General features: G+C 41.2%; 13 protein-coding genes and 1 long non-coding RNA gene across 23 annotated transcripts; 10 read left to right on the forward strand and 4 right to left on the reverse strand.

Annotated features, from left to right (window-relative positions):
* Nucleotides 1–230: 230 nt before the first annotated feature.
* On the reverse strand, nt 231–59,925 carry LOC102226100 (netrin-1-like). Of its 2 annotated transcripts, none has more exons than XM_023348439.1 (7): nt 59,662–59,925; nt 58,484–59,537; nt 26,419–26,607; nt 18,386–18,535; nt 15,439–15,492; nt 9,394–9,468; nt 231–1,929 (listed from the first exon to the last, which is right to left on the reverse strand). In XM_023348439.1, the coding sequence occupies exons 2-7, from the start codon at nt 59,496–59,498 to the stop codon at nt 1,610–1,612; spliced, it is 1,803 nt and encodes a 600-aa protein (XP_023204207.1). In that variant the 5' UTR covers nt 59,499–59,537; nt 59,662–59,925; the 3' UTR covers nt 231–1,609. The 2 variants fall into 2 exon arrangements, with proteins under 2 accessions (XP_023204207.1, XP_023204206.1); XM_023348438.1 differs by having other exon boundaries at nt 58,484–59,592.
* Nucleotides 59,926–65,430: 5,505 nt separating this feature from the next.
* LOC102225840 (phosphoinositide 3-kinase regulatory subunit 5-like) lies at nt 65,431–76,860 on the forward strand. 3 transcript variants are annotated; one of them, XM_023349470.1, is made up of 18 exons: nt 65,431–65,565; nt 68,433–68,616; nt 69,053–69,153; nt 69,241–69,309; nt 69,429–69,567; nt 71,140–71,209; nt 71,294–71,471; nt 71,564–71,726; nt 72,991–73,059; nt 73,146–73,960; nt 74,049–74,174; nt 74,601–74,735; nt 74,824–74,917; nt 75,010–75,086; nt 75,179–75,272; nt 75,490–75,569; nt 76,468–76,583; nt 76,713–76,860. In XM_023349470.1, exons 2-18 carry the CDS (start codon nt 68,502–68,504, stop codon nt 76,858–76,860), a joined length of 2,589 nt encoding a protein of 862 aa, XP_023205238.1. In that variant the 5' UTR covers nt 65,431–65,565; nt 68,433–68,501. The 3 variants fall into 3 exon arrangements, with proteins under 3 accessions (XP_023205238.1, XP_023205239.1, XP_014330218.2); XM_023349471.1 differs by having other exon boundaries at nt 68,514–68,616; XM_014474732.2 differs by lacking the exon at nt 65,431–65,565 and having other exon boundaries at nt 65,580–68,616.
* A 1,843-nt stretch (nt 76,861–78,703) lies between these two features.
* mfsd6l (major facilitator superfamily domain containing 6 like) lies at nt 78,704–83,983 on the forward strand. The gene is made up of 2 exons (XM_014474733.2): nt 78,704–78,838; nt 80,530–83,983. The coding sequence occupies exon 2, from the start codon at nt 80,580–80,582 to the stop codon at nt 82,347–82,349; it is 1,770 nt and encodes a 589-aa protein (XP_014330219.1). The 5' UTR covers nt 78,704–78,838; nt 80,530–80,579; the 3' UTR covers nt 82,350–83,983.
* Nucleotides 83,984–85,018: 1,035 nt separating this feature from the next.
* LOC102225317 (uncharacterized protein C16orf45-like) lies at nt 85,019–96,192 on the forward strand. 2 transcript variants are annotated; one of them, XM_023348605.1, is made up of 6 exons: nt 85,019–85,183; nt 87,180–87,300; nt 91,693–91,766; nt 92,385–92,499; nt 94,284–94,354; nt 94,613–96,192. In XM_023348605.1, the coding sequence occupies exons 1-6, from the start codon at nt 85,132–85,134 to the stop codon at nt 94,729–94,731; spliced, it is 552 nt and encodes a 183-aa protein (XP_023204373.1). In that variant the 5' UTR covers nt 85,019–85,131; the 3' UTR covers nt 94,732–96,192. The 2 variants fall into 2 exon arrangements, with proteins under 2 accessions (XP_023204373.1, XP_023204374.1); XM_023348606.1 differs by having other exon boundaries at nt 87,183–87,300.
* Nucleotides 96,193–106,095: 9,903 nt separating this feature from the next.
* tom1 (target of myb1 membrane trafficking protein) lies at nt 106,096–118,552 on the forward strand. 4 transcript variants are annotated; one of them, XM_005813515.2, is made up of 16 exons: nt 106,096–106,320; nt 108,869–108,953; nt 109,054–109,132; nt 109,239–109,388; nt 110,976–111,110; nt 111,204–111,338; nt 112,837–112,953; nt 113,149–113,279; nt 113,370–113,412; nt 113,488–113,617; nt 114,186–114,249; nt 115,590–115,659; nt 116,046–116,111; nt 116,489–116,551; nt 117,067–117,106; nt 117,882–118,552. In XM_005813515.2, the coding sequence occupies exons 1-16, from the start codon at nt 106,155–106,157 to the stop codon at nt 117,974–117,976; spliced, it is 1,569 nt and encodes a 522-aa protein (XP_005813572.2). In that variant the 5' UTR covers nt 106,096–106,154; the 3' UTR covers nt 117,977–118,552. The 4 variants fall into 4 exon arrangements, with proteins under 4 accessions (XP_005813572.2, XP_005813571.2, XP_023205484.1 ...); XM_005813514.2 differs by having other exon boundaries at nt 106,099–106,320; nt 113,146–113,279; XM_023349716.1 differs by lacking the exon at nt 111,204–111,338 and having other exon boundaries at nt 106,101–106,320; nt 113,146–113,279.
* Nucleotides 118,553–119,389: 837 nt separating this feature from the next.
* On the forward strand, nt 119,390–126,001 carry gcat (glycine C-acetyltransferase). The gene is made up of 9 exons (XM_005813520.3): nt 119,390–119,682; nt 120,968–121,098; nt 121,885–121,986; nt 122,096–122,242; nt 123,247–123,401; nt 123,588–123,670; nt 123,994–124,165; nt 124,916–125,037; nt 125,124–126,001. Exons 1-9 carry the CDS (start codon nt 119,463–119,465, stop codon nt 125,273–125,275), a joined length of 1,284 nt encoding a protein of 427 aa, XP_005813577.1. The 5' UTR covers nt 119,390–119,462; the 3' UTR covers nt 125,276–126,001.
* A 647-nt stretch (nt 126,002–126,648) lies between these two features.
* On the forward strand, nt 126,649–135,069 carry mcm5 (minichromosome maintenance complex component 5). The gene is made up of 16 exons (XM_005813513.3): nt 126,649–126,983; nt 128,259–128,385; nt 128,489–128,617; nt 129,385–129,557; nt 129,663–129,818; nt 129,926–130,095; nt 131,198–131,369; nt 131,456–131,567; nt 131,656–131,799; nt 132,509–132,574; nt 132,667–132,843; nt 133,709–133,821; nt 133,913–134,041; nt 134,133–134,275; nt 134,367–134,494; nt 134,790–135,069. The coding sequence occupies exons 1-16, from the start codon at nt 126,808–126,810 to the stop codon at nt 134,889–134,891; spliced, it is 2,217 nt and encodes a 738-aa protein (XP_005813570.1). The 5' UTR covers nt 126,649–126,807; the 3' UTR covers nt 134,892–135,069.
* Nucleotides 135,070–135,448: 379 nt separating this feature from the next.
* On the reverse strand, nt 135,449–138,092 carry hmox1 (heme oxygenase 1). Its single transcript, XM_005813512.3, has 6 exons — nt 137,995–138,092; nt 137,860–137,909; nt 137,648–137,759; nt 137,337–137,552; nt 136,384–136,656; nt 135,449–136,208 (listed from the first exon to the last, which is right to left on the reverse strand). The coding sequence occupies exons 2-6, from the start codon at nt 137,907–137,909 to the stop codon at nt 136,047–136,049; spliced, it is 813 nt and encodes a 270-aa protein (XP_005813569.2). The 5' UTR covers nt 137,995–138,092; the 3' UTR covers nt 135,449–136,046.
* A 1,095-nt stretch (nt 138,093–139,187) lies between these two features.
* foxred2 (FAD dependent oxidoreductase domain containing 2) lies at nt 139,188–148,185 on the forward strand. The gene is made up of 10 exons (XM_005813519.3): nt 139,188–139,375; nt 141,069–141,286; nt 141,394–141,699; nt 141,850–142,101; nt 142,280–142,594; nt 142,694–142,860; nt 143,144–143,309; nt 144,073–144,299; nt 144,381–144,551; nt 146,013–148,185. Exons 2-10 carry the CDS (start codon nt 141,072–141,074, stop codon nt 146,084–146,086), a joined length of 1,893 nt encoding a protein of 630 aa, XP_005813576.2. The 5' UTR covers nt 139,188–139,375; nt 141,069–141,071; the 3' UTR covers nt 146,087–148,185.
* Nucleotides 148,006–153,839, forward strand: ankrd54 (ankyrin repeat domain 54). The gene is made up of 8 exons (XM_014474313.2): nt 148,006–148,598; nt 149,522–149,569; nt 149,662–149,760; nt 150,377–150,448; nt 150,657–150,704; nt 151,901–152,025; nt 152,107–152,214; nt 152,304–153,839. Exons 1-8 carry the CDS (start codon nt 148,202–148,204, stop codon nt 152,376–152,378), a joined length of 972 nt encoding a protein of 323 aa, XP_014329799.1. The 5' UTR covers nt 148,006–148,201; the 3' UTR covers nt 152,379–153,839.
* A 193-nt stretch (nt 153,840–154,032) lies between these two features.
* Nucleotides 154,033–162,736, forward strand: hmgxb4 (HMG-box containing 4). 3 transcript variants are annotated; one of them, XM_023349459.1, is made up of 13 exons: nt 154,033–154,562; nt 154,669–154,738; nt 154,882–155,012; nt 155,097–155,172; nt 156,404–156,976; nt 157,970–158,173; nt 158,632–158,807; nt 158,886–158,967; nt 159,040–159,104; nt 159,327–159,423; nt 160,575–160,738; nt 160,837–160,959; nt 162,129–162,736. In XM_023349459.1, the coding sequence occupies exons 2-13, from the start codon at nt 154,717–154,719 to the stop codon at nt 162,171–162,173; spliced, it is 1,758 nt and encodes a 585-aa protein (XP_023205227.1). In that variant the 5' UTR covers nt 154,033–154,562; nt 154,669–154,716; the 3' UTR covers nt 162,174–162,736. The 3 variants fall into 3 exon arrangements, with proteins under 3 accessions (XP_023205227.1, XP_023205226.1, XP_023205228.1); XM_023349458.1 differs by having other exon boundaries at nt 154,034–154,562; nt 154,650–154,738; XM_023349460.1 differs by having other exon boundaries at nt 154,042–154,109; nt 154,650–154,738.
* A 1,224-nt stretch (nt 162,737–163,960) lies between these two features.
* On the forward strand, nt 163,961–168,535 carry LOC106700128 (GTPase IMAP family member 7-like). The gene is made up of 3 exons (XM_014474312.2): nt 163,961–164,067; nt 164,526–164,665; nt 165,374–168,535. The coding sequence occupies exons 1-3, from the start codon at nt 164,043–164,045 to the stop codon at nt 166,223–166,225; spliced, it is 1,017 nt and encodes a 338-aa protein (XP_014329798.1). The 5' UTR covers nt 163,961–164,042; the 3' UTR covers nt 166,226–168,535.
* On the reverse strand, nt 166,106–182,759 carry LOC111611645. The gene is made up of 3 exons (XR_002754144.1): nt 182,521–182,759; nt 181,502–181,640; nt 166,106–166,184 (listed from the first exon to the last, which is right to left on the reverse strand). It is a non-coding gene; the product is annotated as an uncharacterized LOC111611645 (long non-coding RNA).
* Nucleotides 182,760–198,472: 15,713 nt separating this feature from the next.
* LOC102232666 (forkhead box protein D2-like) lies at nt 198,473–200,223 on the reverse strand. The gene has a single exon (XM_005813510.2). It carries the CDS (start codon nt 199,700–199,702, stop codon nt 198,740–198,742), a length of 963 nt encoding a protein of 320 aa, XP_005813567.1. The 5' UTR covers nt 199,703–200,223; the 3' UTR covers nt 198,473–198,739.
* Between the last annotated feature and the right edge of the window lie 35,773 nt (nt 200,224–235,996).

Raw genomic sequence — 235,996 nt, forward strand, 5'->3', positions numbered from 1 at the left:
TCTGACGAGCCATCATTGGATCCAGGTGCGTTAAACCAGGGAGAGAACTAAAACATGCAGGATGCCGGCCCTCAAGGACCCACATTATTTTATTTTAACAATAAAGTAACTGTTAACTTCAATTGTTACAAAAATGCTAAATGAAACATGACTTAAAACAAATTTGGCTTTGTAATTTAACGCCTTGAAATGGGGCCTCTGTCTCTTTAAGAAGCTCCTGCTCTTTCTGAAACTCTGCCTTCAGGAAATCATCACAACACGGCTCCTCTATTAACCCTTTACTGACGTTTTTACCAGTGTTGCGCTGAGCAGCAGCTCATGTAATGAGATCAGCAGATCGATCAGCTCCATCAGGTGTTTGCTGATTGCTGCCGGCTAGTCTGAAGGAGCTGAGTGAGGGGCGTCTTGAGGGAGGCCTGCTGTGAGAGGCGGAAGCTTGGAAACAACATGTCTGAGGAGGAGCTTCGCCATCCAGGCGATTTCGACAGCTGAATGGTTGCCATGGGAGATTAAAGGATTTCTCAAACATGCATGAAAAAAAAATTGGGTGTGAGGGAGCAACATTTTAACATGATGTTAAAATAAAAATAAAAAGTTTATTTTGCACAATAGTACTCCTTAAACACCTTAGCATAGCCGTAAAATCATTATAGCTCAAGTACTGAGTGAATGTATCTCACATTCCATGGACATAACTTTCAGTAGGTCAACATTTATGTATTAAAAACCTTGTTTTATTACTCTTATCTTATGTGATATTAACATTTTTCTGAAGCACTTAAGCTTAGCTTTTGATTAGCTGTAATTTATGATAATCAAAATGAACACTTGAAATATTAGCCATTAAACTTAGCTAACAAGGGTTCCACTTTGGAACCGACGACCAAAACAATTTCACTTTCCAACGACGCTTTAATATATTCAGATGCACCTGAGCTGCAGGTAAGAGCTGAGCAGGGAGTTGCACTGGAAGAAGAAAGTATCTCTTAGTTCCCAGAGCCCAGTGAGGTAACGCGCCTACGTGGTCAGGAAGCTCCCGGGAAACATGGCACTCAGAGACTGGCAGCTTAGAACGGGTTTAAACGTTTCGCAAAAGTAGACGACAGCTTGGCAGATGTGCAGGATCGACCTTTCATACGTGGGCGTGCGTGCGGTCCCGTGATGCTCCGGAGCAGGTTTTTTTTTTCTTTCCCCCCCCCCAAGGAGCCTTGCAGCTTGGCGAGGAAGTGCGTTGTTGTGCAGCGACATCATGGCCTAAGAAAGGGGTTTCGTATGAGTCGTGTCTGTGGAATTAGGTGCAAACTCTGCAATTACACGATATAACACACCTCAAAGACGAAGAAACGGAACCACCGTAGAGCGAGCTCCTTCACACACACACACACACAAAAAAAGTTCCTAAAACATTTTTCTCTTTTCCTCCAGCTCAGAGCAGCAGCACTCAGTCTCCACCAATTCTCCTACTCTTCACCTCTTTTTTTTGTCCCTTTTATTTATGACTATTTCAGTTAATCCATCATCCATCTCTTCTCCTTTTGATCCCGGCGGGAGGCGTCACACCGATCTCTCTCCTCCTCTCTCACCCACGAGCCGTCTTCTTATTTTGATTTTAACACTTCCCCCGCTTGCCGCGCTGTTGGAACTTCCTCAGCCGACGGCCCCACAGGTCCTTCCACGGGATGAGCAGGCTGCCTTTGTCGGCGACCACGCCGCTCTGTCCGGGGGCGTCGTCGTCCGAGCCCAGGAGCAGGTACTTCCTCCCGGGCTTGATCTTGGGACACTTGCAGGCCACGTCCTTGGCGCGCACCCACAGCAGCTGGTCCCCGCGGCGGATGCGGTGGCCGCCTTGCTTGTAGACGGAAATGATGTTGACGGTGAACTTCCACCACTCGCCTGCCTTGTCGCCTTTGAGGACGTGGACCTGGACGGCTGGGGGGGAAAGAAGAAGAAGAAGAAGAAAAGAGGAGGGTCAGCTACCTTTGTGAACGATCAGTTAATGCTAGCAAGAAGGAGACATTTGTTACTACACTGTGAAAAAACAAAGTCGTTCCAAGTACTCTTGGTCTAATTTAGAAGTAACTTTTCAGCAAGATGTAGGCTAACCTTGAAATCTGATTGGTCACCCTGCCTGGCCACGCCCACCAGATATGTCAGTTTGTTCATATGAGCAGACATTGATTACCATTGGCTTTAGCTGTAAAGGTGTCAATTTAACACACTAAATCTTAAATTCAGCCTGATATACAAAAGGGGGGAAAAAAAAAGGGACGCAGTGCTTTGCATTTAATTGTCAACACAATGACAGCTAAAAAGAAAAACAAGGTCCGACGGCTTCACGTTTTAACAGGTTAGGAAAAAGTTTTCATGAAAAAGAAAAAAAAAATAGTGAGGGAAAGGGAAGTAGGTCAGTGATGCTAGCTTCACTTTGACAATCTTAACATGTAGATGTGGCGTGTTTTGGTTCGGTTCAAAAAACATTTTCGGACGTAAACAATAACACTGCAGAGTCGGAACAGAAATGTTACTTGTGTTTTACAAACTGCCAATATTTTTGTTGTTGTTGATTGTTTCAAGTTTATTTGTTTTTATTTTCAAAGTAGGACATTACACATTAAGTAACATTTACATGAGATTGTAGCCAAGTAGTGATTTCCATCCCTAGTCCCACTGGCAGTTTCACGAATATGACGTTTAATAAAAATGAGAAAAAATAGCCTCAGACTACAGCACACAAAAGAAATCAAAAGGAGAAAAAGAGGCTATTGAACAGTTATTTGCAATTTGTAATCTCTTAACGGTTCCATAATTTTCACTTTGATTACATGAATAGAATATACATAACTGCACTTAAAATAGAGTTAAGCTATGCTAAGCTAAACAGGCCAATTGTGTGACATCTGCACAGATTTTATATGCTCTGTGTGTTGTGTTTGATTAAATGAATCAAACGTTTTGTTCATTGTATTCTGAAACTGCAGTGCATTTTTTGAATTGCAATTTTAACGTCACTTCTAGTTTGTGCCCCTGATTGGCACCGCTAGGAAAAAAAAAAAGTCCAGTCGATAATTCCAAAGGCAGACTACTTCATTTATTGCAAAAGTGTCTGGTTATAAGCAAAATTCACATTTTGAGTTATAGATTTACAACAAGCTTCTATATTTTGCTGAAAAGTTTTTTTTGTAAGCTGGCTAAGACATATTTGCGATATGAAGCACATGAAAAATACTTGGTAAGATTTTGTGCTTTTGCAGTGTAGATTAGAGACACGTCTCGCTGGAACAATGAAAACATAAGCGAGTTAGGACTTGCAGCTTTCTGCGCAACTTAAATCAATTCCCTGATTTATCTTCCCACTTAGGAATCTTTGAATCAATCTTAAATACGTCAGACACGCTTGGCACCCCGATTTGAGAATGAATGAAAAGCCTTATGAAAAGAGTCACATTTTATTGCAGGACAAAAAAATCTGGCACTGAATATTTCAGAAAACTCCAAGCTTTTATTAGAGTATGCTTACTGAGAGGGACGAAACGGCAGAGCAACCGTAAGTGGCTCTGTTATGCGTCAGCTGGTTGTTTTGGAGTGACGGCAGAAAAAGTCTTTTCTGTCCTACTGTCCACACACGCAGACATTCAGAGTTTGCTAAGAATTGTTTTAGCTTCCGATTAATCAGTCACTGACGATTAATCGATAAAGATATTGGTACGTCGTGCAGATTATTCATTTAGGCGTTTATTATACAATATTTGAAATACATTAAAAAGATGCACACAAAAAAAAAACCCAACCAAACCCTCTAAACAATTAGAGTCCTTTATTAAACAAGAAAAATAACCATTCGATTGGCTATCTAATCTGGTAATTATTATTTTTTATTTGTTTTTTTAACAGAACTTGGACCAGGTGAAGCTAGAACTACACCCCTTGAGTTAACGTATTTACAGACAAAGAAGTTTTTTTTATCTTAAATGCAAAATTTATGTATTTTTTGTACATATTTGGCTTAAGTACTCCTCTGAGAATGTTGTTCTTCCAGCAAATGGCTGTTTTCGAGTCTACAGAAGGCCAGTTGACTGTTAATCGATTGCTAAATTAGTTGACGATTGCTTCAGTAATCAATTCCTCACGATTAATTCAATTAATCGTTCCAGCCCTACAAAACAGGTACACCAATACTGTCCGTCTGATTAAATATGAACCTTTGTAACAATGGGGCTCTTTTCCACACCAAATAAATGTATTAAATGTGAATTAAAAATAATTTTTCAAAAGTTTGATTTTTTCAAACACGTTCAGGGTGAAAATATGCAGGTGCAAACAAATATATATACATTATAAAAGCTTTTTTTTCCAAGTTGCCACTCCACCTTTTTGTCCACAAGCATTTAGAGAACATTGTGTAAAAATGACTCGGAGACACGCAGCGTGTCACCGGCTCCTCCCTTGAACTCTGACCTTCCCCACAATGCGAGCACACTCGCCAATACGCACCAGTTTCCACAGGAAACCCCAACAACAACTTTCCAACGAAGAGCGCTCGGGTCAATGGTGGAGGAGCTGGATTTTTAAGTTCTTTTGAACGCAGTTGATGTGTACAACTCCACATCTGCAAGTAATGGAACTTCTGAGTCAGTTTATTTCCCCCATTTGATCCGTCAGGTGTGAAGTTGGACAAAATTCCAGACCGCCCCCCCAAAACCTGGTGCCTATCTGGGACTCTGCTTGTGGTAGATATTTTCATACCAGGGAAAGAGTCGAGCCCAAAGCAGAGTTAGCGATTACCATGTCACAGTGAATGCAACAAGGGGGATAAACAGCTCAGCAGCGTTGCAGCTAATGTGTGCTTGAAGTGAAGGGCTTTGTTCTAAGAGTTTAGCCAGGAATGTCCAATTATGCCGTGAGTGGATGGTGGGGTTTTTTTTTTTTTTTTTTTTACCTAAAACTGTGGGAATGATTTCATCTGAGCCAAATTGAACGGAGCTCACGAAGCAGCAAACTGATTTTATTCAACACCAAATGATCAAATGAGTCCAGGGTATTTCTGATTTTGTTTTTTGTTGTTTTTTTTACAGTACACTTCAATGCTGAGATGCTGGCATGTTAACACCCTAAGAGACCGTCACAAACCACCCCAAAACAAATTCATCGGGTTTGCGACTGTAATGTAACCAAATGGGAAAAAAAAGGTCCAAGGGTGACGAAGGCAATGCAAAACTAAAGTTACACTTTTTTTTTTTCAAAAGAAAGTTCTCCTTTTCATTGTCAGTCTTCATCAGTCAACCCCTGTCAATACCAGAAAATGAATTGAGGTGTTCAAGTGTGCGTTCCTCAATGCGCGGTGGGAGCAAATTGCACACAAATTCAGGAGAAAGAAGGCTTGTTGGGCCGAGGAGAGCGAACTCTCACAGCCCTGCCATTCACTGCAGCCCTCTCCTTCATCCTGACACATAAAGGGTGTGAGTGAGGGTGGAGGGTGGAGGGGGTGGTTGATGGGGTAGCAGCCTGGGGGCCACTATTTGTCTTCGCAGCCTCAGGGGAAAAAAAAAAGGTCCGGGGGAGAATCGGGATGTGTTTCCGACCTCATGAGCTGTCCGGGGTTTTGCTCCCAGAACTCCATCCAACTCCGCAGCGTGAGAATCCGGCGGGGGGACGGGGATCGCCGATGGACTCGGTTGGAGGAGACCCGGCTGCGGCGCAGGGGGCCCAGGCTCCCTGTCAGTGTCTTGCCTCTCTGGCTTTCACTCTCAAGTGTGTTTTCAGACCTCAGGTTTTATTGAATCGCACACAAACCCCCCTCCTCAAGTACACGCACGCACGCACACACACCTTGTGCCACTTGGTTTAACTTAAATAGACACCAGTTAGAAAATGGAAGTGGCGTTGTCGAGGAGAGGAAGTCCTGATGATCTCGAGTTCCAACAATGGCCGCTGACCGAGTCTCCCTTCCAGCCAGACTTCCCACAGAGTTGATCTTCTTTGGGTGTGCTGCTGCTGTTGCTGCTTTTGACACGGGTGATGAGGAGGAGAGGCTAATGAAATTAGAGCTCGCCTAATTAGCGCGCAGAAGCCCTTGTCCCCTGCTGGTTATCAGCTGAGTGAATGATCAGGGACCCTCCACCCTTGGGTGACTGCGGAGAGATGCCCGGGTGGATCTTTTGATTTATTGTCCTCCATCCGGCAGTAGGGAGATAAAGGGAAGGGTATACGTATGTGTGTGTAGAGGAAGGGTCGTCGGGCGAGAATATAATCCCTTTGTGTCTGCCGTCTCCGTAGCTACGGCGCTGATGAAAAACAAAAATTAAACAAACAAAACATATTTCTCTTTCTCCAAGGGTGGCAATCCGTCACCATCTGCTTAATTTACCACCTGTTTGCGCCCCGAGGAATGCTCTGCGCCGGCAAAGCGCACAACTGTGTTTAAACAGAGGGCCCCTTCCCGTGACCCCTGGGGGGCCTGCATCAGCACTCACACGCGGGGGGTTGCACCCCCCTTACTTCTCTCCCTGAGCAAGAATAGAGAGGAGACTCTGAAGCCCCTCAAAAGCGAGGCGACAAGCCTGAGAAATGAATTAGACCGTGGCAAAGGGAACGCACGCTGAGCTCCGACGTCGGCCTCGCCGCCTCGACCCGACTCGGGATAGAATCATCTGCTTCCAGAACCTTGAGAGGAGTCCAACGGCAACACACACGCCTTGCTTGAAACGGGCTTGACTGATTTATAGGCGCGCCTCTGCTCCCAGCGCTGACGACTGAGATTCAAGTCGATGGAAATATGAAGAATGACTGCATATGGCTTCGTCTCCAAACGCTGCAAATGGACTGAATTAGCGCGGACTCAGCTGCGAGGGGGGGACTGAAATACATTTGGCCGGCGTTCATCTGGATGATATAAAAAGAAACCAAATCTGCCTCCCTGCTGAACCGACGCAGTTTTGCTGATAATGATTTCGAAGTTCAGAAAGATCTACACAAGCGGGAATTGGGCGATTGCTAAACTGTACGTCTTCCCCTAACGCTGCTGCTGAACAATGCAACTGACAGACATCAGTTTAAAATTGTCTCACTACAATTTGGACTTGGATTGGGCCATTCTTACAAAGCTATTTTGATCTAGAGGGGTGGCCAGCTCCTGCAGATGGGCACCAGTAACCTGCATGTTTTAGATTTTCTCTGGACTCAACACACCTGAATCACATGAATGGCTCGTTATGACGCGTCGGTACAACCAGATGACTTAATGAGGCGGCAATTCAGCAATTGGCTCAGCAATGTGGGAGCAGAAAAACATCAAAAGCATGCAGGACGCGACCTGTTGAGGATTAGACTTTACCAACCCTGATTGGTCTGCCTAGCGATAGCCATCAACGCTATTTGAGGGATTTCAGTTTACTCTTATGTTGCCTTCATTCACAGACAGCGTTACGTCACCGCTGTGTTCTCTGTGAACCACAAATCTGGAACTGAATCAGAAAACTGCAAAGCAGCTGAAACACCGAGTTCCTTTGAACCACGACTAAAACACCACCAGTTTACAGTTGCTTTCGACCTATGATCACCGGAACATCAACCAACATATTTGATGTGCCTTGATGGTTTTGATGACGGCACTCGACAAAATGTAATGTTTGTTACTGGTGACTGTATGATGCTTCAGTTACGTTATACTATACATACATGCTGAAATCTGCTACATAAATACATTTGATTGACTGAGATTTGATGTACTGTAAAACTCCTGAAAGTTTTCCCAAATTGCCCAAGCAGACCAAGTTCTCTAACGCATCCTGGCAAACGTATCACTTGTTTCTTCAGTCTTTTGGAGGATCTGCCACAAGATTAACCCAATTTAAACATTGGCTCTCTGCAGTCATAAGAAGCAATAAATTATAATCTCTTTGCAGGCCTAAAATGCATATTCAGTCACTATCAACCAAGAAATCATTGGGCCTGAGCATTAAACTGCCCTTTTATTTGCACATAAGCGTTAGTTGATAAGCATTAAAGCTAACTTGACTAATATTAATTGGCTTGTATAAAGTTAAGGGGGAATCAACCATATAAATATTTTTTTTTCCTTTCTCCTTTTGCTTCTTGTGATGTCAGATGTACTGAAAAAATGTTAAAGGCCACAAAAAAAGAAAAGATGGCAGAGAAAAAAAAAGTTTGAAACAAGCCAGTGAGCCTGAGAAGTTTCACTTAAAGTACGGAAACAGAAATTTTTGTGTTTTATTTGACAATAAGTCTGTTATGATGTATGGACCAGTAGGGCCAAAATGCAGATAGATGACAGGTCGCTTTGACAAAAACTTTCCAGCAAACACAGGAGAACAAAAGGTGAGAAATGGTGAAATCCAGCAGTGACTGACTGGCAGCTGAGGACTTAAATACTGGTGAGTTTAATTAGTGGATAGAGAACTGGTGGTTGATTAGTCCTGTTGTTGATCATGTGAGATGTGTGATGCGTAAAAAGTGTTTCTGTTGCAGTTTTGCAAAAATAAACCAATTTTGATACAGCCAAAAAACACAATCCTGTTGCCAAAACATTTATCTAAAAAGGAGTTTATTTTTCAAATTGATGTGTTTCCATTCAGTGAATTAACTTTTGAAATTGATACATTTTAACTTAGATACTGATAACTAAACTGATTGGAATTGCACATTTCGAGTTGTTCAAATAAATGTCGACATTAAAAGGGTTCCCTGTGGAAACCATGAAGTATTTTTGTTCTTTCTTCGTCCTGCAAGATAGAAAAAACAATTTTTGTTGAAAACCACATTAATTAGAAACAGTGCGAGACATCACTGACGTTTAAAATTCTGGAAGTGCATTGCTGAACGTACTAAATGTTTTTATATTGATTGGACACAACTGGACAGACTTCAGTGTGCTGTGGGTCTTTCAAAAAATTCAAGTCAGTCCTTGAATATTTCCATTCAAACCTTCCCAGATGCCCCCAGAGTATTATCGCAAGAGATAAGGCCTGGAAATGCGTCAAGGAAAACATCTCTGAGATGCAATCAGATTGAGCGAATCGGCACAGAAAAATGAGCAATTACCAGCGTCGGAGCCTTGGCTAGCGTTTGTGTATCTTGAAGAGCTCGGTTTTCGCTGTCCATGTCTTCCACTTAAGATAGGATTTCTGAAAACACAACCATGCTCAAGGGCAGACCTCTCAACAGCCCACATCAGAGACTTCAAAAATATGTCGGACTAATCAGCAAAAGCCGACATGGCCCAGTTATGTCTTCAGTAAATCATCAATGGAGACACGAAGACGAAGGTTCGGGGCGTGGATTGAACGTTGTTTTGGTGGGAATAATTGAGGCGTTCGACCTCATGAGTGCGGCCTTTCGTATGCGAAGCCCGCATTCCTGTCTGCGGGACTCACTCACCAAAGTCTTTCTTGCAGTACTTCTTCATAGTGATCTTCATTTTTCCCTTGGAGGCTTTACAGTAGGACTCGCAATCTGCCAATTAGAAAAAGAGAAAAAAAAGAGGAAGTACATGTTAGCGATGTTTATCCAGCTGTTTATTAAATGCTTTGAATGATATTTAAAACTTTGTCCCAATGAAATCCATCCAGACACAATACTGGGTTAGCAAGAATAAGAAAAGATTTAAGCAATATCTTTGCAAAATAAACCAGTCACGTCACTGCATGATTCCAATTGGCTGATCATTATCTGACCACGTGGCGACACCAATGGAGTGGCGGCATTTCACTCCCAGATGTTAATTTTGTCCTTCAATTTGAAAGTAAAATATAAACTAAAATGACATGACCTAGTGGAAAAGTAAAGTGTCCGGCTGTGTTGCGGTGGAACACTGTGAATTCCACCCTATTAATCCCAGCATGCACAAACTATTCGGAATGGGAACGGAACAGAAAAACAGCATGCATACTTAAATGGTTCGGCGGGACGTGAAGTTCCAGAAAATAATTATTTCCTAACATTTAATCCTTCCAGTTTTCAATTAGTCTTAAAACTGAAACTATGTTTTTCAAAATCTATGCTCAGTGTCGAGCAACAGCGGATCAATAGGAACCTTTGGTTTAGCAACAGTGACAATGGATGCAAAAATCGTTTGCATCCATTGTCTTTGTAATTTTCTCTTTTCTTCTGCTGCACACTCAAATTACTGCCAATATATATATATATATATATATATATATTTCTAAGGGGCTGAGGCTTCTATGGTGCTTTAGTAAAGGAACATTGTTGGCAAGCCAGACGAAAAGTTATAATTGGACAAATTTTCTGGTCAGAAGTTACCTTTCGGAGCTTGTCAATGAGGTAAGATGAGGCTTGTCTTAAGTGAAATATAAAAAAAAAGCAGTTTGCTTTTCTTCAAGGGTCTGCAATCAGTAGCTCTGATTTAAAATTTAAAATTAATGGACAACACATTGAGCAGATTTCAGGTGTTGTTCTGGATTCTCACCTATAATTTGACAAACATGTAAAAAAAAAGGGGGGGAAAAAAACACATTCTCCAAAAACTGAATACAATGAACTTTGAGAACTTTGTTCAATATTGCAACGGGTCATAAATTTTTAACCCTGGCGTGCACCGAATGCCACAATCAGACAGCTGGGAAGCGATGGGATTGTCCTATCGGACCATCAGTTCCCAAAACCACATACAAACACACACACAAAAACTTGGGAAAGCGCACAACGCCATCCCGCTGGACTGCTCACAGAGTTAACATCTCATGGAGTCCAAATGACCCCATGAGAGGTTCAGGGTCTTGAGGTGCTTAGTGACCTTGTGGTTCCTCTTCGATCCAGAGGGTGTGTCCAGCAATAACTGCAAGGAACCTTTTCACAAAACCTCTTCAGGTAAACAGGATTTTTCCTCTGAGAGCCGATAATATGTGGAAATCCCTGCCTAGAGTCTTGATACCGATTCCAGGCTGGAAGATTTTTAGACTGAAGACTGGACTTAAGGAAGACCAGGTTGTAGTTGTGGTCAACAGCCCATCCCATCACGGCACCAGATGGTTTCATTACGGTCTGCATTAAGTTAATTTTAGGAATTATGTTATGTACAGCATTTGTCCCGCTGTGTTGTTTTATTGTCTTTTAAACTGTTTTATGTTGTTAAAGGGCCATCTGGGGATGTTCATTGCAAATTAGCCAGGGCTATAAATGTTAAAGCGTTCTGTTTTGTTTGTACCTAATACTTGTCCCTATAAAATTAAACACTAATGCTTCAAGATACTTTTACTGGGGAAAAAAATTAATAGGGTTTTGGACAATTTCATCTTCAGTCTTCTACCACCATATATGGTGGAAACATATAGGATCAGTTTATTATAGTAGTGAGACGATGCTTGGCATTCCTGCCAAAAAGAAAAAAACTGAAATCACAACAGTGTATTTCCATTTATCCACCGCCCCTGAACGCAGCATGGACAGCATGTCGCCAGGACGTTACGCTTGCTCTCTGGCTAGCGGATGTAGTTGTCAGTTGGGGGAACAAGCTCTTCTGATTGATTTGATTGGCCGGATTATCAGCTGAAATCCGGAGACAGCCAGCACGGGACTTGGCCCAAAACGAGAAGAACATGATGTGGGTTCAGAGCATAGAAGAAGAGGAGGAGGCGGTGGAGGAGGACGAAGAAGAATAAGACGGTAAGGTAAGGAAAAGGAACATCTATTTTGTTGTTTTTAGTGCGTTTATAATTATTTTTTCTTTCCTTTTCCTTACCTTCCTCTTATTCTGGCTGGTCAGACTGGACTGACAAATATGTCAATTAAACTCAGAGGGAGTGCAATTTTGTGGTGAGAGCGTACCAGAAAATTGCCTTTATCTATCTAAATGTGTCTTTTATTTCTGCTTACCAGCAAAACATGGTAAGCAGAATGTTTTAATGTTCACCATGCTGCATTCATGAGCCTGGGAATAAATGGAAGGGGGCAGAGCTATGCGCTTCCTTGTTTAATGTAGTCAGTGGGATTGCTTAATATTTTCCCAAGGTTTTAGGCAGGAATGTGACGCCAATCAGCGCCATACGTTTTTCACAAATCACAAAATGTGTTTTAAAATGTGTTATAGGTGTGATTTGACTTATTCCTAAATTATGTTTTGATTAATGTAAAGCAGGGGTGTCAAACTCCAGTCCTCGAGGGCCACTGTCCTGCAACTTTTAGATGTGCCTCTGCTGCACCACACCTGAATAGAATAATTAGGTCGTTAGCAAGGCTGGGAGAACTGATCTACACAAGGAGGAGGTAATTAAGCCATTTCATTTCAGTGTTTTGTAGCTGTGGCACATCTAAAAACTGCAGGACTGCAGCCCTCGAGGACTGGAGTTTGACACCTGTGATGTAAAGGTACTTCTAAAACTGTTGAAATAAAAACATTTTTTACATGCTAATGTCAATTTTTGGGGTGATTTTCAGTTGCTAATTCAGCATTGTTAGCTGCTAACAACAGTCAGCCAGTTGTGGTACGCTCAAAATGCTTACAGGTCATTCCCATCTCTGTTAAAAGTTTCTATTTTTGACCAAGTAAATAAAATGCTGGCAGATAAATGCTTTTAAAACAATAGAGGCTTCTTTAACGTTTTCTTTAAAGTCTTTGCTAGCTGACTGTTAGCACAAAAGCTCAACTCAAAAACTACTTCTTCTTTTACCTCAAAATAAGAGTTGCACGTGACGCAGCATGGCAGCACTGCAGAGGAGCTTCACTCACTCGCCACTGAAAGTTTATCTGGTATCTAAACCGTGTTGAAGTTGAGCTTCATACTGTCTTGTCAACAAAACAATTGTGGGAGAAGTGGGGGGTTTTTCTCCTTGCACAATCATGGCAACAAATATTATCAAAATATACACATGATAATTGCATGCTCACTTAGCTAACCGCTAACACAAGAGCTGCTAATTTGAAAGTTTATCTGACATTAATAAACCATTTTCGATTAGGACTTTATCTTGTTTCATCTACACTGCAGTCGTGACTTGGGTGAAGTGTTTTTTTTTTTTCCTCTTATGGCAGCAAAGTTGAAATATTTTAAAGATGCTAATTGCATGGCCACTAATAATACGTAATTGCTATTCCTAAGTCTTACAAGGAGACAAATGGTCTGAAAGGAAGATACGCTGGTTCGAGCAGGTCTTTGGGGAATTTACTAAAATGATTGGGGATTTGGGCATGCCTTGGTGGCGTAGCGGTTAGCGCGACTCATATTTGGAGGCCTTGAGTCCTCGACGTGGCCGTCGCGGGTTCGACTCCCGGACCCGACGATATTTGCCGCATGTCTTCCCTCCTCTCCCTCCCCGTTTCCTGTCAGCCCACTGTCATATAAGGGACACTAGAGCCCACAAAAATACCCCCTGGAGGGGTAAAAAAAAAAAAAATGATTGGGGATTTGATGGGTGTGGCAGCGGACACTGTGGCTACTAAAGAAGCTAAAAGATACAGAGATAAAAGATACGGTGAACGGGCTTCAGGGAGGACAAGCTCCACTGTGGATGGGGAAAAGTTATGGAGCCGCGCTGAAATGCTTGAAACAGTCAAAGAAACAAAATAAGAGCTTCAAACGTTGGTACAACAAGGTGTCAAACTTAAAACCCATAAAGCTCAAAACATCACCTCATCGCCAACTTGACTAGATGAAGTAAAGCTGGCAGCAAATGCGTAGAGCTCAGCAAGGAAAACTTTTCTCAAGACAACAAATCGCAGAGTTTTTACATCATCTCGTGCAACGATCTGGTTACACCCTTAGCGCTGAGTGTCACACTACTTTTGTTCCCAGACACTCAAGGATGCCTTTGAAGAAAGAGTGTGAAACAGATTAAAGCTTACACACATCCTCCCGTGTCTGTCAGCACGCTCCTGCTCTACGCCTCCATGTTTCCCATTCTGGCCCCGCGCTCTCGTCAGTGTCCTGCTGTTTATTGTGCGGGTTACCCCAAGGTCAGCCCCTCGTAAAAGAAGGTCACTCAGGGCGGGGTGGGGCGGAGGGAAGTAGGGGGGTGGGGGGGTAGTGAACCCCGTCAGAAATTAGAACCCTTTAAAGCCAAAAGCTAGAAGAGAAGTAAAGCCCAGTAGGGCGGGTAGCAATAAGCCTTGGGCATTTTTTGGGGGTGCGGGTGGGAAAGCTGGGCAGGGCAGTTTGAAGAGAGAAAGAAAGAGTTGGGGGGGGGGGGCAGTTAACAGAGAGAGAGAGATGGGGGGGGACCTTTCAGCTCGCCTGAATATGGACAAACTTCATTATTTCTTCCAGCCCTCTGTCCAGTCTTTCCCTTTCTTCCCCATTATGCTCTGTGTGAATGAGGTTGCCTAGGTAATGATAGAGCAAGAAAAAAACGCCCTCTCCTCCCTCTCACAAAAAAAAAAAACGAGGGGAGAGAAAAAAGTGGCGAGATGAGGATCGAATTCATGTATGAGGAGTGAAGTCGGAGAATGCCCGGCTCCTTTCTGGGGAGAAAATGAGAAAAGAGGAAATCCCAAAGTAAATGAAAATTGACGAGTCCATATCGAGCACGCTTGATTTCCATGCAAATGAAGCAACGAGGGCAAAAGGAGGGATGCTCTTTGTCTAAGGGGGGGCCTTCATCCTGCTTCCCCTTTTGATAGCTGACGCTACCCATTAGCCCCACGGCGTGCTAGCCGGCCCGTCCCATTGCGCCTGCGGCTCTCATTAAGGTCTGATCTCCCGCCGCGAGGACAAATGCCCCCTTTGTGCGCCCACGTTCATTCCAGCGGGGGTCCCCCCGGAGACCGGCGCTCCTCCTAATTTGGAGGGTGGTGTCCGTCTTTGGAGACGCCTGACAAGAAATCCAAACTCTCTCGGCGGGTCGCTAAAGCCGGGGGAAGCGAAGGATCACAACAAAGCTCGGTGAAGTCAGGAGGGTTGGGGGGGGGGAGCTGATCGATGACCAGAGGTGACTCGGGTTGTTCAAAAAAAAAAAACCAGATCACGCTCTCCTGCTCTTTAAAAAAAAGGAAAGAAATAAACTTTTAAAAGGTGGAAACGAATCATATTATGCTGGCGGTCCGACACGGAGACTCTTGTTGGAGGGTGGGGTGGGGAAACATGAACAATGAGGTCCAGCAGGGCTTCTCTTCTGGCACGGCAAGCCTTGATAGAAATACAAACTGGTGCAAATGAAGCATGTAATCAGATTAGAGCTGAAGCTCTGGGGAGGCTGCTGGGCAGGCTGGGAATACAGGCGACAAGGCCGCAGGGAGAGCTGGCAAAATATCTGGAGTTTACATCAGCAGCGGTCTGATCTCACCGAGTTCGGCTCATGTCAGCGCCTGCGCTTGAAATACTCTAACGTATCATTACACGCCCCAAAGAAACGGCTCAGCTGAGTTGTTATTTCATCAAATCGCTCCCAAAGAAAGTACATTTGGTGTGGCAAGTATAAAAATGAAAGATCAGTTGGAGTGCTGCAGAAGTCAAAAATGTTCTGGTCGCTCACCTGATGGCTCCTCGTAGCTGCTGTAGGTCGATGTTGGAGATGCAACAGGGATTTCTGGAAGACAGAGATGAAAATTACACATTTTCGTAACACTAATTATAAAAAAATGATTAGGTTTTTTAAAAAGATTTTAAGAGCAGAATTTCACCAAAGAGCACTTAAAAAAAGAACTGAAAATTCCTTTTCGTTTTTTTTTTTTGCAAAAGTATTCACACCCCTCAGACATTATAACACATTATCTCATAATTACTACAGATTTTAATGAATTCCTTTGGGGGTCGTAAAGTCTAAAGATTCAGAAATCCAAATTGTGGTCTATGTTCCAAAAAACAAAACAAACATTCAACCTAGCATTATGCTGCCACCACCATGCTGCCCCTCAGGAATTCAGTTGAACATATCAAAATTAAATCACACACTTTTTCATTTTTAGATGGCTTCTGAAGGCAGCATGTTCTGTCTGTCCAGTAAAAACGTAAGGAGGGTTGACCGCAAATGCACGCCACACTTTTCAGATTTTTATTTTTATTTTTAAAAAGAACAACTTATATAATTTTCTTAAATACGGATCGTGCCAAATGTTTCCTTACACCGCGTGAAATTACTCGTATGACTTTGCTCGCTGTCTGAGATTAAATCTGACGAAACGTTTTCTGCTAAAGAACAGTCGGTATTATTTGAATCAGCTGTGCAAATTTTTCTGCATAATTTCATTTTATTTCCTTTAAATCAAACTCAGAAATACACACATGTTAAAATCACTATATCTATAAATACGCTGGGGAAGCTCTGAGCTTTTTAAGCGTCTGCCGCAATGTTAGATATTTGAATAAGTGCATGTACTCAACTATGTGTTGCTCTGTCAAACAAAATTCCGATAAAATATGTCTTAAAGGTTTATGGTTATAAGATAAAATGTTAAAAAGTGAAGAAAAGAAGCATGAACCCATTTGCGAGTTTCTCTCTCTCTCTCTCTTTTTTATATTGCATCGCTGCTGTAGGGTTTTCCATAAATGTTCCCCTCTCTCTGCACTGATTGTGCTGGTCTTGTTAAATTCGTAGCTGGCAGAAAGTTTGATATCGCTAAAAACTTTTACAACATACCATTAAAAAGGAAAAGACATTATCTGTAAAAGAAAAATACATATACACGAGAAACCAAATACATTCACAGTCTTTGGGAACCCTTTGACCCCCCTCTGGTTTTCTACCATGTTAGAACCTTGGTTACCACGCTACGTCCAGTCATGTTCACCTTGGCGACACGGGGGGACAATAGCCGGCGCGTCCTCCTTGACATCCCTGTTATCTTATCCGTTGGTGGCAGCCGGCTACAGCAGGTACTAGCGGCCTATCTCTGCTCTGGGTGGCGTTTATTGCAGAAGGTCTGGAATCTGCAGGCTGCAGATACGGCCAAAAGAACACATGGGCCGCCGCTCCTTCCCTCGGAGCGGCTGAGGAGATTTATTGCGAGGGGGGACCGTTAGCGGGCGCTGAAGACAAACACGGCCGGGTCGCTCGAGCCCTAACGATCTGTTTGTCCAGGCTGGTGGTTTAAAAGGCTGAATATCTCTTGGGAAGAAAAGGATAATAATAATAATAATAATAATGGCGCTAGGATACGACAACAATGCATAGTCGTGGTTTGGTAGACGATAAGCGGGTGAGAATTTTCTAATCTTAAGGCTTCAGAATTTATAGCTTTTATGGACCGTTTTTTCCCCCCCTCCATTTTGCCACGGTGGGTTTTATTGGGATTTCATGTGACAGACCAACACAAAACAATGCAGAAATGTGAAGCGGAAGGAAAAGGAAGCAATAAATAAATAAAAAATCTAATTTCGTTGTATTTTTGCATTAGAAATCACAGCTCACTACCCTCCCCTTAAATGGAACACTTTGTAGTTTTCACCTTTAACAAATTTTAAATTGTCTCTACAAATGCTTCACATTAAAAAACTGGAAATTTTGTCCATTCTTCTTTGCAAAATAACTCAACCATGACCAGACTGGATGGGGAGAAGCTGTGAAAACGAATTTTCTTTTCTGTTTTTTCCATTTTATTTCTTCTTTTTTATTTATTTATTTACTTTAATCTATTTATTTTAAAAGTGTCCTCTCTGGCTGCACAGCGATCAGAAGCCAAACAGATTTACTTTCACAAGCGGCGTGTTACAGCGTAGTTCTTTTTTTCTTCTAAGAAAAAGAAAAAAAGCAAGGAAAGCCATTTTCACATTTCACAGATTCTCAATTGCAACCTAGGCCTGGTCTTTGATTAGGCCATTCTGACAAATGAATGTTTTTCAATGTTTAATTTACAATTTTACGCCGTTACTCTATTTGAAAATTTCGGGATTTCTGAAGTAATTTGATTCCACAGCAAGTAAAGGAGGCACAATACAAACGTGTGCCTTGTTTGGGACTATTTTATTCTTATTTATCTTTTATACTTCACAGTCATGCTGCTTTTTGTTGGCCTGTTACATACATTTTTAAGAAACACATTAAAGTTTGTGGTTTAGATTAGTGTTAAGATGATTTAAGTGGGATCAAAGTTTAGGATGTCGATGTTGAAAGCAATTATGTATTTTTTTTTTTCCTGTGTAAAATATTAGGGCTGCATCGACTGGAGTTTTCTGACTGCTCAATGATCTTTAAGAAGCCTGGCCTGCAGACTAACATTTTTTTTTCCTGAAATGTTGCTACATATAGCAAGAAAGTTGCTGAGTTGGCAACAGTTCGGTGACTATTTTGAACTGCAAACATGCAGGCATGACCTGGTGGGCCAGTCTGTCAGTCGAATCTCTGATTTTTAGACCTTTAGGTCGATGAGATCGGTGGATAAGATCGGATTCACATGCAAGCATCGGTCGATCACAGATTTCCCGGAAATGAAGAGAATCTGCCGATTTATCGGCACATTCCTGGTCAACATGTGACTGCTTACTTATGCACGGTGCGATGGGGGAGCGGCTCTGCTGGTAACCCTTGGCGCAGCGGTTGCAGGTGATCCCCGTCACGCCGTCCTTGCAGGGACACTGGCCTGTTGTCTGGTTGCACGTTTTCCCCGCCGCTCCGACCGGATGACAGTCGCACGCTACGGTGGAGAGGAGAAAACAAGAACAGAAATACAAACATTGATCTGTGAATAAACAGAAACAATCAGAGCAATTAATGGCTTGTAAGAAACCGCGTTGACTCTAGCCGGGCTTTCCTTTCAGACATTCCCAGATGTGGAAATGGGCCTTCCACCAGCGTAAAACCTCAGTCCAATTAGCCGGCTCTCCTCCACCCGTCACGACGGTAGGATTCTTCATTAGCCCCGCCTCCTGAAGCCGCGCAGAGGAGTAAATGACTCGATAAATTATAGGGCTTCCTCTTTCACCGCTAACTGCGTCTGGGTGCGTGTCCGATCGCCAGCGTGAGCAGTCCGCCGTGATCAGACAGGCTGTCTGCCTTCTCGGATTGACTTTCCGATGTAAAGCGTTGTTTTTTTTTTTTTGTTTTTGTTGGCGGCAAACACGCCGGCTGAATAATGTTTCCCATTAATAGACGAGTGAAACGTACTTCAAAGTCTGTTTGGGCTGCACATTAAATGTGAGAAATTTGTTGTCTGTGTGTGTGTGTGTGTGTGTGTGTGTGTGTGTGTGTGTGTGTGTGTGTGTGTGTGTGTGTGTGTGTGTGTGTGTGTGTGTGTGTGTGTGTGCAGGATTGCATGCCAAAGTTTTACCATAAAGCCCGTGTTTGAAGTCAAAGCCCAGCCTCGCTATTAGTCCTGCGTGTATTATAAGTACCAGCCGAGTCATCCTGAAGAACGGGCCTTGAAGTGGTCCGGCTGATGCTGGAGGTGCTTGGAGCTGGAACGTCTCCATCAGCGTCGTAAGGTTCTGTTGAAATCTGTCTGTGGGAACGTCACACCGCTCGGCTGCTCTGTCGGGACTTGAATTCTAGGAGTTTCTGGCAAAATACGTCTGACAGAATCCGGCCCAGAGGTTGACGTGTTTTAGATGCCGGGTTTAGGGTGGGGTTATTTATTAGGGACGAAGACATTTCTTTTTCATTTCATTCACAATATTCATCCATCCATCCATCCATTTTCTAACACCCTTCTCCCTAGTGGGGTCAGGAGGTGCTTGTGCCTCTCCAGCTAACGTTCCGGGCGAGAGGCGGGGTCACCCTGGACAGGTCGCCAGTCTGTCGCAATTCACAACATTATGAGAATAAATTCATAAGATTATGAGACTAAAATGATAATATTGTGAGAATAAAGTCACAGTCTTATGAGGAGAAAATCATAATATTGGTGGAATAAAGACACTATACTGCCAAAAAAAAGTTGTACAATTACATATAAAAGGGGTTTCAGTTTTTGTTTTTTTTAAAAACCAGTCATTTTTTATTATTTGTTGTTTGGGAGTTATAAAATTGCTTCTGCAGTCTACTAATATTACAACTTTATTCAGATAGTATTATGACTTTGTCCTTTTGTCATTACAAGTCACATAATGTTATGACTTCTCGTACGACTTTCCTTCTCGTAATATTATGACTTTAATCTTGTAACTTCATTTTTTCCCTTGGCCTTGCCCTAATATTTCGTCATGTTTGTTGACCTATGAGGAAAAATTCATAAGTGGCATTGGCATTTGTATTGAACACTAATGGCGATACAAAGTAAAAAGAAAAAAAGTATTGACTTAATTATAAAACGAATCAATTAAAATGGATAAAATGATGCAACAGATTAAACTGTTGCATCATTTGAATCTTTAAATCAAATCTTTGAGTCAAATCTTTGAATATTTCATTCAAAGATTTGAATGAAAAGATGTTATTCTGATCTTTTTTTAACTAGTACATTATTTTAATATCTTATTGCTATTTCTAAAGTTGTCACTCACCTCTGCTTTTTTTCTCTTTTTTTATGTTTTTCTGCTGGTTCAGCCATTTTCAGTCGTTGTACGTTCACGTCTTAAAGGCGACTCTTAGAGAGATGTTAGCAGTAGTTGATGCGTCTCTGTCCCGTGTTTACTGGGCTTTTGTTCTAATCCTTACACACACCACCATTACATGCTGTGTGTTTCCCACCCTGCGTCTCCCGTTTGCAGCAGTTCGGCAGCAAGCGAGTGAAAAAGGAGCCAACGTCAACACGGAGATTCAGAAACAGCCTCGCAGGACTATAGATGAGAATCGTTTTTAGCAGAATGCAAGAGTTTCTGGCTGCTTGGAAGTAAAATATAAAGCAATTAGGTGTGGCATAGGCTTTTACAAGCAGGCAATCATTTTAATGATCTGTTTTTACTGAAAGTCTCGCCTTTCTTTTTTTTTTTTTTTTACGATGGACTAAATACACACTGAGTATGATTTACTTTTTTCAAGAGCTAAAATATATGTATGTATACACATATATATAGACGCTATGAAGTGAAAACAAAAAAATTTTGATTTTCACATTTCCTCCCTCTTTTCTGTTTGCTAAACACTGAACATTTACGCGATTGGACGGAGAGTATCGATGAAAATTGGTTTCAAGTCTTGCCACAGACACTCAAGTGGATTTGATCCTGGACTTTGACTAGACCATTATAACGTACGAACATTTTGAATGCGCTCCACCTCAGTCTCACTCTCAAGTCTTCTGCTGTTTATTCGTCTTCCCATCAACCCTGACCAGCATTCCTGTCTCTGCCGAAGCATGATGCTGTCATCGCCATGTTTCATTTCATACTTCGTTTCAACTTAGCATCCAGCCCAAAAAGTTCATTTATGGACCTATGTGACTATTTACACTGACATCAACCTGCATACTGGGATTTGTTCAAATTAAAATTCAAAAATAACTTACTGATCCCAAAGGAAAATTACATAAATTGTTCAGGGGTAAACAGAGTAAAGGGGGCCGGACACAAATGGACGCCGTACTTTTCAGATTTTCCTTTGAAAAAAAAACGATAACCATTTATCATGTTCTTTCATAATCATCAACTATGTTTTGTTATGTTAGTTTATTATTTAAAAAAATCTAAAAAAACAAAATGCATTAAATGGGTGTGAAAAGTGTATGTTTATTAAATGTTGGAGTTTCTCCATTGTTGGCGTTTTTAAACATTTTCTTGCTTATTTCACCTCAAACTTAGTCCTTCTTTGTTTTCTGTGTCTGTCACTGGTGTTTATATTTAGATCAGTCTAAACTCAGCTACTTATTTACTTGTGTTTAGATTTTACTGTGTTAGCTTATTGTCTGTATCCAGTTCTTTAAGATTTATGTTCCCCAGTGTGTTTACTCCTCCCTTGCTCTTCTCGTGCCATATCTCTCCCTCTTTCTCTCTCTCCTTCTCCCTCAGCCCGCCTGCCTGGTCTCCCCTTCAGCTGCGCCCTGTTTCCAAACAGTCACTTGTCTTTTTTATCTACTAATCAAGACGCCTGGTACATAAGATCCTCATTCTTCGTTATTCACAGCTTCTAATTAAATACTCATATAATAACAATAATTCATATATATATCCTGAATTATGACAGGATATATGCATAATGGACATTTTTAGAGTGCAGCCATCTTTTACCATACTATACCAAATTTATGTAAGAAGCACTTTAAACACCCACATGACCAAATTGCTGTAATATTTTTAGCACGTTTTTGCCAAACGTCTTTTTTTTTTTTTCCCTTTTTGCCTAAAACATCGTTTGGAAAAGAAAAGTTTGTGATCCCCCCCCACACACACACACACACAAATTACTTTTGGCATTATTTTAGGAAGATGACGATATAAAATAGTACAAATAATAAAATATTTCCCTTCAAACAAAACGCTTTCAAATGATAGTAGCAGCAATGGAGATCTGTTCTCTGGAAGAAAAAGAAGGATAAATTGTTGGCTGAATTAGTACAATTAGTGCCCAGAAACAAAGAGTGCTAAAACTTCTGCAACATTTGGATCCCACTTGGAAGCAGCTGCTTAGTTTAGTTTTGTTAGACTCCCTTACTGTATCATGGCATGTAAAAGTACACCAGGAAAAATCACAACACTAACAAAGCTTATATATGTCAAAAACATTGGTTTTTTTAAGTGTTGACCCCTTTTCCAAACACTTTTTACTAGAAGTCGCCCAGGTATTTCAAAAATTCTTGATGCAAAACAATTTCTTTTAAATATTTTGAGCAATTCTTTCCTTTTTTTGGTTATTAAAACCCTTTTAAAAAAATGTCAAACGTCTTGATTTTGAAGCTCCGGCGGACGGCTTGGAGAACCGAATGGTTGCCGAGGGCTTTGGGGGCTGCAGTGCAATGAACCGTGCACCACCCTCGTCTCTGTGGACTCACTCGAGGCTTAACTGCCAAATTTATGGACGGAAAACGCTGAGAAAAAAAAGGGAGGAACTAAAGTGGTGGGAGGTAAGCAATGTGATTCTCCAAGAGCCATGTTTACACTGCTCTTGATGAGGAGCGAAGCTGTTAATCTGCATGGAGCCGTTCAACGCGATCCACTTTTCTTTTTTGACTCAAAGGTTAAGACTGCTGAGATGTGAGGTGTTGAGAGGGGAAGTCGGTAGTTGGGCGAGGAAGGAAAGCAGGTTTCCTCCTGGCTTCGTTGGCACCGCGCTCTATCTCCTGTCCAACAACAGCAGAGCGAGACGAGCAGCTGATTTGAACAATAAATATGGCGGTTTTTAAACTGATGTCGCGACGGCTCGTTTTTGTCACCTGAGAAGAAAGGCAGCAATCAGACTGTTTGGATTTGATCCCAGAGCAATGAGTCCGGGCGGGCGGGCGGGAGGGGGCAAGACGTGTTCGGGTTACTGTTTGGGAAAAGGTTTCGCAGAGATGTATGGGTATCACTGTATCATCAAGCAAAAGGGGGAACCTTGTGTTAAGCTAACCTGCTTTTAGCTCCAACCCCTCCAAATGGAACCACTCCCAAGGATAACTTAGGGAAATGTTTAGGCTGGAAGTCAGGCTGTCATGTGTTACGCTAAGTGCAGACTATCTGTCAGGCTTGTGTTCACTATAACTGCACCTCAACTGAAGACCAAGTTCTTCTATGAACTCTTAAGTGACATAAAAAGCTATGAACACTGCTTAGTGGGCCGAAAAAAAGGCCAACTGTGGAGGCGTGCAGCTGGAAATCAATGCTGCTGTTCCACCCAACAGAAGATAGGGGCGCCAGAGAACAGACATCAACAGTCTAATTTAGCTTGACAGCGCAGTTAGACGGTTAGCACGGTTTGACAGTTAGCACAGCTTGACAGCACAACTTAATGTGGCAAACATGGATGTGAATAAAGCAGCTACTGCACACTCCGACTATTCATGGTTCAATGTTCGCAAATTTTTCTGTGATTTCTGTAATTCAAAATGTGTACTGAATTATTTCGTGGAAAATCTGGCAAGTTGCACATTTTTTCGTCGCGCATATCTAAAATATTTGAAAGAAAATGCAACATGGGAAGCTAACATAGCTATAGCATGCCAATTAGCATTGCCGTTTGCAAAACGTCCAATCAAGAAGTTCCATTTATTTTCCTTGATGCTGATTGGCTGTACTCCCTAGTGCGATAATAATAAAGAGTGTAGCTATTAGCTTATGTGGTAGGGCCAAGATGGCTTTCACTGTGCATCATACTGCATATTAAGGTATATTTTTTGTTTGAAATAAACTATAAGTGTTTTTAGAGGGTGTCTGAAGCATTAGCAGATTTTAGCTATGGTCGTTAATCCATGACAAAACTGTATTTTATCTTTGTTTTCAGCTATACAGACACATGCACAAGCAGCTAGCGCACTGCTAAGATATTTTACCGGTAAGATTCCAGCCAGAGTGGCAGCAGTGTGTTTGTACGGGGTCCGTCTTTACTCCCAGAGGTCCTTCCACACAGAAGGAGCTCAGCTTTTGTCTCCCCCATTTTAATTCCTGCCAGCCTGGCCTCAAACCGAGCGAGTGCGCTCACATCTGTGCGTCTGTGTGTGTGTGTGTGTGTGTGCGTGTGTGGGTGTGTGTGCGTGTGTGTGTGTGTGTGTGTGTGTGTGTCTTTTTTCTTTTCTTTCCCTGTACACGCGTATGTGTACTCGCCGAGTGAACAGAGGAGAATGCCGATTACCTGTTTGCTATGCTTGTCTTGTGAGGCGTTCATGGAGAACCTCAAGCAGTAAATTTTGGAATTGCCCGGGTCAGTTCACTGTAGATCGCCTTAGTCCGCTTTTTCCAAAGGAATTTGATTATTACCTGAACCATGTCAGCAGTTTCTTCTTCTCTCTATTTTTCTCTTTTTTTTAATAAAGTATCAGCTTGCCCGTCAAACTTAATATTTTCCACAAATATGTATTAGCCCATATAAAAAGTATTCACTAAATTGGATATTTTACCTTTTCGCTGCTTTTACAAATCAATCATGATCAACATAATTTGACAAAAAAAAAGGGAAAAGATTAAAGAAGTCATGTAATGTCAATGTGAAAACTGAATTAAACAAAATAATGACAAATTAAAAAAAAAAAATTAACACAGATGATTGCATAAATATTCAGCAGTCGTGGTCCCACATCTAGATGCCAGAAATTTCCGCTAAATTTAGCAAGACTCTTTCCAAGTCTTGCCACAGACTCTCTGTTGGGTTGAGGTCTGTGCTGCTACTGGTCCACACCAGAACATCCACCTTGTCCACTTCCAACTGGTACAACTCAGGGTTTTTCTTTTCCCTTGCAGGGCATCTAAAACGCTGGCCTGCGTGTTTCAGATGTGTTTTGGTTGCATGCAGCTGATTCAAATAGCTGTATGACCTCTTCTGCATGCCATCACATGCTGCAGAAGCCTGTTAATCATCCACTTATTCAAGTCAGGTGTGTGGACGAAGGGGAAACACCTAAAACATGCAGGGCAGTGGTCCCTGAGGACCCTGAGGAATTGAGAACCAGCTGTGGCTGGATGTCTGGCTGTCTCTTCAGCGTAGTCGTGGCAACCTGGTGACCTCTCCATCTTGTACACTCTCTCGGGTTGTGATCCAGGTAGATTTAAACACGAGGCCATATTCCTTCTATTTCTTGATGACGGATTGAACTGAACTGCACGGGATGTTCAGTACCTTAGAGATCGTTTTGTATCCATTTGATGAATTTGGTTTGTTACTTTGAATGAGCACCATTATGTGTTTTCCAGTCACAGAGTGTCATTTTATAGCACAATCAAATTACTATGGTACCTTCAGTTGTTATAAAAATGCTGCATATATCAAATATGGCTTAAAAGAAACTTTTACTTTATAACTTACGCCTTGAAATATGGACTTTATCTTTTTAAGAAACTCCTGCTCTTTCTGAATCTCCACCTTCAGGACGTCATCACAACATGGCTCCTCTATTTACCTATAGTGAGGAGTTCCATGGGGTGCTTGCTAATTGGTGCTAGCTAGTCTGAAGGAGCAGAGTGGAGAAGACGTGGCGTTCTCTGTGGAAACTCCTTCCAGCTCAGAGGAGGAGCACTTTTCACAGCTGAATGGTTGCCATGGAAATTAAATGATTTCTCAAACATTCATGAAAGAATCAAGGAAACACTCCAGGTATGTTTTGCTGAGGGAATAACATTATAACATGATGTGGAGCTCAAGAAAGTCCACTTTACATAACACTTGCCCTTTAAAGGTGGTGAATATTTATGCAATTCCTTATTTTATTTGACATATTTTAATCTAATTGTCATTGTTTTGTAGAAATTGGTTTTCATTTTAACATCAAAGGGGTTTTTTTAAGCTTTTCGTGTCAAATTTTGTTGATCATAAATGATTTGTGAAAAAAATAACAAGGGTAAAACATCATCTTGCACTCAGCCTCAACATGCATCTTTTCTGGGCCGTATGGTCTGGAAACAGGCTTCCACTGCTGCGCTGACGACCATCTGTTTTACTATTTGTGTCCGCGTCTTTTTCTGATCCTATCATTCAACTCCGTGTCTTCCTTTCAGCAGTGTCATGCAAAGCATCTGTTACCTTTGCAGGCTCTGCGGTGAGAGATGGACTTGGTCATGTCCCTGTAGTAGCCCTCCTTGCAGTAGTGACAGTGGCGCCCCGCTGTGTTGTGACGACAGTTGAGGCAGACGCCACCGCTCCTGCGGCCGGACAGCTTGTACAGCTCCATGTTGAAGCGGCAGCGGCGGGCGTGCAGGTTGCAGTGGCACGCTGGGCAAAAACAAAGGAGATGGCAAAAAACTCAAATCCCTGGCATTTGTGGAACAAAGACTCTCCATCCTCTGCCATGAGCAAAAAAAAAAGCAAAACATGACATCCCTCTGACACAATGTGACGTAAAAACTGTTGATTTTTCAAAGTGTGTATGACCTACAGATGACATATTCTAGATGAATGTTTTATTTTGAGCTTTGAAACTCTAAATAAAAGTTTTCACAGCTGAATGGTTGCCATGGGAATTTAATGACCTCTCAAACATTCATGAAAGAATCAAGGCAACACTCCAGGTATGTTTTGATGAGGGAATAACATTATAACATGATGTGAAGCTCAAAAAAGTCAATTTTGCGTAACACTAGTGGGATGCAAAAAATACTTTTTTCGCCTCCCACTAGTCACTGTCAGCAGTGACTTGACCACCCAAGTTAAAACCTACCAAAACCATTGAAAATTCAAATTTAATCCTTAAATTCCCAAAAATATTCTCACATCACCATGTCTGTATGTGGAATAACACACAATTGCTTCATGAAATCTCTACACTCAATTGATTTTGTACAAAAAAAAATTACCTTCATGGTAGCAATATTACTGATGCTGACAAATTTGTTAAAAATTGATAATGCGTCCACAAAAAAATCTCAGAATATTCACACCTGACTGGTTTTCTTGGTACAAAAACTATCAAAATTTCTCAATCCACCTTAATCTAAAATTTTTTCGAAGTACAATTCAAAACTAGCCAAATAGCAAATGTTAGCAGAACAGACGCAGGTATCAATGTTAGCCATATTGCTCTTCATAAACTCTGTGATGCTGTGAGAGTTCAGGTGAAACCAGCTGCACACTGTTCTAAAAAACAAAACAAAACAAAACATCATCCCCCTTCTGTCGTGTTCTTTGTAGTTTCCGCCAGTAGTAACATCCGCCTGTTGATCATGTGACTCATGTGAAGCAGAAAAAAGTTGCATTTTTGTGAAATGCATCTAATTCGATGCACCACGTCATCCTAGCGCCTAAAACTCTTAATCGGAAAGCGAGTTTTTTTCAAAATTGATGTGTTCTAATTAAGCAAATTTAGTTTTTGAATTTCAATTCGTTTTGGGAAACGCGGCAATTGCTGTGCTCACCTTCGCATTAGACTTTTGCTATACTTGATGCCATCACACTGTGTCGATTTACAAAGTAAAGAAGAGCTGCATTTTGATGTTTTCAAGCTACATCCCCTTCTGAAATCCTTATACGTCTCGGTTTAGTTTTACGTGTAAGTTGACAATTTTTTTCATTTGACTTCATCACAAAAACATTCTTAAGAGAAGCTCTCCTCCCTCCCTCATAATACCTCACATTTTGGTAATCTCTCCATCGGTGCGTCGACCTTACTGGCATTACAAAGAGATGCGGGCGATAGGGACGTCACATATGCTGCGGATTTATCAGCGCTCTGAATCACGTAAAAATGGGCTAACATCTGCCATTGGAGACCAGGGCTGGCAGGTGGTTGGGATTCAGAAACCCTTTCTCTATATTGGGGGCCCGGACACACACACACACACACACACACACACACACACACACACACACGTGAACACGCACACCGTCCACAGAGGTGTTTGGCAGCTGCCATGGGCTTATCTCTCTCACTTCCCTCCCCAAAGCTGATCCAACATGCTCTTTACCAGCTTTGAAGAGCTCCCTCCTGCCCCCTCTCAGAGTTTTGCTGGCTTCTTATCCCAGATGTTATCTCCACTTAAGGGAAGTGTGAGGAAAAACGCAACAGGGATCTTTTAGTGCTTTTTGTGAGTGGAATGCTGAATGAATCCACGGCAGGGACGTCTCAACAAAAAGATATCTACTGGAACGATGCTTCAAAATTCAGAGGAGTAATTTGCGTGCAGCAGATGCCAGTATCTCTTAGCACTGATAATGGATGTGGATTTTTGAACAAGCAGAAAAATTTAAGAGATTAATCTTGTGTTTCAAATCCGCACTTTCTCACCACCTACTAAGTAATCAAAAGTAGCATACTTTGCAATTTTAAAATACTTTTTTTGCATCCCACTAGTCACACGATTAAGGATGTTACTACTGGCAGAAACGACAAAGAAGACAACAGGAAGTGGAAGGAGGATCATGGCGCGACAACAAACTTATTCACAGATGATTTTAATTGTGTTTCTTATTTAATGGGAACGCCATAATTGCAAAACTGCGGGGTGGTTTTCAACATTAGCAGAATACTGCGCATATTTTTTAATGGAAAAGCAGCTACTGTTGATCATTTTGTCTCAATTTAATCCCTGGTTGAGGTCGACTCTCGTTGCTAATGAGGTGCTTTTTCTGAAGCCAGTTGTTTACACTGGATTTTATTAAGGAGTTTATGAGTAAAAGGAGCCCAATACACGTCCATGCAACACTTTTCAGATTTTTATTTGTAAAGGATTTGGAAAATTGTGTACGATTTGCCATCTGCTCTACGTTGTAGTGGCCTGTCACAAAGAATTACAATAAACTGTTTGAGTACATTGGTAGCACGGAGCATACACTTCATTTGGATGATGATATATGATATAAGGTTTCGTTGAGTTTTTTGAGCCTGTAGTGAAATGTCGCCGTGGAACAGCTGTGTGCTGGGATTGGACATCCACACACACAACGTGCCTTTTCTGGATGTGAGTCTATTTGCTTTCGAGAGCCTACTTAGAGCTACGCCGCTCCAATCTATTTATGTTCAAGTGCCATTTTATCAGGCATCGTACGGGGAGACACAGTCACCCCACCGCCTGCTGGATCCGAGTGTTCACTGGGTCTGTACGAGAGAACGCGGTTTGGGAACGTTTGGAGATGATAAACTCTGATGAAGATTGTTTTTTTTGGGCGCCTTCGAAGGAGACTTGAATTAGTAGTGATCTGGAAGGAAAACAACACTTCTTCCAGAGAATGAGAAAGACTCAATAGCAGCCTGGTTGGTTTTTATCCATTTACTCCCTAACAGCATCTGATCGCATTCAGTCACTCATATCGGGATCAAATGACGTTTGCCAAATCAAACAGGGTTCGTGTCTCGTCTCGGTGAGATAGGAGTGACATATTTTAGTTGGTTTTAGTGATCAGGACAAACAGAGGAACACATGCAGAAACTGCATTCACTGGGAGAGCGCTCTGAACAAACTATAACACTGTTAAAGTGCTTGCATAACACTGTATGTGGGTGTTACTGTGTTATGAGAGTTGATCAAAAACCATTAAGTGCCTTTTGCACTTGCTATTCAGAGGTTTCTTTAGCACCTTGTTGAAGCACAAATGTTGTCTATATTGCAATGATTTTACAGCTTATACAAGGTTCAAATATATTCACAGCATTTGAGTCACAACTAATAACTGTTATTTTTTTCATTATAACTTTATTGAGATAAACGAACGTAGTCTAGCCTGGCTGTTGCTGTCCAACGCAATTCCGCTCAATTCTCATCTCCCTTCAGTGTGCAATCTGGGATTCCTTCCATTGACTTGGATTCTCTCCCACAACGTTTCAACCGGGCCAATCAGCGAAGAGAAGGAGAAGTTGTGAACGATGATGTGGATTTTCTGCACTTTTGGAAGTATAGTTCTTCTTCTGTAGTTTTAGCGATGATAACGGAGGGAGTAAAGGAAGCCACTCAGTCTGTGTTGACCATGCCTCCAAATATTGAGTTAATGCTAACAGCCGCGTCGTTGTACTTGGCGCTTCTTTCTTTGCAGTAGAGGATGGTTGTTTACACCGTAGTCAACTTCCGGTAAGCTAATTACGCATGTCATGGGTAAACGTTAGCAACTGGGTAAAATGTAAAACTTCAACGGAGTCCACGCCTCCAGGAAATAATTGTTTATCAATAGCAGAGAGTCCAGAACCTCTGTACGAAGTGAAGTGTAGAACAAGGGACGGCGTTCATGATGCCAGGTCAGAGTTAAAGTGATGATGGATGGAGATAAAAACAGCGAGGAATAAAACCATCTGAAGGCAGTAAAAGACTTCAGACTGGCTCTGGCTCTGGCTGACACAGGTTAGATAAAATATTCGTGTTATGTGACCCAGACAAAGTCAAAATGTACATCTAATTGCAAGTTATTTGCAAGAATTAGCAAGGTTCTTCATCCATCTTGAACAAGCTTGAACTAATTTTAAAAGCTTCAGTCTCTAGATGTTCAAAGCAAAGACTCCCTCCGTAGGCGCAATTACAGCTGCAAAAACTAATGCATACATAAAATACATTTTGTTTGTGTTTGTAGCTTAAAATGTCTCAGAGGAATAAAAAAACTTTTGCGAGGCTCAACAACCCAGACTTCCACGATAGGGTAACTTTTCCCTCGATCTGTCGTTCCACAGCCGGCCACTTCACTGCATAACTATAAATCCTGTTGTCAAATGTAAAATCTACCGAAAGTCGGTGATCTAAAATCACTTTCCATAATCAGACATATCCCAGGATTCCCAAAATGCTCTAACGTCCAAGAATTTATCATGAAAACATAAGCTTAGCTTGTGTAGCTATAAAGTTACACCCTTCTTTACAAGCTTGGCTTAACATTTTGTTCTTGAACAACCATAAAAATCTAAAAGAAAATATAAAACTGTATTCCTCATTAAAAAATATATTAATTTTGAGAACTTACGGTTTCTGTACGAATTTTATATCAGTGGCTCTTAACCTTTTTCCTGAACGGCCTTCTCTTCCACCCCCGAGCCGTCTGCAAGGCCACGGCTCACACACTTATGAACAAAGGTTAGGACAATAATCCTCTAATTGATTTTTTTCATTTTAGTCGTACCAAAACATTTCTCTTTGCTTTGGCAATATTTAGTCGCTATGATTCAGCTTCAAACAAGGTGAGTTTGTAAGTGGGGATTTTCTTCGGCGCCTGTGATGAAAAATACAAAAACTGAGTTAAAGACTTGTCATTTCACAAACATGCTTGATGCAGTTCTGTGTGTAACAGCAGCAAGTAGTGCAATTAAATCCAACACCTTGAGAAAAATATGAAGAAGTTCTTATTTTATCGCATTTTTCACAAACTCCAGTTTAGGAGTTTTGCTTTTGTACAGGGAGATCAAAATAAAAGCTGTATAAATAAAAGAGCACATCCTCCGCTGCCATTGCTGAAAGTACATTATTGTGTTGCAATGTCCTATTCAAAGTCCAGATTTAAATCCAGTCGCACTTTTGTCAAAATCCATCTCTGTCCAATCTGACTGAGATTCTGCTACTTTAGAAAAGGATTGGGTAACAATTTCAGTCGCTACGGAAACCTGTCACCGTTAAACTCCAAAAGACTTACAGCTCTAATTGCAATGAAAGCTGCTTCTACAATGTTTTACCTTACTGAAAGTAGAGGCACCTCTAATGTTATCTTTTTTTTGTAGTAGAAAAAAAAAAAAAAAAAAGCCTTTTCTCCAATTATTCCCTGCTATGTTTTTCGGTAACCGGCCAAAATGTGAAAAAGTTCAAAGGGTGTGAATAGTTTTGCACATATGCTAACCAGACTCTTTGCCATAACGGCCCACCCAGGAGATTGCTGTTTGGCGCAGAAACCCCCTGCTTGGGAATCAATCATCAGCTGATAAACTCGCAGCATTATTAACAGTTGTCTTCATTTTCCGTGCTGTATTTCACTATAAACCCGTATCTTAAACTCTGCATGCAAATTACGTAAGAATGCTAAATTACTCTAAATGTACTTTCTTGTTTTGTCGTGTCTCTCAAATTAGAGTCACTAATTGTTATGGCTTTCACAAAAACAGGCGGTACTGTCGCAAAGCAGTGCGTTTCTTTTAATTTTTATCATTTTATGCCTTAACGTTAAGAACAAGTTCTCTGATTCTTCGGCCAGAGGATCGGCTGCCGCCTGACGCGCGAATCCCCCCACAGTAAACATTTCAACCGCACAGCACAGCGGCAGCTGTGATTTTCATGAGGACAAAGGCAACGAAAGGGGTCCGGGTAACAAGTGCTCCAGATGATGATGACTCACTTTACAGGTTTGCGGACTGCTTTTGATGATTCCAGAAGAAAATGTAAACAGTGGAGGGAAAGCAACTGTAGCTGAACACAGAGATTTCTATCTCTCACATAACTGATAGCGTTTGTGCGAGGGCCTCCTGCCCTCCAACTGCGGCGTCACATAAATATGTAAACTATGAAAACATCGAGCCAATGCACGCTCCGTGTTTCTCTTTAGTCTGGCCATAAAATGTGGTGGCAACAATAACTGTGCTGGAGATTTTCGTAAGCTGGAATTCCTGGCGACGTCAATGAAGGAAAAGAGGAAGTCAGTGAGATGTTGCTGAACATAAAGTTCTCTCCTGTCTTTAAACTGCGGCACTAATGAGCCGATCTCACTATCAAAAGCTAATTTATTTTGAGATCAACAGGACGGAGTTTATAGCATCCTGCTGCGTCGTGAGAGGGTATGTCACTTTCTCGTCCTGTTTCATATTAGTCTTCGTATTAGACGTAGTGGACAGCTATTCAAAGGGCAGTTTGTTCTTAATATCTGGTCATTGTAACCTCAGGTGCATTTCCTCTGAATCCAAAATAGCTGACAAACAGCCACACTTGTTGAACACTCGAGGAAGATCCTGTCAGTCCTTTTACTTTTCAAGAACCCTAGAGCTAAGTATGATGGCATGCGCCAACTTGTAATTAATACTTTCATTTGTCTAGTTTCAAACAAAGTCTATTGTGAATAAGTAGTCATTTTACGATACATAAAGTGGACGTCTTTCATCGTCAAGTATATTTATGACTTCGGTCATACAATTGGTTAATCTCTTCTTGAGACTGTTTTTGGTAGTAGAGCCAGTGCATGTTTGCTATATTATATGTGAAAATTATTTACAAACAGTATTGTGTAGTATGGCTGTATTTAACATTTATCATTTACCGTGATAAATGTCTTATCATAATAAAGAATTTTGATTTATCGCTGTCACAATACATTCCCATTAACGATGTTTACAACTCCCTGAAACTGTTTGTATTGTCAGGATTGATAGTCTTATTATTTCCTCCACTGTTTGTTCAACAGAAGCATCAATGAATATGAATAAATGTGAAAACACAGTTACCGTGCGAAGTTTAGCTTTAGCAAATCAAGCTTCTTCTGTTTTGATGTTTTATTTTCTGTTTTATTTACTTCTTTTCATTATTATTACCATAATTTATTTATTTTTTCTCTTTGCATCAGTTTATTCTATTGTGTTATCGTGTTGTACAGCACTTTGGTGCAGTCTTAGCCTGTTTTTGAAAGTGCTTTATAAATAAATTTGACATTGACATTCAGACATTGGTGTCGTAAAGAAGCCGATTACAAATGAGAATGTTTTTCCAAAGCACTGTTTGCGTTTGTGGGGCCATGACTGCTTTGACCCACAGTCGCCGTCATGCAGTGACCTAAAAAAAGATGTAATAAATAGAACTTATCCTCATTTTTAATCATTATCTCAACAGTAGATAAAACTTTAAGTCCATATGACCCACCCCTTCCTACATGTGGAGCAGCTTGTCAACACAACACCTCAGCCTCATGCAAACCCAAACCACACATATACTGAAGGCCTTCTAAAGTCTGACTAACAGGTTTACATGGTGACTTCAGTGTTTGAGGACTCTTTCTCATTGTTTTGTCTGATTGCAGGACGCTTGGGCAATAGCCGACAACAATTTTTGTGACGCCACCACTTCTGCCCTGCGGTGACTCTCTACATGCTTATAATGGCTGTGCATGTGTTCCAAATTATGTCCACTCCAACCATTTCTTCTGGTTTTTTTAGTGTACAGCGCACGGCAATCTACATTTACACACACTTTCTGGGAGACCTCTGAATTAAGAACCTGGCGTAATTGAAACTATGTCAAACGAAATCATTTCTAAAGGTTAAAATCAATAACCCTGTAGTTCAAAGTGCTGCTGTTGTCACCAAAGTTGCACAATAAGACTCTCTTAGCTGGAAATAAAGATTGCAGCATTCTGCTGAACACTTTTTTGAGAGAGGATATGCTTTCCTCCTGTGATGTGGTATTATGAGGAAGTACCTCCTTAATATTTCTGCAGGAGCCTAAGGCAACATCAATAATCACAGTAATCTACAGCTTCAGTCTGTGTGGGCCTTGGGATTAAAGGAGCATTCTTAATAATTTAGTGTTCTGTTGTAAATGCATGTCAGGAGAACAAATTTATAGCAAAACTAGAAGCAGGAATGTCTATTTTAATTCCCCCAGGAAGCGTGTTTGACTGGCTGTTATCTTAAGTTATCACGTACATTTTTCCACATGTTTGGTGTCAGAGAGATTGTTTTCATATTGGCTCCTTCAGAGTCAATATGAAAACAATCAAGTGTCAGCAACATGTTTAAGAAGTCAGTGGTTTAAGAAGCTATTTCATAGGACTATTGAGATATGTCAGTGTTTCATTCAGATTGAGATGTGGGGTGCTGTTTGAAAAGTTAGAGAAGCGTTGAAATAAGAGAAAATAATGAGGATTCATTTTTCAAAGTAAAATTTTCAGCAGGTTGTTCATTTATAAATTACACAGTTTCAAAGTAAATATTTAGTTAGCTAGCTAACTAGCTAAATATTTGAATAACACTGAAATTATGACTTTGAAAAATGAAACCCCCATTTTTTCCTCTTATGACAGACTAAGTGACACCAAAAAAATGACAGTTAATTTTGGACTGTGTGACTTTGCAAATCGCACTATGAGGGAGCAGGACTTTTAGTAGATACCAGAAAGGTTAAATGGAGCACAGCGAAATTGCTGTTTTAATGAATTAGAAATGTTGACAACTTTTTGGGAAGCTCTGATTTAAAGCAGGTATCTACATTTTCATAGGGGACATTGTTAAAATATTTTCTTATTGTAGTTCTTAAAGAGACATCTCAGATTTATTTGTTTATTTGTTACCATCCTTGTTTTCTCTGGATGCAAAACACACCAATTCAAATCCGAGCATTAACGCTACTTACTAATTACGTGTTTCTGTTACCGCTGTCACATATTGCCTCCCCCTTTCACGCGGCGCTCCAAGACATGCGCAGTGGTTTCCTCTGGGCGGCAGAAGATGTCTGTCTAATCGTCACGTCAGTAATAGAAATCCGCTGCATAAATCATAGGATATGGCGACATGTAAATTCAGCAGCGCTTCGCTTTCACAGACGTTAGGGACTACGTCCAACTTTTATCGTCACTTAGAGAAGAAGCTCAAACAAAGGTAAGCTCTGTGGACGCCATGTTAGCAAAGCTAGCTGTACAGAGGACAATTGTGTTTAATATGAAAAGAAGTTGACACTTACTGCGTTGAATTATTGTGCGGAGGTGTTGACTGACGTGTTGCACACACAGACCAAGCTGTGACCAAAAGTCTCCTATATAGTGGTGAGGCATTCACAAATGATCCGATTCTTCTTAACGGCTCTTTACTAAGAACGATAGGAGTGGAGCCTCACTGAGAGCCGTTCTTTGTTTTTCTGATGCTCTGCGTACACTGTAGTAGCTATTATTATTTTATTTAATTAAAATACATACATATATATATATATATATATATACATATATATAGCTGATATATAATTGAAAATATTACTAAAATCATATGAGTGCGATACTGTATATTGCCACTTTTTATGAGCTGGATGCATTATTATACCTCTGGTATAAACTGATCCAGTAAGATTTAGCCATTTGTGGTGGTAAAAGCCAGAAGGTAACCCTGAACCTGGTTTGTATCATGCTGAACATTTGGATTATCAGCAGCTTACCTAAAAGAAAAGGCTTTTGTTTTGTTTTTTTTACCCTTAGATCCATTAAGAAGAGACATTTCACAGGTAAACAATCCGGGTGTAAAGTGTCGTGGTGATGTCATCACTATTTCCTGTTGACAAAGGCTCCAAAAACAACCTCTGACTTCAGACTTTCCAGGACCTTCTTGTGGTGGAATAGTCAAACCTTTGCTACAATTGCCATTTACGAGTTGATGTTAGTACAATTGTCCTGCTGTGAGGTCTAATAAAGACGTCTGCAAGCCGGCAACCCTCCTAGTCTAATTGCACGCTGCTCACATGTTGATTATTAGATATAAAATGTGTGCCATGCCTCTCAGTCATGACAGTTTGCCTTTGGTCTGTCTGCAAACAGCCTCCCCACTGTGTGCGAATTAGTCTCGTCACAGACTTGCAGGCTGAGTCCCGCCGTGCAGAGGGGGCTAATGTCATGGTGGTGGTGGTGGAGAGGCTTGGGGGGGGTTGGAGTTCCCTTTCTTTATGAGCGCTGCTCTGTGATCTCTGATGGGGATCAATTAGTTGAGCAATCAGCCCGCCCTGAGCTTTTGTGTGAGCAACTGCTTGTAAACAGTTTGGTTGCCTGGAGAACAGGGAATGCACTGGCTGAACATAAACAGCCACCCAAGTCAGGATTGGCTGAGGTAGCTCTCTGGGCTCCTTCTCAGCCCCATGGATGTCATTAGGTAATGTGAAGTGACATCAGCCCATGCGCGGGGCAATTAGCAAAAGATTAGCTTTGCAATCATCGGTGTGGGTTAAGTTGTTAGAGGGATTTCTGACAGGAACAGGAGTTTTCATTACCAGGCTTTAAAGTAGATCTCCGATCACTCCACCGGTTAACCAGGCTAATAAATCTTGTTGGCTCTGATGATTATACTTTATACGTGATAGGTTCCGTCAAAAAAAATAATAATAATCTCATTATCTACACTGTCTGTGACTCCAATCTGCTCTGAATTATGACTTGTTCTACTTGCAGAAACGAAAGGCCTGACAATTTCTAGGGGCTAGAGCTTGTAATTGTGCAATCTGTAATGGCTGGAGTTATTCACTTTCCTCTCTATGCAGCCACTGATAGACGCTGCCAAAGATAACACGCCTTCTTTTATGAATAATAATGCATAGTGGCCAGCATATCAGCCCATTTATCCTCTTGTTTAAGGGCTGGGAGACGTCCAGGGGAGTGAGCGTATACTCCTCGTCCAGTTTGCTGGAAAGGACGCAACAAGCTCCCCTGAGATCTTTGCTGCATGTCAGCCCTGTTCTACCACACTTTGGTCTTATTTTGATACAATACAGTAATTCATTAAAGCTGCAGTGCTATAGCAGAAAGAGACTCAACGTTCAGGATTTACAGTATCTTGAAGAAGTGTACACAATCCTCGAAATGTTACTTTTTTTTAAGTCAAACTACAAACTTGGATGTATTTGTATTGTGATTTTAATGTATGTGCAAAAAACTGTCTCTACCAGCTCTACATATCTAGAAATTGAAACCTAAAACAACCCAACAGAATAACTGAAGAGCATCTTTTTCAAATTCTGACAAAAATTCTCAGATGGATTAAGGTCTTAATTCTGACTGGGCCATTCTCTGACACCACTAAATAAAGTCCAAGCAACTGGAATCTGTAAGAAATGACCTAATTCACAAACAGAGTGAGTATGAGAGTATGTTTAACTCAGTCGTGTTTTTAATAAAGCTGCTCTGTTTGTCGTTAGTAAGCTGTCTGGGAAAGCAGACTATTAATCAGAGCAGCAGCCAATGGTCACTCTAGAAGTCAAGCTTGATAAGTTAGAAACAAAGCACTCCGAGGACTTTTTAAGAGTCTGTAAAACACATAACACTCAGTAGGGATCATCTCTGGCATGACATGAAAACTGGGTTTATCAAACGCTCACTGTCCAATCTTGATGCTTGATAGAAGAAGGATGAAAAGGTTGCTCTCTGGGCGAAAATGTTAGAGACATACCCCCAAAAAACTTCTAGCTGCAACTCCCGCGAGACATCATCTCTATAAAGTGTTGACTCAGGAGGCTGAAAACCAATCATGAACTCCCATCACAGACCATCAACTGTGACATCTCTCTGCTAACTTCTTCTTTCTTGCCATCTTTCCCAGATGACGAGGTCTTGTCCCTGTCTCCAGCTAGCTTTTCAAAGGTCTATCCCTCACAAGACTGCAGGACCTGACAACATCATTGGTTGTGTGCCTAAGGACTGTGCAGAAGAACTCGGGGATGTCCTCACAGACGTCTTTAACATCTCTCTTAGTCAGGCTTTCGTGCCCAACTGCTTCAAGAGTACCAATAAAGAAGGCCTCTCCATCTTGCTTTGACGACTACCACCTTGTGGCATTGATCCCCATTATCATGAAGTGCTTTGTACGGTCGTCCAGTACATCAAATCTGCCCTTCCTTGTTCGACAGACCCACACCAGTTTGCATACCAGGCAAATAGGTCTAGTCAAGATGGGATTCCCACTGGCCTCCATTCAGCCCTCACTCACCTCGACTCTAAACACTCCTATTTGAAGATGTATTTCTTGGACTTTAGTTCAACTTTTAACACTAAACTGAACAGTTGAGGAATGAAAACTTCTCTGTGCAACTTGCTGCTCGACTTCTTGGCCAGAAGACCACGGTCAAGAAGTCCGAGGCATTCTGAACACGGAGGTACCTCAAAGATGCCTACTGAGACCCCTACTTTTACTTGCACACCAACATACAACAGCAACCTCTGACAACATCAGATGCAATAACGAGTCTAAGTACAGGTTTGTGGTGAGCCAACTGGCCATGCGGTGCAGAGACCACAGTCACTCTCTCAATGTGACGAAGACAAAAAAGATTGTTGCTGACTTATGGAGAAATGCCACCCAGCATTTCCTGGCCAGAAAAGCTCATCAATATCACTCAGAGCTCAGAGCACCAGTTCTTATCGTGACCCAAAATCCTGACTAAAATACATAGAAGATCCTTCTTCTAAAAGTCTAAAAAGTGCCCAAAAAGTTTAAGGTGCGCAAAAAAGGCTGTTGATACTATTTTAGTAGTAAAAACTAGTACTTTTTTCTATGTTTCCACTTTTTGTTTGATGACTTGTGCGTTTTCTCTCGACTTCTAGCATTTAGAACTGAAATGCTTAAGGTGAAGAAATATTAAGAAATATTAAAGGTGTGGAACCAGGTTTCCTTCCTCCCCTAAAGTTTAATCAAGTGTGTAAGCGAGAGTCTATGAAAAGGGATTGTTAGCAGGCACATTCTGGTGTTCCCTAAGTGTGCTGAAAGGAAGCGTTTTTCCAATACAAGCAATTTGTCCAAACTTTGTGTGTCCACATCATTTACCCATTCATTGATAAAACGGTAATTGCCCAGTGTTTCTTCTAAAACTGATCAGAAAAGGGTATTTCTATCTTCTCTTTGTTTAATAAATGAGAGTAGGAATATGTTAGTGATTTAATCATCAATATCTTCAAAATAAAAAGCTTACATTCATTTTCTCTGTAGATGGTACAATTGCCTTTGGTCTTTATGACTAGGGTCAATCATTTTTGGGTTTCCTTTAATAAGTTTCCCTCCATAGTTTGCTGGAGTTCTGGTACATCCCTCGTGACTGAACCAGTGGAACTGTGTTGGGTTTGTACGTCGCCTCACTTGTACATATCTTTTCAGAGCTGCCCACAAATTCTCTATAGGACTGAGATCAGGACATTGTGATGGTGACGCCAAAATATTAACTTTGTTGACCTTAAGTCACTCACTGTCCATTTGGAAGAGCCATTCTTGTTGGGTCTGTTTTTTGGAAGACTCAATAAGAAAAAGCCAAGAATTTTAAACATGTCCAAAAATGGCCCAAACATTCCAGGGATATGAATCTTAACAAAGTTGCTATATTTTTGCTAACTTTTTAGGTCTGAAAAAACAGCGGTTTTTACTTATTCACGAGCTGTATCTTCTTGGTTGACTTCTATAGATGTTACTTCAGTATTTCCACATGACGCTCTTTCCTCGCAGTATGAAGTGCACCAGTCCCTCCTGCAGCAAAACAGCCCCACAACCTGATGCTACTAAACCCATAGTTCACAGATGGAATGGTGTTCCCAGGCTTACAAGTGTCCCTCTTTCTCCTTCAAACGTAACTTGCCCAAACATTTCCACCTTAGTTTCATCAGACCACAGAACATGTATCCAAAATGAAGGTCTTTGTCCCTGTCATGTCATTGTTTGTACTTTTACTTTTTGGAGTAATAAATTCCTCTTCACTGAATGGCCTTTCAGCCCATGTTGAGAGGCATTGTGGATAATGACACTGTTTTACTTCCTTCAGCTAGCATCAAGGTATTTTAGCTTTAAGTCTGGGATTGAAACCTGTCTCAAAACTTCCAAACACATCCAGGTCGAGGCAGCGGGTAGAAGTCCAAATCCCCCTCCAGCAGAAAGGAGATTGTTTTAACACTTTGGCACGCGGCAGCTCCCCGGTGTTCTCCCCAGCAAAGGGAGTAAGGGAGGGTGAGGTAGGAAGCCACCAGGCTGTAAATCCCGAAGCAAAGGTGACGCTCCGTCTTAGCTACGGCATGTTTATTGTGGTTTTCTCCCTTTTTCTCCAAAGGCCTATTTGGAACTGTCCACATTCCCAGCTCAAAAATCATCTCTCCCCTGTGCTTTGAACTGCAACAACACTTTTAACCTTTTACCCCAGGTCTTCACAGAAGGCATTGGAGTTGCGCCGTTTTTGATTTAATAACTGGTGTTTTCATCAGGTCAGATCGTCATATGAAGGAAGTCTGTGCAGGGCCTCACTTCAGCACTTGTAATCGCAGCATTTTTTGCAGAAAGGCAGCACAGGTGGATAATTTTTGCTTTCTTTAAGCAAAGGAAACTACTTTTTACAGCTTATTACTAAAGCAATCATCATGTCTTCCACACCAAGCTTCCTCTGGTTGCTAGATGGCTTCCAGGACGCAGCGCTGAGTTGAAGAGGAAAAGGCTGGGTTCTTCCTGGAGCACTCAGAGTTGCAGACAGGAACTATAAGAATGTTAAGGCCAAGTACTTATGAGTGAAATAAATAATGCAAGAGCCAAAGATTAACTAATCTTATGGCAGCCTCCATAAGAGCTCTCAACTTGCTTAACTATTAAAATCTGTCAAAAAAGAAAAGTCTAAGAGTTTTTCACCCTTCATAAAGATACTAAAAGTGAAAGAGAGACTTTATTGGATGCTGCAGCAAACAATCTGTCGTGTAACTTGCACAAGCCTAGGATATCTTCAAACAGCTTTCGGCTTAGGGGTGAACTGTGTAGAGAGCAGCTGAAACGCTCGTCATTAATTTTGTTTTAAAAATGGAACTTGAATTTTCATTCCTTATTTATCCGTTTTAAATGCAATATGAAAATAATTAACACTTTAATAGCTAAATGTGTCATTTTTGATACAATTGTTTCTCTAACAAAGTACTTTCCTTAAAAGAAAAAATCTGCTGCATCCAGTAAAAATGTTGCATAAATATGTAATACACTTCTTAAATTAGTAAAAGCAGCAAATGCTTTCTGAATGTCATAAAAAGTTATTTTTATAGTGCTTAAAAAACATATGTTTTTAGTTATAACTGTTAAGTGAATGCAAAAGCCTGATGTATTAATTATGCTAAAAACAAATGTAGAAAACAAGTCAATGAGTCAAAAATGGTTTCTTTTGAATGAAACAAATCCAGTACTTAATTTTTAAAAAATATTGGAATTTTCCGCTAACTGTTTATATTATCATGCTTTAAAGGGCTAAAAACCTTTTTTTTCCTCAATAAAAATGACATAAAACATGTCTATGCTAATGCTAATCCTAACAGCCTAACCAAAATAAATAAATAAAAACTTTTCACTTTTGTGCCACACAGATTTGAATATCCTCTCACGCTTGTTTTCACCGTTGATACAAGAACAAAGACTTCCTATTCGTCCCGCAATGAATCTTGGGATACGGTGGGCTGCGGAAGAAACACCAGACAAATCCTTCAAGACTGGAAAAAGGAGGAAATATTGTGGGTCGTATTTTTAGGAGCCTTCGAAATCGGACAGCCTTCGTCACTTCGCACTTCGCATGCGGTCTTCGAAGAATGCAACCCCTGAATTTGGACACGCCCCCAAATTTAACCTCTAACTTTGGAGAAAAATCTGACAAAACGTTAACGTTTAGGTTATATCACCATGGTTTTAATCGGTATTCACACACTTAGACAACACTGCGCTGCATGTTGGAGGTGTTTCCCTTCTGCCACACACATGACTTGAATAAGTGGGAGATTCAGTGGCTTGTGCAGCACTTGATGACTTGCAGAGGAGGTCATGCAGTCATTTGAAATTCGATGTTCTGGAACAGAAAAACGACTAAAATGTGTAAGGCAGTGTGAAACACTGATTTTAGATTAGGCAATAAGCAATAAAGCAGTTAAGTCATGTTTCTCTCTCTTTCAACCAAAAACTGGATGACAAACGTCTTCAGTCTGATGCTTTGGTCTCAGCTAGCCGTTTTTTGAAAGACAGTTTCGCTTGATTCAGAATTCGTTTTATTATTTTATTCTGTTGTTTTGTTTATTTATTTTGGACATTTAAAATGTCTTCCAGATCCAGTGTTAAATGTTCATTAGAATTCAAAGTTCATTCATATCTCACAATGTGTTCTTGCATCATTATGGCATTACCATTATATTACTTGAAAATGGTCTCAAAACAACAATATTATAGTTTGTCGCAATAACTTCAGGGGCAAATGATCATCCAGCAAGATCTGTTATGGTGATAGACTTAGCTTAGATGCATTATTTTAATGGAAGAACTAAAATTGTTTAAAGAAATTTCCCCGAGTAGTGTCGCGGAGGCCTGATCTGTGCACCAGTGCTAACAGATTGGAGAAGAGCCAGAAGGGTTTGAGATACTGACTTTAGATTTGTTCTATCATCAAATTTAACAGATTCTAATTTATTTGCGTGGATTCACTAAAGCCTACATACGCTAATGTGCCTCCTGCGTTTTCATTATGCTGCCTGTAGAGGCCTGCAGTTCAGGGGTTGCTGCTCTCAGGGTAAGCTAACATGGTCTCCGTGCTGAAAGGTCATTCATTTCCCTGGCTGGCAGCCTAAACGGGAAGCAGATACTACATGTTATCACAGGCTCATTTTCCGGTGAAATTGACCTTCCCTCTCTGTGTAAACACACTCCACAAAACACCCCCACACGCGCGTGCAGATGCCTGGACGCCGAGGACAGCTTGACGTTGCCCGACTTTTACGACACATTTATGCGTCGCCCTGGACTTTTTCCTGGGAGGAAGCCGTCTCAAACCTGTCCCGATCAGCAAGAGGAAGAAGGAAACTGCGTCCCGCTGATTCGGAAAGGGTTCGCGTGAAGGAACCGCGAGCCGTCCACCCCACCGTAGCCGCGGCGACCCGGGCAAGCGACGAGAGGAGGATGGAAACTGTCTACGCGGAGAGCAGGAATGAGAAGAGTTACAGCAGACCGGATAATGTCTCGATACCTCGTCTGAGGATGAGTCTGTCCTCCCGGTCAGACGTAGACGTCCACACACACACACAGAGAGAGAGAGTCAGGAAGGTGATGAATTCCCAACTCTTCCCGATTTTGAGCAGATGTGGAACCCCTAGGATATTTATTGTCGGTTTGGGAGCAATATGTGGTAGCCGGTGAGTTTTCCCCACTGCTGTATCTATCCTGCTGGATATCCCCTCAAATCCAATAAGTGGTTTGTTGCTCGCTCGCTCTCTCTCCGAGAAAAATTGCACACTGGGGTGTGTGAGCGATGGAGACAGAGAACAGGAGGATGTAGAAATCCATTACGGGGAAACAGATCCACTTGGAGACACCCACGCAGACGTTATGTGGAGAAATAAATATGAAACTGGATCCAACAACTCCATTTCCTACTTAAGACTGTTGTCTTTGGTTTAAGTAAAAGTGCTGTGGAAAAGTTGCTTCTAATAAAAGGGCAAAGTTTGGCAACTGGACTTTGACAATATTGATATTTGCTGGAAAGTGAAGCGGCAGTCACATTTAATTAACATATGTGTTTTGGGGTTTTTTGTGAGATAATGTTGGAATGCTTCTGGAAAAGAAAAGTAAATCTCCCTGCAAACTTATTAGGTTATTTGCAATAATACTCATAACCAGTGAGATTTTTTTATGTTTTGTTACTTTGCAAGCACCATATTTCATGGGCTTGAGTGGGATGTTATGTGCTGTGAAGAAAAAGGAAAAGCATTGATAAAATAAAAAATAAAATGATTTTTAACATTTTCACAAGACAAAATTTAAGGGTGCGGTCTCAAAAGCCGTGATTAGTCCACTTTAATCAAACTCTGGTCCACCTAAAAGCCAAGGGCTCTGTTCGGTTGAGCTGAACTCTGGCACGATTCGAATTCATATGTGAACGGGAAGCAAAGCGGAGATCGGAGATAGGAAGCGGATGATGGCACAAGGCATTCTGCGTAAATACAACTGAAACAAACACAAGAATCTGGCGCTAGCAGGAAAAATAGATTGCTTTTTTTTTTACCAGAATAATTCTACAACCGCTAAAAGCTGACGGCACTCCATTTTTGTCTAAATTTCCGTGAAGAAGGAAGTTGCACTCACGTCTTCTTTATGTGTTGTTTCCTTCAGTGTTTCTTGGTATGGCGCCACCACAGGCGAGGAGTGGAACAGGAGCGGGTGGGGGGCCAATTTTTTTGTGTGAAAATGTAACAAATGTTGCAATTTTGGTCCCCAATTAAACCTAGTCTACCAGACCATCAGGTGTGAAAACACCCTAAAAGTGTGAAGTCTTGCCAGTGATACTGAATTTCTGGACTTTCACCTGTAGTTAAGCTACTTGAGGAGAAATTAACTCCTTCTAGTCTCTCGACTAATTTTTTCTTCTACTACTTTCCAATTATTTGCTGTTCTTTCAACTGTCAACTTGATGTTTCCTCTTCATATTGTTTCTCTCCATTGAAGCTGATCTGCCGTTCTGTTGGACAAAACAGACAATCCTGCCAACAACTAAACAATATCCCTCTTATGAACTTTTTATTTTTACCTACATCAGCAGGACCACCGTGCATCTCCTCTGTCTTTTCAAACACCCAATAGGTTTTGGTTCTGCTGGAGGTTTATTCCTGTTGAAAGGGAGTTTTTCCTCTCCACTGTCGCTACATGCATGCTCCGTATGAGGGATTGCTGTAAAGTCAACAATTTTCTCCTATCGCCACATGCTTGTTCAGGAGGAGTGTATCTGCAAGTCAAAGCCTCAGTACAATCTGCTGGGTTTCTTTAAAGCTTTTTAAGCTAATTTAATTAATAAACTGAACTCAATGCACAGTTTAGAAACTAGGATATAATAGAATGTATGTGCGATTGAATTTAAGTTACTTTTTTTATCCGAGTGTTAGAAAAATAAACAAAAATGTTTTTGACCTTCATATGTCTGATGCCTGTCAGTTTAAGCAGTTGGCTAGTTTATATATATATATAGTAGGTGACGTGAAAAAGCGGTTTATTAAAAGTTTTCAGAGTAAGCAGGGTCGAACACTACTGCATGCCACAATTTTCTGAATGTATTCATCTGAACTTCTGGAAACACCAGATAATTTGTCTCCCAGTTATGTGACGGTTTGTGTTGTTCCATAGATTTCCAACCAAAACACATCACAGTTTCTGTTTGTAATGCGAGGCTGTGCGAAATAACGGAAAGGGACGTGAATAGCTCTGCGAGTCACTGTAATTGAATTGATTTCAGCACCTTTCAAAGCAGTTGTTGCCTTTGTTTTCTTGGTAAAAGTAACAAAACAAAACAAAAAAAAACCCCAAGGTGATTGTGTCGACAACTCAGCAGGAAAAGATGGCCCCTGCCAAAAGCAGCTTAGCTTTGCTTCCACTGAAACACTTTTTACAGAGGGCTGCGGAGGGGAAGGGGGACGTGGCGCTGCGCTGCGGGTGAGTCGGGTAAGTGACACTGATGAAGCGTGTTGTGTGTGTGGGCGTGAAAGCGGTGTTGTCACTGAGCCGGCTGTGTCGGGTGGCAGCGCAGCAGGGGAGCTAGCCGGGGGTCTGAAGCTGAGCTGCGGAGCGTGTCACTCCCCTGATCCATTAATCATTCCCAGCCTGCCCTGCCTCAGTGGCTCAAAGAGGCCCCGAAAAGTGCACGCACTAGGTGGTCCCCGTGCCACCCCTAGAGGCCCCAGTCGAGTCAGTCCCATGTAGACAGACGGTGGACACAAAGAGTCGAACACTCACCCGTTCACGCCGACATGCATTTGTTACAAGAGTGAGCAATTCTTCCCATTAGTGGAGCAGATAATTGAATTTTTTCTGGAAAATCTTTCGCATGCAGACACAAAATCCTAACTGGGCACAGATGTTCCTTGGAGCTTGGAAAAGAAAAAGGTAGCCACTGAAAAATTCTGAATCGCCACCATGGTCATCAAGGAATATTTATTTTTGCACTGAAAGTGTCAATATTTATCACAGGTGAATACCGAGCTAGCGCTAAACCGCTAAACACATAAAACAAAACTGTGGAAGTAAACGCTAAAACGGCTAAAGACGTTTTAAAAATTTGGCGTAACTGAACGCAAAACCACCAAACATAAAAAATATTTTAAAATTGTGAAAACTAATGCTAAATCTCTAAACAGAAAAAATATGTGCAGGAGCTAACGCTACACCACTAAACATATAAAAAATAATCCAGACGCTAACATTATACCACTTAACACGTTTAAAAAAAATGCAGAAGCTAATGCTAAGCCGAGAAACATTTAAAAAAGTAGTTGAAGCTAAAGCTAAACTGCTAAACACATAATTAACGGAAGCTAATGCTCATCATTAAGACAACTGAGTCTCAGTCTGTCGCACATCACCTTCTTCCAGGTGACGACTGGTTTGAGACTCACAAACTACAAAGTATGTAGCGCCTGACTTCGCTACATATCATTACAGTTGTATGAATAGAATAACCAAAGTCAAAAACATACAATGTGACATTCAAGCCATAGAAATGGGTAACATATTATGGCAATAATTGGTTTAAAGGGGGAGGGGTGCTATGTGGCGCAGGGGTTAAGCACAACCCACATAAGGTCCTCGCCGCGGCTGTCGCAGGTTCGATTCCCGGCCTGGCGACCTTTGCCGCACGTCTTCTCCCTTCTCTCATTACCTACCTTCCTGTCAATTCACAATAAAATAAAGGCCACTAGAGCCAATAAAATCTTTAAAAACTAATAATTGGTTTAAAAGGCTTGCAGATGGCAGCCATCTTGAAAAAAGGCCATCATCCTACAAGTGCATACTTTATGCAGGCATAAATAACAAAATAATCAATGAAATAGTTGCAAAAAGGATCTTCTCATAACACTCCAACAGCCCTCAAAATTGCCATCCTCCACTCAGTTGAACAAAAATGTTCAGTTTGCTCCATAAAGCCTGAACAAAACCTTCTTTTTTTCTTTTTTTTTTGGCTCCAAACATCACGTCTGTCTTGAATTATGAGCTCAAGAAAACAAAATCCTCCAAACATGCAGCATTTACCCAGAGGACACTGAACTATAGCAGAACATGGACTCCCCCCCCCCCCCCCACCCCTGCTTTCTTTCTCCTCACTTTTAGATGCCCCAAATGCATTTCTTTGTTTTATGGTCTGGGCCGTACACAGGAAAACCTCTTACCAAAGTCACCCGGCCTTATGTTGCAAGAAGCGTTGGAAGGGAACGCACCGAGAGCCAGATTCGGGAGCATTGTTCTCTGCTTGTAGTCACGGGGGAGAACGTCGGTATCAAAAGTGCAACAGGTCCTGGTTTCACATGCGAACGGCATGCGTCACTGGCATGCTATCAAAATTATGGAGGCTTTGTTGCTTGAACTGATAACACAAGAGACGGAATGCGGAGAGAGACGAGCTGAAATGTGAGGCGGTGAAACTAACGTCTGCTTTGCGCTGCGTTTCGACTGCAAAAGCCCATCATAGAACAAAAAAAACAACTCCCGAAAACTTTTACTTTCCACGTTGGTATTCGGCGCCTTGCGGAGTCATTTGTAACCTTTGAACCTGTCCCGCGTTCTGTCTCACCGCGCTCCTAAACTTCAGTGGTTTCGTTGGGATTTAGTTGCACTAAAGTGTCAAGTGGAAGGAGAAGTAATCCAGGATTTTTGGAGGGGTTTTTTTGTTGTTGTTTTTTTGCGGCAATAAAAATCTAGAAACTGTGGTGCATTTTTATTCAGCGTGGTATCCTCAATAAAATTTAGTACAGCTAAGTCTGTTGCAATAAGCGACAAGTCAGTTAATCACATGATAAATTAAAATAAGCTCCATAATTTCCGTTTGTACGCCTGTTTGTCTTTCTTGTGTCTCTCTCGTTTTCTACGAAAGGTAAGACAAAAGTCTTGAGTCCGATGCTTTGGTCTAAAATAGACAAATTTTTTGAAGGGTAATTTTGTTTAGGGAGACTAGAATTGTGTTTGTCACATAAAAATCTAATAAAATAAGTTTGTGACAGTGAGGTGGTAAAATGTGAAAATGTTCATGCAAACTTTTTATTGACAAGTTTTGTTTGTTTGTTTTAAATTGGTGCATATCTATTAAGCAAATTCATTTTCAAAATGTCAAATTGCGCAATTCTTCAGTCAATGGAAACACTGGTGACTGATTTACTGCGCAGATCACTGTAAGTCAGACAAATCGCTTGCAATTCTATTTCCATTTCATATATATTTTTTAATAAATTAACAACATTAAAAAAATCAAAACCTACCTGGAAAAAGCTAGATTCTGCCTACCCTTACCCAAAATCCACAACCATTTGCTGTTTTCTAAACTGAGCTACAGCAAAGTATGGCTCTGATGGCAAAGAAGAAGACACAAGGAGAGGAACCGAACCGAAACACAGCTTCTATTTCACGAACATCCATGAAATGACACTATACAACGATCCCTCTCTTCCATCACACGGGCCGGTTCCACTGAACCCTGAAACGAAACCCAGACGTGGAGCGGGTCTCGCACGGCCCAACGTGGCGGGACGAAAATGGCTGACGTGTGGTAGGGTTGTCGCATGGCTGTCAGAGGCAAGAACAAGTTCGTAAACTACCGTGGCTTCCTCCTGCCCAACGTAATCAAGCTTTGACTGTATATGTGGACGCACTATTGTGAATCAAATGAAAGCTGAGTTTGTGTAGTAACAGGATTTACGGATATGACATTGTTTTTAAAATACTTTCATAACAGAGTTTTGCGTTACTGGTGCTGTCGGCAGTGACGGTTCTTCTACACCCTACGCACTACACCAAACACGCCCCCCCCCCAAAAAAACAATAGAAAACTGTACATCTGTGTTATATAACATATCGGAAACATTAAATGGGTACTATTATGCGTCTTCCAGGCATGTAGTGCCCTTTTATAACACCAGCATGTCACTATGTTAACTTAGTTTGTTATAGAAATGCTATCTAGATAAAATAGGGCTTTAAAGAAATTTAACTTTGTAATTTTACGCCTTGAAATTGGGCTTCTGTCTCTTTAAGAAACTCCTGCTCTTTCTGAAACGCCACCTTCAGGAAGTCATCACAACATGGCTCCTCTATTAACCCTTTAGCAAATGTTTTTACCAGCGTTTCACTGAGAAGTAGCTCCTATAACAAGCTGAGTAGGTGTGCTGTTCCACAAGGTGTTTGCTAATTGCCAATGGCTAGTCTGAAGGAGCTGAGTGAGGGAGTCGCGGAGGAGTGGTCGGAAGCTTGGAAAATGCAGTTCTAAGGAGAAGCTGCATCTCGAAGGCGATGCTGTTCAGCGTTTTGCGCATCTGAACGGCTGCTTATGCTACCTGACCTTTTGAGAAAACACACCTTATGATTTTATCAGAAATATCTCCTGCAGGAAATGTGTTTGTATTGTTAAAGAATCAGCATTTTATGTCTATTTTGGGGTTTTAAACTAAGAATAAAATGTTTTTTGCTTCTGTTAGGATTATGATAATTGTGGGAAATTGTGTATTTTATTTTTTAAAAGCACAGTTTCCAACCTAATGACAAGAGAAATAGACTTAAAGAAATACTACTGGTACATTTGATGTCATTTTGCTGTGTAAATTCAAATCAATACAGCAGGAAAAACCACCTCATCACAACCCAGCAACTTTTAATGGAAAAACATGTTTTCTTTTCTAAACTGCCATGCTTCCATTAAGCAAATTTATTTTCTTAACTTCACTTGCACAATTCTACAGTTAATGGAAACACAGCAGACCTGCATTTCCTCCAACATTTGACAGTCGGAAAAGTCGGTAACGACTGGTTTAGAATTAAGTTAATGTCAAAGTCTTTTGTTTTGAAAAAGCATTCCAGATCATTTACTATTTAAATGTCATGGTCTGTATTTATATTATGCAAGCAACAGTATTATAACAAGAACCCAGACCTGTAGCCGAGCCCCAAACTGCATCTGATATAATCTCATCCCACTGCAGCGGCCTCGCAGGCGGGATGGAAACGGAGATATCTTAATAGATGCCAAAACATTTCTGTGCGTTTTTTGCCCGAGCAACAGATCTTTATGCTTCATCTGCCAACGTCTTAATGAAACTACAGGTCTCCGAAGAATCAAAACTCACCTAATGCCGCACCCAACAGCAAAGAGGAGACACTTGTCAAGGTGGAAGGAAAGCGTCCTCGGAAACCAAACCAGCTGGAAACCGAACAAGTGCAAAATTACACGTGTGAGTGACTAAGACGACCATTTTCATCTCGACTCAAAACCCACTTGGCAGACTAAGGTTTCCCACAGTTTGCCTCACAGCCCATCAGCAGTCATGCAGGGTGTGTGCGTGGGTGTGGGCGTGTGTGCTTGTGTGTGTGAAGGCGTGTGTGGGTGTGGGTGTGGGTGCGTGTGCGTGTGCAGGCATGTGGGCGTATGCGTGTGTGTGTTGGGGGTTTACTCTCAGGGGTCAGCGCTACACCAAGCATGAAGAGAATATGAAGCAGCTGCCAGGGACACGAGGGCCTGGTCTGTCACCATGTGGATGTTCTAACCGCGCTCATGACTACAAATTATTATGAATCTCTGGCTGGATTTGATATGAGCTCATTCATTTACATATGTGCAGATATGAACTTGTTAATTTGTTGGCAAAGTGCAATGGGGCGCGCGAGTTTGCAAAACGCGTACAGTTTTGAAAAGGGAGAACCTTAAAATTCTCCCTTTGGAGGATTTTATGTCAAGATCTACGGAGGGCCAGACGTGCCCAGATAAATAAATATTCGTATATGTTTTAATTTTAATTAAAATTGGAAATAGATGTAATAAATCAATAAATGAGCAAATTAAATATATTTTTATATAATTGATGTAAAATGCTCAAATTAAAACTTTCTGTATTATTTACTTCATTGTTACTTAATTTCAGTGACGTCTTTCAATGAAATATTTTATTTACTCTTTGTGCCACCAAACATGAATCTTATTGATTATACTCCACCAATCACTTCTAACAGTAAGGTTAGCCACACCTGCTAACTTTGGCTCACAGATACTGCAGAACTGAACTACTAAGAAATAGTCAAATTTTAATTATATGTTTTTTTGTCATATAAAGAAATAAATCTGTATTAGATAGAAGTTAATGTACATTGTTAGAGATTTATTTATTTATCTATTGAAATATAGCACTTTAGGGCATAAAGATACAGAGCGTCAGGGAGTGGTTGGGACTAACTCTGTTATAGAGGTTCTCTTGAGTTGCTGCTTGAAGCAGCCAATTAGACATCAGGATCTCTATAGAAGCAGTTCTAGTCCCGCCCACTCACTGGATGAAGGTGACATTTTGAATTGATTCATCACATGCTTCAGTACAGGAACATAAATTAATTTATTAAATCATGAAATAAATATGTCTAATTTTTTAATTGAAATCAAGACATTTAGTTTAGGAACAAATAATTAAATCTATACTTAGCTAATTATTTCTATATTTATTTCTTGTTTTGATCAATTACACTTACATAATTATTTCAAAAGTTATTTATTGTAAAGTGGCACTAGTCACTCTCCATACATATGTGTGTTTAATTCGGCACTCTTCACGCTCCATAATTTTTTTTTTTTACTGACCTATTTATTGGATTGTGACACAGAATTGTGGCCGTGTTGGTGTTTTATGTCTCTTTTTGTCTCCCTTTCCTGTCTCTCTGCACTTCTTTATAGATGTCATAACTCTCTCCAGATGCTTTGCAGCCTGCTGCCCCTTCAGGCACTTCAAAAATCTGTCCAAAACCAAATAGTTTCCCCATTTTACTTTCTGATTATAGCAATGTTATTCAGACACATCGACGGTGGGGAGTCCTGTGCTGCCATTTGTCTTTATAGTCATGTGCCTCCACCTGATAGGAATTCAAATATTCCTGCTGCCAACATAAATTTCTTTCTTTCTTTCTTTTTTTTTTTTTTTTTTTGGACGAAATAATGCCAGCCATGCACAGAGTCATGGGAACCTGACTTTGACTAACTTCCTTGATGCCTGCCACCAAGAAGTGAAACCAACTCTCCCATAACCAAAATCTTTTTCTTTCTCTTGTTCCAATATGACAACGGTCCAAAGCAAAAGGAGACCAATTATTACTGCTGAGGAAGTCTGTAGAAACGGCCCAAGGCATAAGTAAGCTAAGCTAGCAGGGGGAACCAAAGGATTCTGTATTTGTTACGCAGAAAATTGACCTAGATGTTGCATTTGTACTTAACCAAGAATGAGCCTATTTTTAAATTTGTTAATTTGTTTCTGAATACTGATTTTACTTTGTGATACTATTTAAGATTTAAAATAATTAATAAAAGTACAAACTACATAGCTCAAAATCCTTAGATTTTCCAAGAACAGTCATAAGTTATACAGCTACAGTATGTAACTTCTATTTTAGAAAAAGAAACGTTTTTTACATATTTGTTAAACTATCACCATGTCTTGACAGTATGAGACAGATAATCTGCGAAACAAACGGATCCCCTCTACTTCCTTCCTGTGCTGGTATTACCCGACCAAAAACAACCAATCAGAGGCAAGAGGAGGGTCTTGGCGCAGTCAATCAGTCTCCTGTACTTGCTGCTAAATGTGCTAATGGAGGAGAAACAACTTAACATTACAGGACTACGGTTTATCCGCCTTCATGGGTGCTATGTTAACTAGCGTTAGCATTTGCAGCAGGCTATGCAAAAAGGAGAGGAGGAGTAGGCGGGGAGCGGTGCACACATGGGCATGATTGACAGCGCTAAGACCCGCCTCCTGACTCTGACTGGTTGTTTCCAGTTAGCATTGGGAGAAAAGCTGGATTTTTTTTTCACAAATTATTTGTCTCATTCCATACTGTCAAAACATACTGACAGTTTGAACAAAAGGTAAATAAAAAAATTATTTAAAAAAGCTACGTACTACAGCTTTAATGATATTCATTAAAGCTGGTTTTTGCTGCTTGTGTCTAATGTAGGCCCACATTTCATGCACAATGTAACTGTTTGCAAATAAATCTACACTATAAAATTTTAGTTTTGGACGGTGTTAAGTATTGGTCATTAAAATTGTTTGGCATTAGTAGGCATAATGTTCAGTGATGGTTGCATTCCAGCAGAATTAGCTACATTACTCTGGGAGAAAATCCAAGCTAAACAATTTGATCAGACGTTGGTTCATTTAAGAGTTGCTCTCATTGGTTGTGTGCAGCTGATATGTTTATGTGCGACGTATTATGAATGAACCTATCATCTCAATAAAAGGCTAGGACTGTTGTGAGACTTGCGGTTGAGAAAGTTTATGCTTTTGGGCAAAAATGTACGTTTTTATAGCTGTAACATGCTTAGCTGTTAATGCTAAGGTTAAACTTGCTAGCTTCGTTGGCAATGTAGCTGTGGCTGCCAGAAGGGGAAAAAAAGCTTACTAATGTTTCATGCTTTCATGAGGTAAAATATCTGGGTAATTAGTTTGAATTTATTTTATTTTCCTCAGAAAGTAGCCTGCAGACAAAATGTAATAAAACTCAAATGTTTATGCAGAAACACTGACTGAAATTTATTCAGATGAAATGCTTACAAGTGTTAGTTTCTAACAGTTTGTTTTAAACTATTTACAATTAACTGACAACCAAGTAAAGTTTGACTCTTCTTCTCAAATCTGTAAGGTTTTATTGAAGTGCTGCACGTATCCAAAATGAATGACCAATCAAAATATGAACCTATTTGTCCTTTATTTTATTAATAATGTGAAGTGACTGATCACATTCTGTCAAAACAGTTAATTTAGTAGTTGATGGCTCAGTTGTTACGTATTGTACGGAGCCACCAAAGGAACAAAAAAATGTGCACCTGATAGCAACTCATGTACATATAATGTGAAATTAGACCAGGGTTATAATCTATCCAGTATTTCTTGAGTTTTGGATGACATTATCAGATATGTTCTGTATTTTCAGGAAGTTGGCTGTATTTCTTCAGCAGTCATTTTCTATCATTGTCACTTTGTGGACATTGCCAAGCTGGCTTCTAAGCGTATGACTTGCACAAAACTCACATTTTTCTATAAAAGGTTTCTGCGCGAGGATGACATGTTTTTGTTTTTCTCCCGAAATAGATGTTTTTCGCAAAACTGCAATGGAAGCACTTGCTCACAACCAGTCACGTGATCAACAGCCGGATGTTACTACTGGAGGAAACGACAAAGAAGTCGACAGGAAGTAGTAGGAAGATGATGGTTTTTTTGTTTGGTTTCTTCAGACAATGTGCAGCTGGCTCCACCACAGCTCTCACAGCATCGCACAGCTCATAAAAAGTTCTGCTTGTTATTCAAATGTGTTGAATCCACAGCTCTTCTGTAAAATGGCCGACTACAATTTCCCCAAAACGCCACATATGTCGCCCCTCATATGGATATAATCTCATGTAACTGTTTACTTACATCGCTGCCATGATTTTTAATGACTTATCACGTGAAGAAACGCATTCTCTTGTAATTTTGATTCCATTTCCTCTTTAATGAAAACACCGCAAATGCAAAATTGCGTTTTTTTTCTACATTATCAGAATATAGACAAAGATTTGTGCACATTTGTCATGGAAGCGCAGTTTCTGCGAGTATAAGCAGGTATAAACGACGTATGGATGGATGGAAGATATACGGAAAAAGTTGGTGAATGTCATTGTCGGCTTTAAATGTTCGTTAAATTTTTTTTATTTATTTTTGTTGCTCAGGGCCCCACACAACCTTGCACCGCCTCTAGTATCGGAACACCCTTCCTATTATTTTTCCCTGTCTGCCTCCTTTGCAGTTTTTATCTGATGACACCACTTGCACACACAGCGAGACGGCGAAGGGGAGGGGACGCAGACGCCTCCCGCCGACAGTGAGATGGATGCCGCAAGTGACAAGCTTTTGTTTTCCTGAAATACGCTCGCATGCGGGCGAAAATCGGAGGCCAAAAAGGGAACAAGTTGTTCACTTGTTCCGTTTGGTTGAGCAAACCATGGCAGTGGCAGGGGCTGGTTGCTTCTCCCCCGGTTCGCCCAACAGTGGCCCACAGAGGTCCGGGCTGCCGATGTAAGCCCCTGCTGCTCCGCTGGAAACAGGCATCACAGCAAAATAACACTCGGATTCAGATTACCTCACGCTTTGTTTCCCCTCTATGAATAGTTTGCCGCCTCTAAAGTGGCAGTTTGTGCTCTACGTGCCAGAAATGTCAATAAAACCGCCCTAATCGGCCCTGCGATCTATAACAGCACCTGCTTATGGAAACACATCCCGCCCCAGCAGTTCATTTCTGCAGCTGTGACGTTTCCTTCCCATTAAAGTAGGAAATGTCGGCTGGTGCGCGTTTGGACAAGCCCGCTTTGCTGAAAAGGCTTCCAGGCCTTTCTTCCGGTTGAATCGTTCAGCTCGATTGTTGGCGATTTAGTTTTCACTGATGGAAATATGCACTCTTTAAGGAGGAAGTGGCTTTACACAGCTCTTTTCAACAAGCGGGAGTTTATCTTTAAAACATTGATTCACTGGATATAAGGTTCTTTAGCTTTTGATGAGCAGAACTCGCCTATTTTCATTGCTTGTCTCAGTAAAGAGGATTTTATTTTTTATTTGTATCACTACCACTGAAAGACCACAGCAAATTAACATAATGGCAACACTTAAATATTTCAGTGTACACAATGAAAACTGGCTTTTAGTGGGGAAATGTTTGCCTTTAAGCTAACCGATAACATTAGCATTAGTGCTAAAGTTAAACTTGCTAGCAAGCAAAGCTTCCAAACACTGGAGCCGTCTTCGCCGATAGCGTCTGATCTTAATATTTTTGTTGAAATTTAATTGATATCTACGCCTGTCACAATAGGTAATAAATCAATTTACTGCATGGTAAATTAAAACGAGCTAAATAATTTCCATTTGTACAATTTATCTTTTTTCATCCTGTTTTTTTATCACCAAACACCGGATGATAAAATTCTTCAGTCTGGTGCTTTGGTCTCAACTAGTCCCTTTTTCTGAAAAGCAATTTTGATTTCTGGACACTTCATAATTTATTTTGTTTCTTGTTTCTGTTGTTTAGTCTATTTATTTTTGATATTTAAAATGTCTTCCAGTTTCAGGGTCAGATGTTCATTAGAATTTAAAGCTTATGGTTGACAATGTGTCCTGGCACTATTGCACTATTATGCCATTAAACTTATATTACTTGAAAATGGTCTCAAAAACAACAATATTATCATTTATTGAAATAACATGTGGGGCGTTTTCTCTGGAAACTCCTCCACTTTTTCTGTCTTAAATGTTTGGAATTATTCAGCATGAATAAATATTAGTTGGTGCTATTTTAAAGTTGCGTTTGTGCTAATGAAAAAAGGTTTCAAACAATCACAGTCATGGTAAAAAAAAAAAAAAAAGAAGAAGCGTACACCATATTTTAAGTGCAGGGTGTTAGATTTGGATGACCCCTACGGAAATTTGTTTCCATGCACAGCCTTTCCTGTTTTATGCACTGTGCTGGAAATAAAGCGCCATTAAAAGGTACAATAAAACTTCAGATAATATGAGAAATGCTGAATATACACTTTCAAGTTAAGAAGATATAGGTTAGCAACACATTCCTTTTTATATATATACAAAAAACAACATATATGTGACTGGAAAAGAATTGAAGTCACTAATTCAGCAGGAAAGCAGGTTTTTTGCTCGCTTTTGTTCATCTTAGCTCAGGTAAGATGGCGAAAAACATGCACATATAAATACTGGAAAAAAATAAAAGAAAACTTGGCCTTTCAATTTCATTGGTATTCAGATTTTCTGCCCCTGAATGGCTTCAGGTCTAGCAGCACACCTGGCTCAGACATCGCTCAGATTTATCAGCAAGAAAGTATCAGTAACAATAAAAAAAAGCTTTTCTTTTTTTAACAATGGTCGCCGAAACCAGATGACTTAATGAAAGGAACAGGAAAGATGGTTAATCGTGATTTTCCAGCAGAGATTTGATGTCGTTGACAGAGGGGATTCTCTGCATCCATTAAACTTGTGCGTAACCATGACAGCAGCAGTGGAAAAATATACATATAAACTGATATCAGCATGTAATAGATTATCTAAGGTGATTTTAAATTCGGAGATTTCCCGTTAAATACTCTCATACGAGGGTAAATGAACTGTTTGTTGTACTTAAATTAAATATAAGTCCGCATATATTCCCCAACATTTGCGTCCATATATATTCAGGATTGAATTACTTAATTTGAGGAAAACTGTCGTAAAAACCCCCCAAAAAACTCGAATTTAAACACATTTGTTCACGGAAACAATTTTTAAAGAAACCTTTTCTCTGGATACGGACACAGTTTCTACTCAGAAACAGTGATTCTTATCAACCAAATTTATTTGTGTCCAATTGTTTAATTGCTTAAATTCAAATAGTTGTTTTTTTTTTTTTTTTTTGTGGTTTTTTTATCGGTGTAAATTCCAGTCAGAATTAAGAAAAAGAGAGGCTTTGACTTACCGACGCACTCGTTGGCCTCCCGGGCCGTGGCGCGCTGCCACGGCCGGTCGTAGTGGAACGGCTTGCACCTGTCGCACTCCGGCCCCGCCGTGTTGTGCTTGCACTCGCACACCAGGTTCCCCTCGCGGTCTTTGACGCACTTCGACGCGTGCCCGTTGCACTTGCACCGTCCGCCGACCTGCAGGTCCGACACGGCGTAGAAGTAGGAGTCGCGCGCCAGCTCCGAGTCGTCCTCGTTCTCGTCGCCGAACGTGTGCAGCCGGCTGAAGATCACCTTGATGTCGGTGGCCGTCACCCAGTCCTGCAGCACCGGCGAGTTGTCGAAGTCGTGCGCCGACGGCCGTCCGTCCAGGGTGCTGAAGGCGATCAGGCCGCCGGTCAGCGGGTGCATGTCGGTGTGGGAGTCCGTGCAGATCGCCTCTTGCTCGTTCTGCTTGGTGATCGTCGCCTTGTTCTGCCGGTTGTACATCTTCTTGCACTGCGTGGAGTAGTACTGGAACGGAACCCACGACTTGCCGTAGTCCATGGACTTGTAGATCGCCATGGACTCGGGTCTGGGCGAGCAGAACTGCAGGCTCACGTAGGTGACCTCGAACTTCTTCCCAAGCGACAGCGTGAGGGTGACGTTCTGCGGGTACTGCGCGTAGTTCTCCGACTGCCAGCAGGTCAGGTTGTGCGGGTTGTTGAGGTCCGTCAGGTAGGCTGGCGGGTGGGACTTCTTGGGGTCCGCGGCGTCGCACGTGTGGCAGTCCCGCGTGCGCTCCTCGCCCTTCTCGGTCACCACGCAGTAGCGGGCCGCTGGCGCGCCGCAGGTGCTGGACACGCGCACGTCCTTCCCGAAAGCGGAGTTGACGAAGTCGGGGATGCACCTCCGCGGGTTCCCGTTCTCGTCGTAGCACGGGTCCGGCGGGGAGGACTGCGCGGCGAACATGCTCAGCCCGTATCCCGCGGAGGCGCGTCCGGCCAGCGCACAAGCTGTCAGCACGGCGACCCACGTCTCCAAAAGCCGTCTCATGGTAGGACTTAATCCGAGCGCCGCGGGGGGGCCGATGCGCTGAAAACACACGGGAAGGCACGGTTATCACCCCAACAGCACCTGCGGCAAAACACTGAGAGAAAACGAATCAGGACGATTGGATGGAATGGTTACTGGATGTTTTTTTGAGAAATAACCTTACAAGAGGAAAGGGAAAAACTCCACCCAGATCACCACCTCTCACATGGACAGCTCAGGCTGAAAGAGTTTGAGGTGCCCCGCAGAATTTGGAGGGGGGAGATAAAAAAAAAAAACACCCTTTATCCAGTTTACGCACGAAACAAAAAGGTGCAGTAGACTCTCCCTCCTTTCTGGAAATAAGAGAGAGAAAAAATAGAAGAAGAGAGAAAATAAATGGCAAATGCCCAACTGGCTGTCTGCCTCTGCCTCAGTCGGTCCCCTCTGTCACACCTCTGCCCACCTCTACCACTGTCTGTCCCATTCCCTCTCTATTCTAATGGGAGGGGGAGAAAAGAGGAGTCCACCAGCGTCTGAACGCTAGAAACGGATATCTCCGTGTAAAGGGAAATGGCGACATCTTCCGGTTAAATATCGGAACTACCTGGATATTATGTCTTTCATATATCATCACTTCCTAAAATAATGGCTTAAGTCTTTTTTTCCCCCCAGAATGTTTTTTTTTTGTGCAAAAAATAAAAAAGAGATTTATGTCATTATTTTTAGGACAGCGACAGTATTCACAACAATATTATATACTGTATATAAAGTATAGATATATATATGTATATTTATATATATATAGTCATTTTATAGAGCTTTGTGACATGTGGAATAAAATATTTCAAACTTTTATTTAGTTCAAATTTAATTTTTATGGCGTGTGCGTGAAGAAACCCCAAAATTCAACGTCTCAGAAAATTAGAATATCACATCAGACCAAATTAAAAATAATGTTTTAAGCAAAAATGTCAGGATTGTGAAAAGTACATGCATTTCTATGCACTCAGTGCTTGGTTGGGGCTCCTTTTGCATGAATTTTGCTGTGGCCTTGAGGCGATGAACCTGTGGCATTGTGTAGGTGCAATGGAAGACCAAGTTGCTTTAACAGCTGCCTTAAGGTCATCTGCCTTGTTGGGTCTGGTGTCTTTCATCATTCATAGTTACGTCTTGACGATACTCCATAGATTCTCTATGGGGTTAAAGGTCAGGGGAGCTTTCTGGCCAATCTAGAACAGGAACAGTATGGTCATTGAAGCATTGAAGACGATTTAAAGCTCAAAAAAGACAATTTCACATAATAAAATTGTCTCTTTAATGTGCTCGGATACAAAACTCTGTGTATCCAAGCTTCTTTAGCAATGATCTTTTTGTGTCTTACTGTTCTGGTTGTGTGGTAGACTGACCCAGAGTGAGAGGTAGGTAGCTTAAAGGCTCAGAAAACCTTCGCAGGTGTTTTGAGTTAATCAGCTGATTAGGTTGAGACATTATATTCATGATCTTTTGAACAACAGTCTAATTCGCTGAGACATTGAAATTTTTGCTTTTCACTATCTGTAAGCCATAACCATCAAAATCACAAGAAACAAAGGCTCAAAATATGTCACTCTGTGTGTGATGAGTTTTACTTAACAAGATGACTGGTAAGAAATATTGCCCTTTCACTCAATTTTCTAATTTTTATTTTATTTTATTTTTTTTAGATGTACGAGTAGAATAGAAAGCGAACGCTTAAAATATTGTGTCAGGTAGTTTCCATGCTTGCGTAAAATGTTTAAATGTAACGCTTCTTTGGCCACACTGATGTTAGATGAATTTCCTGCTCCTCCGTAATCTACACATGTCTTCTGTTTTCTCAATTCTGTGTGGTTAAGTCTAACTTACTTTCGCTGCACTGCTGCTAACACAAACTGCTAGATCTCAATCAGCACAATGGCTGTGACACATTTTATTCAAGTCGATTTTAATCAATGTTTCTGTGCTGAATTTATGTTGTCCGCTTACTTAGTGGAATTCTTACTAATCGTGAAGATAACTTTGCTCATCGGTTCATCAGAAAACATTAATGAAATAATAAACTATATGTCATATATATAATGAAGTGGCATGCAACGCTTTACTCTGAAACCACAGCTAAAAAAAGAAAGAAAAAAAAAGACAACCACATGTGAGGACTTTTCCAACCACAGCCTCATCATCAACATGCCCAGTTTTTCTAGCAGAGGGTGTTAGCATTAACATTGTTTTAAGCTAGCTCAAGCTGTTAAACTGCTAAAATATATATATATATATTTGTCCAATGTAAAAAGTTTCATAACTGGAAGTCTTATGATATGACCTTGTGCAGTTAATACAAGCTTTTGCCTTTAAAATGGCAATATATGACTTTTATGGAGAAAAAAATGATGAGACGGTTAGTCTGCGAAAGTATCGATCTCCTCCAAAAATAACTCACTGCGGACCAAAGTCAACCAATCAGAGCCAGGAGGAGGAGGGTCTTACATCTGTCAGCCAATCTCCTGTACGAAACAACTTACCGTTACAGAAAACCGTTTATCCGCCGCCGTCGGATAAACGGAGGCGTTTAGCTAAAGCTGGTTAGCTTTAGCTAACTAGACGAGACGAAGGAATTTGATTTTTTTTTCCACAGATCATTTGTCTCATAACATACTAACAAACAATTGGAATCTATGTAAGTAACTTTCAGTATGTCTCTATTATGATTGAATTAAATTAAAAAAAATTCTCATTTGTTTTTGTAAACAAAAGAGAAGACTATATTTGTTCTTAGTTGGTGCTATAGATGTACTGAATTTAACCAAAGCTTATTATTCTCACTGAAACTCGTTGTTTTTGTGGCGAGATTTAGAAAACGAACGCGTTGAACGTTACTTAAACACTTCAAAATGTAACAAATTACATTTTTGTAAGACTCTAAAAACATTTTAGCTCTCACAGTACTTTAGCAACATGTGAGGAGTTTTGTAAATAATCAAAAAGCCTGGAGCAATTTTTAGCATGTTGCAGTTGTCATAGCAGGAGAAAAATAGCAACTGACAGCAGCTAAGATTAAAATAAACGTACTGCTCATTTTAGATGCGCTCAACTACATCACTATTTCATCTAACAACCAACCCAACAACATATTCAGTAAAAAAAAAAAAAAAAGCTGTAATTGACTTAATTATTTTTTGTATTGATCCAGCGCTCAGACATATAATCAGGAACTTGTGTTTCCCTTTTTATGTCCTCCAGAATGGTAGTTAACAATATTATTATAAAATATATTTAACTTTAATTTTATGCTTCTGGGACGACATTATTTTCAAATCAAATTTTGGGTTGATGGTGACTTCAGGGGTGTCAAACTCCAGTCCTCGAGGGCCGCTGTCCTGCAGTTTTTAGATGTGCCACAGGTACAAAACGCTGGAATGAAATGGCTTAATGACCTCCTCCTTGTGTAGATCAGTTTTCCAGAGCCTTGATGACCTAATTATTCTATTCAGGTGTGGTGCAGCAGAGGCATATCTAAAAGTTGCAGGACTGCAGCCCTCGAGGACTGGAGTTTGAGACCCCTGGATATTTAAGAAACTAGTCCTTTAGGACACTAACTATAGATCACAGGTAGGTGGCGTCCTTGCGACTATCTCCCTATAGTCTAAGTATGAAATCTAGTTTTTATGTTGGTACAAAAAGCACTTCAAGACGTTATCCGGGGCCCAGTCACAAGGACTCATTGAGCTGAAACTACTCGTGAGAAGGATATTAATATTTTGTCATCAGAAAACAACAACCAGCAGCATAATGCTTTCTTGAAATAATGATGACATTTCTAAACGTCTTTTAATTCAAACATGATATTTAAGCAAGCAGGGAAACAAAGCAGGAGTGCATAAATGAGCACTGAAAAAAAAATAAATAAATAAATAAAAACTATACCTGAAGTTTCACTGAAAACCTTAAAAACTGAAATATGTCATTTAAAAAACAAAAGGAACTGAGTGATGGTGAAAGAAAGTACTTTCAGCTCAAGGCTCTTTTTAACAAAATGATTTGGTATTTCCCGGTTGCTGTGTGTGGAAACCAAAGCGCAGCCAGTGGAACAACCTTCATCAGCAATAATTATAGCAGGCTTGGTCTGTTGATAAAAGGTGCTCTGACTGATATCCTGTTTTTGTTCCCGTTTTCTGGTTCACTCAGTCGCAACTTCTGCAAACGTAAGTCCTGATCTCACTAAAGGGAATAGTTCTTCCTTCTTGATTACACAGTCTTTTTCTAATTTTGATGTCATGAACTTAAACAAGACCTCTTAGCAACGCACCGTCTTTCCTGTTACGGCCACTCCGGGGAAGATGGGTAACTTCCACTTATGCACAATTATTTCCTGTTGTAGAATGATTGAATTCAAGATTTTAAAAATGTGTTATAACCAGGGGGCCGTATAGGGAGAAAACGTTATGACAATTTAAAGGGCCCTTGAAATTGTCATAACGTGACCCTTGACCCTTGAAATTGGGGCAATTTAATTTTTTGTCATGGGGCCCAAGATTCCTGGCGGCGCCCCTGATTATAACTACTTATTCTAGAAAACAAAAAGGAACTATTGTTTCAAAGGTTATTTGTAATGTCTTTCCATAGAAAGTGCTCTATTATGGTCTAGATGAGAAAAAAATAATAGGTTCCTGTTTTGATAAAACGTCTTTTTAGCTTGGAAAACTATGAGGGCATCTTCCTATAGGACACTGGTTATTCAAAAATAAAAACTGAATTTCAGGTGTTTGGCTGAACGCTCAAGTTCACATGTCCAGTCTGTTGCCTGTCCTTATCTCAATCTTCTCAAAGGTCAGTTGGAGGAACAATTGTTAACCAGTTTGTAGCATTGGTAACACTTTATTTGAAGGGGAGACTGACATGACATAACACCTGTCATGAACATGAAGGAGACTTTATGAGTGTTTATGACTGTTGTCATGAAGTGTCATTCGGTAAATAATGACACTCTTAATACAAAGTTGACACTTTTGATTGACTTTTAATGGAACTTTGCATTAAAAGTTTCATTATTGACTGAATAATGCAAAGTTGGCACTTTTAAGGAGCTTTTAATGCAGCTTTCAGTGCACCTCTGCGTTAAAAGCGTCATTATTTACCGAATGACACTTCATGGCAACAGCCGTAAACATTTCTGAAGAGTCATTCAGACGGTAGCAGTTTTGTTGTTGTTGCTTAAGCAATTCAGATATTTTGAAGAGGTCCCAATTATAGAAGGATTTAAAAAAAAGCTGAGTGTCATCTGCATAGAAGTGATGACATTTTGAAATCTATTAAAAATCTGTCCGGGGCGTGCCGTGGTGGCGTAGCGGTTAGCGCGACCCATATTTGGAGGCCTTCAGTCCTCGACGCGGCCGTCGCAGGTTCGACTCCCGGACCCGACGACATTTGCCGCATGTCTTCCCCCCTCTCCTTCCCCGTTTCCTGTCAGCCTACTGTCATATAGGGGACACTAGAGCCCACAAAAGACCCCCTGGAGGGGTAAAAAAAAATCTGTCCTTGTGGAGCCTTGTGGTGCCAAGACAATGATGGCACCACATTGTCTCGGTGCCAACAAGACAATGTTGGCACCGTCTTGTTGCCTTGATGACAACAAGACAACAGTGTTTGTCACACACCGCTTTTCCATTGTCACCTGATTTTTCTATTGGTGAACTTCGACGCTGTGCAATTTGTTGTGAGGTCTACCTTAAAACCTTAGACCAGAAATGAGGTGAACCTTCTTTCCCCTTTGTCTGAACATGAGCAGGAGCCAGCAGGGGGCCAGGGCTACACCTGATCCCGATTGGCTTAGATGACCGCTGTCAGACAGAAGGCCCCGCCTCCAGCAGCAGCTGTGCATAATATAAAACCACTTCAGCAAAAAGACTCAGACAGTTCCTGTTTTGCTGCACTTGCCATCTTGAGTGTGCAGTTAAAGGGTCCGTTTAAAAAAAAAAAAAAAGCACAACAGGAGGATGTGGCGCTGGTATTTCCCTCTACCGGCGCCTCTCAACTGTAGTTGATAAAGGATGATCCAGGACGGCCAGAGTTAGTGGTAAGAGTTTTGTTTTTCTCAAATAATTTAATTTCCTCTGGGGGGAGGGGAGAAAGTGATGTTATTTATGTTATACTCTGTCTGATTTAGGTGTTTTAAGTTACATTTCTGATATATATATATATATTTTAGTTTTATTACGCAGCCTCTACAGGAGAAGCGAATCTCTTTCATAAAGCTCTCACAACAACTGCATACTGTTTTTTCAAGCTCTACATGTTTCCTGTTCCCCTTCCTATTAAAGTATGTGTCAGTTTGATCACATTTGTGCTCGCATGAATTTTGATCTTTTTAGGCTCAATTAAGCAGACCTAAAGACTTAGTGAGCCTTCAAACCGGACGACGTGAGGCCTCGGTCGGCATTTTCGCTTCGTGACAGGTCAGGTTTTACCCAGTAGTGCCGGACAATGCTCCCTAACTTACTTACAAACAGATCACCACCTGCTTCTTCCGTGGACAATTCACCGTGTGGCTTTTGTCGAAGTGGGACACTTCAGGCACTTTTGAGGAAGGAGAAGTTGAGAGTGGAAAATATATTTAAAAGTCACTCTTAACGTTGATGTCAAACTGCTGAAGGCTTGCGGCCATCTGCCACAACTAACTGGTGGTTTGAGAAGACAGAGGAGAGAGGCACAAGAAACTGATGTAAGAGTACTTTCTCTATTGTAGAGAAGTAAAAAGTTTAAAGCAGTGGAAGGACAACGCTTAGTGGCTGGCAGCATAATGTCAGCCCTCTTCCAGGAAGGCAGAACCGTCAAACAGATCGCCAGGCCAGATGCAGCTTCTGTGGAGAGAAAACGCACGAGAGACGACATTAAGTCGACTGTTGAAACGGGAGCGAGTAATGCAAAATTGGAGAGTAGTAGGAGAAGAAAGCAGGTGAGTGAGAAGGGTAAAATAGAATATGAAAACCCTTTATTGTGTCTCGGCGGGGAAATTCAGGTGTGAAAGTAACAACAAGCAAGTCGGAGCGCGTAGATTCACACGAGGTAAAAATATGACAACAGAAAATAAGCACGGCGAAATACACAGCCTAAGGAAAAAAATACAAACTTTTATTCAAGAAATGACTGAGTAGGATAATTTGCGGTCCAGGGGAAGGTAGAGTGTACCCCAAGGTACAAAAAAGATTTTATTAGAGCTACAGAATGCAGCTTTTACAAAAAAAATATCTCATTTGTGAAGACTGTCTTTGTTGAGACAGATAATCTGTGAAAAGATCAATCTCCACCTTCTCCCTGATCCAATATTGCCTTCTGAAGAAATGCACCAAAAACTGCCAGTCAGCGCCTGGGATAGTGTCTCAGCGCTGTCAATCAACTTGTGAATGTGCTGCTAAATGTGCTAATGGCGGAGAAACGACTTACAGTTCCAGGACAACTGTCTATCCACCGTTATCGGTGGCTATGCTAACTAGCCTTAGCGTGGTTGACAGCACTAAGACCCTCCTCCTGACTCTGATCGGTTGTTTCTGGTTAGTACTGGAAGCACTAGTAAAAAGAAGAGGAACTAGATTTTTTTTTCACATATTATCTCATACCATCACAACATTGTCACTGTTTTAACAAATATGCAAAAAAACATATTTTTTAAAATAAAAGGCTTTAAGACAGCACTCTTTAAAACTATACTCAGTAAGCTGTTTTTTTTTTGTTTGTTTGTTCATTACAACTGGATCATATTTTATTTAGATCGTTGTGTAAATTCCCTTCCAGTTCCAGTCATAAAGCACTTTAAGCTCCATGACAAGGCTGATTAAAGTCCTGCAGAAGAACACTCACTGTAACGTACAAACAGGTCAGGGAGTGAACGATAAAAATTAAGAAAAAAAGTCTATAAATAGGAATAAATCATTATCATAAGACAAGTCCATCCATAGTGAAGGGGAAGCAACAATAAAATCTCCATCATGTTCCAAATTTGTCAGTAGAACCATTGAAAGTGTCTGGTCTGACGATCCGAGGGAAGAAATTGGACTGGAATCATTTTACACTGAATTCATAGACACAACCTGAAATGTTGGAGAGATGTTTATCTTTTTTAACTGGACCAGTCATAAAAATCAAGTGGTGGCACCAGTAGAGTTAGGGAAGCTAATCCCTAAAAGCAGAACGTCATAGTTATCTTTTAGACAGAAAACGTTTAAGTTTTAAGAAACACCATAACCAGAAAAGGCTGGATTTCACCCCAAACTTTACTTGACTATGCATTTTTATCCCCAATCATGTAAAATTTCTTCTCTAAGTCATCCACAGAGTTATAGTCCTGCAGGGCGAATATTCTTTCTTGTTGACATCTGGTCAGCTCTTCTTGAGTACAGTGGGCCCAGCCCTGGCTATTTAAAGCAGTCATAACTTTGTCAGTGCCGAACTGGTACACATGAACCACGACCTTCGAGTCTCTGAGTCCAACATGTCCCTGAAGATTTACAGCTTGGTTACTTCTTTTTGTTGTTGTTGTTGTTGTTGATTTTTGAGCTTTTAAGTGTAGCTCGACGGAAAACTTTTCGAGGAGGATCTGATAGGAAGTAGACCTGCAACATTTCCATCCCAGGCCTGAGTCATAAAAAAAAAAAAAAAAATCAGATGTGGACGACTAATCTGAAGCCGAAAAAGTAGAAGCTGTGGCATCTGTTTTCCACCAGCTCATCTCCGGTCCACTCCGATGGCTTGTGACTCACTAGTGGGAAGTGTCGGGCTGGTTTCAGTGCTGACATCCGAGCACTTGCTTTCTGCGCGAGCGAGCCTTTCATGTCGAGCTCGGTCCGTTTTTGTCGCTGGGAGAGAGAGCAAACAATGATCATTATTTACTGACGCCGTCAGCAGCAGGAAGTTGGGTCGACTGACGGGACCTTTTCGGTTCACCAGGAACAGAGGCAAACGGAAAGGACTTCCTCTTTTGTTTGTCTTTTTCTTCTTACATCTGTGGATGCTGGGATGGTCTTGCAGACGATGGAGCAGAGCTCGTGCACGGAGGATCGCATCCAGCACAGTCTCGAGCGCTGCCTCTGCCACCTGGGAGTTGACTCTCCCGACAAGAAGCTCTGGAATGGTAAGACAGGAACATGTCTGCTTTCAGTGTTACCGACGTCTGTAGGATGAAAAATATACACATGTAAATTATGAGACAACTAGCTAGACAAAAGCTAACTGCATGGCAACTTTTCTAGCTCGGTTAGAGAGAGTGGGAAATGAAAGTGGTGACTCGCGCGCGCGCGCGCGTCGTCATCCCACACCGGTTTTGAAATATCTAGTTTCATTCATAAAGTCATAGAGAAGAGAAACTGGAGTGTGGATCATATGGGGGGGGCATTCGCCACTTCTTTGTGGGTATGAATCGTCGGAACAACCTGTTAGCGGATTTACATCAGAATGAACCCCCACGAACAAAAAAATGTAAAAAAAAAAAAAAAAAAAAAAAAAAGAGAGAGAGAGAGATAACCGCGCCTCGGCTCACAGGTTGTGTCTGTGTTCGTCTTTCGAATAAGCTGGACTGTGCATAAGCCGCTGGTGTTTGGAGGAACTTGTGAAGCGGCATCCCCACAACTTCCTCATCCTTCTGCAGAAAATACTGCAAAAAACAAAGGAGGTGAGTTTGAAAAAAAAAAAAAAACACGCACGCAACCCGCATCCACGTCTGAAATCAGTTCAGATCAGATTTTGAATTGTTCCGCAGGTTCTGGAGGAGTGCCAGTATGAACTGGTGGTTCCCCTGACTCTCCTGTTCTCTGCTGCTCTTCTCAAAGTGAGTTTTGATTGTTTGCGTTGAGGAAAAGGAACAAGTGCGCACTGTTCCCTTTTTTCAATTTTGGTTATGCATTCAGTCAGCTTTTTTTGTTTTTTTTCTCCATTTCTCTTTTATAGAGCCCACATTTAGGCGCAGGATGCTGTGTTCTCCAGGAGGCCTACCTGTTGTTCCACCAGTTCCTGGCCTGGCCCGAGCCTTGCAGCTCCGCCAGCAGACGTTTACTCGTGGTCATCGAGCAGGAGATTCGAGCGCCAGGTGGTACAAACGTTTTCATAAAAATGCTTAGAAAACGTATTTGAACATTCAAAAAATGTAGTTTCGTTTTACGTTTTCGCATTTTTTTTATTTGCAAAGGCCAGGACAGTTCATATTAAAACTGCAGAATGTAACTTTTACAAGAATATGTATGTTGTTTTTTTTTTACATAATTGTTAAAACTATCACCATGTCATGACAGTATAACGTGAGACAGAAAATCTGTGAAAAGATCGACTTACTCCACCTTCTCCCTGACCTGCTTTTGCCTTCTGAAGAAATATACAGCTTCTGCCTAAAAACAACCAATCAGAGCCAGGAGGAGGGTCTTGGTGCTGTCAAATACACTTGTGAACACGCTGCTAAATGTGCTCATCATTACAGGAAAACTGTTTATCCACCGTCATCATTGGCTACACTAACTAGCAATAGCATTCACGATACGCTTTGTTGCCTGAGAGAAGCTGTATAGTAGCAGAGAGTCTTTACTTTAGTCTTGACAATGCCGAGAGCCTCTGGGCTCTGATTGGTTGCTTCCAGTTAGCACTCGGAGAATGCAGAGGAGCTTGACGTTTTCACGGATTGTCTCTCTCATACTGTACTGTCACGACATACTGCCAGTTTCAACTCATATGTACAAACATATATTTAGTAAAAGTTACATACTGCAGCTTTTAATCAACAGTAATGTAAGTGTGTCCCAGGTAGCCAAAATAAGCTAATTTTTTTTTTGTGTGTAACAAAATTCAGTTTTCAAATGATGGTTTCAGTAATTTATGAAAGGACAAAAGCTGTCCTGGCCAATGTTAAACGTGTTAGCCACATTTGTTTTGGTTCACATTCACAATGTGAATCAGCAGCAAAGTGACAGGCAAATGAAAAATACGGCCAGAAAACTGGTAAAATCTGTTCAATGTCCGATTCAGAAACTGAGAAAAACGATAAAAATTATTCTCTTAAGCAATAGTGATGACGATCTCATTCATTCAGAATGCTTTCTCTTTTCAGTCATGTTGGTCGCAAGAAAAAAAGTTGAAATGTAATGTTCGTAAACATGCGCTTCAAAAAGAGTTTTCCTTAAAGTTTGGCTTTGTATTATGTACTCAACAAATTAATGATTCTATCCGCCAAAACCTCTACAGAAAAAATTTACGATGTGGCCTCACAGTTGACCATTTCCACCATTTTTCAGAATAATATAAACAAAACAAAATAAATTGTTCCTGAGTTCCTAATACGGTAGTATCCAAATCTTTTGACCATGTGGACAAAACTCATTCATTTTAAAGTACAGTTGATCCCCCGGCGTCTATATGCAAATGTTTATATATATTTTTTCGGTGGCATTTATCTCCAAATAATTTGTGAAAATTTTGACAAAAACAACCAAAATATTGGTGCGAAATATTACTTGCACCATGAAACAAAGAGAATCATTGATGAACCCCACTTCTGTCTTGTGTATGTTTCCATCAATTTGCTTTGAGAGGTTTTTAGTTGTGGAGTCTGAACTATTAAAACACTTACAGAGCTATTGGATCCTGTTCACACATTATTGCCTTTTTATTGCAGGTATTTCATTTCAGCGACTGGTAAGGACAGAGCAGGCTATTTCCCCTGACCTTAACTGCTCTAAAACCTTGTAAGTACACAGTTCAGCTTCACAGTAACAAATACGAAATTACAGATCGGATACATCTTAAATATCTGTAAATGTCTGTATCAGAGTGGTCCTGTTGGTGAGTCCAGATGCTGACACCCCCCAGGAGGTCCAGCTGACCTCTGAGCAGCTCAGTACCATGCATTATTCCAGCAGGAACATCATAACAACTCTTATCCTGCACAGCTTTCAGGCTGCTTTCGGTACCAAACTGGACCTGCGGGTTCTCCACGCAGCCCTGCAGGTAAACACCCGAAAACACGGATGACATTTTGGTTGTCGTGCCACTTTGTTCTTGTCTTTTGTCAAAGAGCGTCCTTGTTGATTTAACCTCAGGAGAAAGAGCTGTATGAGCTGGAGCAGCTTTATGAGACGATAACTGGCAGCATGGAGACGGCAACCTCTGGGGCGGATCACACGGCTGCCAGGGAGGGACTACTCCGCAGCTTGGAGAAGCTCAGAGAAAGTCTCTCTGTCCCTTCTGGTTGCTCAGAGACCGGTGAGGCACAAAGACAAGCCCCGTATACAGTGCCTTCCAAAACTATTCTCCTTTTCCAAATTTAGTTGCGATGCATCCTCAAGTTTCAAAGTATTTTATTGGGGTTGTGTATAGTGGCCCAACACAAAGTAGTGCATAGGTTTGTGAAATGTTTTCTCCATATGTTTATTCATTCAAGCTCCTCGAGACAGGACAAGTAAGTCTTCTGTGGTTTGTCTGTACCACCTTTACACATTTAGAGACTAATACTTCTGGGATTTCAATTGTTTGTTGAGAAATAGCTCAAACTCCAGATTGCTTGGAAAGTACCTGTGGTTGTGATGTCTTGCCACAGTTGCTCAATAGGACTGACTGGGTTTTTCTAAACATGACCAAGTTTTGGATCTAAAGCATTCCATCATTTCTCTGGCTGTAAGTTTAGAGTTGTCATCCAACTGGAAGATGAACCTCCAACCCCTCTGAGGTCTTCTGTAGTCTGTTGAAAGTTGTTTTCCTGTATTGCCTTGAATTTAGCTCTTTCCATTTCCCCATCAACTCTGACCAGCTTTCCTGCTCTTGCTGAAGAAAATGGTGTCTATGGAACAATGTGCATTAGCAGTTTTCTGCCACATGTAGTGTTTAGTATTGATCCCAAAAAGTTAAATTTATGACACACCTGACCAGAGCACCTTCTTCTACACGATTGGCTGCTTTGAATCCAAAGCCACCTAAACGGTGGACGGCCGCGTTATAGTAAGCTTGCAGTTGAACCATTCGTCAAAGCTCAGGATATTGTTTTATAACCCAACCCTGCTTTAGACTTCTCCACCTTTCTGATGTGTTCCTTGGTCTTCATGGTGCTCTTTGTTATCTAATGTTCTCAAATAAAACCTCTGAGACCTTCACAGAACAGTTTGATTTATACCAAGGTTAAATTATTTACTAATTAGGTGACTTTGTAGGCACGTGAGTTTATTTAGGGGTATCAGAGTAAAGGGGGGAAATTCCCATGTGCAAATTGAATTTCAAATTTTTACAAATTATTTTCTAGATTCTTCTAGAAAGTTATGTTTTACCCTTTATTGGTAGGGGGGTAGATAAAAAATCCCTGCCACAAATCTGAAATACATTCAGACAAATCTGAATGTATTTCAGGTTTGTGGTGCTTTAAGAGAGTATGAATATCTTTGCAAGGCCTGTGAATTATACAAAGTTCTCTGAAACTAAGTTGTGACATATATATTCTCACTTTTTGTTTGAGCCAAGGATCTCTTTCTCATTTTAGGGTCTTTAGAGAGCCTAACGCTGCCCTACCCCAAATGCCACACATGCTTATGGGATGAGGACAACTTCGGTAATTCAACATATTCCATCTTCCCTTAGCTTCTGTGCATCAGTATTGTTTCCCCAACTCTCGTTCCTGTCTTCTCGTTCATCCAGATGTTCTAAAAGACCTGCTTTTAGTCGATTCTGACCTGGACTCCCCTCCAGAATGTTTCCCCAAAATCGACGAGGATGACACTTTTGACACTAGTATCGACGAGGAAGACGAGCAGGACTCCTCGAGCAAACGGGACGATCTGTTTCAAAGCCATCGGATCTCCACCGCCTCGTCTTCCTCGAGGGACTCTACCTTCTCGGGATACTCTCTCTCCTCCAGCTGGTCCGTGCCATCTGCTTCATCAGGAGTGGAAAGCGACTTCAGCGAGGACACAGCGCACGAGGACACCGAGGAAGGGCAAGGCAGCCAACTGAAAGTCAGAAAGAAACCCAAGAAAAAGTCCAAATCCCTCTTGGGATTGGAGCGATTCTCCTTGCTCTTCAAGACTCCGCACAGTCCGAGCACATCTCGCCGCGTCCGGAGCATGGGCTACAACGGAGACATCACCAAAGACTACCTGATGACGGGGGCACAGCTCAAACACTCCGGGACCCCCATGAGACATATTCGTCATCTCAATGTGTCCACGGCCCCCGTAGATCCTTCCGCTCCCCAGAGGCACATCTGCGTCCGCAGGAGGCCGATTCTGAGCTGCAGCGAGGCGAATGAGGCGGAAGTGCTGACCGTCGTCAAGGTGGTCGCATTCGGGGGTGACAGAGAGGCTGGGAGGCTCGCTCGGGCGTACAGCGACCTGCAGCAGAAAGAGAGAAAGTGTCCCCAGCTCACAAGGACGTGCAAACTGCAGTTTTACTTTGTTCCCACCAAGAGGAAAAGTGTAAGCCCAGGAGCAGGACACATGCCTGCAGAAGGGCAGGTACTGCTTACTCTCCGCAAGAAATTTGATGCTTTTTCTTCAGAGAAATCTTTAAGGCGTCTTACTTAATTTTTCTTTATTGTGACAGGAGTCAAATTGCCCAGAAGTGGAGGACAGTACAACAGATATAGCCCAGATGTTGGGTATGATGGACCCCTGGTATGAGCGCAATGTCTTCAGTCTGCTGAGCTTGTCCTCCGAAGTTCTCTGTGAGGTAAATAACTCCAGAATTATCATTCTTTTGCAGAAGGCAATATAGGCTAGGAGTTTTTTACTTGGAATAAATAACATTTATTTTTGTAGAACCACCAGAAGCAAATAGTGGTACTTTTTTTTTTAGTTTGAACGCAGACTGAAGATGTAAGCTTGAAGTTTAGTGTGAAGAGCTAATTGGGGTGCCTCATTTATCTCACCAGTGAGGACGATGGTGAAGGATGTAAGGATGTAAACTGTTAGGGAACTGTCTTTATTGGACGCAATATTTGGCACATTAATTACTTTAAAAAGTCATCTATTTATTGCCAATTCTGGTAGGAGCAGTCCAAAACTGGTGCTCCTTAGTTATGGTATTTGTTTTAAAAAGCAAACCTTAGATAACCCCTGCTGTTGTTTCTTTTTCCCCTAATTTCCCACGACTCAGGGCGCTCCCAAGGAGGACGACGTCTCCGGTGGCACCGGCGCCACGGAGCACCGCCTCCCCCTGCTGGCCGACTTGGTGCTCTATTACTGCAGACACGCCGATCAACCCGTTCTGGTGCAGCTCTACCAGGCTGAGGTCAGAGGTCAACCTCACACAGCAGCACATATCGAACACATCGGCCTCGCTCCCTGTCTTAAATGTTCTGGGTCCTTCCTTTGCACAGCTGACCCTGGAAGGGGGAGAGAAGAGAAAGGAAGTGTTCATTCATTCCTTGGAGCTCGGACACACAGCTGGAGCCAGAGCTGTTAAAGCCATGGGTTGGTCACACTCTGCAACACACACACATAAACAAAAGCAGCAAAAACACACGTGTTTGTGTTGATTCATATGTGTTGCATTGTTTCTGAAGGCGCTGTGAGCAAAAGGTTGGGAATAGATGAAGAGCGGGAGGCTGTTCCTCTCACCCTCAATGTGGCCTACAACAAGGTATTGTTCCTTTACGCACCCTTCCTGCTTTGCAAACAAAAGTTTCTATTTCCGCCGGCCCCAAACTAATCCCAACTGCATCCTGTTTACAGGTGGCCGTCAGCGGGAGGAGCCACTGGATGCACAAAGAGGCGGTCTGCACCTCCATCAACCTTCAGAAGACATGCAGAGAGTCCAAACAGCTGGGTCAGTCTACACACCTACGGAGCTAAATTGGGGCCATAAAAGAAAAATAATTTAAAATTGGGGGGGGAAAAGCTTTCCTATAAACAACCTTTATGGCCCCATTTTAGCTCCAGCCACACCCCAACTCTGCTGCTTCACCTTCTACATGAAGTGCTTTAAGTTCATTTTCCAATTATTTTTCTTTGTTTGTTTGTGTTTTTTTTTCTCCTGTATCCAGATTCTAAAGAGGGCCTGCAGCTGACAATGACAGAGGTTGTGAAGAAGCAGAGCTCCAAATCTAAAAAGGGTTACAACCAGGTGAAGGGTGGCTTTATAGTTACAAAGTCTACTTTGCAATCCTGTTTTAAAGCCACAACCCAGTAAAACCAATCAATCTCACATCAGGAACAGTGAACCACCTACACAACATCGTGTCATGGTCAGCTTTTCTCTATTTTAGTGTAGCTCATTATTTAATCAGGGTAAAATCCACCCCCCTGAAAACAAACCTGCATGCACACTTTCCTCTGGTGAAGGCACAGAAGGCACAAGACAACAAGTCAGTTGGTTTGAGTAATTTCATGTGCATATCTTTTGCTTTTTCCTCCGCATTTGTATGTTTTTAAACCAATTCCGCATTAAAAAGCGTTTACTTGCGGTCTGTGCAGCTGCAGCAGAACCATAACTCAAGTGACGGTGACCGAGAGGCGCAAACAGCGAAACGGGCTGCCAACTCCAAAACAGGCAAATACAAAAAGCAAAATGCAACAGAAAAATGTTGCAAATAATTTTTAAAAAGTGCTGCAATCTCAGAAAATAGAAGCAAAACTGCATTCATTCAACAAAACGAAAAATGCTGGAACTACAGACAAAAATAGAAGCAAAAGGGGAAATGCAGCAAACCAGAAGCTGCAAAGGCCACAAATTAGTAAGAACAGCAGCGAGTACGAAAGTCACTACTCTGCCAAAAAAACTGGTTTCAGCTGTGCAGATCAATTCTTGTACCTCTTGTGATGTCAACAACAAAAATACAAACTGAGTTTTCAGTGGGTTTTCTTATTTGCTTCTGTTTAATATCCCTTTATTTTGTTTAATCCTGCGGAGAAAATCCATACTTCTTTACCCAGCTCCATTTTTATTCTCGTTCATTCATCAGTAAAACTTGTGGACAGTTTCTTTAAAAGTAAAAATGGACTGACTCTTGTGTTCGGGGCAGATCCTGATATCAGAAGTGAAGGTGGACAAGATGCAAGTGACTGCCCAAGGGGATGGGAGCACGTTTGCTGTTTGCCTGGATCAAGACAAAAAGACCTTCATCCAAAGTGTGAAGAGGTAACGAAGTCCACCGTTGGGTTGAGAGAAGCGGAACGTGTTTTTTTTTTTTGTTTTTTTTTCCCCCCATCCAAAGCAAACTTTCTTAAAAATAAATGCGTTTTTAAATGTTGTTTGTCCGGTCTCTAGGTGCGAGGTTTCGCTGTGCAGCAAACCAGGCAGCAGTTCGGACTGGAGGTCCTACAAAACACTACCGGGCCAAATCCAGCCCCTCCACCCGACGTTCTGCTCCCTGCTCTGCCTTCCCGTCACTGCCTTCTCCGCTGCTGACCCCTGACCCCAGCTCCGTCTGACCATCCAGGACCCAAAGAACACACCGAGCGGGGAAAATCAAAGAATAGGGACAAAGAACAGGGTTTAACATTTCATTTCAAGAAGCCGATGTCTATTTATTAACAATTTAACATTAAAAATACATTTTGTGCTGTTCATATGTCCATATCGTTATTTAGAAAAGACTGTTTTTTCTTAACACTTTGGTGTTAAAAGCTGTATTTTTCACTGTCTTACATCAGTAGTTTTAAAAAAAATAATAAATTCGGTGCTCAAATGGTTGATACCAAAAACTGGTAAAGGTACACGTAATATTTCCAAAGTTTTTTTTTATGTGTGGTAGTTTAAGTCTACTCAACAAGTCAGATGAAAACGTCACTAATGTTTCCTCAGTTCCAGCCAGAAGTAGACGCTCCTCATGGCTATAATCGCCCTAGTAATGTTTTGGTTTTTTCTAAAATGACAACGTACGTCTTTAATTACGTTTAATAACACAAATCAGGTTACACAAGTTTATATTTATTGTGATTTTTGTGGTAGTTTTGCTCAAGTTGAAGAGTTTGGAAGTAGTTCTTCTTTATTTATCAATCTATCCACTTTGTGCAGTTCAGTTCAGTTCAAAGCTACGTTGACGGAAATGAAATGTGGTGCCACCACCATACTTGCTCGTTGACACTGTTCTCATAGGTGAGAAGATAAGATAAGATTTATTTGTCATTGTCATCAACAGATTACAACGAGATTGAGATATATTCTCCTGGGAAATTCTAATCCCGGGAGAATATATTTTCTCTTTTTGGTAAAGTAAATGTCTGAGATTAAATTCTCTCACACATTATTCTGGCATTTAGAAAATAATCATTCTGAAGTGACCTAAAACAGAAAAGTTACATTTGATTTGACGTCAGACCAATGGGAATAAAAGTAATTTGCAAATATTTGTCCATCCGGTTCTTGCTTTTACGAATCACTGAAGCTGATTGTTATAAAAGAAACGCTTCATTAAAAGCCCAGCTTTAATGTAGTATTTATGCATATAAAGAATAAATTAAAACTTGCTACTATGTGTCACTAATCTGCCAACATCCATAGAAAACTGACTTGGTGATATTTTTGAATTTTGTTTTAAAGTTAATGACCAATATATGTGTATGATCATGTAAGCTATTTATTTCCATGTGGTCGTAATCATATAATTTATATTTGTTTCATTCCTAATTGATTCTCAACTCAAATAAAATCATATTTTTTTCCATCGCAAAAAAATATTTTTTTAGCCTTATGAGGACAAAAAAAAAAATAGACATTTGAATTATTTACAAATGTCTTTTAATCAACATAAATTCGGTGAAACACATGAACATAAGTCCACAGCCAGAACTTCAACGAAATCATTTACATCAAAACAGAATTATGTGTTTGAAAAATATGTGTCACTTTACCTCAACTTTACAATCTCGCACTACTTTTGTTTTGATTTATCACACAAAATTCTTAAGTATTGGGAGAAAAAGAACTTTTTTTAGTAGTTTTACTCTTTATGCTGGTATTATCACATAAAGTTTCTTACCCTGGCCTAATATATTTACATTACCTGATGTATATTGCTTTCATACGTTTTAATGATTTGATAACATCATTTTTAAATATTAAATTTTATGTCATGAGAAGTTACTAAGCCTTTCTAACCAGTGCTGTTTTTACTCTCGCATTCGTTGTGGACTTTAATCGTCACACTAAAACGCTGGCGGCTTCTCTGGCGCACTGCAGCATCCGGACCACTAGGAGGCGCTGTAGCCATGAAAATGTCTCGTCAGGCGTCTACTTGCAGTTACTGGCCGCATGAACCGGCCCCCCTGGCTGCAGCAGGTGTGTTTTGAACTAAACACGGAGGAGAAGAAAACCCTCTGGATGTCGTGTCGGCACCAAAAGCGGGAAATGAAAAGTAAAAGAGTTTGAGGAAGGAAAAGGAAAAACACCGGGTAAGGCATACATTTCTAACTTTGTGTCACTCTTTCTCTTCTGATCTTGCGGGCTTGGCGTGACGTGGACAAATGTACAGTACGTCTTGACGTCCTGCGGGGACAGGTGTATCCAGCCTGACAGGTGTTCCTCTCCGTTCTCTCCCTTGTTTCTGAACTAACATATTTGCGCTTCGAGGTGCGATGCTCATGTATGTAAATGTAAATAAAAACTTTGGGGATGTTTTTGTTATAATGTTAAGCATGAACAGACATTTTATACGCTGCGCCTTTAAGTCGGCTTGTTCTTTTATCTATACTATGGTAAACCTGATCAACAAGATGCGTTGTTTCCTGTTGCATACAAACTAACAGCAACAAATAAGACATTATAAAATCTTTTAACATTTGAATGGTCTATTTGAGGGGTTTTTTTTATGTTTTTTTGATCGTTTATATTTCAAATAATAGATTATTGCAGGTGATATTAACATTATGACATTAAACAAGTGAGTGTTTTGGACTTCCTCGTTGAATATGAGGATGGTAATGTGGTGATGAATCTACACAGGAAAACCACTGACACGTTGCCACTTCAAAAGTCTACATACCCCATGAGGTTTTTCATTTCCTACAAGTTTTTCACTTTCTTTTCACAAATTCTCACTTTGATTCAGGTCTTCACTTTAACTAGGCCATTCCAGCATGTCAAAATGGTTTGGCGTTTTTTACTTTCCGGTCAGCAAAATAAAACTCAGTTCGAGCTGCAATTGCCACGACTTAAAAATAAAAACAACAAACATAGACAAAAAAACGACATAATTCTAAATATCTATGATAGGAAATTTGTTGTGATTTTTTAAAGAACCACCATTTTATCTATATTTTGAGAATTTAAAATGAAGATAAAAAAGGACAGATGTTTTTTTGATAATAGATTATTGCAGGTGAGGATTTTAATGTGCAGATTCATCTTATCTAATAATTAGATCTTATTTTAGATCTAATAAGAAAATCAGATCTAAAAGCATATTGATACTACTTTTAGTGTCATTCTTTGTGGGAATTCAGTCAAAATATTGTAGAGATAAACAAAAAAACAACCTGTGTTTGTTACTATGTCTAAATTTCAAAAACATTGTCTGGTTCTCTTCAATTTTAGCCAAAATTATTAAGAGCCATTTTGCCATCTTTGGACTATGAAGGTAACATAGTCACTTGATTGTGCTGTTAGATGGCACTGGAAAATACATAATATTGCCCAAATGCCCATTGTTATTAACGCCTTGAAATTGGGCCTCTGTCTCTTTAAAAACTCCTGATCTTTCTGAAGCTCTGCTTTGAGGAAGTCGTCACATCGCTTCTTTATTAACCCTTTAACAAGGTTTTTACCAGCGTTGCACTGAGAAGCAGCTCCTATAATGAGCTCAGCAGATTCACAGTTCTACCAGGTGTTTGCTAATTGCTGCTGGCTAGTCTGAAGGAGCTGAGTGGAGGAGTCGCGGGGAGGGCTGCTCTGCGAGGCAGAAGCTTGGAAACTGCAGCTCTGAGGAGGAGCTTTGTACTCAAAGGCGAATTTAGGTCCACCCAGGCGTTTTGCACAGCTCAATGGTTGCCACGGGAGATTAAAGGATTTCTCAAAGACTCTGTATAAAAAGAAACATCTCACTAAGTTATTTCCTGTTTGTGTCTGCTTTTCTGAACCCCACCAGTTGCTCCATGTGACATCATATAAGAGACACTGCGCTGCTGGAGGACAACCATGAGACGGAACACACAGATCGACATCAAGCGCGCCCTCGTTCTGACGGCCACCTTCAGGTTCCTCTGCTGCTGCTCTAAAGCCTGTCTGCTCCCCTTCCTCACCCTGTACTTCCGCCAACTGGGCCTGTCTCCATCCATGACTGGCATCGTCATGGCCACCAAGCACTCCATAACCCTGGTATGGAGTCCAGCAGCCGGACTCCTCTCCAAACGCTACAACAAGAGACGGGTGGTGATAAACTGCTCACTCGTGTTTTCTGCTGCGGCCGTTGTGATGCTGCTGCTCCTCCCGTCTGTAGGGACGCCTGGCGCACAGAGCAGCACCTGTAACACCTCTGACCTGAGTTCTGGTTCAGGCCAAAGTCAGTTGAATGTTACCCCTAGTATTAGGAGTCAGACGTTGTCAACACATACAAATTTACTCATTGCGACGTCGCCTAATAGCTCTATCAGTGAGTGGAAACTTGGTCCTGTAACAACTCCGCCTAATCACAATCATACAGAACACTCTGAAGTTTCTGTATCACAAGGAAACTCATCTGAGGTGCCAATCATCAGTCAGACAGTAGCGAGCGTTGAGCATTCCACCACCTTAGTGAATGCAGCAAGGAATAAGAGGTCTGTGATCACATCGGACCCCTTTGAGGACCAACAGAAGGGCAGTTCGGGATTTCTCGCGAGCCTTAAGGAGATGGACATTCAGAACCAGCTCTTCTACTTGATGCTCATCATCGTGTTGGTGTGGGAGTTTGCGTCAGCTCCTCTCGAGTGGACAGCCGACGACGGGCTTTACGAGTATCTGGACTACGCGGACGCCTCAGACCGCCATAGCAGCGCCGATGTATGGGGTCTGTTCGGGGCGGTATGCGGGGTCGGGGGAGCCGGGCTTGTGGTCGCCCAGCTCAGTTGTCATGTAGCAGCCACTCACGCTTCCAGAAGTGCGGTGCATTTTTATTCCTACGCGGGCCTGGCGGTTCTAGCCCTGCCCGTAGGCGTCTACCTCCCTCTGTACCTGAACAGAAAGCGAGACAGGGCCAATGGGCTCCTTAAGGGTGTGCAGCTGGTTCACGGCTCCCCCCACGCTCTACTCTGCGCCTTCACCATCGTCCTGGTCGGGGTGGTGAATTCGGCTGTGGAGAACTTCCTGCTTTGGCAGATGGAGGATCACGGGAGCACTGAGCTGCACATGGGACTATGCCTCGCTCTTTCTTTGCTCTCACAGGCAGTCTTCCCCCTCCTGGCTGGCAGAGTATCCAAACTCCTAAGCCCAGGGAGGGTTCTCGTCGTTGGGGCCGCCAGTCTCGGGTTGCAGTGCTTCTACTACTCCTTCCTCTGGGGACCCTGGGCGGCCTTTCCTGCACAGGTGCTGGGTACCTTGAGCAGCGGCGGCGTCTGGTGGGCTGTGAGGATCCAATGCGAGGACGTCGCAACACCAGGGGCCGAAAGAAGTGTCAGGAGGGTCTACGGTTCCCTGTGTCTGCACCTTGGGAGTGGACTCGGGAGTTTTGCCGGCGGGTTTGTGGCACAGAGACTTGGGGTGACATGGTTGTTCAGAGGGGTTTCCATAGGAATTATGGCGTGGTGTGCGTGTCTTCCTCTTCTGCAGTGGAAAGCCCCACGCCAGCGTAGGATTAACTACTCGCGCCTTTTGGCAGCCGACGCAAGCGAGGCCAGTGACTCCGAATCTGAGCCAGAGAGAGACTGGCTGGATAAGGCCATGGAGGACGACCGAGGCAATAACAACTACGAAAGGCGAATCAGACACTAAAACTGACAGAGGTCAGGTGGTAAGAGATCAGAATTGGCTCTGATCAGTAATGAGCTGGTAAAACACACCTGAGCTAAAAATGTCCATCATTTTCGATGTTGCACCAACAACAACACTTCCTTTAATTGCCTTTTTGAGTTTCTTCAAGTCGTTCGGGATATGTCTGTACCATCTTTCTACATCTGCAGACTGAGACTTTTGCTCATTCTTCTTTGAATAAAGCCTCAAAGTCAGTCAGATTGGAAGGAGAGAATCTGTGAAAATCATATTTTAAGTTGAATTTACAGATTCTCAATTGGATTAAGGTCTTCACATTGACTGGGCCAATCCGACACATGAACATGCATTAGTTGTAGGGTTGTTACTGCTGAAAGTTGAGGGTCTTTTGCAAAAAAAAAAATTCTTGGTACTGCTCCATCCCTGCGGTAGAAAATCCTCCCCATACACGGCTAGCACTAAGTTTTGTGGTGGTAATGATGTGTTCAGGTTCATTGTGTCCAGTAAGGCATATTTTAACTTTAATAATTAGGGGCATGTGCTTATAAGGCAGCAACTACTTCCTTTTTGAAATATGTGCGACACATATTTTCTTGACTGTTTTTATTATCGTTACAAAAAATAAAATGGTTCAAATTTAGAATCAGAGATCAAATGTTAGTGAGCAACAGCCTAGAAAAGCCCAGTTGGTGCGACTATAATCAAACTTGTCCAAAATATATTATTAGAAGACAGTTTACGTCGGCATTGGAATTGATATATTTCCCCATCAGATTTGCAACATTGCCTGACTTGTCAGCCCTTGTTACCACACGCCAGGTGACGATACGTGATTTTCTCCCCTGACAGGTTCCATCACCATCCAGAATTGCATTGCAATTTAATTTTAGCAAAACATTCCAGCATCCTGCAGCACTTCAAGCTCTACCGAACGATTCTGCTATTCTTCTCCGAGCCTCGTAAGAGTTTACATGTACATATTTGCAACGGTAAGGGTTGCGTAGGCTTAGTTGTGTTTTGAAAACAAAGCAGCAGGATTACAAGGACCAAAAGTCCAACCTCAGTATGCAAGCTCAACAGCTTAGACCTCATGAGAGCAGAAACACGGCAGCCTCCTAGTGCAGAGTAAACTCAAAGCGTGTGCAGAGGGCCAGGCCAAACTGGACTGGCATCCTGTTACAACCCCACCCTGAGCTCTTCTTCCTCCTCCACCTCTGACTGCTGCAGCCATCTTTTCTGTCCCTCACACTTGACACTAAACTGAAAATGTAGGATTAAACGGACGGAGATGGGCTCGTTCTTTGACTGTATGTATTTAACTTTAACTTAAGCACTATTTAAATGATTGCTTCTGGGTCTCTGTGGAGGACAATGCTGTCAAAGCTGTTTTTCAACATGAGTTTGTGCGAGAGATGGAGGCTTTATTTTGATCTGTTAATGTTAACAGGCGCGAACTTGAAGCTCGTCAGCAAGTGTTGGGATCTCTGTGAAGTCTAACGTTCCACCTCTTTCAATGCTGATCAATGTGCAAAGGCAGCTGTTGCGCAGTGGAAATTGACATTTCTGTTTATGCATTGATGTCAAATGAATATGTCTTATACTGTATTTACAGTCTAATAAATATATTTGAACATAAACGCATTGTGACGAGAGATTCTTGAGGCCAAAAGCCCTTAAAATTCTTCATAGACCTTGAATGTTTTCGCATCGTGTTCATTTCAATAACGGGCTCCATAGAGATTAAGATTGTGGTGTATTTTTAATTGAGTCAACACAACATAGTGCAAATTATTAAGAGAAAGGAAAGTAATCCATGATGCTAATTCATCAAAAATTAAGTACCAGGAGTGTTGCTTTGATTCTTTAATCCATGTTTGAGAAATCCTTGAATCTCCCATGGCAACCATTCAGCTGTGCAAGACGTCTGGTTGGACCTAGCTCCGCCTCCTTGGAGCTGCAGTTTCCACCTTTTGGAAACCTCTGCCTCACAGAGCACCCCTGACCCGTGACTCCCCCACGCAGCTCCTTAAGACTAGCCAGCAGCAATTAGCAACCACCTGGTGGTCCGCTTAGCTCATTATAGAAGCTGCTTTTCAGAGCAACGCTGGGAAAGTCATTAAAGGGTTAACAGAGGAGCCATGTTATAACTTCCTGAAGGTGGAGTTTCAGAAAGAGCAAGAGTTTCTTAAAGCGACATAGGCCTGATTTTGAGGCTTTAAATTACTAAGTCATATTTGATATATACACCATTTTTATAACAACTGAAGTCAACATACTTACTTAATTATGCAATAAAATGGCACTATGTAGCTGGAAAAGTCCTGATAAGCAGTTGGGCCTCTGCCTGTACAGTGTATATAACCTGTTGGTTCCACTGCATGCAGATTAATTTTTTGCTTTGCTCCCCCTGGAGGACAGGTGCTGCCATTTCCAGCATGCTGTTGAAAGCTATATTCAGTCAGGTGATAATGTAAAACACAGAGTGGTACAAGAAGCAGATGGCTGGTGGTTTATAGTCCCTGGAAAGCCTGGAAAGGTGAGTTGTGAAGCATTTTGGATTGTGGGAAAGCTTCCGACATTGTACCAGTAGGTGGCGCCTCTGAGAGCAGATAATTACCCCCGAGAGGCTGAGCGCTGACTGGATTCATCATCTGCTGTCCGCTCCGCTCTCATTTTCCTCCAACACTGCATGGAGTCTGTTGATTTGTATTTTATAAGACTACACAGACGTCACATCTGAATCTGCCCTGCAGCCTCAGGAAAAGACGCCATTTATTTTACAAACATGGAAAAAGAAAGAAGATCCTCTCAACAGTTCGGAGCGACGGAGAAACCACGTGAGTTTATCTGACTGGAATTTTTATTTTTATTTATATATATTTTTATTTGTTTATTATTTACATACTTAAATTAAGGGACCAAGAATTTTGAGTGTACTACACTGTCTGAAAAACTTTATTGGCTTGTTGATTATTATTATTATTATTATTATTATTATTATTATTATTATTATTATTATTATTATTATTATTAATAAAGTAAATACTAGAAAATAATTTGACCCTTATTGCAGAGAAAATCTAAGGGCCGGTTTTTATTATTTTTGAAAATTGCTAAAAATTTACCGTGGCCAATATTATCCATCATATAATAATTATATTTAACTGGCCGCTTTAATTCTAAACACATTTGAGTTTTTATTTTTGTTTTCTCCAATTCAGTTCTGTGCTGATTACAGGATTGGATCAATACTTTACTCTTTTACGGCTTAGAATAATTGCTTCTTTTAACCTGCAGTACATCATATAAAAACATGTTTGCTGGTTTTATATCATTTGAATTTCTTGAAGAAAATGGGGGGAAGTGGGAGAAAAGAAACAAATGGGGAGACTTGAGATGTTTTGGCTCTGGAGTGTTGTCTTTACTTTCTATGAATACTAACTAAAATGTTTAGGTAAGTCTTTCTTACCAAAATGAAGTAGCAAATATGAGAAATTAACTATTATATTACACGTTACATGTGCCACTAATATCTTTTGTTTGGTTGCTTGTTTCTGTTTTGTTTTGTCATGCCAAAAATTAGGATTTCTAAAGAAAATATAAAGAAGTTCCCCATTGTAAAATGAACATTGGTGACAATGTTGAAGGTAAAGTTTTTGAGTAAAAGGAGGGAAAAGCACACAAGTTAAATTAAGCAATATGGTATCTGATGATTTGCTCGGCGTGTGCGTGTTATTCCCAGCGTGTCAGTGTAATGGTTATGCCTTTTCACACAAGGTCATGTAATTAGAGGCCAATCGGAGTCAAAGATGGATGACTCATCGCTGCCGGTGAGGAGTAGGAGGCTGCAGGAAGGGGCGGTGCTGTTCTTCAGTGATATTTTGAAAAATGATGGAGGAAAATTTACTTTATCTTTGTTTTTGTTGTTTTTTTACTGAAAAATACTATTTTTTTTTTTTATACAAGAAAAGTACACAAAAACAAAAGCCCACCCAAAAAAGTTGAGAGAAACGGATTAGAGCGCAGGGCATTCTGGGTAAAAATTCTGGGTGGTGTTTTTGCCCAAAACAAAAATTTTAATCTTGCAGCCGCTAAAATTTGACGCCACTCGGTCATTGTTTAGATTTTTTTGAAGAAGGACGTTGCGCTCATCGTCTTCTTCTTCGGAGGTTTTTGTGTCGTTTCCTTCAGTGGTTCTTGGTGCAGCGCCCCCCACAGGCGAGGAGGTGAACAGGTTTCTCGAAGGGTTTAGTTCGTTTGACAGTGCGAAAGTGAAACGCACCAGCTGAAAATGTAGCATTTTCCGATTTTGAACCGGTGAACGTACCCTTAGCATCAATAGACGTTTGGACTCAGCACGGCATCAATAATAGGAACCGTTCAGTACTTGTGAGAAATATTTCCTGAACATTTATACTCATTAGTGGAACAAGATGACATTTAGAGATTGTTTTTCAACCTTCAAAGGTTGGTTTAAAGTTTTTCTCCTCATTTTTTTTTGTAAGCCACACCCACTTACGTTAATTCTTACACTACTGATGAGATCATATCCAGGCACTGTCATGGTTATATTTATAGTTTTGTATCTGAAAAGGCATGTTTTTTTAATGGAAAAAGAAACTGTACATTTTATTCATTCTCTTGTTCCAGTTGAGGGGTTTGAGCAACCAACACGCATAAAATGATGTAATCTGAGAGAAATGCAGTCCGGCCCGATCATTTCTTGCCCTCGAGACACTAACACATTTCTCACAGTTTAAAACTCCTCACCTTTTTGATTTTCCTTCTTGTCGATTCATTTCGTGTTGTGTTTTTCCTCCCCCTGCCTTTCAGCAGAAAATGTCATCTCGATGGCCGACTCCACGGCCACGGTGGAGGACATCGAAGGGGAGTTGTTCAAGATTGAGCGGATACGTGAGGTCCTCGTACGAAGAGAATCGGAGCTAAGATACATGTAAAATGTTTTCGTTTATGCTAAGTAGATTAGCAAGCATATTTACAATTGTTTCACTTTTCCTCCGAGATTGCATTTTGAATCTTTATTGGTGTTATCTTTGGATCAGCAGTCATAAATGGCTAAACCTTTTAATATGTTTTACACACTATTAAATTCAGACACCCTGAATTGTCTTTATGTAAATCCCCTCCCAAAAAAGCAGTGAAATTTGTTCCAACATGACAAAATATGAAAATGTTTTTGCATTCATGTCCCTCATCAATAAACACAAAATGACTTTATTTTTCATTCGGCATGTTTTTTTTTTTAATGACACTGCGTGAACAAACGTATTTGCGTGCGACTAAGTTTGTTCACAGTTTGCCACCAATTGTGAAATTTTAGGTTTTTCAACATTAACAAAATATCGACAAGGTTTTGTGCACATTCGTAGTGGAAACTCGGCTACAGACAAATAATTTAAGTAAAAATCGTCCTCGCTCTCAATATTAATCTGAAACAATACATTGAGCTGTTCAAGCTCAGATTGAGAAAAATGGAGCCAAAATCTGCTTTAACTTGACCCCTGTTAAAGTTATCGGCTTGACTTACAAAATATGTCTTTGGTATCATTTCATCATCTACTTATTATTCCTTTGCTGCCTCAAGCACAGCAAAACATTGTGCTAAAATCCTCTGATTACCCCAAGACGGCCTTCGTTGTCCTTCTGGAAGAAGTCGTGAAGCGCCACAAGCAGCCATGTGCACAACAGCGAAATAGACCGTGGGCATTATTAAAACTGTAGCAAGCTGCCAGAACCCTCTCGTTGGTTTTAATTATTTTTGCTTGTTTTCTGCAGAGACCTCATTATTTTTGACACTTTGCAACAGGGAGAGGGGGTTGGAGGCGGTTAGTGATTAGGAAGCATGTTGGAGTCGGTGTAATGGAGACACAACATGATTGAGACAGTCTGACAATGCACCGCGTTTTTCTTTCTTGTTTTTTTTTTTTTTGCTTTCTCTATGGTTTTGGTTTTTGCAGGAACATTTCTGTGCCATGTAACTCACGTGGTGACACGTGTTTGTGTAAAACAGTTGGTAGTCAGACAAAAGTCGTTTTACTTCGCTTGCCGATGTCAAGTAGCTGTCTCAAAATTGTTAAAAACTTCCTTCATTTTGTTTCCTACGGTGAAATTGATACCGATGCTGATAGGAGGGTTACTACAGTTTATTCATGCTTAAAAATCTTACCGCAATATTTAGTTGTATTTGTTGCAACTAGGGGAGGGTATCGTTTATCCTCAAAAATTTCTTGTCACAATAAGAATTTTGATTTATCATTGTCACAATAAATTTCAGCTAACGTTAAAAAAAATTACTAAAATTTTATTTTTACTATGTTCTCCTCTGTATTCCACAAGCGCATCCATAAATATCAGTAAATTTGAAAATAGGATTACATTTGTATGTGTAGCTTAGGGATATAAATCACACTTCTTTAAGTATGTGACGTCCTGAAGGAGCTTATATCAACATACCAGTGTTTTTCAAGAGCAGAATTTATGTGTGAATGCGGTGCCATGCAATCACATAAAAAAAGAAGTAATACAAGTTTTTTGTCATTATTTTTATTGTTATCTCAATTGCACTACAAAATATCATGATAAAAGTCCATATCGTCCACTCCAAAGCACAACGCTGCTAGCTTGACAAAAGTGAACAAAAAGTATTTAAAAATACGGCAGCTGTTTTGACACTAAAACAATCTCAGAATAAAGTCAGACGTGGCGTTATTTGATGTAAACACCATTAATCAAACTCAGCTCATGTGTCTTGAAGCAGAGGTTAGCCTGCGACGTCTTCTGAGCTGTTAGCAATCTTGCTTTGACGCTACGTAACGTTTAGCTTTACGTAGACGATGTTCGGCCAGGGCAGCATTCATTTTAGAACGCTAACTAAGTCGGTGTCTTACAAAAACAAAAGGTGGTCTAAAAATAAAAGGAACAGATTAATAAAAGAAGCACTTCACTAAAGCAGTTAGCTTCTGTAGCTTAGCTGTAATGCTAAGCTATGTAGGTGATTCTCTGAATTCAGTGCATTTTGGGGTCCCAGGTTACTAATAAATATACCACAAAAAATGTTGGTTTTGAACACTGCATCTATTGGAGGACTCTATGAACCTCCAAGAAAATATGTTTCCCCACCTTATGCATGAAATCCCAAACATTAATATGAATTTCTTTGTTACTTAGGTTGCTTTAAATTCAACCTCATAATAGGACAATTTCATTCCTCTATCAGCAGCGGCGCCGTAAAGGGGGGGAAAGTTAGGACAATTCCAAGGGCCCTTGACCGACAGGGGGCCCTCCACATAATGGTTTTGTTTTTGTTTTTATTCTTCATGAAAATAGAAAAACAATTGGGGCCTTGTCAATTTCTATCAGTAAAAAATAAATGACCACTCCCAGACCAAAAGGCACACATTCAAATTTACACTGCTTAGCGGTAACGGTGTTTAGCAGCAGTCAGTAGAAGAGAAGAACGACTGCGTTTTTCTATGCCGCCAAGAAAAATAATAGTCAGGTTTTCAAAAGGAGAGAGAGCAAAAAAAGACAAGAGTGTCAATTTGTAGCCCAGATTTTCTCAAAGAAAGCAGGGTTGGCTGTGTGAGATTATCAACCATTTAGCATTGTTATTGCTACAGAGCGTTTGCCTCCATTTCACTAGCATTTAAAGAACGAAGAAAAAAAATCTACCAACATATTCATATATTTAAGTTGCCCCTGTACCTTTTACCACGCTTATTAGATGATTCAGTCAGCAGCAGCTCTAACCCTGATCCCAGAATTTAAATAATCCCTGCTCCCTGTCCCAGTGAAAACGGTGAGCTACACTGTGTTCAGTGACAAGCTAGTTAGCATCATTCCACGGAGTCTATGTAGATGTTTCCTGTCTCACTGCTCTTTTTACAATTACACAACAAAACAATATATTTATTAGTGACAGCATTTGAAACAATATTTATAAAATTATAATAAAAACAGCCTCTTGTCAGTCCAGATAGTCCTGCCTTAGCTTGCATTTAAATTACAGATATCTGTTGCCACGTCCCTCCTGACCCGTCCCCTCCTCAGTGAAATTGAAGCTGCAGTATGTAACCTTTATTAACAAAAAGTACATATTTGTTTAAGGCTGTCAATATGTTGAGAGATTATCTGATAATAATTTAATTCGTCTGCCTTCTCCAAGTGCTCTCTAGAAACAACCAGTCAGAGGCATGAGGTGGGGTTTAGCGCAGTCAATCACAATCTTTAGCCGTCAGTTGAAGGTCAGGGAGGAGCTGGAGGAGATTCAGCTTTTCGCAGATTACCTGTCTCGTAACAAACTGTCATGACAAGAAAGCAAGGCTGTTGCATGCCTTTAAAATTGTTTTTGCTTTTTATGGGTCAAATAGACTCAAGAAATTGTAACAGCAGGGGGGCCCAATTTAATTTTTTGCCATGGGGCCCAAGTTTCCTGGCGGCGCCCCTGTCTATCAGTATAGCTCAATAACATAATTAAACTAATTCTTCCAGTTCCTCTGAGATCACCTGTCCCTTGATTTAAAAGACTTGTAAGTATATTTTTACTTGATCGTGACTCATAATAATTAAACTGAGAGGTAGAATATGGCAACATGATGTAAAAGTGCTTTTCAATAAATCATGAAAATTCACTTTAATATAAATATAAAATCAGGTTTCTTCACATTTTTGTCTCATTCTTTAAACTTTGCATACAGTCCAACAAATATTAGTTTAATATTTGCTGTTATTATAAATAAAATCATAACAATGTATCACCTACCGGGGTTTGAACCCAGTGTAAACCTTGACCAGACTGTAACGCGGTTACAGATTTAAGTGATGTCACTTCCAGGTTGCTGAGGAAATTGGACTGAACCATTATTTATAAAAAAAGGAGGGATTGGTATCCTGTTACGGGGTTGAACAAAACTGGAGGGACATGATTAGAAAGTGTTATTTTATAAATAATTCATGCATTTTTCTCATATTTCTTTTATTTAGGTTAAAGTATACCTATAAAAATGTTTATATCAGCGGGAATAACTTGCAGTTACTGGCTATTTTCATTGGTCTTATATTCAGTGAAAACTTAACATTGGTCAGCGGGGACATGCTCATTTGGCTGACCTCTACGCTTCAACAGCCCATAAAATTATTCAAAACATAATTTTTAAAATATATTTGCATGTTACATTACCAAGACACATGGATATTTCCATTTCTTGATTTTTCTCAAACAATGTTGTTTGCATTAGATGAAAATCTTTGAGAATATAACAGTCGTAAACATTTTTCTGCTCATGTCTAACGTGGTTATCTTTTAATTTTTTTGTTTTTGGCTCAGGATGGACGACATTCAGCTCTGTAAAGAAATCACAAGGCTGAGACAGGAGCTGCAGAAACTTGTCACAGCTCCAGGTAAATTGAAAAAGTTGTTGTCCTTTTTTAAATCTCTTTCTTTGTGCAGTAATTTCACACATTCTTGCCGACCCACCCGCGTCTTTTTCACGAAAGGCTTCCAGCTAATAGAGTTTTTGACTTTCTAATCTCGTACGAATTTCTGTGTCGCTGTAAGCAGAGAGTGCATTTGGAAAGTGTGCGAGTCCTTAAGCGCTTTCCACAGACGTGATTGTTTTTGAATTCGAGCCAGATTTCTGGGGGGTTTTTTCATTTCACTTGATTTCTGATTTTCTTACGTTTTGTGCCTCAAACGTTTCAGACCAGTAAAGAAATTCCTTAAGTTTTGAGTTATGCCTTTTGATAGCTCAGTAAAAGTTTTTAGGTTTTTTTTAATGAAGAAATCTCTGCTATTTCAACATTTCAGATCTACTGTATATCACTAATCAATTGAGCCTTTTGTGATCCGTTTTCAGTCTAACCAAATGATATTAGTTAGATTTTGAAACAGGAACAATAAACTATTTCAAACGGTAGTGGAAAATTTATTTACAAGCTAATCCCAAATCATCTGTAGTTTTCGTTTGAATGCCTGGAGCTGTTTGGGACGATGAAGTCCGTCTTGTGACCGTTGAACAGACAATGACAAGTCCACAGAAGACGGAGAGAAGGAAGAGGAACTGCTGAAGCGGATAAACAAGCTGGTGGAGACCAGAGACTTCCTGGTGGACGATGTGGAGTTTGAACGGCTCAGGTGAGGCTCACGAACCAACAGCACTTTGAGTTTGCAGAACAGGAAAAGCTTCATTATGAAAGCAGAAGATCACAGTTGACAGAGGAAGATGTTTAGTTTAGACAGGCGATTTCACTAATTTCAAGTGTTTAGTATCTTGGCTCATTTTGGATCACTCTCGTGGTGACAGAATCTAGCAGAAAATGCAGTGAAATGTTTGATATAAATGACTTTTTCCCTGTGTAAAATACCTATTTTAGAGTCAGCTATTTACTTGGACTCTTTTTTTTGTCTCCTCTCTTCAAAGCTATTCTTTGTATTATGTTCATGCACTTCATTGCTCATTAGTCGGATCCGCTAACTGCTCTTGCTAAAGTATTTTATGACCTACAGTACAGACCAAAAGTTTGGACACACCTTTCTAATTCAATGGGTTTTCTTTATTTTTATGACTATTTATAAGGCCAGAAATCCCACTTATTAACCTGACAGGGCAGGTTGACCTATGAAGTGAAAACCATTTCAGGTGACGACCTCTTGAAGCTCATCAAGAAAATGCAGAGTGTGTGCAAAGCAGTAATCACAGCAAAAGGTTGCTACTTTGAAGAAACTAGAATATAAGGGGTATTTTCAGTCGTTTTACACTTTGTTGTTTAGTGCATATTTCCACATGTGTTATTCATAGTTTTGATGCCTTCAGTGTGAATCTACAATGTCAATAGTCATGAAAATAAAGGAAACTCGTTGAATTAAAAGGTGTGTCCAAACTTTTGGTCTGTACTGTACATCGTAAAAATGATGGGTCGAAATCTTCAATTTTGCAAAAGAACGTGAGATTTATTACTATTGTTATTGTTACTTAAATTGATCTATTTTGTACCACGTTGCATTAAATAAATTTGGTATCTGAGCAAACAAAATTCAACAAACAAAACGGCTCAAAGAGAAGACTAATCTGAGCTGGGGAAAACATGTTGACGTCAAATAAAAGTGGCCCGAGAGTGGGACCTTGAGGAACTCCACATGTGAGATTCAAATTCAAATATACTTGAAAACAAACAAACAAACAAACAAGCAAAAGTATATCTGAAAATGACTTTGAAATTGAATTTGAAATGGGGTTTGGGGTTCCTCAGGGTTTCATTCTCGTCCCTTTTTTATTCAACGTCAACATGTTTTCCCCAGCTCAAATTTCTTGTACTATGGTGATGACACACAATCTTATATGTCTAACAAGACAATAATGGTGGGACTTAAGGGTCTTTGACGAGGAAGAGCTGTTCAAATGATCCATTTTTTTAAGAACGGGCCATTTTATCTCTAACTTAGTTTTATATTAATTGTTCTTGAGGGCGAATTTCACGTAAAAAGGCTAAATCGTCTGTATAAAGTTGAATACTGCAAAATGTTCCTGCAGAAAAAGTAGAAATTTTTTGATAAAATCTAACATTTCAAAATACAAATGTCAAATACGCGCAATTTTGTGTCGTGTAAGTTTTGATCTTTTGTTTGACATTTGTTTATTTTGTGGGGTGAAATCAGCCGTCAGCCCCGAGAAGACGACACTTGGTGCAAATAAATGACTTTGAGTGACATTTAAATTTTCGCTGGGACGCTTCATAGGCTGCGTGTGGTGAGTATTTACAGCAGAAATAAAAATGCAAAATGAGATCAGAGCTGTCCTGATTCAGCATTCACAGGATTGATTTGCCGGTCCGGTCTGCGGTAGTTTACCGGTGCATGAAATGAAGCATTAAAACCGTGTCGTAGAAGAAGTGAGGCCCATAAAATATTGTCTTCTTCAGGGAAAGAGAGGAAGACAAGGAGATGGCAGCTTTTCTGGAGTCCAAATTTCCCAGTTCTTTGGCCAAAAAAGGTGAGTTAAACAAGTCACTGAATAAAACTGCTATGTGAATTTTACAAAGTGACTTAACGGGGATTCTGTCCATACACTAAAAAAGTTGCATTTGATCACAAGAAAATAAACATGACATAAAAACTTTCAATACATTGTTTTCCCCCTCATTGCGTCTTTCTCTGATATCACGCAGCTCTACGGGAAGTTGCATTCTACAAATATAGATATTCAGATCTTGTGGGTAATAACTATTTCCCGTTCTTTCGCCTCGCTCAGGTGCTCTGCGAGATCGGAGGGTTGCGTCACAATCCCAGCAGACACCCAGTCCGTTTCTCACTAAAGCCGGACTGACGCTGCTGAAAGACTGCTGCGGCTTCACCTGCTCCGTCATGTGAAGGAGTAAAACACTGCATGGGTGTGTGTGTGGAAACACAAACGGGACTCCTCAGTGTTTTTACGTATCCGTTCTGTGGGTTTCCTTTAATGACAAATGATTCTGTAAGTGTTCAATCCTCTTGAGCGTTTCCCGCACCACTGCCACACTGGAGTTTCATGGACAGAAAAACAAAACGTCGAGCATGGTTGCGGTATGTTTGAATGTTTGTACACATAAAACGTGAAGAGTGTGGTGTGCGTTTGTTTTCAGCAACTTTTTCCTGCAATTGGAGTTGACCAACTAACACAAGTTCAGTCAAATTGGATGGAAATTGGACCAGATTTCAGAAAGTGCTCACAGGGGGCGGTAGCCCGGGGCGCCATTTTTGAGGGTAATTCAGGGGCGTCAAAAACATTTTCTTTTCTTTTTTTTTAATCAATGAGTATTTTGCAAACGTTTTACTTTATATAAAACTCTTAGACCCACATCAGGTGAGTTGTATTAATATTTTGGGGATTTTTAGGAAAATAAACAATTTTATGTTTATTGAAAGTCAAGTTTAATTGTGTGGCACATTTCAGCAACCAGTTGTGAAACACGCAATACGTAGACAAAATGTAGCAATTAATGTTACATTTTGTCAAATGCCATCATCAGAATCAACAAGTAAATACACACAAAATGTTTTTTTATGAATCTAAGGCAACTGTGGGTACACTTGCCAATCTACATGTTGCTCACGTCTGACCAGAGCGTTGGCTTCTAATCACCTAAATAACTCAGAACAACTTGTCCACAGCATGAAATTCAATAAATTCAGTGCTTGTAACCTCACACAATGTGAAAAAGTTAAAGGGTTTGTTTTTTAATACCTTTGAAAATTACTGTATATTTGGTCTGCAGTTGGTTTCTATAAATTGCTTCCTTCACACAATCTCTTTTAGCATAAGTGATGCTAGATGGCTTCATGACTAATCATCTCTCTTTAAGTGACTGGATTTGATTATGGCTGCTGTGGTGGTTTAATTAGCCCATCTGTAATGTATCGGACGGAGTAAGTGTAGATCCCTTGAGGGAGGAAAACTCTCTTGCCAATCTTAATTTCTGTTGAGTGACTATTAAATTATAAGAACCAATTCTGTAACTGGTTATAATTTCATTTATTTGTGTATTTGCACCCTAGTCTTTGTTTTTACAAAGATCAAGTGATGGTTTAAATGAAATCCAAGCGCGGTGATGAACCCAAAATTAACATCTGTGCATCGTTTTTACAACACGGGGGTTTCCAGAATGCGGCGCAGAGCCCATTTGTTGCCCTACGATTGATTTAGTGTGGACCCGGATCCTGTTCTTGTTGCCAATAACACAAACAACAAAAATGCCTGGATGGAAAAATTGGAATCACAAAATATCTACTCTATTAACCTTTTAACAATGGTTTTATCAGCATTGCATTGAGAAGTAGCTCCTATAATAAGCTGAGTTCCACCAGGTGTTTGCTAATTGCTGCTGGCTAGTCTGAAGGAGCTGAGTGGGTTGCCATGGAGATTCCAGGATTTCTCAAACATGCATGAAAGAATCAAAGCAACACTCCAGGTATGTTTCTGATGAGGGATTAACATGATTACAACATGATGTGAAGCTCAAAAGTTGATTTTATGTAACACTGTGCCTTTAAAGGAGATTAAATAACACTAGGACTAAAACCTTTGGGATTTTTATCTTAAAATTTTTTAAATTATCCCTCCTGACTATTTGACAAATGTGCCACAGCTGGTGGTGTATCGCCAAAGATCCAATTAAAATATATCGAATGTGTTTGTAGAAAGATAAAAAGAAACAAGTAAAAACGTCCTCTGTGGTCCTACATCTTCGCTACCATGACGACAGGATCGGGAGGTGTTAGCTGCTCTCTGTACTGAGGATGAAAGCAGATGGTTTCAGCTCCGACTCTGGCTCTCTCGCCCCTCCGACCTACTGGTGACTCACGCTGACGAGTAACAGCTTAATTGCGCCACGAGCCGGGATGCCATCGAGAAAATTCTTTCTAAAAGACTCTCCTTCTTTCGGCTTCTAAAGTTTCTCCTTTCTTTCCCCTCCCCCCTCCACAGTGTGTTTTGTTGTTCTTTCATCGTGACAGGTGCTACACAGACAGTTATACGGTCAGACCATGCTAATTGGAAGCGAGTAAGGACACGGTTTGTTCCTGAACACAGCCCTGGCTTGACAGTTCCAACTTTGCAATTTCTTCTTTTGTTGCTGTTCAATAGGATTTAGTATCCTAAGAATAATTTCCAGTTCTGGGCGATATATTACCCTATATGCTGTATATATTAGAATAGAATAGTCTAATATACTCTATCTATTCCCTGAGCTACTATGTCTCTCCGAATGATTAGCATAGCTACTGATTCAACCTGACCAAAAGCAACCAATCAGAACCAGGAGGAGTGTCTTAGCTCTGTCAATCAACCTCATGTACGCGCTGCTAAAAGTGCTAATGGCGGAGAAACAACTTACCATTACAGGAAAACCGTTCATCCACCATCAGTGGTGGACATGCTAACTAGCTTTAGCATTCACAACTGCTATGAGGAAGAAATTGCAGCATAGCAGAGAGCAAGGGGGAAGCTGTACATAAGCATGACTGACAGCGCTAAGACCCGCCTTCTGACCCTGATTGGTTATTTCTAGTTAGCACTGGGAGAAGGCAAAGGAGCTCGATTTTTTTCGGAGATTTTCTGTCTCATGCCATACTGTCACGACCTTTTCAATAAATCTGTAAAAAAAAAAATAAAACATTTTTGTTACATACAGCATCTTCAATAAAGGCCAGTGTGCCCCTAGTCCGCCACACAGAAATTTTTATCTGTCATTTTTCCACAATAATCAAACTAAAGATCCCAGAGTATTCTTTTTGTCACACTAAAATGACAATAATTAGTAAGAAATGATGCATGTGCCATAAATGATCATTTGAAGATATACAGTAGAAAGCGGAAGCAGATGAACAGGTCTTCTAAACGTGGACAACTGCGTCACCTGCTGGTGATGGCAGTGAAGTGCCATCACCAGCACTTCACCTGCTGGTGAAGTGCTGGCGTATATACAGTATATATATATACTGTATATATATACAGTATATATATATACTGTATATATATACATATACAGTATATATATGTATACTGTTAGCATACAGTATACATATATAACTGTATGCTGTATATAGTTATATACTTATACTGTATGCTAGTATACTGTTAGCATACAGTGTACTGTATGCTAACAGTATACATAACTGTATGCTGTATACAGTTATGTACGTATACTGTATGCTAGTATACTGTTAGCATACAGTATACATATACTGCATAGTATATTATTAAGGAAGGAAAGTTATTTGGTTAGCTTAAGTTTTGGAAACAGCATGGCTCTGCTTTCCCTCCTGTTCGCCGGGTCGCGAGCGGATGTCGTCACGGCTGAGACAAAAGAATTAAAAGAAAAAGAACAAAGGCGCCTTTGGAGACAGCTGATGCTTAAAAGCAAAACAGGGCAGTTGTCTGAATTCTTATTACTGAGCATTCCCTTTTCTAGTGAAGGCGTTTCTCTTTGTTAATATATGCAAATAGGGCGTACCTCTGTTTTGACCAATCAAGAGCTACCTTGGAAAAAACTTAGACCTTCCCCTGAGTTTTAATGACAAATATCAAGAGTCATTTTAGTTATTAAAATTATAAGTTATTTTCACAAAACCTATCTTGCTCCTCTGCAGTCAGCTTCTCCAAAGATTTGAATCTTTACCTTATCACAAACAATAATGAGATAGAAGTCTTTTTCATCCTGTAAAACATAACATTCAAACCATTCCCTTTTGGTTTCCGATATTGTCATAGTTAGTACATTTTCAAATACATTCCATTTGACTAGATTAGTACTTGTAACTTGGGTAATATATTTTAATCTAACACACTATTGCTATTAATATTAAGAAGGTGTATCAGAAATTAAACCTCAGTGTTTCCAAGATTCCTAAGTTGTGATCAACTCCAGATGCAACTCTGAGCTCCTGAGAAACCCCCGACCTCTGACCTGCGAGCCAGGGAAGATATTCTTTATGGCCTCCTAATTTAAAACCTTTCAAGAGCTTTGTGTTTTATGGCTGATCTAAGTTACAGCCTTGCCAGAAAAATGTTTATCTGTGAACTCCTGCTTGCATCTGCTTTTGTCCAAAGGAATGTTGGTCTACTTAAACGCACATGGCATTAGCTTAACTATATTAAACCATCAAAAATAGCCATGATTCCTTAACAATATGCATACTGTATGTATAGAGGGCCACATAACTTTTCCCTTCTCTGATTGGGGGCCGGGGTGAGTTTGTAACAGAAAAAGTTACTAATTAAGAAAAACAATTTAATATGCTTCTAAATTAAACCTTAGCTCTAAAAATGTGCCATTACTGTATAATAGGCCCCTGTGGTTTTTATTCATTATTGCTGATTTGTGTTTAAAATCACAATGTCTTGCTTGTGCCGATTTGATATTAATGTATTAAAAGAAAACACATGACATGAGCTAGCTCACAGATTTTTGGTGGCCATTCTTGCCCAAACTAAAGATTAACAGCAGTTTCGTGTATATTTGTATAGAGGAAATAACTTTTGTAATTACTTGTTTTAGAAAAAAAATCTAATACAAATCCATCATGGCTCAAAGTAAAGTGAGTTTAAAGGATTTGTAAAATCATTTTTATTTGACATCTTATCGACTTTGTTAGGAACTTTCTTGTGTCTGAATAGAAGTTGACTGAATCATGGAAATAACTGTTTGAAATGCATCACTTTGTGTAAAAATGATGCATAAGAGTTTGAGTTTTGTAAGATATTCGGTGACATAACACTTAATAAACGTAAACATGCGGCAAGTAGTTTTTTGGGTTTTTTTTAACCTTTGTCAAACAGCAGAGGGCGCTGCTGCATTCATATTTACTCAATGGGTGTAATTCATATTCCTTTATCTAATCAGGTAAACCCCGTTGAGATCTAGATCTCATTTTCAAGAGGGACCTGAGCAAAAAATTTGCAATACATAGCAACCTGGTTACAAGACAAAAACAATTAATACATATGCACAAGTATAAAACAATAAAAACAATGACACTGTTTCATAGAATCTTGTTGCCTATCTTTAATTTTTTTTTTTTTATGTCTCTTCTCTACCGGAAAACAAGCCATTTAAAGGTGGGATGTTCTCTCAATCTGTGGAAAATAAAAATGAATAAAAACCAGAAAATCCTGGGAGTTTGTCTTTGAATGTGAAGATTCGACATGAAGATGAGAGAAAAAGAGCTACAGAAAATAAAACAATTGGAATCTGTATTGCTTTAAATGAACCCTTAGCTTTTTCTTTATCTTGAATATGTTTATCTGTATTTGTTTTTTCTTGAGGCAGAACAAATGAGGCATAACTCTGTCGTTATACAGTGTGTCTGCGAATAAAGTAAAAAAAAAACAACATCCGCCCCCCTCTGCCTCCCCCTCACCCAACAGACTTCTTGTGGCTTTGACGTGAAGCTGTGATGTCACTCATCCTGTCTGTGACATCACAGGCGCCTGTCTTTATATTCCCAGGTTCCACAGAGAAATTCATTTGCAAATGAAGTTCAAACAAAACTGAACGATGGCGGGACGAAATGTATTGATGGAGAACGTGGAAAGTTTGGAGAAGAGCTGCCGGAAGCTTACAAAAGACAACAAGAAGCTTCAGAAAACTGTTGAAGATCTGAGGCTGAAAATTGAGCGACTGACTGCCAGGAAAAAAGATACCTGGCAGGCAGAGAATGAAAGGCTGATCAACAAAAATGATTATTTGAAGCAACAATTCAGCACTTTGAATAGGGAATTGGACGAGGCTAAAGGGACAATTGAACAATTACAATCAGAAAGCAAAGCCCTGTCAAGCCATAATAGGAAGATAAAATGGGGAACAATGGTAGATAAGAAATTTTTTAACAATTCAATGAAAGAGAAATCACAACAGTTGTACTGGATTGGCAAGGTGAACGAAGAGCTCACTCAAGAAATTGCTGGACTTAAATTGAAGATGGACAGACTTAAAGCCAGGGAAGAAAATTCAAAGGCTGACAAAGAAAAGATGGACAAAACAGAGACTCAGACCCCGGATGAAGAAACTAAAGAAGAGAAATCAAATATATTTCAGATAATTGGGAGAACGTTCATCAAAATGTACCAATCAGGGACTTTGAGGTATTGGGTGCCACCCTGGATATTTTAATTTCCAAATAACATTAAATAACGACCACAAAAGCAGGGCTAGACTCAGATGAAGCTTGAGAGCAGAGGCAGAAATCTGCGGCTTCCAGCGGGACGGACGGACATCAGAAGACCGTGACCACCGCAGGCTCCTAGGAGTCTCACAGATTTTTCCAGGACTGTGTCTCCGACCCGCCTGCTGGAAACTATCCGTCGGACAGTCGAACCTCGGACTCAGGAAGAGCAGTGTGGTTTTCGTCCTGGTCGTGGAACACTGGACCAGCTCTACACCCTGCAGGGTCCTGGAGGGTGCATGGGAGTTCGCCCAACTAGTCTACATGTGTTTTGTGGACTTGGAGAAGGCGTTCGACCGTGTCCCTCGGGGAGCCCTGTGGGGGGTTCTCCGGGAGTATGGGGTACCGGGCCCTTTGATACGGGCTGTCAGGTCCCTGTATGACCGGTGTCAGAGTCTGGTCCGCATTGCCGGCAGTAAGTCGGGCTCGTTTCCGGTGAGAGTTGGACTCCGCCAGGGCTGAGCTTTGTCACCGATTCTGTTCTTCACTTTCATGGACAGAATTTCTAGGCGCAGCCAAGGTGTTGAGGGGATCCGATTTGGTGGCCTTAGGATCTCATCTCTGCTTTTTGCAGACAATGTGATCCTTTTGGCTTCATCAGGTCGTGATCTGCAGCTCTCGCTGGAGCGGCTCGCAGCCGAGTGTGAAGCGGCCGGGATGAGGATCAGTGCCTCCAAATCCGAGGCCATGGTTTTGAGCCGGAAAAGGGTAGAATGCCTTCTCTGGGTCAGGGGGGAGGTGTCCTGCCCCCAAGTGGAGGAGTTCAAGTATCTCGGGATCTTGTTCACGAATGGGGGAAGAAGGGAGCGGGAGGTCGACAGGCGGATTGGCGCAGCGTCTGCAGTCAAGCGGGCGCTGTACCGGTCCGTCGTGGTGAAGAGAGAGCTGAGCCAAAAAGCGAAGCTCTCGATTTACCGGTCGATCTACGTTCCCACCCTCATCTATGGTCATGAGCTTTGGGTCGTGACCGAAAGAACGAGATCGCGGATACAAGCGGCAGAAATGGGTTTTCTCCGTAGGGTGTCTGGGCTCTCCCTTAGAGATAGGGTGAGAAGCTCAGTCATCCGGGAGGGACTCAGAGTAGAGCCGCTGCTCCTTCACATCCAGAGGAGCCAGTTGAGGCTCGGGCATCTGGTCAGGATGCCTCCTGGACGCCTCCCTGGTGAGGTGCTCCCGGCACGTCCCACCGGGAGGAGGCCCCGGGGAAGACCCAGGACACGCTGGAGGGACTATGTCTCTCAGCTGGCCTGGGAACGCCTCGGGATTCCCCCGGAGGAGCTGGAAGAAGTGGCCGGGGAGAGGGAAGTCTGGGCCTCCCTTCTGAAGCTGCTACCCCCGCGACCCGACCCCGGGTAAGCGGAAGAAGATAGCTGGATGGATAAATTGCTCCTTCGAAGCCGGAGTCCGATACGCCTGCGGTTTCCAGCGAGAGAGACGGACATCAGAAGACCGTGGCCACGGCAGGCCCCTGGGAGTCTCACATCTTTTCCAGGACTGTGTCTCCGACCCGCCTGCTGGAAACCAACGGCTGACGGGACGTCCGTGAAGGGGGGACAAGTGAGTAGCGTTTAAATTAAAAAGTGAGCGAACGATTGAGGGTCGTTGGGGTGTAAAACCCCATGAATCCTAGGCACTGATAGGTAACAGAAGGACGGCGGAGTCCGCGTAAACTGAAATACCCGTAATACCAAGTGTGTGTGTGAGTGTGAGAATACTTGGAGGAATTTAAATACCACTAGGTATTTGTCCTCATACCAAACGGCAGGAGTGCAAACGGTGAACCTCTGGTGGATGCATGTAGGCAAGAATTTCCCACCTGAAAAGGTTGAAGAGGGAATTACCACAACAGGGGATTGATCACCATCCTGCTAAGAATTTATCCAGTCTTTTAGAGTCCACCCTATGTGTTTTTAAGACTGGAACGAAATTGACTAAATTGCTCAAAATGGGGAAAGGGAATAGCAAATTAACACCGAAAGATAAACTCCAGTGTAAGGACTGGAAGTTTATGGAAAGACAAAACACTAACTCAGTAAAGAATTTAAATAAATTGATAGAAAAATATAACTTTCAGGGCCAAGTAAACACTCAAAAAAACTGACTGAGTTATAGGATGTAGTACGACAGAAAACAAAAATCAAATCAAAAAAATATGAGTAGTGAAGGAATGGGCGAGTTATAAAAGTGGATGGAGGAGCTAAAAAGAGAGAAGAAGGCAATCAGAAAAGTTAGGATAAAACAGGAGAGCAAGAAGAGTGAAGCAGATCAGGCAGCAGAGCAGGGAGGAGCTCAGGTAGGAGTTATAAGAAAAAAGCAATGTCAAATTTATTTATATGGCACTTTAAAAACAGGCATAAAACTGCACCAAAGTGCTGCACAAGAATGACAATAACACAAATGAATAAAAACAGAGTATCAAAACACTAGTTCAATTAAATGCCAAGGAATAAAAATGAGTTTTAAGAAGCGATTTAAAATGATCCAGGCTGTGGGCAGATCTAATTTGGAAAAGTAGATTGTTCCATAGAAGAGGAGCAACAACAGAAAAAGCCCCATCTCCTTTCCTCTTAAGCAACCAAATACAGAAAGAAAATAAAAAGAAGATGTTGAAGATACAGAGTATAGATAAATAAATAAATGATTTAGTAAACAAAATGAAAAATAATGAATTATCTAAAAGCTGGAAAGAAAAGTAGGTGAGAGGAAGTTCATGCAAGGAGGGAGTGAGGATTGTTTTGTGGTCTGTCTGACAGTAGAGAAGTCATGATCATCGCATAAGGCAAGATTTTGATGTAGTTTTAGTTTTCTAAATTCAGAGAACAGTTTTCTCTTTAGAGTGGCTTGTTAAAGTAAGCAAATGATTTATGAGGAATGAAATAATATGGGGAGTTTTAAACGTTTCACAACTGCAAAGAAAATAATAATTTGGTGTTGTGATGCCTTGAGTGGACGTCCAGAGAGGTTGACAAGTAAGTGTTAAGGTGCCAACCTGAACATTATCCAGCTGAATACCTCAATTTAGGTTTTGATGAGAGGGGGGGGTTAGGGGGGGTGTTATCTTTACTTTTCCTACACACACTCGCACACATAATGCAACGTGATTGGATTTGGGGAGAAGGGTGTGACTAATTTGCCATACAAAGGAACCTGGAATGGAGTAGTGGAACGGAGTGGCAATGTAATCACAATGCACTGTAAGCTATGTAATGTGTTTTGAGGCAGTTGACCAAAATCCCGGACGATTTTTAGGTCTGAAAAGTAGGACATGTCCGGGAAAAAGAGACGTCTGGTCACCCTACCATCGAGGTAACGTCTTATGAAGTGGTTATAATCCTCCTGTTTCAGTAACTATAGCTTGGTCACTAGGCACTACTGTGAAATCTTGACCATAAATGAACTTTGTTTGGCATTGTTTCAGTTCCATACATGGTGTATTTAGCTTAGGCCTAATGTTGACTGTAGCAGGCTACCTAGACTCCTCTGTTCAAGGGGGACAGAAGCCATAGCGATAGCAATTTAGACTAAATTTAACGAATATAGGAAAGGCATGCAAGTTCAAAACCAGGTTTACAGAGATGCCAATAAGCTGCATTTCCCTCACAATTTTTTTTTTCTTTTGCATAATGACCAGTTGTGTGCAGCACCTACTGACTGTAGGATTGACTGATTCACTGATTTGTGAAGTAGAGTAATCGTAACAGATCTTTTTCTTCATGTTGGCCGCATTTCTGTACTATTTATTTTTCTCATTTTCAGCACTGACCTTACTTGAAGGGAAAACTTGAGGCTTACAAAAACTTTGTATTTTCTGTCCTGGAGGGTTTACTAAGAAGCTGGTTCAGTTGTAAAGCAGGTTAAGTTAACCTTGTGCTATAGGTAAAGCACCTAATTTTCTTAACTAAATGATGCCTGCAGGTATATCTATTAGCAGGTTTAATTTTGCCTGCACTTGGTTGTGTACATTATTTTAAGTGTATTTGACAAGTTTACCAAAATATAAAAAATGTCATTCAAACTGCATTTGCCTTGTTTTACTTTTTACTTGTACTTTTCATTACATTACTTGAGTACATCCATTTTTACAGTAATTTCCATACTTAAGTACAAGAAGTTTCAGATACTTTAAGACTTTAACTCAAGTAACATTTCAGTCAGTGACTTCGACTTTTACCAAAGTCATATTTTGGAGAGGTACTTGTACTTTTACTTGACTCTGAGATTTCAGTACTTTATACAACACTGGTATAGAGTATACATACAGTATACATACTGTATGCTAACAGTATGTATACTGCATGCTAGCATACTGTTAGCATACAGTATACATAACTGTATACAGCATACAGTTATGTATACTGTTAGCATACAGTACACAGTACACTGCAACAGTAAACTGTATGCTAACAGTATACATAACTGCATACTGTTAGCATACTATGTATACTGTTAGCATACAGTATACATGTATAACTGTATGCTGTATATAGTTATATACGTATACTGAATGCTAGTATACTGTTAGCATACAGTGTACTGTATGCTAACAGTATACATAACTGTATGCTGTATACAGTTATGTACGTATACTGTATGGTAGTATACTGTTAGCATACAGTATACATATACTGCATAGTATATGCATACTGTATGTATACTGTTAGCATACAGTATATGTATACTGTATGCATACTGTACTTATACAGTATGCATACAGTATACATACTGTATGCTAACAGTATGTATACTGCATGCTAGCATACTGTTAGCATACAGTACACAGTGCACTGCAACAGTACACTGTATGCTAACAGTATACTTAACTGCATACTGTTAGCATACTATGTATACTGTTAGCATACAGTATACATACATAACTGTATACAGCATACAGTTATGTAACTGCATACTGTTAGCATACAGTGACTGCAAGCTCGGACAGTTATTGCATGCAAATATTTTCTTCTGTTATTTAATTATTTATTAGTTTAATGGAGCAGACATCCAAGCAGCCACCGCGGGGCGCAGTTACAGCGTACTGACCTTGTAACAGCGAGCATCTGATAAGTAGCAGGCTGCTTTCCCTTTAAAGCCCGATGCACTCGGTGCTCCACTTTGGAGAAAGCAGCAGCAGCGGCAGCAGCAGCAGCAGCAGCGGCGGGGGCCCGGAGACGTCGGGGCTTCGCTGGACCGTCTCACCGTCCACCGTCATGGAGTTTCTGCTGGGGAATCCGTTCAGCTCGCCGGTGGGCCAGTTAATCGGTGAGCTCTCAACGCAAAAAAAAAAAAAAAAAAAAAAAAAGAGAGAGAGAGAGAAAATTAAAAAAAGAAAGCGCCTTAACGCGATCACTGGCTTTGCTCGAGCGATCCGCCCAGGCTCCACCGAGCTGCCGTTTACTCCGTTCTGTTTTCTATTTATTTATTTGTTTATTTTATTTTATTTTTATTTTTATTCCGGGACATGGCGCGTTTCTCCATGGAGGGGGGAAACAACAACTTAAACGCGTGAAAACAGATGGAGGCGCAGCGGCTTACGGCGTGATTGACGCCCTGAGAAGACAATGATTAGGCGGGGGAGGTGTTGGGAGACCGATCGGTCCCCGTTGGCTCCGTTTTTAACCTGCACCGAGCTGAGCCGGACATCCCACCCCCACCCACCACCACCACCCCATCTGACCCAAATGAGAGCAGCCTGCAGCACATTTACATCACACTGGCTTTTCTGTGCCACTCACTCACTAGTATACGCAAACTGACGGCTTCAGACATCACTATTATTATTATTATTGCTCTAATATCAACGATTAAGGAGCTCGTTTTCAGTTATTAAAGAGACAGTGGTAACCTTGGGAACCAGGAAGCGCGTACACCTATATTGACATTTTCTAATGTAACGCCTGTAAACAATGCTAAGGGCAAACAGTTGGGTTTTTCCATGTAAACAACACGCTAAAGCATCATTCGTGGGCCTGTTTCCATCTTTCTGTGAAACGTGCCAACTTGGGGGTTTGAAGTTTCTTATACAGCGTGGATTTCTTTCAACTGTTTATGAAAATGTTATTATTGTTGTTGTTCTTAACGGGTGTACCAGTGTGCTTCTGTTTGCGTCACTGATTGCTGCTTTTGACCAGTTTCAACTGTTACCCTGGTAGCTATTTTTTAACATTAAATAACATTTTTTTAAAAATCACTTTTACCTTCAGCTGCATTGGGATTAGCGATGCACCGATCCACTTTTTGCACTTCCGATACCAGTACCGATATTTGAGGTTTAGATACCGACCCATCTGCTGAATTCACGTAAAGCTTTTCTGTTTTTTCAAACACAGACATAAATGTGCTGAATGACACATTTATTTGATAACTCTGCGCCAGCACAGCAAACTTAAATACACCAGTAACGTCACAAGCTCGGTCAAACATGTAAAAACAACACAAGTTTAATTTGTTCCGTCAGTTCAATCAGGAGTATAATAGCCAATGTAAGATAAATAGCAAATAAACTGAAACTGATACAAATAAAGCAATAGGTTGTCTATCTTGGTGAAGCAAATAAAAATAATCTGCAACAAATCTTTCAATTGGATCAGAAAGCAAAATTAGTCATTCTAAATATAATGTAAAATAAACAACAAACAATGACGTTGCTCAGAGCACAAGGCAAAGAATTAGACGTTATAGATCTGCCCTCATGGATCTGGCACATCGTCACCAATACCAAATGTAGAATTTTTTTTCAATATCGGCCGATACAGATATTAATATCGGATCGTTGCATCTATAATTGAGATAGGATCACAGTTGTCATCTGCTATATCAGGTGTCTGCAACCTGCGAAATGTGACGGATTTAAAATATTAAACAATGAAATACTGACCTTTTTTTAATTCATGTATTTTTTATTCTTTTGTTCTGTGTCCCAGTGGAGAAACACTGGCCACCCGCCCTGAAGCCCCCTCCTGGCAAAATTGGTGTAGAAACCCCCCACTCTCAATTTATCTATCAATCAAGCTACTATACTGGGAATTTCCCATCTTAGTGATAAACAAAGGACCGTTCTATTCTATTGTCACTCCAAAAAAAAGGATATTGACACACTCATTTTTCCACATTATTTGTGGTAGTTTTTACTGGGTTTTTTTGTTTGTTTGTTTTTGTTAGGTATGTAGGAGTGTGCTGCTCTTAAAGTACCAATGTGGAAAGTACGCGTTCACATAGCTGCGCCCATTTAGTTTTCCTGTGGTCATCACTGATTAGGGTTGATGAGACTTATCTTATCCAGGCCGTCTCTTCGGAGCTGTAGATGATTCTTCCAGGTTTTTTGGGTCAAACAGGAAATCGTTTGTCCTTCATCCAGGCAGCCAGGAGCTAAAAATATCCCCACATAATGAAGATGTGCGTCTCCTCAATGGCGCTCGCCTCCTGAAGTAAACCACGCCCAATATGCAGCTTATACACAAAGTACTACTGAATAAAATGTAGTAGCTAGCTTTATGCTACATTGCTGTTTCTTTTCATTTCAGTAGGTTTGAGTGCATTCCCTTTGAAGAGAATACATTTTATGATAGAATTATAAAACTAAAGTAATTTTTCCTGTCGGTGCATTGCTAATGTACAGTTTCTAATTTCAAAATGTGCAGAACTGTAGCTAAATGTTAAAGCTAAAGAATAAAAAAATTTACCAGCTGCTAATGGTACAATAACAAATGTGATGCATAAATATGGATAAATGTCATATTTTTTTGTTATTAGCATTAGCAGTAGCGCGCTGTTTTACGTTTCTTGACTTTTTGGGGGGGGTTTCTTACAGAGCGTGCCACTAACTCCAGTTTACCATCTGAAGACTGGGAACTCAACATGGAAATCTGTGACATAATCAACAGCTCAGAGGAAGGGTGTGTATCCGCGTGTGCGTGTTATCCGTCTTCATCAGAAACATGCCCTTCCCTCGAGCCTCCACGCGTCGTAACTGTTGCCACCTCTCTTGACTTCCAGGCCCAGAGACGCAGTCAGAGCCATAAAGAAACGGATTGTGGCCAACAAGAACTTCAAGGAGATCATGTTGGCTCTTACCGTGAGCGCCGGTTCCGCTTTTTGTCGTCGTGTGAAATCTTGGAATTGAAGCAGCTTGGTTTCTCTTGGCTTGTTGGATTCCCACCTCATCCTCTTTCCCAGCGCAGGTCCTCGAGACGTGTGTGAAGAACTGCGGCTACAGGTTTCACACCTCGGTGACGACGCGCGACTTCATCGAGGGCGTTCTGGTGCGCTCCATCATCCCCAGGAACAACCCGCCGCAGGTCGTACACGACCGAGTCCTCGGCATCATACAGGTGGGCCGAGTTCGGTGGGAACTGGTTACATTTGCTTGGGTCACTTTTTGGGAAATAGGTTCTCCATCCATCCATCCATCCATTTTCTGTTCACCCTTTGTCCCTAATGGGGTCGGGAGGGGTTGCTGGTGCCTATCTCCAGCTACGTTCCGGGCGAGAGGCGGGGTACACCCTGGACAGGTCGCCAGTCTGTCGCAGGGCAACACAGAGACAGACAGGACAAACAACCATGCACACACACACACTCACACCTAGGGAGAATTTAGAGAGACCAATTAACCTGACAGTCATGTTTTTGGACTGTGGGAGGAAGCCGGAGAACGCGGAGAGAACCCACGCATGCACAGGGAGAACATGCAAACTCCATGCAGAAAGACCCCGGCTGGGAATCGAACCCAGGACCTTCTTGCTGCAAGGTGTTACCAACTGCGCCACTGTGCAGCCGCCGGAAATAGGTTCTTTAAGGGAGAATTTTTACTACACTTTTTTACTTGAGGGACTTTATTGTGAAGTGTCGCTAACTTCTAGAAGTTTTATTAGGGTTTCTTTTGCCTGAATTTGTTTTCTTGTGTAATCATGTTGTTTAGATGAATTATCGTCATACCCTTAAAATACCTAAATTTCCACGTGAGTTTATGTTTTGGTGCGTGACGTCATTTGGTTTGTCAAAATGTAAAGTTATGTGTAACTGTTGGTGTTTTAAGGAATCAAAAAGAAAACATATTCATCTTAATAAGAGAATTGCAAAAAAGCAAATATCAGGGGGAAAAAATTCCAAGTCAGTTTCTTTCAATATAAAACGTTGATTAAAACATTTTAAGTGAGTATCTTTGTTTGGTGAATTTGTGGTAAAGCAAAAAAAAGGGAGATGATTTTGTTGTAATCATGTTATTTAGATTAATTATTTTAATTTCAGTCCTTAAAATACCAACTTTTCCGCAAAACTTTATGTTTTGATGGCTGACGTCATTCAGTTTGTCAGAATATGAAGATATGAGCAAATGTTGGTATTTAAGGAATAAAATAAGAAAGTAATTTATCTAAATAAGAGAATTACAAAATAATAAATATAAACTTAGAGCATGTGGAAATTGTGTTTGTTTTAATGACTAATATGAAAATCATTACAAAATAACAAAATCATAATATATTTCTTATTTTTTTACCAAAAATTCACCAGACACAGATACACACCTTAAAGTTTTATGTTGATAGAAACTGATTTGGATTCTTTTTTTTTTTTTTTTCTTTCGCCTGATTTTGCTATTTGTAAATATGTAAATTTCCACATAGCTTCAGTTTGATGATGTCATTTTTAAACATTAAATGATTGATCTTTTTTTTTTTTTTGATCAGTTACTACTCGAGACGCCTTATTAACAAATCATTTTTCACTCTCACTTGAGTAATTTCTTGGACAACTACTTGTTACTTTTAACTTGAGTAAAATATGTTGAGCTAGTGCCACTGTTAGTGGAGCACCAGGCTCTGCAGGTGGAGCTGAGGTGGAACAAAGAGCCCGGGCTGGACCCGGTCTCATTCGCGTCATTGCCTGTGAGTAACTTGCGGTCTCTTCCCTCAACAAAGGCGTGGGCCGACGCATTCCGCAGCTCGCCCGACCTGACGGGCGTGGTGTCGGTGTACGAAGACCTGCGGCGGAAGGGACTGGAGTTCCCGGCGGCTCAGCTCGACGGCTACCCGTCGGCTCAGGCTCCGAAGAAGGTGCAGGCGCCGTTGCTGTGCTTTCCGATCTGCCTCCTCTTGTCTGTTGCTCATTCCTTTTCTCTTGTCTTCTCGCTGCCTCTGCGCATGCAGACTTTACCTGCGAACGGGCCCGCTGTCACTGCTCTGTCTGCTGTGCGCCTGTCCTCTAAGCCTCCTCTCATCCCCGCTCACACCTCTGAGCTCAGACTGGCCCTGGAGGGAGCCGGTGCCTTCACTCCCAGCCAGGTGATGCAGCCGGAAGACAACAGCTGACTTGTCACCGCGCTCTGACAATTTCAGTTTCTCTATCGTCACCTTCCTAAAATAGTAGCCCAAGTCATTTTTTTTCTAAAATTTGACAGAAAAAGTTTGCCAATTTTTTTTTTGTGCAAAAATTTGGGGGGGAGGGGGGAGGCATTATTTCAGGAAGGTGATGCTATGGTGGTTTAACAATTGCTTATTATTTCTATTTCTTACTTTGGCCTTTAACCTTCATCCTTCCTTTCACTAAGAATTGAGTCACTCAACCAGCAGGAGTGTTTGTGGCTGATATCGGACCACTAGTTTTGTGAAGCTCTGACCTTCCAACAAGTTTTAGCTAACTGGCTAATTTCTATTTAGGGGTTTTAAACAAAACCATAGAAAATGTATCTTTCTAAAGGGACAGTATTTTTCTGCCATCTTCTAGCGTAACAAAGTAGCTATGTTAACTTCAGTTGTTATTAAAATGCTATATGTGTTAAATATGACTTAAAAGTCATTTGCCTTCCTAATTTAACGCCTTGAAATTGGGCTTCTGTCGCTTTAAAGACTCCTGCTCCTTCTGAAACTCTGCACTGACAGATGATTGTTGAATCACACTAGGAGGAGAGGCGACGTCACACTGTGTGTGTGAGTGAGCAGTCTGTGTTACACAGCTCTGCAGATAAGCACCATTCCACACCATTCCATAAAGACAACTGATCACAGATGTGAAATTTTAATCTGCTCTATATTAGCAAATTAGCATGATTAGCACAATTAGCACTAATATCTGTGGATTTACTTTACTTTCATATTAAGATCAGAGATTTCCAAAACTTCCAAGACTTCCTAATCCAGCGTAATCTGGATAAAGTTGTTGAAAAGGAAAACTTTAAAACGTTCAGCTTCCTGTTCACTCCTGAAATCTCACCCCGAGTTAAAAGCAGCAGCCTCACTTCCTGTTTAGGCACCTCACTAACACTGCTAGCAAAATGACTAACTTTGAGTCTTCTTCCTTCAGTTCCTACTTCCACACTGAAAAGTGTGGCTGCAAAGTAATGTAGTGCTTAGCTACGGTAGAGTCACTGCTTGGAAAAGAAATTAGTTGTTTTCAACCTTTTAATCCAGAGATGCACCGATCCAATAGTAACATCTGTATCATCCTGTTATCAAAACAAAAATTTCTAGATTAGGGATTGTGGCAAAGTGCCCGATCAATTCAGTCTAACTCTATATGTTTATATGTTTGACCATGCTTGTGAAGCTCCTGTTGTATTCAGCACATTTATGTCTGCGTTTCAAAAAATTTAAATATTTTAAGTCAACACGGCATTGTTTTCCTGCATCGGATCGGAATCGGCCGATCTCAAACCTCAGATATCGGTATCGGAAGTGAAAAAAAGTGGATCGGTGCGTCCCTAGTTTGGCCGTCGCCGACCGATTTCTCAGCGCATCTCGGATTGTCGCTGCGCCCTTCGACTCACTCGCCGTGTCGCTGCAGGTGAAGATGCTGAAGACGGAGCTGGGCGTGGTGCGCAGCAACCTGTCCACCATGTCGGACATGATGAGCCAGCTGGACCCGGTCACGGCGAAGCAGGCAGACATGGAGCTGCTGGAGGTAAAAATGGATCCGTCTCGGAGCTGAAAGCGCTCCTCGCCACGTCACTGTGGATTTCCTTCCTCTCCTGTGGCTTGATGACGCTGCGGTACCCTTAACTGATCTAGTGCTTCATGCGCTCCGTGCTACATCTGGCCCTTCAATCCCCCCCCCCCACCCACCCACACATGCTTTGTCTGGTTGTGTCATTAGCAGTTGTACACTGTATGTAAGGAAATGCAAGACAGGATCGTGAAGATCATCCCCAGACTCAGCGAGGAGAAGCTTATCGAGGAATTACTGGCCACCAACGATGAAATGAACACTGCATTCACTCGCTACCACAGGTGACTACATTATTATTATTATTATTATTATTATTATTAAACTCTTCATTAAGGCTTTTTAATCCCCATTGGTTGTTTTGCTGTTTACAGGTTTGAAAGAAGATTAACAATTGGTCAAAGCACAGAGCAGAAGGTAAAGAGCAGCAATATCCTCTTATTAGTGTCGTGTATCAGTTGGATTTGACACTTTTCTTTTGGTTTCTTGCAGAGCGACAACTATATGAACCTGTCGGACCTTTATTCACCCGTCAGCCAATCAGGGATCGCCTCAGTTAAAAGCGACAGCTCCCTCAGTCTGTCCAAGCCAGACAGTTTGTACAGTCTGATGGCCAAGCTGAGTAAGTGCCGCATTTCTCAGCGTGTCCGAAACGCAGCTCGCTTTCTGTAGCTCGCTCATAGCTATAAATGGTACCAAGATGAGTCATAAAGTGATGAAACTGAAATATTGTGGGGTTTTTTACACATATATTATGGAGTGACATTTATATTTTGCCTGTAGCGCCTGCTGGAAATGTTGCCTGGTGTTTGATGTAGAGAATCATCTGGTTGTTTAAGTTTGTGTTTGGTTTTTTTTAATTACACAAATCAATTAAGTCAAGTCAGTACAATTATTTCTTAATTTGGAAATATTGTTTCTCATTGAATTCATGTACCTGTTGAAGTGTAATATGTTGCTTTAATAAAGACATAGATGTATTAGTTTTTCTGTTTACATAGATAATAAATGTGGAGAGCGATGTATTTGTTTTTCCATTTTTAATGTGGCGTTTTTCTGTATAAATATGAAGCATGTTGTTTTTGTACCATTTTCAATTGAATATCTTATTTAAAGATTTTACCATGAGTTCTTTTTACGTTGTTGTTCTATCTTTTTTACAACGCTTCCTGTTCTTTTTTCATATTCAGGTACAAGCGAATCAGACGACATGTTGTCGCAGAAAATAAACATCTCAAGTCAGCAACTAACAAGGTAAACAAAAGAAATTACAAATCAATTCTAAAAGGCTAAAACCAGCAACGCGCTGAACAGTATTTTGTTTCCAATTCCTCGTTATTTTTTATCTGCTTGTTACTGATCCTAGCTGATTTGAATTTCTCTTATTTATATTTTATAAGAAGTGACATCGTTTTAAAACAAAGGCAAAATGACCTTAGAATTAACACGTTTTTATTGTGTTTAGCATTTTATATTAGCAAAATGGGTAATGTTAGCACGGCTAGCAGCACCAAAACAGCAGAGTTTGTGAGCATAAAGCAGTCGTTCATCTTCACTCTAGGATTTTCAAGACATTCCCAAATCCAGCAGTGAACATGCCAACTGCTTTGCTGCGCATCTTAACAAGAGTGAAGATATAGTTGACAAGTTGCAATGCCAAGCAACAGCAGTGGGCTAACGGTGGGGGGAAATAAAAGTCCTTAACGCGTTAGCACTTTTGCTAGCTTTGAACCCTAAATTATGTTTTTCCAGACCATGCTGGTCGTAGCGTTTTTGTGTTAGCAGAAGCACAACTAATTTATTATTAGTGCTATGAGATTAGGACAAGTAACTTTCTTCTTAGCATGCCAACGGTGGTGGGCACATGTGAGTTTATCCATTAAAAGCAGAGCAATTATTTTTAAGGTTTTGTGCTTTAATATTTTTGCTAACTTTGAAAATGTTTAATTAGCCCACTGCTTTAGTTATCAGCACCCGCCACTGCATAGAAATAAATCCAAATGTTAAAACTAGGGATACATGATATATCTGCATCAAACATCTGTATTTGCCAATGGTGTTCATTTTTTAGCATATCAGGTAAATAAAACTGGGTCCATATTTATTAACAATATTAATCTCCATCTTGTTGCTGCTTTTGTATATGTTTCTGGAGGGATGGGGTTAGATGAAGCAGAGAGGCTTCTGCAAAACACTGGAAGTGTAGGGAAATGTATATGACACATGTAGATACCAGTTAGAGGAGCAATATTAATATCAAATATCAGATATCGACCATGTAAGTCAGCTTGTCATCCTGCGGCAGCTGAGAGATGGAAGGTTTCTCGATTTGTTCGGCCAGAAGAATCCAAAGGATCCAAACTTGTCTTAATGCACATCCGGCATAACCATATCACTCCAACCATGTGAGAAAAATGTTGTAAGCACACGATGCAAGACCCTTTAGTTGCAGACAAAAGCGACGCAAATTCTGTAATTCTGCATGTTTGTGGCAAGTTGCATTTTCTGCTGAAAACGTTTCACCCGGCTTGCCTTGTTCTTATGTAAATGACTCTAACGGCAGTTAATTAATGTACAAAACCTTTTGTTTTCAGTGATACGAATGAAGTGACAGCGGACGATCTGGCTCGAGCTCCGGGCAGCAGTTTACAAAACTCCAGATTGGTAAGAAGAAAAAACAAACAAAACACAGTGGCATTTGGGATTCCTACAGATTTGAGAGTCACAAGACTGAACTTGTTGTCTGTCATGGGACATTTGAGCACACGTGAACATTAAGGTGAAAGCAGCTTAAAATGGTAAAGAAAAAATTTAAAAAGTCAAGTTGGGCTTAGAGTTAGGTTTTAAACAGGGTGTTTATAGCGTCTGTGCTATGAACACAGTGGTGAGTTTTGGGGGAATAGTTATGTCTCTCGAAGTGTTTCCTTTTCAATTAACTCTTTGTGTGTGTGTGTGTGTGCGTGTGTGCGTGTGTGTGTGTGTGTGTGTGTGTGTGTGTGTGTGTGTGTGTGCGTGCGTGCGTGTGTGTGTGTGTGTGTGTGTGCACGAAGGATGAGAGTCCAGCCTCGACCCACAGCTCTTCACCAAAGTTAGAATGGATGATTAAAAGGGGAATGGTGGGTCTGAATGCTCAGCTAGCGTGCCAACGCTTGCATTTTGTGCCTGTATTGCCATTCGCACGTGTTGTGGGTGACTTTTATTTCTGTTTATGACAATTTTTTTACTTATTAAAATTTTTATTTTTATTTTTTGAGGCCAGTTCCAATGGTCTGCATGTTGGTGTTTGATTCCGAGAGCACCACCTCATTGTTTGGGACGTGTCGACATTTTTCCTCACTTCTTGAGTTTTCTCCGTTCCTCGTTTTGGTTGGCGATGCAGTTTGAGTCTTCTGTCCTTTTCGCTTTCGATTTGTGTTCGGTGGTTTGGTGGCATGACGATTCCGCTGTTTCACTTCCGGCTCCGCTGACCCTTTGCTCTACTTTTCCTCCTCAGATTCCCGTCAACCAGTCCAATGTCATGGACGATGTCGAGAAATGGCTAGAGCTGGAAGACGAGGTCAGCGACCAGATCTTATGAAGCTGATTTGTTTATGTTCCAACTGACGTGTTACACCTATTTTTCTGTAGTTTAAATATTAAAGGCACACAGTCTTCTCTAAAAATTCTACATTTATAAAACTTCTAAAATTTATAAACCATTGAAACCAGCAAACGTTTTTTGAGAAACTTTTATTTGGTTTTTCTGAGAAGGATTTTTCGGCTATGTTGGAAATCTATTTCGTTTCGCTCAGTTCTGTATAATAACGTCCAATTAGAAAACTGCAGAATATTGTATTTGCTGGTCTTTATTGGTTTTAGTTTGAGCACATTTCTTTAGGGTGAAGGAAAAACAAACAAAACAAAGGTTGGAATTTTCTTTCACTTTCACTGTATAGTATTGATGCTGCAATTTAAAAAAAAAAAAAGACTTATTTGAAATCATTTTGCCAGCACTTTGACAAAACACTACAGCAAGGGAGGTGAATGAACATGTTTTCTTTGTGTGTGTGTGTTTTTTTTTCTGCAATGCAGTACGACGACTATGAAGACTCAGAGGGTGTGACCAGTGAAGGTGAGGATTAAAACATTAAGTCCTGCTGAATGACTCACTGATTCTAGCTAGCGTTTTATTCGGCTGCCATGGTTACCAGTGGATCCATTAGATAGAAACCGTTCTCTGAAACTAATGTATGAAACTGTTATTTTTAAAGCAGTGGGCGCAGTCTGGTTTGTTTTCTGTTTTATAGAAATATTGAATGTGCCTGGTCACGATAACAGACGTTGCTGGACGATAAACTCTCCCAGACGTTATCGCGATAAACGATAATATTGTTCTTTTGGACCATTTTCCAGCAATGTAATGGTAATGGCTTAGCACATTCTCAAAGATCGATAAATTTTAAACTCTACTGAATATTTAACACAGGAACTGGAAAATAAATAAACAAAACAACAGAAACAACTAATAAAATAAATGGTGAGGTTTCTGTAAACAAAATTGTCTTTCAGAAAAAAGTCTAGTTGAGACCAAAGCACCAGACTAAAGACCTTTGTCATTCAGGTTTTGGTAGAAAGAGAGAGAGAAAAGAGAAAAACAGAAAATCATGCAAGTGGTAATTATTTATATTGTTTTAATTCATCATACTATTAATTTCTTTCGACAGGCCTGGCTCATGCATTTCACCAGCAGATGGCGCTTTCCAGCAGGCTTTAGATTTATTAATAACTAATCAGGATGTACCTTCTCTACATTCTATGTGTTCTTTTTTTTATGTTCCTCTCCGGTTAACCTGCAGCTGTCAGCCACGACTCAAACTCTGAATCATGTTGTTTTTGGCTCTCGGCAGAGTTCGACAGGTTTCTGGCAGAAAGAGCAAAAGCGGCGGAGCGCCTGCCGTCCCTGCGAGGCTCCTCACAGGACGCCAGCTACTCAGAGTCCTAAAGCCATTCGGTGGGCCACCTCCAACCCCCCCGGCGCCACCGGCCGGAGCGTCCCGACTTGTGATTGAGTGGAGGGTCGTTACGTGGAAGTGACACTCGAGGAACAACGCTGGACGGGAAAATGAGCTGGGAACTGGATGAAAACCATGCTGGTGAAGGAATGTTTTTGCTGGAGGGTTTGTATGCGAGCAAACTTTTGCACATTTTTTATATGGTTACATTCCTGGCATTCAGAGGGGAATAAAAGGTAATGTTACAAAGAAACACTTTGCAGGATATATTATGTATTATACTGCTGTGAAATGTATATATAAATATATATATAAGCATATATATATATATATATATTGGTAACATGAAAGGTAAAAATACACTTTAAAAAATAATTAAAATAAAACACTGTAAACTTGTAAGTGAAGCTCTGATGTAACATACTGTTATTGTTTAATGCTTCACTTTTTTTCTTGTTGGATGTGGAAAAATTCCAGGTTTTGTACTTCCAGCTTTTCCGCAAAATGACGGAAATTCATGACAAATTGCTGCCAGATATTAAACTAAAGCTATTAACTGGACGTCAGAATTGTCTTGTCTTCTTTCTTTTTCTCCGAATTCAAACTGTCACTGTTATTTTCATCTTACGATTTATTATTCTGCGGTTCACGTTGTTTACTATGAAACGGTGGCTGTGAAATCTTGCACTCTGAGCACGCTTCAAAAAGGTAGAAGTTGGGTCAAGAAAGAAAGAAGAGAAGAAATTCAGTCCAATTCAATTTTCCCAAAGAAAAAACTGAGCGTCATCATGCTGCCGCCATAAGTAGTTCAATTCAAGAATGCAGAGGTTCCTTTTATTTATTCGCTCTGTGTTTTTTCCCCTAAAAATATGAATCGGTTTTGTTTTATTTTGCCATTGGATAGCATTCCTGCCACCCCCCCCCCCCCCCCCCCCCCCAAAAAAAACGAACAAGTAATTAGAAACTGCCATTTTCTGATACAATAAAAACTAATTTTACCTTCCATCGGCCTTTGAAAAATAAAAGCATTACACAATGTGTTATATTTTAGGAACCATAAATGTGACGTGGGAAAGCAAACGCTGTAAGCCTAATATTTTTACTCTTAAGGGTCACCGTGAGGTCATGTTTATGTTTGCGTGTTAGGCTAATAAGGAAGGTGTACCGAGCATTGTTATTACCTACACCTCGCGCTAAAAGTTATTACTGTTAATGCGGTTTTATAGTAAAAAAGAAACAAAAAACAAAAAAACTCCGAATTATTTTCATGATAACAAATGAATTATTACTGCTGTAGTTTATCTCACAAACGCCCGGCTACCGTAGCATAACTTAGTCAAAAAGCTCTGAATCTGATTGGACGAAAATCTGCGACATGTGATTGGTCCAGAGCAGATACACCCATCAGCATTAGGTGACGCAATCGCGCAGGCCTAGAATCTCAACGGTAGTGCAGCGTGACATCAAAGAAGCGACATGTCTCTCGGCAAAGCGGTTCGGCGTTTGGTTAAACCGGCCCGGGGGCTCCTGGCGTCCTCGGAACCGGCTCTGACACGGAGCTACGCGGCTGTCGCGGAGGCCAAAGCGGTGCTGGAGCACGAGCTGGACTCCATCCGAGCCGCAGGCACGTGGAAAGCGGAGAGGATCATTACCTCCAAGCAGGGTCCACAAATCAGCGTGGAAGGCAGCCGTGGCAGTGAGTGCTTTCTGGTTACTGTGTCCACAAGTTACATAAAGTAGTAACCTGAAAAGCCCGGCCCAAAGGAAGGGGGCTGTGCTCGGCTTTAGTAAGTTCACAAGTCAAATTCAACCCAGTTCTACACAGCAGCCATTTAAAAGTCCTGCTTCCGTCATATGAGCCTTCAGGAAAAGTAGATTTACTTGAGCAAAGCATTCAGGATTGCACAGCAACACCAGCACTGCTTCTGTTTTAGTAGAGTTTAGTTTTATAGCACTTTATAGCACTTTATAGAATTATAATTTAGCCAAACATGACAAAGAGCTAATAAAAAGATATGTAAAGTATCTAAAAAAAAAAGATCCTATTAGTTTTAATTTAACGTTTTGTATTTCCATATGCAAGAAGCTTCTAAAATCTGCATCCGACTGCATTGAAAGCAGCGCACGCATTTTTTCAATAGTTTTGTTGTTACGTTTTTTGTGTAAACTCCACCGATTTATTTATTTTTTCTTGGAAAATTAAGCTTTTTTTTGTAATGGTGTATTTTCTTTTCAATAACAGGTATGCAAATCTAATAAAACAATTAGATTATGAAATACTGTATATATTAACAAAAAATAAATGTCTTTTTAAGAAGGAACTTCAGGAAAAAAAATGCTGAGTGCTTTGCTTGTATTATGAGTTGATGACATCACAAGAGGCACTACAATTCATGTCCATAAAAAAACTGATCAGTTGCCTTCTGTGATGTCATCAGCGGCATGTGCGTGAAAACGCTTTTTTAAGACGATATAATTTGATTTTGGAGAAACATTTTGAAACAAAGCGAAATGAATAGGAAAAACTGACAGCTATGATGTTCTACCGATTATGAGTTTAATGGATTTTTATGAAAATGTCTGGAGTGTAGCTTTAAATAATACAATTTCCTTGACTTATTAATTGACACCACTCTCGCAGATTTTTCCTTTTTGTTTTGTTTGACGTGGAACCGTTTATAAAATGCTCAGTTTCCATGGCAGCAGCTCTAAACTCTGCCTTGTTGCCTTCCTGCTAGCGAAGCAGACCCTCTGTGGCGTTGCTGACGTTTCTGCGTTGACCCCCTTCCCAGACACTGACCCCGCTTGTTTCAGGTCGTGACCCGACATGCGCGAAACTGCCACGCGTGAGAAACGTCCAGAGTCTTTTACGCCCCTCACTCTTCGCTCTGTCTCAATCTGAGGACTTGTTCACGTCCGTTATTGTGAAATTATTTATTCCTCTTTTTCATTTTTTTACTTTGAAAAACGTCGCGCTTTAGGCATGTTGAACTTCTGCGCCAACAACTACCTGGGCCTGTCCAGTCACCCGGAAGTGGTGCAGGCGGGAATAGACGCGCTGAAGACGCACGGCGCAGGACTGAGCTCTGTGAGGTTCATCTGTGGGACGCAGGTAAGGCGTAAGGTGCTTAATGCGTTCAGAGCCAGAAAAGAGATACATTCTTGTATGGTTTCTGGGATTTATAGAGCAACATAAAAACATGCATGATTGTGAAGTGGGAGGGTATTGATGCATCATTTTGAGTGATGTGAAAAGTGCACTTTGCTCCATTTATCTTGGTATCCAGCTGAAAACGAAATTCAATATGGAGGACTAATCCTGCCAAAACGTAAATGAGGGGAAAAAAACCCAATAAAGTAATAAAACAAGATTGGAAATAAAATGGAAACTTATGTTTATTTCTACTGTTGAAAAAAAACATATAAATATTGATTCATGTTGCGCTGTATAATCAAAGTTTTTAGTTTTTGGATTCAAGTGATAAAATATGTTATAGATTTGACATAGAAATTACATTTTGTAGCTAATTTTAATTCCAGATTCTTAGTTATTGCAGATGGTGATGCAATAATCTTTGGAAAGGAATATCCTGTAGCAGTCTGTATTACAACGGCTCTGAAGAAGCCTCTGACTGAACACACTCTGTTTTTTCTATAAAAGCCTCATTAAGCTGTCCATAATTTTCTTGATTTTATGTAAAATCTTTCTTTACACAATCAATATTTGGCACATTCATTACGTCATCAAGCAAAAAAATTATTATTTGTTGATTTATATTTTTACAGCAAACTTGGCAAATCCCTATGATGTGTTTAAGTTTGTGGTTAATATTTTGCCAGGTCGCCGTTTGGTTTCATAAATGTAAAACAGCTTTTTCTTGGTCTCCCTGTTTTAAAGAATCTGCATAAGATTCTGGAGCAGAAGCTGGCCGAGTTTCATGAGCGGGAGGACTGCATCCTGTATGCCAGCTGTTTCGACGCCAACGCCGGGCTCTTTGAAGTACGTCTAGCGATACTCAGCGCCGCCAGAAATGGGGGGGGTGGGGAGGGGACGACAAAAAGAAGCATCGCCCGCTGTGGTCAGTAAAGCGTGAACTAACCTCTCGCAGGTCCTGCTGGGCCCGGACGACGCCGTGCTGTCGGATGAGCTCAACCACGCCTCCATCATCGACGGGATCCGCCTGTGCCGGGCCAAGAGGCTGCGCTACAAACACATGGACCTCAGTGACCTGGAGGTCAAGCTCAAAGAGGCTCAGGTGTGTGTGTGTGTGTTTTTTTGTTTTTTTTTGCGTACTTGCCCTTTAAATATGCTCTTAAGGTGCCCAAATATATTGATGAAACCCTTTAACAAACGGTTCAAATATGAATAAATGGCTGTCTCCAAATTTGATAAGTACTTCTTAAAATGATATTGAACATCGTTCGCACTGATCAGTCCTTCCAGGATTTCACGATTGTTTTTTTTTTTTCAATCAAAAATCACAACGTTTATGCTAATTTAGAAATATTCGCGAGGAATTTTGAGATATTTGCACTTATTTTATGGCATTAGATGTGACTTTTTGTCAAACACCATGACTATAACTTGACATCAAGTGAGGTGGAGGCAGCAGTAAAAGAAACACTGCCAGCTGCAGGCGGGAGTTGGAATTACTTAAGCCCAATGTTTTTACCATTTTTGCAACAAACAAAAGTGCAACAAACTTAGTTATGTTACCTTGGTAACTTTGATAAACTTGATCTTGAAACAAAAAGATAAATATCTACTTAGTGTAGAATTGATGGTGGCAAAAAAAAAAGGCCATAACTCAAAAACGGTTCAAGATTGATTGGATATATTTTCATAAAGGAATAAATAACCTTAAGACTGAAGTCACAAGTGGTAGTTTTTGAAAACTATTGATCAAAATGGCTGAATTATGTCAGATCTGATCGTGTGTAATTATCTAATTTCACTTTTTTTGTGTGCGTTTTTTTCCCACTGATATTGCAGCTTGTTAACTGAAGTGTGCTGGAGATGCATAAAAACTAGAAAAAACATTGAAACAAAACAAAACAAAAAGTCAGTTATGCATTAACGTGAAAAAATGTGGAGATTTTTGCGTGAATTTCCACGGTCGCAGAATCGTGAAAAACCAAAGCGACCGATGTCCTCTGGAGTCCGGAGGGCCACGTAAAAAGCTGCGGCAGGCCGTTTCTGGCCCTCCAGCCTCGACTTTGACACGTGATCCGGTGGCCCTCGTGTGTTTTCCCTCCTCAGTCTTCTCGGATGCGCCTGGTGGTGACAGACGGCGTCTTCTCCATGGACGGAGACGTGGCTCCGCTGCGAGGAATCTGCGACCTCGCCGAGCGGTACGGGGCCATGGTGTTCATAGACGAATGTCACGCCACTGGCTTCCTGGGGCCTCGGGGCAGGTGAGGAACAAATACAGGCAAATAACAACCGAGATGTGCAGCTGCTGAAGATTTGGACACCTGGAATCATGCTTTGCTCTGTTTGGAAGCAGAAGAAAAGGAGGAAATATTGAGAATTTGAGTCATTTTTTGGGGGGGGGTTGTTGTCGCTGAAAGGCGACTAAACGTCCGTGTTTTGGTGTGCAGAGGGACAGACGAGCTCCTGGGAGTGACGGACAGAGTTCAAATTGTGAACTCCACTCTGGGGAAAGCTTTGGGAGGAGCAGCAGGTACGTCTGCTTCCACACAAGAAACGCCGACTGTGCACATTTAAACGACTCAATTGCATGAAAATTCTAACGGATTTTGTTTAAATATGTTGAACAATGGGAACCCTGGAGGCTGGGACCACAATTAAATCTAAGCTCAAACATCAAGTGAGGCTGACTCAGCGGTGTTGTCAAAATAAGAACCGCTGCCTCCTGCTGGTGGGAGTTGGCATCACTTGAACCCATTAGCTTAAATAACACGTGGACCGGTTGCTTTTTTTTTGCGTGAATTTTTGTGAATAGAAATTCTAAATAAAACTCTTTTGCCATGTCTTCTCCCTCAGGTGGCTACACAGTTGGCCCCAAGCCCCTCATTGACCTGCTCCGGCAGCGGTCCCGGCCCTACCTGTTCTCCAACGCCCTCCCGCCTCCCGTGGTGGGCTGCGCCACCCGCGCCGTGGAGCTGCTGCTCGCCTCCAACGAGATTGCGCAGAGCATGACGGCCAAAACCATGAGGTGCGTTTTGCCCTGCAGACGTTATGCCAACTCTTCCTCCATTTTTAGCTGCGTTCCCGCCTTTTCCAGAGCAAAACTTTGTCAAAATTCCGCCAATGTCGAAAAATCTTTGATGATTCCATTCAAAAAGAAAATCTTTTTCTTGTTTGAGTTCTCCGTTAATATTATCGTGACTTCATTCTTGTTTTATTTCGACTTTATTGTGATGTTAAATGTTCAGAATAATTTCAAGTTTATTGATCTTTGAGAATGTGTTTTTGCATTATGACACTAGCATAATAAAACTTGTAAATTGTCTCAAAACAATAATGTTATCGTTTATCGCTGTAACGTCTGGGACAATTTATTGTCCAAAAACTTTATTGTGACAGGCCTACTGACATCACTCTGAACTATGGAAACACAAGGAGAGCATTAATGGAAAAAAATATATATCTAAATTTTCCCCCCAAAAAATGTAAAAAGATTGAAACCCAAAAATTCGATTAATCGCTAAAATCGATTTATCGCCCAGCCCTACCCTGATGGTTCCAATTTTGGCATTACCAATTTTTTACTATATTTTTTTGGCTGAAAAGTTGCTCAATGGCAACGTTGGGGTGAGTATTGTCAACAAAAACGGGACATTGGCTGATTTTCATGTCTGAAGGTAGACATGTTAGTGTCAGCCCAATTAAGAAAATCGATCGATCTACCCGACACATTTATCTATGTTTTTTTTTTTTTTTATCTCCTCTGAACATCGTCCAGGTTCCGGAACAAGATGACGCAGGCGGGCTTCACCATCGCAGGCTCCTCCCACCCCATCTGCCCCGTGATGCTGGGCGACGCCCGCCTGGCCTCTCTGATGGCCGACGACATGCTGAAGCACGGTGAGCGGAATCGCCTGAGGCGAAACCCACGACTGACACAGAACCTCGGCTGACGACCCGTCTTCCTCCTCCTCCTCCTCCCACAGGGATCTATGTGATCGGCTTCTCCTACCCGGTGGTGCCGAAGGGCAAAGCCAGAATCCGGGTTCAGATTTCGGCGGCCCACACAGACGACGACATCGACCACTGCGTGGACGCTTTCATCCAGACGGGAAGGAAACACGGCGTCGTCTCCTGAAGGAGGAAGAGGAGCTAACCGCTCACGCTGCCTTTTACTGATGAAGAGCAGAGACGGAAACATTAGTTACGCCTGTAGGTCGATGAGAACGAATGTTAACCTTTTTGTGTTTCTGCCGGAGCGTAAGTGTTTATATTTATAACTGTAAGGGCTGAAAATCCAACTTCTGCTGCATTATGTCTTATAAGAGAGAGGATGTTTCTCTGGGATCCATGAATGTGATTTTTGAGCGATCGTTAGTGATGTTTGACAACTAATATAATAATGACTTAATAGGTTGTTTTATGCCAAAACAATAAACTTGTCTTTTGAATTTTAAAAATGTTTTTTTGTTAGCTGCTTCTGCTTAAGTAGGGGAAAGCGTATCACTGAATTATCAAGCAGAGGTTTGTGATTCTGCCTACTTTTGTATTTGTCTGATATCAAGTACCAAATACTTTATATCAGTATCAGTATCATCACCGATATGTCAAATATCAGTGACATGAACAAACTTTTTATTACGTACGTTTATGTCACAAACTTCTGGACTTTTAGCTGTTTCTTTGTTTTCAAACGTTCTGCACAGCTTGGAAAATTCTGCGAAATGACCCTTTAGCAGCAGGTGGAAGCTACAAATCAGACTGAAAAATGTGGCAGAACGGCTAACAGAGTACAGAGTACTAGCTGATCAGAACATCTGATTTAATTTGTAAAAAAAAAAAAAAAAAACATGTATTAAGTCAGGAAAACGTATACAATTTTGTGCAAAGTCAGTTTTTTTAAATACAAAAATAAAGAACAAATAACATAATTGAATTACCAGGCTCGCTGTAACATAAACTATAGATCTGGATTTGCTTCATTTTTGGTTAAAATGTCTGTTTTTCATTTAGTGAAGAAACAGAGTATCCAGAGGCATTACTCAAGAGTAACAATAAAATCACTGAAATGTAAAAAAAGAAATGGAAACAAGTGATTTTTGATTAGTGGAGCGGGTATTTGTGATTCTTTAATTTGGCTAAGTTTAAATAATTGAAATGAGTTTTTCTGTTGTCAGTGAAACCAAATAATCTGGAGGGATGTGGTTCAATACAAGTAGAAGTCAAAAAGCAAAAAAAAAAAAAAAAATCATTTCCAAAATTATGAAGAGAAGGGGCGAGACCGGAAATAAATGCATGAACTAAAAGTTAACTGTTCTTTTTCTCCACGTTCATCTTGAGCTCGTGCTGGTCTGTAGCTCCGCCCCCTTTCGTTGTCTATTTCGCGCCATCCTTGTTAAACCCCTCCTCCCGTCTCGTGACGCGCCTTCCTTTACGCCTTTCTCTTAACCAATAGAAAAAGGCGCCGTTCGTTCCCACCAATCAGCGGGCAGCGGAGGCGCGTTGCGGGGAAAGCAGTTCGCGGGAAAGTAAGACAGGAAGTCACTCATTTGTTTCCCGCGAAACTCCCAGATCTGTCCAGCTCTGGTCGCCGGCTTCGGTTCCTTCTCTTCGGATTATTTCTTAGCTCTGTCTTACTGTCGCCGCAGCTCCCACCGAGCTCACCGCAGGATGTCCGGCTTCGACGACCCCGGGGTTTACTACAGCGACAACTTCGGAGGAGGAGGAGAGGCTCCCGGCGGGGACGAAGGCGGACAGAAGCGCGTCCAGATCAAGAAGAGGTTCCGCGAGTTCCTGCGCCAGTTCCGAGTGGGAACCGACCGGACCGGCTTTACGTACAAATACAGGTGAATAACGGAATTTAGTGTAGCCAAGCAAAGCAGAAGAAAAAGATGGCGGCAATCCAACCGCGAGCTCTTATTAAATGGACTTTTCTGAGAATATTCATTGTAAACTTACAAAGTTAGGCGTTGTTGGATGTTTAGGTGAAGAAATATGATTTAAGGAGGTATTAGGAGGCGTTCTTTGTTTCACATCAGGACAAAAAAATCAATCTGTTTTTGATCCACTTCAGCAGACGAAGCCGAAGTTGGCTTCCGATTGCAACTAAATAGCTATTTTTTTAAATGTCTTTAATCTGTTCTAGTTTAACAACTGAAATACTTAGACACTTCAAACCTGGTCTAGGTTATTCTACAATCACAGGGGAATATGTAAAACAAAGCTTGTGGCTTGTAAAACCTTAACAAGAGGGCAATTTCAGCACTTTTTATGCATCCGGCCCACATTAGAAACGCTCCAAAACTACAACACCTAGATACTACAAACCTGGACTCAATTGTTATGTAATAATAGTTGAGTGTCTAATACAGGGGTGGGCACTCCTGGTCCTCGAGGGCCGGTGTCCTGCAACTTTTAGATGCATCTCTACTTCAACACACCTGAGTCAAATAATGAGGTCGTTAACAGGACTCTGGAGAACTTGACTGCACTTAGGAGGAGATTCAGCTGTTGGATTCAGGTGTGTTGGACCAGGGAGACATCTAAGAGTTGCAGGACACCGGCCCTCGAGGACCAGGAGTGCCCACCCCTGGTCTAATACGTGGTGTGCGATTTGTGAAACCTTTATAATCTGATTTCAAGATGTTGCAGTTTTGGAGTTGGAGCAATTGTGAAGTGGTCCAGATGCATAAAAATAGCTGAAATCGCCCTTTATTGACGTTTCACAAATCAAACAAAGGTGTCAAAAATCACAAACTTTGTTTTAAATATTCCTCTATCAGTTTAGAATTAATTTGGTCTAGGATTGTTGTGTCTGATCTTTCAGTTTTTCAACTAGAACACAGTGAATCATCGAGGTGTTGGAAAAACTAGGTGGAATGGCCCTTTAGTTGCAATCAGAAGCCAACTTCAGCTTTATTTTTAGCAGGGGGTAGTTTTTCCAAATACCACTTTCAGAATCGCTATTGATTGTGAAGTCATTAAATCTGGACTTCTTTAAAGGCAGAAAGCATTTGTGGAAACGTGGTAGTGTCGGGCACAATGCTTGGAGTGGTTGCTATAGAAACACTGCTTCACAACAGAAATAATCCTGAGTGTTTTTAATGGACTTCATAAACCAGGGATGAGCTGAAGCGGCACTACACCCTGGGGGAGTTCTGGGTGGAGGTGGAGATGGAGGACCTCGCCAGCTTCGACGAAGATTTGTCCGACTGCCTCTACAAGCTGCCCACTGAGAACCTGCCCCTGGTCACTTCACCTTTCTCTTCTCTATTTCTTTTTTTTTTTTTTTTTACATCACAGTGATTTCGTTTTCCGCACATTGATACATTTTTTTTTTTTTTTATTGCAGCTGGAGGAAGCTGCCAAAGAGGTAGCGGACGAGGTGACCCGTCCCCGGCCCGTTGGCGAGGAGACGGTGCAGGACATCCAGGTCATGCTGAAGAGCGACGCCCATCACGCTTCCATTCGCAGCCTGAAGGTTTTTATCAACGATTATTTAGCTTGATATTTTAAAAAAATCCTAAAGGTGACTTTAAAGTGTCAGTGTTATGTAAAATCTACTTTTTTGAGCTTTACGTCATGTTAAAATGTTTTTCCCTCACTAAAAACATACCTGGAGTGTTGCCTTGATTCTTTCATGTGTTTCTGAGAAATCCTTTAATCTCGGTGGCAACCATTCAGCTGTGCAAAAACGCCTGCAAGGACTTAGCCCCGCCCTCGAGTCAAAGCTCCTCCTCAGAGTTGCAGTCTCCAAGCTTCTGTCTCTCAGAGCAGCCGTCCGCTGCAACGACTCCACCCTGCTCCTTCAGACTAGCCAGTAGCAATTAGCAAATACGTCTGTCGAGCTAATTATACGAGTTACTTCTCAGTGAAACATTGTTACAGGGTTAACAGAGGAGCCATGTTGCGATGACTTCCTGAAGGCGGAGTTTCAGAAAGAGTAGGAGTTCTTAAAGAGACAGAGGCCCAGTATCAAGGTGTTAAATTACAAGTTCAAATTTCTTTTAAGTCATGTTTGACATACACAGCATTTTTATAACTGCTGAATGTAACATAGTTACTGGATTGTGCTGTAAACTAATACAATGGAAAACACAACATGCTGTCCCCTAAAGACTTCATAGAGACACCGTTTGTTGAAACTAACATTCTTAGCGCAGTCGCATCAGCTCAGTAAGATCGTACAAAAAATGCCTGGAAAACGCAAAGTGCCGCCCCTTTAATTATGAAATCCTCCCCTGTCAGTCGGAGCAGGTGTCCCGCCTGGTGAAGGTGCACGGCATCGTCATCTCGGCCACGGCAGTCAAGGCGAAGGCCACCAAGGTGTGCCTGCAGTGCCGCGGTTGCCGCGGCGTCCTGCCCAACATCCCGCTGCCGCCGGGCCTGCAGGGCTACGCTCTGCCGCGCAAGTGCAACAGGTGAGTTCAGGGTTGGGGGCGAGAGAGAGACGCCTCCCAGCTGCGCCTCGCGCCAAACATTGCTAAGCGCTCTCTCTCTCTCTCTCTCTCTCTGTCTCTGCTCAGCGAGAACGCCGGCAGGGTGAACTGCCCCGTGGACCCGTACTTCATCATCCCGGACCGCTGCGTCTGCGTGGACTTCCAGACGCTGCGCCTGCAGGAGTCGCCGGACGCCGTGCCACACGGGGAGATGCCCCGTCACATGCAGCTGTACTGCGACCGGTAAGGGGCGCCGGCGGCTTTCCGCTGCGGTTACATCCGAGGCGACGTGTTCTGCAGACGGAGATTCAGTGTTTTTTGTCCTTTTTTCCTTCCTCGTTTCCTCCCAGGTATCTGTGCGACCGCGTGGTGCCCGGCAACCGGGTGACCATCATGGGGATCTACTCCATCAAAAAGGTGGCCGCTGCCAAGAAAGCAGGCAGAGAGAAGGGCGTCGGCGTGGGGATTCGCTCGTCCTACCTGCGAGTGGTCGGCATTCAGATGGACACGGAGGGAGCAGGCGAGTACATCGCCATGCCAACCACCAGCTACACGCGTTTTATTCCCAAAACGCAGCTAGCAAACTCCCGAATCAACAGGCGACCCCCGAAGGATACATATTCTCTCTCTATTTAAAATTGCATGTATTTTTAAATGAATCTATCTTGTTAAAATGATTAGAAGGTATATTACTATAGTTTATTTAATGAGAAATTCAATGGTTTATTTGTTCATTTTGGGATATTTGCTTTTTAAAATTATTTTGTCCCTTTCAGGCCTACCTACAGGGTTCCCATTGGTGCTTGATATCCTCAGAAATGCTCAAGTTTCAATTTAGTGTTTGTCAGAGTTTGGATTTCTTTATAAAGTCCTTGAAAGTGCTTGAAAATTCAAACTGCACAGCTTTGTGATAAAGTGTGTGGTTAATTTAGGAAAGAGTAATTACACCTAATAACATAATAAAAATACACAAACACATTCCTCACGCTCTGAAGTGAAATCAGACTAAATTTTCTACAATTGCCAAAATTATTTCTATTTGCTGGAAATCTTAGGAAGAACATTTTATTTTAATTTTGAATGTTTATTATTCCTAAAGCCTTGTAAGTTTACCCTCAGCCTGTCTGAGTTTTGCAGTAAACGGGGCTTTATGTGCAACAAATCCCAATAAAAGGCACTGAAATCTGTTTTTACAAGTTTTGAAAAAGTGAAAGTTGGAGGATTTTCAATAGGAGCGCACCAATTAAATCGGCCCAGATTTCCTTAATTTTTGGGAGATTGGCGATCGGCTGACACTTTGGCGATAAACCGATTTTATCGACTGCTACAAAGGTCTGGAAATCAGCCACTGTTACCTTTAACAGGGCTCTCCCCCTTCAACTCCCATCCCTCCAACTATTGCCAACTTGGCAACGTTGGAAAAAAAAAAAAAAATATATATATATATCAGCATTGATCACAATCAGAATCGGTGCACCCTCTAATTTACAAAACGGTTGAAATGCTTTGGATGAATTTCTGCATACACGTCATCTTTTTTTTTTTTCTTCTGTTTTTTTTTTTTTGGTTCCCTCTGTAATCGGGTCTTATTTTATTTTCGTCCCCCTCTCTGCCCGCTCCAGGCCGTGGCGCCACCGGCTCGGTGTCTCCACAGGAGGAGGAGCAGCTCCGGTCGCTCGCCGCCTCTCCCGGCATTTACGGCTCCCTGGCGAGCTCCGTGGCTCCGTCCATCTACGGCAGCGACGACCTGAAGAAGGCCATCACCTGCCTTCTGTTCGGCGGTTCCAGGAAGAGGTGGGAAGCCCGACCCCGTCCTCCCCGCTTTGCCTCGGGGTCCGGCTTCTCTCCGCGTTTGACCGTCTCGGTGTCGTCTCCTCCAGGCTGCCCGACGGCCTGACTCGCAGGGGCGACATCAACCTGCTGATGCTGGGAGACCCCGGCACGGCCAAGTCACAGCTGCTGAAGTTCGTGGAGAGATGCGCGCCGATCGGGGTAGCCGTCGTCTCCGCGGCGCCGCGACAGCACCGGGAAGGCGGAGCGATGCGAGACTGAGCCTCTGCATCTCTGTGGCCCCCCGCAGGTTTACACGTCCGGGAAAGGCAGCAGCGCCGCCGGGCTGACGGCCTCCGTGCTGAGGGACCCCACCACCCGAGGATTCATCATGGAGGGCGGCGCCATGGTGCTGGCCGACGGAGGAGTCGTCTGCATCGACGAGTTCGACAAGGTAAGGCGGGAACCGAGTTCTGGTGCGGTTCTTATGTTTGAGCCAGAATGGGGCAAAACGGGAAACTTACTTTCATCACTTATCTCAAACTTTTTTCTTTTAATTGAGATGGGTGGTTGACGATGAGCTGACATGGTGAAGGTTTCGCTAGTGCTCAATAAAATGAAGTCTAGTGGACGTTTGAGTGTAGCGCAGCAATTTTAAGTTTAATAGAATAAAGTAAGTGGACTCATACAGAAGAAGATTAGAGCCACTGAGAGAAAATGACTTTGATCTCAGATTCTGACGTTTTTTACTTTGATTGTCAAAATTCTGACGGATCTTGAAATCCTGACCTCTTTTTTTTTTGACTCAGAGTTTTGACTTGATCTCAGATCAAAGTCAGAACTCTTTTTTTTCCTTCTTCTAATGACCCTAATCCTCTTCCTTAGATTTAGAATGTTTTTTTGATAAGTAAATATTATTGGTGCTTAATTTAAATAAGCTGTGGGTTTTTCTTTTTGTATGTTTTACTTTTTTATCTATACCCGTTTTATTTTGAGCTAAAGTGTTTGTGAAAAAGTCTCACGTCACGTTGAGGATCAGCCAGCAAATCATCCCCCACGCCACATCGTACGCTGCCTTATTCCACGACAGCAACCGTTAAATATTTCCATGAAGTCGTTTTATGACGTCCAGGAAAAGTGAAAGTTGTGTTTTTGTCTCCCAGATGAGAGAAGACGACCGAGTGGCGATCCACGAGGCCATGGAGCAGCAGACCATCTCCATCGCTAAGGTGTTTATCGGAGGCCACGGGTTAAAATGCAGAACCACCGTTGAGAGGGGGGAGGGTTGCCGTGGTAACCCTAACATCTGTGCTCCTCCCAGGCCGGCATCACCACCACCCTGAACTCGCGCTGCTCGGTGCTCGCCGCCGCCAACTCCGTGTTCGGTCGCTGGGACGACACGAAGGGCGAGGACAACATCGACTTCATGCCCACCATCCTGTCCCGCTTCGACATGATCTTCATCATCAAGGACCAGCACGACCAGCAGAGGGACATGGTGAGCGCCGTCAGCACCGTGTCGTTTTGGGTTTTTATTGAGCATTTTTTTCTTTTTTCTTTTTTTTTTAATGCAGGGTTTGATGTTGATGATTCAACAAGTTTGGTGAAAATTCAGGAATTTGGTTCAGTACTCTGTTGGGGCTCAACGATTGTTTTCTAGATCTTTTTTAAAGATCATAGATCCAATGTTCCGATTCCAATTTTTGACAATTCTTTGTTTCCATTAAGCAAATTTATTTTCAGATTTCGCATTCGCGGAGTCCTACGGTCAATGGAAAGGCAGCCGTTTTGTGCTGCAAGTCAAAGAAAAGAGAGCAGCTTGACCCATAAATGATTGTCAGGAGCTGCGTTTCCGTTACAAATGTCCAATATCCCGCTAATGTGGAAAAAACCCCACAATTTTGCAATTGTGTTGTTTCCATTAAATAAGAAACGCAATTAAAAACTAACAAACAAACTATGTTTGTTCACGCAATAAGTCATTAAAAATACATCATCTTCCTGTTGTCTTCTTCGTCATTTCCTCCAGTAGTAACATCCGGTTCCAGACTTAAGTGATGTGAAAAAAGATTTGCGAAGTTAATATATTTTGATATGGCCAAAAAAAAAACACCTTGTCATAGTGCAAAAATGAAATTGGCGTGATTCTGTTGAGCAAATTCATTTTTGTAATTTCAATTTATTCAATTCTATGGTCAACGGAGATGCAGCCATATTTGCTAACAGTTGAGGTATTAGACCCTGAAAAGAGACCCGTTTCACCGCCTCATCGTAGACACTTGGATGATTCTCATTCGTGCCAAAGTGAATGTGAACCTCTGACCAGGCCGTCACCATCAGTCTCGCTCTGCCTTTGACTGCAGACTCTGGCTCGCCACGTCATGAACGTCCACCTGAGCGCCCAGACGCAGACGGAGGGCGTGGAGGGCGAGATCCCTCTGGCCACGTTCAAGAAGTACATCGCCTACGCCAGAACGTGAGCGCTCCCTGCAACCCGGCTGTCTGAGTGAGTTACGCCTCCCCCTCCCGGCCACAGTAAAGCGTTGGTGTCTGCGTGTGTTTGGCAGTAAATGCGGCCCTCGGCTGTCGGCGGCGGCTGCTGAGAAGCTGAAAAACCGGTACGTGGTGATGAGGAGCGGCGCGAGGGACCACGAGAGGGAGTCCAACAAGCGGCCCTCCATCCCCATCACCGTCAGGTGCGTGACCTTTATAGCGTTGCGCATTCTGTTTTTAGTTTTTTTTTTAAATATCTTTTGGTAACATTCTCCCGATTGTTTTACCCAACAGGCAGCTGGAGGCCATCGTCCGCATCGCCGAGTCTCTGGCTAAGATGAAGCTGCAGGCCGTGGCAGGAGAAGAAGAAGTGGACGAGGCCCTGCGGCTCTTCCAGGTGTCCACGCTGGACGCGGCGCTGTCCGGCAGCCTCTCCGGTGAGGTCTACTGAGCCGGACGTTCACGGCGTTCGGCCGTTGTTCTTCGCCAAGATCGATTGTTTGAAACGTTTTCTCGCTGTTGAACCAGGAGTGGAGGGATTCACCTCGCAGGAAGACCAGGAAATGCTGTCCCGCGTCGAGAAGCAGCTCAAGAGACGCTTCGCCATCGGCTCCCAGGTGTCCGAGCACAGCATCGTCCAGGACTTCACCAAGCAGGTCAGCCGGAGTCCAAAGCGCATGCATTAACGAGATTTCCAACTCGCCACCAGCAAAGTTATGGAAAAGTTGAGATGCACGATCGGTCGGCTCTTACATCGTCATCGACTGACATTAGTCAGTTTTGTACAACAAACTGTTAAATGCTTTTGAATATGGCCGTTTTGTGTATATTTTTGTTTCATTTTATTTTTATCCATTTTAGTTTATAGTTAAAGTTAAATACAGATTACCGATGCACGATATATCTGCTCCAACACCATTAGCCGCTCATTCTTTTCTCTTGCTTTTGCAGAAGTATCCGGAGCACGCCATCTACAAGGTCCTCCACCTGATGCTGAGGAGGGGCGAGCTGCAGCACCGCATGCAGAGGAAGGCCCTCTACCGGGTCAAGTAGAGGAGCCTCTGCTCTGTTTGTTTTTGTAAATAGTTTCTGGTCTGCGTTGTTTTGGGGTAACTGAGGATGGATTCTGACAATAACATTTCTCACAATTTAGAGCCGAGATAATGGATTAAAGGTGTCGCTGTTGAGATGAAGATTCTGTTTAAATAAATAAAAAGTCGTAAGCACACGATCCAACGGCACGATTTGTTGTTTTTTCAGGAAATTATCAAATTGCTACATGGATTTCCATAGAAACATCTGTCATTGAGAATTTCACATTGAACCAGAAACGTCACTGAATTTAATTGGACTTTAGTGTCTTTCAATAGCATTTAACACATTGGGGGGGTTTTATTGCTTTTACAAAACAAAATTTTTGACAAAATGTTGTTGTTTTTTTTTACAGATTTGTGGAACATAATGATGAATAAAAAATAGATAGCATAAAATAAGTGCAAAAATATTAATTCCTAATAAAACTGAGTTAATTCAATAGAGGTCCAGCCAATTAGTGCTGGTAGTCTCGGTCAACGAGTGCAGTAAAAAATGTGGTCGAAGCATCATTTTTATTTTTTTTAAAGATTTTTATTTTAAACTAATTTCAAAGCCATAAATCATTATTACATTTCACAATTATACACTACTTTGTTGATTAACTACATTAAATCCCCCTAAAAAAACACTACAGTTTGTTTACAAAAGACAAATTTAAAGTTTGAAAGACAACCACAACCTTTGTAAAGTATATTGTACATGGAAAGAAGTTTCTGTTGAAGTACAGACTTCCATCTTAATTAATTATTTAGTGCAGTTGTCTCCAAACTTTTTGCCAAGAGGCAAAAAAATGGCTAAACTATCAGAGGGGCAACAAAATACATTAAATTAAAACTGGAAAAAATGTTCTTCTATTTTTTATTTTTAATATTTTTTACCTGCTTAACAATAAACAAAATTTGTATGAAATCAGTATATCTTTATAGATCCAAAACATACAAAGGGCCTTAATAAAAGAGAAAAAAATGTGTGGGGGTCAAATCTTCTGACTTGGGGTCAGGGCCCAAACAAAATCATTTAAGGGCTAAAAGTGGCCCCCGAGCCACACTTTGGACACCCTTGATTTAGTGTGTAAAGTGCTCTACGTGCATACTGACTATAAAAGCCACATTTCTACATCCCATACATTGCAGCCCCAACTGTTGCCAGGGCAACACACAGTCCCACCGCGAGCTGCAGGACAGGAGACGCCGTGAACCTGGCAGCTCCCACGTCGCTTCTTGATTGGTCCGTTTCTGTGGCAATGCTCAGCATTTTCTGCAAGTCATCAAAAACCTGATAGGGAGAAGAAGAAGAAAGAAAAAAAAAAAAACATGTTTTGGTCAAATCGCCAAGTTTCAACATGCTTGCTCTGCGAACCTACAGTTTCAGTTCCTGTTTCGGCTGACATGGAGGGGGTTTAATGCGGTTAGAGGTCACTGACCTCTAACCCGGAATCTTGTTCCCTCACCTGGATGTTCAGCTCGAAAGCTTCCACCGCCTCCTCCAGCACGGCTGCCTTCTCCTCCTCGGTCAGCTCCACGCTGTTCATGCGGCTCCTGTACAGCTGCTTGAAGCGGTTGGGGCTGCTCACGCCGGGGAAGGAGAAGAACGACAGTCCCTCTTTGCTGCTCAGCCCCAGAGATTTCTGGGTGATTTTCCCCAACACCTGACCCCCTGACAGGTCGCCGAGGTAGCGGGTGTAGGCGTGGGCGACGAGCAGCTCAGGGTTCTCCTGGCCGATCTGAAAGATGACCCAGGGAAGTGCTTCTAAAGTCAGTTTGGTGAGAATGCAGATAATAGTGTGGGTTTTTTTTTTCCTTAATATTGGTTGATGTGGTTCTCTGCAAGGGGCGGCACAGATTAGGGGGCGTCACATTGTAAAATCAAAGATTTCTTAAACTTTTTTTGTTGTCTATTTGTAAAGTAGACAACAAAGCACCATGATTCTTCCTTGATGGATGAGACATAGCGCTTATGTTTGTTGTTTTAGTTAGCTTAGTAGCACGTTTTGATTTTGGAAAACCAGTTTGTTGACTTGGCCACCAGTCAAAAAGAAGAAAAAAGTTTCATCATTCACTCCGTGAATACGCAAGGTCGTGGACTGTAGCTGCCTTTCCATTACAAATGTGTCCAAAACTTTTTTCGATATTTTGTTAATAATGCTAATGATGCTAATTTTTAAGTTTTATGAGCTTTAACATTTACAAAACATTCATGGTATTAGTGAAACTCTGGAGCCTCCTAAACATTATTTAAACATGAAAGCAACAATTTATAGACTGCTCACCTCAGCACTACCATACTCAGATTACAAAAAAAAACACCTTTATCGTGTTTGTCAAAATAAATACGGACAGGGGGGCTGAAGGGAGGCACCGTTCAAACTCGAACCGCCACTGACCAGAGAACATTTTCACCCACCTTTCTCAGTCTCTGTTTGTATCTTTGCGTGGCTGCGGGGACAATCACTCTCTTCTCCCAGTCCTGGCCAAAAAAATACTCCAGATCGCTTTCCAGCAATTCCAAGCGAGCCAGCTCCTGAGGGAAGTAAATGGGAGCCACGGCGGGATGGGAGGAATTCCTGTCCAGCTCTTCTTCTAGGGCTTTGTAGATCTCGTAGAGGGAAAACAACAGGACCTAGCATGGTACATTAGAGGGATACGCACTTTTTAAAGATGATGTAGGGGCACAAAAATGAATAAAAGAAGGTCCGGTGAGTATAATCACCATACCTTGTATTGTTGCAGAGTAATCTGTCCCTTCTGGTAGCTGAGCATCAGCTGTGTGTTTTCAGCTCTGAAGTGGTTTTCCTTAGTGGCGGCTTTGATTTGGTCGGATAAGTCGCTGAAGAAAGCCGGCAAACAAAATGTAATTTAAAAAAAAATCTTTTTCACTACACGCTGGAAAAAAATGACATTTTTTAAAATCTCGTCAAGCAATCAACCTGCTGGCTTCACCCGAGTCGCCTTTCCTTGCGCTCTTCAGCGTCTCCATCTACGCAGATGACATTAAACTCTTTATGGTGCTTGTTCAAAGCCCCATTAAAGCAACAGCAATCAGTTGACCAGATTGTACTTACGTTTGGTAATCCGTAGTCCTGCCTGTATAAGCAGAAGTTGCCTCTTCTTTGCGAAGGCTCCAGTCTGGCCTCTCGGTTCCCTGCCGCCTCTTTTATACCATCCTGCTGTCGTAGCTGCTGAGTCAAATGGGAAGTGTGAGCGCTGTGTCATGTTTCTGAACCAGCAGCAGCTTAACGTGACAAGGCAGACTTAAATACAAGCCGGCAAAAATTGTGAAACATGATGAGGCAAAACTCAAAGGAGGGATGTTTGGAGTCACTCATTTTTGGGGGAGATTTCATGAGACAGAGTAACACGGAGCACAGTTAGGAAGTCAGAGTATACTTTGTTTTAAACATTTTTCACAAGCAAGAATTGTAAAAAGGTATGACTTGCGTTTGTACTCAATCTTTTTACTCTGATACATCAAAAAAAAAAAAAAAAGTCTGAGGAAGAAATACATTGCTGAAAGACAGCCAAACGTATTCGGGGTTCCATATTTTTAGCACAAATGGAACCCCATACAAAGGCAGCTTCCATTACAAAAGCACACGAAAATACTTTTGACACATATGGAACCCCATAAAAGACGTCCTATTTAAATGTATATATATACTGTATATATATAACATATACTGAACATGTCCAATGAATTAACATAATACATTTTCTATGTAAGTTCCTAACACATAACACATAAGATGTAACATTATTTCAGTTTTAGTCTGCCGTAGTTCTCCAATGTTGTCCTGATGACCACATACTCTGACTTAGCCGTCATGGGAATTTTGAAAAGTATGGTGTTGTTATTGTTTACAGAAGCTTCATGGCTAAACTTTTAACAAAACTCTTTTACTTTATTGCTGCTCAGCACAAATATCCACAATGGCGGTGCTTCTCACTCTTCTTCTCTCTGTTAGTCACTAATCACAGTTTAACTATCGCTACTGCTCTCTAGTGGCGGTTTTATTACCTTCACTTATCACAACAATTAACTTCACAGTACCTGGCCTAACAGCCTCCATCAAAATGTAAAAGATTCATACGGCGTATGTGGAGTGTTGATGGAATAAAATCCGGATCGACAGTATTTTTTTTTTAGATAACTCCAACTTGCTTGTTACATGTCAGATATTTTGTATAAAATGTCTCTTTAAGCGAATTTGAAACATGACTCGCGCTCCACTGTTTTCTACGTCGTTCCTGTGACTCCGCCCCCTTTCAGCAGGCGGCTCTCATTGGCTTACACCGGTTTTCACGGCCCGGGCTGGAAGACGGCTGCTGGTGGAAATTTACCGAGGACTGCACTCTCAGCGCGCCTGTCAAGGCCGTATGATTGCAAACATGCTGCCGTTTCAACATATCTGATGTGGCGGGAGAGGCCGCCAGCTCATGTAGCAGGTGACGCTCTTTTCGTTAATCCTCCATCTTTGATTGATACGTGGCGCTAAACAGCGGCGTCGCATCTGGCTGCCGCGACGGCAGCAGCCTCCGCATCCCCGGCAGGGAGACATGGCATCGGCTACGGCAGTGTTTCCCCAACCCTGGTCTTCGAGGCTTGTTTTTAGGCTTCCCCTTGCTTCAGCACACATTAATTAAGTTGTTGGATGATGAACGGGGTTTTGTGGAATTGCAAACATCTGAATGGGGCGTGTTGAAAGCAGGGAAACGTCTAAAAGGGGGCAGGGCAGTGCGCCTTGAGGACCAGGGTTGGGGGGAACAAGGCTAAGGAGTTCATGGATACCTGTCCACAGAAAGCTGCCGGTCATTGAGCGCTAAAAAATATCACACAAAACCAAACCAACCCCACCTGTATGAAAGGGGCTTTCTATTGTCTGGCTGTTCAGCCAGTTTCTAAAGAAAAAACAAAAACAAAACACAAAATATGTCAACATTTTAAAAGATGTTAAGTATCAGCATATACAGTTATATAGAGAAACTCATCCATGCGTTCATCTTCAGTCGTATTGATTATTGCAACAGCGTCTTCACAGGTCTGTCCAACAAATCAATCAAACAGCTGCAGCTGATCCAGAAAGCTGCTGCTGGCGTTCTGACTAAAACCAGGAAGATAGAGCACATAACACCAGTTTTAAAGTCCCTCCACTGGCTCCCTGTAGCTCAAAGAATAGACTTTAAAATACTGTTGTTAGTTTATAAATCACTGAACGGCTCAGCACCACAATACATTAAAGATCTGCTGTTGTTGTATCAACCTTCCAGACCTCTCAGGTCTTCTGGTTCTGGTTCTGCTCTGCATCCCCAGAACCAGAACCAAACGAGGAGAAGCAGCTTTCAGCATCTATGCACCACAAATCTGGAACAAACTTCCAGAAAACTGTAAAACAGCTGAAACACTGACTTCTTTTAAATCTTGACTAAAAACCCACCTGTTTAGAGTTGTATTTGAAACGTAATCAATTACAAATTTATTGATGGAACTTGACTTAATGCTGTGTTTTGATTGTTGATTCTATGTTGAATGACTGTTTCTGTGTTTGTAATGATGTAGAGCACTTTGAAATGCCTTGCTGCTGAAATGTGCTATACAAATAAAATTTGATTGATTGATTGAATTTGAATATTATTGAAAGGTTACATTTAGTTTAGTAACTTAGTTCCCTATAAGTGCATACTTTATAGATTAATTGTCCACATCACTCAAGTTTTAAAGTTTCATTATTTTGCGCATACAGGTAATAAAGATGATAAAATCTTTATTTCAAACATGTAAACAATAAATGTCAAATGTTGAAGTTAGCGCCTTAGCATTAGCTCCCGCTTAATACCGTGTTGGTGTATCACTTTGGTGCTAGCAGAACTAATGTTGATGATTATTGCTTTAAGATTAGCAGCACAGCTAACTCTTTAGTTAGCGGAGCCCAGCTCAAAGCAGCATTATCAGAACAGGATATTCTAATTTATTGAATATGACTGTATGTCTAGTGAATTCTATTAACACTGTTAATATTGCATTAGTACACAAATCAGTTTTTTGTATTTCCTGAAATGTTGTATCCAAGCCTTATCCTTTATCACACCCCACCCCGCATCACACATTTTCTCATTGCCACTTTTCTTCCTATCCCATCAGGTTATGGAGGCAAACCTTCTGTGTTTCATCCTTTTCACCCTGGTTGGCCTTGTCCTAACCTCCTTCAACGATTATCTCCACAATGGCACCAGCCACTACCACTACTGTGTGCTCGGAGCCGGACCTGCTGGCCTGCAGATGGGGTTCTTCCTCTCCAAGGCAAAACGGGACTACGTCATCCTGGAGAGGAACTCCGGTCCGGGCAGCTTCTTCAACAAGTGGGAAACCTTACGAGAACCCTAAATCCATGAGAACGCGTCATATTGTAAAGCGAGTCATTGTTTTTTTTTTTTCTGTTTCTCTCTCTTGTTTTCTGTGTTTAAAGATATCCCAGGCACAGGAAGCTGATTAGCATTAACAAAATCCACACAGGAAGACACAACGCAGAGTTCAACCTGCGGCACGACTGGAACTCTCTGCTGAGCGATAAGCCGGACCTGCTGTTCAAAAGGGCGAGCGGGGAGTTCTACCCGCCGGCCGACGCCTTCCCTCTCTACCTGTCGGCGTTTGAGAGGGAGTTGGGGTTGAAGGTGAAATACGGCGTGGACATCGGACGGATCAGGTCGGTGCGGTCAGCCACAGGAAGGAGCTACGTCCTCACCGATCAACACGCAGCAGATTACTCATGCAGGTAGCTTATAAGAAAAAGAGAAATTGAACTTTCTCACGTGTTGTCGCGCTAAAGCCAACATGTAGGAAGTGTGTTTTCTGAAAAATAGTGATGCTGGAACTCAATTCTCTTTTCAAACGCAAATCTTAAAGCCGTTCATTTCTGCTCCAGCATCCTCCTGGTCGCCACGGGCCTGTGGGTTCCTCAGGAGGTAGAGTTTGCCGGGTCGCACCTGGCCGAGGGCTACGAGTCCATCTCCACCAACCCTGACGACTACAAGGACCAGGCCGTGCTGATCCTGGGGAAAGGGAACTCCGCCTTCGAAACCGCCCAGAGCATCTTAGGGAGAGCGAGCCGGGTGCACATGCTCAGCTCCAGCACCGTCCGGCTGGCCTGGCAGACGCATTACGTTGGAGATCTCAGGTAAAGAAAGGTGTAAACACAGGAAAGCAGGGCTGCACCGATAAATCGGCTCAGAGTTAAGGCAGGGGCGATGTGGTACTGTGGTGACAACGATAAACGTGACAATAAGGACTATTTACTATTGTGTTTTTTACATGACTGGGAAAAAACATACTTTCGCTATGTTTATTCTTTCCAGGGCTGTTAATAACGAGGTATTAGACACATACCAGTTGAAATCTCTGGACGGTCTGGCGGAGGCTCGCTTGGAGGATGTAGTCATCACCAAACAGGAGGAAAGGGGCAGGAAGAGGTCAGGAGTAAAGAATCCAGAGACGAGGGACAAGCTCTTTCTAAACTTAAGGCAGTTCAAGCAGAACGGCGACGAGGGGAAAGGATCAGATGATACCCGGGACGAGCTTCCGGACCACATCGACAACTTCTCCCTGCGCAAACCCTACGACCGGGTGATCCGCTGCCTTGGCTTCAGGTTCAACTTCAGCATTTTCGACAGGTACGGATCAGGAGAACCGGGCTTCCTGGAGTACCTGTCAATTTATTCCTAAAGAACGTCTTTTCTTCTTCTTCTGCTTCTTCACGTCAATCTCCTCAGCTCTGCACGGCCGCCGCCCAGCGAAAACGCGAAAGGGAGACTGCCGGGCGTGACGGCGTGGTACGAGGGGAAGAACACGCCCGGTTTGTTCCTGTTGGGAACCGCCTCTCACTCCAGAGACTACCGATCCTCCGCTGGGGGCTTCGTCCATGGATTCCGTTACACAGGTCAGAAAAAGGTTCAGAAACATTTTATCACAACTATCTGTGGTACTATTGTGATAATGACAAAAATCATTAATTGATTGGAGTTTATTGTGACAGCGATAAATCAAAACCTTATCAGGATAAGAAATTTTTTGGAATAAATGATGCGATAAAAGCCCAGTTCGGAACGTTGATTCCAATTTGTAGAAGCGAGCGACGGTGGTTGGTAGCGTCCAGCTGCCACAGTTCTGTCCCTTCACGTCATTTAAATGTTCAAATATGCCGCTCGACCTCTCTGCCTCAGCCCGAGCCGTTCACCGTGTGCTGGAATACCGTCACCATGGCAACACGTGGCCATCGACCAGACTTATGACAACGCAGCTGATGTCCTGGATCCTGAAGCGGGTCGGGGAGGCCTCCGGACCGTACCAGATGTTTGAGACGCTTGGGGATGTTATTCTTCTCCGAGGGTGAGGAGACGGTTCTCTGATATCTTGAGCTTCGGAGTCGTTGTTTACTCTGCGGCCATTTTGCAGGTTAGCCATGGAGCGGACACGACAAACAGGGAAGAAGAGGTCAGAATTGGTCAGAATAGACCAATGACTTGAAAACAGTTCACGAGTTTATGGAAACTTCTACTTGTATTTTGCTATTCGTGCAACTGGGGTTGAAACGATTAATCTGATTAGTCAATTGCTGAAATAATTGCCAACTAATTTAATAACCGATCTATCGCTAACTGGAGTATAAAGACTCTAAAAAAGGCCATTTTCTGAAAGAAGAACCATACTCAGGAAAGTAATTATGTTTATTTGCTTATTTAAAAAACAAAATGAGTTATTCGTTTCCATATTTTAATGTATTTCTCACATTAAAAAAGGTTCAATGAAAAATCTGCCAAATGTGACAATTTTTTTATCCGATTAATCGATTAATCTTCAGAAAAATCGTCAGAATAAGGTCACCTTCCTAACATAATAGCCCAAGTTTTTTTTTTTTGTTCTTTTGCCTAAATAATCTTTTCGTAAAAAAACAATGCCTTAGGCCATTGTTTTATTAAGGTGACGATAAGCAATAACTAAAATAATTATTAGTTACAGCACTGCTTCCTACAAATGTTCCTGTTTCAAATGTTCATACTCTTTATTTTTCAGACTAAAACGTATTGCATGTATTTAACGTGACTCCTTTCTGCACTGTTTGCATGTGTTGCCTGGTTTCCTCGCCTTCTAGCTCCCACTGTGAGTACGTGGAAGAGTTTCTGCTCCAGGCCTTGCCCCGGTTCTCCTCTCTCTCTGGCCATGACGTGTCCAGTCAGGGACTGATAGTTCTGGTCATGCAGTACGGGAAGAGTAAGATAGACTACCTGGGGCTCGGCAGGTCACAAACCGACTGGACCAAGGCTTGGAAATCCAACTTCCTCCACCCTGTTTTATACTACTACGACTCGCTCCCGACGGGTATGGATGCTGCCGTCGTGATAAGACATCGTGGCTCAGGAATTTGGGTTTATTTGTATTTATTTTTTGTCTTTACTACAGAGCAGGACATGAAGTTGCGTCCCCACGGCTGGCCTTTGCCGAGGCCGAAGGCGATTCATCACATGGTTGAGGACTTCCTCACAGAGTGGGACACTCCGCTGTCTCACATCCAGCCTCTGCGGCGCTTCCTGGAGCACTGTGTCCACTCTGACCTGAGGGCCTTCAGCACAGGTAGATCTGTTCTTTAAACAGAGCGTATGATTTACACCGAACTTTTCCTGGTGTGATCAAAATCACCATTCCCACTATTTTAGTTGAATGAAAATATTAGGGGCACACCGATTGTAGTATTCTGGCCGATCTTGAAAAAGCCGATAGAGATTTTTTTGGTGTAAAAAGTCGCTGAATGTAGTGACAAAGTTGCTAAGTTAGCAACCGTGGGGCGACTATGGTTTATCGCAGATGTGCAGACATATCAATAGACAATATCGCTACACGAGATAGGTTCCACGTCTAAGCACTAGCTGATCACCAAGCACCAAAAATTAAGGAAATCTTTTACAAACGGCTGATATTTAAACTATTTTGGTTTTCGTCCTCCTAGGGCTGAAACGGTTAATCGAATTAATGGTGATTAATCAATTTTTGAATTAATCGTCAACTAATTTAATAACCGATTAATCGTTAAGTGGACTCAAAGGAAAGGCCATTTACTGAAAGAACAAGACACTCAGAAGTAATTAAGCCAAATATTTGTCAAAAAAAATGTCTAGAAATTTTACATTTAAGATGGAAAAAAAACTTGTCTGTAAAAATGTTCTACCCAGAACTCCTCTCCCGTAGAAAGTAGTAAAATCTTGTGGCAGAATCACTTGAGTGGAAACCAAGATCTTTTCTTTTAACTTATAACAGAAATGTCCTTCATATGCTGAGTTATTAAAAATTTCTATGTGTGAATCTGGAAGACAAGAAAAGCGGTAACAATAAAAAAAAAAAGCACATATTTCAAGGCTCAAAGGATAAAAAGGCAGAGCAGGTATTGTTTCTTTATGTGCTTGTGTGCATTCAGTTTAATACAGTTTCATGTAAGAGTGGATTAACAAAAAAATAGTGAACTTAAGAAGACTACAACGGCGTAGCAGGGCTCATGGAGTAAATTTCTACCAAAATACTCAGAAAATTGGAGATTAATTTCAGAACTTTTCTAGAGAACACCGAAATGTCCTACAAAAACACAAGGAAATTTCTGAGTTTCAAAAGTAAAAAAAAATTCCACGTTTTATTTTTCTAAAACATTCCTGAGATATTTTTTTTGGCAGATATTTACTCCTTTTTTTCTATTCACACTGGCCATCGTACGGATCCAGTTTAGATACAGACGCTTTATTCTGTCACTCAAATCGCAAACAAACATTCAAATTCCAGTTTTGCAGTAGTTGTAACAGAACAACATAGTGACAGTTTTGGATGTCAACCAGTAAAGACTTTTTCCCTCTAAGGAAGCTCAGCTGATGGCACGGATTCGTTGACGCTGCCGCCACAGCGGCTCAAAGCTCATCTTCCTGGTCTTGTGTAAACATTCAGTTCAGATTTCTGAACCACACCTTCCAAAGGCAAATTCCTCAGCTCAGTTTCTCTTTAATCCTCTTCATAAGTTCCTCACCGTTGTTTGTGTCTCTTCCTGCGTTCCAGAAAACTGTTTCCGCTCAGCTCTCACGCACCGTAAGCCGCCGCTGTTTTGTCAGCAGGGATATTTGACTCGGTAGGGCGTCGCGCAGCGCAGCGTCCGCCAGGTGCCAGCCGGGCAAGTCACCGCCGGAACGGGAGCAAACCCCCACTTTTCCAAGCCACCCGGGATCAGCTGGAAGTGTCCGTGTCCTCTGGACGCTTGACCTCTGATTGTATTACCCACAAAATAATGTTTTGTACGACGGCGTGTTATAGCCGTTGTAGATGGAACATAAAAAATAAAGCGAAGGGTACATTTCCGCCAAAAAAGCTCTGAAATATTGTGAGTAATCGCAGAAATTTTCTATAAAAAAAATATTTGGAAATTGATGTGTTTGAAAAGTTAAAAACTTGCGAGAAAAAATTCTGAAATTTACAATTTTCTTAATCTCAAAATTTCTGAGTGTCTTGGAGGAAATTTGCTCTTCCCTTTTCTCCCCCTGTCTACAACGACCGGAAAATGCCACTCTTGTCATTTTCTCAGGAAGATCAAATATTTTATCCTTAAGCTAGAGAAATTTATCTTTACTGCCATCATGGGCAATTTTTTTCAACTCAAAACTTTCTTTTTTTCCCTTAAGTTTTAGGCAATGTTAGACTAAAACAAAAGTGGTTTTCCATTGAATCCTTCCTTTTGCAAGTTTTTAAAAATTTCTGTCATAACCTGCTGGTTACAAAGTTATTGCTGGTCACTGGAAGATGTTACTTGTTACTTGAAAGATCAGTTATTATGTTAAAATATTTCTTTTATATAACTGAGTTTCACAAGTGTTATTTTATTCATATTTTACCTGGATTTAACATACATAATACGGTATATAATGCTTTTTCAGTATTGACAACCAGTCAGTGAGCATCAGAATCACTTTACAAAAACCAGTTACAATGTTTTTTGTTTGTTTTATAATATTAAGGGCTGTACATACACAGGTACGTGCGTGTTTTCTTCTTTTCTTTTATTGCGGTTCACAAGCAACTTTCAGGTGCATACCGCCACCTACTGTACATGAATGTGTAGCAACACTACTAAATTCTATATTTTCATTAAATTCTATTTTTTAAATAAATAATGCTTTGCTTAATCTCTAAATATCCACTATGTTTCCTTCAGTTCCCAACATTCATTTAAGACTCAATTCCTGTCCTTCTTACTCTTTTTCTCTATCTCTCCCTTTCAGGTTCACATGTTTTACAATTCATCATGTTCTACATTTTCTTTCTCCTCACATCCTTCACATTAATCATGAGTTTTTCTCCCAATTAAACATAAAATGTCATTTAAAAAGATATGACCTACTCTTAAGCTCATCATTATTTCTTTCCTTCTACTTTCGACTAACATTGAGTTTTGTATTTTATATAAACTCCTGTCTTTCTTATCTTCAATTCACCTTGTTGTTGCCATATTTGTGTGTTTTTACTCTTAATTTTCCTTCCCCTTTCCCAAAAGGAATTGTAGCTGTTATTGCTCCCTCTAAAACCTTTTTAACTAAATTTGTCTGTGTTTTTATTGTCTTTTCCACCTTCACCTGACCGTACCCTACAGAACCAAATATCAGTGCCACCCTGGTGTAACTTAAATAAACTGTGTTGAATTTCTAACACAAAATCTTTCCTTTTATTTCCTTTTCCCTGAATAGTAAGAATTTTTTTTTTTGTTTGTTTGATTTTTTGCACGTTTCAACTAAAACATCACCCACAATATGGCGGCGACGTTGACGTACAGACTTTTATCTCGCTACCGTATTTTCAGCGGTTGTTGGACGCTGATTGGTCCCCCACTGGTACCTTTTGATTGGCTGCTTTGTTGGGTTGACGCTAGTGGAGAGTAACGTATAAATATCATGAACTCTGATTGGTTGTTAGTTCTTCGAAGCTAATCACTGTCCAATAGCTGTCTCTGTAACTACTTTGACGCAACGACATGTAAATTGTTAAATAGCTGACATTTTGGTTGAACGTTTTGTTTTAATAGTTGAACTTAAGATATGACGGGACTGCGTTTGTAAGAGAGTTCATGACTATTCATGCAATGTCACCCGGACGTCTTAGTGACGGTACGTTAATGGCTGCCTCCATGGCTGGCTGGTAGAACTTGTAAGGATACACTATTATAAACTGAGCTACCTATGTAACAGTCAAAAAAACAAAACATGGACGGATGGAGCTCTGTCGTTGTTTCGGAAAATGACCGAGCCATCTCCGACGGGGAATGCATGCTAGGATACGTAGCCGGAGGTGAGACCCGGGAAGCGGCGGGCGCGGAGCCGCGGAGCTCCGCAGAAAGGATGGAGGACGTGGGCGCAGAAGCGGCAGCAGCATCTGTGGGGTTCGGGATCAGTGGGATAGGGGAAGGCAAAATGGTGTTGGGTCGAGTCGGATCGAGAGACGACAAAGAGCTCAGGTACCTGCACCTTTTGTGGGAGCCGGGGCGAGGTGAGTTCGACCCGGTCGCCGAATCGAGCAGGCTGGGGAAGATAGCGGGGAGCAGGGCCAGGAGACACCAGCGAGCCGTGCGGAACCTGGGCCCCCTGGGGAAAGACATTTACGGTAAGAGGGACCGTCTAGTCCGAAACGGACCGCCGTGTTAAAAACTTATATTCAAAATTCTTAGGATCCACATAACAAAAATCTATAAATCGTGCAATAAATGCCAGACGACACATTCAGACTGAACAAATCCAATCATTTCCTCAGCTGTCACTTTGTAATATTAGTATACAGGGACAAAAAATAATTATCTTTGTTCATTTGAGAGCTAAAAAAAAATCAGAAAATAATCATCTTATATAATCCAAAAGAAGGAAGTAACAGAATAATAAATAATACTGGCATTAAGAAGGTACAATATATAATTTAAGAACCAAAGTCGGTACTTAAAGGTTTAAGAACCAATGTTTTGTGTTGCTCCATTAAGAATAAAAGTTTCCTTAAGCTTAAATTGTCTGGGTTTAGTGTTGAGCTACTTAGTTTAAGTTTAACCAGCGAATATATGTAAGATTTATGTTTAAATACATTCAAAAACATTAAAATAGCCCTTTAATGGTGTGAATCAGACACTAACTTCAGCCACACGTGGTTTGCAGTAGAAATAGTGGCTGAGTGTGAAAGTCAGTAACAGAAACCTTTGTCACGGTGTAAAGTGACAGAAAACATCTTATTAATTTTTATAATTGACCCCTCATACGTTGGCACCCGGGGCAGAGAGCCATATTACCCATGCCAAACATTTACACTACATATTAGTATTAAAGCTGAAAAATATGACATTGGAGATAAAAGTAATTAGCACTGTATCTATACCGAATACATTTTTAAAAAGTAAAAATGTTGCTTGGAAATAATAATAATAAAAAAAACATTTAAATGTGTTTATTATTGCATTAATTTACATTTATATCTACCTAAATAACATTATGTATTGTAACATAGGCTGTTGGTGAAATCATAATTCTGTCCATCTTTTTCCACAGCTGCTAAAAGACTGAGGGAAGCTGCCAACAGCAACGACATAGACACGGGTACGAGTGAGTAGGCGACACAGTTCAAAGGTTTGGAATTAAAAGAAATAATTGCGTTTTTTTTCCCTGTGTATTTTAAATTTTTTTTAAAGTGCGAAAGCTCCTGCAGGACGACATCGACCCTTGTGCTGCAGACGACAAGGGCCGAACGGCTCTTCACTTCTCATCCTGCAATGGCAACGACAGCATCGGTATGTTACTGGCACCTGGTAACCACGGCGACATGTTAGGGCTATTGTAGATAGAAAAAGAAAAGTCAAAAATTTACTGGGAAGAAAAAAAACGTAAAGTTTTGATATTAATCTCAGGAATTTACAAAAAGAAAAATTTGACATTTTTTAGTTTGACAAGTCAAAGATTTGCTAGAAAAATCTTTAAAATTTTGAGATTAATCTCAAGAATTTTCTTGGGGAAAAAAAAGTGGAGATACATGAATTTGAAAAGTCAAAAACTTGCTAAAAGAAACAAACAATTTTTTTGGATTAATCTTAGAAATTTTCTAGAAAAAAACCTGGAAATTTCTGAGTTTGCAAAATCAAAAACTTGCTATAAGAATGAAAAAACAGTTGAAATTAATCTTAGAAATTAACAAAAAAAAGAAGTGTAAAATACTGAGTTTGAAAAGTAAAATAAAATTCTGACTTTTCAAGCTCAGACATTTCCTTTTTATCTCTCTCAAATTCCTGAGATTAATCTGAAGTTTTTTGGTGGAAATGTTCTCTCTTTTTTCGTATCTACATCAATCCTTATATGCCGTCCTCTTTGTGAACATGACGTTTAATGTCAGATATTCTTGTCTTGCTTTAGTGCAGCTGTTGTTGAGTTATGGTGCCGACCCCAACCAGAGAGACAGCCTGGGAAATACCCCTCTGCACCTGGGTAAGACCTGCACCGCCCTCCTGACCTGTGAAAACTGGAGCTGCTGGAAATGCCTGACTCTGGTTTTTACTGAGCTGCTTTTCTTAAAGGTCATCCTGCACAGAAAAGCCCAAAGCAATACTTCAGTTAGATTCTTGTAAACCTTACGTATTTCGTAGCATGTTCTGAAATTTGCAACTTCTGCTCATTTCGTCGTGTGTCCCTGCAGCGGCCTGCACCAACCACGTGCCTGTAATCACCACCCTGCTGAGATCAGGTGAGACCTTCTGTAGAAAACTTGCATGCTTGAATTTTGACTCTATTATTTTCACTGCTCACTGTTGTGCAACAACACGTTTGGTTATCAATAACTATTTATAGGCAATTATTAAAGTTAGTAACTTGGATGAGTATTACTAAAGAATGAATACCTGCCTGATGAGGCTTAGGTATTAAATACAATAGATGAAGGATTCAAGTTCAGCACCGATGATTTTTTTTGAACAGCGAGTTGTACATGCAAAATATAAGAGCTTATTTTCAAAAATGTTTTAACCTTCCAGTTAAAGTAGATTAATAAATAAACTCACTAGACTAGTAGCATTCAACTGAACTACTAGCTAAAATGAAAACTAATAAACTGCCAAACACTAAAACAGCAAAAATGAACAAACAAGAGTAAGCAATAATCAATAATCATTTTCACAAACCTGGAAAACACTATTTAAAGGGCCAGTGTTAGGTAAAATCAACTTTTTTTTTTAGCTTTACATCATGTTATTCCCTCATCAAAACCATTCCTGGAATGTTGCCATGTTTTTAAAAATTTTTTTCCATGTCTGCTTGAGAAAAACTTTTAACGCCTTGATGGATTTAGCCCCGCCTTCCCGGACGAAGCTCCTCCTCCAGTTTCCAAGCTTCTGCCTCACAGAGCAGCCCTCCTCTGCTCCGCTCCTTCAGACTAGTCCGCAGTAATTAGCAAACACCTGGTGGAACTGCGCATCTGTTGAGCTCATTATACGAGCTAGTTAAACATTGTTAGAGGGTTAATAGAGGAGCCATGTTGTGATGACTTCCTGAAGGCGGAGTTACAGAAAGAGCAGGAATTTCTTAAAGAGACAGAGGTCCAATTTCAAGATGTTAAGTTATGAAGTCAAATATCTTTTACTTTACTTTATTTCATAATATATAGCATTTTTATAACAACTGAGGTTACCACAGTTGGTTGATTGTGCTATAAAATAACACTATATGCCTGGAAAACACATAATACTGTTAAGTTTTGCTAAAGCTTGTTCTAAACTTTTTAAGTGTTTTTCTTCAAACATGTAAACTCATCCAGCTAAAATAACATTGTAGATAATATAAAGACTGTAACATGTCTGCCAGAATCTAGGGGGATTTTCAAAGTAAGTTGATCCAATTCTTTTTATGCCTGACATTAGAGGGGCTTTCTTTATCGTTTCTCTTCAGGAGCTCGCGTGGACGCCCTCGACCGCGCAGGCCGGACCCCGCTGCACCTGGCGCGCTCCAAGCTCAACATTTTGCAGGAAGGAGAATCGCGCAGCTTGGAGACCCTCCGAGGGGAAGTCACCCAGGTACAAAATCAGTTCGCGTCGCTCCCAACGCGTCGCCGATAGCGACGGATGCGGTTTCACCTGCCGTTTTCCCGCCTGCAGATTATCCAGATGCTCAGAGAGTACCTGAACCTAATGGGCCAGAGTGAGGCGAAAGAAAGACTGGAGCACATTTCAACGCAGCTGCAGCACACACGCACCAGAGAGCAGGTGAGCTAGACAGTATCCAGGTGTTTTTCATTTAACCCTGTTCAAAATGAAACTTTTAAAAAGGTTTACTTTTCTGTTTTCTCTCTCAGGTGGACGAAGTGACTGATTTACTGGCCGGTTTTACATCGCTTAGTCTACAGAAGCAGAACCTGGATGCTAGGTAGAAGGTTGACTGCACACAGAGCCGCCATGCAGCTCCTTTTTCAATAGGCAGAACCTCAAATTGTCTGTATTAGGCCACGAGGCCACAGGTCCAAACGGCGCACTGGGATTGGCTGTCAGTATTTATTGAAGGGACTGCTGCGGACATCAGCTTTTTATTTTCCCCAAGACAAAAAAAAAAAGCTTTAACAACAATGTATCTTATAAAGTTTCCTAAATGGGTTTTGTTAAGTTGCTCACTTGATACAAAACTACTGATATTATGGGTAAAATACTCTGACCTTTAAATTCTAGAAAAAAAGTATTGATAAGAATCAGAGATACACACGTCAGATTTCTTTCAAAGCTCTGACCTACCATTACAATATGTATTACTGTCTAGTACTATATTTATTACGAGGTTTGAATAAATTAAAACTATATCTGTACGCATAAAATGTTTATTGTAAAGTAAAGAAACACTCTGAATACAGCCAAATTCTTCTGCATATGTGATAACTCACTTATTTTTAAGCACACTTCAAAATGTATGTCGAAGTTTGCCATGAAAGATATAACTGTTTCCCGCAAGGAATCTGCATTCGGTATAAATAGCAACTGTGTCCAACGTAGTGTTTGAATGAGGAAAAAAAACTTTCATTGAATGCCAGATATGTCAAATTATTAAATTATTCATACATTTACTGTAACTATGTACAGGACTCAAGAAGTCAGTCATTACGCAGTTCTGTTGGAACCAGACCAACATCGCATCGGGTCTGTGTGTGAGAGAGACGGAGAGAGCAGTGGTGTCACGCAGCTCTGCAGTAGAACAGGAAGCCATTATTGTTTAAAAAAAGACGACGTTTTCACATCCTGCGCCAGTAGTTAGTGCGGTTAGCATTTCTAACATGATCAATCTCTGTATGTATTTCTTGGATGATGCTCGCTGTAATCTTAAGTCAGATTTTCTGAAGACAACTAACATTTCTAAATTTCAGCGCTGGACAATTCAAAAGAACAACTCTGAATCTTCTCTCAATAACGGCTACTACACCGAAGAGGGTCGATAGCATGACCTGTTGGCATGGTCGGCTAATTGATCGGAAAAAAGGTTAGATTTTAAGTTTGGTCGTAATGCTTGGCTGGAGACGTCTTGTCAGTTCTGGTCACCAGTTTTTGGTGCATCTTTGAGAAAATGTTCATCTTTCAAACAACGGGCAAAAAACCTCTAAAGTCTGGTGGAACTATGACTTTACTGTGTGGACTGATTTACATGTTCTCTTTTTGCCTAACTCATTAATAATTACAGTAATTACAGTGGTTTGACAGTTCAACTGGTGTAACTTTAATTTTCTTGTCAAAGTGTCTTTGTTTTATTGCCTTATTTCTTTTTTTTAACTCTACATAATGACTCTGTGAACCGTGTTGTAAAGAATATTTGAAATTCAGTATGAACCAATAAATCTGTACGTTGGCTATGATTGTTTGCTTCTATCTTTGACAGCTTTACTCAAGCTGATATTCATCTGAGAATCTTTTGTTACCGGGGTAACAAACGAAAACACCACGGTGTCATTCGCTACTGTCAAAAAAAGTAGCGACGGAACATTAGCGGAAGTAAATGTAAAAGTTTCACTTTTCTCCCACGCTTATTGGCTGCGTCAGCGAAAGCCACGCCTCTTTCAGACGAATTGTTTTGCCAACAATAAAGATGGCGAATGGACCCGCGTAAATTGGAGGTCTCCGTTGAGGTAGTAAAATTGAACGAACGCGGGGTTTTTTCACGTTTCAGTGCTTGTAATGTACACGTGTTACCGAGCAATAGATTGTAAAAGCATAAAAGGGGTGAATGCACGTCCGCCGCGTTTTGTAGTCCACTTTCCAGCAAGTACGGCCTAGCTTTCAGGCAAAGCCTCAGTGTTTCCTGAGTCGCCTTTACCGGTCAGTTGGCTGCAAACTGGCGTAGAGAGACGCAAGACTGGAATGTGCTGGCTGTGGAGAGACTTAGTGAAAAGGAAGGGGGTGTGTTTGTGTATCTTAACGAAAGGAGGCGGGAATTAGTTTAGCTCACTGTTCGTCACCGGCTTAATGAATGACGGACGTTTCATTTACAATCCCAATGCTAATATTTTTCCCGAGTTAGTCGCACTTTGAGTCCGTTTCCTTGATCTTCCTGGTTGGAGTCTGTCTAGAATTCACGCAAGGTAATGACGGAACCTTTTCCACTCTGAACTGGTCTCACTTGTTCTTTAAGTTGACTGTAGGCTCCATCTTTTTTGTTTGTTTGACAGGACCTTATGCTAATTTCAGGGCTGCCTACATCCCAAAACAAGAAAAAGAGCTGACCAAGAGGAAGCCATGGCTTATGAGGAGTTAAAGGGTAAAGAAATTATTGGCTATGTCAAACCTCATTGTGTTTCTGATGTAATGGCAGCAGCAGCATCATGCTGCAGGAGAATGTCTTGAGCAATGATGGGAATTCTGCCTTTTCTAAAGCATTTTTGGACAAATGTCATATTTTAGAGATGGGGGCAGACGGGGGCCTCGTTGCTGGGCGTAGTCAGAGGGAGAAGAGGAGATCCTACAAGGATCTGTTACGAGAGGAAGAAGAGATCGCTGCAGAAGTACGAAAGTCCTCCAAGAAACGCCCAAAAGTATGGGATTTGTCTTCACACACTGTAAGCTGATGCTAATGCTGATTACAGTGGTGTAAAATGTGTTGCATTTGTTCAAATTAGGATTCGGAGCTTTTCATGCTGGGAGGAGACCTGCACAAGAAGAAGAAGAAGCACAGTGACGACCACCATTACCGAGGTGAGAGGTTAAAACTTTGGTGAATAAAGATTTTATTTAATTTTTTATTTTTTTGCATTCTGGTTTGCAAAATGATACAAGCTCATGCAAAATGAATTGAAGGCCTCTTTGAACCTCGGTTTTTATGTCTTACTGTAGATTTTAATTGGATTTAGGACTTTGACTGGGCCATTCCAACACATGTTCATTACCATCTAAATCCTCTGATTGTAGCTTTGGCTGTGTGTTTAGGGTGGTTGAGAATTTCTGCTATGTTATCTTAATTCCAATTAAAATTACGGTATTTTCCAGACTATAAGTCACATCAGTCAAAAAAAGCCTCATGAAGAGAAAAATAAAATCAAATAAGTCACAAGATCAGCCGAACTGTGAAAAAAAAGTGACTTATAGCCTGGAAAATACAGTTTGTTTAGTTTTTCTTCTGTCAGCGTCCAAAAGCGTCCCCACAGCATGCTACTGCCATCACCGTAGTAACTTCTGAAGGGTGCAGCACTTTTTAGATTTTTATTGGTTAGAAAAAGAAAGAAAGCTGTGTATGATTTTCATCAATCCCCACAATTATGCACTATTTTGTGTTAATATATCTATATATAAATTTCTCTCCAAAGTGACATTAAACTTTGATTTTGTAAGGAAACAAACTGGAATAAATTCATCGGTGTGAATACTTCTGCAGTGTATAGTGTGATAATGTGCCTTAAAGGGGCAGTATTGTGTAAAACCAACTTTTTTGAGCTTTATGTTATGTTATGATGTTATTCCCTCACAAAAACACGCAAAATGGGGGCTGCCTTGATTGAGAAATCCTTTAATTTGCCATGGCAACCATTCAGCTGTGCAAAACACCTGGGTGGTTCTAGCTCTGCCTTCCAGGGCGAAGTTCCTCCTGCCGTTTCCGACCTTCTTATAATGGCTACTTCTTGGTGCAGTGCTGGTTAAAACTTTAACGAGTTAAAAGAGGAGCCATGTTGTGACGACTTCCTGAAAGCGGAGTTTCAGAAAAAGCAGGAGCTTCTTAAAGAGACAGAGGCCCAATTTCAAGGCGTTTAAATTACAATGTCAAATTTCCTTTAGGTCATATTTGATAAGAAATAGCATTTTTTTTTAACAACTGAAGTTACCATAGTTACTTGATTGTGCAGGGAAATGACATTATGTGGCAGGAAAACACATAATCATGTTTTACTTTTGCAAGTAGCTTGAATAACTGTCATTTCATCGTCTCCGTCAGATCACGACGGCTTAGGCCCGCCACCTCATAAGAAGAAGCACAAGTCAGCAGAGCGCTCTCCGCCTCTTTCCTCCCCATCCCCGGCGGACACGGCGATGGGCCTCCTGCAGGCCATCACCTCCCCCATGGCGACGGGCTCCGACCCCAGCCCTCACCTGCACAAGAAGCCCTCCTACCCGACATTCTCCTCGCATTCCTCCAAGGACCGCAAACGCGAGGGCAGCGGCGGTGGAAGCAAAGGGAGCCACTCTTCATCGCACTCCCGCCCCATGTCTCTGTCGTCGTCGTTCAAGAAGCACTCCTCTTCCTCCTCCAAGTCGTCCCTGTTCCACGGCGGCGCTTCCAAAGAGGAGCCGCTGACGCTGCGCGAGGCCGACGGGCTGAAGATGAAGCTCATCATGTCGCCGGAGAAGGAGGAGCCCGAGAGCTTCCCGGTGACGCCGCACCCGTCCAAGGTCAGCGTGAAGAAGGAGAAGGACAGGGACAGGATGCAGCCGTCCAAGTCGCCCAAGAAGAAGGCGGCGCAGAGCAGAGAGCCGCTGCCCGTGGTGGGGAAGGAGGTGGAGGTGGAAGGTAAAAAACCCCCAAAAATAACAAAACGTAAATGTTTCCAGATTCGAGACGCACCGATCTCAGAGTAATACCTGCATCGGTCTACATGTTGGGAACAAATTCCACAGCAATGAGCCTGATCCATGGGTAGCTCCATGGAGTCCAGGTGCAAAAAATTAATTCTATAAAGAATCGTAATTCCTAATCTTGGAAATTCTTATTTGATTCAAAATCCTCCAGAATCAATTTTAAAATACGTTTAAGTTGAACGTATTTGCTGCTTGTATCACAGTACAGAACTTTATAGAATTGGTTTAAATGTTTTGTTTACACTGTAGTTTCCTCCTTTCAGGCAAAACCGTTTCTATAGAAAAATTGTTTCACTATGAAATCATGACCCTAAAACTCAGAATTGAATCTCTAGACACTGAAAGATTTGCATCTTTGCTATTCAGGCTAATTCTATGCTTTATTAGTTATTTTACATCATATTTAGAATTCCTAATCATACTTTCTGCACAATTTGCATAAGGTTTGTGGTAGTTTTATTTTTGATGTTTCACCAGAATAGTCAACATTGTTTTCATCAGTTTCCTTATTTTATTTTATTTTTTTACGTTAGCTATTATACTCCTAACTGTACTGGTGCAGAGTCATCAATCAATCAATCAATCAATCAATCAATCAATCAATCAATCAATCAATCAATCAATCAATCAATCAATCAATCAAATTTTATTTGTATAGCACATTTCAGCAGCAAGGTATTTCAAAGTGCTCAAATAAATGTGTCATTCAGTACATTTATGTCAGTGTTTATAAAAAGAAACGTTTTAAGTCAATTCAGCACCGACTTCTGTATTGTATCGGAGTTGGCTGATACCAAACCTCAGATATCAGGTATCGGAGATGAAAAAAGCAGATCGGCGCGTCCCAGATATGATATTAAATCTGCGGTACGCAGTCATTGCCATATTTAGTTTTCTTCTAAATGCTGGTTCCTCTCCTCACCAGGTCATTACGGAGGAGGCGTGGGAGACGACAGCTCTTCATCTGGTGGAGAACTGGAGGCTGGGGAACTGATCATAGACGACTCATATACGCACATGTCCAAAAAGAAGAAGAAGAGCAAGAAAAGCAAGAAGAAGAAAGACAAGGAGAAGGACAGAGACAAGGACAAAAGTGGGAAGGACAAGAAGCACAGCAAAAGTTTTGGAGGTGAGTTCTCTGTTCACTCTCTCTGTTTCTGATTTTGTGATTGTGTCTCACTTTTCTCATGCTGGAATGCCTCCATTCCACCAATAAAAACAGCCATAAATGACGTCATGTACAGCATTCCTGTGTTAAACATTAACCCGCTATGCTATGATAAGGAATGACGGCTACAAGGAAAGACATTGACAGGTGAGCAAACGCTCAAAAACACTCAATACTGTGACGGCACTTCCTGTCCTGGAATATCTTCTCAGTTCTGATGTAAATGAATGCAGCAGAGCAGCAAACCGCAACACTTTCCTATCTGATTGCAGCTGCCCTGGTTACCGTTTGCTATGGAAACGCTTGATAACCATTCATACTTCATGGCTGACCAAAAGCAAAAAAAAAAAAAAAAAAAGTGTGAGATGTGGTCCGTCTAAAACTCTGCAATGTCTTCCTCTTGGTGCCATTTTCCCCAGAATCGTCAAGAAGCCACAGTCACTCCCATCCCACTGTCAGCCATAGTGCGGTCGGGCCGATGTACGCCATGAGCAAACCCATCACTCCCCACCACCAAGGCCATGACGGAACCACGGAAAAGAAGAAGAAGAAAGAGGATAAAGACAGAGACAAACACGAGAAGGAGAAAGAAAAGGTTTCATTTCAGGTTTTATTTCTTAGGTCTTTTTCAACTTCCTGTCCTCTGATTGGGCCCTTTTTTTTCCCCTTGTAGACCAAGAAGAAGACAACAACAGCGTATCAGGTGTTTTGTAAAGAGTACAGGGTGAACATAAATGCAGAGCATCCAGGTTTAGGTGGGTAAACGGACATTATTCCCTCATGTTGACCTAAAGCTCTCGTAGCAACGCTGTGTGTGTAATCTGCAGATTTTGGAGAACTAAGCAAGAAGCTGGCAGAGGTGTGGAAGGCAATGCCTGAGAAAGACAAACTGGTGAGTTTTTGAACGTATTATGAGGTAAACCGAAGTATTTTTCAGGTCTGGATAAGTATTAATTAACTATTCGGTTTAAATATTTAGTTTCAAAGTTTCATTTAGATGCCATAGATGAATGATGTCTGTTTTTTAAAAACGGGCTAGGGAGGAGTGAAATCTCTGACTGTGGGAAGGTTCTGAATTCTGACGGACTGTTTAGCGGTTCTGCTTTAATCTCAGGTGTGGAGGCAGAAGGCCCAGTATCTGCAACACAAACAGAACAAAGCCGAGGCCACCACTGTGAAGCAGAAGTCCTCCAGCGACGGCAAAACCAAAGGTACCTGGGAGCTTTGCCTCGTAGCTAACTGGGGGGATGCTACTAAATATTCTGTAGCTTCTGCCATTTTTAGGGCTGTTTTAACTATTCAAATAGTAAAACAAAGTGTCAGCGCATCCTTAAAAACACTTAAATTCACCCATCTAAAGTTAAGGCCTGAAAATGTCTTAAATTTGTGCAAGTTGGCCTTAAATATGTAATTACAGGTCTTAAATTTAGTCGTAGTTGAACTATTTAATCTCATGTTATTTTTTTTCTCATGGGACTTTTCTGTCTGTAATGATCTGGCGTAAAGATGATCATTCCTTTCTGTGACTCGAGGTAGCTGTGGCTACCGCTAACTAGCTGCTAATATACCCTTACTAGCTAGCTTTAGTGCGTCTATCATGGGTAAAGTGTAAATTTATCGCTGGCTGGCTGGACAGCGTTCGTCTTCGCTGTTGACTGCTATATAAAATATGCAATTATCATTTATACATTTCTGGCTTAAATTTCATTCTTGATGGTCTTAAAAAGTCTTAACTTGTGTTGGTGAAACCTGCAGAAATCCTGTAAAAGACTCCGCTCTTTCTTCCAGCTTTCATTTCTGCTATTTACAACTTTTCTAATTTTGGAATATTTATCCATTTGTTCTTTTTACGTTTTTTTTTTTTTTTTTTTCCTGTTTTTGTTTCAGTTGGAATCTTATGTTTCCAACATAAGACGCCTGGCTGTAAGACATTACATTAGTTTTGTCAATGAAACAATAAGGAGACATTTGTAATTTTGGCTTTAAAGTCTAAATGAAACGGGTCCAAAGACCTGGAACAATCATTCTTGGTGCTTTAGAACAAGAATGATGAAAACAAGAGGTTTCCTCTTTGAGCGTACAAACATCTTGTGGACACACTTCTTAGTCAGTTTGATTAAAAGGTTTGCGGTACTTTGTTGACATTTAAACCTGCGAAACCAATGCTGTTTCTCAAGCAGATGTTTGCTTTTCTAGTGTTTCTTCTTATTTTCACTCAACAGCTCTTTAGCATTTTCAGCAGAGACATCCAGCCTGTAGCATTCCCGCTACATTTATGCAGGAAATGCATTTCATTTTTTTTTTTCTTCCTCGCTGTGTGATCTAGTTGCTTTTGTGTCTAAGTTGCGGTTTTCGCCATCAGTCGTAGGAACGGCGGCGGGGCTGGTGTCGCCGACCAGAACGCCCGGCACCGTGTCGCTGTCCCCGGCCCGGGTGCCGGACGTCGACCCCATCGACGCGGCGGCTCACCTGCAGCTGCTGGGGGAGTCCCTGTCGCTCATCGGCCATCGGCTGCAAGAAACAGAGGCGAGCTTCCGGGTCGCAAATAATTAAACATGGAAGAAAAAGCAAAACGCACAATTGGAAACCAATAGAGCCTGTGAGTGACGGTGTGTTGTTTTTAGGGGATGGTGGCAGTGTCTGGGAGTTTGTCCGTTCTGCTGGACTCCATCTTGTGTGCGCTCGGCCCGTTGACGTGCCTCACAGCGCAGATACCGCAGCTAAACGGATGCCCTCGAAACGTCCTGGTAAGGAATTTTTTAATTTTTTTTAGATAGATATAGATATATATCCATATCTATATATATTTAATCGTCAAATAAACCTCTGGTTGAAGACTAGTGGTGTTGCGCTGTGTGTTATGAACCTTTAAAAAAATAAAACCGGATGCTCTCAGACAGAGAAAACCTCTGAGCTTCATGGAGCGTCACCAGCATTTTGAATCGGACATGCAGAGACGTTGTTTGGTGTGTAACAGCAGCGTCTTTTATTGTGCAACACAAAATAACTCAACTAGAAGCATCGCTACACAGCGGTTACAAACATCCGTCTTAGCAACGGCCATCTTTATTATTGGTGGAGCGATACTGCCCCCTATTGGCAATGGCAACTATGTCAAACTGTGACTGGTGATGAATGATTTACTCTCTATTTTTATAACTAAAGTGATCAAATCTTTGTGATTTAACCCCAAGAACCGAACACAGAAAACAATGTTAATTTACATAAACTATGTGCCACACCTGTCTGTTCTAAACTTTTGTAAAAGCAAACGTCTACATACATGTACCATCTTGTGTTTGCATTACTTTAATGTGCTTTTGTTTATGTGTCGACATTATCATCATATGATTCCTCAGTCAATATATTGACATTTTTCAATTCATACCTGCCATTTTTGTCATTTATGTTTCCTCAATATCTGCCAGCTCTACACTGTTACATGTTTACTGTAGTCCAACTTGGTGGGGTTAGTTTGTCAGTCGTACACTTTTCTTTCTCAACCTGTCGTACATGGGTCATGGAAAATTATATCGGAGGTCATGGAGAGTCATGGAATTTCTCTTTTTCCGAATCCCAGTGGGAACCCTGAGCCATTATATCATCATGTTTGTTGAAAATGGGTCTCAAATCGACAACATTATCATTTATCACAATAATTTCAAAATTAGATATTGTGACAGACCTTTGTGTCTGGAGTTGAACCTGGACTCTGTTATTAAGTTCACATACTGAGATCACACACCGCAGTTTTTCCGTGAAATAATTAGATGATTCCTTAAGGCACTTTGGTAGGACTAGATTTTATTTAGGGTTGTCAGATTTAAGATTGAGAAATATAAATGCACACGTTTCCTTTTTTTAAAAAAAATAAATGTTCTGCTTCCTGAAACCTTTTCTCCTCCTCCCCCGTCAGTCAAACACCTTGGACAACATCGCCTACATCATGCCCGGACTGTGAGGATCCAGAACCGGAGCGACCAACCGGACTCCCATCCTTTAGAAACCCTCAACGTTTAACTTAAGCCACCGCTTGGCATCGGGAAATCTAGATATTTCTGGTTTCGACGTGTTTTTAAAAGAGTATTTTTTTAGACGATGTCTCCTAATTTTGTAAATGCTGTTTTTTAAACGAGACCATTTTATTGTACATGTTTTGCCGTCTGTTTTACGAGAGCTTGAACTGTCGAATGAAAGGGAGGATTTCCTCACCATAATAGGATTCCAATTGTATGATTGTGGTTTTATTTCTTTCTTATTCATGTAAAATTGTGATGTGTGCTGTCCGCTCATCGCTAGGAAATATTTCCCACGTGTGAATAGTGACTGTGTTTAAAGTACTTGTTTTTATACTGACGTCATTTTAAAAGTGTGCAGCTTTTAGGTTTTCACTGTGTTTTGAGGAAATGTTGGACAAAAAAAAACGCAACTCTTGGTGCAACTTCATCCAGCTGAAGAGCTTCCAGTGTTTTCAGTTTACAACTGAGCAACAAGGCAACATTAAACTGTTTCAGTGACATGGGAGAGTTTTTGAGTCGCCTACTTTTGAAATACTTTCCAGAGATCAAAATACGCAAAACATAGAACAAAGTAAATATTTTCTAGGATATTCATATTTATTGTGCAGAGCAATGCGTATTGTTTATTGCTGTTCATTTTTGATGATTATGGCGTAAAGCTGATAAAAACCCAAACTTTGATTTCTTTGAAAATTATTGATATTAAATAAGACTAATGACAACTTTAGCTTTTAATACAGATTTGTTTATTTAAAAATATGTCCATATACCATACAGTCATTCGTTTAGACGATACGATGTTTCTCAAAATCACAAGTCTGCCATGATACGATTTCGATTTCATATCTCAATTCTGCGACTGATATCCAATATATTCTCATCTAACAGCCATTTAAATATATAACTTACTCAAACATATGATTTGACTAAATTATTACAAGCATTTAAATAAAAAGAAACTTTTATTCATGAAAAATATGTATGGTCTCACATTTCTATGACGACATATTAGGGTCATTGTCGACAGAGGGGAGAAAAAAAAACTCAAAAGACTAATCCCAGATATTTTCTATAAAAAGCCAAGGATATTTCTGAGTTTGAAAAGTCCAAAATTTGTGAGAAGAAAACTACGATTTTGAGATTAATCTGAGATCTCTTAGTAAGAGCTGGGAAACTCCTGAGTTTCAAAAGGGAAAAAATGTTGGACTTTCGAAACTCAAAAGTTGCGAATCCTGGCGTTTTGAATCTCACCAATTTCCAAGTATTTTCTAGACATTTTCTGAAATTAATCTCAAAATTGTATTTTTTTTTTCATTGTTTTTACTTTTCTAACTCAGAAATGTCAACAACAAAAAAAGTCTTGAACATTTCTGAAAGTAGTTTCAAAATGTTATTTTATTTTGTGCAGAATTTACATTTTCCCCTGATGTTTTATGGCCCTAACAGGCCGTCATACACTTCTTATGTTTAAGTGATGTTTTTCCCCAATCTACCACAGATAATTAATCGCCAATTAAATCTTGAGTAAATATTAGATAAAACCCTGTCAGTGGTGTTGCAGGGAAAACAAGGAGGACCCACCCAGATCAAATTCTGCTAAAGGCCCCATGCTAGCTTCTTCTATGCCTGGATATAATTTCACATTTTGAACCCAATCACTAAAACAACCGAACTTTGCAGTCACATCCAGGTTTATTTGAGCAGAGCTCTGGCGTCTCCTCTGGATGGAGCTGCTGCTCATCTCTGGAGTCCAGCCTGAGTCAGCAGGCAGGAATCAGGAAGTGTGATCTAACGCTGGCACAGGAGCAGAGATGGCAGCATCCGGAACACGGTCCGGTAAGGCAGAGCGCCCTGCTGTTTCAGACGGCACTGCGGCAGCGAGAATTAGGAATAATAATAACAGCGGAAGAGTGATGGGGGAGTGGGCGCGGTTTGCGGCAGCTCCGCTGCGTGTTTTCGGTATTTTTGCGATACTTGACGAGGCAAGACGGCAGCTTGCAAAGGGCGCTGCCACTTCTTGGAAAATTCAGCGTGATTCTGAACAGACGAGTTGTTGACACGCAAACACTCACACACACACACACGCACACGCACACACACACACACACACACACACACACTCTATAGAAACACACCGAGCGCAAAGATAAACAACAGATTGTCTTGTGTTATTGTCTGCCTGCATGTGGGAATTGGGTTAAAGTGAGTCCAGAGGAACTTGATAAGAGCTCACGGTCAGTTGGAGACATAAACAGCGGTATATTAAAATGTGGGTGTCGGCCATTTCTTTGCAGAGCTGAGGCTGGTGGTTCTGGGCCCGATCAAGCCGGGCAACAGAACCGCAGTCTGCTCCATCCTGGGCCTGGAAGAGAGCCGGCGGGACGCCGAGGCTCAGGAATGTACCAAACACAGAGGAGAAGCTGCTGGCAGGCAGGTAGGCCTGACTCTAGACAGATCTGATCATATCACTGCAAGCAAAAGTGCATCTCATATTTTAAAGACTAATATGTAGATATTTTTAGTGGAGGTGTGCAATATTGCACAAATCAATCCGGCAGCGAGTGGGGCCAGTATCGCGCATACCGATACCAATAAGGCCGTTTTCGCCAATATCAATACTAATTATTTATTATATATTGTCAAACGTTTGACCTCGTTTTTTTTTTTTTTTTTTTTACTTGAATAGTTTTGTTTAAACCTAGAACAGAATTTAGATGAAGCTGATGGATGTCTACAAAATACTTTAATAACATATTTGCATTATAAACAGAAACGATGGAGAAAGAAGAAGCACATTTATGTGCATTGTTTTCTAAATACAGTGCAAAAATACATTTTGAGGCCAAATCAAAGCAAATGTTTATTTATAGGAGAGTCGAGAAACTCTTACAGAAATAACATTAAATTTCATGAGAGGATCTGAAGCTAAAGTATTGATCCAATACTGATATAGACTTGGTATCGATTTTTGGCAATTTAGTGCAATATAGGCTCCTTTTTGTAGACACCTGTACTGTAACTTTTTTTTAATCTATATTCAAGAACTATTGACTTAAAACGAGCTCCTGTATCTTCATATAACTGCCTGGTGTTGAGCTCCAGAACCACCGTGCCGCCATTCTCTCTCTCTGCCTCCCTGTAGGTCGTCGTGGTCTCCAGTCCAGCCTGGTACGACTCCGCCTGCAGCCCAGACGAGCGCAGGACCCACATTTCCTCCCTCATCGCCTCATCCAGCCCTGGGCCCCACGCCTTCCTGCTCTGCGTCCCGGTGAACGAGCCCGCTCGCGATGAGTCGATGGCGCTGGACGCCCTGGCGAAGCTGTTCGGCCCCGCCGCCGTCAGCGGACGCACCGTCGTCCTCTTCACGCACACGGAGGAGCTGGGAGAGGACGAGACCCTGGAGCAGTACGTCGTCACGTGGCGCAAAGACCTCCGGCAGCTGGTGGAGAGGTGCGGCGACCGCTACCACACGCTGGAGAGCGGCGGCGGAGCGGCGGAGGAGGGCCGGGCCGTGGAGGAGCTGCTGGAGAAGGTGGAGGAGGCGGTGAAGGAGAGCGGAGGCAAACACCTGAGCTGCCCTCTGTACCGGGAGGCCGAGGAGCGGGTGAGGCAGCGGCAGACGGAGATCGTCCGGCAGCGGAGCGCCAACTCTTCGGCTTCAAACTCGCAGCAGGAAGTGATGGAGGAAGAAATGGAAGCGGTCAGAGACGAGGCGGAGAGGAGCACCGGCGACTTCGATTTGAATCTGGAGGATATTTTCCCCTCTGATGATAAGAGCGTCTCGCCCTCCTCTGCCCCTCCGTCGCTTCTGCAGGGCCTATGGGTGAAGCTGGTGGACTGGGTCAGGTGGCTGTCCAGTCTGGTGAGGGTGGAGGCTCTGTTCGGATCCCTGGTGGGCCTGTTCGTTGGGGGGGCCATGGGCGGCACGGTGGGGGCCACTGTGGGGTCTGTGGCTACCGAAGTGAGCAGAAGGAAAACGGAAAAAACTAAATGAGGGGCCAATATTAAAACAAATATGCAAATTCACTGCTAACAGAGCTACACATAGCTGAACTGCAAAAACACAAAATCTGACTTGAAATAAAACAAAACTAACTTACAAGTAACTTTGTATCAAGATATAAAAGTTTGTTTTAAGTCAATAATTTCTTAAAGGTGATGAACAGTTCTAGTTCCACTCGCACATTATGTCACTTATAACACGGGAAAATTGTCTTATTAGTGAAATAATCTGCCAGTGGAGCTAGTCCTGTTCAACAATATTAAAAAAACTATTGGCTTAAAACAAACCGCATCTTGCCGAAAATGTAATTTAGTCTTGTCTTATTTCAAGCGTATTAAGATATTTGGACTAGAAACTAAACCAGAAATACTTTTTAGATTGAGTGTTTTTGCTGTTTAGTTATTTGCAGCTCTGTGTTGCTCAACTATGCGCTTACTGGGCAACACGTGTTAAAAGACTCAGCTTCACAGGGACGCTCGAAAAGGGGTTTCTGCATAAATAGGATCTAAAATCTGGTTTCACATCAGATTATGGTTGGAGGTGTCATGGTTTGGGTTTGGTGGCCTTTATTAATTAGTACTTGGACAAACGAGTAGCTTGGGACTGGGAATCCTTAACACGACTGTGTTAAGGATTGTAGCTGCAAATCATAAAAAGTCTCTAAATCTGGAGACTCGACTCACTAGAACAGCCAATTTTCCATCTTGATGACAGATCAGTAGGAAGTGGGGAGCATCGACCAGCCAGAACGTCCTTAATTGTGGGTGGTCGGTAGCGGTGCACTGATCGCAGTTTTCTGACTTATCACCGACCTTTTTCGCAACGTGACGATGTGGAAAAGTTCCGGAGGTCTGAATAGTTTCTATGAGGCGCCATGTGCATCAATATCTTCAGAGAATAAGTGAACCAAGTGTCATCACTCTGCGTTATTTATAACTCAGCTACTTTTGTGGAGATGCGATAAGATATTAGTTCATATTTAAGAAATATTTTAGCATGTTTTAACCCCGATCACTGTTAACCTACCGAACAATTTAGCTTTAAACACATCCTACTGCAGTTTATTGTTTAAAATAACGTCTTTGTTTCGATTGCTTGATTAACTTACTCCGTATTAAACCTGGAAAAATCCTCATTTCCATCTGTAGAGCTACATTTCTCTTGGGGGTTTTGTCACTATGACCCAAACCCCTCCGAAACACGCATCCTAACTTTATTTCTGTAAATACTGACCATCATAAATCAAATTTAAACAGAAGATATCTAGAAAGAGAACGTCTTCTCCTGGTACATTCCCAGCTACTGAAACGTGTTTTTGAAGCATGCAGCAGTTCGTTTCTGCTCAGGATGTTGAGCATTTATTAAAGATGTCACTTCATGTTTGCAGCTAAGCGCAGACGGGATAATATTTGCTGTTTTGCCGTTAATTTAGGAATAATAAATACACACAGTAAAACTCTGCTGGACAAAAAGATCACATACTTGAAGTTATTTTTGGCTATAATTTTCCTCAACTGCTGTGCCTTAAACTGCTTTGTTTACTTGAGAAAAGTATTCACGCCCCTGTGTTATTATTCTGACATTACTGCCTCAACTCTGAGTAGGTGTCAATATTCCTTTAACTTATTCAAAGTGGAAAGAGTATAGAAAATGTTTTACATGCTTTTGTGTTAAGCTCCCCTAGGTTGCTCCCTAGTTGAACTTTAACTAGACCGGTCTAACACAAGGAAACCATTCCACTCTAGCTCTGGCAGACACCATCATTTTTCCTCTTTATAGTCGGGAAAAAGTCACTAATTATAGCGAGAAAGTGGCAATGGTGCATCACTCTGCAATGGTTAGACAGTGGTTGAAGCATGAAAAAAGTTCAAAGTAAATGAAAGCTTCGTAATCGACGGCACATTGGCGCTAGAAAGAGGGGGAAAGTAGTAAATCTTCGGCAAAAGATTTTTAAAATTGGCCTCAGAAATTATATAGAAAAATTGACACAGCTGACATGTTGAAAATGTTTGACATTTGGAGCTCAGAAATGTCCACGTTTTTTTTTTTTGTTTTTTTTAAAGAAAGTTCTCAGATTATTCTCCAAATTTCTGAATTTTCTGGCGGAAATTGACTCCATTCTTGTATCTACAGTGGGTCCAACACGCCGTCGTGCTGCTTACTGCACATTGAAACTGACGCCTTCATTAGGTGATACCAAGAATTAGCCACAAGATGGCGGCGTTGATCTTTACGCGCGAGTTCACTGTGATCGTTTACTGCTTACCAAGCAAATAAAAAGCTGCTGTTTTAACAACTCTTGACTATGACTCTGTGGTTACCTTTGATATCTTTTTTTTTAATTTTTTATCAGGTTGTACTTTTTAAGAAAAACCCATCATATATGAACAGACACGGCTAACTAAAAGTCTCCCTGCTGCCTCACAGACTCTCTCCCTCTTCCACCGCGATGACTTACAGCCTTGACACTGACGTAATTGATACTCTGCTAAAAACCCTCCGTCACCAGCCGTCCTTTACATCTCTCTCGTTCGCCCGGGGCCTCTGCGAGCTGCCGGGCGGCCTCCGCCTCAAGTACAGCTAGGCGTTTCCGAATGTGGGTGGTCCGGTCCGGTCCGGGCGGGAGGGAGGGAGGGAGAGAATTAGCTCAGCTCTCATGTCCCCCCCCCCCCCCCCCCCCCCCAGAAAAGAGAGTGGAGGCAGAGGGAGGGGAGAAAGAGAGAGTGAGTGAGTGAATGGGAATACATCTGTCTTCCAGATGTGGCCTCCTCTTGTCTGCAGCGGGGCTGGGAGGCGGGAGGGAGAAGAGAGAATGTCTTAAAAGTGAAGGAAAATTGGTGCTAAACAGTTTTTTATTGTCGGGGATTACACGTGCAGCAGAGTCCAGACCCGTCAGGATCCACTGCGTTGTTTTCCCCTCGCAAGCGAACCAAACCAGAACCTCTTGAAGTTGAACGTGTCTGAGAGAACACCTGTCCAAATATTATTCAGTCTTAGCAGATGCACATCAGGAAGAAGATGGAGAGAGAGAGAGAGAGACGCAGTCGGGATCATTGGAGGTTTTTGTTTTTAAAGGGGAAAGTAGCAGAAATGAAGCTGCCGGCTGCCGGTGGCACCGCTGGGACACAGGATCCCACCAGGGATGAGGGCTGAGACTTAATTTGTGTTTGTGTACATAATCGGAGTCGAAATCTGCACAAACACTCGAGGGAGCGAGGCATTAACTCACACCATACAACTTCCTCCTCCTCCTCCTCCTCCTCCTCTTCCTCTCACGGCTCCCCGCTTTTTGCTCGGTGTTTTTGGGCTCATCCGGCGGGGAGACGTCGGACGCCGCGGTATTTATTATTTTAAATTTCATTCTATTACTGCGCAGACAGCAGAGCGTAGGAAACACAAACAGGATGACACACTTTTTCCCGAGGCGCGTCAGGCGGTTTCCACAGAAATGTTACTGCATCACTGCGACGGGGACGAGGGCGGCTGGAGCATTTTCTGATGCTTCTCCTTGTATTTGACTGAAAGGTTGAGTTTGGATAGAGAAGCAACTAAAAACATAGAAACTAAATAAGAGATTTAAAAAAAAAAAAAAAAAAATAGAGCCACAAAAAAAAAAATGCGTTGAAAATATGAGCAGCTGTAGAGAGATTTAAAGGGAACAGAAAGTAGTGCCTTTAAATTCAGTGAGCGTGTATCTGGGCTCGGCCCTCTTTACTTTGATGCCCCAAGATAAAAAATCCAGCCCACACTTGCACTCTGAAATCATCTATTTAATAACATTTCATTATTGTTAAAGAAGCAACATTTGTAGCTAAGATTTGGTTTTAGGGCAAAAAAAAAAAAAAAAAAAAAAACTTTTACAAAGAGAGGTGTGGATTTTCTTGCACGGAACATTAAATTAATGCAATATTATTATGGGGGAAAAAGCATCTAGTTTGTGACTGAACGACAAGAAAAAAAGAACTGAACAATGTTTCTTTAATACACAGAAAAGCTGCTGAAATGTGCCTATTTAATAACTTAAATCAAAAAGCAACAGTTCTATAACAGTTTGGGCCTAAATTATTAAGTGATTTTGGAGGATTGAATTTTAAAAAATTTAAAATGTCGGCCAAAGAATGATGTTAATATATCGCACATTTAAACTTTAAATAAAATCAAAATCAAGACCTAAATGCAACTAAGAATTTGTGGTAAGACTTAAAAATGGATATTAATAGACACAAATCTGAATGAGCAAAAATATATTATTAGGGTGATAATGGGTACAAAATGTACTGATGGATATGCAGGTTGAACTACTTTTAAATAGCAAATTAGAATATAAAGTTAATACAACACAAGACAATGTTGATTGAGAATCAAAGCAAGTATGTGGATAGATAGTTGCATGTTTTTGTCGCAGATTGTAATGCCAGGGCTCATAAATCTCAATTTTCCCATCTACACATGCAAACACTCACACAGAGTTTTCTCAAGCCTCCACTTTGGGTGGAATCGTTTCTAGCGATAATAAAGTTTTTGTGTTTTCCCAGATATCTGGCCACATGCCCATGCCTCCATTTCTGTATGGACGTTGCTAATAACGAGAACAATTTGCTGCAGATAAAAAAAAACAACAAAAAAAAAAGTCTCCAAGTGGCTGAACACAAATACAAGTCACATTTCAGATGATCTGTAAGCCATTTATAAAACCATGTGTCCTTTTCTCCTCCACTGAAACATTCTGAACTGCATTTATTGCACGAAACTCCATTAAAACAACTCTTTCAAAAGAACTGTAAGGAGTGATCACGTCTGCAAGGGTAAATTTAGTCAGAGCGTTTTAAAAATCACACACGTGAAAGAGGACAAAAGTGAAACCCAGCATTGATAACAGCTTTTGGGAAATTGTTTATCTGATCCCGGAGCTGTTGGTGTGAGCCGACTTCGCTCTCCTCCTCCTCCTCCTCCTCCTCCTCCTCCTCTCCTGGAGCGCTCGCTGCAATCCCTCTCATCTTTTTCCTATTAGTGCTGTTTTTAAGCGCCCTCCCAGTGTGAGCGGCGGTGTGTGTGTGTGTGTGTGTGTCTGAACACAGTTGTTTATGAAGCTGCTTATTCCCCCATCCTGTGTATCCAGCGCATACTTTGCAACAGATTCACACAGGATGTGACATAAGATAAAAGTCCGACATCTGAGAGTTTCCTTTAATTCTGTGTCCATGTGAGCATTTCTAGCACGAGAAGGAGTGCAACGTGTGTGCGAAAGGATCTAAATATTATGTTCAGAAACTGGGTCCAGCTGCAAACCGTATTTATCTCGCATGGTGATGCTGATGGCTTCATAAATGCTGCATGTGCCCGACGTCTACAGATGAATAATGTCGCTCATTTATGCTTGTTTCCATACTTTTTAAATGGAGTAACCTTATCTGGACAGAAACTGTTCACTGCGCATGTGTACAGTAAGTTTTTTCTGAAGAAAAACAAGCCGCACAAAAACATTTAAAAAATAGCTCCACAAAACTAAGATGGCTAATAAAATGCAAAGGAGAAGGAGAGGGTGTCATGATAAGATCCGAAGTATTGGATTGAGATCTACATCTTAGTGTTTTTAAATAATCAGTATCAGGAGTCAAAGTATAAAATACCAACCTCTGGTTTTTCTGAGCTGCTTCAATAGCAAAATGTGCAATTTGTGACTCCAATTATTTTCCAAAACGCATCCTTTTTTCATCTCGCATATAATCAAGTCATTGACGTTATCTTTTTTTTAAAAATCAAATTCCTCTCTGTCTCTTCATGTGACCTGCCCACAGAGAGCAGCTGAAACACTGCTCATCATATTCTACAACGTTCAAAGCTGTTTCTTTGTTTATAAAGCGAGAGAGCAGCTTTGTGAGTTTTATTGGCCGAACATGACCGTTTGCTGCTATCTGCTGAATTATCAGCAGATCGCATCAAAACAGAATGAACATCTTACGTTAGCTTAGCACCTCGGCTAACAGTGCTGTTGAACATGAAGAATTTCTTGAAGGCCGACACTAGTTCTCAATTAAGTTTTTTGTGTTTTAGACTAGACAGGATTTCCTAAATTGTTCCTAAGTGTGAGAATATCGAGAGAAATTTTCTTTTTTCCTAAAATACATTTTGGTAGCATTGATTTAAATGATCTGACTTTGGTCAAATGTTTTGTGCCTCCTTTCACTAGTTTGTCCCAGAACTTTATGCCCAACATCATGTCTTAAAATGTAGCTTTAATATTTCAACATTATGTTTGATTCCTCTTAATGACACCTGCTTTGTGAAGTGCACCAGTCCCTCCTCCAGTAAAACTCCCACAGGATGATGTTTCCACCCCCGTACTTCTCAGTCAGGATGGTGTTGCGCAGCTGAGTTTACGCTTTCAAATATAACGACAATCATTTTGAATACTTTAGTCTTAGTTTCATCAGACTCCAGGACATATATCCATCTTTGTATAAGTCATTTCAATTCAATCACATTTCCAGGAAATGTACTGCAACAGTACATTAAGCTCAATTTATAATTCAAATTAGTTTGAATTGTTTTCTAACATCTACAGATTGCAATCTATTGTCTTTTGAGTAATGGCTTCGTAAAATTGACAAGTTAAGGTTGAACACAATGAGCTTTTTTAGTAAAGACTGTTATCTGTTGTTTTAATGGACTTCAAAGCTACTGACTTTTCAAACTCCTTCCATACGTAAATAGATATTAATGAAGTTTCAGGCTGGGACTTGGTATTGGCAGGATTAGAGTCTTATATCCACTGACAAGGTGTAAGCATAAACAGGAAAGAGTTGAAAATCCCTCCAGACAATATGGATGTGAAATCCCACAGAGCTGCTGAGGTTGTTGCTGCCTCGGACACACTCGTCATAAACACAGCGTCTTCTGTAACTGCAGCTGAGGAGCCTTAAGAAATGGGAGAGGCTCGACTCGAGCGCTGACCACAAACCTCCGTGACTTGCGCCTGAGGCAGATCCAGATGTTACTGAGCACATCTTCTGAACAGAGAGAATAGACTTGGACGATGTCGAGTAGTCTGGTTGTTGATGTTTGTACTCGCCGCCATCATATGTTTGTCTCAAAAGAAAGGATGGCCGCCACATCTTTGTCATTAATCTTCCCTTGAACGAACGTCCTGTCACTTGGATAATTGGGCTCCAGTAACACACACATCATAGCAACAAGCATGAATTGGATGACAGCAAATAAATTCCAACTCTGATAAACAAGGAGGAGGACGAGGATTAGGTCACTAAATTATCTGATGCCGTGAAAAAGTACTTGCCCACGTTCTAGATTTTGTCTACTTTTTCGTTTTTGTCACATCTAAATGTTTCAAACACATTTTAATATTAACCGGACTAGATATAAAGAGAGGTTCAAATGATATTTTTATTACAGCGTCTTAATCTGATTTTTCTATAGGCCGCTTGTAACACCTTTTTTTTTTTTTTACATTGAGCTACAGTACCAGAATCACTTCATTGCCATTAACACCAAATGTACTGCCGTCAGCTGCCACCGAAGCCATGGCGGCCACTGGAAACGTCCACTTTCCATCAAGTAAATGCAGTCAAAATATCACAGGTCTCAAATGGATTTAATAATCAATATCATAATTTCAAAAATAATTATTTACCAACAGGCAATATCACTGACGTGTTTAACCAGCATTGGCATTCCCCAAACAGCAGCAGCTGCCACTGGAAGTCCATTACTAGCTGCCACGAATTGAGCTTGTCGTCTCTCCGGTTTTCTGTGGCCTTTTTAGCAATGGCAGCAGAGGACGTTAACAAAATCATTCTGACCTTGATGGCCACGCTTCCAAATATTGAATTAACATTAGCAGTCTCCTGGTTCAGCTCAACTCTTCACAGTGCAGGCAATTTCCGGTGAGCTACATAGCATCGAATCGGTGCATTACGTATGTTGCACAGTAAATAATGGACCAGTGTCAATTTGCGGGTTTCTTTATTGAAGACAACTGTCTGCAGACAGTTATGAGAGCAACAATAAGCATCTCCATTAATCAACAACCATTGGCTTGCTGAGTCGGGACTACTCACTTTGTTTGATATGCCCTCCGGAGGCAATCTGCTGCAACTACATGCTTACTGCCACCCTCGGTCTTGTTAGGAAAATTATCCTCCTGTTCATTTACTCATGAGTTTATTTTACAAGTTATGTTTTCATATTATTCTTTCATATTATTCTTTTCATATTATTTCTCTATTATTCTTCTTTTTATATTTACTTAACTTCTCTTTCTTTTGTAGTGTAGTATATTATTAACTTTGTTTAGGATGTTTGCTTGGAAGCTAAAAACGTTAAACATTCATGTGTTATTAGTTCCATATGTAACTGATTAGTTGTGGTCAGTCACATGCCCTTGTAAGGGCATGTCCATAGGAGGCTCCAGAATGTAAAGACGGTTGGTCAATTCTCTGTGTGACTGTGTGAAGAAGCCCAACCTCCTTTTTCTATACAATAAAGAGAAATGCAAAGAAAGAACTGGCAGAATTGAGTCCAGACAGTGTTTGACAGCGATTTGTCGCGTCTGTTCTCAATTCTCCTATTCTGCAGAAAAGAAATTAAAAGAAACCTAATCTCTGTCTCTGGCTGATTCTTTGCAGGTTATGACAAATAAACCTATCAGGTCTCAATAGGAGAAATGCAGCTTGATGAATAATTTTCATATAACACAGGATAGTCTTCAAATGAAATTAAATAAATTAAGAGAGGGAGTTGTAATTATGTCTAATGTCTATTCTGTCACACATATGTCATGGCCAAACGTTAGCGACTTGGTAAAATTTAAAACTTCAGCAGACTGCACGCCTTCAGGAAGCAATCATTTCTTAATAGCCAAGAGTCCAGACACTCTGGAAGATGCAAATAGCGTAGATCAAGAAGTTGCTTTTTACCAGGCTACTTCAAAGCAGTGGCATGAAAACATAGAGGGATGTGCATGATGTGCATAAGGGATGACAATCACATTAAGAGGGGATAAAGTGCACTATCATGCTGCTCTCTGCAGGAGGCTATATTTAAAAAGAGGCCCAATCTTTTCTGAGTTGCGGTGCGATAACGCAGCATGAAAGAAGCAGGGAAAGCTGGAGCTCTATTACTGTGTCAGCTCAGAGGAGTTAGCTGCCTCATGGTGCACCTCCTGCGACAGATGGGCTTTGAGGTCTCCAGGAGAGGGGACGGAGGGGGGGGGGGGGCTTCAGTCAGAGCAGGAGACAACTCTCTCCTTGTGGAGCTGCGGTGCGGGCGCTGGACGGCCCCCTGAGCTCACCATAATTGATGAATAGCGTGGTCCACATTAAGTGACATGCGCCGTTGGCTGTAAGTGGGTGCGATGATTGGGGGGCGCCTTTTGAAGCTGGGGGCCCTGAGCTGTGTTTGAACCATCAACAGAGACCCCTGCATCTCTGTAAAGGACACCAGACTGGCGGTTTGGTTTCGCAAACAAACACACACATGCAGACACACTGCCCTCGGTAGTTTTATAGAGGTTTTTTTGGGGAGGGGGAGGTGGCCGTATTATTCCTGCTGCAACACGGGGCTTAACTCAAGACAGACCTGACCCGGGTCCTGCTCCTCAGCTGGATCAAGTCTTAATCCTGCCCTCGCCACATGAATGAGAGACGCAAAGAGGAGTTCCACATACATCAGACGTCACTCAGGTCCATACGCCGTCACGCAGCTTCTGATGCGGATCGGCGTGCTTCTAATAGAGGCCCGTACCAGACCAGAGGCGGAGACAGACACGCGGAAAGATTAGAGAAACATCTTGCACAAGAATACGGCAAACTTGCGCGCATGCAGTCAACCTGGAACTGATCTTCTACTACGCTCGCTTGTTTTCACGGATCCACAGTGCCGACACATCGTCTGCCAGGAGAGCTGGCGGAGCTGACCCGTGACACCACTTCTAAGAGTGACGCCGCACAAAAGCAGTTTCTAAATAGGAGCTAGACTTAGGGAACCCTTTACGGTAAGCGGTGACTAACAAGCCCCAAACAATGCTGGGAAGCAGCCAACACTCCATCCCTGCAACACGAGCTCCCACTCTCACCCAAGCACATAATAACTCCTGCTCAAGAGCCTGTTATTGTAGTATCTTTTTTAAGCGGTGCCAAACCCAAAACACTCTCCACTCGCACAAAACCTTGAGCAAACAGGGGGTGCGGGCGATTCTTTCCAAAGACTGCGCCCACCATGCAGGCGAGAGGAACTCTCACTGGGTTCGCCTCAAGGTCCAGCTCCCACTGTAAGAATTCTGGGGTGCCTACCAGGCCTGTTGATCCTTCTCTGGCGCCCCCCTCGAGTGGACACCCAGCTCAGTCTCCAACCAAAACCGGAGTAAAGGCCTTCACTGAGCAGGGATGGGCCTCTGGTTTCTTTGAAAACATGCATCCTGCAGAAAGGCGGAGAAAAACATCCACTAACCATGACTTGCAGGATGAAGGCAAAAAAACAATTTAGGCCTAAGATGTGCAGCGGCGGTGTGGCTTAAATTCTTTCCAGAGATGGCAGTGGCCTCAGTTTGCAGATCATAAGATGGTGTGGTAAAGAAAACAACACTTTACATGTGGCTAGTTTGGGTGCTAGCTTTCTTTGCCACAGAAGACCTGCTGCAATTTTTTACAGTGCCATGCAAAACTGTTGATATCTCTTGAGCTTAGCCACGTTGTGTCACTTTACAACTAGAGGTTGGGATTTTACGTGACAAGTGCATGATTGTGAAATGGAGGGAAAACACTGTACCTTTTATAAATCTGTTCACCAAATATGAAAAGTGTGTCATGTGTCTTTTTAACTACCTTTCACTGTAATTACAGCTGCAGGTCCACCTTTAAATACTTGTGGCTATGTGTTACTGAACTCTGCAGTTACTGACCTATAGCAAAAAGCTGTTTGGGGAGTACTTCTACTTACACATGACCCGAGAATATATACATGTGAATATGTGTAACATGTGTCCACTAGCGAGGCATGACGTGTCATGTTGTTAGCAGAATTTGTTGGATCAGAACTGAGAGGGCTTGCTAGCATGGTGGTATGGATTATGCTTCAGGAAATTATCTGTAAGCCTGGTGTTGGAAGGACGGGCGGGTGGACGGATGGATGGATGAGAGCCGGTCCAATCATCCATGAATGGATGGCTGAATTTCAACGTTTGAAATTTATGCATTCTTTTCCTTCCTCTTGGTGTTGGGCTATCTCATAACGTACAAATGAAATGCATTGAAGTCTGTGGCTGTACCTTCACAAAATGTTAAAACCTTCAAGAGGTACGAATACTTTAACAAGACACAGTATGTAAGGGCATCTATGTCAAAAAATGAATCTGTTGTCCTCTCTTGAGAGGGATTTGTTTTCCCTGATCAAAGAATGTGCTGAAGGCTTTTCCACAGCACACTTTCACATTATTGTGCTTAAGTTTGTGTTCAGGCATGGGCCAAAGCAAGGGGAGCGTGTGAGAGACAAATTCTGAGAGAAACAGACAGATTGCGGTGGCTTTGATGTGCACTCACAGCTCCATCCTCAGAAAAGATACAAGGAAGAGGGGAAAGCTGAATCCCGGCACAAACCACTACAGTGAAAGAGTGTGTGGGAATGTGTCGGAGCGTTGCATCGCAGGAAAGAGGCTCAGATACATCCATGCCTGTGTGCGGACTATCAGGATGTCAATCAAGAGGAGTGATGAAGCAGAAAGAATTTTTTTTCACCCCCCCTACTCTTCTCTCTTTCAAATAATCCTGGAGTGAAGGAGACAACTGAAACGCCTTTAAAAGGAGACAAACCAGCTCACACCACATCTGAACCTTGCTGTGTTCTCCCGTTCTCCAACACCAATGTGCTCCCCACATGTCTGACTTCCTGCTTACGGTTGTTGGGGGAGTTTGGCTGTGTGCGTGTCCTGGATATTAGGAGAGGGCTGTCTCCGGGTGAGTGCTGACAGCCCGTCACTTAGCGCTGTAATGATGACTCGCTCCATCAAAAGCTTGAACAGCTGCGTTAGGAAAATAGGCATAAATCAGTAATTCGCAACCCGTGTTCCCTGATTCACCCTCGCACCCTGCCGCATCACCACCTGTCATGTTGGAAACGTCTTTATTTAGGTAGACGTCATTATTCAGTGATTACTCAGTCTGTTGGTGTTTGACACCCAATTCATGACCTTTATTGAAATTCTAAGTTCAATGTCTGCAACATTAATTCAATGTTGCAGACATTGTACTAATTGAGCAACATTGAGCTAATGTCTATCTGTCCATCCGTTTGTCCTGCCATTCATCCAATCTGTACCAATCTGTTTGTCCATCCATCCGTCCATCCATTCACCATCCATCTGTCCATCCATGCTTTTGTCCTGTTATCATCCTTCTATCCATGCACCAATCTGTTCATCCATCCATTTGTCCACCCATCATCTCTCTGTCCATCCCGTTTGTCCTGTAATTCATCCGTCTGTCAATCTGATCATCCACTAAACCATCCACACATCCATCCACTAATAATTTCATTCATGCATTAATATGTTCGTCCGTCCATCTGTCCATCAAGCCACGGATGGACGGTCCAGCCATTCATCCATTAATATGAATTGCGTCACCTCTGGCTTGAATGGGTGCAAAAACTCACAGCTCTCTTAGTGCAAACAGATCATGCAGATATGGAGCAACATCAATGTTTTTCCAATCTAAATTCCAAGATTACTTCATGTTTCAGCACAACGCCAGACCCCAGTCACAGCCAACATCTGAATACACCATCACTCACTGCAGCGCGGCCGACCGACGGCACGCACCCAGCAGCCGGGGCCCTCGAATGAAAAACTATAGCCTGCATCGTTCACGTGGCCCACCTAATAATTAACGGATGCCGTGACTCAACTCGGTCACGGCGCTGTAATTATCCAAGGAGGTTGTCATATTTATTTAACCAGGAAGCTAAGACGGCTGAAGTCCAGCCAGGTCGTGTGTTAGACGGTGTCGGATTAAAGCCACGACACAGTGAGCCGATTCTCCTCCCGCATCAGGAGCAGGGTGGTCTTGGCTCCGCCTGTGCAAAATGTGTGTTTGGCTTGTTTGTGAGGGTGTCACAACAGCATGACCTGGGGAAAATTTCTTAACATCCACACTAATTCTGCTGAGACGTCCTGCGGGTCCAACATAAGTGGGAACAGAGCCAACAAGGCCGCCATTGACGCCGACCCCTACCTCCGTCGCGTCTCTTCACCCTCCCACGTCGCTACGTCCCGGCAGTGGTGCTTCAGGTGCAGGGACTCTGCTGTTTCCAATTAGCCGGGTATAAATTAGCATTGCTCTGCCTTGTCCTCTATCCAAACATTGCCGTCTCTTCATCCCTGTCGACCCCCGCACACTTCGCTCTGCCTCTGACCTCCCGCTTGTTTTCGCTCGTGACATAAATTTCCTCCTCCTTTATGGCTCTTGTCTTCAACCTCTTGCACCCCACTAACTCACGCTGTGTCGCTGTTGATGTGCAGTGCGTTTGGTGTAAAGAGCCTCCATTTTCCAGTCAATGAGAGCATAAATCCTGCTTCATATATCAAAACGTGAAGGGAAAATAACTCCTGGTTTTTACAGTACGGTCTGGTTAGCCGTGATATTTCATAGCAGACAAGGACACAACCCGGAACGTGCGCTCTGATAAGGTCACACGGAGTTTCAATTACACCAGAGGTGAGAAGACACGGCCGTATTCCTCGACTTACGGCCCATTTTTTGCGAGCCTTCTTCTCCTCCACAGGTCAGTCTGTTAAAGCCAGTGTTGTTTTTTCCAGGGCGGAGAGATCAGCTGCGAGCAGGACCTGAGGTCAACGTGGCACAGAGGGTTCACATCTGTTCAAATAAATTCTCCGCTGTGCCATCAGCAGTAAAAACACACACACGTACTGTTCACAAGGAATCCACGCGCTGATGGAATCTAAGGCGGTGTGTTTACTTTGACTTTGTATATCCAAAGTTATCCCAAATGTTTCCTAAAATTCCTTCACAAGGGACATTTAGAAAATTAAAAATAATGCTTTAAAGCAACTTTGCATAAACAGAACACGTAAACAGATTTTGTGATGTAAATTATTCTCTGCCACATATTTTATGGCATTTAACCCGTACAACAGAACACAAACAAATTTGTTAGAACGAAAACACTAAAAATGAAAAAACGTGAAACAATGCAGTTGTTCAAAATGTTTGACCAAAGTCATATAGCTTAAAAACAATTATCCCTTATTGCTAAGTTTTCTGTCTTTTAACAAACAAAAATAATTTTAATAATTCTTGCTAATCTAAAACGAGAACTTCAGACAGTGAGAAAAAAATGTGCAGGCCTCTTTTTATTCAGAGTATCTGGATTCACTGTATGTCACAGGTTACGTCAAATAATTGAAGGCAATTATTTTCACCAACCAGCTATTAGACATAGAGGACTTTTCACATCGTGTACACTTACGACTTACTAACTTACAAGTAACTTTTCATCAAGATATGGGAGTTTGTTTTAAGTCAACAATTCCTTAATATTGGTGAAAAACTACTAAATCCACTGGCAGATTATTTAACTTTTGAAACGGGAACAATGTCTTGCCATAAGTGAAGTAATCTGTGGATCTAGTACTTTTCACCAGAAGCTACACCAAAAATACTTAGTAAGATTTTTGTGTTTTTGCAGTGCAGTCCTGCTCCAGGATTAAACCAGACAAGACGAAACGACTCCAGTTTCTTTTTTAATTGATAGATCAAAAGTTTTAGAGTTAACATAATTTGCGCTATAATGTGTAAAACGGTTTAATACGCCACATCAATGTGGGTTTTTTTTTTTGTGACACCGCGACGTGATAAAATGTGGCGTTCTTCATCTGCAATCGTGCTTTCAGACTTAAACACAGACGCTTTCGCAGGAAGGGTTACAACACCAAGCAGAAAAAAATAAAATAAAGTCAAATAAAAGCGAGCAGCATAAAAATATCACATCATTAACTTTTCTCTGATTTTGGGCACCTGTCATGTGTGGGTTTTATTCTCCTCTCTCTTTTTGTTTTTTTACAAGCTCACACTCCCGTCACAGAAAACACTGGAGGGAGGGAAACACACTGAGTGTGTTCTCTACGGGATGCGCAGCGTTCACAGGGATCAAATGCTTCTAAGGTGTAGGACGTATATGTGTGTGTGTGTGTGTGTGTGTGTGTGCGTGTGTGTGTGTGTGTGTGTGTACTCCAACCTCTCTGCCGCTACCAAGTCTTTTTTACAGAGCGCAGGACCTCCGTGTGCCCTCTGAGCTTTTCTTTTTTTTTTATGAGCTCCAGCTTATCCCATGAATTGCAGAGCAAACAGGAGTTGGCCGGGTTTTTACGGGACTCCTGGGGGAAACAACAAGAGTGAGGAAAACAAGAGAGCAAAAATAAATCGTAGCTGTCAGCTGGCGGTGGGAGGGGGCCTCTGGTCTCTAGTGGAGGTGGGTGGGGGTTGGGAGGTTTAATTGTTATCTGAAGGATTAGGAAGAAAAAATAACATATTGGAACGAGGTGACGACTGCGAGTTGAGTAGTAACTAATTATAGTTACTTGAGTAACGATTTGAAAAGAAAATGCACTTTTAGGAGAATCTTTAACTTTTACATGAGTAATATGATTTATTATGAAGCATCGCTCCTCTTAAACAAGTAAAGAATATCGTGAGTAACTTCACCAAAGGAAGAACAACGTCGCCTTCCTAAAATAATGGCCTAAATCTTTTACCAAACATTTTTGGCAAAAAAAAAAAAAAAAAAGGCACCACCTCTTTCTTTTCAAAAGAAAGATTTATAGTAAAAAAAAAGCAAAAGAAATCACATTTAGCAACAAAATAACCCCCAAAAAAACAGTTTATTATTTGAGAAAGGTCAGCCAGTTCACAACACAACCCACATATACCTGGAGTTTTTGTCACAGTTTCATGTTTTATATTGAAAGTAATTGATCTGTAAAAAGAAAAAGGCCTGATTTTGCTAATTTACAATTGTTAATAATTTTCCTTTTGGTCTTTAAGATACCAAATTTTCCACATAACTATATTTTGGTCCGTCTGATGATGTAGTTTTTAAACTATCAAATAATTGATGCTTTGATCAGTTACTCAGTACTTTTTTTTTTTTTAGTCCAACTAATTTCTTTGGCGGCTACTTTTTACTTTTACTCGAGTAAAAATACGTCGTGGTAGAGCTACTCTTACTTGAGTATGACTTTTGGCTGCTCCACCCACCTCTAATGAAGACAAAGCGCTGAGCGTGAACCTTCGTCCAGCGATACCGGCTCCCTCCTCCACGAGAGTCTCCAAGATAAACATGGCTGCTTTCTTCCTCCTGACCTCACCTCATCCCTCCTTTTTTCACCCACTCTCGTCTTCTCTGCTCCTCTTTGTTACTTCCTTTCCTTCTCGCCGTCCAGATGTTTGGCCCCGCAGCAGCAGCAGCAGCAGCAGCAAGGCGCTCTGCTCCTGAGAACGAGGAGAACCACAAAGCTGAACGATGGGAATCTCCAGCCTGGATCGGAATGCTTCTTTCCCCCCCCTCCCGACCATCCATCTCCATCAGGGGATACGCATTTGTTTGACTTGAGATGTGATTATGTTTTCCCTTCCTCACACCTGCAGCTTCCTCTGACCCGTGTTCTCCCGCCCACCCACTCCTTCGGACTCTCTCTGATCAATCGCTTTCACTTGGACAAACAGTCGTCCAGCAGCTACTCCGTCCTTTTGTCCGATATATTTCTCCCTCCCATCAGATGCTGGTTCTCAAACTATTTTAATCCTGAGCAGTCGTACAATGATTAAGGAAGTCCACAGTGTAAAAAGTCAACCAGCAAAATGTTGTATCCTTTAATCAGTGTTTCTACACTGAAAAACGATGACAAACAGGTGATCCAACCGTTTTTAAAAATTGAGTTGTTACAAGTAATCAAATTAGGTTTGTCCAAGTAAATATTTAATATATTATGAAGTTGTCATGTTAAGCAAGCATAAATAAATTAAATTTGACAAACTTAATTTAATTACAATTTTTTAAGTTGGATCACCATTTTTTTCCAGTGTAATCAGAAACCATTTTTAAAATGTCGTTACCCAACTCAACTGTTATTATTATTCATTTAATATGATACATTAGTCAAGTTCTAATTGTTGTGCTTCATAACGGTTAAAGTGCAAAATATGTACAGTACAGACCAAAAATTTGGACACAACTGTGTGTCCAAACTTTTGGTCTGTACTGTACATAATCTCCAGCTTATAAACTGGATTTTGCATTGATGCTTACATTTTCAGACAACAATCATAAGCTTAACTTAGCATTAGCGCTGTCACTAAGCTTGCTCAAGGTGGATACCAACTTATATTGTCGCTCAAACAAAGAAATGTTCCCATCAATAAAGCTTATGCTATTTCATAATTTTCACTGAGTTGACAGATTCACATAAACATGTCCGCCTCCGTTTCCCTGCTCCGCGCTACACAGGATGAATGAGTCAACGGCTAACTGAACCAACATTTCAGTTTCATTCCAGCCCAAAATGTGTATTTCTTGGCATAACACGGCTGGGCATGTGGTTAGGATTTAACGTCTATGTTGAATTATTTAATTCGTTATAAACTTGTTAAACTCTATGAACAGTGGAATGTAAACCACTGAATGTAAACGCATTAATGTTAACGTCAAAGCTAACATTGTGTGATGACAGTTTTTCTGAACCCATATAAACTTATTAGCCTTGCTGCTCTCTGTAAGCTAATTGCTAACTAAGCTGACCATCTTTTGTGTTCAGAATAAAGTGGCTAAATCTAAAGTGTAGCCATTGTTGAACATTAGATTTACAAAACTACAATGCTCTTATTTAAACGTGAGTAATTTTAATAGCCCATAATTAATACCCTCTGACATTCCTTTGCACAGTTTGTTGTCAGTCTGACGGACTGCTGTAAAAGGAGACCCATGCAGGGAGTAGCATCTTTGTCAGACATAGCTCATGTGGGATCAGCGTAAAAATAATAAACTTAATCTGTAGTGAGGGGAGCCAAGCGAGCGTTGTGACTTTCAACAAACTGCGCAGACCAAACATTCCTCTTGTTTTTGAATTTATCACGGTGCAAACCCACCCTCATTAGTCAAAGCCTTCTCGGCGAGTTGTAGCTGCTAATTCTTCCAGGCCCTCCCGCCGCTCCCTCTCGCCTCAACGCTACGGCTGCCCTCGTCGCTGAAAGCCTCTCAAGCTGCTCCAGACGTCTGACAAGCAGCCACATTTATTTATTGACTTCATTTCACTCTCGGGGCAGCTTTTTTACTGCTCCCCCGAGTGATGCGCAGTTAATGTGGGGCTGTTCATTGCTCGTGAGTGTTTTTTCGCTCCTCCTTTTTAAACTGTTCCTAAGTGTTTAAACACTCGGGTAATGACGCGCTGTTGTGGAAATGAAAGAGAATGTGGGATAAAAAGAAAAAAAAAAGGAAAAAATGGGGGGAAACATCCATGTGGGTTTCCACCACCAAGGAGAGCGAGGGCCACCAAGGAGGGACGGGAGCGAAGACGGACCTGTTTGTCGAAATAACGGAGTGTGGTGTTCCAGACAAAGAAATAATGGAACCTCCAGGATTAAGATTGTTAGACACTTTTGCTCTGATTATGCTCCTATGGTCGGAGGCTGTTTGGTTGTATAATCTGAAGGTAAACGAAATATAACAATTCGCCGTTGGTGGCGCTCTTGCTGTGCACAAGAGAGGTGAGTGGAACCTGTGCAGAAGAAGAGATGTTCCCGGTTCGTAAATAAACGTTGCCATGTGCTACTTCCAGTTATCTGCTTGAACAGTATTTTATTTGGCCGAGTGTATCATACACAACACGGAGCACGCTTGGTCTGAGTAAAGAGTAGAAGAAGAAAAACTCACCTCCTCTTTGTTCTTCTTTATGTGACTAACAAGAGGTCAGAAAGTGAAGTTTTTTTTTTCTCAGTATAAAATTGTTGTTTCAGTATTTATTAAAGTGACAGGTTAATTTCATACTTCTGTTACATAAGAAACACAGTTAATATCGTACCTGAATGAAGTTTCTTCATTGAAAGAGTGATTAAAAAAAACATGCTGCGCCATTACCGTCCTACCACTTCCTGTCACCTTCATGGTTTGCGCCAGGGGCAACATCCGGTTGTCGATCACGTGACTCGTGAGATGTGGGAATAAAAAGTGTTTTTATTGCAGTTTGGCGAAATAAAGCGATTTTTATTTGGCGCTAACATCCTATAGCGCCAAAAGATATTCTATAATTTTCTCTTTGCTTTTTTCAAACTTGGTGCATTTCCAATAAACAAATTTATTTTCAAAATGTCAAATTGAGCAATTCTACGGTCAATGGAAACGCAGATAATGTGTTTGTGAAATCAAAACTTTTCCCAAAACACCTAGGACCAATCTGGGGCACTGCTGCTACATCTACTACGGCTACTACAGATATTAATAATAATAATAATAATAATAATAATAGTTCAAAATTTTGGAACTCTTTACGATTCTAACCAAAGGAGGTGATCCTAACTCACCAGTTTGCTTTTTAACTTCCGCAGCAGAGCCAAGACCGTTTCCACTGTGTGTATTAATATTTATTAAAGTGTTTCTGGCGTTTGAATTATTAAAATATGAAGTTATCAATGTTCTCACAGGGATCCACTGTAATATTTCCATACCAACTCACTCTCTTTTGCTGTCCAATTACTTTTAGGAGTTGTTTCATCTTTAAAATATGACAACATTTGAAATATGAGACCCTGGTGGAAATGTTCTCTAAGCAAATTTTACAGTTTATTTCATAAATATAAGGATTAAAGAGCGCCACTTGTAAATTAAATCATCATTAATCATTGCTTTGATTTATGGTGGCGGCCGCATCATGATATGGGGAATTGCTTCCCCCACCCATCAAGACGCCTGTCAGAGTTGACGGGAAGATGGATGGACATCAGTCCAACTGTGGCAAAACTTGAAAGCTTGAAGAAAAATTTTTACTTTAAAAAGTCTCTATGTGCAAAGCTGATGTCATAGTTTTCCTTCCATTTTACAATTATGCACAACTTTTGATGAGTCCGACACAACACCGAACCTGAATGCACCATGTACAGTGTGAAACAAAGTGGTGGCAGTATCATGGCGTGAGGATATTTTTATCTTGAACACATAATTGCAGCAAAAGATGGTTCCACAAAGAATTAACTTATAGTGGCAAATTCATCTGTTCTGGCTTTGATATTTGTCCAGCAGTGAATCCAGTTGCGTTTTTCTCTAGGGACGCACCGATCCACTTTCTTCACCTCCAGGACCGATATCTGATGTTTAGCATCAGCCCAATATTTTCACCGTCTGGGTCAAATATATAAAAACAACACCACTTTCATTTGTTCTGTCGGTGGAATTAGCTGCACGACAGCCAATATAAAATTAATAATAAAGAAACAAACTGACAAAAACAATAGGTTGACAACTTTGGTCAAAAGTGTGAAAATAAACTGCAAATCTCAAATGGTTGACAAAGTTCAATTAGGAGTTATAAATATAATGTACAATAATAATAATAATGATAACAATAATAAACTCATGAAACTGCTCTTACGGACTGGGAAAAGTGTCACTGAAACCGGATCCAGATTTTTATTTATTTATTTTGAAATATCGGGACGTACAGATGTCATCGGATCGGTGCATCGCTGCTTTTCCTCCAAGCAAATTCCCAGACCGACTCAGAAACATGAGTAAAAACGAACTCATTTGATCCGACATGTAGTCGGATCCAAACGCGGCGTCTTTATAGGCTAAACTGGGATCGAACTGACTTCAAGAGAGCGGCGCATTATCTCCATCATTTCATTAAAAGAGCCATAATTATTGGTGGCTTTGGCTCAGTCTGCCCACCACCGGTTATTATTGCATCGCAGTCCTCAGCCTCTAGAGGCTTATCATGTTTTTGTGTTTTTTCCTCCGCAGTCAGATGAATGAATTCAGGCCCCTCTCCCTGCATGCATGCATGCTGCTCCTACTGCGCCTCACAGAGCGCCTTCAAGCTCGGCAGCTTTTTCAAATTTGGGGCTTGCAACACTCAGCCAAAAGCCACAAATTACCCCCCTCTAGCAGCAGCGAATTAGGAACAATTTTGTGTTAGCTCTATAAAAAAGAAGAAGAAGAAAAAAAAGCAAGGGAGAGAAGCAAAAAGAAAAAGGAGAGAGGGGGGGGGGGGGAATATAGCTTACAACACCAGGGACCACCAACAGAGGCGGCATGGGATGATGAGCGGGGCTCGACGGTCGACGGTTTGGGTGGCAGGGCGGTGCTAAAAAGTCAAAAAAGAAAAAAAAAACTTCTTCGGAGCAATCAATCCTATCATATCACATCTACATGAAGCGGCATAACATCCATTAGCAGACACAAAAGCCTGAATTAGCGGATTTGTGTTGCTGTCGCAGGATGTTGAGCGAACGCAGGACCTGCAGCCAGGATGCTGACAGATCTCCAGCACCTTGCGCCATTAAGTCACCCTAAACTTGGAAGATGAGGTGGCAATCCTGGAATTTTCATACTTTCTTTTCTTTTTTTACATCCCTTTCACGATGCGGTTGGTCTTTAACTCAGAGCATTAGTATAATAATAAAAATTTTAAAGAAGAAAAAGAAAGGAGAGAGAGAGAAGGGGTCATTTTCTAGTTTCTTGCAAAGCGTGAGGTTTGGCACGCACGCTTAATCTGCTTCCCTTTAGCCAATCCATGTTTTTCCCATTCTGGCACCCCTCGTCTCTACTCCCTTTTAAAATCCGTTTCCAAGTAGTAATATGCCACTGCAGACGTTGCTGTGGTGGTGGTGGTGGTGGAAGGAGCGAGGGAGGGAAGAAGAAGAAGAAGTAAGGGGAGAAAGTGCAGACAGAGGCGGGAGAGGTGCAGGGAAAGGCAGACCACTTTGTCTTCCTCGGAGATCAGACGAGGCGTTCGGGCCAGAGCCGGGTTGAGGTTACCGACTCTCATCAGGCTCCTGTGCCAATCGCCAAGGCCTTTGGGTTTGTGCAACTGTAACCAGAGCCCGCTCTCAACTGAAGTCTGACGACTTCTGACACAGTTTGGCCCAGGAGTTAATTGTGTTTCCTTCTCAAGCTTTTTTCATTAAGCCCCATCGAATTTGAAGCCTTTGTTTGTGCGGCTAATGGCTCTCATTTAGAGCAATAAGCGGTTCGGGGGCTGCTCCGGGTGATGTCACACACTTGCTGTGTTTGGTCCAGTTTTTTTTTGGTGTTTTTTTCATATCCTGGTGGTTGGAGAACTTCTACCTGCAGTGCATACCGCACACTGACATTTATGCAAGTCTGCGCTTCCACTCAAAAACTCATTGAGGAGGGATGTTTGGAGGAGAGCCATCCTTCAAATACACAGCTGGCAAGTCGGAAAGCTGAAAAACTGATACTTTTTTTTTTGAGAGAGGGTTTAACAATTTTTCGTTGTATTTGGTGCTAATTTGGCTGTAGAACCCAGCAACCAGTGTCTCTACTATAGACACGTAATCCCGCAGCTGCCATATTCCAGACGCACCCGTGTTTCTCTCATTCATTTTCAATGGCTTTATTCATTTTCTATGAATAAAACCACCATGCTCACCGTTTTGGCCCTGCACTATCAACATTTTCAGTGATTTCAGCATTGCTTTGGGCTTTTAAAAGTAAAAAAAAACCCCCATACAGTTCCCTCATCAAAACAGACTTTTAAACCTGCTATGAGGGATCAGGCTGCCTCACTTCTGGGCAAAATCCACTGCATTTTAAATATCTCACCTCTTAAAGGGAAACAGCCCAATTTTCAAATCAGAAGTTTCCATTTTCCTAGAGTTAAATGGTGATGCAGAAACATTTCCTCAATGCTGTTTAAAAAACAAGAATTAGGTGCCCAGGTTTGAAATTATGGCGGATTTGCTCTAATCCACAGAGGGTCCAAATTATACATACAAACTGGAATATATACACACACGCCCCCACTAATATTTGGCTTAATGTCTCGTAGCAGGTGGCAGCTGCTTAACCATCAACATAAGTCTGGCGTAACTATGGACGGATATTTAGCCGCTCTTCATGGGAGAATTGAATCGACTTTGATTTAAACTTTATTTTAAATGCAGCTTTGATGTGAATTAAAGTTTTAGCCATTCAGCTGGTAGACCACCATTTTGGAGAGGGTTGTCCTTCTTCCTTGAGTCTTCCACTCTGTGTTGTACCAATGCCACCATCAGAAAACCTGCCTCCATTGTATCAATCAATCAATCAATCAATCAATCAATCAATCAATCAATCAATCAATCAATCAATCAATCAATCAATCAATCAATCAATCAATCAATCAATCAATCAATCAAATTATATTTGTATAGCACATTTCAGAAGCAAGGTATTTCAAAATGCTTTACATCATATCAAACACAGAAACACAAAGCAACATAGGATCAACAATCAAAACACGACATTAAGTCAGGTTCCATCAATAAATTTGTAATTGATTACATTTCAAATACAATCCTACACAGGTGGGTTTTTAGTCGAGTTTGCATCCATAGAAGGTTTACCTGTTACACTCCTACTGTGTTATATGGAACAAAATACCTGTTGCTATTTTTATTCCCACTCACGCTCACAATCACACAGTTTAAAACGATGTAGATGCATTTTATTGGGCTTCTGGCACAAGGCTCCGATCACCTCTTTCACTGAATTTCGAGCAGGGACTCCGACGTCCCTCACGGATTTTTGTGCAATTCTATGGTACCTGTTAGTGTCTAGAATTTACAGGGTTTCCGTTACACGCAATGACCCTCAGTCACTCGCCGTTTTTCTTTCTGCACGGGGCTCCGTACACAATGGCATACTGGTACTTATGGCGTTCCAGAAAACAATGAAAATATTGGTTTCTGCATTGTTTTGAGTCAGTCGCTGGTGATGTATAACTGTGGACAGAGACTCTGGAGCTCCAGCATCTGAAGGGAACAGTTTAGTTCAGAAAGATTCAACTTGGACACAAAGGGGGTGTTTTAACAAGACCAGAGTCCCAAACACACTCAAAAGGTGTTTTCTGGATGGACTAACTGTGTTTTCACACCTGATAGTCTGGTAGAACTGGTTTAATTGGGGTACAAAATTATAATATTTGTTATAGTTTCAACTGGTGCAGTTTGCTTTCAAACCAAACAAAGCCTTTGAAAAACCAGTTCACCTCCTCACCTGTGGTGGCGCTGCACCAAGAACCACCAAAGGAAGCAACACAAAAACGTCTGTAGTAGACACAAGTTCAACTTCCATCTTCAAAAAAAAATTTTAAAACAAAAATGGAGTACGATTAGATTTCAGTGGTTGTAGGATTTCCCTTTTGTTGTTGGGAAAAGATCTCAATTTCTCGAGCTAACGCTACACTCTCACGTTTGTTTTGGTTGTATTTACCCAGAGTGCCCTGCACTACAGTTCATGCTTCGTGTTTTTGGAGCAGTCTCTGGTAAACATTTGCATTCGAACAGCACCAGAGTTCAATTCAACCAAACCAAGATCTAGGTTTTTAAGAGAACCAGAGTTTGCTTACACATTTATTTCTCAAAAGAACCAATCTTTGTAGGGAGACAAACTGTTTGATTAAAACAGACTAAACAGGGCTGCTGTGAACGCACCCTAAAGCGGGAAGCAATCAAATTTAGAAAGCACTGCTCTGCTGAAAAGCTGATTTCTAGCCCAAAAAAGTATCAATGACGTACAGGTCGGATGAATACGAATACGACCTGGCTGTACGGACTCAGGTCACATTTGAAAAGGTCAGATACGTATCAGATTTAGGACGATATGTCCAAGTGGTCTGGGTTGCATTTGTAAACATTCGATCTGTGATGTTCGGATTGTCATGAATAGATCAAACACAGAAAAACAAAACAAACAAAAAAAACGCAAAAATTCAGGCTGCAGTGTCTGAACGTATCCTTAGATGGCAGCAAAACTGTATAGTTAAGGTGCAACTCAGTAAAGGACAATAAACTACATTTTAATGCAAGTAAATGTATAAATGGTAATACAATGTGTCACCTCTATGAGGAGCTATAATCTGCTTTATGAGTGTATATGTATGTATTTGAGCCTGAACTTGGCCCTTGTGAGAACATGTGCATGTCATTCCACCCTGGAAAAGGATTGTTTCACATGCATCCAAAAAAACCCTTTCTGCTCATGATGGGTGTTCATAAACGTCAGACAGGCGATAGGTGGGCCTCATGTCACAGCAGCATGCAAGAGCCAACACTCCAATGTTTTTAGCCAGCTGTATGTTAGTTTTTACAATTTCACTATAATTATGTTGATAAACTCATTAGTTCACTAACATGAGCGCAACGGCAGTTTTAATCTGGCTTTCTCACAGTTAGTCACGCCTCAGCGGTATTCTGATTTCAATGTTTCTTTGATTTATTCAACTACTCCACAACATGACACACCAAAGAAGTCCCACAGTGTGATACCTCCAACATGTTTTATTTTACTCCAGATGTGTAAGTAATTTTTAAAAAACTGATAATTTGATAGAAGTTTTCATGCTGTTTGCTATAAAGTAGTTTTAAAGGGAGCAGAATTTTGTTGTTGTTGTTGTTTTACATCATGTTTTAATGTTATTCCCTCATCAAAAACATACACGGAGTGTTGCTTTGATTCTGTCATGCATCTTTGGGGAATCCTTTAGTCTCCATGGCAACCATTCAGCTGTGCAAAACACGTGGGTGGGCCTAGCTCCGCCTTCAAAGACGAAGCTCCTCCTCAGAGCTGCAGCTTCTGGGATTTCTAGCTTCCGCCTCAGAGTCTCCTTCAGACTAGCCAGCATTAACCAGCAAACACCTGGTGGAACTGTGTGTCTGCTGAGCTCATTATAGGAGCTATTTCTCAGAGCAACGCTGGTAAAAAAAATATTGTTAAAGGGTTAATAGAGGAGCCATGTTGTCATGACTTCCTGAAGGCGGAGTTTCAGAAAGAGCAGGAGCTTCTTAAAGAGACACAGGCCCAATTTCAAGTCGCTAAATTACAAAGTCAAATTTCTTTTAATGAAATCCTATTTTATTGCTTCAAAATGCTTCAGGAGTAATTTAAAATTGATCAGATAGTGCCAGTAGTTGCAATATGAAAGCCTGTGTGTTGTTTTTAATTTAAGATGAATGTAGAAATCACTGAATATTTTAAAGTTGTTCAAAATCTTTTAGCTCATTTCAGAAACTGTTTAGTATATTCAGAAATAATAAAGAGAAACAATCAAGTCTGAAGATTTGTTTTTGTACTTTTGAGGCTTTTTAAAAATAATAATAATTTACTCCAGTAATGATTACTTCTCCTAATCTGTTTTATTGTTCCCTCTACCCCCAGCTGTACTCCCGTCCCCACACCCCCCTACCCTTCTACTTTCTCCCACTCCCAGCCAGCGCGTGGCTGAGGTGTGAGATCATTCTCCTTCTGGGTGGCTTTCCTGCTATATGTCACTGTCATCTGTTGGCACAGAGTCTCGAGAGGGGGTCCCTTTTCCAAAAAAACACGCCGCGCTGTGCCTCGCCACCCTGAACATAATAAAACGCTGGGCACGAGACCGAAGAGAGGCGTACCAGCGGAGCAGCGGGTTTTACTGGGTTTGGCAGGGGAACGCGTAGACCTGCGAGAAGAAAGAAGGAAGGAGGAGTGGGTCGGGGAGGCTGCAAGAGGAGGGTGGAAGATTTATAATTGAATGACTCCCCAAAGCAGGGCAGCGTGGACCTGGTTCTGCCAGGAAAAGCAAACGCCAACAAGCAAGTGGGGCCCGTGGAAGTCAGCCATTAAAGTGAGAGGGGAGAAAACGTCAGCTTTGATACGTTTGCGGAGGAAGGTGTGAGGTTTGCTAACGGGAGCTGAACAACAACATCGAGATCAACGGAAGCCAGAATATTGTTGTCGTTAGCACGGTGTATGGTTTCTGCCACCTTTGAGTGGCCAACAATTTTTAGTGATGATGTGGAGACTAATGGAGCAGCTGACGTTCATTAATAATGTCCTTAAATGTAGTTCTGCACAGTGGGGCAGTTGGTAGCACATGTTAACTGTTCAACAAGAAGAACGTCCTGGGTTCGAATCCCTGTCTGGGGCTTTTACTCCACCTTCCTCCCACAATCCTAAAGTATGACTGTTAGTTCAATTGGTCTCAGAGATAGGCACCACACACACACACACACACACACACACACACGCACACACACACACACACGCACACACACACACACAGAACCCTGTGAGGATGACTGGGTATAAACAATGGATGGATGAATGCTCTGGTTCTGCTCTGCATCCCCACAACCAGAACCAAACATGGAGAAGCAGCATTCTATGCACCACAAATCTGGAACAAACTTCCAGAAAACTGCAAAGCTGCCGAAGCACTGAGTTCTTTTAAATCAAGGCTACAACCCACCTGTTTAGAGCTGCCTTTGATGTGAATTGATGATTTAGATGACGGCACTTGACACAATGTAAGACTTTTAATTGTTTCACATTTGGTGACTGCACAGTGTTTATATGGTGTAAAGTACTTTGAACTGCCTTGTTGCTGAATTGTGCAAAACACATAAACTTAACTTGACTTCGCAGTGTCTTTGGCTGGTTACCGGTATCATGGTAGTCCAAATATTAAAAGAGGTAACGTTTTCAAAAAGCATCAGAATTTTCTGTTCTTTTGTACGAAATCACGGAAGAGATAAATAAGCCCTCCCACCTACTCCAGTAGTTCAAATCAGTTTAACTCAGTTCAGTTCAAGAGTTCAGTAATTCTGGTCACTAAAGGTGTGCACAATCCCAGTGTAGGAACAGCACTGTTTTAAAACTACAGTTGGTGAGCTGCAAGCATCGGACAACAGGCTAGTTACAGCAGATAGCCTGACCAGCTAATATTAGCTTGTCATTTTATTTTGTTTACCCCCCCCCCGTACCCTCCCAAGTAAAAAAACATTAATACAGTGAAACCAATGTTACTTTTACTCAAGGTCATCATCATGCCATCAACGTCTCATTATTTAGTTTGAACTAAATAATAATAAGACGATTTCCAATGTCAAAGTAAACCAAGGTATCCCGCACCTGTTGCTACACACAGCCAGACAGCTAGCGGAAGGAAGCCTACGAGAAATGCTTATAAGTTTAATTTATAAATATTTTCATTGTAGTTAAAGTAAAGCTGTTTTAAAGCTACATGATATTTGCTGAGCAGCCGGCTGCAGGGTCCACCGTAGCTATTAGTCAAACGTATTAGCCAGTCAGTATTAGCTTGCTATGCGAATGTTACTCTATAAAGAGCAGCGCTGCAAAAATGATAAATAGGCTATAACTCACATAGTGAGTTTCTTATATTTTTTTTTAAATTAAGTCTGTGCTTTAAAATTATGTTGAACAAATGACATATTTTCCATTTTTAAAGGAAAACTTTTTTGTTAATACAGTAAAAATTTACTGTAAGACGATTACATATATTTTTAAACCAAATTCTTCTCAGGAAGTTTTGGACAGAGTGCTATGCATAGACGGACCCACACAGTGTCTATTCTGGAGTATTACATGAATGAAAAGGCGTCGACAGCCACAAGTAACAAACCCCACGAGACAAGGTGTCCTTTCGGTCCAGAAGCTCAACTAGGCTACGTGGAAAGAAGAGAGAAAAAAAACCTCTCAACACACTGAACCTCTTATGAAAAAGAAAAAATCACACCAAATTATTACATTAGACGAATTAACTTCAGAAGCGTTTCCAGCAACACGTGCTCTGAACTCTCAGTGTTCGTCCCAGAATGGACCTTTCTCTCCTGGGCTCGCGCCTTGGTGGAGGCAGAAGGACTGAAGGCAAGCGAGGCGGGGAGCTCCACCAAAACGTTTATCTTGCCTGTTTGGCTTGGCCGCGGTTCTCAGCACTGGTACAGCCTTGCTGTCAGGCATGAATGGACTTCTGACTGAATCCACTCGCTTTCCTGCCAGCGCGCGCCGACCTCCACAGGCAAGAAGCCGCGAGCTGAAAACGCTGCGTGGGGATATGGGAGGGGGGGGAGGCGGGGGGGGCAGGGGTGTGTGTGTTGCGAACACGACTGGAGACGCCGTCACACCGTGTGCGTTCGTTCCCATGAATCATCTCTCGCGCCTACGTGACCGAGATCCGGGCTCTCCGAGGCGGAATATTGAGTGTGAAACTTCAGCGCTTTGTTGCCAATCTGAGCGGTTTTGCAGACAGCGTTAAATTTGACTCTTGAGGGCAAAGACCTCACAGGAGACCAAAGGGGGGGGGGAATATGTCGCTGATTATTAAAACGGAGATTTCATTTGACTTCTACTAGAGGAAAAGACTCAATAAAGCCTTTAAACACTTAATGATGTACAGAAGGAAAAGAGAGAGGGGTCGGGGGGGAGTGAGCAGGGATGGAAAACTGATGTGCGGTCATAGCTACACCCCCCCCCCCCCTCCCCCCCACACACAAGCCTAAAGAATTGCTTATTTTATCAGGTGCACCGACTAACCCCTCCCCGCCCCTCCAGTAAAAAATGACCCCATCTCCTGTTCTGGGCTGCCAATCAGCTGCTCTACACAAAATGTATCTTTTGTTTTCTTTTTCCTCTACAGCAGAAAAGCCTCATAATCATGAGCTGGTGCAAAAATTCTTCCTTAACAACACTTTAATTTACTGGCAACACAATTTACACAACAATTAAAAGCTAATTATAAAGGTTTCCCCCCCTTTTTGCCTGATGTAAGCTAGCTAATTAAACTAACCGGTCTGCTGGTTACGTAGGCATTGCTGCACACTGCCGGTCAGGAGTGCAAAGCAACACGTGGGGGAGGGTGGGGATGCTACTGTACGTTCCACATAGAGTTATCACAAATTGTTGCTAAAACATGACAATTAATTAATGATCGTAGTTGTTTTCTATGGTCATTATTTTTTGCTATTTTGATTTTGAGATATAGACTTAAGCACCTGCTGAATTTAGTAGTTTATAATCGTTAGAGTGCAGAGTATTATGACTTTTCTTTACTTTTACCATTCTGCTTTTGGTTTTTGGTTTTGTTTTTTTTTAATAAAAATGTTAGCTTAATAAGAGCGACTCCTTTAGTTTCTACACCACGAGTGTCTGTGGAAATATTTCCACACAAATGAGTTTTGTCTTTCTTTCAAGCAGCGGAAAAGTCCAACAACAGCCAGCAGGATGATAGCGCACGGCAACAAGTGGGGGTGGGGGGACAATACCACTATTGGATAAAACTCAGGTCAGCCAGCCATCTTTCTCTGACCTCTTCTCAAAAGAGCTCTAAAGTGGGTGATAGGAGGGGAAACTTCGACGGGTTCTGAAACCGTAGCTGTTTTAAAAAGTCAGTAAAGCATCGTGCCAGTTCGTTAGAACGGATTGATTTTTTTTTCTTTCTATGATTTTTTTTTTTTTCTGCTCTTGGCAGATTGCTCCCTCATCTGTGCCCTGATGTTCACGTCGATGCACTTCAAACATCCTGACGTTTGGGAGTCAAACTGACTTAATGTCGTTTCCGCCCTGCATGAATCCCACATTGGAGAGTGGAGAGGAAAGGTAAAATCCGAAAGGTGAATCTGCTGGTAAAACGCGGGCCGCTTAAGACGACGAACATAAATATCACAAAATCACTTGCAGGAACAATGCAAAAAAACCCAAAATGTGCCAAGATTCAATTGAGATCCATCCTGAAGATTCAACAGGCTGATGAAACAGGTCATTTCATCTCACGGATGAAATGACAGCAAATACAGCTCTGCTCTAAATCATGTCCCTGCTTTCCGCCTCACTGTAAGCCGTGGAATTAAGTGAAACTGAAAAGAATAATAAATCAATCAGACGCCCGAAACGAGCCGGGTGGAGAAATGAACGGAAGACTGAGTCGTGTATCCTCTGATTAACTCAGTCTGAAAACTCAGGAGGTTTAACGGGTCGGGATGTGAGTTTTCTATTCATCCTCTTTGGATTGTTTCACAAATTAAAGAAAAACAAGAAGCTTGTAACAGGACGTATAATGATAATTCTAACAACAAATATAATAATAATAATAATAATGAAAGTTTTCCAATACAACCAAACCCCACATATAAACAATCTAAATTTATTGTTTATATATTTAGAATTTATTCTTGCTTCAAAACAAAAACTAATCTTTCCACAACAGGTCTAACATTATTGTCATTCACATTTATAGGCATTTGTGAAATATTCCTTTAAAAGTGACCCTTTTTAATTAGAATTTTGGCAAGAAAGGAGCAAAAAGCAGAGATTTTCCAGCACGACTATATGTGTGTGTAGGTGTGTGTGTGTGTGTGTGTGTGTGTATGTGTGTGTGTGTGTGTCCATAACATGAGACACAACAATTTGCAGGTGTCTTTGTCCACGGCGGTGGAAAATAAATCACGTTGAACACAAAAAGAAAATTTGGCATCGTTGTTCTGTAAGCATTTTGTTTGTATTTTACTGTCTCTGTTATCAGTGTTGTATATGAAGACAGTTTTGGACAGACTTCATTTTTCGAACTGAAAATTTTGCAGAACTGACCTAGCTACAAATTTTCAGAGACTTTTATACATTGAATTAATAAAGTTATCTTGTCTTTTATTCAGAGCCTGATTGAGCTCATGGCCTGAATCGGCTACAGGCAGGAGCGACGGGTCTTCCTGCAAAAATTGCTAACATATTATTTCATCTGTATATTTTTAAATTGTTTACTGTCATGTTATGAACACCTGACTAAACATATTTCTGATTCTAATGCATATACTGCTTTGACAGCATTTCTTTACTTTTTTTAAAAACACTTCTTTAAAACACTTTTAAGGCCTGACATGACCAGTCCTATTATTATATTTTCCTTCTATTATTATTTTATTTTATTTTTACAGTTTCAAAACCTCTTCAGCACCTCACCAAAGTGTTTGACTATTATTTTCATTATCATCATCATTTTTATTATTATTAGATTACTTCGATTTTATTTAAAAAAAAAAAAAAAAAAACAATTACAAAAGATGTTACTACAAGTAAAAAATAGTAGAAGGAAATATTTTTGTTTCAAAAAGAACCTCAGATTAAAATATATATATAAATATCTGAACATAAATACGAGTTAAGTCGAGGTTTAAATCTCCAGCTTTTATTTTTCCAGAGAAAAAAGTTGAGGAAATTTGCCATTTAAATATTAAAACAAACGATGATAAGTCATGATCAAAAATACAAAAAGAGAGCGCCTGCTGAGAGATTTGCCGTAAAGCAGGAGGAGTTTCATCCATTTCGCGCGGCAACAATTGTGATGTTTATTATTTGTTGTTGTTGTTGTTTTGTTTTGTTTTTTTTAAGTCTCTGTTACCTGAGAAAACACATGGTCAAAGTCTGGTTTTGGTGCGGTTATTCGTTATTAGCGTTGATGTGTTTGGCTAGATCTGCGCCGCTCCGCTGAGTCTGTAGTTTCTGGTACTCCTGGTGCAAACCGAGGAGCTGCGGGGAGGCTGCCGGGCGGAAGAGGCCGGGGGCCGCGTAGTGAGCGCCGGAGGTCAGAGGAGGGGAATACGCGGCGCACTGCGCCGGGGAGAAGGCGTCCAGTCCCGGCTGCGACTGCAGGAAGGCCTTGGCCGTGAGGGCGCTGCGAGAGAAGAAGGTGGACAGAGCCGGCAGGATGCTGCTGACAGGTGGGATGGCGGCGGGGCCGCACGGAGACGGAGTGTGATGGTGGTGCAGGAAGGGGTAGATCTCCAGACCGGGCAGCTGCAGCGCCGCCGCGCCGAGGCCGTACGCGCCGTGCGTAAAGCAGTGCAGCCCGCTCGGCTCCAGGTGCTGCTCCTTCAGCGGGTCGAAGCGAAAATGCTGCCGCTTGAAGCGCTTCCTCCGCCGCAGGAAGCTCCCGTTCTCAAACATGTCGGAGGAGTTGGGGTCCAGCGTCCAGTAGTTCCCTTTGCCCGGGTTCCCGGGCTCTCTGGGCATCTTGACGAAGCAATCGTTCAGCGACAGGTTGTGTCGGATAGAGTTCTGCCAGGCCGGGAATTTCTCCCGGTAGTAGACGAAGCGGTGGCTGATGAAGTCGCATATCTCGCTGAGCGTGAGGCGTTTCTTCGGGCTCTGCAGTATGGCCATGGTTATCAGCGCGATGTACGAGTATGGAGGCTTGACGGACGCGGGGGACTTGGTTTTAGCAGGAGGAGGACACGCCGGGTCTTCCGTCTGGCTGCTGGAAGTCTCCGCGCTGCGCTCCGGCTCGCTCCGAGACTCCTCTGAAAGCGAGAGCTGCTCCTCTCCGCCGTCCTTCAGTCCTTCCCCCACCACGTCGATAACGATATCCTCCATATCCACAAGACCTTCCAGACCTAATGTCATAGTAGATGTTCAGGAGTGAAAAAAGGCCAGGACCCACCTGGCAACAGGTGGTGGTGGGGGGGTTGAGTGACAGCTCCGCTCCCGAAACGCACGCAGCCTTACGCACGGTCCATTTCCAGTCCCAGTGTCGAACAAATCCGAGCTCGGCCGCAGTGCCGCTTCTCAACACGCACACTCTGCCGACCCCGAGGCATCGGGATCCAAGTCTGATTTATTTTATTTATTTATTTATTTATTTTTACCTTTACGTGCGGGGAGGCTCTCCGCGAGCGGTCGTGCGTAAAGCGCAAAACGCCTGTGCGTCCTTGGAGGTGTCCAGCATCATCTGCTCGCTTTGCAGCGGGTCGGCTGGATGTGATGTCACGAGCGAGAGGATTCTGACCAATGAAAAGAAGCGCAGAAGGAGACGGGTCTGTACCAGCCGTGCGCTCTCACCCGTCTCATCACCAGCGCGTCGGTGCCAAACGGACGCGGAAAGGAGAGACGCGTGGAAATTAGGAAACTCTACCCTCATAAAACCCTCCGACTGAATTGAAGCAATTAAATCCGTGCAAGAATTTCCATGCTTTCATTTTTGTAAAGTTTAATTGAGAATTTTTCCTGGAAATGATCTACATTCAGTAGCTCATAGGCGAATCAGGTTTCAAATTATTTTATATTTATTGACAATTAGTTAATTCTGACAAATTATTTTTGTCCATTCGAACTGTTATGTAATATTCCAGCTCCATTTATGTTAACTAACTGATTATATTTAAGTTAAAGCTTCAGATCTTGAAATAAAAGGTTAGTTTGTGAAAGATAAACTCACTGTAGTGAGCTGTGTTAGTTAATTTCTTTAATTTCTGAGTTTAAGCAAAGACAATGTTCCTGCTTCACTTGCATTTTCAAGGCAGCAGGTGAATTTCCATTTTCAAGTTAAACCACCAGTCATTTTAATGACTATACAGTGTCATTGAAATGGTAACATTAAAATAATCTATTCCAACAAAGGGGCTGTCAGCAGTTTTCCTTGACAACCACGAGTAAGAGTGTGTCTAATGACGGAATTAAATGCTAACAAGCTAAATTTCTGCTTAAACATAGACAATATCTCAAATATAGATTTAATTATTACATATCTAAGCTTTTACAGGGAATGTACAGTACAGACCAAAAGTTTGGACACACCTTCTAATTCAATGGGTTTTCTTTATTTTCATGACTATTTATAAGGCAAGAAATCCCACTTATTAACCTGACAGGGCAGGTTGACCTATGAAGTGAAAACCATTTCAGGTGACGACCTGTTGAAGCTCATCAAGAAAATGCAGAGTGTGTGCAAAACAGTAATCACAGCAAAAGGTTTCTACTTTGAAGAAACTAGAATATAAGGGGTATTTTCAGTTGTTTTACACTTTTTTGTTTAGTGCATATTTCCACATGTGTTATTCATAGTTTTGATGCCTTCAGTGTGAATCTACAATGTCAATAGTCATGAAAATAAAGGAAACTTGTTGAATTAAAAGGTGTGTCCAAACTTTTGGTCTGTACTGTATTATATCATTCATTCATTATATGACCCATATAAATATATTAGCTTCACTGCTCTCTGCTGGACAAAACATACAATGAATGCGAGTAGCTAACGGCTAACCAAATATATAAATTGAACAATTGATAAAAACTATAGGTTCACAAAAGACAATGCTTCATGTAAAATTTAATTACTTGTGATTTTTTTTGTTGCTAAATTCCTTTTTATAGTGAAGCAAGTTCACTTCAGTGTTTGCGCTTTTTGCTAAAGCTAGAAACAAACTTCAACCCTTGCTTCAGCGCAGGGACTTAATCAACCAAAAGTCTTATAAAAGTTCCAAAACTTTTACTGGGTTGATAAAATTATCCTTAATTCAACCCATGTAAACATACAGGGCTCATGGTTCGCCGCTGGACGCCACACTTGATAATTGACAATAGCTAACGGCTAGCTAAACCAACACCTTCAGCTAAATTCTAATCAAAAGTATATTTGCTGCAAAAAGCAGTTAATGTCGTTAAAATGTAACAATTATTGGCAACTCGGTTTACAAATGACTACATTGGAATAAAATTTGAGTTGCTTACTTTTAATATCTTACAAAATTTGTTTCAATAGTGTAGCAAGTTTTACTTCAGCAAGACACATTAGCACTTTTTGCTAAAGCTAGAAACAAACTTTAATTCTCGCTTCAGCACACACTCTCTCTCAACCACAAGTTTGAGAGAGAGTGAAGGACCTATATGAGGTCCTTAACTTTTACCGAGTTGATAAAATTATTCTTGGTACCACCTATAAAAACTTCAGCCATCTGGATCTTTGCTGGACACAATAAATGAGAATAGCTAGCGGCTAACTAAAACCCACTTCTTTAGCTACATTTTTAACTAAAGTGTTTATTTCATTAACAAAAAGAAGTAATTACTAAACATAGCATTTAGATTTTAACATGCTTGGTAAATGTGCAATTTATTAATTTTTTTATAAATTATAGAGCAGTCAGGTAATAAAGAGAGCATAATATATATATATTTTCTCCCTTTCATATGTGAGGATGTGTCTTGTGTAAATCTAGTGAAAGGTGTTTTTATCCTGCGACTCCAGCCTGCAGGGTAACCAATTGTTGTTTTCACACAGCAGCACAAAATCACTCCTTCCACTCCTATCCGCTGTTGAGCATCTGAAAACATGTAATTGTGAGTGAAGTGTGTGAATGAAGTGCGGCTGCATGCAGGAGCCCTGCTCGTCCGAGGAGGGATTAGGAGTTAAGACCCAGCCTCACGTTGGCGAGGTGTTTGGGGATTTCTCCTCAAAACCTCTCATTTCACAACGGCGCTCAAAAGTAAGCGAGGTAACCTTTAAAAAGCCTGTATATATATTTTCTGTAATTGCGAGTTTCCAGCAGGGCGGAGCGTTTCGTTTACTATTGTGGTTTTGTCTTAAACAAAGACTTCCCTCATGTGTCATTCAAACAGCAGATAAACCTGCTGTTGAGGTGGGATTCCTCAAACTTCCCTTATGTCGTGTAAGGTTAACAAAATAACAATAATAATAAAAATAATAATAAAAAAAAAACATCAGTTGAAGCTGATATGTTTATATGGCTCGTATTATGAATAAATGCGTCGTCTCAGTAAAAGTTCAAATGCAGGTTGAGAAGGTTGCTGTGGCGTTTCTTAACTCTGAGCCACTTGAGGCCAACAAATGATGGTTGCCATGGAGATTTGAGAGTTTTATGTCTATTTCATTCATATTACATCAGTTAATTACCAACCCAATTCTGGTAGCAATTTCTAATGCAGCTCAGTAGTAAGATTTCAATTAAAATGTTATATTTTCTATCCTGTAGTTGCCAAGATTATTGCCATTTAGTACGGAGATGTAAAATATAAGAGGGATGCTGTATTTTTATTTATTTATTTTTTTGACAATTGATTGTGGTAATGTGATCATATCATCTAATTACCTGTAATTAGCTAATAGTTATTTTCCTGTAGGAAAATTCCCCAGTGCTCACCTGCCAGTTACCTGGTAACGACATGACATTTAAGATTTTTATTTCTAAAGAAGTACACCATTGTGTTGCCATTTCGTTACTAAACTGTGATATGATGCACTTGATTAATGTTTGTTTGTTGTTTGCTTTTAAAAGCTGATCAGTAAAATGATCTTGTCCATCTACTTAAGTTGAATAAATTCATTTAAAAATCTGTTGAAACGTAGCCCATTTGTTAGCTTTTAAACTTTCCTAATATCTAGTAAATCACAATGCAATGCACTAAAAAAAAAAAAAAAAAGCTACAATAACTTTTTAGGATTATGTGCTCAGTGCCGATCAAAACGGGGATCTTAATTAGATAGATTGGGTGTGCACATTGTTCAAGCTGGTTGAAATTTAATTTAAGTTTTTATTTAGCTGTTAAGCCAAAAGTTCCGCAAATAATCAAAATGTATCCCAATAAAACAAAGTGTTTTAAATGACATTACAACAGTTTGTTTTATGAGTGTATGAAAAGAGGAACAGATCATATTTGATCTTTTCTCTTTATTTTGCGGCAGAAACAGCCTTTGTTCTCAATTTTTGCGCAAACCCCGACAGATTACTTCTATAAATAAGCGGGTGATTGGAAGCCGGATCGTGATATTAGGATAAATAAGATGTTTTCTTTTTTTTACGAGGCCCTCTTTATGTTTGTGTTTCGTGACGGAGCTGATTTTGTTGGAGATCCCCACATTTCTTGCCTCTATAATCGTATTGATACGCCGGAGGAGGGGCGGGGGGCTCCGGAGGGCTCTTGGGTCCGGACTGGGTGGGCTGTGCGGTACCGGCAGAGCTGCAGATGATTTCCCAAATTCATCACGCATGTCCTGAGATTGGAAACAGGCCCGCGTGCGCTGGATGGATTCAATAAGGAGCATCAAGTACCCACACTTGGAAAAAAAAAAAAAAGGTATGATGATCCCGAGGTTCTGGGGACAAGACGTTCCCTCCCAGACGAACCGACCCGTCTTGCGCATCCAAGCTGGTTGCTGAGTGTTTCCCGATGTGACGCACTGAAGAAAAACGGCCTCCAGTTTTTTTTTCTTCTTTTTTCTTAAATTAAGTTATTCCTGTAAGCCATAAAAGATACGCAACATTACAGTTTGGAACGAGGTCTATAGTTCTTTTCTTCTCTTTTTATGAATCGGACAAAATATGGAAACGCTCAAACCAACCAACGCGGGGCCGCACACACACACACACACACACACACACACACACACACACACACACACACACACACACACACACACACACACACACACACACACACACACACACACACACACACACAAGCTCGCGCGCATGGTTTTGTACTAAAACAAATGACCTAAATTACAAAGGCGAGTCTTATTAGAGATTATTGCTCTGAGTCGCATGGAGAGTCATCAGTCACAGGAGGGTTTTTCTTGTTTGTTTTGTTTTCTGTGGTAATAAAAAAATATAATATCGTTTGGCCGGAATGGATCCGGCCTCGGGGATCTCAGATCACTCCGGATTGAGCTTTTGCGGGCTACTCCAGTGAAATGTTGTCCTGTCTCAATGAAAACCTGAAGCCACATCACACCGATTGAAAGATAGAACCGAAAATATAGAGAGATATAATATGATTATTATCATCCATTATCAGATGGATGAAGATGCCCGCTCCGTCAACGTCGGTGTTCTTTTGAAAATTTCAAGTTGAAACATTGGCAGAATTTTTTTTTAAAAATTAAAAATTAAAAATTAAACCCAATTTATGGCGCCGTGAACCACAGCTGCACGGAACGGAGCTGAGCCAAACCCACGTCTGCAACAAACACGGAGTTTGGAGGGACACGTGTGAATTTCACGAGCCGAGGGTTCTTGTTAACACGGCGTCTTTATAGGCTGACAAACAAAGCGATGCTGCGCGTCTCCTCTACATCTCGACGCCGCCGTAAAAGCCCAGGAACAACGGGGTTTCTTCGCTCGTCTTGTTGTTGTGTGGGTCAGTTAAAAAAACAAAAAAACAAACAAACACACAAACCAAAAAGGGAGGAGGAAAAACTGACGCGTAATCAATCATAGGCCAGTGGTGTTTTTATTTACTTATATGTGGCGCCATCTGGTGGCGTACATGTGCGTCTACAGTCCGAATAGAAGTTCTTCTTTGGGCATTTCAGTCCAAAAAGTAAACCTCGTGTATTATTTCTGTGATTAAGACTCAGTTTTAGAATATGAAAAGAGGGATATCCTGCGCTGTAAAATGAATTCTATAGAGCTACTTTTGCATGAATTGCTTCATCAGTACAGAGTGGCATGGAGGTAATCAGTTTGTTGCTGTTGTAGCAGATTTGGGTCGATCAAGCACGGATATATCATGGTCATTAAATCAGTTTTTTTGGTATAGTGAGCACGTACTAAGTCCTGCTGGAAAACGAAATGAGCATCTTCTTAAAGCTTAGCTCCTAGCTAGTTAGCATGGCCATGTAAGCTAGCTAAGTTTTTTTTTTTTTTGACTGGAAGCGGTGCATTTCTTCAGATGGCAGTAGTAGGTCAGGGAGGAGGAGCTTGATTTTTTTATTCACAGATTATATGTCTAATACTAGAAAGGACATTGTCTTTTTTCAATACTGCTTGATTCAAAACTCCTTCACAGACAGTCCGAGATTTCTCCTGTTTACTTTGATTCCTCCGGTGGAATTTCAACTGGGCCAATCAGAGAACAGAAGGAGGAGTTGTGAACAATGACGTTGATATTCTGCTCTGTTTGTTTTAGCAATGTCAGGAGGAAGTGAACAAAGCCCTTCACTTGTGTTGCTCTCGATTCCAACTATTGAATTAACATTAACAGTCACCTCATTCGGCTCTGCACTTCTCTCTAAGCAGTGGAGGACGGCTGTTTACAATGCAGGCAACTTCCGGTAAGCCTCATAAAGTCGAACTATTGCATTGCGTACATCATGACCAAACGTTAGCGACTGGGTGCATTTTAAAACCTCAAGAGAGTCCACGCCTCCAGGAAGTAATCGTTTCTCACTAGCCAGGAGCCCAGACCATCTGGAGGAAGCAAATTGCGTCGACAAGGGGCTGGTTTTTACCAGGCTAGTCTTATACCATGCTGTCACAACATTGTGACCGTTTTAACAAATATGGACAAAACATATGCTTTACAAAAATATGTTCTTCTGTAGACCTGTCCAAGGTGTACCCTGGGTGTACACGAGTGATTGGCAGACCTAAAACCCCCTGCTTGGCTATGATTGTTTGTTTCTGACTGAGTAGTTCATAATTCAGTCACAAATTGACTTCTTGGGTGTCCTGTCTCAGTTGGAAATATTTGTCCAACATTTTATTTTTCTGATTGGCCCTGACAGCAGCGGTTAGTTGCTGCAGTGTTGTGATAGACGACCTGAGGACGGACGTAACGCAGAGCAGAATCTCACCGGGGCAAGGTTGTGTGTTTACCTCTCCCCCTTGCATGCGAGCAACTGGGGTTCAGGCAGAGGAGATTGATTATTGATAATGATTGATCATTTTGACAAATAAGTAAAAGAAAAAATCTTTATAAAAAAAATAAAAGTTAAATACAGCAACGTTAAGGCTAGATCTATTCATCCTCTTAGCAGATTTAAAATAGTATGGCAAGAGTACAGACTGGAATCTGACAGAGATTAGGGTGATGGAAAGGGGGCGTGTCAATCTCAAAGACTTGGAGCTCATTATGAAAGATCATTTATCAAAATGCCAGTGGAGGCGTAAAAAAAAAAAAAAAAAGAAGCTGGTCACTAATTGTGAGATTCTTTTGATAGCTACAGCTAGCCACGGCTGCACAGTTGTAGCACTATTGCCTTGCAGCAAGAAGGTCTGGGGTTTGATTCTCCCTGTGCATGAGTAGGTTCTCTCCAGGTACTCTGACTTCCTCCCACAGTCCAAAAACATGCCTGTCGGGTTGATTTATCTCTGAATTCTTCTTAAGTGTGAGTGTGCGCCTGTTTGTCTGGGCGTATGATGGATTTTAACAGATGAAAAACGATTATTAGCAAAGATTTAAAGTTCAAAGAGGCACAGATAAGTTTCTTTTTTTTATACCACGTTGTGTTTTGTTTACTTTTTTCTTTCTACCTTGTAGAAAAAAAGGTAGAAACAGTGTTGTTGAGAAACACTGGTCTGATTTCCTAAAAATGAATCAATGAACATCTTCTCGTTGTACAGCAGAGGGCAGTATTGAACCAAAAAATATATATATTTTCTCTGCAGAGCCCCTTTTGGCTTTTACATGCACTTCCAAACGCTCTGCAACAGTTTCACACAGACTCTAGATCAACTATTATACAAATTAATCACTTACACACCTCTTTCCATTCCATCACACTGCTTTTTAACTAAAACACAAAAACACATTATTAAATTACGTTCATAGCTCCAGACTTCACCAGCCGCACTCTGACCTCAGTTAACATTTTTATGTATTGACTCCAAAAGTCCCCACTTGGAGCCAAATGCCTGTGGAGCAACAGCACCAATATTTCCAATTTTTTATTTTTATTTTTCTGATTGGCCCTGACAGCAGCGGTTAGTTCCTGCAGTGTTGTGATAGACGACCTGAGGACGGAGGTAACGCAGAGCAGGATCTCACAGGGGTAAGTTTGCGTGTTTGCCCCCCCACCCCTGCTGCATGCGAGCACGGCTGCACGACCCCTTTAGGAAGATGGAAAAACAATAAACACGCGCACATCGACACATAAAAGCTGCAGTCAGACGTTTTTCACTTCCTGTTTTCTCTCTCCCCCCATCGTCTTGGTAATCTATACCGTTATCGTTGCGACTGAGATTGCTTTGATGGCAGGTTGCAGCTTGTGTCAGAAAGCATGTCACAGAAAAATCTCAAAGGCTTTCTTTACCTGCAGAAGAGTGTGTTGACATGTTACACTCCTGGTTATATTTTTGCAAGGCCTTCCAAAGTCTAGAAGTGAGAGAGGTCTTAGAGGTCACCGGAGTCGGGTCATGCAGTTTTGGCAACTCCAGAAACCGCATCATGATTTACGTAGATAATAATAAATTGGAGAAGTTGAGCTTGTGCAGTTCGCCAATGTGGGCGATTTTCTAAAAGGCTCAAACTAAGAGAAGAAAAGTAGATTTTTTCTGAATGTTGTCATCTCTCTAAGCGCTCACACAATAAAAAAAACCCCCTTAAAATCACACATTAAGGAGATAGTTCAAGATTTTTTTTTAAGGTTCAGTGCGCTTAAAATTTTATAAACTGTCAGACAGCTCTCGACTTCTCCCATCTTTCAATGACTCCAGTCTCAAAAACCTCTGACTGATTTGTGGGAATGCCGTTTTACTCTCTCCTGTAAACCAATTATCAATATTTGCGTTGGATGGTTATTTACTTACACAGGTGATGGAGGTATGAGGAGGAGACAGTCACTAGAAATTCCTAAATCATGTCATCACCCAAAGTGCCTTGAGATAACATTCACTCACACTGAATGCTGCATATGTTCCAGTTTGACCCGAGCTACTGAACAATTCAACCAAGTTCGGTTTGTTGTACAAAATTGTTTAAAAAGTTTTACGTAAAAGGAAACCCATCAGATTTCATTTGTTAACTTTGCAGCAATTCCTCGTACTGAGAAAATGTCGGGAAAATGTTGGAAAAAGGTTCAGCAGCTATTAAAGACAGCAGTAGCTCCCTTAGTGGTTTCATCTAGAAGAGAAACACAACTAAACAAATAAGATTTGAGTTAGTTTCAAAATCAAAATTTTTCTAAATTCATTAGGGTTGTTTTGCTTTGTTTAGGAGAGAGACAAAATGAAACACAGCAATCAAGAGGTAAAACTGCGATATGTAATTTTTCTTAAAAAGAAGAAAAGAACACTTTTTTTTTACATATTTGTAAAAACTATAACCATGTCGTGACGGTATGTTATGAGATAGATAATCTGTGAAAAATGCAACCCCCTTTACCTCCTCTCAGTGATGCTATTGCCATCTGAAGAAACAACCAAAATCGACCAATCAGAGCCTGGAGGAGGGTCTTAGCGCTGTCAATCAACCTCATTAACATGCTGCTAAACATGTTACTGATGGAGAAACAACTCACCGTTACAGGAAAGTTATTCATCTGCACCATCAGTGGCCAAGCTAACTAGCCTTAGCATTCCCGACACGCTCTAGTATGAGCGCCATGCAAATGGGCATGATTGACAGAGGTAAGCTCCGCCTCCTGGCTCTGATTGGTTGTTTCTAAATAGCATGGAAGGAGTCAAATGACCTCAATCTTTTCCCAGATTATCTGTCTAATTGCATACTGTCACAACATAATGACAGTTTCAACAGATATGTAAAATATATATTTTTTGATAAAAGTTACATACTGCGTCTTTAAGTGATAATCTACAGAAGGCAGCTGATGTTCAGTGGAAGAAAACACGGGCTCAGATCTAACATCTATGAAGACAAAAAACGAGAAACAGAGCAGAGGAGTAAATTGTACAAATGGATAATGGAGAGTAGTAGGAGAAAGTAGCTGATTCCAGCAGTCTAAGCCTAAAAACAGGATTACTACAGAGATAATCTACTATAAGCTTGATCAAACAAGAACGTTCTAAGCCCAGACTTAAAAGTAGACGGGGTGTCTGGCTTCAGACTAAAACTGGGAGCTTAAAGTAAATCTAGAAACCAGCAGTAAACCTGCAGTCTGAGAGCAAAGCAACATACGGACCAATCAGATCTCTGATGCATGATGGAGCCTGATTATTAAGGCCTTAATATGTGAGATTTAACAGGGAGGCAATGAAGGGAGCCTGAAATAGGATAGATATTTTTTTTATGAGTAGGACATTTGGTGCAGCACTTTGGATCAGTTGAAAGGGAATATAATTGTATTGAGAGGATGTCACGGGAGAGTCAAAAACTATGAAAAAAAAACATCTTAAAATGTTTGGAACTACAAATTAAGTTTTCTCTGTCAGTTTTTTTTTTTTTTTTGCATATATAAAAATCTATCTTATCCTTACTACAGTGACCCCCCAAAAGACTCTGGTGGCTACTTTTTTGTTTTAGTTATTTATTTTTGAATAATTTGTTTTATTATTATTTTTTTTTATGTAATTTTTGTAAGTCTTGAGTTTTAGCTTTTTGAAAATCATGGTCCACTTTCGAGTCAACAAAAAGTCGCAGAAAAACACGAGTCTGTGATTTTACCATCAGTCATAACATTCTAAGTGAAATGTTATGAAGAGAAAACTGTCAGTGTAAAAATCTATAAAATATTCATTTGCGCTTTAGTTTTCTATGAATTTCTCTAGCTGGAAACGCTTCCCTTTTTTTTTAGCTCTCAGCACATGTTTGGCACAGGAAGATCACTGGTGGTGCACAACCTCCAGCCTCCGTTTCCTGCGTAAATAATCACCGGCTCCTGTGTAAGTAACCTTCAAATGCAAACATGATGAAGGTTCAAGGGTTCAACAGCGGAGCATAGACTTTTGTATTACTGGGTTTTTAATTGGAATCGGTGAAGATGGACATTTTTTGTTTCTTCTAATCAAAAATAGAGGGGAAAAAAAAAAAACACCTTAAAATTGTCCAGCACTGTGCCTAAATAGAGACACCAACAGAGCTCCATATTAACTGCTTTTAACCTTTCAAAGGAGCCTCATTTCATACATCTGGAGCCGCCCCTTTAAGTGAGGAATGTATGTGTGTTCCCCCTTTAAATAGAGAAGTTTAACATTTGTCAGAGCTGCTGGTGTGGCATTAAAGGACCGCAGTAAATTACTCCCCGACATCTGAAGCAAGTGGTTGAATCAGAAGCACTTATCCTGCTGGTCTTTAGAAGAAGAGGGGCCCTACAAAGCAACTGGTCCTCAAACACCCCGGGGTCAGGCCCCCTGGGGGGGCTGAGGTGTGCATTTAGTGGTTAGAGTGCTACATTTAATGACCCGGTGTGCTTCAGGACCGGGGCCACGATCCCTCCAACAAAGAGACACGGGGTGTGTACACTTGTACATGAATTTAATTTAATTTAATTTAATTTAATTTAATTTAATTTAATTTAATTTAATTTAATTTAATTTAATTTAATTTAATAGAAATGATTAGTTTTCATAGTTTACGCTCTCAACAAATCTCAGAGAAAAATGTTTGCATTTTGTCATCACCTGATTTAATCATGTATATTATTAATGTGAAATATTTTATTTGGGACAGAAAATAATAGTGTTCTAGCTTTTAATTTCCTTTCAAAACACTGCGCTATCGTTTAAATGAACCAGAATTTCTTCCCGTCATTCCAATAACAAATGACACAGATTCTAACTGACTGAATTTCCTTCTTGTTTGTTTGGACGCTGACAAGCTTTTAGTTGTAATAATAACTAAAAAAAAACACATCAACCAAAAACAAACTTGAGCTAATCAGCTATAGTTGTAAAGCCGGGACATTCCAGGACTGATTCCCACCCGGCAGGTTCGGCGCTGACGCTTACATTCCTTTACTGCAAACCCACCTGCTGTTCCTTTTCTTTTTTTCTTTTTTTTTAGCCTTCACATGTTTTCCACGCCCGTGACCTTTCTGACATCCCTGGACAGCAGGAGCACAGGTGTGGATGGGTTGGAATGAGACATGTAATAGTTTGGACTTCTCTTGTGTGGGTTTTCTTTTTCTTTTCTCTGCCAGCGTCCCAAACACACACGATTCTGGTAGAGTCAGTGGAAACACAGAAGGTAAAATAACAACAGATTGTCATTGGTTGATGTGTTTCATGCATCTCCATGGCGGGTTTGAATAATTTCCCAAAGTTACGCACACCAACGAAGTGTCTTTCGTGGAAGAATCTTCACCACGTGGTCAAGCTCGCTAAAGTTTTAAAAAAATTACTACATGTAGATCAGTTTATTCAATGCCTGTAAATATGCACCGCCACGACAGATCCTGCTGATTCAGTGGGAGAGTGTGATCGCCTGTAAAATGTGAACTTACACCTCAGCCCTCCCTGGCGGTTTCCGCTAATAAATCACTTGAAGTGTGTGTGCGTGTTTTTTTTGTGTATGTTACAGCAGATCATCAGTCGAGGACAAGTACAGTACGTTGACAGCTGCTTCCTTGCCATGACCGACCGGTGACAGAAAGACCAGGTCAACATTTTTTTTTCACCTTTTTACACTTTGCAAACACAAACTAGATTTTTTATCTTTTTTTTTTACGCTGGGATTTCATGTGAGGGACTAACACAAAGTGGCGCATAATAGGAAAAGAGCATTTTACAAATTCTTCTTTGAACGTTGTGTGTGTTTGGAAGCTAACAGCTGCCTGAACGAACCAATTCAATTTGGTTTATTTATATTGACTCGTTGCATGTGGCATCACGCGATTCAGAAAGCGGTCCACTCCGCCATGACGGATGTCGTAAAACTCAGTTGGTCGCCTAATATCGCTTTTATTTAGTTCATTTCACTATGAAAACAGTCATAAGGTGCTGCACAAGCAGACAAGAACGTACAACAAGGATCAAGTGAAAAATTTCATTTCCTTTCCACTTGTCTATTACGTGAAATTTGGCCTGAATACATTGAACTTTGTGGATGTAACGTAGCAAAATCCAAAAAAGTTTAAAGGGATGCAAATGAGTTCGCAAGCCTGTAAGCATTAACGCAAAGCGCAATCACAACCTGACTGGCAGTGAACTGCATGTATAAAGAGCTTTTTCAATCAAACTGATCCGTCCAAGTACTTTAACTCTAGATCCATGTTCACCACCTCCTCGTGCGCAAGCCCTTACATAATGCGTTCTAACCCCTGCCATAAGATGAGGACTCTTCCCACTGAGCCACAGTCACACCTATAAAACAAAAGAACAAACAAAAAAAAACAATATGCACTTAGTATTTCAGGTGGTTGGGGCTCAACATCATCATAGCTCACAGCGACCGCAAAAAGACAATTCAGACAAAAACCGAACAGGCCCAGGCAAGTGGACACGTTGACTCAGTCATGTTTACAACAGTAAATAATTTATGACTAAGCGGCTGGATGTGTCACAAATGGAATGCGTTTCGTTTTCTGTGTGTGTGCGTGCGTGTGTGTGTGTGGGAAAATGGTGAACAGGGCTCTCATAAGGCTCAAAGATATGCCAGTTATGGAGAGGGGATCACTGAGCATCTTCGGTTTCCAAGCTTCTCCAGCGAACTGAGGGCCAAGAAAAACAGGACTGGAAGGGGAAAACGTTTGTCCCCTGAGTTTTTTTTGCACTTTTGTTTTTTAAGTTGTGATGAAGTGAAAGGAATTTGTTGCTTTAGCGATAAGGTCGTTGCTGGGATTGGCTTGACTGAAGTAAAGATGTTGTATACTTGTGACTTTTATTTTGTTGGCTTTGAACAGTCTCGGAAATCTTTGGGTGTTTTTTTTTCCCACAGCGATTGCATGTCATGTTTTAAGACCTTTTGTGAACTTTAGCTACACCTACACCTTTTCTTTCAACAACTGTTTGCTCTTTGCCATTTGCCCAATAGAGTCGTGCCATGTTCATTGTGAAACACTTGCAGCACAGGCTGACAGAAATTCAGAACCACATCAACTGAAAATTAGAGGTGGACATTTTACCTCCATAGTTTCTCTGATTTCCTGTCCAGTTGCTCAATTTGATTAGTTAGCCCAAGTAAACTCTTCACCAAAAATATGTCTCAAACTATAAAACTAATCTCTAAAATGTGATGTACTGTACACCTCGCATTCCAAACTATTCTCTTGGAATAGCTTGGAATAGCATTCCTGGATAAAGCATTCCTTTGTCCATGAATGCTTTATCCTGGATAAAGCATTCATGGATGCTTTATCCTGGAATGCTTTATCATTCCAGGATAAAGCATCCTGGAATGATTTAACTTTCTTGTTGGACAAAAGCAACTTCTGTATGTCGCAGACGGAGAACTTTCTCTGTCTCTCTTGGATTCTAGTTTCTTCAACCACAACATATGGTAAGGATTTTACTCTGCATGATGATGATTCTTTGGGACACTCTAGAGCTGATCAAGAGTCTCCAGACTTTGATTGAGCAGCTTATTCAAGCCACATTTCAAATGCATCACATACGTTTTGTCCTGCAGCAGGCAAAGTAGTCATATGGCTTTAGGGGCCGATATAAACTGGGTCACAATAATCCTTTTTCACTTTGGGTGCATGTTCAACACACACCTGTGGAGCCATCAAAGTCGACCCCTACTACAGGAATGTATATATATAAAAAAATCAAGTAATGCTTGTTGGTCTGAATACAACACATGCATGGATAGATACATAGAAATAAGTTTAGGTATGATGCAAATTTGTGACCTTAGGCACAAATTTGCCTAAAGTCACAAATTTGTCACATGACTGCCTAAATTGGATACATTTAGGCAAAACTGCCTAAACTAGATATATTCTTCAATGTCAGATGTGTAGAATGTGTCATGCTCAACAAGACTTTGATATTGATTTACAACATTACCTTCTGTGCAAGCCATTCAGGACGATCATTACAGTATCTACTGTAACTGTGAGAGTCACAACTGCATATCATTAACACTGTCACCTCAAGAAAGCAGCAAAGTGCTTACATTGATATTCCTGGTATGTATCAAATATGCACCGACAGGCATCTTGGCTATTTAAAGACCAAATGCAGTGATGGTGTATGAAATTACGGAAAAAGATTTTCAAAAAGAAAGGAATTTAGTTAAACTGCTAACCACTTGGTTGTAAAGTACAGCTTAACTGAGCTCAGCTACACGCAGTTACTCGTCAAAATAAACCACTTCACTGAAGCTTCTGCTATCCTACCAGAAGCTGCAGTCCTGCAGCAGCACCAGCAGGAATTACGTGGATTCAAACAACAAATTAATGCTCCAATAAGAAGCTTTTATAAGTATGAGTGTACTTTAGCATGACCAGCAGTTTTATGTGACGTTTTTGCTCCTTGGTTGACCCTTCATCAGCTCTAAAAAGAGGACTGGGTACTGCCCCGCATACTTCTGGACAATGAAGACATTAAGTGGACAGATCTGGATCCCTGTCACCCATAAATATTTCCTTTGATTTATTGGAGAATTCATGCTGCCAGTCTGGGGCCTCGCTCTGCTCTGATCATATCAGGCTTAAAAGCTGTCATCATCCTAATGTGGCTGTGTTTTTATTGCCGACATCAGACCAAATGGTGACCATAAAGTTGCCAGACAGAACCTGAGCTGTTGTAACTCTGCATGCAAGAGAATGGTGATGTTTTTTTTTTTGTTTTTTTTAAGCCACGCAGCTCTAAGCCGGGCCATGTGGAAACCAGGTTTACGCCGCCGCGGGTCAAACAAAGCTAACTTGACACCGCTAAGACTTTCTTTTTTTAAAACGTGCGCACCGCAGCAGCACTCACACAAAGGGTCGGCACAATGTGAGCGTTCAGCCGCCTGCCCTTTTTCTGCGCTTGGCAGCAAAGCCTCAATCACACGACGCCAAAATCCCTCACATGTTGCACCAGCTTTGTGAGATCGACATCCTTTCAACTGAATTCTTTCTTTTGTGTTTTTTTGTCTTTACCCTCCATCTTTCTCACTGCGTGACTTGATGAAAGGAGTCACATGTGTCGGACGTAAAACAGACTCTAAGTTCAAATAAAACAAATGTACTTGATGTCTGAGTGGCCATAAATCACACTTGTCGTCAGTGAAACAGTAAAACATTTTCTCTGAGCAAGGTGAAATAATCCAGATTTAGTTCAGGAGGTTTCCAACGTTGTGTGTTTACATTCGTGTTAAGCATCAAGCCACAGAAAAAAAAGAAAAAAAAGAACTAAATTCAGGAAATACTTTCTTGTTAACATTGCTAAATTATTGACGATTATTTCAGTTGATCAAATCCACTTTGCATCGGTCACAGGGACTTTCTATGCTGCTTTCTACGTTTTCTTACTCAATTTGTTTCCTTTGATGAACAACTTCTTGTATTCTGTCCTCTGAAACTTTGCATGGTTTTCTATAACCTAAGGTGTAGATGAACATGCAGTATTTTAACATTATCCTGTGTCTGCGTTTGTGTACACACCCTTGCAAAGAAAATACTCACATCCCTTGAACATTTTCACATTTTCTCAAGTTCCAGCCACAAACCTTACTACATTTAATTGTGACATTAGGTGACAGACCACCAGAGAGTAGCACAGAAATGTCAAGTGGAAGGAAACCTTTGTGGTATTTCAAAGAAAAAAAAAAGTGACATTTTTAGATCCACCTCCTAAAGTTGACACATTGTCAAACACTGCCGACAATTGTAAATGTCCGCAATTACAATTGAAGGTATTTCAGGCTATGTTGCTTTTAATTTTGTCATGACAACATAGCTTAAGCTCAATAAAACAGTAAAAAATGTCAGTGAACAGAAATTTTTTTCGTCAAGAAATTCCATGAAGGCAAGATCTCAGGCGAATACGGCTAATTGTTGCCACGTCTGGGCAGCTTGGCAGTCGTGTCAAACTCTCTTCATTTTGAAAAGATCTATGTCCGACATTCAAAGCTTGTGTAATTACTTTAACCTAACTCTGGTTTAAACATTTCGTGAACTTTCTCCCTGACCCGTCTGATGTGCTCTTTAAGCTGAGGCGCAGTCACATGGTTGAAAACCGTTCGTATTCGCACACACCTGTCACACAGCGGCACAGACCACCTGTGGGACGCCGCTTCTGGTTCAGTGTACGTCACGCCACTACCTGCGTGAGGTCGCTCTCCCTCCCTGCGTCCTCCATTTTGTTTTTAGGAAACGGAGCTACGCCACACTTCTCCATGAACGACGATGCTACAATTTCCATCCGGGAGCTCTTAACCCTTTTCCAGTCTCATGATTGTAGTAGTTATTTAGTGAAGAACAGTACAAATGCACATAATTTCTTACCGTGTCACATAAACACTCCTCAGAAGTAGGGGTAAACTGATTGCAGTTTTCTGCCAATCTGGCAATTACTGATCTTTAAAAAAACCAACCTGTCAATTCAGATTTTGGCCGAACACAATTATTTTGACTGAAATGTTGCTAAACCTAGAAAGAAAGTTGCTGAGATGGTAACAGTGAGGTGAATATTGTTAACTGCAAACATCCAGACATGACCTGGTGGGCCGGTCTGTCAGTCAAACCTCTCATGGCACAGCGAAAGAGGACAGAGGCTGATTTTTAGAACTTTATCGATAAGGTCGGCTTCACATGTAATAATCGGGCGTTCGCTGATAATTTCCCAAAATAGCAAAAGTATCCACGTCTTCTGCAGATACAAAGCCTGATAGTTAATGAGAAATATCAACACCGATGTTTGAGCAGATTTCCGCATAAAACACAGCCACAAACTTCTGACCAATCACACAACACTTCACAGAAAGCTCAACCCGAGTCTGGAATCGAGTTCGACAGGCAGAATCACGCTGCGGACAAAACGATGCAATTTTTACCACACGTCTACGGCAATGAGAAGCGATTTTGACACTTTGGATGAACTATGTGGGGGCCTTTAGTCTCCATGATGCTGTTTGTTCTCTAATGTCCTCTGAGGCACTTCACAGATCGCCTGGACAGTTTACTGCTTTCGGGCATCAAAGTATTAAATCCCAGTGAAATACATTGAAATTTGTGATTGTAGACAAAGTATGGATACATGGGGGTTAAAATGTCACAGAAAAACTGGCTGCCAGGTTTGAAGACGCACTACGTCTTCATTGTATGAATCCTTTACAGTACCCTCCTATTTTGCCCATATGTGAGTGAGGTAACTTTGATTAGAGGCTGGCTGTATAGGACTCCCTCAGACTGGCTCACCCTGTTATTTCCCCCTCGTCCGTGTCAGGCTGGGCTCCCCACAGGGTGGGTGGGTCTGTGACCTCCTTCCCAAGCGCAACCACGAGTGAAGGAGGTTACTCACAACCCACCCACCCACCCAGCTGCCTTTAGGTCCAGTTAGAGATGTTCTCGAGCGCACGGCGCTGGAGTCTCTGCAACCCCCGACAGAAGGCCTGCATTTCTCCTGAAGTAGAGACGACAGAGCTGACGGGAGCGCCTGGGCTGGCTCTCCTCACAGTGACAGAACACACTGATCTTGTCACTGTTTTCCATCTGGAATCACGTGAGGCATCGTAAGCGATAAGCCGGGCAGAGAAGGTTTCGACGTAAGCTTTTCGAGGATGAAAGCGTAGCTCGTTGTAACTTTCTGAGCTGACAGCCCAAAAAACAAACTGAACACAACTGGTGATACGAACAACATGTCGTACAAACTTTCTTTGGAATTTATGTTTTCCTACTCCCACTTTTTCAAAACTTTCCCCCCCATTTCCTCTGACTCTTATCCTCCTAAAACTCCCCCTGCTTGTTTCTCACCCGTCTGTATTCAGTGGGCTTGAAAACAGAGTGATTGTGGCCTCTGGGTCGGGACGCCCTGTGAAGGCAGACAATTCTTTACAGGAGTGAATAGAGAAACAACTTTAAAAGCAACTATGAAGTGGCACATAAATAATTTTGTCAGGTTGAAATTTGGAGAATAAACCAAACTTGATCCGTGCCAGAGCTTGGTCACACATTGCCAGTGGTAAGCCAGACCCATTTCTGGTGAGAGTTGGACTCCGCCATGGTTGCCCTTTGACATCGATTTTGTTCCGAATCTTTAAGGACAGAATTTATCAGAGCAGCAAAAGTGTTGAGACTCCAGTTTGGTTCCTTTAGGAAAGGTTCTCTGTTTTTTGTTTTTTTTTTGTAGATGCTGTGGTTCTGTAGACCCTGATCTCCTGCTTTCACTGGAACAATTTGCAGCCAAGTGTGAAGCAGCCAGGCCGTCCAAATCCGACACCATGGCCTTGAGCTGAAAAGGGTAGAGTACCTTCTCTGGGTCGGGAATGAGGTCCTGGAGTATCTCAGGTTATTGTTCATGAATGAGGCAAAAAAAAGGGGGCAGGAAATCAATAGACGGACAGACAATAAATACTAGACAGTCCTGGAAGAAAACTGAAGTAATTAACTTGGGCCTAAAGTTGTCCAATTTAGAGTCAACACACAGCTTGAGTTACTACAGATCCAGTCTTTCACCCTCGCATTAAATTACAAACTCAAATCAAAAAAATCACTGAACTGCTTAGCACCAAAGTACATTAAAGATCTGCTGTCAACCTTCCAGGCCTCTCAGGTCTCCTGGTTCTGGCCTGCTCTGCATCGTCAGTCAGAACCAAACATGGAGAAGCAGCATGTAGTTGCTCTAAGCTCCACTAAAATGCTGAAACACCGAGTTGGCGAATAACAACTGGAACATCTTTCACTTTGCCATTGCAATGTAGTTTTTTTGTTTTTTTTTTGCTTGTTTGTTGTCTTATTTATCTTTCTTCTTATTATACAGAGCATGTTGAATTGCCTTGTTGCTGAAAACGTGCTATGAATATATTGCTGCTCTGCCTTACGTTATTAGCAGGACATAAGGACCACAACCTTAAATATAAAGCAATGCGTTAGGATGATCTAGACCTAAATCCAGTCGAGAATTTGTATCAAGACTCTTGCTTGTTTGTATTCCAAATCCCGGTCTAATAAGTTAGCGCTGTGCTAATAACCTGACAAACATGAAAAGGTTCAACAGGGATGAATACTTTCAAAGGCAGTTTCTCTAAATGACTCCAGGAGGATCAAAGTAATACCTGAGACACGTCAAGACTAGCTGGCCAATTACAGGTAAATTAAAGAGACTTTATTGCTGTTTTAAAGACAGTTTAACAAAAGCCAGGGGCTGATGCATGTCCTTATCAGTGACTAGATTAAATGCTCACTTTAAAGGACATATGGTGCTTCATGTGAAGCACTGTTTCCAACCGTGAGAACCAGCCTACACATCAAATGCACACCAGGGTCGGTGGGTTTCTGTTTAGCTCAGAGCTAGTGATTCAGCCCCTGCAGCCAGATTACATTACCATCAAAAATACAAGGGTTTTCACCTTCAGGCCGGTTGGCATCACCACAAGCCTACATGTCTAAACTCTTAACGGAGACCATCTGGATATGCGTATCAAGTTTTTCTTTGAAAAGCAGCGTTCTGTTGTTGTGCAAAACACATAATTACTGACTGTGTTCAGCTGCAGAAAATGACTAATTACCAAATTGGAGCCACACTCAGGCCTCTACAGGGTCTGTTTTTCATTTCACAGGACACGACAGTTTTAACCCAGCTCGTCGACTCTGTGCCAGCCAGAAGAAAAAAAACAAAAAAAAAAGACCATTGCGAACTCAGCTGTTGATTTACCAGCTTTAAAGCCCTAACCGCAGCAGTAGGTGAAAAAGCACAAACTGTTGAGCGTGAATGTATGGTTTGCATCAGAAACATTGCTGAGAATTAAAGTTACACCAGCGAGCCACCAAACAAACTGAAGAAGAAAGAAATGATCCCGAATATAATCACACTTGGGTCTTAAAGACCTTCCGGCCTGTGTTGAAATCTATTCTATGCCATTTAGAATATGAAATTTTTTGGAGGTGACAGTGTTATCTGTTATTTCCTGTAGTGTGCATCACCCATCCTTAAGCGGAACGGAACTTCATTTCCCCCCTCGTCTCGCATTTCACGCTCAGTCATTGCAAAGTGTGCATTTGCAAGGCCACTGAAAGTTGTGTGAAAACAGATAACAGATAGACAGAAGACAAAATGTCATTTTTCAGTGCTGTCGTGTGAGATTTTACATCAAACACAGCAAAAAAGAACATATTGAATATTTGAAAGTGTTTTCCCCTGATATAATTAACTTGGTTCAGCCTGTTTTTACTTCTTGGAAAGCTCAACCAAAGCTAGGTAGATTTACATCTACACTGTAAAAACCTGCTTTTACTAATGGATGGTTTCATATTTGGTACTGTAGGTGTAAGTTCATAAACTCACTGAAGAGGAGGGGTGTGCTCTCCTCACTAGTAATATACTACACAATGCATGGGCTGATGTGCTACTTTCATTGTAAAACTTTCACTGTGAACTATTTTCAGTTTATTACAAGGTGAATCAAAAACCTAATCGAATTGCTTTTATTTTAAATGTTTAAGTAACTGTTCCTACCTCTGTTAAGAAAAGTACATAATTTTATCTAGTTCATTTTTTATTGCTATTTTGATTTTAATTCAACAAGCAAATAACAAATAATGTCTAAATTTAGTGCTAGTTTTCAAGAGCTTGTTGTCCAATTTAGTTTTTTAAACACTTGGCTAATACCTGAAATCTTAAAAGCTGATAGTTGATAATTAGTCAGGACATCTGAACTTCCTGCTTAACAGATCAGCTCAGTCATCAGTCATATAATTTTCTGTGGGACACCAAATGGTAACAGCTAATTATGTCCAGCACATAGTTAGCTCCTAGCATATAGTTAGAAGCTAACTATGTGCTCCTAGTTAATGGAGTTAGCGCCTGGCTAATTCCATAGCTATCTATGGAGTTAGCTTCTAGCTATGTGCAAGGAGCTAACTATGTGCTGGACATAATTAGCTTTTACAGTTTGGTGTCCAGCAGAATATTACATGACTGATATGTTTATGAGGTTCCTTGTAGGTTTTTAAAATATGCCATTTACTTAAAGGTACAGAATGCTATAAAACTTGTGTTTTTGAAAATTTCTGTTTTGGAGCAGAATTTAAATTTGTTTCCAGCTTAAATTAGCCAATGCTAACCTCAAATGTGCTAGTAAGCGTAGCTTCTTAGCACTGAGGCAGCAGTAGATGTCAAGGAAAAGGTTTAGCTGCATGCTATTTTGTCAGAATAGTTAAAAAGTTTATTATTTTATGTCTTAAGCATATAATAACTTTTTAACTACTTAAAAATGTCAATAATTAAGTCGCCCAAGTACTTAAAAAAATTATATATTCCAATATCTTTTTCTGTTTACAGATTTTTTTACTGAGAAGCCTTATCTATTAAAATAAATTGCTTGGAAATTGTTTACACAAATAAATTTTGACAATTGTTTTTGAAACAGCCTCAATTCTGGTATTGCATAGAAACATGTGGGGGAGGGACAGCTGAAGGAATCACCCAACACTCTTAAACTTTCCTTCGTTCTGGGATCAGAAGTTGGAAAAATTTGCCCAAAAAAAAGATGACATGCTGGGCAAAACACGTAAAGCACAACTAGAATTAAGAAAAAAAACAATTCTTAATAGATTTTGAATAGAAAAGGTTGGACATAGTAATAAATCAAATAGCTTTGTAGCTAACCAGCTAAAATAAAAAAAAATAAAAGCAATTAAATTTGCTGTTAAAGACTTACTAAGAACACAGTCTATGATCCTGAAGATATTCAACATATCTTCCTGAATATTCAGGATATTCAGGATATGGATGCAATGGCCATCTTTGGTCACTATGGCACGTTGGCACACACAAGCGTGCTCACACGTATTCACAGGTTTAAGATTCAGGTGTTTTACAGATAATGTTGCCACTACATACATCTTGTCTTTACTTGCACCATGTTGTACCATGCGATGTTATAATAACGATTATTATTATTATTCCATGCGTCCTACCAGAGGACATACAGAGCACAACCTTATTAGTGGAAGGGAAAATACAAATCACAAATGCAAATTAGGGCACAACCAAAACACCAGTAGAAATTCTCACTATGACCCAAAATGAAACAACTGTACAAGCCTTCAAAAATTTTTAGAAATGTCTTCAGTTCTTCTGATGCTAAACCCTCCCCTCCAAAAAAACAGTGCTAATAGTTCTGAAAAACAATATCTTGCCAGGTAATGCTTGAAAGCAGCTTCAGGCACAGAAAAACACCTCATAAATACCTTAAAACAAGGTTAAAATATTAATACTTAAGCTGAGGGAGATGAAGCCCATTGACAGCCTCTTGGTGGTAATATTATTGTCAATTGCCTTCTTTTAGGTGCAAAAAACGTAAATACTGCCATTACTTCAAGTCACGTGGAACCCCGACAATCCTAGCACAGCGAAATAATAGCTGCAGAGATATAAAACCGATTAGGAAACAATAAAAACCCTCTGAGGAACACCAACAAAGTGTCTGAGAAAGCCGTTAAGCAAACACAATGACAGAGCGGGGTGAGAATGGGTCGTTCATTAAGGGATCCACACTACTTTTTCGGCAATTTAGCCTCTATGTTCATTCTTAGGCGTGTTCGTCTTGTGGGAATTCTGACCGTAAAGCCGTGCTGTTTTTAACTCTCACACGTTAACTACCAGGCAGCTCAAAGAGAGGGGAAAAAAAACAACCCGAGAAGGTTGGCACTTCAGAGAGAGGGGGGAAAAAAAACATATGAAACAACAACAACAAAAAAAATCATTGGGCAATATTCTTAACACCTTCAGTTGCAAACCACAGACGCACAAGTGGCACGCCGTCTGTATTCTGTCAGTGAGAATTGTGGCTGAAAGTCAGTGTCTGACTGAAGCAGAAATCTGGGTCAGACCCCACAGATCTGCTCGTGCCCCCACACTTTTCTGCAAGCCGGCTCAGTTGTTTTTCCTCTCAGTTTCACCAAGCAGCCTGACATTTGAGTGGTTCTCATGAGGACACAGCACAACCGAGGCCCGGTGCGTCACCTCGCCAACGCCAGCTATTAGTAAACTCTGGGTTTCTAATGGTATTACACTTACACTGCCAGGTTTCCCATAGTCGGCTGCAATAACATAAGAAAGAAAGAAAAAAAAAGAAGAAGTTGTTTATGAGAAAACGTGTGTGGAGTGTGATGGCAGGAATCCAATCAGGGTTCGGGGTGGCGTTATACAATATTTTTTCTTTATTCGACGTTGCGGCCTGCTTCTTCTCTTCCTGCTGATGTCTGTTTTCCCACTGGATGGAGAAATGAATAGACTCCTCAGATTTGACAGAGAATTAATCAAGGGCAGCTTCCTTAACAGTGTAGTCACACTTAGCAAGCCGAGAACCCCCGTTGTGTCACACGAGCCTCGGGTGACTGTGACAGAAAACAGAAGAAGTGATAGTGGAGAGCCTTTGGCCGCGTTTGCAGAGAAACAGGACGTGTTTGCAGTCGCCCGGCTTATCTTATCAGAAATCACGAGCTCTGTGAAGAATCTGCAGGTATCTGCAGTATTAAACTTTAAAGAGGCTCAACCTCTGAAATGTGATCCCAGTGTGATAACCTGTTGCCATATTCACCACTCTAAAATAGATGTTAACATGTTGATTGTGTTGTCTTCAGTTTTGTTATTTTTATTCTTTCTTTCTGATTTCTTGCCCTACAAAAATCACTTTTTTGTCTAAAAATAAGTGTGAAAGAATTTGAAATTTTAATTTAATTGTATTTTATCATGTTTGCCTGGCAGTTTTGATACCTCAGGACAATTCAACCCTGCATCTTTTGGTACTTAAACCAATTTTTACATTGTCATCATCAAAAGCCTTTATTTTTTTAGGGAGGATTTTTTTTTTCTCTTTTCAACAAATGTAATCAATTGAAAAGCTCTACGCACACTTGATATGAGTTATCTACATATCCTGTGTAAAAATACAGAAATAATTTTTTCCCCTTGGTCTGACATTAAATCAGTCTAAGCTTTTCCTATTTAGGTCAGTTAGAATTACCAAAATTGTTCGTAATCCGGAATTGGTGCAATGCTCAGGAGGACGGCAGCAGATGTCACGGTCGGTCAGACCGTCAGTTCCCAAAACCACACCAAAAAAGAAAACCAAAGCTCACAGGGGTTCAGTGTGACACCGCTGGACAGCGCACAGGGTAAAAAGCTTATGGGGTTTTAATGACCCTGTCTCTTAAGACCGTGGGAGCAGTTTGGGAAATCCCACATAATCATTTCATGATTTTGTAGATGAAAATCTAGAAAATCATGTATCAGAAACCTGTCAGGCTTCTGATAGGTTACTAGAAAACATTTTAGCTAAATGGAGTCATGTGGAAGGATTTTAATGCAACACTGCAAACAATCTGCTTCTTTATGTCAGATAATGGAGAAATTGAAGAAAATTAGCACAGGAGGTCAGGCAGATAACTAGTCAAAAATATAGTCAAATATTCACCATGGTAAAGTTCAACCTTTACATCATTCTGGAAGTAAAAACTGTGTAGCAACCCCAGAACAAAACTGAAATATCATAGGAAGATGCTGGCTGATGATGGTTAGGGAGTTTCATCCACAGTGAAAGATGCCCTGTGTCAAGATAGACTCAAAGGCCCCTCAGGGACAAAGAAGTCAAACCTTAAAAAACAAATTAAAAGCCAGATTACGGTTTGCAAATACACTGAGGGACAATTGGAGGAAAATGGGAGAGGCTTGCAGGCCTCACAGTGACCCACAGCAATGGCAACATCATGTTATGGGGTTGCTTTGCTACACAATAAACTGGTGCAGTTCGCAAACTAGATGGCATCAAGAGGAAATATCTTAATGCAGAAACATTAAAGCAGCATCAAAAGACATCAACCAGGAAGTTAAAGCTAGGGCACAAATGGATCATCTAGTATATATGAAATTAGTTACAGAGTTGTTTAAAGACAACACAATTTGATGCTTTGGAAGTGCAGAAAACTTTGTGGCTAGTTGAAAAGTCTTGTGCGTGCAAGGCAGCCTACAAACCTGATTCAGTTCCTTGGTCAGGACGAGCGGGGCAAAATTTCAGCTAACTATTGTGAGGGCTTTGTGGATTATAAACGAAACATTTGACCCAAGTCATACAATTTGAAGGCAGCTGTAGTAAATGTTATGGAAATGGATGTGAACTTCTGACGCTGAAGAAAGTTGAAAACAAAAAATGGTGGTAATCCTAATGGTGTAATTTAGGACAGAGGATGCAAAGATTATTTGTCAACTGTGTGCAATTCTCTTCTTTGAAAAACATATACTGCTCTCTGAAAATAAAAAGCGACGCATTTCATCGGAATCAAGTCTTAACACGGCACTGTGGTTGTGTATCCACAGAACACACATTTGCAAGCAGTGTCAGCCAATTCTGAGCGAGAGTCAGGTTAATGAGAAGTGCTGATGAGACTTTCATGTTTGTTTTTTCTTTCTTTAACGCGTGGCACATCTGTGACAGATATATCAGCTGTTTACACGAAATGGCTCAGTGGAGCTTTAAGCAGAAAGTGGTTCTGATTTCAGCTGCGTTGACCTCAGTAGCTTACCACAGGCCTGATCACAGTTTGCAGGGCACGGTCTGCGAGCGCATCTCTGCTCTTGTATATAGACACAGGAAGGGTAAACCACAAAACTAAGGGGTACGTGTGCGCCATGCTGGGTGAAGAATCTGGACCACCAGTGGTAGCAGTGATTACAGATGACTAAAACATGTTTCGGGGGCACTTTTAGAAGAAACAGGAGAGAAAGAAACCAAGCAACGACAACACAGAAGTTAAGTTTCTATTTTATCTTCCTGGTGCTGAAGAGGGTCTTATCAAAGTTGGGTCTGTGTCTATTCAAACACTCCCTCCCTGTCGCTGTCCCTGACCCTGTAACCCTCTCCTCTGAACTCCAAGACATCACAAAATGTCACAGCCTGCAACTCAAATCTTGAGGAAAAGGGTGTTTGAGGTGGGAAACTCAACTCCCCTTTTGGGTATTCAGAAAGTCCAGTTGTTCTTGGCCAAAGCGTGACTCTTTTCGACTCGGAGAGCAGCAATGTTTGCCCCCCGTTGGCCCCGCTTTATTAGAGGAAGGAGGGGACCACGAGGGTTGCATTGAGTTTATATCTGCAGCTGGGAGGTCAGCTTTCCTTTGGGACAATGCGAGGATATGAGTGTTTGATGACAAGCAATGATAAGGGGCTGAATGTGTGTACGCGACTGTGGGAAGTGAAGAAGGAACCAGTGCAAGGGCAGTCGCTCTTTTTCGTCTTCCCCCCTGTTTTTCTGGGGAGTGCAGCCACATGTCTTGTGTGAAAGTGTGAAGGATATTCCTTCCTTCTGCACATCTATCAGGTGATAGAGCGATGATACAGCTGAGAGCCCTCTACCTTTTCTCTTGAGCTAGGCCTAAAGTAAAAGCACCGAAAGTCCTTTGCAGAAGCATTTGTACATCATGAATCTTTTCTTTTGTCACTTCAAAACCACAAATTTCCAACGCATTTTGGTGAGATTTCACCTGAAAGATGAACAGAAAGTGGTGCATAGCTGTCTTACTCATGACAATACCGTCAAATTGCTACATGGTTTAGAACAAAATAGACCCCGGGCATATCTTGGTCACACAGTCAGACGTAGACGCATGGAGTCACTTGTGGTCTGCTGTAGGCCCTGTTAACTTTAACGTGTTCTAATTGTTGCGTATAATGTTTAATCTGACTTTCTGTTGAACCGGATGCGGATCCGGTGTGTCTTGGCCTTTTGTTCTTCACGATGAGTTTGGCAGTTTAGGTGGGTTGTCATGTCAGTAGACTTGCAGTTGTACCATACTCTTCTTTTTCATATAGGGAATTAAACAGAGCTCTGTGAAACGTTCAAAACTCAAATACTATTTTACAACCTAATTAATTTCTTTACGTTTCTCCCTGACCTGTCTGCTGTGTTTAAACGAGAGACATGTTTTTAATCAGGCGGAGAAGGCAATGACCAAAATTGATTTAAAAAAATTAAAGGAGGTAAAAAAAAAATGCATTACAACAAAATATGCACAAAACTAAAAGTATTTCTGCTTACTACCCTTTAAGAAACATTTGGAAGAAACATGCAGCTCTTTTGAGCTCCAATCATGCAACAGCTTCACCATTTTGCCCAGAGACATGTTCATTTGTCTTTGTGATCCTGTTTATTCACTTATGTTCTCTACCAAACCTCTGAGATCTCCACAAAACATCTGGATTTAGAGTTAGCGTTATAAAATTTACTAATTATGTGAGAAAAGGGAGATTAATCCAAATCTAGGCCTCTGATCTTTTTTTTTCCTACAAAAAAAGTACGCTTTTCCATCCACTTCATGATTATGCTCTGCTTTTTGTTCGTCTCTCACAAAAACCCCAATAACCTACACTGGAGGTCATGATGGCAACGTCACAAAAGATGTCTGAATACTTTCCCAAAGTGTTGCTGAGTTTCGCATTGTGTTGCCTTCTCTTTCATTTTCAAATCGGTTTAAGCCTCGATAAGCTTGACGATGATCAAGCCCATCTAACGGTTTCCCTCTAAACCATTTCCAGTTGCACAGTCTAAAAACAAAGCATAACACGGGGGTTTCTCTGACCTGGATCCAAACTGTTTACGCCATGCGGCTCCTTCGTGTGCGCCCAGGCCTCGTGAGACAAGGCGCTGACTGGATGTGATGAGTTTTGGACGTGTGTTACGGTATGTACCTGGCCCGGTTTCCTGCGGGGACGGGAGGAAACGTGGACTCCTCATCAGCGCTCAGAGAGTCCATGTGTTTCCTGAACCGCTTTCAATAATGAGCGAACGCACATCCTCCTAGAGGCGTTTTGTCTGCTCCCGTAGCCCGCATAAAGACCTTGGACTGTCCCCTGAACAATAGCCTGGGGAATCCTCCTCCCTCTCCTGGACGACAAATCAGCCAGTCATTTAGATAGCTGTATCTCACCGTCTAGACACGCCAGGTACCTCGGAGGTGTCCCCTGAAACAATGCAGCGTTATTTGCTGTTGAAGTGATAAACCTTCAACTCTGGGGTGGAATTTTTACACTGTTGTAAGAGGAGTTGGCTGGATGTGTTCTGCCTGACGTCTACCTGCGGTCATCTAAGAAAAACCTTTAAACTAGAGACGCACCGATCTGATGTTGATGTCTGTGTCTGTGCCGATATTGAAAAGAATTCTAGATCGGGTATCGGTGACAAACTATAAGGGCAGGTCTGGTCAGTCTAATTGTATGCTTTGTACTCTGATGGAGATCATGCTTTATTATTTATTTAACATTATATTAAGAATTCCAGGTTGCATTTTCTGAACCATTTGAAAGATTTGTTGCAGTTTCTTTTTTTACATGTTTGACCAAGGTAGTTTGTTTTTGTCAGTTTCTGTTCTATTATTTCTTTTACATTGGCTGTAATATTGCAGCCTTCTAAGATCCAAAACCAAACTTATTCCAATGCGGGCCGTGGGTGGCAACAGGTGGCTCGTTTCTTGAACGCACTTCCGACTTGACTGTTTGAAAAATAATATTTGTAGTTTATTGCTAGCAAAAATATAGAACCATAACTAAAGAAAAAAATCTGTTACATCTCGGATGAAAACGAAAGTTAACTTGATCTGACCTTACAAGATCCAAACGATTATAGGTGGCAACAGGTGGTTTGCCATAATTGGTATCATTTTGATTTTGGACCTTAGGAGGACGTGACATTTAAGTCTAAACATTATTAGAAAAAACTCTGGTTGTCACGCCTGACATTTCACAAACAAAAGACATCTGCATCACGCCCTCCCAGTGTGTTCTTAATCTCTTAAAATAATCAGAGGGTCTAAAAGTTACCAAAGTAATCTTAACAATTCAAAATTAAAAAATGTATTTCAGATTTTGGATCCAAACTAACTAAAGTATGTTCTAAAGGCCTAAAGAAAAAACTACATTGATTGTCATTCTGGTATCGGCCGATATCAAACCTCAGATATCGGTATCAGTATCAGAAATGAAAAAAGTGGATCAGTGCATCCTTACTTTAAACGAGAATAACCCACTAGGTGAAGGGTGAGGGGGGGTTAGTAAGAGGGGACTTTTAGGATTTAATGTATCAGCAGCAAAATCTACCAGGTCATGCGACATCCACATCATCCCAGCCTCTTATGGGCAGCAAGAACCTAGTAAGTAACCACTTCCTGTAGAAACGCACCACAAAATGTGTCACTTCCTTCCAGTTACCCCTCCAATCTTTTATCAGGGTTTGATAAGCCCTCTGGGGATGACGTTCAAAGACCCTGAATGTGGTCTTTTGGAGACTGGCTCCAAATGGGCGGGAGCAGATCAGTGTTTTACTGTAATATTCTAGATACAGCGCGATCGCTGATGTGACCGGATCAGGTACTTAACAAACACCAGCAGCTGCAAGTGTCTGGGTTTATGTATGCAAATAATTTCACATATAAGCAAACCAAAGTAAGTTAGAGAGGTTTTTCGGTTACAAGAACAAGTGTGTGGGGCGAGGGGTGGCGGTCAAAACTATAGCAACAGACGAAACTGCACCAAACAGGCCGCATGTAGTCACACAATGTGCCTCTCTATGTTAAACATCCATTATTCTAGACGCAAACTTGCATTTGGATCAGGCAACACGTAGAGTAGGAGAATGGGTAAGATTTCCTTTTGTGATGTAACAGGTTTGAAACAGAACAATACTAAAAACAACCAGTGATGTAATGGGAAAGCGAAAAAAAAACAAAAAAAGAATAAAGAAACACCCACTGCCGAGCCGACTCTATCGGCATCATCAGCTCTTTGGGAGGAAGGCGAGCCGAGGCAGGAAAAGCTCCCGCAGCGCCTCCACAAGTCTTCCTGTCACCGAAAAGACACTTTGGGGTTGTGAAGGCTTTCAAGGTGCAAACTGGTGTTTCACTTACATTCCAGCATTTAAAGAAAGAAGCTTACATCTGCTTATTTTCAGTTAAGCAGGAGGCCTAAGGCACACATTTTTCAGGGAACAGCTGAAAGAAAAGAAAGAAAGTATAAGCGAGGAATGTTGTGGTGGAGTTGGCCAAAGACGGCCTGGACTGTGCAACGGCTTTAAATAGTTTTGTTGTGACAGACTGACAAAAAAACATAAAATCGCATCAAGTTTATTCAGACTGTCCGTGGTTTTAATAACTGAGCTGGTTTGGGATTTACTCTGTCAACAATCTGTTGTTTACATTTGAACTCCCCCTCCCCCACCAAAAAAAAAAAAACAAAGAACAACAGAAAAACAGTTCTGTTGTTGTTTAGCTCATCATTGACCGGCAATGAGAAATCGAAAAATCCCGGGATTTGGGGGTTTTCCGTCATTGAGGTTATGGAGACTGCAGGAGTGGGAGGCTGGGGGTTTCATATGATCTGGTCCAATCAAAGTGGTGAACATGAGGCAGCATGAAGACACAATTAGAAGATAGAAGCACCTACTTTGGACTAGTTGAGCCTTCATGTCCACGTGCTACTGGGTTGCTATACTTATGAGCAAGACTTTTCATGTGCAGACCAAACACGGAGAAGCAGCATTCAGCTTCTGTGCACCACAAATCGACAAAATGTAATGTTTGTTTTTTGTTTCTCAATTGGTGACGGTAAGTTGTTTTTAAGCCTTTTTATTTTTGTGTTTTTCGGATGTAAAGCACTTTGAACTGCCTTCTTGCTGATATGTGCTACAGAAATAGACTTGACTGATTGATTGATAATGAGCTATTCTTATTATCAGTCAGATTCTCAACAAACTGTTTGTTCCTTAAACACATGAGGAAACTGGACAAGTAAAAAAAAAACAGAAGAAGCTTTAAGCTGAAAAGAGACTATTTTAGTCTATTTTGGCCAGTCAGAATGTCTAATTTTTCTAAATATATCATGATTAACATTAATATAATAAAACAGTACATAAGAATTTGGACAACTAGAACTGGAAACTATAACCCAGCATCACCTTGTAGAGTATTTAATAGCTTGAGGCAAAATGTTTTCACACTTTTTTTTTTTTTTTAGCAAAGCACAAGTGAGAACATGAATCAGGCTCCAAGTGTGATGCTATATATTTCGTAAAACCAAACACCTGCTCCACCCAGAAACCCTTGGGAGGATTCTGTCAAGCTACATCACCACTGCTGAGTCGAAAAACATTACGGTTTGCAGAACCACTTCTTGATGTGTTCGATGGCTTTGACTCATCGGCCCAGAACTCGTCTGGCCTGTTGCTCAGCCCCAAGTTCTCTACCCGTTTGTCTGCTGTGTGGCTGCCGGTCCAAGCGTGTGAAAGTGAAACATTAGATTTATCTAACAGCACAACAGCTGCGACAGCTAGGTGTCCTACATCTCAAAAAGATGAGGCGATAATAGAAGGTCGGGGTACAGCAGAAGTTACATCTGTCTGGTCTTCATGTTGCAGCCGCAGCTGCTTTCAATGGAAATGTTTCACCAGAGAGTGTTTTTCTCTTTTGAACTACAGCAGAGATTAGATTAAAGTCCTTGCCTTTGTTTTCTGCCGGTGGCCTGGTTCAGATTGCTCTCTTCATGACTAACCCGTTAACAGGTGACAACGCACTCTGCCCAGTATTTATCATTTTCTTCAGCAAGGCACAAGGAAGCTGGATACAGACCTGAATCTGGAAATGGGTTGAGAATGAGAAATTCACCGTTCAGCACAGAGCTACAATGAAAAGCCTTGGATCAAAGCAGAGACATGGGTTGGCATGGCCCAGTCAAAGTTCAGGCCTAAATAAAGTCTTGAACGTTGATATTCACACATGCACATAAGAATGGGGAAATTATCAGATGTAAAGTAAATCTAATAAAAAAATGTCTGAGACAGCCAAAAGAACTTGCAGCTGCAACTGCAGTCAGTGTGGTTCTACAAAGCATTGACTTGCAAATCTATACTGACTTTTATTGGTTAAAAAACAAGAAGAGAAGACTATGGTTCATTTTTCCCTCACTTTAAGATTCTGGATTACTTTGCGTCAGTCTGCTGCATAAAATCCAAGTAAAACAGGTCGAATTTTGTGACTATGATAAAAATGCTCAAGCTGCAATTTTTTTGAAAGCACCTTAAAGTCTAAGATGATTCACTCGATGGTTTAAAGGATGAAAAGGTGAAAAACCCCATAAAAACAAGTTCCAAAACATGTAATTCTTCTAGCTTAAAAGCCGTGTCAGAAACCTGCAGTGAGGGATTGATTTTACTGCTTTAAATTACATTTACAGAACTACACACTCTGACAAACCACAAATAAGTGCCACTTGCCACCCCCAGACGCTCTTTGTGCCACAGTTTCCTGAGGAAATACCCTAAAAAAAACAACCTCCCAACATGTTAGCATGTCTGGTATCAGACGGCTAATTTACTGTCTCCACGCAACATTTGGTCCCTGGCAAGAGTTTGAAAGTTGAGGAGGAGGAAGAGTGGGAGTCAGGAGAGCTGTGGGGGAGTTCTTCAGCAGAGGCAGTTATTGGAAATATGACATGATGTTGGTCTACATGGATTTTCAAAAATCCTGATAGCTCAGCAAATTAGGTTGTTTTCTGTGATGTTAGCTGGAAAATAATTTGATGCGGCTTTATTCATGTCCTGACTAAATCCTTCGGTATGAGGCTACATTGGACTTCCAGTATGCTACAAGCTAATGTTGGACGCAATTTTCCTGCATTTCCACTATGAGCAAAATTATTGATCTTTTCTGAATTTGAAGGTCGTTCATATAAACTTAAAGAGAATAGAACAGGTTCTATACAAACAACTCATGAAAATGGAGGAATCTAATCAGGTTCAGCTGGTGTCGGTGACCTCTCTGTGACAATAGACAACAGGAAGTAGTCTGTCAGATTACCTAAGGAGAAACAACATCACAGTGGCAGTTTGATTTATGTTTTATTTTTTTCTGTTGACAACACAATATCTTCTTGGGATGACAAGTTGTTTTCTTTAGGTAAATTCAGCCAATTAGCTTCTTTTAGCTAGCTAGCTATATAGGCTAGCTATATAGCTAGTGAGCTAGCTAGCTAGCTATCAAGCCGCAATCTGCTAGCTATCTATAAATAGACTAACATTTATTTCGTGCTATTCTGATGCTTCACACATATTATTTATGCAATCCTAAGTAATTTAAAACACACTGTTTAAAAATAAAAACGGTCATGTCGGGGGGGTTTTTTGCACCATTTCTGTAAATATCAGGTTCCCACTTTGGTTTGGTAGATTAACATATAGAAAAAGAAAAAAGCAGCTGTACAGAAATAACTCCCGGATTTATGGTGTATGATCTGATTAGAGTGTGGTTGGGGCCAGTAATCTCTCTGCAACATTAGACTCCAGGAAGTAGTCAGTCTGATAACCTAAAGTGAAACCGCAACCAAAAGACTTATTCTTCTGATTTATGCTTAATTTCTTTTTTGATTTTGTTTGGGGTTTCAAGGTTTTTGCAACTGGCAATTTGTGACAATTTTCTACTTTATTTCCGCTTTGTTTAAAGCATTTTTGTTTTCTGCATTTTTGTTAAGTTTAGCGTTTTTCTAACATCTACACATCCAAGTTTATTCTGCTGCCACAAATGTGTAACTAAGCAATTCATAACGCTACTAAATCAGAAGGAGCTTCAGCATTTTGTAATCAAACATTCAAAATGTCTGCGTAACCTGATGAAAAAATATAGAATATGGAAAAGCCAACTAGAAAAGAAACACTCACGGATTTAGGATGGACATTGTGATCTGGTTTATCTGGTTTCAATATCCTCTCTGAAACTCCAGGAAGTAGTCTGTCTGATAACAACAACAACAACAACACTTAGTGAGTTTTTGGTCTGAATAATACCAAACGTTTAACTGCCAAAGCCAGGAAGTAATTGCGGGAGTAGTATCTCGTTAAAACAAGAAAGTTTCTCGCTTTACCACCATATAAAAATTCATAGTTTTGACAGATTGCGACTTGTTAAAAAGACATAAAGGGGATCAGCCTGACTCTCCGTCTTCTCACTGCTTCTTCTAGACAACACTCAAACACCCAGGAAGGTGTTGCCGTTTTACTGCTATGATTAATCTCATTAAACAAGAACATATTTTTGGTTTTACTGAGACGTAAAACTTGTTTTATTTATATCTCGTTATAACAAGAAAGGTTTAACGAGATCCTTCTCCTGTGTTTATTTCCTAGCTCTGGCATCTAAACGATTCCGTAGATTTATGTCTGTTTTCTAATTGTTTGTTTTAGGTAAGCAGCATCCCGTAAGCATTTCATTACTTCTTTTAAACAGAACAGATTTTTCCATTTGTTGCCCTTCTTTTTAAGTGTTCCTAGCATTCAGAAGACAGGAAAAACTCTGGCAAAAGTCTCCCACTCCATACATGAAGCTGGGACAGAACTGGAGAGCTCATTCAGTGATAGACTGCTGCATCAGAGGTGCACAAAGAAGCATTATCGCAGATCCTTCCTTTCAGCAACTGTTAGACTTTATAACCTTCAACTGTTTCACTGTACCAGTGTTATTTGCAATTTTCTATTCTTGTAAATATTCTGTTTATGCACAAATATACAGGCCCATACATTGTTTTAAATTACCATACTCAATTGCACCTCTTTTAATCTAATTATGCTATTTACTAACTGTAATGTATAATTTTTATGTTGTATTATTCTTGTAAAGCAAGTTAGTTGTCAAGCTAGCAAGCTTAACAAGACTAAGTTAACCAAGTTAACAAGAACTAGCTTATTAACTGGGTAGTCAACAAGCTAGTTAAGCTAACTAGACTAAGAACAAATTATCTAAACTTGCCAACTAGTTGTTTAGCTAGTTGTTTAACAAGCTGTTAGCGTTAACATCTAAATTTAACAACAATATCTAGTTTTTCTTGCTAAGCTAGCTAGCTTGTTTTTGCTATATATGTTAAGGTAGCCTGTTTACTTCTCATGTGTTTCTGCTTTTAGCAGAATTAGGTAGTGGGTTTGAAGATGAATTATTTCTCCTTAAACCAGAAGCAAAGCAGGATGTATAGCATTACAAAAGTCTATTAACCAAAAACTATTTTAGACACATTTTTTTCTGGACAAGCCCAGGTATTATCAGCTAATATATTGAGACTGGGCTTATCCAAAAGGTCGGTGGTAAAAGAACATTAAAAATGTCCGAAGTACGG

Source organism: Xiphophorus maculatus, chromosome 16 (genome assembly GCF_002775205.1).
Source record: "Xiphophorus maculatus strain JP 163 A chromosome 16, X_maculatus-5.0-male, whole genome shotgun sequence".
Taxonomy (NCBI): domain Eukaryota; kingdom Metazoa; phylum Chordata; class Actinopteri; order Cyprinodontiformes; family Poeciliidae; genus Xiphophorus; species Xiphophorus maculatus.

Coding starts and splice junctions, on each gene's coding strand:
- LOC102225317 (XM_023348605.1), top strand. CDS start 85,132: ATGGAAAAAGAAAGAAGATCCTCTCAACAGTTCGGAGCGACGGAGAAA. Junction 91,767..92,384: donor GAAACTTGTCACAGCTCCAG/GTAAATTGAAAA, acceptor ACCGTTGAACAG/ACAATGACAAGTCCACAGAA. Junction 92,500..94,283: donor GTGGAGTTTGAACGGCTCAG/GTGAGGCTCACG, acceptor TGTCTTCTTCAG/GGAAAGAGAGGAAGACAAGG.
- tom1 (XM_005813514.2), top strand. CDS start 106,155: ATGCACTCGGTGCTCCACTTTGGAGAAAGCAGCAGCAGCGGCAGCAGC. Junction 113,413..113,487: donor GTCAAAGCACAGAGCAGAAG/GTAAAGAGCAGC, acceptor GGTTTCTTGCAG/AGCGACAACTATATGAACCT. Junction 114,250..115,589: donor TCAAGTCAGCAACTAACAAG/GTAAACAAAAGA, acceptor TTTTGTTTTCAG/TGATACGAATGAAGTGACAG.
- LOC102226100 (XM_023348439.1), bottom strand. CDS start 59,498: ATGAGACGGCTTTTGGAGACGTGGGTCGCCGTGCTGACAGCTTGTGCG. Junction 15,493..18,385: donor CCCCATCGCACCGTGCATAA/GTAAGCAGTCAC, acceptor TCTGTCTTCCAG/AAATCCCTGTTGCATCTCCA. Junction 9,469..15,438: donor CAGCTACGAGGAGCCATCAG/GTGAGCGACCAG, acceptor TCTAATTGGCAG/ATTGCGAGTCCTACTGTAAA.
- ankrd54 (XM_014474313.2), top strand. CDS start 148,202: ATGGACGGATGGAGCTCTGTCGTTGTTTCGGAAAATGACCGAGCCATC. Junction 149,761..150,376: donor CAATGGCAACGACAGCATCG/GTATGTTACTGG, acceptor GTCTTGCTTTAG/TGCAGCTGTTGTTGAGTTAT. Junction 152,026..152,106: donor TCCGAGGGGAAGTCACCCAG/GTACAAAATCAG, acceptor TCCCGCCTGCAG/ATTATCCAGATGCTCAGAGA.
- mfsd6l (XM_014474733.2), top strand. CDS start 80,580: ATGAGACGGAACACACAGATCGACATCAAGCGCGCCCTCGTTCTGACG.
- foxred2 (XM_005813519.3), top strand. CDS start 141,072: ATGGAGGCAAACCTTCTGTGTTTCATCCTTTTCACCCTGGTTGGCCTT. Junction 141,700..141,849: donor GCAGCAGATTACTCATGCAG/GTAGCTTATAAG, acceptor TTTCTGCTCCAG/CATCCTCCTGGTCGCCACGG. Junction 144,300..144,380: donor CTACGACTCGCTCCCGACGG/GTATGGATGCTG, acceptor TCTTTACTACAG/AGCAGGACATGAAGTTGCGT.
- LOC106700128 (XM_014474312.2), top strand. CDS start 164,043: ATGGCAGCATCCGGAACACGGTCCG. Junction 164,068..164,525: donor AGCATCCGGAACACGGTCCG/GTAAGGCAGAGC, acceptor ATTTCTTTGCAG/AGCTGAGGCTGGTGGTTCTG. Junction 164,666..165,373: donor GAGAAGCTGCTGGCAGGCAG/GTAGGCCTGACT, acceptor GCCTCCCTGTAG/GTCGTCGTGGTCTCCAGTCC.
- mcm5 (XM_005813513.3), top strand. CDS start 126,808: ATGTCCGGCTTCGACGACCCCGGGGTTTACTACAGCGACAACTTCGGA. Junction 130,096..131,197: donor GATGGACACGGAGGGAGCAG/GCGAGTACATCG, acceptor TGCCCGCTCCAG/GCCGTGGCGCCACCGGCTCG. Junction 132,575..132,666: donor AGACCATCTCCATCGCTAAG/GTGTTTATCGGA, acceptor TGCTCCTCCCAG/GCCGGCATCACCACCACCCT.
- LOC102225840 (XM_023349470.1), top strand. CDS start 68,502: ATGGTCTTGCAGACGATGGAGCAGAGCTCGTGCACGGAGGATCGCATC. Junction 73,961..74,048: donor ACATGCCTGCAGAAGGGCAG/GTACTGCTTACT, acceptor TTATTGTGACAG/GAGTCAAATTGCCCAGAAGT. Junction 74,736..74,823: donor TGCAGCTCTACCAGGCTGAG/GTCAGAGGTCAA, acceptor TCCTTTGCACAG/CTGACCCTGGAAGGGGGAGA.
- hmox1 (XM_005813512.3), bottom strand. CDS start 137,909: ATGGAGACGCTGAAGAGCGCAAGGAAAGGCGACTCGGGTGAAGCCAGC. Junction 137,760..137,859: donor GACTCGGGTGAAGCCAGCAG/GTTGATTGCTTG, acceptor GGCTTTCTTCAG/CGACTTATCCGACCAAATCA. Junction 136,209..136,383: donor CTTTCGAGCTGAACATCCAG/GTGAGGGAACAA, acceptor TCTCCCTATCAG/GTTTTTGATGACTTGCAGAA.
- LOC102232666 (XM_005813510.2), bottom strand. CDS start 199,702: ATGACATTAGGTCTGGAAGGTCTTGTGGATATGGAGGATATCGTTATC.
- hmgxb4 (XM_023349459.1), top strand. CDS start 154,717: ATGGCTTATGAGGAGTTAAAGG. Junction 154,739..154,881: donor GGCTTATGAGGAGTTAAAGG/GTAAAGAAATTA, acceptor GTCATATTTTAG/AGATGGGGGCAGACGGGGGC. Junction 160,960..162,128: donor GATGCCCTCGAAACGTCCTG/GTAAGGAATTTT, acceptor CTCCCCCGTCAG/TCAAACACCTTGGACAACAT.
- gcat (XM_005813520.3), top strand. CDS start 119,463: ATGTCTCTCGGCAAAGCGGTTCGGCGTTTGGTTAAACCGGCCCGGGGG. Junction 121,099..121,884: donor GGTTCATCTGTGGGACGCAG/GTAAGGCGTAAG, acceptor CCTGTTTTAAAG/AATCTGCATAAGATTCTGGA. Junction 124,166..124,915: donor ATGACGGCCAAAACCATGAG/GTGCGTTTTGCC, acceptor AACATCGTCCAG/GTTCCGGAACAAGATGACGC.